The 288,358-nt window shown below is 42.7% G+C and overlaps 4 protein-coding genes across 5 annotated transcripts; 1 reads left to right on the plus strand and 3 right to left on the minus strand.

The window, feature by feature from the left end:
• Nucleotides 1-41,417: 41,417 nt before the first annotated feature.
• Nucleotides 41,418-134,918, plus strand: BMP6 (bone morphogenetic protein 6; the record flags this gene model as incomplete). Its single annotated transcript, XM_082327650.1, has 7 exons — nucleotides 41,418-41,877; nucleotides 109,121-109,313; nucleotides 122,677-122,825; nucleotides 124,026-124,223; nucleotides 132,062-132,138; nucleotides 134,440-134,550; nucleotides 134,641-134,918. 7 exons carry the CDS (start codon nucleotides 41,418-41,420, stop codon nucleotides 134,788-134,790), a joined length of 1,338 nt encoding a protein of 445 aa, XP_082183776.1. The 3' UTR covers nucleotides 134,791-134,918.
• A 2,642-nt stretch (nucleotides 134,919-137,560) lies between these two features.
• TXNDC5 (thioredoxin domain containing 5) lies at nucleotides 137,561-162,159 on the minus strand. Its single transcript, XM_082331989.1, has 10 exons — nucleotides 161,918-162,159; nucleotides 156,856-157,005; nucleotides 153,967-154,072; nucleotides 152,573-152,669; nucleotides 150,132-150,247; nucleotides 147,753-147,839; nucleotides 144,625-144,765; nucleotides 141,661-141,743; nucleotides 138,302-138,431; nucleotides 137,561-137,696 (listed from the first exon to the last, which is right to left on the minus strand). Exons 1-10 carry the CDS (start codon nucleotides 162,130-162,132, stop codon nucleotides 137,574-137,576), a joined length of 1,248 nt encoding a protein of 415 aa, XP_082188115.1. The 5' UTR covers nucleotides 162,133-162,159; the 3' UTR covers nucleotides 137,561-137,573.
• Nucleotides 162,160-194,842: 32,683 nt separating this feature from the next.
• BLOC1S5 (biogenesis of lysosomal organelles complex 1 subunit 5) lies at nucleotides 194,843-214,692 on the minus strand. 2 transcript variants are annotated; one of them, XM_082314954.1, is made up of 5 exons: nucleotides 214,529-214,692; nucleotides 213,219-213,301; nucleotides 210,880-211,009; nucleotides 206,496-206,554; nucleotides 194,843-196,958 (listed from the first exon to the last, which is right to left on the minus strand). In XM_082314954.1, exons 1-5 carry the CDS (start codon nucleotides 214,638-214,640, stop codon nucleotides 196,779-196,781), a joined length of 564 nt encoding a protein of 187 aa, XP_082171080.1. In that variant the 5' UTR covers nucleotides 214,641-214,692; the 3' UTR covers nucleotides 194,843-196,778. The 2 variants fall into 2 exon arrangements, with proteins under 2 accessions (XP_082171080.1, XP_082171079.1); XM_082314953.1 differs by having other exon boundaries at nucleotides 206,496-206,611.
• A 6,563-nt stretch (nucleotides 214,693-221,255) lies between these two features.
• Nucleotides 221,256-239,576, minus strand: EEF1E1 (eukaryotic translation elongation factor 1 epsilon 1). The gene is made up of 4 exons (XM_082325144.1): nucleotides 239,440-239,576; nucleotides 237,855-238,055; nucleotides 230,138-230,233; nucleotides 221,256-223,247 (listed from the first exon to the last, which is right to left on the minus strand). The coding sequence occupies exons 1-4, from the start codon at nucleotides 239,539-239,541 to the stop codon at nucleotides 223,107-223,109; spliced, it is 540 nt and encodes a 179-aa protein (XP_082181270.1). The 5' UTR covers nucleotides 239,542-239,576; the 3' UTR covers nucleotides 221,256-223,106.
• Between the last annotated feature and the right edge of the window lie 48,782 nt (nucleotides 239,577-288,358).

Below are 288,358 nucleotides of genomic sequence, written 5' to 3' on the forward strand. Positions count from 1 at the left end.
ATTTCTGCTGTTCCACTGTCTGTTTGGCTCTTTGGTGGTACCGTTAGGACACATTCCTTAATTATTCCCATCAATGTCTTTCAACAGAAGTCTTACCTCATTGAGGGCACAAGGTGGAAACTTTTCCTGGGGATAAATTAAGGCCGTGTAATGAAGACATTGTTTTGTGACTGGATTTGTCCCTTTTATCACAGATGTTTGATTAAAGCACATTAGGAAATCAAGCAGGATGTTGCAGAAGGAGGAAAGATGTCATATGGTTAAGATGTATATGCTTCTCCATTGAACATGTTTGCTTCTTCCAGTCTTGATGCTAATGAGTCACTTAGAACTCATGAAAAAATAGTTTGTGTTTCATTTACTGCATGAGCACCAGTAGAGTCCTGCCTGACTACGAAAACTGACGTATAATGGTAAATATGCAAAAAGTCATGTTGTAGGAATTGCCAGCTAAGCAGCCAAAAGGAATGTTTTTGACCTTAATCTCTCTGCCTCCTTTCCTATCTGTAAGATCTCTTGTTGTCTCATTTACCCTCTATTTGCATGGGTATTATGAAAATAAATGATTTATGAAGCACTTAGCTATTCAAGAGATGAATGCTTTAGAAAAGTTAATGAGCAAATTCACAGGAGGGTTTAAATAATGTGCAGCAAATAAGGATCATACCTCAAATGACAGCAGACAAAATATATATTGATAACAAAATAACATGACAATCACTTATATGTTCTCAGTAAACCAGGGCTGGTATGGAAAGAAACACCACCAACCCATTATAATGAAATTAAAGACTGACAGAATTTGTAGACTCAAAGGAATCAAATTTATGGTCCATAAGTAACCTTAATTCTGGTATTTCCTGACTCTGATATGCCCAACTTTGCACCTTAAAGAGGTTCTTTTAGTATTTTTTGTGTATGTGACATTTTCATAATATGTATTCATTTTCATATAACCCGTCTTTCCTCATGTTTGACAAAGAAATTACCCTGGAAAAACACTTAAAATGCTTCCTTGTTAAAAAAAAATTCTAAATCCCAGCAGACTAAGCAGATTGCCACAGTTAACAAGATTTCCATATGCCATCCGAAATGCTAGCTTAGTGGAACAAAGCCTTGTCCTGTTCATGAATACAGCGATCTTCTGCCCCTTTTCTCGACCATGAAGTCTGGAACTGTGAGAACTTTCCCCCAGAGCTTTACGCTTCTAGTATCTCTTGAACAACCAAATACATAGCACACTACAGGGAATTCCATGGATTATCCATTTTACTCCATCTGCAGAAAATCCTTCAAGAGTGGAGGTCATATAGCTTTTCTACTGCCATGAAAACAAAGACACCCATTGCCATTAAACCCCAGCTAATCCCATGTACTATGCATCCAGAACTCTAAAAAATAACAAGATTCAAGGGCTGAAAGTGTCTACTGACATATTGCTGGTAGATGTTATAGACAGGAGCAGGCAATGAGTAATGAAAGTGGAAATAAAACCAGAAAATTTCAATCCGTGGTGATGAATTCTGAATATCAGCACACAGCCCAGCAGTTTCTGTATTTCCAGGTGTTGCAAGGCTATTTTGATAGGAAACTCTCTTATAAAGAGGCTAAACAGATTGTGGCCCTCTGTTGCACTGGTAATATGTTTCCATCTTTTCTGCCCTGGGGTAAAAGAAGTAGCCATTCTACTTCTAATGGCTAATTAGCAACATCTTGCGACGTTGCATGATGGGATTATTTTTAATGTAATCATCTACACTGCGGGAAAGTTTTGAGGCTTCACTCAGTGTGCACTGTCACGGTGCTGAGCACTAGGGAAACGTAAAGAGAGACAGACAGCCCTGCCCTGAAGAACTTACTGCCTAAAATAAGACTTTTCGTTTTCTGTTTTTAAAACCAAGTTCCTTCGTCAATTCTTGTCTCTAGCGTGAGTGGCTGAGAAGGGATAAAACAGGAAAGACGCATACAAAACACACTCAAAATGCAATAGATTTTCTAGGCTCATGGCTGGAAAATCTGGTCTCTCGGATAGTTTCCAAACTAGGAAGGAGACTACTTCTCCCACTATGTCATATATCTCATCTATCGTGAAATTTATCTCCTTACAGAACCTATAAGGGTTATTTGATGCCATACTAAGCGTGCCCACGGTTATATCCTGATGGCTTTGTGTTTCAGAGAGGATGAAGCTATGGGGGAAGGCAGGAGAAATTCTGTCTTTGGCAAAAAGGAGGTTTTGCTTTGTCAGCCTTTTGAATATGTCTGTTGTTGAGGGCAATCAGTGTACGTTTTGGAGAACAGCATTTATGATACAAGTTTACAGCGCACCTCACGATGCAGACCCAGATCCGTAGCCGGCCGGACAGAGTGTGCAAAACCATGTTTGGAAAGTGCCACCTAGTGGCTCCGTAGGCTTTTTTGAGTTGGAGAGTGAAGTTCATCTCGCTCAAGTTTGGGGTCAGACCAAAGGTCATGCTGGCTTCAGAGTCAAGGTGGTCAGTGGTGAGACCAGTAGCTATTCGCAGCCTGCAATAAGCAGTGCAAATGCTGTAAACCGTCCTGGCTCGGAGACACGACTGGAACAGGGAAACTCGTGCAAATGCCTGCCGGAACGCGGATGTGAATCTAGCTGCTGCACCTGGATGCGAAAATGGAAACGTGTGCCAAGTTATACAAATAAAAGGCATGTAGAAATAACTAAATTTGTCTTCTGTTGGCAGGCTCTCTATTTTTTACAGGAAGACAACAGCCTCTAAATCCCCAACATAAGCTGGTTAGTACTAGAGATGCTTTTCTGAATTGCTGTTCTTAAATGCCTTAGAATTTGACTGCAGACCTCTAAGGGTCTTCAGAGACAGAGTGAAAATCACTGATGCACTTTATTTTCTTAGAAATACAGGGGCAAAATAACTGGGTCAAATGGATGGGGCAGATATTTAGCAAACCAGTGGCAGTTTTGTTCGGATGCAGCACATGGCTTTGTGACTAGAAAACTGGAGAAAGGAAACCAAACTTTGTTTTCAACCAGATTTTATTGACACAAACACAAAAGCTTTGTAGCTCTGTGTAACGTCTTCAAACTGAATTCATTGTTTCCCAAGAGTCGCTGAATTCTATACGGGTTCTTGGTAGCTTTATTATTGCATAGTTTAGAGTTCTTAGTTTGGCACTAGTTCCTCATAGAAATCATCACTTTGACTACTGATCCTTTTCTGCAACTGACAAAGGCATAGTAAGCAAATATAAACCAATGTACTATTTCATCTTTTTACGGTTTCAGAAGACCACAAATCATTCTCAGAAGTTATAATTTTAATTTACTTGCAACTAATTTAAGGCTCAAGTTTTCTTCTGGATTGTTCTCTTGTGGCAGGAATAAATGGACCATTGACTCCTGGTTCCATTTATGCACATCCATCAGAATGAGTGAAGCTCTGCAGAAAGACACAAACTCTGCGAGAAACAGTTAGATAAGCAGAAATTTTATACTCGTTTATAACTTAAAGGCAATGGATAACTGTCTTGAAACTGGTCCTGTATTATATTTTATTCAATAGCAAGTGGGTTTTTCTGCAGTTCTGCTTTCTTGTGGCACTGGTAGTCGAATATACGATGAAATATATGATTCACAGGAATAGCTTGTTTAGCTCCAGTTGTGCACTTAAATCTTGCCACTTCCATGTAGTTCATACAAATGTTTAGTTAAACATATGTTGATTTTTTTTTTCCTTTTTTTTTTTTTTCCCCCTGGATGTACATCCTTTTCTGAATTGGGGTCAGAGTACTAACGATTGCACTATACATAAAAATAGATGTTCATGTTGTTGCTATATCTGTTTTTAATAATTTAGGAGACACTCAGGCACCATGGTGTTGAGGCCTAGACATACTTCTTAACCTTCTAAGACCCAAATAAATGATATAACATATGATAAAAATCCAAAAAGAAAGGAAAAGAACCCACAAAGAACCATCAGTACAGGAATCTTAAAGTCCCATGGAAATAATTCTGTTAATTTAGTTCAAGATTACACATTCCTGATCTTTACAGCTGAAATTAGTTACATCTGGAACATTAAGAGGGAACACCAATTTTTTGGTTTTGATAGATATTTTGGTATTAAACCCAATTATGTCCCTTGAAATGAGGAATATGTGAGTGATAAGGAGCCATAAAGCCAGAGAGGAAGGCTGAGGTTTTTTCCTAATTCTACTGATGCACAAAGTCATGCTAAAAAATTGATGTATTCCTGCCTCTCTCACACAAATATCTTGGATATTCATTCTCTAATCAAAAGCATTATCAAATGAAAGAAAATTCCCAAAAAACATTTTCAAAAAACAAATTTTTTTCCAGAAAGTTTGCAAAAAAAAGTCTTCACCTCACCGCAGACCATTTGCAAAAGCAAACTGCAGATGCTTCCTCAAGTTCTAGTCATATGACCCTTAATTTAAAATGTGTTTCTTTTTAAAACATGGCCTATAAACATGCTTGGGGGGAGCTCAACACAGTCATTTAGGAAACAGAAACTTGAGACATGTGGCTGAAATATGGTGGGGAGAAAAATAGAATGCATCACATCAATGACATTGAGAGTAATTTCAAATGCAATTTGCTAATTATTTTCTCTTCGAATGGGATCCTGGAGAGCCAGGGGACAAAGGCAACAAGGTACATGGCCAACAAGTTAATTGGCCTTGCAGTTTATTGTTTATTGTTTGTACTTAACTTCAAGTTTGTAAAGGCACTGAAGCAAACAACTGTCAAATTTTTTATCCGGTGTTCTGATCTTCAGGATGACCAAGGAAATGGTCCTTTTCTTGTATATATCTACTGCCTATAGGTGATCAATTACTGAACTGATAGAGTTTCTTATATTGGTGTATTTCACAAAGACAGGGAAAAAAAAGTGTAACCAGTACAAAATCTTATACTGAGATATTGCAGTCTGAGTCCCTTTTAATTGTTGTATTAATTGTCAGCCTCATCAGAGGGAGGACTGAAGGGACGATAAGGCAGGACGCCAGATTTGAATCTCTTGTTGCTGAAGAACTCGTTGCATTCAGTGTTCTGCCACCGCCAGTCTCAAAAGAAAGCTTTGCTGTCGGGAACCTACTGTTTACTGCCAGTGTACCCCCCACTGAGAAACAAAGAGAAGGAAATTGGTGTACTATAAATAGTTTCATCTTTAGGTGTTGCACATTTCACCGTGGCTAGTCCAGTAGAAGAAGGGAAGTTCCACATCAAGCTGATATTTAAAACTTGCTAGCCAAAATGAGGCCCAGGCATTGCTCCTTTTTCTACAGCCACGGTGCATTTGTGCAAGAGGCTCGTCTCTTACGCAGCTCGCACAGACTTGACAAATGCATCATGACGAAACACAAGCCTTCTGTCTAGTCATACGTGCCTATTCACAGCCTTGACTGGAGCTAGCAGGACCTTTTACCACTTTGCCATGATGTGGTGTAAGGACACGTTGCTTCAGGAGGGAAAAAGATTCCTTGGTGGACTGAGTGATTGTCAGGTCTCACCAGGAGGTGTAACGTACCCTCTGGCACCACCTGCCCACACTGCTTCCACAGGATGAGAGAGGGACCTCTGAGCAAAAATCCATGCCCTTTCCCAACTCATTGGTTTCACAAAGGGAAGGTGTCTGAGGAGCAGACTCCAATTTCCCCCACGCTGAGGCTCTTATGTCTTCTGGCCATAGTGAGGGCGAACAAGGAAATATACTTGCTTCATGTCCCCTGTGTAGTCATATGAGCCAGCCACAGCCTTGCCCTGGGGAGCCTTCATCAACAGATTTTCCCTCATAATGCCACAGAACGAGAGGCGACCTCTAACATCACGCAACACTCTGCAGTGCACCATGCATTGGATTGTCATTTGAAAAATAGCAGCATTAATAATCCTGGACAAAAGTCCAATCTTCTGTCTCTCGTTTTCCTAGATGGGGGATGTTTTCAGGGCTTCTATGTCAAAAGTTGTTCACATCCTTTTAAAATACCACACTACTCTACACATCTTTCTTAAATCACTTCCCCAAGGTCCTGGTATTTAGTCCAAGTTAGGTATGCAGCTGGCTCCTTGCTTTCAGAGCTCTGCTCTGGGCCATGGCCAAGCCCCTTGCAAATAAATTGTTGGAGGTTTTCTACAGGCAGTAAAGAGAGGCTACTGTAACCATCTCTGTTACTCATCAGTTAATTTACTGGAAACCTGGAGAAATACCTGGAAAACTGGCCAAATATTCTTTCTGGAGAGACAGAGCGTTCCCTAACATAAGATAGTTAAAAAGGCATTACAATTTGCCAAATGATGTATCCAGATTGATAGCAGTGTAAAGAACAGTCTTTTTATCTTTTGCCATTGTAGAAGGCTACGAATTCTGCCAAAAAGTTATTAAAGGCAGTAGGTGTATATGGGAATGGCACCAATTATTTAGCCATCCTGAAGATCAGAACTCTGGATGACATTTTGGCTAGTGAAAAGACGACCATTTTCCCTTCCCTCATCTTCTTGTTTTGTTTATAGGAGAATGTAGAATCAATAAAAATTCAGAAGGTGAAGGTAAATTTAATAAATTGGATATAATGAGTTCTAAGGGATTTTCTCTAAAACTTTCCTCATATATTGACAGAATAGAAGGGCACAGACCGATTGCAACAAGTATTTCATGCATTAAGGACTAAAAACATATTTGGGTTAAGAATAAGAAAAGTACGTGTTTTACAGCAGATATTGGGATGGTACCTGGAAGTGATATTTCAAATCTAGTCCAGACTTGCTGCAGAGTGCTTATGGATTGCAGACTTTATAAGGAAGAGCATTCATTGAAAAAGCAAACAGGAAACCACATTTTAAAAATGATAGCTGAACATATGGAAGTTTTCACATGCATGATGTGAAGTGAGGAGTGTGTGTGTTACTAACAGGCAGCGCTATAGCTGATTCTGTATCGCAACAGGCCTGTAGCATAACAGACTCCAAAGCACTATTCTAGTTTAAGTTGTACTAAAGAGCCCATGTCTCAAGTCAGGTTTGGGTTACAAGAGCTGGGGAGCCACTCTGTACAGATGATGTGTGTTTTGACCTACAATGTTTATTATTTGGATGTGTTTCTAGTTTTTTATCTAGTAAGAGGCTATGGAGAAAAAGCAAGCAGGAATATTCACAAAAATGGCCCGAAGAAGGCCATCTACCAGCAAATGCTTGAGATTTTCATAAAGGAAAATGATCAAAATACTAACTTTTAAAACTTTTGCACCTTCACCAGTTAAGAGCAAAGTTGGCTTTGCTCATACAAGCTGAGACTAGCAGCATTCAAAAGTAAAGTGGGTGTTTTGGGAGTAAAAAGTACTTTCAACAGGGTCTGTCTTGAGAAGGAGAGGCATTTGGAAAAACCAAGCTAGGAGTATCTGTAGAAGGCATAAAAGTTTCCCTTGCAGAGCTGTGCTATTATGTGATGTCTGCATCTGCGGATACACTCACGCTGGGATGTCTGAGTCGCAGGTTATCTGCCTAAGTTATTACGCAGGGGCGATAAAAGCGCTAGACCCCGAGCAGCAGGATCCTGTGCAGACTGCTCAGCCTCCTGGTTACCCGAACGGCTTGTTCAGCCGGGACGCTGTCAGCGTGAAGGCACGTAGCAAACAGCAGCACGAGCTTAACACGAAGCGGGCAGAGACGTTTCCGTAGGGCTGCGTGTTCATGCTTACCGAAGCCAGTGTCCCCGATTAGTGGATATAGCAGCTACAGCTGCCGCGAGAGAATGCACGGTGCTGTCTGCTAGATTTAACAGAAGTTTAAAAAAAAAAACAAAAACCCAAACCAACCAACCCAAAACAACTGTCTCTCCTGCTGTTGGGGATCGTCGGCAGCGCTGTGCATGCATGAGCCTGAGCCTCTGGGCCATTTCAGCAGCTACTGAGATGCCGTTAGCAAAAGCTGTCCCTCCACGCTCCTCCATATTTAATGAGCCGTGCAAAGGGATCCGCTAAGTGACCAACCACGCTGTTTAAGCCGGGCGGTAACACCGTTAAGCGTTCCGCTCCCCCTTGCCCTGCCTGAGGCCGGCCCTGAGGGCTGGGATCTGGGGCCGGCGCCCCCGGCTGCTGGCGGCGGCGGGCGCCCGCAGAGGGCGCTGCTGCGGCGGCGGCGGCCCGCGCCTCCTCCCCAGGCCTGTGCTGCGGGGCGCGGGCTGCGCACACGCGTGTGCGGCTACACGCGTTTACGTGGTGTGGTGTTTTGTTGTTTTTTTTTTTTTTTTCCTGTTCAGCTCGTGGGTTTTATTCTATTTAACGGGACAACTGGGGAAAATTCCGCCTCCTTTGCCCAGGGAGGGTGAGGCCGGCCTCGTGCGTGGCCTTTCCGGCTGCCCCCAGCCTCCCGCAGCAGCAGAGGAAAAGGGAAAGGCGTTGTGGTTCCTCCCACCTGGCAGCTATCTCCAAAGAAATAAAATGAATAGATCACTTCTATTTTTCTTTTTTTTTTTTTTTTTTTTTTTTAAGGACAGCAGCAAGGCAGTTTGCTCCCAAGCGTCTCATTATTCAGTAATTACTGCGATTGTTGCCGTCCCCTCGCCTCTGGACCCCGGCGTTTGTGATGGCCGCCGTCCTGCATGGAAGCTTTCGGTGGGACAGAGATGGCGAACAGGTTTTGTGCTGGCCCGCACGGCACCGAGTTTTGCACGGCACCCCCTCTGGCCCCCCTCAGTTTTCTGAACCTCTGCTAGTAGTGTATAAGAATAAAGGATGCCCTTCGTGCCGTTTGGGGTTGCTGTAAGCTGTCACAAGTGTGTTTTATAGAGGCTGATTTTAATTTTGCCACCCAGGAGAGTAATAGTCCCAAGGAAATGAAGCATCTTTCTGCTATTGTTATATATCCGAAGGAAAAATCCTGGCACATAATTGGCTAAAAAATAGTAGTGTGATGAGTCAATAAATTTCTATTGTGTAGCTTTCTCTGGGTGAACAATACTATGTTCTGGGGTAGTGTTAAACAATTAGTTCACATATCATACAAATAAGCACATCCTAGATGGATACATGTGGGGGTAGTAGAAATTATTCATCTCTGGCCAATCAGACAGCAGTTTTTATTTATTTCAGTGTTTAACAGAATACCTCTCTGGGCTCTGGGAGACCTTGCGAGCAATTGAAAATACAATAACTTTAGAAGGAAAGCCAGCAGTTTTTCCTCACTCTCAATCCAGAATAATAATATATGACAAAATATCCTGTTCCCACAACTATTAGCCTTTCTATCCCCAAGTGTGTAAATAGATAGCTGTGCAGGATCAACAGACCTTTTTGCAGAGTATGTCCCGCCATGGGGCTCCCTGCCCTCTTTTGCTAGTGGAAGAGGTTTTGGTGTTAACGTTTCCACCAGTACAAGGCAGAGAGAGAGATGAGTCCTTCCCCAGGTCCATCAGAAATCAGTAATAAGGCCAGAACCTTAGTTTGTGTAAATGCAACTGGCTGTATTGAGGAAAGTAGGATGAAACAGACTGAAAATCAGCCGTATCGTTTCTTCTGAATGTCAAACATCATCTCCCTCTATAGTGCTATTTATAGTCAAAGTATTGTATTTTCACCTATATGCGCTAAAACATTTACAAGGAATGTACCTTCATCTTTGAATGGTACTCAACATTTCACTTGAGTTGTTTGGAGTGGTTCTGTGTAAATTCCTGCAGTTATTTTTATTGTTTTGTCTTACAATAGTGCCTAGAAATCTGAACCACTTTGCTAGATGCTGTTCAAACATGTCCTAAAGGACAATCCCTTCCCAGAAGGTTTGCAAGCTAGTTCCTTACCCTGAGAATAGAATTTAATTCCTGGATTTCATTTCTTGGTACATTTGAGTTCTTGTATCTCAACAAAACTTTATTTTTCTCTGTTCTCATTTAATCCCAATTACTGCCTAATTAGAAGTTAATGTTTTTTGAAGGGGGACTACCAAGAGAGTTTTCAAGCAACTTGAAGCATGCAGGATTCTGTGAACTAAGTCTCTGCAGATGGTGCATGCCTACAGACCCGACTAGATCTCTCTAAGGCATTAAGGAAAAGTTTAATATTTTTCATTTTGTGCAGAGAGATTAGTGGTCCCCAGCTGTGCCTGAGACCATCTATTCTTCACAGCTGGTCATTCTTATTAATCCCCAGGAAATGGCCTATGTTCTAATTTGTTGGTTTTTAAATACAAACTGAGCAAAATCCATTTAAACACGGTAGTGTAAAAATTGAAATCATACTTCGTGATGGATCACATTTGTGAAGAAGTAACTTCTGTGGGGGTAAAAAAATAATACCCTAGGTTCACCTCTGGTGTTTATTTTGAAGTGTCACAGTAAATGTAATGGGAGAACATAAGCATCCCAGACACCCTTCTTAATGAACCCAAATGCGTTTTTAGTCTGTTGTTTTTTTCTTCACGTGGGAAGAGAGATCTCAGCACAGAAAAGCACTGGGCCATTTTGACAGTTGGGATTAACAGGCCAGAAGCTAGCGATGCCCTAAACCAGGAAACTGCTGCTTTATTTTTACTGGCGTTCAATATGTTTGAAGTGGATTGCTCTAGCTGTGTTTCCTGAAAAAGGTGAAGTTTCTTAGGACTGTCAACCCTGACAGTGAATTGTCAGCAGATTAGTACAGTGAGAGCTCATTATGGTCTTGTGTGCTTTCTAGCCAGCTAAGTCTGGGTGAAAAAGCAGTTCCAGTCTCTCTGGTCCTCAGGTGCATATTTGCCAATTGTAGGGACTGTGCCTGGCCATCTTCATTGCAATGCAGGTCCTCTTAGTTTGCATGCCTGAGGCCTCAGCGCAGGTACTAAACTTCTCCTAGTTCCCTCCCAGCTGGTGCTTGGCTTTTTCCAGACTTCTAATTACTTGAGCACTCTAATTTGTCATCCTGCTGGTCAAGAACGCATCACAGCTAAAGTAGAAAGTGTGTGCTTTGCAGAAGAACTTGCTAAATGCACAGGCTTTTCTCATAAGAAAAGGCTTGGGGAGGAGCAGCTGGAGAGCTGCCCGGCAGAAAAGGACCTGGGGGTGTTGGTCGACAGCCGGCTGAACATGAGCCAGCAGTGTGCCCAGGTCGCCAAGGTGGCCAACAGCATCCTGGCTTGTATCAGGAATAGCGTGGCCAGCAGGACCAGGGAAGTGATCGTTCACCTGCACTCGGCACTGGTGAGGCCGCACCTCGAGTGCTGTGTTCAGTTTTGGGCCCCTCACTACAAGAAGGACATGGAGGTGCTGGAGCGTGGCCAGAGAAGGGCAACGAAGTTGGTGAAGGGTCTGGAGCACAAGTCTTATGGGGAGCGGCTGAGGGAGCTGGGGTTGTTTAGCCTGGAGAAAAGGAGGCTGAGGGGAGACCTTATGGCTCTCTACAACTACCTGAAAGGAGGTTGTAGCGAGGTGGGTGTCAGTCTCTTTTCCCAGGTAACAAGTGATAGGATGAGAGGAAATGCCCTCAAGTTGCTCCAGGGCAGGTTTAGATTGGATATGAGGAAAAACTCCTTCACCGAAAGGGTGGTCAGGCACTGGAACAGGCTGCCCAGAGAAGCGGTTGAGTCCCCATCCCTGGAGGTATTTAAAAGAGGTGTAGATGATGTGCTTAGGGACATGGTGTAGTGATGGACTTGGTTAACGGTTGGACTTGATGATCTTAAAGGTCTTTTCCAACCTAAACAAGTCTGATTCTAAGATTGAAATTTGGACTTTTCAGTATAAAAAACCCTCTGTCCTGATCTCTCCATCACTGAAGATGTTAAAATGGTTGGGCGTTAGGAAATAAAAAGGCCTAAATGAGTTTATTTTACCCCTCTACTGTCTCCTTGCCTTTTCTAAAACATAACTACATAAATGAATAATGAAATATGATTTGCATCTCTGTACATTACATAAATGAGTAATAAAATATGATTTGCATCTATTTAAGGCAAAAAGTTCTTAATCCTCTACATTTTTCAACGACTGGATGAAAATGGGCATGTGAAAAGCTTAGGTTATGAAATACTCAACATTTTTCTTAGAAGTCCACTCATGTACTGAAATTAAAATTGAGGCTAGGTGAAACATTTAAAATCACCATAACGATTTTCTTTGGTGTTTGCTGTAAAATGCATTGTTGATTTGTTTTGAGCCAGTAAGTTTTATTTTTGTTCTCTTTAAAGATGTAGAGCAACATGTTAATAAGAAAATTCAGTATCTGAGCCTCATCCATTGTAAAAGAGTGTGGTTTCCTGTATTTCCTCCCACAAAGATTCTCGCCTGGTAATTATTTTAATTGCAGTGGTTGGGGTTCTGTGTGACTTCTGAGAAAGTTTATTGTCCTTGCACGGAGGCATAGCTTATATGAAATGGCAGAAAACTTTAGTGACTTATTTCACTCCATGCTAGCATGTCTGTGAGGATGAAACATAGGCCACACCTCAAGTAGCAAATTAGTTTGGAGCAGGGGTGCATTTCTGAAGCCTAGCTACTGGACCTCCTCTCTTACTGTGTTTTCTTTCATGTCTGAAGTACACAAGCTGGGTTGCTTTCACATGACAGTGAACTGGAAGGTGCACTCCAGGGGCTACGCTCCGACCACTGACCGGCGTTCTGTCCATGGGACCACACCAGAAGTAAAGGAAAGTAAAACCCCCTTGAAATGTGTGTAGCGCAGACATTGGATCCTTAGCACCAACAATTTTGGGCTGCTCTAGTTGTTAGGTAGCCATAGTCAGAGGCACATGAATATGAAACCCAAACTAAGGGAAAAGAATGTGTGTGTTATTTAATGTGTCCATCTCATTCATACTATATTCATTTATCTTGAAAGTTTGGCAGCAGAATAGTGTCAGGTGATATGTAAAACCCGGCTCTGGAAACTGCAACCCTGCATCTCACTTCAAAGAATATATCAAAGAACTTTTGTGAACTGTCAAACAAAGATAGCAAAACAGGGAGAGACATTATTAATTGCTAATTAGAAGTAAGTGCCCTGCTGTTGTCTGGGTGGGGAACATTTGTGTCTATTGTTTATCATTAAAGTATTAAGAATGCTTGCCGCAGTTCCTGCACTGTTAGTTCAAAGGCAGTTATTTACATTTGCAGGGTAAAAATCTTAGCAATGACACCTTGCATTTGGTTCAGTACGACCAGCCCTCATAACTAATCACCCTTATTATTATATTAACTTTTTTTGCAGGTATGCGCTTGTCCTCTGGTTTACCTTAGAAACTGTCCATCCTCAGAGCTGATTTTATCACTGCTATAAATGCAAAGAGTAAATAGAAGGCATATTCTGCCCCTAATTAAGTAAGTTTGCATTTGAATCTCTTTTCTGTAATTTAAAATACCATGAAAGATATGCATATGGACATGTGTAATGTATATAGTCACATATGCATAAGCTCTGCACCCTAGAGTATCAAACGTTGATTATTAGCCTTTTAAATATCATTAATAAAAATGGAGTAATTGATTTTTGTATGGTGGATTTTCAACACACTTTAAAAATACAAACTAAATGAGTGGGACTCACCTGGTGTTTCTGAACTGGAAAAGTCCAAATCCAATCTTCCTGTCATTTTGAGAGGAAACAGGTATTTCAGGGAAGAAGCAGTTCGAACACCCAACCTAACATTACAGTTCTAAGTTGGAGATGGCCAAGCTTTTGCAAGCCAGTCTTCTCCAGTGAAGTTCATTTTGCTAAATTTAGTGAATCAGATGAAAAAACGAATGAAAACTTGTCTGTCTTTACTTTGATATATACCGAAAAATAATGTAGCCAACTGTATAATAGCTTATTATCCAGTAACTGCAGATACGAGCGCCCTGCTGGTTGCAGCCTGCTGGGATCTTAGCCTTTCTATGATTTTTTATTTAAACTGAAGTCATACATGTGGCAGTATCATGACTGGCAAGGAACATGCTTGTGTTGTAAGCCATCCTGCTTCTCAGTGACACACAAAAATGATGAGTGTATCGGCCTTTTGATTTATCATCCCATGAGTGTCAGAGGAGACAGCCTGGAGCTTCAGCAGGAACAGCTCCCCTCCCCTCCCAGCCCTGGAACGGTTTTGTTCCTTCACTCCAAGAAAAATATGCGATATCTTCATTTACCGCTGTAGAGTTACAGCCTCTATGAATTTAGCTGTCTTTTTCTGCTCTCATGTCTCATGGTTTCTATAGTGTGGTTCACAATATCTGTTGTTGTTTTTTTTTTTTTTTTCTTGCAAAGCTAGTTAGCCCCAAAATATTGAAAAACATAGATATGTCTGTTATTCAGAATGACATCATATTATCTGCAAAAAAATCTGTGTTCCTGATGCTACCAGCTGCTTCCAAAAAGGTAAGTCACAAGATTGTTTATGTTTTGTTTTGTGGTAAACTCTTTCTTAGGTTTTGGAGTGCCTAAGCTGATGGCATCCTTACACGGTCTGACATCAACAAATGCAAAATTGCTCTGCTTGTGCTTTAAACTAGCCAGTCAGCATGACCTTTTGGCTCAGGCAGAGCTGTTGTCTGGATGCCTTTGGGACAGTTGCTGGCATCCTTGGAGTGAGGTAGAGAAAGCCTTTAACCATTTGCAGTGTCTGAATGAGCATGGCCTGAGATACCTTACAGAGGTGTAACGCAAAGGAGTACTGACCGCCTATTCAGAAAAAAATCAAACCCCTTCTAAAATACCTTAACTTGAGCATTCTGAAAGAAAAACACTGGGAATGGCAAGTAGTTTTTGAAAACTTCACCCTGAGCTTAACTATTCACTTTTTTTTTTTCAGTTTCCAGACTGTTGGTTATTCTATTTTACAGTACTTATGATAATACTAATATGTACATAATTACAAAGCCGTGCCACTCTTATCCAATGGGAAAAGAGGTGAAAGGAAGGAATTGGAAGCAGTGGTATTGTAAGTCCTACAAATTTATGAAAATTATTGTAAAAAACTTTAAAAAAAGAAAAAATGGAAAAAAGAAAGGGACTTGTGTGTGATTTACAGCTTTATTTTCTTGGGGCGTACGTTTGAGTTATATATAGCACACAAATGAACTAAAGTGAGAAAATTATAGCAGTGAATTTTGCAGCCTTTCACAGTGATTCTGTCTGTTAAACTGTACAAGGGAAATTCCTGCTTTCCTTTTGTGTTTTGGAGATATTTTTTCTGTGTTGTCATACAGTCTGGTATTAAAGTAAATGCTGTGTTCTGATTTCCATCAGTGTGGTTTAATCAGCAGCTGAGTTTTCTTGCAGCACCTAAAAATAACAATACCTCAGTCACCCAGCAATGAATTTAGTTTTCTCTGTCTGGCCTGGTTGCATGGGCAGAGGAGATATACCTCAGTGATGAAGAAATATGGCTGTGGATTAGGAGGGGATATATTTCTGGCATACGCTGTCAAAACTCTTCTGGAAATATATTAAACTCTTTATTCCGTGTATCCATCCTTAAAATGCAGGGCACATGGCAGTGACATGCCTGCAGTCTCCCTTTGTATTTTGTGGCATATACACAGCCTTGAGAAGCGCATACCATCCTCCCTGGTCCGAAACGCTCAAATTACATCATTTGCCTAACCTCCCTTTGGGTACCCCTTCATCTTGGCACCAGTCATTGCAAGGCTTGGTTTGGCTCTGGGCTTGTTCTCTTTTCAATGACACAGTCTTTGTGGAATGTAGTATCTCTTCAGGGCATAATCAGTCAGGGTGCAAGAAAAGAACATGGGACAGATTACCAGAAAAATCCCTGCAATGCTGATATCTTGCTGATAGGCAAGAATCTCCACCATCAGCATAGCAAGCATCTTATTTCATTTAATAGTTATATTTGCTTTTTGGGAAGCAATGTCTTAATCACAGCGAGCGCGTGCTAGACCTCTCTAGTCTTGTCACAGCGCCGATGGTTGCAGCACCGAGACATTTGGCATCTTCTCTACCTTTCAGGGAGCTGTGGTTTTTGCATGGATGACAATTATTTCTTCCCACTTGTCGTGGTTTAACCCCAGCCAGCAACTAAGCACCACACAGCCGCTCGCTCACTCCCCCCCGGTGGGATGGGGGAGAGAATCGGAAGAGTAAAAGTGAGAAAACTCATGGGTTGAGATAAAGACAGTTTAATAGGTAAAGCAAAAGCCACACGCACAAGCAAAGCAAAGCAAGGAATTCATTCACTACTTCCCAGCGGCAGGCAGGTGTTCAGCCATCTCCAGGAAAGCAGGGCTCCATCACGCGTAACGGTTACTTGGGAAGACAAACGCCATCACACCCAATGTCCCCCCCTTCCTTCTTCTTCCCCCAGCTTATATACTGAGCATGATGTCATATGGTATGGAATAGCCCTTGGGCCAGTCTGGGTCAGCTGTCCTAGCTATGCTCCCTCCCAGCTTCTTATGCACCTGGCAGAGCACAAGAAGCTAAAAAGTCCTTGACTAGTGTAAACTCTACTCAGCAAGAACCAAAACATCAGTGTCTTATCAACATTATTCTCATCCTAAATCCAAAACACAGCACTCTACCAGCTACTAAGAAGAAAATTAACTCTATCCCAGCTGAAACCAGGACACCACTGCTTCTTAGGAGGAGTAGCAGGAATTTCTGGCAGTGAAACTGCGTGTTAGACTGTAAATCAGGTGTTCCATATGGTGGACACGGACCCCTTGGGCCTTAGAGAGCCTGTCGTCCTGCAGGTTTGTTCAGGATGCAGACTGGGAGTTAAAAGTTTTGCCTGTAGACCCCTGGCTCCACAGACATCCTGGAGAGGTTGAGTTTTGTAGTTCTTCCAACTCTGTCATTGCTGTTGGTCTGCAGCTGGAAGAAAATTCCTTCTTTCATGCCACTCTTGAATGGGAATTTGTTCTTTAAAATCCCTTTCTGGAGTCCTGCACATACACGCATCTATGAACTAAGAATTTGGGCCTGCCTCTGCGTACTCGGACGTTACCTGCTGTTTTTGGATAGGTGTGAGAGAAACAGCCCTATGCCGCTAAACTGTGAATTCTACAGTGTTAAACATAGATCTGAACTCAAGAATGGAGGTGCACTACAGAGGTGAGGGGTGCACTACAGAGAACTGCCTTTGCCTCTTATTCACAAAATATGTCGTCTTGGATGACCTCTAAGTTTGTTGGCCAAAACACTTTAGACCTCCTTTGGTACATTACATTGTTCTTCCCAGTTCAGACAACTGGGTTTAATTTTCAACACATAATTATTCTGCACTTCTTTGTGCATTCCCTTTTCATCTCTCCAAACTAAATGCATTTTGACAGTTACCACCAAGAAATAAAAAATGTTATATTCCATGGTTCATTGGATGCAGTACTAGAAAGTGAATCATTCCTTTCCTGCATAAGTGCTACCATATACTGTATTGACTCTTGATTTGGAATGTATAACTGTGTGTTTTGCCGGATCCTGTATGTCCCTAGGAATCTTAAAAGTTCAAAGGCCCTGGCTAGAACATACATTTGAACATTATTAGGTCTGGTCCACAGTGAGCGGCTTGATAGGCCTAGAGCCTACTTCAGATACAGTCATTTTTAAAACCTGCTTAACCACAATAGTTGAACACTATCATGTGGCTTTCACAGACACAGATTTAATACTCTTGAACAGTAGTTCTTGGAGACTCTTTTAGCCAGAATATGCATTATTTCTTTCAACCATTTATGAAACTTTTTTCTTCTTTTCTTTCCTTTTTTTCCTTATTTAGATTTGTACATCTGATATTTTCTTCACCTCATTAATACTGTAAGCTTGAATAAAAAGTTAATTTTGTATCAGCATCTCTTTAGCATTCATGGGTGAAAAAAATCTGTGTTATCTTTTAATCTATTTTCAATTTGGGATGCAGGTAGGCGTTTAGGTTTATACAGCTGTTGCTGACTTTCAGTGTTCATGAAGTGCTCCTTTTTAACATCTTCCAAAAAGTGGTTTCATGAGAGATTTGCATATGCATTTATTAATCTGCCACAGCACTGGGATTAACTTGTGTGCTGAGATATTTTTCGCTTCTTTCAAGAACATCTTTGAACTCTGTTTTGACCATCTCAAGGCTAAAGAACCAGCACAGCTTTTTTTTGTATGTGTTTTTCCACTTTCAATATAAGGGCCTTTTCCTGTGCTCGGTGGAATACACCCTCATCTTTCACAACATGCCCAAGAAAGTTTCAGAAGATAGTCCAAAGGCATGAATTCATTCTTAACCTATTATCAGGCAAAACACCTTATTAGGAGGCAACATGCTGTCTTTCCAGGAGAATCCCTGTCCTGGAGCAGAGCATCCCTCGTTGTTCATTATGGGGCGACATGACATTGCATCGCTCCTGTTGCAGGAAAACAAAATCTGTTTCGCCTTTTTTTCTTGATATCATACATACAGTGACAAAACTTCAACCTGAAGCTACGCTTTTTTTTTTTTTTTGTTAAATTTATTTTAACAGATTGAATCAGCTGTTTGCATCCTTGTTTGTAACCTGGCTTTAGCTGGCCCTGTAAGCTGGTAGCACTTTGCGTCAGGCATTCAGTCTTCGTAGGCATCTTTCTTTCGGCTTTTCTTTATGCATCCATGTCTGGAAAGGGTGCTTTCTTCCTTGGGGGAAGATGAAGTACCTCGCTCTCTTCTCTCATTGTAATACTTTACCATACGTGCATAGTTGAGCAATAGGGATCCCAACAAAGAGGAAGAACACCATTTATCTCTGAAAGAAGTTCTTCGGATGGGTTTACAATTCCCTGGAGAGATGTGCTTTTTTCCATCCATCATCCATCCCTGTGTTGTTCAGATCATAGATTCCGACCTGTCTGCTTGCAAAGCAGTGGGCCACGTTTTCTGTTGGCATGCCTTGGCACATCTCTGTACTTGAGGGGATATGCTGACTGCTGCCGGGGCAGGGCCTTGCGCAAAACTTTTCTTAGCCCCGCTGATAGAGCTGTTTGCCTGGGGCGAAGGCAGAGGTGTTCATTTAAAAGTTTAGGAGTTGCGATTCATGACTCCTGTAACAGATGCTGAGGCACGTGCTTATGCAGTGAAAAAGGCCCTCAGGAGGTGGTGAACATCTGGCAAACCCACATTAGGAAAGAGGCTTGTCCCCTCATTGCTGCCTTGGGTTAGAGAGCACTAAAATGAGGATTGGAAAGAGGAACCATTAGGCTATGAGAGAAGGATTAAGGTTGTCTGTGCAGCTTTCTCCTCTGCTCTCTTTTATTTAGTGCTTTACCACTCACTAGTTCTCCAAGAAGCTATTTAATGTATAAAAAATCTTAGGTGTGCATTTAGCCTGTTGCAGCGTTAAGGAAATGGATGTTACTGAGCACGTAGTGCTGTTAGTGAGAAATGGAGTGCTGCTGCCAGCTGCTCAGAATATTCTATGACTTTTCCCTGCAGTCTTGAGATATAAGTTATACCTTTGTAAGGACCTTTGAATTTCCACAGTGGTGTAAATAGGCATTAACGTAAGTAAGAACAGAGTACTTTGTCTTCTCTTGCTTATATTTTATACAGCTGAAAGAGAGTGCTGTATTAGAACTGTTACTTGCCATTTAAATATCTTAATTTACGAGTCAGATTTTCAGCTAGTTTAAATCAGTGTAATCTCAATGATATGTCAAGGAAACTACCCCAAACTACTGGCCCTATATTTCTAAATATTACTTATTTATAGGGCCCAAAGCCCCATTGAATTTTATAATTCAAATAATTTCTAAATGAAACTAAAACACTTGAAAGCAGGATACATGATTAGCCTGTACTTAAGATCATATTCCTAGCTGTTAGTTTTTTTCACTATGTTTGAACAGGTCTATCAGACATTATAATGCATTATGAAATGCTGTAGTCTGACCTAAAATCAGTTTCACAAGTGAGGAAGCTGCTAGTAACCCCTTCTGCAGAGAAGCAGATGACTGGAGAAAGCTGGGCTCAGTTGCAAATGGTGCACAGTGACCACGCTGAGGCTTTGACAGCCAGGGATCTGAAAGTATGGGAGTATCAACCTGGTGTCACCCGGGGTTAAAGTTACTCCCATTGAGGCAGAGCTACAGCTCTTACATGGCTTGGGTAACGCATTTGCAGATTTTTAAAACTGGGAGAGTTTGACTCGCTATGAATTAAACTGTACACTTTATTATAGACAATAGACATTGCTGCACTTTTCCTATTAATTCCTTTTGAAAATAATGCTTTCCTAGGTCTGTGCTGCAGACGGTGAATGGATTGGAAAAAAGTGATGATGGCCTAAGATTTATATGTAAAGTTTTCTAATCCAGATCTGTTGTCTCGAATGTTCATACATTTTTCTCCCCCAGATTCTGAATTAGGCAATCAGGACAACATAAATTTCCAAATAAAAGCAAACAGTGTCCTTCCAGCCTCCCCCAAAACAGCTCTTGGACAACCTCTGAGGGGAAAAAAATGTTAACGATGCTTAAAGCTCCACTGACCCCAAAATGAAGCTTTCCTGGGTTTGCTGCTGCACAGTCTCACTTTTCTGTGATGTTTTGTAGGAGGTAATTTCTGGGCTGTTTATGATTTGAAAGGGCTGGCCCACAACCCGACCTCAATCAAATTGGAACAACATGTCACCAGAGGTCCTGGTCCCATGGTATGTGCTTGGAAATACAACTCCCCAGTGTGGAGAGGTTTCTGGCAATTCAGTGAAACTAAACTCAATTTCCATGGTTAGAAATTGCTGCAGGAGCACTTAATTGCATTGCAGTTGTCGTGCTCTGTATGTTTGTGTGCGTGTGTGTGTGTGTTGGGGGGTGCGCGCTTGCATGTGCGTGTGTCGCTGCTTTACTGCTAACAGTTAGGGCAACTCTGAAAGTTTGATTTGTGGACAGAAATGACAAATTTCTGTTAAATTATTGACACAGAAGGGAAAATACTTTTCTCCTTTGAAGTTAACTAAGACCAAATGGGATTGTTTCCCCAAGGGAAAAGTAGGAGTTTAGTTATGATGCATCCCCTCCCAGAAATCTTTCAAATTATACATACTGTACCCTCTGTTTATATAAATATGAATTACATGATTGTGTGTACAGGGTCATTTGTAGTTCAAATGGAAATGCAATGCTGCTAGGCAGAGGCTATGGAGAGATCGAGAGGATTCTAGGATCTGCCATTTAACCCTTTTCAAACAGGGTACGTTAAGTGGCTTTGAGTAGATCTGCAAGAAAGCTTTGGCCCAGTGTGAAATGAGGACACCCTAGTTTTGCTGGTAAATCTGGATTTCCATGCAGCTTTAAATGAAGGGAGAGAGGCCGGTCATTTCTCATTTACATGGTGTGCTCTGATTGTACATTGTTGTTGATGGTGACAACCACCAGTTTATGCTCTGCATTAAATTTACTTCTGTGTTCTCATCCAGCTGTGAAGTTCAAATTTTGCAAGGGATGTTTTCCCACATGCAGGATAACAAATTTGTCAGATTGACCTAAGGGTTGTTCTTTTCCAATTTGCCAGTGATTTCTTTTTCATTTCAGCTAACTTAATAATAGTTGGTTTAAATGTCATTAAGCCATAAATAAATTGTCTTCTGAAATGTTTCTTCTCTGTCATACCATCGTGTTTCTGTATGTCAGTGGACATACATATTTCTGGCTGGGTGTCTTTCTATCTTTTAAGCTGAGAGTTTATCAAACTTAATTTCACCACGGGACATTCATTTATGTTTTTGCTCTTATTGTCTATGTCCTTGGACTTCACTTTCTACTGCCTTATGTCTCCTGAAAATTCTCTGAGGAAACTTAGGCAGAGTTGATAGAGCTCCCTAATTTAGTAGCTCTGGGCAGTCCAAATATGATGCATATAAAGTAGGAATGTCAGGACTATTGCCTTGTAGACAAACAGTTTTGTTCCCAATCTGTTCCACCCTCCCATCCCCCAATTTCATCAGAGTTTTCCCAAAAGCCTTGCCAGCTTTGGGTAGTCTGCGGCTTATTTTATCTCTAAGAATGCCTCCTGTCCACAAAATTTCCCACTTAGATGAACTTTTCTACTGCATATGGGAATTAATTATCATTGGATATGTGTGGTGTCCCCTAAAGGTTGTCAGGATTGGGCTAACATTTATGGTCTGTCTTCCTGAGATCAGGAGTTAGACTGAAGCCCTGGAAAACTGGTTGACATTGATTTGGAGATACTTCTTAGTAGGGGCAAAGAAGACATGGCGTCCAGCAAGAGCTCCTGAGCCAGTTCTTCAGGTGACCTCTTTTTGCAGTGTTGGTGACATGCAGGGTGCCGGGTTTGTCTGGCGTGTTAAAAGGCGTAATTCACTCCCCTGCTCTTGGGGGTGGAGTCCTTCCCACGGTGTCTCCTGTGCAAAGACGTTAGGAGAGCTGTCCCTGCCTTGCAGAGGAATAAAGGCTGACTGCAGAGTCAAACGCTCCTAAAAACAGTGACCTGCACTTTCAGAGCTGGCTGTGGAAGGACTTCTGTCTTGCCAAAGAGGCTTGGGACACGCTGGCCTGCTACCGGCTGGGAGTGCTGGGCAAGTGGCTTTTTCCACTGCTTCTGACCTATTTCGGCCACATGTCCCATGATCGTTCTCCATTCTTTATAAGTCGTTTTAGACGGTATCAAGGGGCATGTTTACATTTCCGTTAGAGTGAATTTGCCAGAGGCACATTCATAATGGCCTATTAATAAAAAGCAGTGCAGGTGGATACAGTTTCAGAAAGCAAACGCTTGAATTAGATACACAGGTATCCGTATTGAATTCACAGGTATCAGTATCTATTGACCCAACACTATATCTACTATATCTCTTCTGGTCTCACCTCAGGTAATGTTAGAGCCAGCAAGGTCAGTAGGCTTCTCCAGTTGAAATGGAAACAGGGCAGCTCTATCACCTGAAATTTGTAGCAGCTTCTCTCATTTGGAGATCACTCTTGGTTTTTGAGAGACAAAGCTCTGTAACTAATACAGAGGGTTTGCTTCCTGGAAGTTAGTTTTCCAGATGCTTTGTTTATGTAATCCTAAGAATCTTAGCCTCACCGTACTTCCACTGAGCAAAATACCTGGACCGTTTAAAGCTGTGCATGGATCATTGCAAACAGCATCACACTTCTTTCTTTTGCTAAAGGCAATAAGAAATCTGCTGCAGGCTTCTAAACCAGTTTGAGGTTGCCTAACGAAAGGTATAGGTTAAGAGCTGTGCACTGCTTTTAAAGTACTGGCCTGTTGAGAATATGGATTGCATTTTGTGGCTCTTTACTCTCCACCTGCAGAATCTGCAGCATCAAATAAGAAGCATGAGTATAAACTGGCCATGAATAACTTTAGGCTGGAAATAGGAAGGTTCCCAATATCAGACCTCTGGGCTTCTGGAACAGCTTTCCAATAGGAGTAATGGGGGCAAGAACATACCGACTAAATACTTAAAAGATGAATCATGATAAATTAATGAACAGGACAGTATGAAATGAGTACGCCAGAAGTGTAAAACTCTGTGGGCTGGTTGTGGGACACGATCACACGAGTTATTTCTCTACTAAGTAATCAGTGATGCTCGGTGCTTAGCACCGTTCATTTATGCCTAGTTATCACAGAGATATTGCAATGTGAAATTTGAGTACTATGGGAGAAATCAAGCCAAGCTGCTAAGCAAGATGATATTCTATCAGTTATCGCTCTCTATCCTTACTGTAGCAAGAGTTACAGGGCTGTGATACCTAGCCAAAACCATAATGCAGAAAAGAACTTGATTATATGAATTCAGTCAGTGGTCATATCGGTGTTATCCAGCATTTTTAGATCACTCTCCTACTCTAATCTTCATAGGTTATATAATGGCATTGAGATCCTTCTGCAGCCCAATTTCCAGCCCCCTCTAACACTCCCAGCTCAAACCCATCCTCTCCACATATTCTTGCACTCTGCGCTCAGCTACAGTAGCCATGGTGGTGTGCAGCTTAAGTCCTCTGAAATGCAGTGCTCCTTCTCCCCTTTGCTATCTCCCTGCAACCCTTTGCAGCCTGCCTCGTTCCCTCCAGCTCCAGCCAGGCAAAAATGACAAGATTGTCTTTGTCAGTAAAGAGATGTTAGGAAGAACTAAGGTAGGTAGGAAACACAGAGAGAAAGATCCAGCCTTTTGAAAATGCTATCTGGGCATTTTACACACATTTTCACATTTGCGCAGTAGCACGCTGAACCTTAACTCTGTCATCTCCTTCATTATTTAACTCTACAGCTTTAATGGAACACTTTCTTAATGAGCCACACTAGAAGAAGTAATTACTTTTGGCTGGGTATTTATCAACAGTAATTTAAATGTTGTTTTGTCATTTGTCAGATTTGTGCATTAACTCAAGGCTCAGTTTGGTTCTGAAGAGTGAATCAATGGAAAAGGCAGTGAGAAAAGCTTCATGTTCATGGCCTTTCTTGCTCAGTTTACAAGTAAAAATGGAGTGTTTTTTCTAGCTACTAGCACGTAAAAATCTTCACCTGGACTGGGAAGGTCAAAGAGGGTTCTCTCTGCTGTCTGTGTGACAACCAGTTACAAAGTCCCTATTATCCAAACTGTGGTTTGTGTGGCTGCATTGTCTAAAATAGGGATTTTCAGCTTATGATACTCAGATCTTAGGGACTCCACAGATGGCTTCTACGCCTCTGTGAAAAGTAACTAAGAAAAGTGTGTTTGATAGTAGGCTTAAATTTACTTTCAGAGCTGCACTTTTCCTGCTGGGGAGAAAACAACCACCAACTTTGGCAATCTGCAAATTGAAAAAAAATGAAAATAATTTGTCTAAGGTTTATCCTACAGTCACATGGATGTTAACAGCCAAAAGACTAAGCGACTTTACACAGCTGTTACTGAGGAGAGATGTGGGGTTATGTGGATGCACCTGAGGATGTATTTGGGTTGTATTTGGGCTTGCAATTGTATTTGGCCTGTGTAGGGAAACTTCTGTTAACATCTGTTAACTTTTGCTTAACATCAGTTAAAACCTTGGCATTGGGTGAGTGTTTGTTGGATTACCTTTTCCCTCATACAGGTCTGATTACATGGGGGTGGCTCTCATTCAGTTTTATTACACTGGTAGGTGTTTGGGATGTATCACAGTAGAGCAGTCTCCAATAAGCTAAGCAAACTGTGCTAATAAAAACATAAACTGGTCAAAACAAATCCAGGATCAGCATGCACAGCTGATGTGCGATGGCTACAAGCAGAATTACTGCAATGCACAAGCTTGCAAATACTCCAGGTCAGGCACAGGTCCGAGGTCTTGGATAAAATCTTTGTATCCTCCATCCTATTTATCCAGGGAAGTGTATTTCTGTGGAATTAGGTTCTTCTATAAAAATGGTATCCTTCGGCTGGGGCTGCACGGTGTCCTGGTTTCAGCTGGGATAGAGCTAATTTTCGTCTTGGTAGCCGGTATGGGGGCTGTGTTTTGGGTTTAGGATGAGAACAATGTCGATGATACACTGATGCTTTGGTTCTTGCTAAGTAGTGCTAAGCTGTCTCTGAATAGGTGCTAAGTGGCGCTCACAGTGGTAAAGGACTTTTCAACTGCCCATGCTCTGCCAGGTGCACAAGAAGCTGGGAGGGGGCACAGCCAGGACAGCTGACCCAGACTGGCCAAAGGGCTATTCCATACCATATGACGTCATGCTCAGTATATATATGCTGGGGGAAGAAGAAGGAAGGGGGGACATTGGGCGTGATGGCGTTTGTCTTCCCAAGTAACCGTTACGCGTGATGGAGCCCTGCTTTCCTGGAGATGGCTGAACACCTGCCTGCCGATGGGAAGTAGTGAATGAATTCCTTGTTCTGTTTTGTTTGCGTGCACGGTTTTTGCTTTGCCTATTTAACTGTTATTAAACTGTTCTTATCTCAACCCACGAGTTCTCTCCCTTTTACCCTTCTGATTCTCTCCCCCATCCCACTGGGGGGGAGTGAGCGAGCGGCTGCGTGGTGCTTGGTTGCTGGCTGGGGTTAAACCACGACAACGGCTAGAAGGCGCGTCCCCTGGGTGGTGGATAGGGGATCCCTCTCTGGAGGGTGCACCAGATAAAATTGAAGAAGGTGCCGCGAACCAATGCAGCCTAAGGGAAGGCCACCCTGACAGAAAAACCACTGGCCCTCCAAGTCATGGGGGTTGGGCAGGAGGCCAACTACCTCCTCCCGGAAAAAAAAAAAAAAAAAAAAAAAAAGTTGCAGAAATGACGAGCATCAACTTTCAAAAAAACCCGAAATGGCGGAGATGGAGAAAATCAGTAATGAAGTGAGGAGGAGGAGATGGAACTGGATCGGTCATGTCTTGAGGAAAAAACCAACAGAAGACTGCACTGTGGCCCTTGGGACTCCAGAGCACGCAGCCGCAGACCGATCGAAGTGGAAGAATGATGTTCGCGCCTTGTGTGCCTCCTGGCACTGAGAGAATTCAGATCAGATAAAAATGGTATATAAATGTATATATATGTATGGTTTTGGGGTTTTTTTGTTTAATTTCAATGGCATTCTTCCTTATGGAAGTTTTCCAAAGCAGGGGCTGTTGAAAGAAGCAGGTATGCAGTACTGGTGGACTTGAAGTATCTCTTCTAGCCGACCAACACGCTTTGGAGAAAAGAGCTCTTTGGAGTCCTCTGCGTCACTTTGGTGTGCTGTTGAGAAGGTGTCTATAGAAAAAGCAAATGCTGAATATCTAAAAATGCTGTTGGATTCACAGTGTCTTCTGTGTACATATGCACACACACCGATTTTACAAAGGCAAAACCTTTATCTTGCTGCAAATTGCATTCTTAAACCTACAGGCATCTGGTTTACGTGTGCTCTAGGTTTGCAAACTTAAGGTTGCAAACCCATTTGAGAATAAGACCTAATCCCTCATGATCTGCCACCCTTACTTCTGTCAGCTTTTTTAATTGCCAGCTTTTTAAGGCAAGCTTGAAAAAGAAGAAACTTCACAATTACTTCAGTTAATATAGTGATAAGTGCAAAGAGGCTGAATTTGAATGGACCTTGAACATGTGCCGGCAATGTTAGCAAGGGACTTTGTCAATATATAGTAATCCAAGGCGACTGTAAATTATAACCAATCAGAACTGTCAACAGGAAAAGAAAGAGATAATTTGCAAATGCTGTTATGCTGGGTTTGGGAAGGGATGTGAGAAAAGACCATCATTTGGTCTATTCTGCAGTGGACTGAATGGATCCGTGATGCTGCTAAAAAGGCCAAATGTAGTAAAAGTGAAACAAAGGAGAATTGTTTATTAGGTCAGTTAAATACTCCAAGGAATTAGTCTGAATATAGTGATAAAAGTGTATTTTCAAGTTTGTATTTTGAACATACAAATTTGCAGTGGCAATAAGTAAAAGACATGTTTTTGAAGATACTAAAGTGCTTGTTCCATGGAGGTATACTCATATAAGTGGGATTTTCTGAAGTTCTAAAATTGCCTGATTCCTATTTAAATTGATGGGAACTCCTGATGTGATTTTGGAAATTCTTCTAGTGCCTCACAGCATGCTTGTCCTTATAGATGTCTAAAAATCCAGCCTAAATGACTGAACTAATATTATTTCACCCACTTATTTGCTACCCGAGGGGAAAAACTTATAACTTTTCTTTGGATTTTATGTTTATGGCTAATATTCACAGAGGTCACAGTCACTATACAGGTGTCAGAGGCTACCAGGACAGGTATCATGGAGAAGGAGCAGTGGTGTACTCGGGGTGATTTGGCCATGGGGTCAAAGGGAGGAGAGTCAGGAGGTGCTGGCTTCCTACACGTGAGGGACGGGAACTTCTGCATCAACTCCTGAACAAAGAGAGGAAAACCACGGGCAGCCCAAAACAGGACCAGAAGGGCTTCTGGGTAAGGGGCAATAGCAGGGGGAAGTTGTGGAGGCGGTTTTTCAGACCCGTTTCGAGGGCAGGCTGTTATTTCAGCAGCTGGTTCTGTTGAACCAGCTCTAATAGCCCCCAGTGCATTTCTGGCGATACCCGCACTTGCTTTTTCCTCTTGCTCCAGTCCCTCCAGCTCTTGCATTGATTGCATCTTATTGTTCTTCTGCAGCTCTTCCCATTCTCTCTACCCTGGAAAAGATTCAAAAACTTCTTTTAAAGTGAATAGTTCACTTACATTGCTACCATGACATAGAATGTTTCATTTATGCAGTTACTGTTCATTTAAATTGATCAACTGTTACTTTAAATTCCACTAAAAGCATACCTAGCAATTGTAACTACAGCTAACAAATATTCTTAAACTTAAATTCTATCACTTTTTCCAGCAAAAATAGTTTGTCCACAGACAATGAAAATGGAAATTAGAAGTGTTAAATGTGTTTAATTAAAGTTATGGCACAAAGGACTAAGATAGCTTATCCACAACTAGAACTGAAGATAGCTTCCCATTTTAATAAACAAACAAAGCAACCCCTTTGTCCAAGTGTTTTCCATACCGCATCCTTTGAAATCGGAGATATCTGGGAAATCCTGTGAAAGCAGAGTGCATAAAAGCGTATTGTTGAAGTATTTTCTTTTGTTGTCCTTGTGGGAAGTATGTTATGGAGGGGGGGAGTTGCAAGATTACGGAGCCTCAAGGAAGATTTGCAGAAGCAAAGGAAAGTTTGAGGAACAGGGTGTTGGGAAGAGGTAGGGTTCAGGGAAGTGGATGGAAAGGCTCAGTCCTGCAGACCTGTGCAGCCTCCTATACGGCAGCAATAGTCAGTCCTGTTTGCTCTGTTATTTCAAGCGGTAAAGCCCATGTCATTTTTGGAAGGGGCCTGGGACGAGAAACAAGTTAGCCATATGACAACTGCTGGAAATTATTTGGGGGCTGGGAAGTCTTGGATCTTTGTCTCCTCATTTCCTGACTCTCTTCTTTGGAGAGTGGTGTTTTCATGGCTCGTGCATGTCCTTGACTTTCCCACCGGGCCACATGTCCAGAGCTGGCATCGTCTCCCATGGAGGCGTGCTCACCACCAAGTCGACAGCACTACCTAATAACTGTCAGAGGAATTAATAGCTTCTTACCAAACATGTATTTATTTGTATCTCATTGGTCTTTTACCAGGAAACTTTATTGAATCTACACTGTTTTGAGAGACCTTAAGAAAAAATATTTGCTTAAAAGCAAGAAGGGGAGAACTGTAGGCTGTCTCTTACGGAAATCCCCCTGACATTTGGGAAGTCCTTTGGTGGGAGATAAAGGGAAGTTTTGATTAGTTGTTACTGCTGTTTGCTTAGTGTATCTTAGCTGAATTTTCTTTAATTCATGCATGGCTTGAACTAAAAAAAAAACCCACCTTTGTGAAGAGTTGCCATGTTGCAACTGTACTTCACAGCACAGAGGGTTGTGCACTCTGACTTAAACAGCCGAAGATTTTATTGATGACACTCTAGTATAGTCAACATACGGGCCTCTATGTAAAGGAAGTAGTTGATCAAGGATATATCTAATTATTCATTTGTTAGCAGCCTGGTTTGTTCCAATACTTTCTTGGATCTGAGTTATGGTCAGATATTGAAGATGACGACGACCATAGGGTGCCTGGGAATACAAAGCACTTTCACCACACTGGCTTCAATATGTTGTCATGTTATAATTATTACAGTTTATTCATTGTCACTAACCTGTTTAAATATTTGAGAACAAAGCGGTGTGGTTATATAAAACTTCGTGCAAGAAAACACAACTCTCAAGATCTCTTTTAAGCGGTGCTGTTGTCATCTGCAGTCCCCTTTGATCCCAACCACATATCCACATAGTAGCTTTGAGGATCTGTGAACCATTTCTCCCTTTCTCCCTGTTTCAGATTGCGGCTGATGCTCGTTAGAACACTTCAGAGCATCTCTTTGAAGAAACATGGTGGTAACAGTGGCTGATCAAAACCCAAATGCTCAAAAACCTTGGGGCGGGGGGGGGAGGGAAATCCATATGTCAGAATCCGGTCACAGCTTGAATCTGTTATTGGAGGAAAAATAGGCTAACATTTAGGGTACTGGTTGGGAATCAGAAAAACAGGATTCAGCTCTCAGTTTCCCATCTAACCGTGGAAAGACTGTTTCATTCTCCCTGTTCCCTAGTTCTCCAGGTGAAAATGGGTCTTTTCTTTCTCACAGAGGCTCGTAAGAGTGATTCCATTGTGTTGGGACAGCTAGGTACTCTGCTGATGGTAGGAGCTCAGATGGGTGCGACTGGAGGCATGAGGTGGGGATGTCCTCTGGTGCGTGAGTGATTCAGCCCCAAATGATGCTTGTTGGTAGGACAGGGGGTAGCTGTGTGCTTACTGCTTGTAACTCCTGAGAGCTTCGATGTCAGAGCAAAGAGTGCAGTAACTTGGCAAGTCACAGAGCAGTCGCATGGAAGACCATATTGACCCTTAGGAGTTATTTCCAGCAACATCAGCTCATCTCAGCATGTGATTATAATACAGCCCTAATCTGGAGAGTTGTTATGGGAAAGCAGGTCTTACTCCATGGGTTATAGAGACTCCCAGCAGGTCTCTGTTTTTTACTTCTGACAGTTTTGTAGAGCCAACATGGTAGAGAGGATGTGAGCTGGAAACTCCTACTCCACAGCATTGGCCCCATGATTTACTAATTTACAGCTTCTGTAAAATGCTGGTGATTTCATCAAGTCTACAGAAACGTGTTCAGGGCATAATATGGACGAGTGATGCATTTTCAGTGATGGAAGACTGTGAAGGAATGGGCACTGTCTGAATCTAGAAATCCAGGCTGAGTTCATACTACTGACAAATGACTTGGACATGAGTACCAGATATTACTAGTGGGAGGAAAACACAGAAGTCAGCACTGTCGTTTTCAGAGTTGTTTCTATAACATGAGCCTCCAATTGACATTATACATAACTTTTTGCCTCTTCAAATGTGAAACTGAAGGGCAAATACTAAAAAAGCTTTCTAATGATAATGCTCAATTGTACAGAGTGTTCCTGGCATTTGCCTAATTTAAAGAAAGAGTTTATAATATCTGTACGCTTTTGTTCTCAGAAAGGGTTCCTCCGATTGCCAGTGGCACTGTCTGACTGCCCAAATGAAGTGATCCCCCAGGAGCTTTGGATCTCGATCCAGGCAGCCAGCCTGGAGTGCTCACCTTGCCAAGCGGTGCTCCCCATGGCCAAGGTTACTGCTGAACGAAGCCAAGGTTACTGCTGAATGACCTGCGTAGGGAAATAAATGGGCTTTCACGTGAATCTTTTGACGGTGCCACCTTTAGGGCTGCTCTATGAAGACTAGGCTATGCAAAAATATTGTTAATACATGATAAAAATGACTTGTCATTTCTCTTTTTAGGGAAGGGATTGAATACTTGTTTGCAGAGTCCAGCCTCGTAGGGCCCTGAATCCAAAACTGAGGCCTCTTGGCCCTTTCGTGATGCAAACAGTAACTTAAAATATACATCTGGCACAGTGCAAAAAGAGAACATCCAACATCTGTCACATTCCATTATCTTGCCTTGCTTCTATTAGGCTATTATTAGTATTTAAACTAAATATATCTTCCCGTAGGCTGCTAACCACAATACCTCGTTCAAGTACCCATTCCTTTTATTGCCACAAACTATAACATCACATAAATGAAACTGGAAGATCACTTGGTGGACTGTTATCATGTTTTATCGCTTTATTTTATTTTAAATGGGAGGCAACAAAACTTGCTAAATGTTGTTGTATCGTTTGAAGACTGTGAAATGGATTTCCGTATCGTTTTGGGGTGGGGGAAGTGAACAGAGGCTTTTCTAACGGAGATCAGCTGCAGGCATTTGGTTCCACACTAACAAGGGCCCATATGCTGTTACTGGTATATTGGTTTTGTCTTGAGGCTGTAAGACTCTGGAATGACGGGTTATTTTTTTTTTTAAATGGTCTTTTATAATTAATTATCTGCCTCCTCTATCTCTTCAAAGCCGAGTGAAATAAAGACGTCGTAAGAGACTAGAATTACTCTAAGCAAGAAGTTAGCTTAGAAATGTTTCCCTCCCAAGTCGAATGCTGTGTTTCCACTGGGAGGTCTGCTCAGCAGTTAGAAAAGACTGCCCAGAACCTCGGGTAGCCTTTTGAAATGAGTCGTGTTTTTAATTCGCATCAGCACAGATCGCAGCTGCTTGCCCAGGGCCAAGAGCAGTGCCCTTCCCTAGGCTGCCACAAAGGATGCTCACGGAGCAGCCAGCCTGCAGCACAGTTTGGCAGGCGCTCACGCTACATCTGTGCCCGTACATCAGGCAGCGTCCCCTTATGTTCCTAGCTCCTGGGACAGGATTGTCCGCGTGGTTAAACACAGCGGTCTCGGGCGTTATTTTGGCCTGGGCCAGGTAGCACCATCTCAAATGGTTCCCGAGATGGGTGGATGGTAGCACAAACCAGCGGCTGTCCCAGGGAGTAAGGGAGCAGTTGTGTGGACATGAGCCTTCCCTGCCTGGGGGCTCAGTCCCAGAGGGCAGTCCCGACAACATTTCATTTCGACGTGGGGAAAGTGAGGGTCCTGCAGCCCGAGGCATGTCTGCAGGGGCTGTCCCACCACCCCAGCTCAATGAGCTAGAGGGTAGCCACCATGCTGTGGCTAGAAAGCCTGGGCAGAGCTTCATGCTAGTGCAACTGTGCAGCTTCTGTGAGCTGTGGTGGTCAGAGTTACAACAAATATCTCGAAAGTGCCTGGAAATGACCTTTTAATTGCTTGTTTCTCAGGCTGTTGGTTTTTTGCTGGAAGAGTCCCCTGGTACAGAGTAGAATAAACTATTCAAAGGTGGCTGTGTGTCAGCCTGACAGTGAAGGATCAGTAAGGTGCAGAGACCTTGTTCTGAACGTGACCATCTGCACGGTGCCAAAAAGGGGCTGCGGCTCTGGAGCTGCCGTAGCAGCAATCCCTCTACCCAAAACTCCTCTGAGTTGAGCTGTCTTCTCAGCACAGGTAAGGTACTCCTCCACACTGGCGGTACTTGGTTTTAAGCTAATCCTATCTTCTAGTTGACATTATTTATTTATTGTTTTACATTATTTATTATAGTACTGTACTTGTTAAATATGAAAGCAGTACCAATACATTAGGAGTTACTTTTTCCACCCCGTGCAAATCACGCTTTTATGTATAAGCAAAGACCCACACGGGCCCAGAGGAGATCCGCTGCTCGGGCCCCTCCCGAAAGGCTTGCAGGGGCCGGGGCTGGCAAGGGCAGGTCTTACCTGCTTTTCAGTGCCACGATTGCAAGCCTGCACCCACAGTCGTGCTGACCTGCGTGGGTGTGCTAGCCGGAGGAAGCAGCCACACTGCGTTACAGCCCAGCGACACAGAGTTGCCGTGTCCCGACTGGCTTTCCCAGCTACAGCATCGGCAGCTGTAACCTCTCAGCCCACATCCCCTGGGGGCTCAGCAAGGTCTGGGCTGTCGGCATCCCACAGGAGGGATGGAGGCTTCAGAGCTTGTGTGTGAGCTGGCCGAGGCAGAAAATTTGAGCTCTGCTGCGGGCCAACAGTGCAACAAAGACAAGCCTTGCATTACAGGCATGCTGTTGCTCTGGAAACTTGAAGCCTCCCATAAGCAATGCAATTACTAGCTGGTTATCACTTTTGCTTCACCAAGGAGGAGATTTTGTTAATTTAGAGAAGGCTAAGAACACAGAATAGATATTTTTTTTACAAGGCTTTCTCCTAATAGTGTTTAAAGAAACCACATTTCTTTCTCTGTGATCACTGTAGGACATACCTCCAGAAGGCAAATGTATAAAATCTTTTCTATCAGCCTCTAAACATTTCCTGTAGAAAGAAATAAGGCGACTCTCTTTTCTGAGTTACCTCATCTTGAGCTGGCATGGAAACTTTAGTGCACAGTAGCAGCTGCATCTCTTCAGCTTAGGTTGATATACAGCTGCTACTTACCTCAGCTCTTCTCCTGACTCCTTAACAAAATGATTATTGCAATGTGCACCTCTTAAATCTAAACATTAAATGATGTTTGGGAACAACTCATGTCCCCTTTCGTCCTGGCTGAATTAGTTCCGTAAGGAACTAATCCGTAAGGCTATTAGCCATGACAGTAAGTACAGGTGTTGAAAAATATCTTCTTTGGGGGATGAGGGAGTGTTTTGTTCCTGAAGTATGAAAGAAAAGGCTCAGCTATAAGACAATAGGGTTTTTAAAGTTTTTTAAGCCGGTACAGTTCTTGATGTCTAAAAATGCCTTTGTAGACTTGCTGTCCTGTGCAGTGTCTTCTGAGACCCTGCTTTTTCCTAAACTACCCATGTTTGGGTCGGCACCGTATGAGGTGCCTTTTAAAGTGAATGTGAATGAAAGCGAGTGGTGTCTACTGGATGTCCGTAAGCAGCAAAGAACTGTAGGAAATGTGTTTTATCCCCCCGAGTCTGAGGAGGCCAGAAGGCAGAAAGCCCCTTGTTGGCAGCTCTGCTGCAAGAAGGGGGTCCGGCGGCAGCGGGGAAGCCTTGGAGATGGCTGAGGATGGAAGAAGGCACCAAGCTGCTCTCCACGCTCCCTACAGCTGCCCTACCCAGGAGGGAGATGTCCGCCAGGGTCGGGGTGGGATGGGTGTGATGCCACTTGGCTTTCTGGTATGAAACGGCTACTGAGTCTAATGCAGCAGGGAACGGTCTCCGATGCTTGTTTTTGGAGGGTGTTTAGGGACCGTTGCCTTTGAGGACTAGGCCCTGTGTGCAAATAGGTGAGGGCAAGGCAGTCCGAGTACAGCCACCTCTACAACAGGACACTGCTGGGAACGGCGTTTGTATTTTCAAACTTAAATAATCTGGCAGTCCCTGCTGTGGCCTCATACTATTTGGGTCTGTCCCAATTTTATTGAAAAGTGTTGTTGAAAAGACATATTTTGCACACTAGTCAGAGCAGACCTCGTCAGAGTTACTTTAAATAAGATTTCAGAACTTTTTTTTCCCCCTCGTTTTGTTCTCTCCAGGATATTTTCCAGTCCTGTTCTGCAACATTTGTTAGCAATTTTAACAGCTGTTCTTTCCTTAATTATTATCATTGGTCTTGCTTAGTTTTTTCTTTTCCAAAGCAAAAGGTGGCAACCAGGCCCGTGTATCTCAAAAATACACTTTTTCCTTTGTCTGTATAAAAATGTGTAATATCTGGAGGAAAACACCTGAACCCCATCCTTATCACGTTGAGATAGAAGTTATTCACTCATTCTAGTTAACTGGCTAATGCAGAGTCCCGCACTGGCTTGGGTGTCTTTCCCCCTTCAAGAAAACATGAAGACTTAAAGAGAAACCTGTGTGTGTTGAGCGTACGGCTTTGTAACGGGTAGATTGTTTGGATTAAAATCTTCCTAAACTTGTGAAGTGTAACTCCCGCTTGATAACACACAGCACATTCGGAAATTATCAATGGTATTTGAAACCATTCATCTTTTTCCAGCTTTCCAGTTTCTTTACTCAATTGCGACGGCTTTCACGAGCTCAGGGAGCTCACCGTTTGAAATACCCGCTGGCACAAGGGCAGAAACGGCAGCTCCTACAAGCTTCGAAAGAACTTCCACCGCTTGAAAGAGGGCTCTTCTCTTAATTTAGCCCCTTCTGTTAATTTGCCAAGGTTTAAAGCTGAACTGACCTAACAGAAAATCTTTCTGCTTCCGTGTGGCTCTATGAAAAAAGAACAAACGTAAATTAATTGCTAAACAAAAATTTAAGTCAGAGTTAGGGTGACTAATGCATGTTTATTAATTTAGAGCATTAGAACTTAAATCCAGAACAAATATTTGAAAATGGGGAGTCTGGTAAAGATCTACATATGGACTCCCCTTTACCTCTTCATCCTTTCCCAACCTTAACCTGTCATATAGACACCTTGGCGTTCATTCATTATACCTCACGTGAGCCCAAAGGTCACGATCTGCCTGCTAAAACCACAGTCTTCCAGTTCACCCTCACGTGAAGAGCTACCCCAATCACTGTTTAATTTTTTCTGCTCAGTACGCCAGACAACGTACATGGAGGGACACCAGCTGACAGCTCGCCAGCCGACACCAGCCGAGGATGGTTTGAGGACCTCTCCTCCTCTCGTCTCTTTTTGCAGCATTCACTTGCTCGCAGCCAGGTACCTCTCTAGTTTTCATGGTTCAGGAGAAATTCAGTTCTTTCTCTGAGACCCCGCTGGAGGACACAAACTCTGGCCAAAGCCCTCTACGCAGGCTGGACGCGGTGCTGCGTCTTTTGTACTGGTGTAATGGTTACCCAGCAGATGCGGGCATACCTGCACAGCGGCAGAAGGTCTGATAACAACACAGATACGCCTGCAACCCAGCTTATATGGATTACAAGATGCATCTTTGCTACTGTTGTTACCTATGGCAGCTGTATGCAGGCTAATGGTAGACTCTTACCTCGTGTTGGCTAATGTATTTCTACATTTACTGACTTTTCACTTACTTTTTATATGTAGAATTTAGAGTGATGTAGCTGCCTTTCTAGTTTAAGTCTAATTCACAGCCCATACAAAGCAGATTTTGCTGTTTCCCTTTTGTAGTCGATGATTTACTTCCATCAGTTTTAGACAGAAAAAAGCATTACTAGCACAAATAAAACAAAAAGCAAATACCATGAAAAGGCTCAGAGAAAATATATTAATGATATGATGTATTAATATTTATTTAATTGCTGCCATTTCAGGTCAGTTTCCCTTAATACTTGATACTGTTGACTTCAAATAAACTTCAAGCTATAATTGTTTGCACATAAGTATATCCTTGATAGGGTGGAGATGGTGGCCAGGGTTGGAACAGAGTTGGAATTGTTTGTGAAATGCATACTGGCACTTACTTCACTTTTAACTGTTTGCTTTTGCAAGGATAGCAGTCCAGTCGTGTTGTTGAATTAATATTTATAACCATTTTTTAAGGTGTTCTGATCTGGGAAATGATCATTGCGTATTTTTAGATGAGATTTCTGAGTAAAGAAAGTAGTGGTTTGGTATGTGCAAATAAGGTGATGTTACTATTTTTCAACTGACCCTGCTTGCAGTGGAGAAAGTAAGTTCAGCAAGCGAAAGGAAAAATTTGAGCTTTCATAGCAAATACGTTTTTAGCCTGCTTCGATCTTTGAACTAAGATTATACTCAACCATGCTTTCCCACTTCACAAGCAGACCTTGGAAACCAGTACACTAAAATTAGGAGGCATGTTTGCATTTTCAGCCTCTCCGAGTGCAGCCCTGCAAATAGCCCATTCTAGCTATGCCATTATTGTACAACGTAGGGTTTTTTTTAGAAAGCGAACGTCATTCTTATTACTTACAGCTCTTCCCCGTTGCTTTAAAAAAATACCTGCGTTTGCTTGGCAACGTGAGCGCGAAGGCAGACGCTGCCCTTACTGCAGCGTCCGTGCTGACCCTGTAAGCGCAGGAGCCTGGCTTTGTCAGAGGCGCTTTGGCAGCCGACGGCTCAGCTGGGGGCAAGGTGGGAACGCAAAGTTATAAAAGTCAAATGTCTTTTCTGTTCTCAGGAGGTAGAGAAGGGATCACTAGAACAGTAAGTTCTACACCGTATTTAAAAGTATACTATTAATCCTGGGGAAAAAAAAAAATTAAATTCAAGGTCTATCATTCTGCTAGGGTCGTGTAATCCTGGTACCTGGGAAGCTGTACGCCTAAGAGTATTGACAAAGGCTTTGCATATACCTCCTCATGAATACAGATGAGATGGTGTATTTTAAGGCATAGTAATGGAACCTCTCTATTTTTTTTGTTGGTTGGTTGTTTTTTTTATTCTGAAAGCTTCCAACTAAAGTTAAATTACCTCTTTATCATTTCAGTGCTTCATATGCCTGGAACTGCTCCTCACAACTTGTGCATAAAACAACCAAGAAACCTAATTTGCTTAAATAACAGCGAGGAACGATTTGCTAAGTGAAGACAATGGAAAACCCAACGAATCCTTTTCGACTAGAAACAGGTAGCCCAGCTTTTAATTGCGTACAACCTAGACGCTGGCACTGCCAGAAGAAATTAACCGCCGTAGTTAATCCTCGCTGGCACCGCGCCACACCTGGGAGGGGGAATCCTGTGGGGTCCGGGCCCTGGTCACGGCCACGTACGCGTACAATACGTTCCCCGTGAAGCATTCAGCAGGTGCAGGTTTTTGAATACAGACTGAAGTTTGGCTTAAGGGCAGAAAATTAAACAAGGATTTTTCTGGGGGAGGTAGGAGACCTCTCTGAATTATTAGTGGTTTGTTGTTGGTTTTTTTTTTTCTTTTTTAGAGAAAAGGAAAAAAGGTTTTATTGCTAACTTGCCAACGAGGGAAACTTCCAGGAACAGACCCGAGTTTCTCCACTCGGCCACCAGATGTCCGTCATGAGCAGGGAAATCTGATAACCTGAACGACACTCGGGAGCCTGTATCCACAGCATTTTTGAAGATACAACAGTGAAAGGAAAGTTTGAGTGAAAGTACATGTTACCGCAGAGTTTTGGATGGTGGATATGCTACGAAGGCTCCTTGGCAAGCGAAAAATTCTGCCGGTAGTATTACAATATACGTTTAATTAACTCTTAAAACTTGTGTGTCAGCCTGCAGCAGTTGCTGAATACAGAGCCTTCGCACCCCTGCAGAGACTTAGGTATTCAGCTCTCCTCCGAAGTCTTAAAATCCTCTGCAGAAACTTGCCCTTTCAGATGGCAGGAATATCTGAAATCTGTCGCTGTAAGTGACCCCTGTAAGAAGACTTAATTCTTTCACCCCTCAGCGAGTTGCTGAGTGACGCAGTGACTTTCCCAGGTCTGATAACGTGAGCTGAAACCCACAGTAAAGCACACACATCTACACGTGAGAGGCATTTCCAAGGATAAGTAGTGTACATCTCTGGGAAGCACTGCTGAAAAAAGTGGAAGGCTGAAGCTGAACTTAACAAAAGGTGCAATGACTTCCTAAGGGGGGTGTTAGCTTCCTAGGAACACACGGGAGCTTACCTAAGAATAAGGTAACTTAACAGGGAAGTACTGGAAGGTTTGCTGTGTGTCCCCGTCCCCAAGCTGCATCAAATTCAGATGCCCAAATGCTGCCAACTGTTATTACAGCTGCTATTTATTGCAGTAACCCCTATGCAGATGGCAATATTTCAAACATTTTTCTTTCAGAGTAAAAACATATAGGTGATACACGTTTGAACATCAGAGAAGCAGAAACGCCTAACAGCTGCCCTGGAGTTTAACGCCGTCTGTTGCTAAACATGCCCCATCTCTGCCCGACTTCCAGAGGAGCAGGGGACACTTGGGATGGCAGGGTTCACTCTCCAGAGATGGCCGTAGTAATGGGACGCTTCCCTCTGTCGCTGTCAAAACAGGAAGCGGAGGCTGGAGACAGCGGCACGAACGACGTCCAAACAGGCGCAGAGACGGGGCAGTGAATGGCGCAGAAGTGGCTGCGCTCGTCCCTCACCACCTGCGGGATAAGCACCTGCCTGGGGAGTCTCCCTCGCCCACGTCAGGGCTCCCGCGCTTCCTCCCAGCCTCCAAACGTCCCTCCGAAGGTGGCTACAAAATGCCTCCTTGGTGGGCTGAGAGGGACGCAGCACAGCTTGTGCGCCAGGCTCTCCTCCCGGGAGCCTGGGTTTTCCCAGCGGGATCCCACACCGCCTCGCAGAAGGAGAGGGTGTTGCTCACCTCCTCTCTGGGGGTGAGCCCTCCTCTCCCCGTTTAAGCAAACGAGCCGCACTGCTCTAAGCTGAGAAAAGTGGATAAACTAATCAGCAGTACAAAAGTTTCCCTGGACGTTGCCTTCCTCAGTCCTTACGGGATGACACAGATGTCGAAGAGGTCTCTCTTTCATGAAGGTAGCGGTGTCCAGTATAGCAAAAGGCGCGCGTTGGGTCCGTGCTGTCACACACATGTCACGTGCAAGTGAGGGTCACTTTCAAATTCTGAGTACCTTCACAAACTGAAAAAAACCTGGGACAGTAGCAAAAGCAACTTCCATACTCTTCCCTCTCCACCCCCATGATATCTATGCTCAAATCTCTGTAAAGATGCCTATTTTCCTTCCAAAACAAGCTTTTAAATAACCCGGTATTACGGTGTTCCTTGACTGGTGCAGTTAAAACACTCATCTGTACCCTTGCTTTCACATAAGCGAACGCTCGGTGTAGCCTCCGCTTCTGAAAAGAACATATTCTGCCTTGAATATTCTCAGCTGTGTCTCTGGGAAACTGAATATGAGCTTATTGCCAGATTCTGATTCTAATAAAGTTAATGGAAATTTTGCCAGTGACTTCAAATGGTCCAGATATTATTCTCGGGGCCAACTCCTATGAAATTATCCCAGTTCAAACCTAGAGCAATTGCACTGATTTCAGCAGGACTAGCCTGGATTTACTCATCCAACCCGAGCAAGATCCATGAAGTCAGGGATCAGCATATGGAGGAGCTGGTTCTCGCTCAACCTCACTGCTGTTATGAGAGTGTTGGGTGGTGGGGTTTCTTCTCTTTCATGAAAGAGCTGAAATCAGAGCTGCAACCTTAGACCTTTCCCGGAGGAATGGGTATGTTCTTTTACAGCGGTATAACCCATTTCACAGTATGCAGATGCGGATCGGGACTTCATCGATCGGGGCTGGTGGGGGGTACCTGTACCCGGCCAGTTACCCACGCTCCATCCTCAGTTTTGCAAGGTATTCCAGAAAAAAAAACCGGTAACCCATTAAAATGAACTGCAAGGCTTTTTCAGATTTGGAATAGGTGGCACTCCGCCTATTGCCAGGACAAATAACCTCCGTCCTCTAAGGGCTGGGGGCAGGCGGGGTGGCCGAAGCCCTTCTTTGGAAAAGACAGAGGCCGGCGGGGACGCAAGGCGGAGGCGGCCGGCGCCGCGATGTTGCGGGGCGCCGCTCCAGCCCAGCAAACCGGCGACAACCGACGGGGCCGGCGCTTCCCAACCTGCGCCGCCGCCGCCCGCCCCCGCGGGGCCGCGCTACCTGCGCCCTCGCCCGCTCCCCGCCCCGGAGGAGCGGCCGCCCGCCCCGCCGAGAGGCGGGCGCGCTGGTGATTTGCCTTCGCCGCCAGCGGCCCCGCTCCGGCCAGCCCGCGGGGACCGGGGCTGCAGCCGCAGGAGCCGCTCGCTCGCTCGCTCGCTCCCTGGCAGCGGGGGAAAAGTTTGCTGCTCTTCTTCTCCTTCTTCTTCTTCCTCCTCCTCCTCCTCCTCCTCCTTCCCCCCCACACGCAGACCCCGCGGCGCCCCCGGGCAGGGGCATGGCGAACTGAGCGGCCGGGGGCGGCCCCGCCGCACCTGAGCGGCGGCGGCGGCGGGGGGGGCCTGCAGCGCGGTGCCCCGCGGGCCGCCATGCGCGGCGGCGGGGGCGAGCGCTGAGCCCCTCTGGCCTGGCTGCCCCCCGCCGGCCCGGGCGATAGCCGCCGCCGCGGGGGGGCAGGGCTGGAGGGCGGCGGGGAGCCCCCGGGGAGAGGGGGAAGCGGGGACCTTCGCCTGCCTCCGCCCGGCCGAGCGCCATGCCGCGGCGGCTGGCCTGGCTGTGCTGCTGCTGGGCGCTGCTGAGCGGCGCCTGCCGCCCCGCGGAGCCCGCGCTGCCCGCGGAGGGCGGGGAGCCGCCGCCACCCGCCGCCGCCGCCGCCTCGGGCTTCCTCTACCGGCGGCTGAAGTCGCACGAAAAGCGGGAGATGCAGCGGGAGATCCTCTCGGTGCTGGGGCTGCCCCACCGCCCCCGGCCGCTGCCGCGGGAGCCGCCGGCCCCGCCGCCGGGGCGCCTGACGGCGGCGCCGCGCTTCATGCTGGACCTCTACCACGCCCTGGCCGAGGGCGCGGAGGGCAGCGCGGGCGCGGAGCGGGGCGCGGGCGCGGAGGGGGGCGGCCGCCCGCCGCCCCCCGCCCCGCCGCCGCCGCCGCTGCCCAGCGCGCAGGACAGCGCCTTCCTCAACGACGCCGACATGGTCATGAGCTTCGTCAACCTGGGTGAGTGCCGGGGGGCGCCGAGCCCGGCCCGCCCGCCGCCGACGCGCCTTCCCCGGGGAGGGGAGGCGGCCGCTGCCGGGGACCGCGGCGGGGCCGGGGGCGGCGGTCCGCGGGGGGCGGCGGGGCCGGGGGCGGCGGTCCGCGGGGGGCGGCCGTCCGCGGGGGGCGGCCGGCGGGACCCGCCGTGGGCTGCGCCGGGTTCGGCCAGGCGGGCGGCTCCCTTCGGCCGAGGGCAGAACCTCCCGTCCGTCTCGCAAACGGTAAAAAAAATCCCCCCGTGCCCCAGAATGCAAAACCCGAGCGGGACAAAAAAGAAAAGCGTGTATTTATTATTATTATCATTGTTTTTAATAGTCTTTTTGTCCTCGTTCCGACGCTAGCGGTCAGAGCCCGTCGTTCGGGCTTAAGCCCACCCGGCTCTGGTTCCTGGGCAGCGGAGTTGGGGCCACGCCGAGCACCAGTTGCATTCGCTCCGGGCAGGGTCCAGCAGGGCACAGATGGCTTTGGGGCTGGAGCAAAGTGTGTCCCGTCCTACCCCCTGGTGTCCGGTCTCCCCTCCTTTTTTTTTTTTTTTTTTTTTTTTTTTGGTTTGAGGGGTCTGAGCTAGCGTGATGATGAATATGTGACTCCGTGTAGGATATTCTGGTGATTAAGTCTGGGATTGTGATAAAAATCTGTATCACGTGGAAATCTTGAAATAAGTTCTGTTAGACGTCAACCTGCTCTTCAAACAAATCGTGCTGTCAGCCTGTTCTACTGATGTGAAGGGCTCCGAGGTGGGCATTTCAGTGGGAAAGCCATTAAGCTTTTTACTTGAAGGAGCCCTGAATACTAGACTGCAATTATAAGGAAACAGTGTAATTAGATTCAGCCTAATGTGGAGAATGAAAATATTTCAGTTGGCAACTTGCAGTTCCTTTTTTTAGGGAATTCCTGTGAAGCTCAAGTGTCTTAGCCAGTCAGCTGAAAACTGCGTCTTTTCACTAGTGCTTCCAGAGCCGTGCTCCAGAACGACGACACCTGTGAACAGCTTGTCCTGTTTTTAAAAAAAAAACACAAATAGTTGTGCGTTTCCTTATCTAGAGCAGTGATATGTCGCTGCGGCGGGAAATTCCTCTCAGCTGCCAGCACTGGTAGATGGGCTCAACAGCTTTCTTCCGCGGCGTCCGCATTCAGAACAAGTTTAGCTCAAGTCCCCAGGGCTGGGTGATTTTTGTAGCTGATGGAAGACGCGCGGTGGGTCAGAGGTGCCCCCCTCGCGCGGCGAATGTTTGTTGAAGGATTTGCCTGCATTGAAACTGAGGTGACTGCAACTCCTGCGGGCACAGCTGAGCTGCGTGGGGTACGCAGCACGTGCAGCGGGGTAGAGCCCCGTGGGCTCCGCGTACTGCGTGTATAGCTGTCAGGCTCTCGGCCGTCTCGTTTAAAATTAGCTTGAGGGTGTCGAGGTGGTGCTGCCATCTCAGAGCTCTGATGCTTTTCATTGAGACATCCTGAAACCGTCCGTCAATGAAGCCAGCGTGCCCTGCGTCTGGCTCGGACCCTGGGAGGCGGGAATGCCGTACGGGTTTCGAGTCCAAAGGGCAGCTCCTTCTGCTTTTGCTGCGCTTCTCCCCTCCCAGCCTCCGCAAACCTCTCTGTCCTTTGAGCGCACAGAGCTGCTGCCTTGGGGACTTTCAGGACCTGTATTAGGAGGTAGGTTGTAGCTGTCTGTAAGCAATCCCTATCGCACGTTTTATTTAAAGGATGCGGGGCAAGGTGCTTGCAAGGGGCTGGGCAATTCCTAGGTTATAGGTATTTAGTCCCCTGCTTTATAAAGCACCAGGAGAGCAGTATTAGACAGTAGACCTGAAAATACACGTTTCTTTTGAAAATAAAACACAGATATGATTCAGATCGCTTCTGATAATTTGGATCTAGACACTTATGTAACAACAAGGGAAATTATTCATGTAACGTAGTAAAATAGCATGATTGAAATGCTAGTTCTGAGTCTCAGGAAGTATGAATTAACTGCAGAAATTTCTCATCGACTTCCAAGTTCCAAGTCATAAACCATAATGTCATTTAACGTGATTATTTGTTACCAGAGGGTTGGCAAATCGATGGGCTGAGACCGAACAGCTGTTTGGCTGTTTTCTGTGGCTCCTCTGACATGGCAGGGGTTTTTGGGGGTCTTTCACATGTGTATTGACATTTACTTTTCCACTAAATTATAATTCCTGCCTGAAAACTAGAGGAAGCCTAAGGTTATATTGCAATACAGAAACTGAAGGTGTGATGCGAGAAAGCCAGCCTCTGATCGATCGAAGGAGCTTATCAGAGGTAGTCTAGAAAATGCAGGAGGAGATGGTGGGCTCGCAGCAGAAAGGAAAGACTCCCTGACCTCAAGGACACTGACTATTCCAATGAAGCGTATGCCAAGCAACCCTCAAAACCCACAGCTGGAGTCTCCTTAGAAGCAGACACTGCCAGAATTATTTTATTTGGTTTTTTTTTCATGTGATCAGACCTGTAATAACTTCTGCTTGGTTAAAATTGGCATCTGAAGAGCTTTGTCCCTGTTCGACCTTAAAGACTCATCTTTCCATTACTGAAGGGGCAGCTACCAAAGAAATGTGAGGGGCCCTTGCTGTTCCCTCGGGACCAGGAGCATACAGTATTACATGGTGCAGGTTGCCTTGAAGATGCGTGCGGCCACGTGGGTCTGAAGTCAGTGTGGGCGGCCGCCGTGACCTGCCTTTGGGTGCTCATAGTGCTGCTACTGCAGCAGCCCAGAGCCGGGCAAACATGTGATGACACATCTCCTTGTGCTGGAAAGCCATCATCTAGGTCAGCTGTGTGGAGAAGTCCTGCTTTGTCATGGAAGCTTGCAGGTGTGGGTGTTCTTTTAAAAGGGCATTTAATTTTTCCAGCCCTGCAGCCCAAAAAGAGTCAGTAGCTTGTAGTCACTGCTGATTTTTAAATGTGCAGCACTCCAGCCCTTCCTGACCAACATAGGTGTTCCTCTGGTCTGGGGATACAGCAGGTATGTTTTCTGTCTGGGGAAGGGGCTATGTTTCCATATCTGCTCAGTGTACAAGTCCTTCTTGTCGAGGTCTTGCAAAGCTGAGGGTCTTTGGTGAGGTCTCGGATTATTCAGGCAGCACAGGCTTGTCCCAGGCTCAAAGGTGATGTCCTGGGAGACAGTTTTTTTGTTGTTGTTGTTGTTTTTTAAGGGGGGGGGGGGGAAAAAGTAAAAAACAGGGGCACAGAGGCGTGGAGGTTCTCCAGACGCAGGGAGTTGCTGTCTTACAGGGAGGACAAGAAACATCAGTCTTCAAAGTGTAGAGTCTGGGATTTATGTTGCCTACCTAGTGGTGTCTGCACTATAGTATGGACTTGCAAGGTGTGGGTGATAATTCCCAGAGAGGCTGACTGTAGGGGAACTTCAAGTGTCCAGGGTTTCTGGGAGATGCTTAGCGCTTTGTTTTATAAAGCACCCAGAGGGCAGTATCAGGGAGTAGAAATAAGTGTTTGTTCCCATTACAAGTAAAAACACGCGTAAGATATAAACTGGTTCAGATAATTTAGATAATAATTTTAATTTATCAGGTCAGATACCAAAAAATAATTTGACAGAAAATATCATCTACGCTTGGTAAACCTGGTTCCTATTTTGGGAAGATGATCCTAAAAGTGTCTGTTTCGGGTGTTTTCACTAGGATGAGGCACCCAAAAAATGCCTGTTTCTTTCCATGTCCCATGTAGGAAGTCTGGATATCTCACACAGATGGAAACATCTGGGTTTTAGATCTCTCTATTTGGGATTTATCAGACCAAGCAGGGTACCGAACTTGGGTGCCCAGGGAATGGCTGCACAGCAGGGTTGTGGTGCTGGGGTTGGCGGGGGCGTAGTGGGCCAACGGGTGTCCTCGTGAAACTGTTCAGCTCCTCTTCAGGAGCATCCTTGGTGTAAATGTGGCACTGGCATGTCTTGACACAGTGCTGTTGGGAAAATAACATCTGTTAACGTTTCCTCTTTGACTAATGTACCTTCCTCGCGGCACCAGATGGGGTTATCTCCTCTTTCTCCTCGCAAAACAACCCAGGGTTGGTGTGGAGATCCTTCTTTGAGGCAGTGATGCTGGATTGACAGCTCGGTGCAGGCAAGCGTCCCTGTATTTTGTTGCCAAGGCTGTTTTAGCAAAAGACGTATCGAGCTCCTCACAACAAACCTCTTCTCCCGCAATCCAGGAGGAGTCACCACTCAAACCAAGCTGCAGGCTGGGGCCGGGGGCTGTGGCAGATCTGAAGTGTTGCGGGTCTCCCCTGGCTCATCAGTGCTGATGTGAAGGGGAGCTGCTCTTCAGCCCCTGTTTCACTGGGTGAGGTCTTTAGAGAGTAGCATGTGCCATGTGTGGCAGCAGAAATGAGACTCTCGAAGACTTTGCTACTTTTAACTGTAGCCAGAATTACTCCCTGAATAATGGAAAGTGCTGTGGAGCAATCCTGTGTCAAAATGGGGAAGAAGCTTATCTGGTCCTCACTCATGCCTTTCGTGCCTTTCTATCCTGGCATCTGCACCAAGGGAAAAAAGCCACGGGCTTCCCACAAGAAAAAACAAGGAATCCAGTGACAGTCTTTGTGGGTTTCTGCTATGACCCAAATCTGGGGCTGTTGACAGCTGGATAGCTGTGCAGGAAAAGTCTGACCCCATCAAACCCTCCAGGGATAAGGACTGTAGAAAGTGTGCTTTTGGGGTGTGGTGCCTGGTTATCCACAGTGTCCTGCCTTTTTGTAGCAGGCTAACAGCATGGATTCACTCTATCTCCGTACTTCTGGAGAGAGGGTTTTTCCCTTTGTCACAGGACACACAGGTCTCTTGGGAGGACTTCAGGCAAAAGCATGAGGGGAAACCCAGCTGTTTGCCAGGCAGTCTTGCAGGCAGCCCTGAAGCTCTTCCACGTGATTCGAGTTGGGACCATGGTGAAAAGCCCCTTTTATCTTTGAATCCCCAAAGCCCAGGCAATCCCCGTCTTCCCTGCAAGACTTCAAGTATCTGCTGGGGCAAAGGTGCTCCCTTTCAGTGCAAGGGAGCTGCTCAGAGATCAGCGTAGGGCTCGCTGCACAAATGCTCTCTCTCCCCTTGCCTATAAAGCAGCGACTTACGGATGTGATGTCTTCCAAGCAGGCTTTTCATCTTTTTGGCAGCCGTCACCTACCAGATTTCCTTCTAGGAATGATCTTGCACAAATCCATGGCAAGCGCTTAGGCGCAAGCAATATGCCTTCGCTCCACATGGCTTTTGACGGGAAGGAAGCGGGGCTCCAGTGTCCCCACCTGCATTTCTAGAGCAGGTGAATTTTTTCATCTGAAGCGTTCGATCAGCCCACCTGTCTTTCTCCTGGTATCATGCTTGGTGTCAGGGGATATGAAATGAGGCAACCGAGATGTATCAGGGACGTTGCGTGATTATATTGACGGGACTGTACCATTCATACTGTCATCCCATCTGTTTATACTCTTGGCCACATGTTGTAAAGGTCAAGACATCTACTCACAGGGAATAACTGGAGTGTGTGATGCTGCGGATCTGGCTGTGCTGCCAGCTGGCTGTGTAAAGCCTCGCGCTCTCGGCATGCGAGCAGTGTCCTCCACGTGTGTCCAGAGCAGGCCAGTATTAGAAATTATGAAGCCGATGATTGGAGTGAATTTACAGACTTCTGCCAAAACTTGTATACGGGGCTTCGATGCCAAGACAGATCCCAAGTGTCGGAGAGCAGCCCTACGTTTGCTGTTCAGCTGATGCAGCTCAAGGTCCTCGTTGATGTCATCTCCTTGAAGCAGTCGTTGCTTGCGAGCTGCCTGCTAGCGCACAGCTGACTGGCAACACGATTAAAGAAAGGGGAGACCGTCCACCATGGTCCTTCGATTGCTCTCTGCCTGGCATTGCTTCTAGAAGTCCTTAGCTCCTCCGGACTCTGAATTTGAGGGACTACAGCCATCCTTCTGCCGTTGGCCAGGAGCCCTGGAAGATGCGTGGCTCCCGGAGAAGCTGCTGTTCAAAATGTGCACTGTGGAAATGAGTGGGGGGTGACGTTTGTGTAAGCAGTTTATCCAGGTCTAAGTGTCATCTGGACTAAGCTGCTGGAACCAGACTGTGCGGCATTAGCAGGACTATTTTCTGTCTTGTGAAAGCTTTTCAGAGCTTGAAAATTTACGCTGTCTTGAATTTGGGTAAAATGTGGAAGTCCTACTTACAACAACAACAACAACAACAACAAAAAGTGATTGTAATTGTAAAAAGTTGGTATTGCCAAAGGAGTCTTGATTGATGAGAGTTAAATTTTATATGTATAAATAACTAAAAAGTTGTATTTTGAAATACAAACCCAGGTGTGGGTTTTGTTTGTTTGTAAACATAAAAGCAGCTCTTCCTAGTTCTTCTCCTCAGACAAAGTTGAAACCAAACTGCTTCTTATAAAAAGGTTTTCTTCTGGCAATTTTCTTCCAGCTGAACATGGCTTCATCAGAAAATCCCTTGGGCAGCTCTGTCCTGTATGGCTTGCGCTGAGCTCTGGCAGGGACTTCTTGCTGCAGCCTTGCGCCTCTGCTGAGGAGCTGCAGGTCCTTGCTGGGTCTAGCCCGGCGCATCACGGCGGTGATGCTCTCTCTTGTAGTTTTAAATATAAACTTCTAAGTGGTGTTTGTGATTTAGGAGGAAGGAAGGTGGTGTTTAGACTTTCCATGCCACGGAGGCATGATTCTTTTTAAGTCATCTTGCATCATTGCTAATTTGTGGGGGGGTTAGAGGAAGGTACGAGTTACTTGGGACACACAGTCCCATTGTGTGTTTCTGCTGTGTCTCAGCAGATGAACGGTAATGCTCGGTCCACCTGCTAATCATTTAGCATTCCTGTTTGACCATTTCTCTAGCGATGTGAAACAGAGAGCAAACAGTATCACCTGAATGGAAAAAGGGCTTGTGGTTGGGAGATTCCCATTTGTTTTAGCAGGCATCAGACTCCAGAGCCTGGGAGACCGAGGTTAAGGGCCAGAAAGTCTTCCTTCAGGCGCCTGATTCTTGGAGGGTAGTGCTGGGTCACACCGAGGTTCCATGTTTGATGGGGCAGTGGTTTTAAACTGAAAGAGGGTAGATTTAGATTGGATATAAGGAAGAAATTTTTTATGCTGAGGGTAGTAAGACACTAGAACAGGTTGCCTCGAGAAGCGGTGGATGCCCCATCGTTGGAAGTGCTCAGTCAGGTGCTTTGAGCAACCTTGTCTAGTGAAAGATGTCCCGGCCCAGGGCAGGGACATTGGACTAGGTGATCTTCGAAGGTCCCTTCCAGCCCAAACCATCTGTGATTCCAAGTGTGGAGAGGGTGTTTGGGACTGGGATTCTCCAAGTGTGATATGCTGAGGGTGAGGGGACATGCATGAGAGCCGGTCAGTGGGTTGCGTCTTTCCACCTTTTTTCCAGTCGTGGCTGGCAGAGGAGGAGGAGTGGTGCCTCCTGCCACCTCCTGCCTGGCTGCAGTGCTTGCAGCAGGGGTGGCCGGTGCCGGCACCCCGAAGAGGCGCCTGCTCCCGGGGGAGCCCTGCAGCCCCATGCTTTGCACCCAGGACAGGTTCCCAAGGCGGGGGCTTTGGGAAGGGCATGGGGCTGCAGCTGCCGCAGGGCTGTGGCAGGAGAAAAAAGCTTAATTAAAGAAACTGAGCCCCTGTGGGATTGCAGGGGTGTTTAACATGTCGTACTAGACTTTGATTCGTAAAACCTGCTGTGGATCGGGGCTGATATTTCCTGCACTTTCAGTTACTTAGGCTCCCAGGCTAAGAAACAGCCTTGTAGGGTTGGGTGGATTTTTGGGGTGAGGTTTTTTGTTTGTTAGGTGGTTTGGGTTTTTTTTTTTGGTGGTGGCAGGAGATATGTTTTGTTTTGTTGTTAAGGGCATAAAGATTTTGACAGCACTGCCTGCTGCTCTTTTTATTTTACGTTGCAGTGTTCATCATAGCACAATGACAGAATTGAATCAGTGGTAGCAACAGTGGGAATTTTTGGCAAAAAAGGATAATGTAGACAGAGCCGAAGTGTTCTGCTAACTAAAACAGTAGCTGTATTTTCAGAGAGCTAGACATGACTGTTTTGATCCAATGTGGTGTAATCGCAAGAATACATAACTGCTTCCCTATGAACTTTCCCCTTAAAAATATCCAGTGATATCACCTGATGTTTTGCATGAATGCTTAGTATAACCAGAATTTAGAACAGCTGGCTCCATATAAACTTGGAATATTCATAGGTCAAATATTAGTGTATAAATAAAAACATTTTGAAAATGAAAACAGAAGCACAGTATTTGAAATATACTCAGCATGCAGATGTACTTCATGGCTTGAATAGCTTTACAAATTAATTGAGACAGTGTTAACACTTGTTCCGAAGAAGTCAAATTTCCCGATAATAAATGAGAAAGTGTTTTTCAAACGGTATTCCAAAGATGTGTTATTCCATGTATTTTAGTGGTCGTTTGCAGTATGAAAGATGTATGAATCGGCTATTTGAAGCCCCCTTGTAAATAAGATGTATTTGATCAAACTGAAATCTTACCAGTGGCAAATGGAGAGCCGCAATTTCTTTTATCAAATGCAGGCTGTAAAATATGCTGTAGTTAAAGCATGCACACAAGTGTTCATGGTGAGGTGTACTGCTGTATGCAGGCGCAGATGCCGTATTCTTATCTTGTCACTTACCGCATTGCGTTCGAATGGCGCATACGGGTCAAGGTATTAGACACTCTGTTTGTACAAGGGCTAAGGGGTGACATAATGTCTATTGAAGCACAGGCGTTTAGCTCCACACCAGGCAACAAGGAGCATTTAAAAAATGAGAACCGATTAGAGCTTGTGGGCAGGTTGTGATAGTCGCACCCGTAAGCCAAGAGGTGTTGGAGGGAGGAAAGGGTCTGTAGTTTTGGTGTGAAACGGAGGTGCCTTCTTGCATCCTTCTGTCTCCTGGGCTTTCCAGACTATTTAAGAGAGAAATACGGGAGAGTAATGCTGTAAGCAGTCAATCCCGTCCTCCTACAAGGAATAAGATTGTCCAAATGAGTTGGAAAAAATGTTGAACGGTAACAAGCATGTACAAGGTGCAAAAGACTTGACTGCCGCTGGCTTTGTAAACTCTGTAATAAAAGTTTTTCGGACATGAACACTTACTGCAGCCTAACTTCCGTATTTTTCAAACCATGTTAAATGTGTCTGGAGTAAGGCTCTGTATTGGGGAATAGAGATGCGGTTAGAGCTTTAATTCCAGGCGTCACAGAGGGGCAAGCTCCCTTTGGCCGAATCCAGATGAGCAGAGGTTGAAGCGGCAGTCTTTAATTGCCAGGTGCTCTGCAGGAAAAAAGGAGGAAGCGTTTTCTCTGTCACTTACCATGGGTTTCCCATTCACGTTTCTTCTCTTATGCCCGCGCTGGTGGTATGGTCCAGCTCAGCTGTGATAAACAGACTTCTTGGTGCGGAAAGAGGCCTTATAAGCTTTTAATATACCTGTGTCTTCATCATGATGCCAAGCCAGGTTCCTCAACACATTTGCTTGCAAGCAGTGAGAGGCTTCTCCGTGAGCCTCCTTCTCACCTTTCTTGCCTTATGGCAGGGTCAGACACGGGGTCCTGTTCGGCAGAGGGGTCGCGTGCAGGAGCCATCGTGCACCCAGTCCTTGCCGGCATGTGGAACATTAGGGATCAAAACTATCTCGGGCATCTCTCTAGTGGTCAACAAGGGAGATGCTGAGAGGAGAGATACAAAGCCAGGCTTTTAAAATATCAAAAGAAGCAGAAAATCCTGAATCCCAGTTACATACATAAGTGAGAGAAGAAGCGTGCTTATTTTTAGGTATCAACTTTATGATGAACTGATGGGATCAATTTGACAGTGGTCCTGGTTATTAAATCTGCTTTTCTCACCACAGTGCGCATCTAAGCTGTGCACAATTTTGGTGCAAAATAGTAGTAGCATAGTTCTAAAATTTAAGCCTGGTACGAAATTGGTATTTGAATATCCAGACAAAGATTTGATCTGCAAGTACAGAATCCAGGTGCTCGACTTGAATGCCGAAGCTTGGGGAAGAAACCCTTCATTTTAGAAAAGCAGCAGCCTCTCTTGCCCACAAACCATCATCCCGAGACCACATTTCAAGCATGCAGACCCTTTTGCTTAATTATTGTAACATCAAACGTCTTCAACATGAAAGGGACCGAGCGGTGGCTATGCAAGATAATGACTTGTTTATAAAAATAATTTAAACAGCATATGAAAAGGATAAACATGCATGTCCTGCCAAAATCACTGTATGTTCTGCAGGCTTTGGTGATTGTGAATCTCTTGGCTTGCCCTTTCAATTTTTTTTTTTTTTTTTTTTTTTTTTTTTAACACACAAAGAAAAAAAGGCAGAGGGGGAAGGGAGTGAAGAAAAAAGGGAGATGTAAAAAAAAGTTCTCATATTTAAGGAAGTTCCAACTTACTGTGCTATGGAAGATAGCTGGAGAGAAAATACGTTTGTTTAATACACTACAAGAGAGATTTTCACTTTGAGATGTCTGTGTCTTGTCTCTTGCATGTGATAGTTTTTACACTTTAATGATTGTAGCAGCCGTCCTGTCCGAAAATATTCCATTCTGCAGGACGTGTAATGCTCATTACTTACTAGACGACGTAAGGATACTGCTCTGTCTGTTATCCGGGACCTCAAAACACTTCATAAGCGTTGAAGTATCACAGTGTGCTCTGACGAACATAAATTGCTACTATACTCATTTTCCAAATGGCTAAGCTGAGGCTCGGAGGTCACGACTGGATGGGGGCTGTGATGAGGTCCCTGAAATTCTTGCTTCCACTCCTGCGATTTAACCGCGAAAACGCACACCATGTTACTGTCCTGGCAGGTGCCTAAGTGGCTCATGGAGTCGGTGGAACAGTAGGGTCTTACTTGGTGAAACCCATCCTTCTTCAGGTCGCAGCATCGGTCAGCTGGAGACCACAAGTTCTCACTTGACTTAAGCTTTAGTCCTTCCTGCTTATGAACCTTGCTTACTGGTGTTGCACAGTCTGTGTCTTCTGCAACCACACTCCGTTAGGGACACAGCACCTCAGACATGCTTGCAAACAGCTCAACATCGGTAACACCTCCGATCTCCGTGGGTGCTCCCTGAACACAGATATTCACGAGACATCCATTTGTGTATGATATCTACTGTTTGCCCTAAGTGATGGCTTTTGCAAGAGAGCAGCTCTTCCTTTTGGGTCTCTGACCGAACGGCCTAGGAGACACCTGGGTGCAGTGGGTGGTAGCACGAGCGTGTGGGCAGGCCCTGGTTTTATGTGTGTGTTGAAGCGCAACTCTCGTACATGGGCATAAGCTAGCATCCATGAAGAGCTGAATGGGAAAAACAAAGCAGTCAGAGGCTAGCACATTTTTCACTTGAAACTATTGGAGAGCCTAGTAGAGGTTTGGTTGAGTTTTGGTAACCTCCGTGGTAATGGTAATTTCCATGCTGCAGCATGGTAATGTCTTTTGGTGATGTCCATGCTGCAGGGAAGCTAATAGCAGATGTTCTGCTGAGTTAAGTTAACCGACAGTTTTGTTGAGAAACTCTGAATAAAAATACAGTGTAACGGCTGAAAGTCAGTATAATGACTCCTTTATGTTTCAGGAGCTATTGGGATTGGGTCCGCCTGATACTTTTGCTATCACTAGTCTCAGTAAAAAAAAAATTATGGGGTCCCAAAACAGTCTGTTGCTTCTGGCAGCCAGAGAGCTGGCAGCTCGGGCTCACTGAGGCTTGAAGAGATAGTTCATTAATTCATGGCACTTTCCAGAATAAACATGGCAAACCTCCTCTGAAATAACAGACGGTAAATCCTCCTTGTCACTCAAGACTGCACATTTGTCTTCAGAAAGGGGCCGTGAAAGAAGCTGTCCATCTCCTAATGAATGAGAAAATAAATAGAAGATGAATTGTGCATTGTGTCATACTTCACACGGCGAAGCTTCGGGGTGGAATAACAGCAAACCTTTCCTCCTGCTTTATCCCTCCTAAATGTGCACCTAAACCAAGCAATGCCCACTGGGCAGACTATCAGACGGTGTAAACTATCATAGCTGTCCTGCAGGGATCCCTGATGGGAACGACTGCCTTTTTTACTCCTGATTTGACTCTTTCTGGGAAGGTGGATTTCAGCACCTCTTGGCTTCAGGTCCTTGGGGAGGGGACCCCCTGGTTTCTCTGCGCTGCGAGACTTGCGAAGGTTGCTACGAGCTGGGGTTGCTGGGAGCACGCAGATGTTTTGTGCAGCTTGTTATTTTCTATGTTGGAGGTTATGAGTCAGATTACTGTTACCAAAATGTTTATGTGAAATCATTTCTGAGTCATATATTTGCATCATATACAACCTGTCTGACAATCAAAACATTCAGTGCTCGCTAATGATTATACTAAGTTTTCCAACACTCTGCTCCAACATAATTACACGGCAAAGTGCAATACATTACTTTGACAGGGTTCTTCATGTGTCTTGTGATGTCAGAACATCATCGCCGCTATTATTTGAAATGATTGGAGAAATACGGACTTTGTTGCACGAAACAAAGTTAAAAACAGTGAGCAGCAGTCCCTCAGAAACGCAGTGCTCTGCAGATTTTCCTGGAAATGGGCTTTTGTGGTCCCCAAGAAAACATATATTTCAAGAAGTGGCATAGTGCTTTTAACCTTGTTTTGTTCCGAGAGGTGCCTGTTGAGAGTTTACTAGTGAATTAACAGACAGTTGAGGATATTTGCATGGAGAAATTGTTTGAGCGCTGGGATTCGGTAGCAGCCCAGGAGACTGGTAGTTTCTGTATAATATGGTTTACAAGATGGAACTGGCGTATTTTTAGCAGCGTGGAAGACGTAAACAGTCTCTAAATGACAACTTAATGCATGCTGTGTTTATCCGTTGTGTGAATTCTAGCATAAACAGGGGTCGCTTACAAAAATATTCTGAATAATTAGGGCAAACTTTTAAAATTATATTTACCTCAGGTGTGTGAGAACTAGGGCAGGAGTCGCTGCCATGTCCTGGTGAAATCAGTAACTCCTCTTTGTTTATTCTGAAATGGGATGGGGAAAAACAAAGCACCCCCCAACTCTGTGCTAGGGAAATGGTCAAGGAGATGAAAAGTGCGTAGGGGCATAGGGCTGCTCTTTTGTTTTTAAATAACTGTCTGTGAAAAAGCATATGGAAATAGAAAACGATTTTAGGGCTGACTTGTTTGGTTTACAGTCTTTTGGAATTGGCTTTGAGAGCTTGGTTACAAGTGTGAAGGGTACTGGCAGGTCCCTTTAAGTAGAAAATATCATTGCATTTCATTGCTCTTACTGAACTGGCAGAGTGCAAAGCACAGGATGGATTATGATGACATTCTTTACGTTCCTAGTGAGAAAAGTATGGACAATACAGTAGTGGACTTTCCTGGCTACAAGTGTCTGAACGGTGCTTAGTAATTAGGGAGCCTGCATTTGGAGCAATAAAAAGCATCCCCATGCAGTATTAGCGAGCATCATCTTTGCTTATGCACTCTCCTTGGCCAGCATCAGTGGCAAATACATAATTGGACTATGAGGACCAATATATTGTGAAGTGTAGTGGAAAATGCCAAAAAAAATTTCAGTTGGATGAAGTCCATTTGTCCTGTGCTAATTTCTAGCCCTGTAAACAAACACAGCTGCTGAGTGTAGAATCAGTGCTCAGAGTGGTTAAAAACAGTGATGCATTGCTAGTGAGATCACGGCAGAAAAAATATGTAACGTATGAGGCTGCACTAAGGATCAAGACTATCTTCAGCTCTGATTAATTGTTTCTGTTTATATATTTTCATCTATTTATGATGCCGTAGGGTAACTAGAATGTAAAGATGGCTTTTTAATTGCCAGACCATTCAGCTGAGACAGTCAGAGTATTAAGTACTGATGAGCCAGTTGTTGTGAACTTTTGCAAAAAGGTCTGAATCGGTGACCAAAGGCTTAATGAATGTATATGTATGTATTTTATATTTCTCTTTTTCATACCATTATGTCATCGGTTTGGTCATCCGGGCTTTGCTGTTATTTGTTTATATTTATAAGAAGGATCCATGCAGGTAGGGTTGCCTGTCATTTCATCTTTATTAAATGTCTTTAGAAGTACTGCAATACTGAACAAGGGACATGAGGCGTCAAACATGAGAAACCTCAGGGCCAAGCCTGCTAGGTCATTGGCAAAGCAGCAGCACTTACACTGTAATTTGTCTTGTGGCCCAGTTACGTATTTTGACATCCCTGGGCTGACTAATTGCTCTGGGGAAAAAAAGAAGTAAAGAACGGTCTTGGTTACTGTAGTAGAAAAGACCGCTTCCAGCCTCCTCTGTCCATCGCATCGAGTATTCAGTGACTGCTGCATGGTCATCCCCAGATCTAGCAGAGTAGGGCTCCTATGGCATGCCACAATGCAATTAAGTAATGCACCTGATGTCGTATTGTGCATCACCTGTCCTAACCAAGCACTAGAGATTTCTTTTTCCTCCTTGGCTTTGAGAAAAGAGAAGGCTAAAGGAGCTAGATAGTTCATGTGGAAAGTAGTGGAGAGTGGATGTGATGGAATATACGTCACCAAGTATGATTCATCATCGGAGGAGTTGTTAGGGAATCCTCCAGTGCAACACACTCGTACATATATTACGTGTTGAGGATGGCTGAGTTAACAAGGTCTAGATGCTCCATGGGAGGGTTCGCTTTTGACAAAGCTGTGGTGGTACCTGTGAAGGCCTTTTGTCAGGCAATTTGCCTAGTCTTTGGCCAGCTTGGTTGCGTGCATGTTGCTGGGAGGTTGTGAAGCTGAGACAGAAGTTCTGGCTCCTCCACGGTTTGCTTCGGGCTTTGCAGTTTGCAAGGCAGGTCTCTGTGAGTTCCTGGCTCTCCACCACTCGTCCTGTCCCAGAGGCCTTGACAAGCTGCCTAGAAGTCCCAAGAGTGGCAGGTTATCTTCTGCAAATCTACATCTGCTTTGTGATATTAAAATCTTCTATGAGATAGACCTTTTCTTTTGAACAGCTCCGGTTTGAAAGTTTTGGACATTTCATAGCCATCTGGGGCACTCCACGCTCTCCCGTGGCATGTGGTGGTGCCACCCACTTCAGAAGCCTCTTGGGGCTTGAGAAATAATTGGGCATTCGCGTTGCTCTGTACTGGACTGCACTATCATGAATTTTGTTGTGTCTGCAGAACACAACCGGGGCTCATCAGTGGCCCGGGTTCTGGAAACTCTCCTTGCCGCTACCCCTACTCAACTATACACTGGCATGGAGAGTTTAATTCTTGAACTGTCAGTCTGGCACTTTCCATAAACACTAAATTGACTCAGAGTGGCTAGGTCTAGTGCTATAAAACATACTGTTCAGGTCTTATTGCCAAGAAAAAAAAATTACCTGTAAATAGCAGACTTACAGCATAGGGGCTTATTTCTGTGCTTATGCTTTTTACATTTCCATTTTTGCACCAGCTTGGCAAGAAGTTAACTTAAATGTCAAAACTATTTTTATGTAAATATATGCATTATTGAATCTCTTACTCATAAAGCAAATACTACTTTAAACCCACACAAAACAGCTGAGGCTATATATATTTTCTCACTACTGAATTTGGCTTTTAATAACTTGGAGTGGACTGTCCAAAATAAAGTTAGGAATCAAGGGCACTTTATTTTCCAGCTAGCATCATATGTATTCTTGGCTTTGGACTGTACCAGTCTTGAGGTGGAAGAAAACTTGGATTTGTACTGCAGGTCCTCTCAGCAATTAAAAAAAGAGAGAGAGATGTCACAATTAAACAAACACATTATTTTTAAATTAGCAAACTTTTCTTAAATTCTACAAAGCTACAGAAGAATATGAAGGACTATTAAGAAATCTTGAAGGCTTTGATGTCAAACAGTGGCTTTCTGATGTGTTTCTCCTGCTGAAAAGTACAGCCTCGTGCCAGAGGCAGCAGTTACCTAGAGAAAAGGCTGTAGTCTGCAGAGAGTCCTGTAGATTTCACTGATGCTATTTGAGGAGTAAGGACAGCAAAACCTGCGCTTAGCAAGTACAAACAAAACCAAACTGGAGGTTAGGGATTGTCTACTGAGCCCAGGTTGTAACAGCCTGGAAGGAGATGCTTGCTCTCCTGCCTGGGATTCGCGGCTTGTCTCCACGTCACGCGTTCTCTTGTCCCACCGCCCTCCTGCCTGTGGGAAGTTACCTGAGGTCAGTATCAGCTCCCAAAGATGAGGAGAGAAGAGTCACTTCAGGAATTCATGGAGACAAGAGCTTGTTCCTGAATCCAAAAAAACCTTGCCAGTGTTCTGCCAGTCTTCTGGTGGGATTCACCTTATTGCTGTCCTGTCTCTACCTGCCACGCGCTCGGTGTCAGAGCCGCTGTAGCAGAGTAGTCCATTGCTTTTGCCTTGTCTTCTGCTGCAGGTAGGGCTCCCCCGAGCACGTGGGTGCGTTCGGGCTGACTGGGATGCAAAGAAGAATGGCAGAGGAAGAGGGGCATCCTCAGCAGAATAGATCTGCCAACCTAGATTTCAGTTCAAGGTTTTAAGTCAATTATCCACCAATTCAAACCATCTTTGGCTGGGTTGCAGAGTATTTGCCTGTCACTATGTGTGGCACGAAGGGTGCATGTTGCTACTTCGGCTCTTTCTGGTTGAATAAACCAAAGCTGTACTTGAGGAGAAAAAAAATAGCAGTGCTTTTTGAGGCAGATGGACTGTGAAAGCTGCCTTGGTTATCTGAGGCTGAAGTTAATGTGAAGGACAACTGGGGAAAACCCCTGAAAAAAAACCATTACAATGTCAGATACAATCACAAGCAAAATTTGGAAGACCCCACCAGTGTGGAGCAGATGCCGCAGTTGGTCGTGGGTGGGTCACGTCCAGCTGATCACTTGGGCTGGCTGCGCACGCCTGACTTCATGGGCATGGAGGAGAGGAGGGACACTGGGGGCAGGAGGAATGAACTGGACCAGAGAGAGGGGTACGTGCATGGGTTCTGGCTCTCGTCTGTGCAGGCAAATGAATTTGAAGGATGGTGCCTCAGAGATTGTAGTTTTCTAAAAATAATGTTTTCAGCTGGATGAAACCACAGCTCTTGCTGATGCAGCTCTTGATTATTTTACCTCTTATTCCATCTTTCCTAGTTTGCATGATTCAGACCTGTGTAAACATTAGTAACAGTGCCGCATTGCTTTGAGAATGGAGCTGCGTGGAAGAGGCAAGGCTCACAGGGGCAAGAGGTTTGCCATCTTTATTAGACCAGCCAACGGAGCTGAGAAAACAAGCATACTCTCCATCTTAAAAGCCTTTTTGCCCATGAGGTCCCACGAGCATCCGTGGGTGGCATCCCATCAAGCTCCCTGGGCAGCTGCCGGAGTGAGGAGTGAGCCGGGAAGTCTGAGGACATGATGCTGTTCTGGTTTTCTTGCAATGTCCTCTTCTGGGAAACCTGATCGTAATGTTCTTTATTCTTTCTCGTTAAATGCGGTATGTGTTAAAAGGCTGCTGAGAGTAGGCTGCTCTGGGTTGTCTTTGAGCGCAAGCCTTAAGGAAAAACTGAAACAACAGATGAATAAAATGGTTGTGGTTTAGCTTGCGCCATAAACACTGTTTTTCTTTTTAAATACATTTTTGGAAGGTGAGGAGAAACCAATTACAATCGAGTTTAAAGCAGGCAGACTTTCCTTTATTTGACTGAGGCGCATGATTCATCTTGACCAGCTTTTTCTTCATTTTTAAGTCATTCTGCTTGTGCTGCATTCGTTCCCTGAGTTTATTTTGTTAACCGTGCCACCTGAACAAATTAAGTGCCTGTTGTCTTGTGGTGTCCCTTTAATTACATAGCTGCTGGTCACAGTTGGGACACCTATATTTTCACCTGCTTCTCTATGTAGCCAGAGGACAATTCAGCTTGCAGATTTTTTCCCAGCCTTTGAAAACTTTTTTGGGATATTGTGCAGATTTTGTGAATACACTTAAATGTCCTGTTTTTCCATTGCTTTGGCATTTCTGTGTGTGCTTGGAGTGCAGAGGTAGTAAGCTAAGGTATAACAGTTGGTACTTTCATTAGCAGTTGTGGTGTATGCAAAAAGCCCAAATCTGAGCAAGAAAGGTAAATTGACGCTGGGACTAGCAAGGACCCTCAGAGCCATCACAGGCAACGAAGCTGTAGGCTTTTTGTCTGCCCAGTTTTCCCTCATGTCTGACAGGTCACAGGGCTCCTGCTAGCTGCCCTGGAAAAAAATTAAGAGCAAAGAAGTAAAAGACTAGTACCTACATCTGTAAGCTGCTGGCCGGAGATGCGCCTGGGAGCAGGAGATATCAGCGGTGTCACTGATGTCTTGGGTCCTCACAGCAGTGCAACAGCTGTTAGGTGATGCTCCCAGGTGGGACGTGGACTGTCCTCAGTGTTACAGAGGAAAGAGAAAACACCTAACACGCAAACTCTCCCTGCTGCTTTGATTTGAGGAAAATTTCCTTGCTGGTCTTGGCCTTTGCAGTGTCATCTTTGCATGTGAGAGATTGTCAGTAACTCAGTAATTGGGACCCTGCAGGCTCTTGCCCCATGAGAGGCGCCGAGGCTCTTTCTCTAGCTGGGGTCAATCTCTGATGCTTCACAGGACGATGGAAAAAAAGGCTCAGGCCATCGACGTAAGTCATGAAACACGGGACTAATACAGTATAACTATGGGCCAAGCGAGCACGGGAAAAACCATGACCGCATCCCACTTCATTGCGCTCTGGCAGTACTGATAAATTGGACACCTCTGGCCTCATTTCCCAAATTTCAGGTTCCCATTTCAGGAGCTGCAGGAGCAGTGGTTAAGTAGGACAAAGCACACCCCAGCTCCTCTCCTGGTTTTTCACATGGATGTGTGCGTACTGTGCTCACGCTCTCTTCCCCTCCTGCTCGACACCGTCAGCTTTCTCTTAGGAAAATGTAAAATTTACAGCGAGAAGGTGTTGGAGGTAGCTTGTGAGAGATGTAAAACACAGGTACTGTGTATTGGCTGTGGGGGGAAGGATCCGCTTTTGTTGAAATTTGGCTTTTTGATCTGACTCGTGACGTCTATACTGGTATAATGACGTGCATATTAATATATGCAGAGAAGCACTGGCTGAACATCAGTGTTCGGTGAAGGCCCCAGATGCGAGTTTCAGTTTAGATACAGTTTGACTTTATATACTTGTTAAGTACAACTAAGAATGAACTCAAAAGATCTTCAACTCCATGCAAAATTACTTCAAGTGGTATGCGGCCAGGAGGTACCCTGTAGCAGGGTAACTGGTTTAACTGGGATATTTTTCAAGAAAATGAGACAGTTTCATGATAATGGGGAAAAAACTCTAGAGTTTCACTGAAACAGCATTAACAGACTTTGTCTCTTGGAATGCAATCAGCGAGCAGTAAGGGTTGTTAAATACATACAAAATTTAAGTAACTCTACTCTTAATAAAGAAGCAGCTAAATAAATATTTCAAGAAAACAGTGAAGTCAAATTGCAATAAATTTTATTATTTAGTGCACTTTTAAGGCCCAGGACAGGAATATATCTGCATTCAGGAAAGCACTTAAGCATGTGCTTTCCTGAATACGGACAGTCTAAGGCTTGTACTTAAGTGCTTTCCTGAACATGGGCCAAAGCCTTCGAAGAGTTTATTTTAAAGACACTCTTCCCTTAATTAAAACACTTGGTCGAATTTAACAATTAGGTGTCAGCTTGCTTACTGTCACACAGCAACTTTCTGTAACAGCAGGCGGTAGCACTATACAATGACTGAGGCCAGGAAGCGAAGACTACTTCATCAGTTGACACTAGGAGAGGAAACTTGATTTTTATGGGCCTCCCAATAGTTCCCTCCGGCAAGTGCCGGCAGTCTAAAATAAGTTGAAGAGCTCTGCCAAGAAGCGGCCCAAAACTGTTTACAGGGTCTGCAGTGGAACCAGCCTGATCTCAAGGCTTCTCCCTGCTGCAGCGGTGCTGAGCAGCGCTGGTGCTGTCGATACATGTGGCTGGACCGCAGTTGTCCCACCAGATGTTTTGTTCTGTTTATACGGACGTTAAAGTTTTATTTCATCATTCTTCACAAGCACCCAGTTGCTCTTTTTCTCACTTTGGTGGCTAGGAGCCAGTTGTGCTAATGGCACTATCAGATGAGCTAGAGAAAGTGGAGGCATTGCAATGCTGCTTCTCCTCCCACCGGGGTCTCTGAAATGTAGGATGGAGCATTGCTCACTCCTCCTGCCCTTCCCCGCGTTTGGTGTTCACTGCTTCCTACCTGGAGGAGCGAGAGTTGCCGAAGCAGTTAGGTAGTTGCTTTGCTGGGAGGGAGAGGTGGGACCCGGTCATGCTAGTGATGATGAGAATGAGGAACGTGTTGCCCAGAAGTCCCTGTTCCCTGAGGAGGTGGCTTTCAAGCATCTCTTGCAGTGCCAGGCAAACATAGAAAATTAAGATTTTTGAGCAGCTTGGAGACAGACGAGTAGCTTTGAGAGGATTTCCATACGGAGCCCCTCCAAGGTCCTGCACTTCGGGCATCCCTGTCCAAAAGCAGTGTTGGTGAAGTGGTAGCAGTGGTGATAGACTCTTGTCTTGTAGTAGCCTCAGCTGACCCACAGAGGAGGAAATTCACTCTTTGGTTTTCCTGAGGAAACAGACTTTAAACAAGGTGTTTGTGCTTTGAAAGCCTATTGCGTTTTCTCTCTCTCGTCTTAGGTTTAGTGGGCCCGCCCTTTGCCTCATAGCCAAAGCAGTTCAGTGTCTTCCCCCCTCCCGCTGCTGGGACTTGGCTCCGTTGTTAACATGGTTGTCCCGTGTCGCTTCTTTTTACTTCCTTTGCTCCATAATTTGAGATCTGTAATTGCAGGAAAACGCGCAGCAATCAAAGCCATTTGTGTGGGTGTCTTCCTCTGAGTGACACCTGTGTAGGGTTTTCCTCAGGTTGCAATAACCTCACTTTTTAAATCAGCATTTAATTTCTGAAGTCGATAGCTGTTAGCTGTGGGCAAGCTTTTAAAGGCGAGGTGAGAGCAAGTCCATGCCACATTCAGAACTGCGCCTGAAAGATTTTCCCATAGAAAACCTTGTGTGCTGTTGTCCCCTCCTTGTCCTCTTAGATGTGATTTCTACCAGGAGCTTGGGAGAACCTAAGGCTCGCTCTTGGCTCCTCCTGGCAAGGAGGCAAGGAACGAAGGAGAAAATAATTTTCGTGAAAAAAGGCGAAGAAGGATGTAAGGTTTGGTAAGTAAAGACTGCAAATTGGATCCCTAATAGGTTGAATTTTCCATTTTATGGAGAACGTGCCAAAATACTACAGTAAAATACATAATGTGTTTCCTCCGCCTTCCCATTGTAAAACTTAAGAGTCATGGCATATTAACCAAAACCAGATACATCCATTGAGTTTCCATACTCTGAAGCAGTATAGGGTGGGGTGAAGCTGGTATTAATAGGTCTATTCATCACAATAAATTTTCCTGGTAGATGTGGGTGGTTCAGACTCAGTGAAGAAATGGCTCAGAAGTGATCAGTCTCCACCCAGAGAAGCAGGAATTTGTAGCAGGGAGTGTCCCACATACCGGTAATAAAAAATGATGGCTAACCAAAGAGTCTTTTCTTCAAGGGTTTTATTTTAAATTCAGGTGAGCTGAGGTTTAGTTAGCACCAAGACTCATTTTTGGTTCCCCAGCTGTTTTCTGATGTAACTTGCTAATCATCAGTCTGTGCTCCATAGGTAAATCTGCATTTGATTAAGAGCTGGCTTTAGGCTGTCATCTTCTCACTTCTGTCCCAGTGCACCATAAAAAGCCCCATAAAATATGGAGGTTCTCGAGGGAGTTGGCGTTAGCAGTGCTAAAACTGACACAAAACCAGCATTTTTGTAAATTTGTGTCATTATGTAAATTGTACTTTCTCTTCAGAAATTTATCTATTTATTCGTGGGTTTAATTGCTATTTCTTTTATAGCGAGGCTTGGAGTTTGTAACGAGAAGTCTGTGCTGGGCGTTGTACCAATACATAACAGAGAAGGCAGCTCTGCCCTTGACAGCTAAGAGGACATGACGGGATGATAGGCGTAACAAAAGGGGTGGAGGACAGAGTAACAAAATGCGCAGAGATTAACAGATAAATATGCAGCTACCCACATTAAACAAATTATTTGAAATACAGTGTGTTATGTATCAATTACGTGGGAACGTGCATTTTATAGTATTTCATATCAGATTTGGAGATACAAATTTTTTTTTTCTCTTTAAGGAAAAGTAAGAATCGGACAAAATTTATTTGTGTATATGCAGAGTAGTCTTCTGTACCTGATCTTGCTCCTGTGTCCCTGGGAGGCATGTGTACATGGAAATCATTTTTAGGTTGGTGAAACTGAAACAGAAAATGAAGCATTGGTGATGTCTGGGTTTGGAACTTGGACATTTGATCACGAAGTTAAGGGATGTTTTGAACTCTTTACTTGGTGGAGAGCAGAGCTATCAATTTTGTTGTGAAATGATGGACTTGTATGGACGATTGGTCTCAGCAGAATATATAGAATCACCCTGCTTTTCGGAGAGCATGGATGTAGGAACTCAGGCCAGTCAACTGAATAGCAGGAGAGCAGGCAAATCTCTATATTTCAGTGCAAAGCCCAAACATGGATGGAAAGGAACCTTTTCCCTTAAAATCAGCTTTTTTGGGGGATGGCATGAGTTCATGTGGGGTTCGTGACACGCAGGAGTCACTGAGGTAAAGGCAACCTGCCATTTCCTGCTCGCACCGTTTGCTGTGGGCATCTTCAGAGGGAGTAGGGATGGCTTCACATTTGGTGGTAGATTCTGCAGGGCAGCTTATGGGCTCCTCGTAGGCAAGGAGCCCATTCCTCCCACGTCTGCTAGATGGACTTTCTGGCTTTCCTTCTATGAATAGTCATTTTGATCTCCACAGTGTGAAATCACTGAGACTAGGTCGGTGAACAACGGGCAAAAGTTTCCCAAGGAGCTCAAAAAGGAAAACGTGTTCCCATTTCTTGCAGTAAAGCTGATGTTTGTCTCAGCTCTGAGTTTCTTTGCTGCAGGCTCTCTGCAGCAATTGAAGACAGTCCATGCCCCGGTGGAGGAACATTATCTATTCAGCTGTGCAATGGCTCGTAATTTGATCAAGTAATTCTGAGATGGTCACATTTTTGTGGACGAGTGTGGGAGGCTGCGCGCCACGTCGCGCCCCGACTGTCTCGGGTTTTACCATTTAAGCCTCCTGTTTGCTGAGTACATAAACGCTGGTTTCATTCTTAGGGCTTCATTTCTGGGGCTTCCTGTTCTTCACTCCGAAGAAAGCAGCAACCTCCACTGCAGTCCAGCCAGCGTTCATGATGTGCCTTCTAGGTTGGCTTCATACACCCTGTGGTTTGCACTGGTGAACTGCTGGCCCTCGTGGGTGAGAGACGGTGGGTGCCGGGGTGAGCGTAGACGCTTATGGGCTCCTCTGAAATACATGGCAGTGAGGAATTCAGATGGTAAATCAGGCCCCTGGTCGGTGGCGGTGAGAAGAGGCCAGCGGTAAGCCAGGCTGGGGTGGAAAAAGTGGCCAGAGGCTGGGGACAGGCACCCACGTTGGTCAAGGATGGAGGGGAGAGACACATGGGGCTGGTAAAATGGGTGAGTCGGCGAGCAGGAGGTGAGAACATTTCTGCACGGATCCCTGCACAGACCAGTGAGTGCGGGAGCAAGCGAGGTGGCTTACCGGCACGCTGTGTGAGCAGGCTGGGTTTCAAGGCTGCGTGCAAGGGTGCTGCTGGGCTTCTGGCGGTAGCTGGGACAGCACTGCAGAAATGCCAATGCTTTTTGTGGAAGGGATGGTAAATGGTAGCATTAAAGAAATTGAAAGAGCGTTCTTAAGAGTTGTGAGATGCTGAATTACCCTACGAGCAATGTTTTGCGGTAGCGGATAAGTTTGCAAAGCAAGTTGCTGTAATTTTGCTGCCGTTGACTTTCAGTGGTGCAACTTAAGTCTCAACCACACCTGAAAGAAGCAGGGGAAAGGCTCTGGGTGCCAGGGTTCCTGCTGCAGGTCATCTTTTTCCCTGTCCTTGGCTGGTCCTCCTTGGGGGATGAGTTGGGTGCCAGCCTAGCCCCCTCCACTTCCCAGCACCAGCCTGAGCATCCCTGCCATGGGTATAAAATTATTTCAAACCCTTCTGCAGCATACCTGATGGAGGGGGAGCGCCAGGCATGGCCTTTCCTTGCCCCTTCTTCTCCTGCAAGTGCTGGGAGCCACCAGCTGGTAGTGATTTTGGGGTCTGAGTTGGCAGTAGCTACCAGCAGTGAGAAGATGCAATTTGGCTTGAAAGTAACCCTCCTACTTCTCACCTTCGGAGGTGAGAGGTGTCTTTCTGATTAGTTCTGGTAAATACAGATTTTGGTATTGTGTAAGTATGACTTGTCTTGAATTGCATTGCTGGATTACAGCATTATTGTTGGTCAATTTTTTTGAAAAATTAACGTTTTAGCTTTTTTTAACAAAAGAGCTAAAGTGTTATGGTCTGGGCTTTTTAAGGACATTATTCATTTCTCTATTGAAATGGAAATGAAAAAGGGAAGGGGAAGAAAATGAAAAAATTAGAGTGTCTTTTCCATTAAGAAAGATTTGTTTTTTCCATCCTTTTATTGGCATATGTTGTGGATATTTGTAAAAGTTTCTTTCATTTTTTAAAAGCCCCCAGCCATTTTTTCTTGGAGAAAATATTTTAAATATGGAAATACTCATTTTTCATTTACTTCATTTTGAAGGGTTTTTCTTGCTATGAGCTCAGTTTACCAATTGGAGCTACCTAGTTGGTCTCTTGAATCCATTTTTGTCAGTGGATCTCTGCATGACAGTTGTCCTCTTCTTTTTTGCAAGCATAGGATTATAATGAGAGAACCAGCCAAAAGATACAGAGCGGGCATATATTAAACTGTTTAGTCCAGACAAATTATGCAGAAAACATGCATCTCATGCGCTGTGAAAAACACTAGCGGGGAAAAGTATCATCTTTTGAAGGTTAGCTTGTAGAGTGCAAAGAAAATAACCAGGTCACTATACTTCGGAGCAAATTTTTTGCTTCCCATTAAAAATAATTGAAAAATCAGTCCTTTTCATACAGTCATGTATAAGTATTTCTTTCACAGTGTTGATCTTGCCTTTTCATAACTTTCTTGCACAGTACTTCAAACATTCCTTTGCTGTCTTTCTCAGATTTTATCTCAGAACATGTGTTTTTGTCATTAATTTTGTTCTTATGCATTCATTGTTTTAGCAACTTTTGATTGGCTTACAGTCTGTGTATATCGTATTATCAGTCCATGTTCAGTTTGTCTTATAAGTGCAATTTCTTCCCCCACCCCCACCCTTTGGAGTGCATGAGTGTTATATTATGGAAGCCATTGCCAAAGGATGGTGTGGAGGCCAGAGGTATGAATGGTTCAAAAAAGGATGGAGATAATATATCTATTGCTAACTGATAAACGTGATGATCTTCATTTCCTAGGAAGCTGCTAAGCTTCTGATGGCTGGAAGACTATGTGCTGGGGTACAGATTCTTCTGTCTCATCTCTTGCCATATGTTTGTCCCTAAACATTTCTTACTGGCCACCCCTGGAGACAAGATGCTGGGCTGAGTCTTTGGACTGGTCCATTAAGGCTGCTTCTGTGATCTCGCAAATCTGACTTTGGTTAGCGCTCTCCAGTTCGTGGTGCAAGCAGCATGTAGCTCATCAGCAATACGATGGTTGAAACGTGTGGGGAAATGCTACCTGCCTCTTGGCTTCTTGCCTGCAGGGGTCACATTTATAAAAGCTGAAGAACAGAGGTAACCATCAAGTGAGAAGAATTACAGTTTTCAACCTTGTGTAAGCTTTGAGATTACACCTAAAAGGATGTTTACTTGTGTCCTGGATGAGCTCCTGAGTGAATTCATAGTGCACCCGAGGGAAGGATTTAGCTCTTGTGTCTTATATGTTTGTATGGTGAACTATTTCAGTGCTCAACAGAGGTGATTAATCATTTGTGGCTGTACGCAACCTTCTCTCCAAAGCACTTTACAGATCACTGGAGACCACGAAGGCCCAAGAGGTGGCTGTTAGCTCTGCACAGGGCTAAGCTGAGGCACGTGAGTGAATAAGCATGACTTGCTTAGTGTCACGTCGCAGACCGAAGGATCGGCCTCAGCCCTGCAGTAGCCTTCGGTGACCGTCTGGTTTTTGGTTAAGCAATTGAAACAAGGGCAGATCCTTCAGCTTTTCAGCTTGTCATAGAGCAGCGCTGGGAGACTTTATTGGAAATTGCCCCTTGCTCGCCTGTTGCTGGTCTTTCCTGGAAGGCTTCGCTCGGGCATTACCTTAGAGCAGCCTGCCATCGGGACAGGAGCTTGTGAGCAGACTGCGATGGGCACACAACCACAGCTTTTTGTGATTTTACCACCATGAGCCTTTTCCTGCATGAAAACTGCAGGGAGTGGGATTGCCAGCCTTTCTTTTGTGTGTATTTCTAGAGCAGAAATGAGCGACAAAGATCAAACTCCTCAGGTGGTTGTCTTGGCTGAAAAGAACATGATATTTAATATGGTTGTTCTTGGCTTTTGGTTTTTTTTCTTCTGAGTTTTCCCGTAGAAGCTTAGAAAGATACCATTATATACATATAATTTAATACAAAAAGGAGTTGGCTTTAGTTTATTGACTGACTCAAGGATTTTGAATATGTGAAAACAAATACAGGCATATTATAAGGCTCATGATAGAATTCCTTGACTTGGGAATGAGATGAAGTATTGATGGTACAAGGGCATCAGCTGCACTGTGGCTGCAGGAAACCCGTTCGTGTTGGTCAGCTGGACAGATTTTGCACCAGGCGAGGTGTGTTATGCTTATGAGAAATATGTAAGTCCCAGTAACCGCTATTTCAGTTCTAGACCTGTTTGTTAAAGGTCCTTGAGCGTATACCCAACTGGTAGACTACAGACCTATAAAAAAAGTAAACCCACTGTTAATATGGGCTTTATGTTATGAGAACATATACAAGTGGTAACCTTTTGAGGCAGGATTGTTTGATTTGGACATACCTACAATTACGGTGAAAAAAAAGTGCAAACATCTGTTTCACCGTTTTGTTTTGAATAAAAGTATCTAGTCCCAGTTCAGGATTTTTTTAATATCAAGTTCTGGTCAAGGCCGGAGGGAGATCTCACAACTGACTTGGAAAGTCCTGAAAAGACTCAGGACGCGAGTGCCAGCACAAACTGTAATGGTACCCGCGGACATCGCTGACCCGCGGATGCGGAGTGGACGGGGGAGCTGAGCTTCCCTGGGCGAGTTGGGGGCGCTCTGCCTGCCCGCTGCCACCGACCCCGGCCGTGCCGCGCGGTCCTGCTGCTTTTGCCAAGCTGCAGTCCTGCGATGGGGCTGTTTTGACTGGCCCCAGTCCACGCGCTGTGCGTTGTGTTTTGGGGGTAATGCTGTGGGTTTTGTGGTTTTGTGTGTTTTTTGGATCCTGCAAGAATTTACTTGTTGGGGGGGGAGGGGGTCAAGTGAGCGGATAATTGGGAGTCTACCTACACGAGAGACAGATACTGATGCTTGTGTTGCTGGGACCTAGTTTCTAAATATTTATCTTGGAAAATCTGAATCATGTTGATGGTAGCTATTACTAATAGGAGTGCCTTTTAATTACGTTGACAGCAATGAAATGGAAGGACATGGAGTTGGGTAAAAGAGTAAAAAAAACGTTTCATGAATACTTGTTCTTGCAAAGTAAATTTGTTTAACTGTGTTTGTGCCTCCTTCATAGTTGTTGACTGCAAACAAGTGAATACATTGGCAGGGATGTTGGTGAAGGGGTTAAAAGTTGGCTGACTATGGGATAGTAAAAAGGGAATTTTGAATTAGGAAGTGTTTGTATTGGAAAACTATTAAACTAAAACAGGAGAAAGAAACATCACTATCCAGAAGCCTGCAAAAATGTCCATGTTGCTGATGCTAAGCATAAGAGCGCAACGTTTTAGTAGGGTTGTACATGTGAATGAAAAGAAGCTGCAGATTTAGCATCCACTAAACAAGCCAGTAGGTCGGACAGTGAACTGCTGCTGTGAACTGCCTGTCTGCAGCTGACCGTCCCAGCAAATGAATTGTAGAAAACACTGGAGTGGATTATTCCAACTAACAGATTGGGGATGTTCACAACTACTCATTGACAACTGGCAAGTGGAGACCGGCAAAAGAAAAAACATCTTTTGGCTGGTTGAATCGTTGTAGGGTTAGTAACTGAGAACAGCAGCGCTTAGGGTGGGAGCACTTCAAAGATTTTTTTTTTTTTTTTTTTTTTTCTTTCATAACCTAAAATTTGGAAAGATGCCTTTCACAGTGACTTTCAGGAAAAGTGAGTGTGATACGAATCGCCCTCACCCTCCCAGGTTCACCTGGGAGGTATCTGCAGCCAAGTGCACATTGTTCCTCTCTGCTGTCTGGGCCAGTGGGATTCCAAGAGGCAGGGTTTGCTTCTTCCATGTGCTTCTCCTAGGTGCTTCTGACCTAATTTATCTCAGACCTTGAATTTTGTTGTGGCCATTTGTTACTTCCGAACACGGATGATACAAGGGGAATGGGGAATGCAAAAGGCCCTTTGCAGAACTCAGCAGAGCCCTCCACTGTATTTAGGGGAGCAGGACTTTGCATATGGATAAATCCTCTGTAAATCAGGTGTATTAGCTCGAGGAAATACTTGTCAAGAGCAAGGAGGAAATGGCAGTAGCTGAGCCTAGATTTTTTCACTTGAAATATCTTGGGCTTCTGAGCTGCTGCTGAATCCAGAGTCCAGGAGAAACAGGTCCACGTGCGGCACCCTCTCCAGTGGCAGGAGGTGTTGGGAGTTTTGGGGTCCCCAGTCCCAGCAGAGATATAACTGGAGGATCTTAACCATGGTCCCCAGCTGCAGAAAAAGGACATCCCATTTAGGCCAAAACCATACTCGAAAGAAATGAAAATTTCCTGACAACTGGAAATCCTGTTTTTCTGCCAGCTCTATACCTGGCTCCAATTTCATCTACTAATGGAAACAACCTGCAAGATGCTAATTACTGGCTGACAGCTCGGGACAGAAGAGGTAATGGCACTGTTAAATGCAGGAAGCAGATTTCATCAGTGCTTTGTCAACTGTCCTGCCTACTCATTCATGTGAGGCAATGACTCAGCCATGGATCCGTGGTCCTGCCCCAGGTCCCTGCCTTGGACCGGATCACTCTGCAGCATGGATGTGATCTGGATCAGCTGTGAACAGATGACATGGGATTTAATGCTACCTCAGTGCTTTTATGTTGGTTTTATGTTGCCTGTGGGAGGCACAGACTGACAGATGACTTCACCAGGAGCCTGCCAATACACAGTCAAATAGGTAGCAAAGAGCGGAGTGAGCTTAAACCACCAGAGGAAACTTTTACCATATCTCGGTTCTTTATCACATTTTTTTGATTTGGTAGTAGGAGTTTTAAAGCTGGATTCACCACACCAGCAAACCACAGCATCAGCATTAATATTGATTTTTCGACCCCATTCCCTCTGTTTTATTAGCCAGATTGTTTTGCAGATCTGACCTGGAGCTTGGCTCCACAGATGCTTTGCTCAGCATGACGAGGGGCCAACAACAGCCATCGGGGATGAGGAGATGTCTAGAATGGCATCCTGGAAGCAGAAAGGCAAACAGCAACCTCTAAACTGTCTCTGCCACCAAAGGATGTAGGATGTGGGACTCCCCTCTCAGAGCTAGGATCTGCTGTCCTGGCTTTCCGGGTAGCCTCAGAGGTACTTCTTTTGGTGCTGTCTGTTGTTCCCTTCAAAGTATGGCTTGTCTTTCCGGCTGTTTTTGGTTTGGTTTGTTTTATTTTTTTTCCTGTTATTTTTTCCTTTTGGTACTTCAAAACAGTTTTGCATGTTTTATTTCTTGCTGGAATTCTTGACAGTTTATCATTAGAGGCACAATTTACACATTTGTTTCGAAGCCCAGCCTACAGATCCTCTCTTGTTCTAATGAACCCAAAGAAGCTAACATAGACGGTTTAGTAGTACGATGTAGAACCTTTAAGTGGCTTTTGTAGGACCTTGGTTCTGTGATGGGTTCATAAACAGTAACTCCAAGTGTTCTCAATTAAATCTGTGCCACAGAAGATGGTGGGAAGTGATGGCCTCCACCCCCTCCAGAATTCCTCATCCCTCTCTGTATGCATACATGCACATATACACACCTATGGATATGCCTAGTTTGTGTGGTAGCCAAATGGTTATGTGATTTCATTGCAGCTTTTGAAGATGACTGTCTCTCTTGCTTTCTGCATTGCCAAAAAACCTCGTTGTTTTTGTCATTTTGAGATTAAATTTAGGTAGACGTAATATAGATATTGCACATACGAAGGCGTATGAATGCATGTATATGTAAAAAAAAAAAAAGGAATGAAGTACAGCTGTGCAGAGGGCAGAGCATTGTTTTTTCTGTTGGAAGGGCCACTTCAGTATTGATAAGTTAAAAAAAAAAAAAAAAAAAAAAAACACCAAAAAAACCCACAAAAAAACCCAAAAAAAACCCCCACAACAAACTAACAAACAAAAAAACAACCCGAAAAAACCCAAACCTTCTGTGGTGTGAAGACCCCTCCGGGCTTTGCTCACATCTCATCTCCAGGTCTGAGTGAGAAGAGGCTCAGAGATTTGTTGTCTCTTCTTTTGAGAGGGTTTCCTTTAAAAATCTGTTTATGGTTGGGGAGGACATGCCTGAAAAAACATTTGCACATAAAACAGCTGTTAAGTGAATCTCCACACACTGAGATCAAGAGAACGTGAAGAAATATGTACTTCCAAGGACCTCTCTGCCAACTTGGAGCCTCCTTCAGAAAATAAATACAATCTCCCTACAAGTCTCTGGTAACTTAGTTACTGAAAAATAAATTGAGCTACTTAGACCCTTGAACCTTCCTTTTTCTTTTTTTTTCCCCCCCTCCCGCTAAGTCTGAAGCAAATGCATAAAATTGTGTTGGAATGATACGCACCGAAGCCAAATAGATTGATTTTAATGTTTCTTTGGTATGTTGTCAGCTAGTCAAGTGCAGGCAGTGACGGAGTTCGTCTGTGTGTGAACTAACCACTTCCAGTAGTGCAGCCGACGGCCTTCCAGCAGTAAATTAAAACATTGTGAAGCCCTCTTTAAACCTCCCCTCGATGCCGCTCACCAAAAAGAGCATCACCTGGGAGGGGCTGTCAGAGGTGCAGTACGGTGTTATTAAGGACTATTCCTTATTTATCGTTTCCCTCTTTTGCATGGCCCCAAAAGGAGAGCCCTCGCTGTGGTGGCACAACTCCCTTTTCCTCTGTTTTTGGTTGGCTGGTTGATTTGCTCTGGGGTGCTGTTTGGTCCCCGCGTGCATCTAGTCGGGGTGGCTGCAAAGTCCTGCTGCTCTGCTGCAACATCGTGGCCCTTTAAAACCCCTCGCGGCCGCAGCCAGAGGCAGTCAGTGGTGCGCTACAGATGTTTTTACAGTTCATTTCCAAACAGCTGCTTTTCCCTTCTTTCGTCTGTTTTTCCTTTATTTATCAAGTCCCTGAGGAAGGCTGACTGCTCACAACCCTGGCAGGGGCTCCCTCGGTGAAAGCCCTCGCACGGGGCCCCGGAGCAGGCCCGCGGGCGGCACCTGCTACTGCCGAGGGGGCTCGCTTCAGCAGGTTGCAGCGGGCCCGGGCGCAGGGGCCTGTGGGCTCGGCCCCGGGTGGGCAGCCTGACATACCTATAGCTTTTCCTAAAACGACCCGGGGAAAAGATGGAAAAGGGCTTGAGACGTGGGTTGGTTGCACCGAGGCCCCTCTATGGCGGCAGGAGGCACGCTTTGCCTCGAGGGCACACCATTCGAATAGCTTTCGCCCCAGTTCTGGTGCTTAAGTGAGCTCTGTGGATTAAAATATCGAGGGGCATTCCCTATCTGCCATCCCGGTGGAGAGCGTGCACTTGCTTGCCTGCTGCTGCCGTCAGCCCCCGCTGTTCCCTGATGTGCCGAGATTTGTCCCGTACCAGTATAAAATGTTTCGATCGCAGGTAATGGCAAGCAGGAAGAATGAAAACAAGCCAGAGAGCCCTATTTGGCCAGCTGACAAAAATCCCCAGGCATTTGCGACTCAGTCCTTGGCTCATGAGCCGGATTTTTTCCCATTCATATTCCCTTTCAGCAGACAGATTTCTGTGGATCGTTGGGGGGGGGGGGGGAGGATGTCCAAAGATGAATCCTTTCTCCACCCGCTCTCTAACAAAGTTGTTTGTTTCTTAACTTGTTTGTAAAATCATGAATATGCTCCATCTGCTGCTTTTCCTTTTAAATTTTCTTTATGGCAGTTCCTTGCTTTGAAGGAGCGCAGGGCAAGTGAATGCTGCTGGGGGGCTCAGGGGTTGTTGCAGCCCTGTTTGCTTCTGTTGTGTGAGGCCAATAAACCCAGGACTGCCTTTTTTCTAAACGAGGTTTCAAGTTTTATACCGGCAGGTTTCAAATGCCGCCTGGACCGGAGGATGCTCAGGGAATTGGTTGGTTGAGGGTCAGGTCCGGCTTTGTTAACTTGGATAGCCTGTCAGCTCTTTCGTCATCGCGTTGTCAAGTCTGGGCTGGGCAGATAATTACTTGTGACAACTTTGCAACTCTGAGAAATAAGGTTAATTTTTTCAGTGTGGATCCTCAGAGCAGCAGCTGGAAGGTTGAATGCCAAACCAAAGGGTTTGCTGGATAAAGAAATGAGTGATAAAATAATTTTGCTTTTTGTGTGATTCTTTCGTAGAAGGGCTCCATGGTCGCCCCTCACGCTGAGTTAAATTAACTGTGTGGTCTTGCAAAACTGAGTGCAAGATGCTGCAATTTTCCTCTAATAGATGGCCACCGCGCTCTGGCTTCTCACAGAGCGCGTGGAGCGGGAGCAGCACTGGCATGGAAGGAAAAAGCACTGAGAAATCAAATTTGAATAGAATAAATGTTATGCAAGCTGGCAGGGAGCTCCACGACCTGGAGAGAAGTGACAGGGAGCCTGAAGGCTAGTCTTCATTTTTAACTTACTTCTGGAGATCCTCAGCAGAGGCTGTGGCGGAGGTCGCTTGCGGCAGAGGAGCAGCGGGGCCGGAGGGCAGCACCCCTGCTGGGGGTCCTGCCTGTCCAGGGCCAGGGGAGCAATATGTGCGTGGGGTGGGGTGGATTGGGTTGGGCTGCTATCAAATGTGCGTGTGGACTTGTGCAGCAGGGAAGCCAGAGGGTTGCAGGGATCTCTGCTAGGAGGGTCAAGGCAGGAATGTGGCAGCACCCACCCTCTGGTCTGGGGTCGGAGTGCCCATGGAAGAGAAGGATGTGTAGGTAATTGCTGCAGAGACATCCTCACACCTTTCCTCCACGGACGAGAGCCTGTTGCCCAGTTTCCTGACACGGCTGGGTCAGAGATGGACCGCTCCCTCTCCCACTTGTTGAGCAGCCTACTGCTTTGCAAGTGGTTGGGGGTCCCCAAGTTTTACAGTGGATGGTGGTGAATTCACATTTGAAACATCTTTCAGCTTGGTTCTTGAAAGTGAAGCGTATAAACAGACTGAAATAACCATAGATGGGTCTAGTTGGAGCTGGGAGGGTCAAACCATCAACTTCTTAACTTTCCGGGTAAAGAAATAAAACCAATGCTGGCCATTTCAGAAGTCCTGAAAATGGAGGACATCAGGTAGCACCTGCTTTCTCTGACCACAGATACCAGTTATCTGCGTTTGCTGTGGGTCACGCAGTTGAGATATTTAGCAAATATTCAGGGGATACAGTGTTGTAGGGCAAACGGCTCTGGAAGGGCGATGCTTTTAGGTCTTTTCTGTACATCAGCAAGATCTGAGCAGTTTTCAAAGCATTGTACATTATGTAGCTGAGCAAGATATTTAGAAATCATTAGCTTGCTTTGACATGATAAATGCATTACAGAAGATACATGTAGTCTTGACCAGCTCTTGGTTTAGTTTTTCTTTGCTTCTGCACCTTGCTTTTTGTTGGCATTTGAACTGCAACACTTCTGTTAGGACTCCCCTTTCTGCATCACTCTCAGTGTCATCTGCATCTCCCATGCATTCAAGTGTGTTCAAGCTGAACATGCCAGAATTGCATGGTGTCGTGCAAAATAAAATGCAATTTCTTTGCCTGCTGAGTCAGGAGGGCCAAAAACAGGGATGGTACTTGCTAGTTAACTCACTTCCATACTTTGTGTATTTGGCAGTAGCTTTGAACTCTTTTTGTTTTTCTTCTATTGTCAGGCAAAAGCTACAGCATTTGGTTTGTTTCAGAGCTTATCTGCTGTTGAAGTAAACTCTTCAGAGTTAGCGTGGTGACAGGCAGTTTGGCCACAGCAAAGAAACTATGCAGCAAGTTTTTCCTGTAATTTCTTCACTAGTACGGCATTTGCAGTATTAGGAAATGTGCTATGAAAACCATTATAAAGCTAGAGAGGTGTATTTGGCTTTCATATTTGTAAAGATGTTCTTCAGGACAAAGCCACTTGTTCAGGTTTATTAAGCAGTACGAGTTGGGATTTTTTTATATCGTAAAGTGAGGCACCTTTATTCCTAATAAATCAGAGGTCTGATTTCTTTTTTCAATTCATGTAAACTTACCAGTCCTGCCCAGATGCTAGCTTAGATAAGGAGCTCCTCTTTCTCTTTCAAACCTACTTGCTTCTGATTTAGGTTTGAATTCCACAAAACCTTAAGCTGATGCTTAAACCTATGTACTTGGAGGAGACTCCTTAAAGTTTGGGTGGAATTCATACAACTTGAAAAATCATGCACATGAATACCATTTTGGAGGACTGAGGCATTCACGGACTGATGAAGCAAAAATTTGCATTTAGGCTCGACTGAATGAGAGCACTGCTCTGTTCTCTTTAGCTTGAGCAGAACAACCATGCATCTTCCTGAGAGCCTCCTTCTGCAACCCCTCCTCTTACAGAGTTGTAACTGACCGACTTCAGTGGAAGATCTGCACTAAGAAAATTTGTCGCCGTGATTGTTGCGTTTCAATGACTATTAAAAAAATACTATATGTAAATTCACCCTTAGAGAAGATGATGGGAAAGCAATTAATTTCACTTCTGTTTAGGATTATTTTTGGCCAAGTTTTTTTACCAAAAAGGGCTTAGTTTCAGAATACTAAATGTGAAAATCTGTACTGCATGACTTCAGTTATTAACAACAGAAAAACTGTCCCATATGTTTTATTGGCAGAGAAAACATATTTTTACATAATAGAATTAGAGCAGAAAATATTATTCCCTCTTGGAAACATTATAGTATATTAAATATGAACTTGGAAGCTATATTTCCAAACAGTTTGATTCCAAAAGCTTATTAAAATTTGATGTATGCTCTAGTATCTTTGATTTATGTTGGTTGTATGCGTCCTAATTAGCTAGGAAAACGTCAGCTGACAGCTGTAAAATTATGAATGTGTATCTTGCCACTCCTGAGTCTTCAAGCAATTCTCAGGGAATACCTTTGCTTTTATGGGGCTTACAAGTGGAAGTGCAGTTTTCCTGGATAAATATGGGAAGAAAGTGCATACACAAATGACCTTTTACCCCTTAAGAGCTACTCCGTACCAGGGCAAGCATTGACATTTATGAACATACTGTTTTGTTTGTGTTATGGTGACATCTGGAAGCCTTGATCCGAATTGGTCCTCTCCTGTTGTGCAAGGCACTCTACGTAAGGATCAATCCTTGTCTAGGAGAGTTTACAGTCTAATTAAAACTAAGTGCAATAAATAGCTTTACCTAAAAGCCAAAAGGGAATGAGAAGAGGGAAATGGTAAAGCGCAGTGGGTTTTGTTGCTTCCAGATTCACATTTAAAAAAACAAAATTCATAGCAAAAGTGTGAAAGCTGTATTTTAAGCTGTGAGACTTGTTGTTTTGCTGGTACGCTTTGTATTCTTTCACAGTTGGATTTATATAGCTATGTTCAGATGAAGGTTACAATGGTAGAAAGATCTCCTGGTGAGAGCCTGGAAAAGTGCAAAGCTAATGGAGACGCCTCTGCTGGAGTCTTGAACCTAAATACTGCAGCCTCAACTGTCATCAGCTCAGTCTGCAAAGAAACACAGGCAGAGCACTAATAAAAGTCTCTGCATTAATAACGCTCCCACTGGGCATCCTTGACCAGGCATTTAATATGTGCCTTGACCTGTTGATGATCCCAGGTTGCTACTGGCCCTCCCTCTGCCTTTGATTAAGAGCAAGTTGCAACTCATGGCACTGGCAGGAGCAAGCCCTGTTGGAGGAATGAACATATTGCCTTGTAAAGCAGGAGGGGTTGAACCACTGCCTGGTCCTCCTTAGCTGTCCTGCGAGGCACATTGGGGATGGGCAGCAGCAAAACACGCTTCGCCGTGCTGTTCCGCTGGTGTCCTCTCTCCTCCACCTGGGGAGATGGTGGCTGCATCCCTCTCTCTATTCAGGAGGCTTTCTGCAGGGTTTGGCAGGAAGGACTCCATCTGAGATGGCTTCCAGATGTTGACATTTCTTCTAGAACCTGGCCCGGGAACAACCACTACCCTTCCCGTCACTGTCCCCCTCGTGAATGGTTACAAATATTTCCACGGCAGTTCATTTGTTCAGGGCACATTTCGGTGCAGCAGTGCCAGTAAGGAGAAATCTTTGTGCAAACTGCTGGAAATGTCGCCATTTCAGCAGCACACCTGTGTCATAACAAACTTACCGTCGTTAAGAAAAGGAAGAAGTGTCTTGTGACTCTGGACATATGAACTAAATCTTGTATTCAGTCTTGGCTTCTTAAAAAAACCCACTTTTTAACATAGGATATTACTGGAGACAGGGAGGAAAGAACACACTTCTTCAGAGAGATGCCTCCAGGCAGTAATTGGAGATCAGAAAAATATTTAAAGACCGGCGTAAGCACATTTTAACAATACTAAAAGAAACCAAAGGCAAAAATTGTGGCGTTTCTTTTGTGACTGCTTTTTTTGTTGTCGTGTTAAGTGATCTTTTTTTATCATCGTGACTGTCTGGTCAGAGAGCTTTTTATACACACATTCATTAGGCAGAGCAAGTTGGAGTATAACTTTTTTTAGCCTCTGTCTTTATGTTGCATTGTGTGTGACATGTTCACATGTGCTTTCATGTATGCTGAAGTCAGTATCTTGACTTGGACCATGAGTAAGTTAGGATTTGATTTAAGATATTTGACGTGGAACATGAACAGATGAGGACTAATGAATTCCCCTGTCAGCTGGGATCGTAGGGACCTCCTTGAAAAGGCTTCAGGCACTCTTGAAAATCCCACTCATAAATAATCCTGCAAAATGCCTCTTCCCTCTGTGTATAGCAGAAAGCTAGAAAGCGGAGTGATTTGTCACAAAGCTGTTTTCAGTCCCAGGCTCTCTGTGACTGCCGCAAGCTTGCAGGCAGATGGGTGCTCCTTTGCTTTGCTCTGCTTACCCTAACTCCCAATGAGCCTGTGCATAGAGTGAGATTTAAGAGAACCAGAAACTGAGCCCGTGTGGCTTGACTTGAGGTGATGCTGGGCTCCTGTGCCCATCCTTGGTGGCGGTGGGGCTTGCGAGCAGCACTGCTGGTGGGGAGGCAGCCCAGGTGTTTGTAACGAAGCCCTTGCTAAGGCTGCCGTCAGCATCTTTGGCAGGAAAAGCTTCCGTTCGTTTTGTTGGCCTTTGGGTTAGGCCCTGTGTTTTGCAGCTGGTACTTAATCATGCTGGCACTGAAGATCGGTGTGTTTGTTCTCACTGGGCTTCCCGTTACTACCTGTGTTTATGGATGGGTGGCAAGTGCCGTAGCCTGTTAGTTGCCTCTCTGTGCCCACGCTGTATTCATAACGAGATATTTCCGCAACAGAAAAGGGGATTAGTCACAGGAGGAAGCAGGTGTGTCTATAGGAAAGAGAGTGATTAAACAGTGGTATTTTCTGCTTGGGCTTCTCCAGTGAACTGAAGGAGTCATCCTCGGTACAGCATCCCCCACGGTTCAGCTGCAAGGCTCAGGGAAAGAAATACCCCCAGGCTAACACCTGGTGGGCTACCAGCTGCGTTTTGTACAGAAGCATGCTGCCTTTCACTAACCTGTAGGAGGTTTTCTCCTTTCTGCTTATGAGGCTTCAAAGGAGGAGAAAAAAAAAAAAGACTTCTTCAAGTCACAGTAAATATAGTTAAGTAGTAATTCTTTTGTCACCCTTTAGCTAAAGACTCTTTATGTCTTTCCCCATGAAACTGTTGGTTTTGCTTTTTTTGCTGAGTTTTGCCACCCCCGCCCCCATGACAGGTGGGGATCTGGCCACCCCTGACCGAGGAAGGTGGTGTGAGGAGAAGAGGAGGAGTTTGGGCTTGCTCCTGTTGGTTACCACCCAGAGCAGGTGGGAAGGTCTGCTCCTCCCGCTGCTCTCCCGTACCTGTGCCTGCCATGCCATGTTTCTTCCCGACTGTCTTGGTGGGACAGCAGCCAAACCTGGGTTTCCAGAGTGATGGTGTAGTTACTGGGGTCATTTTTCCTTTGCCTTGACCATAGCAGGCTCTTGTTTTAGAAGCGTTTTTTCTCATAGGTCAGACTGCCACCACTTGTGGAGGGAAGGTGGGTACCTTGACTGCGGCTGCACCTTGGCATCCTTCTTACTTTTGCCTACATCAAAATGGCCAGACATCTGTGCTTTTCAGACCTAGGTTGCAATTGCTATGGAACACTTTGTTTTTATTTTCTTAAGTCCTTAAAAGTTTTATTTTTTTATCGTTATGTTGCTAGGCCTAAGTTGAGCTCTTTGTCACCAGTTTTTGATATGTTGAAACCTGACAGAGAGATACCTGTGAGAACTCACACTGTTGGAGTTAGTTTTTGCCTGGTTGGGTCTGAGTGCTTCTGAAGGGGAAGCAAATCCAGGTGAAGGGAAATTTTTTTCCCCTTCATCAACATTTTAGGAGTAAATGTCACCTACAAATGCACCTGTACAACTACCCATGTGGCAAAGGGGGGCAGAATTTGGGCTTTGATGCTGTGATCTACAATGGTTAAATACTGAGACAGGATACAAATGGATTTTGCCAATTCACATGTTGCCTACATGTTTATTTTTCTAACATATTCTCCAGTAGTTTTAAGAAATGGCTGAAAAGATCCAGCATGAAGCCAGAATATGTTAAGTTTATTGTTATGCTACTGTTGTTCTGGCAATTTAGAGTAAAACACTACATATATTTCGGAAGAGCCAAAATAAATAGTAAGACTTCGTGCCTCGCTTCCCTTCTGCAGTTTCTCTGCATGATGCCAGCAGTAATGAAGGAATAAAACTTACAGATAGTCACCTCCCTGGAGTGGTTTCCAACGTGCAAACAGAATTTATGGAGGTGGCTTGTTCAGGAAACTCTCTTCTCTGTGGCAGACACGGCAACCAAGTTCCAGACTGGTAATATGTCGCTGAAAATAATCCCTATATGTTTTGACAGCAGCTTCAGAAAACCTCTGTCTAGTTAGGGGATTATCTTAATCTGGGTTAAGAGATACTGCTGAGAATTTGCAGGAGGCAAAAGCATTTGGGGTGGCTTTGTTTACTTCAGGCAGCTAAAGAGAGGTCACGGACAAATTCTGCCGATAGCCTAATTACAGAGAGTATCCAAAACGAGTAAGTTCAGATGCTGTGTTTGGACTATGCGTTGAGTCCTCTGATACGAGTGGACATTGCTAACAGGGTCTCTTTTCTGTCTGGTGGTCATCCTGGGAGCACTCTGTCATGCACCTGGGGAAAGAAAATGGTGACACAAACACCAGGGAAGCAGCACCTGGGGATGGGGTTACGTTAGGAGGTGCCCGTCTTGCTCAGAGGAGGCACGGGAAGGTGGTGGCCTCAGTGACCTGCGTGTTGCTGCTGTCTCTGACCGCCGTGGTTCAGAGATGGTATCATGAGGATGTGGCCAAAATATGAGGTCATTGGCAAATGAAAGATGATTATGAGCGTGACAAGACACAAATCATGTGGGGAGGTTCAAATGCGAGTAGCCTTTCGGATGCTAGTGCAAACTGAAGGATTTTGTTCATAAGCAGAGTAGTAAGGCATAGCCAGTCAGAAAGTGGGATGGACGGCATTCGAAGATGGTCCTGAAGTACTTTTATATTCTTTCTGTCGAGGGCAGGAAGCAGATCTTCTCTGTCAGTAAACTTCTGTTTGAGAAAGAGCCTTGTTCCAACTGGTGGAAGGGCCAGCATCGTCCTTCAAGTAATCGTATCCACCACAAAAGGTTTTTGTGTGTCAAAGGAGCCCGACCCAGTTCATCAGGTGGGTGAGGGGCTTCTTTAATTGGTCTGAAATGATGATTTCGGTGATAGACGTGGAGAGCAATGATGTTAGGCTTGGCTAATTGCAGGCTTTCTGAGTAGCAATTAACATGTCAGAGTTATGCTTGAGGGAAATGCTGAAACTTTCCTTGCCTCCTATTAAAAAAAGACCACAAATGGAAGTCTCCTGTAAACTAATGCAAACAATCTGGTAATGCTTTGGGAAGCATTTTGAGAGAACCTGTTTGTCAGTGGCATGACCCAATCGTTGCCTGTCGGGATATGGCTGTAAAGAGGGCTGCCAGCAGCTGTATGTTTGCTCTTACTGAAAAGGGAGAAGATCATGCTGTGTGTATGAGGCTTGTTAATACCCCTGGCAGCTGCAAGAATTTCCAAGACTATAAAAGCTGCTTATCTCCTGAGGAGGAGAGCCCCCTCACCACCCCCTCCTAAAATTAGACAGATTAACTTCCTAAGAAATGGAGAGTTATTCCACCTCAAACCTACGCTGCTCATTCAAGCTAATCTCTGGAGGACTGAAAGGCCTCTTGTCTGTGATTGGAATCATATGATAAAGCCTTGCTTGCTTTCTCTTTTATTGTGCCAAAAAGTTTGTCTTGCTTTTGATCTAGCTGAGAGCTGAAGCGGCTTTTGGTGTGTTTATGTGTGTTCTGTGGAGCATTTTGAGACAAGAATATTGGATCTTGTCTTTGGGCTTCTGGCATGGTATCTCCTCATGTCCCATGTGGTGCTCTCCTCAGGCCATCTGCTGTACTTTCCCCTTCCTAGTGATGGTTAACAGCACCTTCCAGGGGGCTTCTCCACTGATGCGGTGGAATTTTTCAGACCTGGGGCAGAATGCAGACTAAACAGGGGGGTAAAGTTGTTATCGTAATTTGCAGATTATATTCTGCAGGCTGAGGAGGAGAGAATGCTGCAGGCCACCGTGATCACACCTCCCCTCCTGCGTCCTGGCCCTGCACTGGGGATGGCACTCCTGTCTACTGCTATACTCAGGCATGACCTGTAAAAACACTATTAGTAAACACTGAATTGTACTAGCTGCTTAGTAATCAATAGTCGTGATGAATAATCTCTGCCCTACTTCTCCCTATAAACTACTAATTCTTGCCTGATGGACACTGAGTTTACTTCTGAAGAGGTCTAGCTTTGGCATAGATGCTGTGAAGACTACAAATGTTATTTTTTTTCCCCCAAAAAAAGACTAACTTTCCATTTTACTAAATGCTTGCGAGTCTTTTACATCAAAAATATCTTACAGATTTTTTCCTAAGAGCAAGCACTCTTTCCTCCTCCCACCCAAAACAGTCCCAAGGAAAAAAAGAAGTCTTTCCAATGTTCAATACATCAGGGTTGTAAAAATACAAATAGCACTCAGCACATGGGTAAAGTTTACACTCCCCATGACTGAATCCTCATTGCTCTGCGGACCTATAGCAAATAGGCTTTGCTTGGACAGGCAAAGACGGCATTTCAGAAGGAGGAGGACGACTTCTTCCATGCCACGTTTTCAGTGCTGATGCCAGATGCTGATGTTGAGGTGCCCCCCTGTGCTGCTGCAGCTGTGGGTGGCTGTTGTAGGAACCTGTCTTCCCGTTTTGGCATGAAGAGCCTAGCTGGTGGGCTTATGGCAGAGCCTGAGTGTGCTAATACTGGGCTGGTGCCGGGGGAAGCTTAGGGACATGATGTGGGCGACAGATTCCCTCCACAGCTGGTTACTCTGTGCTTTCCCAGGGTGCAGTAGATTGATACCACTCCTGCTTTGTTTATTGCTGGCTGGGATTGAGGGTCCTGGGAAAAACTTGTCCCTGAAAGCCTTGAAGGGAGGAGGAAAAGAGGAATTGCAGGGCATGTGGTTAGTTGAGCACTCTTTAATTTGGGAATGTCAAGGCAGACTCCCAGGCTCTCTTCTGATAAGATGAAACACTCTAAACTGTGTCAAAAAATGAGGCTTCCAAAAACATCTGAATTCGGATTGTGGCTCGAACCTTGGCTCACTGCTGACCTTATGTAAATCATGTAATCACCCCTAAGAAACGTAAGGGGCCTTGCCCTTTGAACCTGTGGTTCTTGGCTCATACCTCTTCTGGCTTTCCTGTTCAACTCCTGGAAGCCATTCTTGTTTGCCTTTGGGTTGGGAAACTGGCTGCTCTGTCTTCGGAGCATTTTGCAGAACAATGGGGGAAGATTCATTCATTCATCCGAAAGATTTATCTTGTTTCTCTCACAACGAAGTTTTTGCCTTCCTCATGTGTTTGTGTCTGTCTTGCTGGTGTAAAGCCCGAGTGAGTGACAATTCAAAGCCTGCTTAGCTAACATCATGTGAGGAATAAAACATTCTGGAGTAATGGAGGGGGGATTGGTACTGTTTTCCTGCACGCTGGGAAAACGTGTGATGTTCAGTGCAGGGAAGCCGGTATCACCCGCTCAGCATCCTGAAACTCCTCTCTGTACCAGGAGGAGAGCAGAGCGTCTGCCTCGTTTGCTTCATTTGAAAGAAACAAAAATACAATGGAAAGCGTTTCGCATGTACTCTGTCTATGCCACATGCACCTACTTGTTTCATTCAAAAGCACTGTTTTTTAAAAATCTTTGCAGTTTTCCATTAATTGATCAGAAATACGGTAACCGGCTTCGCTTATACTGGGTTTTGCTTCCTCTGTCACGCCTGTGAAGGTCAACATGGATGTTAGGGTGGTTACTGTAGTGGAAGTTGTCACTGAAGGCTTCTCTTTATTTTTTTCTTTCTGTGATGATTGTAAAAACTTCATGTTTGTTAAAACATCTGTGGCATTTAATGCCCTGTTGTCTTCCTGCTTTGCAAGCAGGAAGGGAGAAATGTATATTTTCCTTTACAACAAACCAGCCTTTGTCAGACGCTGACTCGCTTGGCCTCGGTGTGCCCCACTGCTACAAGTGAGTTCATTGTAAATGTCTCTAACAATGCGTAGTTCATGCCTCGTGTTTTTTGGATTATGAAATCATCTACTGATACACAGGTATGAGAAGGGCTTTGCATCCATTCAGCACGGGTGAGATTGTTATCTGGGCAGCAATTAGCTTGAATAGGAGACTGGCTTTAACTGTTTCCCTATGAGAACTTTGCAGACATTGAGATGCTAGTATTTTTTGCATTCCACAGGTTCCTTTTCTTCTCATAGCTTATCTCTTGTTTTCAAATGGTTCAAAATAGATGGCGTTTTAATTGTGCAGATGCATCAGATACTCTGGAATGAAACCAGATCTTTCCCAGCGAGGGTCATGCTGAAGTTTTTATGTAACAAGAATGACTATGAATCAATTACTTGATACTTCATTATGACGAAAGAAAACAAACATGGCACCAACAGTGGGTTCAGCAGTCTTTGTTTCAAAAAGGAACTTGCAGAACCATTTAAGGCAAAATAAAATCCCAGAGAGGATCATCAAAGGGCTCAAATGAGAGCATAAAATACTGTACAATGAAAAATGTCACAAAAGCTTCAGTGCCTTAGATATGTATGTGAAAAATTTCAGGCTGAGCCTTCCCACACTATGGGAGGTCATCAAGTAAACCAGAGTTAGCTCTGTTTATCTCATGTCAAAGCAACACATGACTTCATTTGGGTTTTAGTCTCATTACTGCTGAAGTGTGAAGTGTCAGGTTAAAAAGACTACACGCTTTTCACCCATAGGGATTGCTCTGTTTTAATGGGTCAGGTCAGCGCTATGGCTCAAAGCATTGCAAACGATTAATGTTTAATACATTTTAAACTTAAGTCCTCGAGAATGCAAAATTAACCCTGTGGACATCTGTGATTGGGACTTTCTGATATTCAGCTGTTTCAAGGAATACAGTGTGCCATTACTGCTGGCAATGGAGAGCTGAAACAAAACCAGAAGAACATATTTTTCTCAAATCCTATTGTTCTTCACAGAGTGGACCTGGCAGTCTGTGCTCTTGCGTCCTCAAAGATTGCCAGGACGAATTATGTTGCACAAACATGTCAGTCTTGGACTATGAGAGGAGAGCAAGTGTCCAATCTAGGTCAAGCAAGAAAGTACTGCCTTTTTTTCCCCAAGAGTTTCCCATTTCTGACTTTACCTTCCCTGTTCCTCATATTGTATATGAAAACTTTAAAAAAACCCAAACCAAACAAAACCAACCCCCCCACCCCCCAAAAAAACGCCTTGTCCAGAAGGGAGGAGAATTCTACCCCATATTCGTGCCATTTTTGTGGCAAAAATCAGCAGACAGAATACCCTCCTAATGTCCACAGGTTAAAAACATTTGATGAGATTTTAGAATCATAGAATCGTTAAGGTTGGAAAAGACCCTTAAGATCATCAAGTCCAACCGTTAACCTATCACTGCCAAGTCCACCACTAAACCATGTCTTCGAGCACCACATCTGCCCGTCCTTTAAATACCTCCAGGGATGGGGACTCAACCACTTCCCCGGGCAGCCTGTGCCAGTGCCTGACCACCCTTTCGGTGAAGACGTTTTTCCTAATATCCAACCTAAACTTCCCCTGGCGCAGCTTGAGGCCATTTCCTCTTGTCCTTGTTTTCTGACATACCGCGCAATATCCCTGGTGACTTTTGATGTTGTAACTTTAGTTGTGGATGTCTAAGATGAGTAACTAAGAAGAAATCGGTGTATTCTTGGATCTTGTCAGCAATGTTACTTTTGTGGTGGTTTATCATGCCTTGTTGAGTATTAATAATTCAGAAAAGACTGGCTAAGAAACTGCTTAATATACTGCCTTTTTTGGAGTGGCATGAGGATAATTTGCCTTAGTCATAATTTTAAAGGAATGCAATAGTCTCTGCAGTATAATGTCCAAGAGGAGCAAATTTTTACGGTGGTAACATTGTTCATTCAGACTTTTTTTTTTTTTTTTTTAACCTAGAGTACTGGCACATCTATTTCAGAAAGGCATAGATAATGTCAGCGTTGAGTTCTGTGGCTGTATAAAACAGTGGGATGATGAGTTAAATTAGTGTATATTGATTTGTGGCTTACTTTTTATATGATTTAGTAAAAGGAAGCACAATTAATTGTCTTAAAATTTAAGATTAACGTTCTTCTCAATGTATCATCTGTCGAGGCCCTCTCATGGCTCTTGTTGTTCCTCTGTTGCGTGCCAGAGGAAGTATTCTGATCCACAAGGCATAACAGAGGGATGTTTCTAAAATGGGATTATGAATCTCGTAAATCTTTACTTTGGAGACCTTTTCAATGTCTTGAAGCTGAAGCCAGCATGTCAAAATCTGTTATTCTGAACTAAATGCAACAAATAGCTCAGTTGAGATTCTGGTTTTGAAATTATTTTTCTTTTAATTGAACATTTGTTCTTAGGAAACAGAAAGGCTAAGCAAGATGTTGATATTTCCCCCTCACTGCCGGCACTAGAGTTGTCTATTTTTATTTACTTTGAGAGACGGGGAGAATTGGACAATTGGCTGAACCACAGTAACCAGCGTCATCCGCTTCTCATTATTTCTGATGCTTCCTTAAATTTCTGAAATCTTGAGACTGTAAAGAAAGTGTACAGTCATTTCGTTTAAAAACCACACAGAATCTGGCAAAAATTCTAGTGCTTTCAAACAATGACAGGATATCACTGTTGTCTTTGATCCATACATTGGGAAGGGCTTCTCCCCCTACCCATCCCCACCCTCATCCTCTTTGCAGTTTAACGTGGGTTGTCAGAAGTGGTTTCAGCGTATAACCCTTTGCAGACAGAAATAGATGGGCGTCCCCACAAGCGCTAATTTGGCTGGCAGTCCCCCAAAAAAGGCTGGAGGTCCTGACGTTTGCATCCCAGCTTATCTTGCTAGGCTGTGAGATGAAGCACTTTGTGGGAGATGAGCTGTCCTGAGGAGAAATGGAAGAGCAGCTCTCGAGTTGGGAAAAGAATGCGCAGCAAGGATGTTGTTTTTCTTTGTGGTTGGGTGCAGGCAGAAAAGGATGAAAACGTCGTTCGGAAATCAAACGCACACAACCGCTGTTCTCCTTGGAGAACTGCACAGAAAGCGTGTATGTGCAGGAGACACTGCTGACCACTGACCACATCCCACTCACCACCCATTAGGGATTTTCAGAATCCATAAGAAAGGAAATGGCAAGAGACTTTTTTTTTTTTTTTCCTGAGGGGTGATTTATTGTGAGTATCTCTCTTAAGTTTTTGCAGCTGGTGAGTTGGGTTTATATCTGAACTTGAGGCTTCATCTGGGATGGGAGGGGGTAGGAATAGTAGGAAAAGCTTCAATAGACAAAGAATGGAGAATTTATGCTGGGCATTTGCAAGCTCTTCCTGGGGATTTAAACTATTTGTAGACTTAAACCTCAGATTCAGCTGCCCTTATGGAAAGGGGTTTTGTCTTCTCTGTTTTCACTCTACCCCCAGCTTGCCTGAGCCTGCCTGATTACCCGGGGCTTACCTGAGCACTGGTTGAGCTAGTCCAGCTTCTGGAAATGGACTCTTCCATCAGTCCTCTCATTAGCCTTGCCCACGTGTAAAAGAGACCAAAATTCCCATTTTCACTCCCACAAGCTTTTCACAGCTCCACTAATTCTGTTCAGTGTGCTTTACAACCGGCTTTATATATAACATGGAAAACCGTTTCCCCTTGGCCAACTATTCAAAGCTAAATCTAACATGCAGAAGTTCATGTTGCCAAAACTCTCTTCCCCTTGATGAGCTTCTGTGCTTGGTAAGGCCGGGACCTTGCCACCGCTCTCCTGGTGCTGCAGGTGAATGTGCTGGGGGTGAGGAGGGAACCAGTAACCTGTTTCCCTCTCTGACTTTTCAGTGTGCTGGAGAGAGGGGCAAGCCAGAGTCTTCTCTCAGGATCTCACCAGCAGTCTCTGACAACGCAGTATACAAATGATCCAATGCACGTAGCAAGAAGGAAGATTTAACTTTATGTAAATTTAATTTTTAAACAATTGTCTTAATCTCTTATTTGGGGAGGTAAGAGAAGTGGATGGGGTATATCTGCCACGGAGACGCTTCTCGCTTCCTGATGGAGGCAGTTGTCTATTGCCTGGAATTAGTATAGCACTGTTTGTGTCAGCTGGATACAAAGCCATGTCCCTCCCTAGATAATAACTGGTGACGTGGAGGATCCAAGAGCTTTATGATGGGGATGCAAACTCGACATGCAAGAAAACAGTGAATTTGAACATCTGCGTAGACATTCCTATTACCAGTCTGTCATCACCAAAATGAACATAAGCGTTTATACCCCATCCCACTACTGTTGGTTTAGTGAGTGTGTGTGTGAGGGTGAGGGTAGTACACTTCGAAAGAAACAGCTCGCTTGGGGGGTGCAAGAACCGCATGCACAAAGGTCTACTGAGGTGAGAATTTACAGGCAGGAGCATGAACGTCTGCTTACACAGGCAAACGTGGTCATGAGTCCTGTCCCAAAAGAAAGCAAGGCAAGGATTTTCTGTGAAGCGGTAAAGGCACCTCTAATTGTGCTTTGGCAGTTCACGTCGGTGGGGATGGTACCGGTGGTGCTTGCAAGGCACCTACGAGTTCTCGTGGCATTTCCCGCAATGGAATTAAACCAAGTTCTGGTTCATCTGTGCCCAGGGGCAGTGGGGAGAGCTCTTACTCCAGGCAGGTTATGTGGGGGAAGGCAGCCACTTGCGTACACAGCGTCTGCCGTTTTGAACCGTGGCAAAGATGCAGCCAGGTGAGCAGGAGAAAGGAACTGAAGAGCGCAGTTCATCTGTGGTTATACTGTTGCATGTGGTGATCGAATGAGAGGGAGGGTTTCATTCCTTTATTGATGCATGAACACCGATATTTGACAATACCATCTGCTTCTGAGCTCTTCCTTGGTTATAAAACACCATTACCTCTACAGTAGAAACTGAGATATGGTCTGCAACCACATTTTTTACACTATACATTTGTGATGTAAGTGTAGCAAGTGCATGCATGTACACTGAATGAGCAGGGTGGAGAGTAGGGTTTTTTTAAGAGGTTAAATAGATTTTGAGCTAAATAGATGATGCAGTATTCGATCATGAGATGCATTTTTTATTTTCTAGTCTTTCTGAATGTCTACTCCTGTACCTTGTGATGTGAATGTTATTTCCTGCAAGTGCAAAATTTTGTTACAGTTTTCTGCTATCTATAGGAAAGCAAAATGAACTCTAAATAAATGGAAACTTTCTATTACCTACATAGACCAAAAAGCAGATGTCAGTCTTTAGTTGGTCGAGGTGAACAGCCAAATAAAGTTCAGCCAATTTTATTGGGAAATGAGGAAAATCAAGTAGAATATTTTCCAGCATTAAATTGCGATGCTTGTCCAGCATGCTACTGGTATTAAAAATATAGATTTGTTACAGATGCCAGCAAAATATTTCATCTTGTAGAGAGAAAAGCATTGTGAGGGAAGCTGCCAAATAATTTACATTCTGGTTTCCCAAGGTCTTTCCAAGGTATTTTTTTTTTAAAAACCAAAAGCAAACTGACTTGTGTTTGTTTTTATGTCAGAAGCAAATACCTGCAATTGGTCAAATAACTTGGAGAGAGGTCGCTTTGTGGAAAGGGGTTTTCACGAGACTCTTAACAGTGAGTTAAGAGTGGAAAGGGGTTTTCACGAGACTTAACCTACCTATTGCTCATTTGTGAAAGGTGTGGCTATTACATCAGTTAACAAAATAACTTGTCCTACAGAGCTTCTAGTTGAGGGACACTGTTTTGATTGCAGTACTTCAAATAACTCATGACCGTCAGCTTCGGGCATTGGTATGGTTTTGGTTCAGCCTTCTTGCCCAAGCAGAGGTGTGTGCAAGACCTTCTGATAACTGTTTCAGCGCAGCTTAGCTCTTTGCGAATTCGCTGAAAAGGCATAAATGTGCTTTGGGATTTTACCTGATAAAGCAACAGCCTCTGGTGAAACCAGACCGTTCTCCCTGAGCTCGCTCTTTTTGCATGCTCTGGCCTCTCTAACGGGCAGTTTCACGCAACATGATGGAAGCGCTGCCATCCACCCCAGTGTCGCCCAGAGTTTGCGTAAAGCTGGGCTTAAATTGCTGGAGAAACCCAGGCTGTCTCTCTGGAGAGGACTTCTTTTGAGCGTATCCATAAGAGGAAGTACACATGGTGCTCTGTGCACCTCCCCGTAGAGGACTGACCCGTCTTAGTGGTGGTGATGATGTTTCTGCCTGCTGTGATATCAGTGCCTTGAGAGTCCAGTGGTTCCACCACACAGCCCAATGCTGTTAAACTTTTTGGACAAGGGATCGGTGCTGTTTTGGAGGAACTGTCCCCTACAGCACTCTGCTCCTCCACTGCTCTGCTTTCCCTGTGGGGATGGGACTCTCCTCAGTGGAGACAGCAGCCCAAGGGAGCACCCAGCACTGCAGCTGGGGTCACAGATGGGATTGGATGGGCATTTTAGGACTAAATTTTGTTTTCCACTGAAAAATAGTTTTGTTTGAAACAAAAGTATTTCTCAGGAGCAAGACTATTTCATTAAAAAAAAATAAATCAGTTAACTTCAGAATAAATTGAGGTGAAATTAGGCCATTTGTTTCGTCTAATGATTTCTGGTTTTTTGCAAGTTTGAGTTTTTATGTACTGTTAGCATGAAACTTCCTGCTTCAGCGAAACATAATTTTAGCATTTTCGTTTCACTAGTTTAACTTTGTGGCATTTTGGTTCCAGTCTGACGTTAAACAGCATCCACTCGGAATTTGTTGGTGTTTTGGAAATGGAAGCTCTGTTTCTTGCCCTGTTGTAATCCTGGGCTTTTTAAGATCACTAGGTGTGTTCCTGTGAGCTTCAGCTTTTAATGCGAAGGCACAGCTGCTGAAAATGATTGATACGCTGTGAAGACCAGGGTGAACCAAGTGCCTCAATGAATTATGAATTCTAGGCCTTCTTGCCTTGGTTAATTCTCCAGAAATAGAAGGTGGATGGGAATTGCAGCAGATGAGCAGTTTTGCAAACTTTGAGCGGTTCAGTATCAAATTGAGTGTATCAACATTTGAAAATCTTATTCGCACTATTAAAGAAGTATTTAGCTTCTTAAGCAGGGCATTGCTGAGTCTAGTTTACAGTTACCTGTGAGACATCTAAGCCATGATGGTATCCATGAAGTTTGTAAAGAATTTCTAATAGGAATAAAAATAAGACATTTTTACTGCTTATTCAGTAATATTGCTTATTGAAGCTCTGTTTTCTAGTAATGTGGAAATCAAGCAAGACCATAACTTCCCTAGCCAAGGTGTCTGTGTTGGAAGGGAATTTGAGAGGCAGTTTCTTGCCATTAGTTAATGCTGGTAAGTTTGAGCTTGTAACGTACATCTCCTTAGACAAGGAATGTGGTGTGGGGAATGGAGGAGTACTTTTTGTATATGGAATATGACATATATCTGTCCAAGAGACTTTTGATTCAGCCCATATTGGTTATTTAAGAGTGTGCAGCCTTTCAAGAACATTCAGTTTTAAGAAGAAAACTAATCCATGTCAGGAAATACAACATTAAAGCTGCGTGTACAAGAAATACAAGTCTTTGAGGAAGGATGCAGTGAAAATATGCCCCACAGCCTTACCTGAGCTGTAGAGAAGTGCAACTTTAGGCTCTTATCTTGTTCTGCTTGTAGGACACCACCCATATGGAGCACGGAATGTTAACCTGAGAGTTGGCTATTTGTATGTATTAGCAGATAGTAAATTTGAAAGCATTTCACTGTATTAATTTTTCTCAGTTTTAATTTTGCATCTATTTACCTGTTTTGCTTCTGGTTTTGTAGGGCTCCTGAGATGTTGCTGTAATGTGTGTAAAGTTGCTCTCACAGAGGCAATCTATAGAGATATTTTATATTACAATAGCAAAACTGGTTTTTATTTGAACTGAATCAACTTGTACTCGATTCCACCCTTATATATGTATTAATTTGGGAAGTTTATCAGTGCACATTTTGCTGTTAGCAATGTAACCAAAATAAAAGGGCCTTAACAAGTCCTTCTAAATTTGTATTTATGGATAGACTAGCTCATGAACTTTTTCTGTATCCCATCAATACTGAAAGCAGTATGACTTTTAAAATGGATTTTAAGAGGGAGGAGGGGGCAAAATCTAGTTTCTTTTGGAGCTCCCTTGCAAACTTAACTGTAAAGCTTCCACAAATAAAATACTAGAGGAGGGAGGTAAGAAGAGACTCTTCCTTCACTCTGTTCCTTTTCACTCTATCCAGAAAAGTGTCGGAGTGGGCTTTCCAAGGTGCCCTGAGACCAGCGACCATGGGCTTTGGCAGACACTGAGATTGGAGTGGCATTTGCATGGTCTGGCCCCGCTACGGAGTGAAAGTGGTGGTGACAGCCTGAAGGGCAGTGCTGGGAGCTGGGACTTGCCATAGGGGCTCGGTAGCTTTGTATTGAACAAAGGAAACAAAAAGAAGGTTGTATAATTTGCAGAGCATTCAAGTCATCCAATTGCCCATGGGAAAGTTGTTTTCTTGGACGGTGCTGAGCAGCAGCAATCTGTGTGCTGAGATGGTTCCCCTCCTGAAGGCAATTAGAGACAGGGGAGGAGAGCTCCCATGCCATAATTCAGGTTTGGTTGCCTCTTCAAAGGTTTTCCATCACACTTTCTTCTGTGTGCAGAGGACAGTTGGCTTTTTTTTTGTGTTTGGTCGGTTGGTTGGTTGGTTGTTTTTTTTAACCAATTAGTCACACTGTTTCAGATACCTGTCTAAAGACCTTGATGTTTACTCTTGGTAATCCCACGATACCCAAAGAGGATTTATTTGTGATGCACCAAGCCAAATCAAATCTATGGCTGTGGTAAATAACAGGTGGTAATAACCTTATCTCAGATTGGTTAGGCTGTCTGTTATCAGACCGCTGCCCCTGCCCAGTGCCTTTTTTGGATGAGATGCAACTCAGGTAGGCCCTATGGCAAACGATGCATTGGATGCAGGGTAACTGTCCCAGCTGCTGTTGCTGCATTGGTGCTGCTCTTCCCACCATGAACAGCTATGAAGAAGCAGCAGAAAGGCAATAACAGACGAAAAAAACTTTTCCTAAAATTGAGCCAAAAATATGAGGTTAAAATATGTACTCAAGAAGGTTTATATCAGCTTTGCTGTTGTTGAGCATCAGCTTTTTTGTATTTATAATAAAAGCTAGTCTTTGAACAGAAATATGTCTTCCCACTAAAAATATCTCATTGTGGGTTTGTTTTCCCTAATTGAAAGAAAAAAACCCAAATCCAAAATATTAAGAGCATAATTACGAGAAAAGCATTTCTAATGGAAATACTTATTAGAAAATCTATTGTATATACCAGTATTTTTCACATCCCCATATCTTAGGGGCCTTATCTCAGTGCCTACTGTAGGAGCTGAGAGTTCTGTTTCACCCAGACTCTTTCTGGCTCAGCCTAAAGCAGAGTGGCTCAAGCTTTTGATTTTTTCCACATGGTAAAGGCAGAAACTTTGTCTTTGTCCCATAGAAAAGGTTTTCTAACTCTGGATGGAAAGATCTTCTAACACTTTGAATGGATGCTATCCCCAATAAGATAAACCTTCTACCTAAAATATTTTCCAGCTTGGATTTTCCTCTGATGGAAAGATATCGAGTGATTCTTTCCATGTGTTTGGGTAACAGGGTGAGAAATAACGTTGCTAGAAACTCTTCAGGATCCTGAAATACAAAGGCATTATTATTCAGGTTGGGGTTTTTTAAATGTCTTTGGATGAAAAGCGTGGGTCAGAAAGAGCCTGCAAGGTTATATACATCAACACCTTGCTGAGACATCAAGCATGTGGAATTCTATATTGCCATGATTATGCTTTAAAGAATGCCCGAAAGAATTCTCTTCACCAACCCAAACAAGTGCACGTACATCAGGTAGTCACAGGTCTTCAGAAAACAAACAAGAAAGTCCACCAAAAAAACCCTCCTTGGAGGTGGCCTATTTCCTGTAATTTTCTAACTAGCGTAAAGTAGCCAAAATCTGTGGTCTAGACTGGTTTGTTCTGCAGATTTTTTTTTCTTGGGGATTTACAAACCACAGAGAGTTGGAATGGATCAGAATAAATATTTGCTCATGCACCTACTGATTAGAGCTTTCAAAGTCCCCAATCTTGTTACAACACACATGTGAGCATTAGCATTCACGTAGGTTAGGTAAATACAAGGGGTTTCCTCTCTACCCGCTTCCCCCCACTCCTCAATTTCAGTTTAATGGAGACAACACTTTAAATGTGGTGTGTTTTTCTTTTGGTATCCCACAGTGTTTTCTGCCTGGCAATTCTCTGAGAGACTGTTATTGTACCAGAGAGCGCATTTTTTAGAATCCTTTTTATCCCCCTCCCTTAATATCAAGCATATTATTACTCATCTTGGAGCGCTTCATCATTGCTGTTTCTGAGTTGGAGATTTCTCCAAGTATGATAGCAGCTGCAGCTAATAACATCAATTATAAAACATTTCGGTTCTTGTTCTATTCCGACTGGAGGAAGTTCTTTACTAGGACGTGCCGTATAATTAATTGTCTTTTTTCTGCATGCAAACATTATACGAAGCTTTAGCCTTGGTGTCTCTACGTGAGAATGGCAGTAAAAACATTCAGTCACGCGAGCCACGGCCCCACTTGTTAGGGTGGTTTAGTGTGCAGGGGTAAAAATTATTTAGTAAATGTGCATTAAAAAGGGTTTTGCTTGTCAGATCACCCTATTCTCTGTATATTTGTAAAGAGAGTGTGTTGAGCTGCTACCCTGATCCAACCTTCCTAATGGTTGATAGTTTTCTTATTAAAACACAAAAAAATGACTAGGTAGGGCAGCTATCTCCCTGGAGTCTTGCTAACACTGTCAGATCTATAGCACTACCATCCTGCAGAAACTTTAGAAAAGGAAAAAAAGATTTTAAAAGACTTTTAAAAGAAAAAGTAAATTTTTTTTGTAACCAATGTGCTCGCTACTGAGTCATAAACTAAAATCTGTGTCTGGGCAATTCAGCTGTTGACAACGTTAAAAACACTTCACGCATGACAAAAGATAAAAGATGTATTTTAAGACCAAAATTTGAAATTGATTGTGGATGTTTATTTAAATCGAGAGAGAGATATATATGTGTATATATATATATTTATCCTTACAAAAAGTTGGACGAGTCATGATGTTTTTCTCCAAAGATGGCATGTAACCAGTCAAGGCAAGAGAGGAGGGCATTACTAAGAGAGATGGAGCGGAAAAATAAAATCAGTGATGACAAGGCTGGATTGGGTGGGGCAGAGAAATGCTGGGATAGCCAAACAGCCAGGACATGAATCGCAAAGAGCGAAGATATAGAAGCCAAATGTCTAAAAAATAATTTGTGGGCAAGCGGCTCTGCTGAGAATTTTAACACCTTCTCTTTTGCTAATTTTAAATTCTGTCCCCAGGAACCTGATAATTTAAGGAAAAGGGTTGAGATAAACTGAAAGCCAGAAATGCCTACATATACCGGCTTGGTTTTTAAACCAGCGAGGCTTATTAATTTCTTATTTGTTAACCTGAGGACTTTTGGAGTCAATTTATGTGCTGTTATTTTAAGATTATTTGTATGTAACTTTGATTTTTAAATGCCTGGAGCCCAAGGATTGCTTTGTGCATTTGGTGAAAGTGAGAGGGGGCGAAAAAAAGAAGGGGAAAAAAAAAAGTAGAACTTGGCAGAGGCTGTCTCTTTTCCTGCTGGATGTTTTTCAGGTGAACTACCCAGCTATGCTACTGTATTAAAGTCAGGCCAACTATGTGGAACTAAGGATTATTCCACAAATCCTGTTTTAATAGTTCTTTTAATGGTGTTTTTCCTCAAGTCTTACTTTTTCCCTAGGATTTCCCACCCCAACTGGGACTCTCCCATCTTTCCCAAAGCATTGCATCTCCCTGGCTTTTGACTGGGCTGAACACGGTGCTCAGTGGCTGGGAAGAGGAGCTGTGTCCCCCGCGGGCCCGGCGCGGGGCTGCAGCCGCCGATGGCTTTATCAGATGGACAGAGACATTCCAAGTATGCTTCTGGTCACTGGGGGATATGGGAATATAAAAAATAATGAAAAAGGAAGGCTTAGAGAAAAGCTGTTAGGCAAACCAGGGCTTTTTGTCAAGTTTTTTTTTTCGTATTTTAATTTACTCTTTTTTTTAAAGGGTGAAATTCTTTACCCCTATGCAGATCGTTAAAGCTGCGTGATGTCATTTTCTTTTCTTTTTAAAGCCGTGTTTTGAGAAGCTGAAACGCTGCAGGTTAGGTAAAACTATTAATGACCATTTTGTGACCTCTGCTCCAACCGCCCACAGCGGCTGCAAATTTTTAAATGTCTGACGGCTGCTTGGCTCTCTGCAGCATCGTTATATTGGTCGACAGCGGATGAGATTTCAGAGGTAAAAAAGTCACCTCCCAAATCGCACCCTGCTGGCGTGGCCAGTGGGCAGATTAAAAAATGGGATTTTGGTGGTTTGGTAGGGCAGGAGACCTCTGTTTTTACGACTGAGGCATGCCAGGAGCTCCCTCTGGTTGACTGCGGCTGCATCCCTCCTGTGAGTTGTGTGGAGGGTGAATGTGCCCAGAGCTCATCTTGTCTAAACCAAGCTCCATGTGGTGCCAGGCTTACACCATGGTGCTTGCTAGGAGAAGGCTCTGGGGACATATTGGGTGGGCTTGCCTCCTTCTGCTTTTCCACAGGCGTCTGCTCCTGGCGGGTGTGACACAGGCGGCAGGGAGCTTCGGTTGGAGCTGGCATGGCTGGTCCCACGTAATGTGGCTCTCATGGAGGAGTGTGAACTTGGGGCTGTGCAGGGCATGGAGCAAGGCCATGACCTGCCTCAGTGGGGAACTGTGCATGGTGCGGACAAAACGTGACGTAGGGCAAGTGTGGGGAGAGTGCTTTGCAAGATGTTATTGCCTCGGAAAGAGGAACAGTTACCTCACATGGCTGTAATTGCTGTAAAATACTCTGGGATTTGTGTCTCTTGTTAAGTTTTCTTCAGTTTTCATGGTCACAGCTCTTGAGTGCTTCCCCGATGTGTTAGAGTTGCGCAGTGAGAGCCCTGAGGGGCTTCACAGCCCGTCTGTCTTGGCTGGAGAAGGCTGTGGAAGTGGTAAAACTTTCCTTTTCCTTCCTCTATCCCTGTTTCCTCGTCCTTCACTCTCCTTCCCAGCCCTTTAATTTGTCCCAACGAGGAGAGCATGCTGGGGAGCAGGGTTATGCGCACCCTGTGGGCAGTCAGGCTCCTCGTTATCCGTGGGGGATGGAGGCCATGTCTGCCTTCACAGGTGATTCAGCAGAGTGGGAGGAGATCAGGGCAGCCGGTGCTGGGGTTCCTCACGTCTCCATTAAAGAGGGTTTGCTTTGCCTTGGGTCTCCTCCAGTCCCCAGGACCAAACGTGACACCACGCAGGTGTTGAGTAGAGCTTTCTGAAAGTAGATTTTTCCGACAGAGCCGTGCTGCTGGGACCACAGGCCCCCCCCCCCGGGGCTCCTCCGGCGGGTACCGTGCCGCCCATTGGGCCTCCTTGCCTGGTGGTGGCGTGCCCCTGCTGGGGGCTCTGCCGCCATCGCCCCTGTGAGGCCTCATCATGTGCAAACGAGCAGGAACCGACACGAGTCGCGGCTGCGGCACGAGCCCTCAGCGTGCTCCCCCTCACCCCGGGCCCGAGGGAGCCTCTCCTGAGCCCTCAGGGGGCCCGGCAGGACGGCCAGGGCAGAAGGACAGGGAGAAAGGAGTGATAAGTAAGAAGGGCGGCAAGAGAAATAGTGGGTTTAGCAAGGGTGCTCTGGTGTTTCTGCGTAACTCAGTGTCTTCCAAGGCTCTGGCTCTTCCAGTCGGCACAGGGGGTTGTCCTGGTGCCATGGTGGTGCCCCATCCCAGCGGTGGCTGGGAGCCTCCCGTCCTGGTGATGCGTTGGAGCCGCTTCCTCCAGATCGGTGTGCCGAGGCGGCACCCAGTAAATGGAGGCAGCGAGGGGGGGTTCACTGCCAAGCCACACTGCTCCTTAGACAAATATACGTGACCAGGAATAATAATCTTTAAAATATGTCATGTTTCTTCAAACACTTCATGCATTTGCTCTCCTCAGTCTTCAGAGCTGTGGTGTCTTCTCGCCTCGACTTTCCTGGAGAGCGTTTGCTCTGTAGTTGCATTGAACGTTGGGAACCCGTGGCATCTCCAGACCATGATTATACTCTTTTTATCCCTGCTGTCACTTTCTGTCCTCCTTAGGTGCAGGGCTTCCTCCTTTCTCATGTCTTCTCTTTTCTCTGGCCGATACCAAGTCTGGTGTCCTTCGTGCTCTCTCATGTCTCCGTTAAAGGGCGTTCCCCAAAGCCCATGCTCTTCGGTCGTCCTTTGGCTGGCTGCTGCTTAATGCAGTCATTTGAAATTCGAGCCCTGTGTAAAAATACTAAACACTAAATATTAAGCGTCACAACAGCGTTTTACAGTGTCCACTGGAGTCACAAGTCATCTCAGCGATGCTGCCGCTACAGTGTGGTGGTGTAGGCTTCGGAACAGCATGACAAGCTCTGAAGCGTGGCTGATTTTTTCGGTGTATTGGTGTCTCAAATGCTGGATTAAACCTTTTCAATAATTTATAAAACCTTTAGCACTCCGGGCTGTATTTTTACAGGGAGTGATTGCATTGTGTTCAGGAGATATCTTTCTCAGCTGGGCTATTAAATAAGAAGCTGAAACATGCCTGTGATGCTGAGATGAGTGCTCAACAAAATGAAAGCGTAGAGCTTCACTTGCAAACATTTTCACATTGCCTGCTTTCCTACTTGCTGCTGGTTGATCACAGTTTTACTGAAAAACATCAAAACCTCCCCTGTGAAAAAAGCAGAGGGAAATGCCCATAAATTTTTAAAAAATTCCCAGTTTGCACAACCTTGGTTTTGAAATTTAGCTCAAACGCACAAGTGAATTGGTTTGGACTGCCTTAAATTCCTGTGGAAGGGCATATAATTTTGAGAGATGATGCAAGATAAGCCAGGCAACTGCTACACCATTTAAAAAATCCTGAAAACATTTCCAGACCCAGTTGGTGCTCATGGGGCAGCTGCGCGCTTCCAGGGAGCTGCATGCTGACTGTCATGCCAGCAGGAAATGTGGCGTGACCTGTGGCGAGCCTGGAGGGTGGGAAACGCCGCAAGCAGAAGATTTCCACGGGTGACTCTTAAGTGTCCCAGGCAGTTACTGTGTGGACATGGGTGCAGGAGTAAACAAAACCCAAGGGAGCAAACAGGAGCAGTAGGAGCATCCTCTTCCCTCCACGTGTGTAGCTGCTCAGCACTTCCTATCGGGTGTCCCTGCCGCCAGGCTGACAGCATCGCCTTCTTTCCCGAAAGCTGGGTCTGCTTGCATGAAACCTGGCTGTGAAGTAGAAATGGTTTTTGGAAAGCATAATATTATTTTAATCATAAATTATTTGGAAACTCAATACAGAAATAGCTTCAGATCACTTCTTCCAGAGGGGTGTTTTTGCAGTCAGGGTCTTTATCAACTTCTCAGTGGGAACTGCATTAATATTGCCACAAAAATGCAAACAGTAGTGCCTTTGATAAAGCTTTTTGGCCTCTCTTAAGCAGAAAGATGTTTTGTTTTCCTAAGATACAACACTGTTTTCAGTGCAGGGACCTGCCGTATGTGCCAGCATATGGAAAGAAAATACCAGTTTTGTTAACATTTGTGTTTGGAAGCCGTGGGGAGGGGACGTAGGAGGCGGCTGCCTTTGCAGTTGCAAAGCGATCTCTGTTATTGCAAGGGGGACAGCACAGGAAGCCCAAAAGTGAGTGCTGGCGGTGGAGATGCCGGTGGCCTGCAGTCAGCCTCCGAGGCCTGGCTCCCTCGCGAGTGTTCTGCCAAGGGCTCTCCTCCTCCTCACCTTCGCTTTAGCTCTTCCCATCAAGTGCTGGAGCAAGGCTGGTCCCCACTGCCGCCTGCCTCCCAGTGTAGAGTGGAAAAGCTCTACTGGCCATACAGTAGGCATCTTTGTGGATACTGTGAAAATGCCTTTTAGTACTTGCTAGTGTCCCGTGGGTATTATATATTTGGTTAGTGCATTATTTTGATATTTAGACTGCCTTTGGTTCAAGAATCCTGAAAGGAAGCTGTTGTGCAACTGTTTTAATCTGATCTTACAAGCTGATTCCAGCTTGATTCCCAGCACAAAGAAACAAAGAAGAGCTTAGTTGTATTTTTTGTCCAAAAATAAAAGGCCCCCCTCCTTTGAAGATCTTCTGTAGAGTGTTATGTTTAGAGAGTGATTTGCTATTGTTTAAATTTAATCTCCATAATTACATTGGGATTGGATTAATGATGGGTTATTTTTCTGAGTCATTCTTTTCTGGCACTCACGGCTATCGAGCATAAAGCCAGGTCTTCATGGGATGTAAACTGGCATCGCTCCATTGAAGTTAGTGGAATAAATCCACTTTATATTGTGGCAGCCCAGATGTGATATTATAGCTGTTTCGAAGAAAGCACCCTTTTGGAGTTTGTTGACCTTGAATCGTCTTCTTATTTTTAAGCTGTCTAGGCATTAACTTCCCATTGTATGATATTTATGGTAGCACAGCTAGCTGTTGTCTCTAGAGCTCCTCAGCTGGACCCAGAGGGGTCAACAAAAGGTGCAGTGCCAGATTCAACCATAAGTATCTTGACTTTTTTTCTGTTTAAAAACTGCTTTTTATCACCAAGAGTGCAAGCAGAGAAAGTTCATTACTGATGGCCAGTGAGCTTTTACATGGTCTTACCTATGAGAACAAACCTTGGTCTTTTTATTGGGGATGCTGTACTGCAAATCCGGGGGAGACGTCTGGGAGGTAGAGGGACTGCTCCTTTTTTAAAATTAGTTATTTTTGCTCATTCAGCTTTTCAGAAGGGGGCAAGGAGAGAGGGAGGGACCTGGGGAGACCTGGCATGTAGAAGAGTGGCAGCAGGGGCAGTAGGGAACGTGCTTGATATTGGGGATGGATCTGTCACCACAATCGGGGTGACAGAAAGAAGCAGTCTGTTCTTAAAGACCATGAAGGGCTGTGTAGAGTTGCTGCAGTTGTGGAAGGTATTTGAAGTCGCTGGACTGAGAGCAAGGTGGGATGAAAGGATCTCCCCGACCCTTGTGTGTGTTGGGCAGGGGAGGATTTGCTTTCAGACCTTTTATTTTGATGTCTCACCTGAGTTTCTTCTATTTTAAAGAATTTTCTTGCTCGCTATTTGTGAAATGGAGTGCTAATAAATCTGCTAATAAATCGTGCTAATAAATTTGGAGAACGGGAAGGTTTTGCTTTCTTTTGGGTCCTTACTGTAAAGACAAAGTGGTCAGTCCTATCTCTAAACAGCAGTGGATTCAGGGTGCCACTGCAGTGGATCAGACCGCACATCTCTTTAGCTTGGTATCCAACTGACAGTGGCACTTACTATATGTAGTGTGAAAACCACGCAGCGACAATCCTTTCCCTGATGCATCCTCACTACGTCCAGGAGCCATTTGTTTTTGCTGCTGGCCTGCTGTTGCACCTGCGGGTCCGCTCAGTACAACTTAGCTTCTGTTTCTTTTTTAACCAGCAGAAAGTACGCGTGAAGGCTTTTCGTCTTCTGTTTTTCCAGTTTTAAGACATTGAACTGGTACTTTGTACTCTTTGGGTTGTACTCTTTGCTCTTTTTTACACAGTATTTAGGAAATACTGTTTATTTTAGTAATAAAGGTCAGATTTAATCTTTAATAGTAACACTGCTTCTACAGTTGTGATCATCTGCCAGGGAGGCAGGACTGTTTGGGAGACTTGGTGTCTTTTTTTAGATTGACCTGATAGATTTGGAAAGTACAGACAAGACTTCAGGCATATCCTGGGCATCTTTTCAGAGTAAAAAACATGTGCTGCAGGTCCCATCCACGTAGATCCCTGTGTTTGATGGTCTAGGTAAGCACTCTCTGTGAAATAGGAAGCAAATTCTAAGACCCAAATGAAGACTGAGTCTTGCACTGAAGTTGGACATCCCTCAGCTTGGATGCGTGAAAGGCTTGCATGCCTGAAAGCTTGCCTTCTGTCCTCCCCCACCGTGTATCAGTTTGTCTTACAAAAGTACTACTAACTTCTATATTAATCCCGCCCTGTACTTTGCTTCTTACTGCCTTTTAGTTCTTTTTACAGCAACGGTGACCAAGGTTGAGGGTTTGGTTTTTTTTTAAGCTTACATAAATTTTGTCCTGTGCAAACTATTGACAGCTATTATTGAAGAAATTCCAGTGATGCAGCTGTAAGGTTGCAGCAGTAGATCGGGCATATATGTACATGGTCCTTTTATGAGAGGGGACTGTTGGAGCTGTGGTAATGCTTAAAGTATTTGAGGCCTAATCCACTGCTTCATTGCTCCAGATGTGATAAATGCTGTTGACTTAATGCAGAAATTGGTGACATAAAACGGAGAAATTGCCCCTGTGCTTATTATGTAGCTATGGTGGTGAATCTCCTGTTAACAACTCCAGTTTTCAAGGGCTTTCTCATTTTATTGGGAGGGGGTCAGGTATGAAGGCTGAGAACAAATGAGTAGGAATGGCTTGTATTTGTACTCAGACTGAATTCATGAACACTTGTGCAAAATTCACTTCGCATAAGCAGGCTATGAATACTGTTTGCTTTTGCTGGAGTGTGATTGCAGTGGTCCTGCAAAACCAAGTCATCACTGAAGATCTTGGGGTGCAAAAGATTCCTCAGAAGTTTCAGCCCTGCTGGGGACAGGACAGATGCAGAATGTCCCATCCCGAGTAATCGTATCTCACTCATTTGTGACCCCGCTCCTTCTCTGCCCCCTCAGAGGAGCCAGGTTGTCATGGAAATTATAATTATTTATATAGACAATTTATTAAAAAAAAAAAATTACTTAGGTTATGAGTATACGTGTTAGTATTTTTGGCTTTAGCTCCTAGAGTATGAGCTAGAGACTTTCTTAAACCACCATTGAGATTCTCACCTGAGCACCTGACCTAACACTTTTCTCAACAGCTGAGAACTGGAGAAAAACACTGAATATCCTGACATTTGGTGCTACTGTTCTGGGTGAAAATTGTGTTTACTTGGGAAAGACTGCTGTCTGTTATTTCTGCATACCAGTTACTTTAGATCCAAAAAGAAATGCTGAAAATTCCTACGCACGAGGAGAGTTTATTTCCATGACTGTCATTAGGGTTACATTTCCTTTGGTCCAAGGTGTATGTGACACTCTCAAATGGAAGTAGGATGGTATAGTTACCAAAATAGATGCATTGTGTTAATTTCTTAATTAATTTTTTTTGGTGCAGTGCTTTTAAAGTAACAAGTATTGTAAGCAGTATGCTATTTTTAAACCAAGGACATTTTGTGCTGAAATTGGCTATTGCAACACTGGGTTAGAATTAGAATACACAAAATTCAAAACCACAGTAACCCTAATTTTGCCATTCTTGCCTTTTTAACTGCTCAACAATAGTGTTGTGTTTGTATAGCATTTAAAAATATTTGCTAAGGGGAATGTAAAGAGCTACTGGCAAGCGTCTCTGTTAACCATTTGTGCATGCTCAGCCACTCTGCTCAGAAATGAGCTGTGCTGAAAACTCAGGGGCAAGTACTCCCAGTGTCCACAGCTCAGTCTCTCCTTTGTGTTGCGAGCGCGAAGGAGCGGCAGAAGCCCCAGCCAGGATGGGGGCAGAGACCTGCATGCAGAGCAGACAGTCCCTTTGGCTCAGAGAGCGTGCACCCGCGATGGGCTAAAACCTCTGTTTGCCATCTCCTTTCCCAGCTCGCCCTGGTACGTGCATGCCTGGATCTCTAATCTCCAAGGAGCTACTCCGGCAAATGAATAATAATGTTCAGGATAATACAGTCTGACCGCGAGGATGAATTTTATACGGCTATAGTTCTTGTCATGACCCTCCAATCCCTGGTTTTGCCTGGCTTGGTCCTGACGTTCCGGCCAGCACTGGGGAGAGGTTGTGGGAGGCCAGCACTACTCAGGGCTTCTCACTTTCAACCTGCCCCGGCTGTGAGCTGCCTGATTTTCCCTGCAAGGGCTTTGCAAAGATGGGACATGCACGCGTCCATCTTCGGACGGAAATTAGCTTCGGATTTCACATGTCACCGATCAGACTGACCTGAACAAATTCACGTGGGGAAAAAAAAAAATTGGAAAGCAGCTTGAGAAATGATTTCTCCTTTTTGCTGTTGCTTTGCATTTTGGCATGCGCTGTCTGCATTTTGAATACGAGGTCATCTGATGTGTTGTAACGCGATAGAAATACAGACTGGGTAATCCTGGGAACCGGCAGCTTGGATCTTGCCTGTCCAAATTTTACTGTTCCTAAAACTAGATTTCTTTGTTAAAAATGAACAGTTTCCAGGGGGTAAAAAGCCCCCAGAGAAGAACTGTTGGCATTTTATATTTTTAAGCTGTCTTGCTGAATGAAAACAGTTGATTATTAACTTGATGGGGTGACAATGAGTATATAGAACTTAAATATCTCACCACTCCCACGAAGAAAAAAAACCACCCTCCATTGTATCATGGGAAGATACATCACCAGAAAAACTTTCCAACTCGTTAAACTTTTATACTTGCTTCATACAAGCTTAATGTAGGCTTTTTTCCATCCTGTGATGTTGTAGGGACGCAACTGAGGAGGACACCATCAACTTAACAGTATTTCTTTCTGAACGTGCCTTTCTTATAACAGAAAAAGCTAAATGACTTAATCTGAAGGATTAAAAAAAAGGTTTCCTTGTTTGTGTGTTTCAGATTGTTTATTCTGCCAAGCCTGACAATGAAATCAGTCTGAATGTTTCCCCTGTAATCAGTTTAGTCAGCTTCTGTGATTGTGCGGGGTATTTGGATAAGGACGGGGATAAAGGAAGAAAGTTTTAAAAAACAGGAAAATACTATTGTAAACATATCGGGCAAGTTATAAACTGGGAAAGGGTACTTGGAGTCAAGTGTTGTACCTGCAGCTACTTTTGATGCTCTGTGGTAGATGTTTTGGTGGGTTTTTCTTAATGTTGTGGCTTGTGTTTGACTTTCTAGAAGAGGGGTAGGGGAAAATACTGGTTTGAAGGACTAGAGTCTGGCTATATTGCTTTCAAACTGCATATTTTGTAGTGGAAGCAAGGCCACCGTAGCTGACCTGAAATCGGAAAGGAACAACAAAAAGTGATGTCCGGGCTCATTTTGAGCCCCGTGCCAGGTGGGACGGCTCCGCACTCTCCCTTGCGTACTTGGAGAGGCCACATCGCAGCTTGATACGGGGCCATAGCTGTTAGGAAGCATCAAATGTTTCCTTTTCCTTTCACTCCAGTGTAATTTTAGTGTTCCAGCACCCTGATGGGGTTCTGCTGCTCATCCTGGTTGTGTTCTGCCCCTTGCTCTTCCTGAGCCTCCTTTATCATCCACAGCCGTGAGCCCAGGGGAAAGCCGCCTTGCTGCATCTTGCCCGCAGGTCAGCTCGTCCCCGTGACGGTGCGGGAGGGGACGTGGGTTTCAGCTGGTCGTTGCACTCACAAGCAAGGACTTTGCAAGTTCTAAATCGAGAATTGTTGCTTCATAGGCATGTCTCTCCAAACCTGTGGATTTAGACATTCCCTCACCATTAATTACATCCTCTCGTCTTGTAGCAGCAAGTAAAAAGGCCAAGTTGGGCACGTCGTTCTGCTGCAATCAGCCAAACACAGTTTCTTGTTGGTTGGATGCTTGCGAGTTTCTGAAAATACATGGCCACTCTGTTTTGGGAAGTGTGTCCTGCAGTGCTTGCGTCAGGGTGGGGAGTAACCGAGCAGCTTGGGCCCCTTTTCGGGAGGCGTACACACGCGTCACACCAACCAGTCCATCGTTGCCAGAGTCATTCCCAATTAAATGCAGGGGTGTGTGCTTCAAAGGGAAGCCCAGTTTGCTGATAACTGATGGCCAGCGAGGTAGTTCCTAGGTGGCACTGGAAGTCAGCGATACCATCGTTTGCCGTGGTGCAATCTCTGATGGAGATGCTGGGTGTTACCACCCTCTTTCTGGAAGGCATAGGGTCCAGTCACCCGCATTTGTCAGTCATTTGGCATCTAAACTGCTCACACAGATGCAATGCGAGACTGCCAATATTGGCAGCAGCGTCTGACTCTTGACAGCGGTTTGCGAGTTTGCCTGGTCGCCCCGTGGCAGCTCTTAATGCAGCATCTCCAAGTGTGGTGTCCCACAAAATGCTCAGCAGCAGTCATGTGGAGGTGAAAAGATTTCCAGGCGAGCTTCAAAGAGAAGGATGTGACTAACTGTCTCGCAGGGAGCCAGGACGTGGACCCAGCCAGATGAGGCAGCTCACATGAAAGGGCTGCCAAAGGAAAGGGAGAGGACACAGATGAAACTGGGACCGGGGGATGAGGAGGAACAGGCGGTCGGGAAAGGTAGAGGGGAAAATCTCCGTGGGCTGTTTCCAGTGGCCGGGAGACGTATCTGCTCTCCGGGGAGGTAACCTGTGGGTAAAGCAACAAACCTCAAGGACGTTGGCCATCGTTCCTGGCTCTGTGGTGAGCCTCTGCTGCCTGTCCTTGGACAAGTCACTCTCCCGGTGACTCAGTATCCCAGCTGTAAAACGGGGATTGCTGCTTACCTCATGGGATGTTGTGAGGGTAGTCTCGTGGACGCCTTTGCAGTTGATGCATTAAGGGGGGGGGGGCAACAAAAAGTGAGCACAAAGATGAACGTGAAAAGGGATCTGTACTTCCCTCCCCGCCTTCTCTGAATGTAATCATGTCCCTAACGATAATATAATGGTGACTTATTCATCATTGACACATACTCCTTCAGTTGCAGTGGTGGGAACGGTTTTTTGGTTTTATTTTTTTTCCCCTCAGGGCTTTAAAGATGTAATTTTGTATGTTTATATAATATGTTAATGTTTTAAGCAATTTCTAATAGAAAATTAGAAGAAATAACGAACAATAAATCAAAGTCAGACTAACCCAAAATGTAATCAAGTAATACAAGAGTGGGACTAGAAGTAGAGTTTGCAAAGGGGGCCTCAAACAGAGAAAATGCAAATCCTGAGGCCTGAAGAAGGAGGGGTTCTGGTTTGCGTCTATCTTAAACTCTATACCTGATAGCGTACCTGAGGAAGGCTAAGGCCAGAAACCAAAAAGGGTCACTCCTCGGTGCTCTCATTCTCAAATAAGCTGCTGCAAAAGGAAGGGGAGCTCTGGTTAACTTTAAGCCTTTAAATAAATGTCACGTTAATCTTATTCTGCTCACAAGGCAGCCTGATGGCTAATGCACAAACCCCGGAGCCAGAAAACAGTGGGTTTTAGGACAGCTAGGGAATTGGTTTGACCTGGTGCTAACATTTACTTCTGTCTGTGTCTTTATGTGCTAAAGCAAAATGGAGCTAATTGGCTCCTTGGTTGGAAGAGGGCTGTGAGGCTTAAGGAAATGCTGTGAAGAACATGGAGATCCACAAGTGGAAAATGCTGGGGGCAGTCACAGCTTCAGAGTTTCACACAGGAGCAAAATGCACGGTCATATTTCACCTGTCAAAGCTGTCTTTTCTTTAAAAAATAGGAAATCTCAAAGGCATTGGCTAGAGAAGGTGAACATTCATCTTTTCTGAGTACTGTATTTGAAAGGCTTTAGCTGTATAAGCTTTCCTGGCACTTGTCAAGGCTATCTTTGGAGGAAAAAATAGGATTCTTGTTTTTTTGAAGGAACAGGTGGCAGTATGTGGAAATCTTTTGTTGTTAAGTTTTAGTCACGGTTCCTTTTTCTCCTTTTCTTTCCTTTTCCCATCTGCAGTTGAGTATGACAAGGAGTTCACGCCTCACCAGCGGCACCACAAGGAGTTCAAGTTTAATTTGTCTCAGATTCCTGAGGGCGAGGCCGTCACAGCTGCTGAGTTTCGGATCTACAAAGACTGCGTTGTGGGGAGCTTTAAAAACCAAACTTTCCTTATCAGCATCTACCAAGTGCTGCAGGAACATCAGAACAGGTACGCAAGAGGGGGCTCGCTCTGTGCCACCAGCTGCTGTCCTGGGAAAGGCCGAGCTTGTGTGTTCATGTTGAGAGGACTGCTGAAAAAATACCAGTTTTGTTCACATTAACGGAGTTATGTTATTGCATGGTCCTTTCCTTGTGAGAAATGGGCATGGCAGAGTGCAAAATGGACCTCAGCTGGAGAAAAGTCCACGGTATTGTAGCCCCGGGTGTTGCTCAGCTGCAACCTTTGTGTTGTCTTTAAATAGAGCAAGAATCTGATGTGAGGCAGTAGAGCATAGTGATAGGACAAGGGGTGATGGCTTTAAATTGAAAGAGGGTAGATTTAGATCAGGTATAAGGAAGAAGTTCTTTGCTATGAGGGTAGTGAGGCACTGGAACAGGTTGCCCAGAGAAGGTGTGTATGCCCCTTCCCTGGAGAGTTCAAGGCCAGGCTGGATGGGGCTTTGAGCAACCTGGTCTAATGGAAGGTGTCCCTGCCCATGGCAGGGGGGTTGGAACCAGGTGATCTTTAAGGTCCCTTCCAACCCAAACTGTTCTGTGATTCTATGATTTTTAAACTAAAGTTACTATGCTGGCATTGCTCTTGTGTACTGAAATCCCCTTTCAACTTAATACTACCAGCATAAAAAAGCATAGCTTGTTTGAAAAATGCTGGTAATTCGTGCAGACTCGACCTGCTCTCAGGTGAACTTACATTAAAGTAAATAAAGCAGAAGAAAATTCAGCATGCTGACCACAGGTACAAAATCACTCCTGGGCCTTCAGTGGCAATGAGAGGCAAAAGAGAGAGAGGCCAAATACACAGTGTGACACATAAATCCAGACAAGTGTAAATGGAGTGGTTAATTTAAAAAGGGTAATGTTTTTGATGGGGGGAATTGCGCAAGGCAAAAAGATGGAAATACGTGGTCAATTAAATGTCAGAGTAATGCTGTGGTACAAAAGTGTTTCATTACTTCTGCTGAAACGTGTCAGGACTGTAACTGTTCTTCTGCTGCAGGCAGAAAAAAAGAAATCGGAAACAGCAGTGTTTGAAAAATCTCCTTTTCTTTCCTCTGTGAAGGCTTCCGGGGTGTTTTCCTTTCTGATCCTTATTTCTCCAGCCTTTCCATTGATCCATTTGGGGGGATCCACCTTCGATGATTTGCTGTTGTGAGGGCAACGTCAAATAGTTAACGGTTGTTCTGTGGGGAGCGTGGCCTCTGGGGAAATGGAGAGAAATACTTGGATATATAAGTGATGGGGAAGAAGGTGTTAGTTTTAAAAGGTCAGTGTTCCCTTTGCACTTCGACTTGCGGGTTGCTGGAGTGCCTCCTGGGGTCAAGTGCTTGCTGGTTAGGATGTTACGTCAGTACCCACTTGAAGAGCTGATGGAAGTCCAGACGGTCATGCAGATTTCATAGATGTTAGCTGTATTGTTCATCTGTAGCCACATTGAATAAAAAATAGTGAGCGTTGGTCTGTTTTAGATTTCACAAGTAGAGATCCCACCTCTGGAGCTGAAGGAAAACCTCTGCCAAGTGTCTCTGGAAGCGATCGATACGCTGCTCTGGGTCGGTCACCAAAGCAGGGCACAGAGTATATCAGGTCTAAGGTTACCCCTTCTCAGGACAGCTGTCAACTTCTATATGTATATAACCTTCTTTCAGGGTAAACTGAGCAAACAAGTAATGCATTGCGGGAAAGAGAATAAAAGCACAGGATACGGCCCCTGACGTACCCTGTTCCTAACAAATTTGCAAGCCTTTTGTTCCAAAAGCGGCTGTTAGTTCTGTGTACAGCAAGGATGCTGGCACCTCATATCTTTGTTTCATATACCATGCCAGAAACATGCCAAAATCAGATTGCAATATGAAGCTGTGACGCGTGTCCTTTGGCACTGGGCACTTTGGTGTCTGCACGTGCTGGGCATCTCTGGGTGCTAGAGACCTCCCTGCGGATGGAGCAGAGGCAGCAGCTCAGATGGGGGTCACCAGGGTGGTCTCTCTCCAGAGCCGGTGAGTAATTTGGGTCTTTCCGTTCCCTTCTGTTGTGTTCCTCCTGCCGGTGGCCGTGCCGAGGGGATCCCGCCGTAGGGACTGGGAATCGTAGAGCGGCTTCCTCTAGGTCCAGACTGCCAGCGATTCACTGTCCCTCCTGACATGGGCTAGGTGTGAACCACTGACCCAGGGATGAGTGTCTGTAGTTCATTACTAACCTCTGACTCACCCAGTCCCTCAAGGCTCCCTTTTTGTTTCTTTTTCTTTATTTATTTATTTTTACTGCTGGGAAGGAGGGAGATGTTTGGCTAAAGAAACTTTGGATGAGTCTGTGGGACTTGTCACACCATCTGCACAGAGACAGCCAAAACGTGGCTCACAGATTCTTGCAGTTGTAAAAAGGACATGCCCTTTTCCACCCTTTTTCCTTTCAGCTTAAAGGACTCTTTCATGTACATGTAAAATATAACGGCACATATGAAAACATGCGTGCTTGTTTAGAAATACATGCATATGTATGTATTCTCTGTATGTATCTGTACATAAAAGGCGTATATAAGTTGTCATCTGTATATTAAAAATATGCAGATGTTAAAAGACAGTTAAGATATTAGAAGCTGCTTACCACTCTTCAGTGTTACCTTCAGAGGAGGGTTGTTACCTTCAGAGGAGGTTCTGACTCTCTAGGCTGCTGCTGCTATAGATTCAAACATGCAGCTGCGTTGGTGACCTGGGTGGACTTTGGCCTGTAAACATTCTTACAAATACTAAAAAGTTGTATTTAGCTCTTCACTAATATCTCTACATGGAGAGGAAAAATGCCTCAGATTCTTCTGGTATGCTTTACGGAGCTGTATTCTACAAGTCGTTTTGGGTTTTGATCATCAATTCACTTACTTCCTTTTACTGGGGGGGGGGGGGGGGGGGGGGCGGAATCCAAAGTGCTTTTTTCTCCCCCTTTTATCTCAGTGGATTAATTTGGAATATAATGTTTTCTTTTCCTGTTGAGAACACTAGATGGTTAAATTACCAAAAACAAAAAAAAAAGAGCATTATTTTTTGAAGGAACTTGCTAAATATTTGTAAGGCTTCTGTTGCATTTTAGCAGACATCTTATGAGCCAGAAAATAGCAGCTGCCTTTGACTTAAAAAAAAAACCCTAAAAAAAGTTGTGTCACACTTCCTTTGGACTAATGGTTTGAATAACAGCCTGATATTTCCTGACATTCGATGGTATTTTATTGCATAAGGAAGAGTCTGAACAGATCTTGAATTCTAGCTGGTGAACTAGCAGGTGAAACAGAAGGAGTTGAAGTAGCACCTTTTTTTCATGTTGTTCTGCTGACAAATATTCCTTCTGGTCAGGAAAATTCATCTCTGAAGGCCATAGAAAGTGCCTGTTCAGTCAACATTGGCAGTCTCAAGAGAAAGTTCAAAGTCACCACGATAATCTTGGCTTTTATGAGGTTAACAGTTGTCTGAGGTGATTATTGGTAGCTAATAAAATGCTTTTGGGTGCAAATAATTCTTAACAGGGCAGCTGGCATGTATGGATTTAAACCAGCAGTCCACAAGAGAAAGGCAGTGTGCATCTCTGAGGGAAAAAATACAAAGAAAAAGAAACCTGCCTGCTCCTCTCAAAGAAATCAGTTTGGGATGGCAGGAGATAAAAGAAAGATTTGGTAAATACAGATCTTCACCAAAGCTCACAGCCTGGAAGTATCCCTTGGCTCCGATTAAGTGTAATGAAGTGGCTTAATTCAGTATTCTTGAGCAAAGAAAAAAAAAAAGCTCATCTGGACAGTGAGAGCATAAGCGTGTGACTCCAGCCCAGATGTGCACGCTGCTGCGCAGAATCGCAAGGCACTGCTGGCTGTTCCCTGACGGCTAAAAACAACACCAAGCCTGAGGCTAAAATTTCTACCAGTTACTGAATTATCAAACTAATTTTTGCCACCGTAGACAAGGCTAAAAGCAAGGATTATATGGGCCCATTTGAGACTGTCTCCTAGATAGGGGTGTACGCAGAGAGCATGAACGATCAGAGATCAATGCTGATTGAAATAGCATAACGTTCGGGGAGAAATTTGACCCTCTCCTTGTTGAAAGTCATCAGAAACATGAAAACGATACTTGCGGAGGCTCCAGGCAGTGAAACGCACGTTGAGGACAGTGTGGTCTAAGTACATTCTCTCTTAAAAAAGAAAACATTTTAATACTGACTCACTTGTGTCAGTAATATTTTCATCTCCCCATTCCTTCCGCCCTTTCGTAAGGTAAAAAAAATAGTGCCTAGAAACTAGGCTTTTGTTTTATAACCAAACCGCAGCTAACGGCCACGTTTTGTCATAACACAAACTGCTGGAGTTGTCAGTGGGACACTGCGAAGAGATTAATGAAATCCTCAGGGTAGGTCAAGCTTGTGGCCAAGCCGTCAGCGGTATGCATTTCAGATTGTGTGGAGAAGAGGCTTCACCAAACAAGGCCGAGGTGACGTCTGGTTTGCTCTGAGGGGGATGACTCTGGGATTTGAAATGGGCTGTGGGCTGTAGGGGCTGACGTCGGGAGGGGGAACGGGTGGTACGTCCGCTGGGTGCTGCTGCCCTTCAGCTTCTGACCCCTCCGAGTTTAAGAGACTGTGCTGTTTGAAGGCTAGGGCGGGATTTTTCTTCTTCTTTTTTTTTTTTCCCCCGCTTTGGTACGTGCAGAAAGCGGGGAGATTTGCCAAAGCACCAGTTGAGGAAGACAACGTCAGCTTCCAGGTGCTTGTCCCACCTTGGCCACGTCTGAGGGAGCGCTTAGTTTTTCAGCAGGCAGGAGCTGCACAGCCTGGGCTCTCTTCCCTTTGGTGGTACCGATGCACAGCTAAGCCCTGCACGTGGGCTTGTTTCTAAGGTGCAGTGCTGATTTTGTGGAAGGACCAGCAAAGCCCTCTGTGACTTCTGATACCTCTTGGAAGTGGATTGCCATGTAAGCAAGACCTTCGCAAGGGAAGGGAAGGAATGAGTTTGTCCCTGGAAACAGCTCATTAATTTCTTTTTCTTTCTCGAAACTTCCTTGCTCTCACCCGGAGAGGTGTCAGGTCAGGACTAGGGAAGGCAGTTTATGGTTGATTAAAGATGTTAGTCCTTGGTTTGGATCATCGGTATGTTTTCAAGTGTAAATATCCTGCTAATGCAGACCTCAAAACACTCCCACACTGTCCAAACAACTGATCTATGAAAAACACAGTGGCCTGTGTTAGTGATCAAAGGAAGATATGGTACCTTAATGGTCAAAGTTTATTAAACAGTTTCGTTTTCACCCAGAATGAAATATGAGGACCTGATGTGCAGAAAGATTCCTCCTGTATGATAAGACACGTGTGGACATAGGTGTGCTCTGCAGAGCGACCGCCTGGGGAGTATGTTCTTCTTCTACTGAACACAGTTCCTTAAGGGTTAAGGCACTCATTGGTTTTTAGCTGCCAGTTACAGTGGTAATAAAGTCTTCCTCTTTGCAACAGGATATTTATACAAATGCGATCCGAGCTTCTAATCTAAAGGGCAAATTGATTTGCCGGCAGTGTTTATAGCTTAGAAAATAAATAACCGTCCTCAACTGGGTTTTGGAATGGGTTGTGTAATACAAATGACAAAGCTAGCATCAATCTGTTTCAAGTTGGGGTCAGATTTGTATATAGTGTGCATATATTTGTATATGATAGAGCTGTTTCCATGATGCTATAGAGAAGCGTCTGTCCGCATTTCAGTTCAAGTCCCACTGTGGGTATGCGATTTGTTGTGTTTTAGGGTGGGTTGGTTTTTAGTAGTTTAAAAGTCAAAGTTATTCTGGATTAAATTTACTTGTTCTGTAACCAGCTGGCTTGTGCTACCAAAACTAAAGAATACCGTATCAGTGCCTTATTTCTTTTCTCAAAGGACAAAGCTAAATACTACCTCTTTGCCCTCTCCCCCATCTTCATGCTTCAAACTGCATTTAAACTCCGAGGTGTAGTACTGTAGCCATCACTGCAGCTACAATACTCCGTAGTCTCATTAAATCATAGTCAAGGAAATGAGAAATGTATCTCCTATCCCTGTGACTTGGGATGATTTTTTCTTTTTTCACTGTTCCTGTTGGTAAAATGTTTATTCCTCAGAGCTGTGAAGCTCAAGACCTTGAGCTGGATGTGGGGGACACACCTTTGCACTCCGATATCAGCGTTGGCTTTGCTGAGGATTATCATGGACCTGTAGGCTGAGCTTCCTGCAGTCTTGGCACGTGGAGACCACGTCCTCTAGCTCCAGGCTCTGATCTTCCACTCTTTGCCAGATGCAGCCTTGAAACCAATGTTTCACCCTGCTGCTCTTCCAGTGAGTCTACAAGACTTAACCCCTCACCCCTGCGGCCTTTACCTCCAGGGGTGATGCCCGCAGAGATACAGGACAGCTTTTTCAGCACGGGGGAGCTTTTATCAGACAGAGCAGTGGTGGTGTGGGGCTGGTAAGTGAGCAGCGAGAAGCTGAGTTTACCTGCCTGTCCCTTCTGGTGTGTTCCCATGTCTGGATGCATCCAGGATGGCTCTCTTCTACCTGTGCCAAATTGCAGACCCCCTCCATAGTGTCCTGGCATCTCCATTTCGTGCTTTTTCCTCCCTGGCTGTCAATCCCTGCAAATTAGTGCCCAGTTGCTGGTCTTCTGCTTCACCTTGGAAGTAACTTCATTTGCAGGCTGACGGCTCTTAATATTTCCTTCCTTGTTTCTAAGGAGCTCTTACAAGTCATGCACATCTCTCCTTGTCCCCTGGCCCACAGATGGTATGGCTTCTTCAGGACAGTTAAAATGAGCCTTACTTCTCATAAAATGATAGAGACTGCCTTTGCTGTCCGTGGCAGCTCATTCCAGGTGCTGGCATTCCCCTGCCTGAGGCTCTCTGTACGAGTGAGCGCTGATTGATTAAATTTTGTATGGTGCTTGTAAATCTTTGGAGTAATGGTCATTTACACATACTAAGTTGTTAAGGTTTTGTATTGCATCTGTTGGCAGTACCTCATGCTGTGTGAGCTCTGCATACAGTCTGTTCTATAAGTAATGAACACTTTTAAATTCAAAGTAGTGCTTACATCTACTGCAAGATGGTGGATCTACAGGTTTGAAAAGGCTGTGATTTCAAAGTTTTAGCTATGCGGAGCTCCGTTCAACTCCGTAAGACTGAGTCAGTTGTGAGAGCAGTTATTAGTCTGTTGTTAGTGAACAAGAGCAAATAATCTTGGTAGTTTGCTATATGCAGGATAATTTCTACAAAAGGTTGATGTCAGTGCAAACCAAAGACCCAGATCCTGAGGTGCACAGAAGAGAAGAGTATTTAGAAAGTGCATTAATTAAAATGTAAATCCCACACACTTCTGCGCAAAATTCCCTTTTGAGAAACTGCTGCTAGGCAGTCTAGACTATTATGTCAACTTGTCTTTGAAGAAAAGTAAACAAAAAGGTTCAGCTGAGGAAAGTTTTAGAGACTTATCGTAATTAATACTTTGGTAAATGGCTGTTGATGCGTAACAATCCTTTAAACACCTGGGTAATTGTGAGCTTTGAAGTTGGGCCAAAAATGTTGTTCCAAGATCTGTAATTAAAATAAGAGACCTTTAACTTGGTCATTTTGAAGGTGAGATTTCTGTTTGTTCTCACTGTCTCCCTGGTAAAACTTCTGCCTGGTCAGGGAAAGAAGGCCAGGGAGGGTGGGAAAGTAAAAAACGTAGTTCAACAGATGCTTCTTTAAATTTAGATTTTTATAGCTTTGGTGTTTTTCCTGTAGCAAAGTTCCATGTTGTAATGTGTACCCAGAACAGAGAAATTATTTTAATGTGAACATTTCACTAAGTAGTAACTAAGATTAACCACTTGACCTCGTTACTAATTTGACTAAATTCTAGTCTAATTAGTGTTCAATTAAAGAGAATTAACACCCAGAGACATTTCGTTGAAAGGTTTACACAGAGGTTTCAGTTAACAAAATATTTATCTTACAGGGGGAAAAGCACTGAAATTAAATGCAAGCTGTTTCTCCTATAAATGCCCTGAGTTACATGGTTGGGATGCCAGTGTTAAGAATAGTAACTATATTTGATATTTATATCTGACAAATCAGCTCACTCTCTGAGGACACTGGAGCTAAATCCTGCCTTCCGAATTACACAGGCCATATTTCTCTGGTAAACTGTGTACTTCTTTCTGTTTATTGCAGCCACTTGTGATTGCTCTGTTGACCTTTGCGTCTCTGTCCTCTTCCAGAGTCTTCTGAAGGCCATGGAAACACTCCCCTTTATTTCTTGGGACTTGAGACCATACTTTAGGGCCCTGATCCAGAACAAAGAGTTCCTCTTCTCAGTTGGGAATCTCTAACTTGCATCTTCCCATTTAATGTCCTCTCTTGTCTCAGGAAAGTTGTTTCAGCTCATTGCCTCAGTTTCTCCTGTTCAGTTGCTTCCCTTTAATAATCTGAGATTAGTACATATTATGCCTGCAGCAGCCTTATTATGGAAATTGTTAACGGAACTCATCCAGATGGTTAAGAACGCTGAAAATAAAGATGAGACTTGTTGGGCACCATAGTGACAATGAGATGACAGTAGCTGTATGAAAACCCAGAGGCAGGTTTAGGCAGAGAGGATGTTAGGAAACTGCCTGTTTTCTTTTCTTTCTTTTCTTATTTTTCTTTTGCCTTCTGTACACTGAATTTGCAAGTCCTGCTGTGGAGGTGCCAGAGGTCCTGTGATGTCCTTGACATGCAGGGTTGCTTGGGCATGAAACTTCTGGACTGACTCTGCTTTCTTCGGCCTGTGCTGAGAGTGAACACTCCCTCTCTGCTCAGCGATGCCGGCTCATGCATTTCTTCCAGCCTCTCTTTTTCTAGTTTTTCCCATTCTTCATGCTCCCTTCCTGTTTCCCTCAGGTCCCGTCTTGTCTCTGTTATTCTCAAATGCTGAAGTTTTCAGATATCCTTCCATTAATGTGATCACATACATGGTTGCGTGCTTTCTCTTGGAAGGCCACTGCCCGCCTCACTGCACAGGATCAATGTCATCACTTAATGACTAGAAATCCAATACTTTGTTTCATGCGACTTCCTCGGTATATGATCCGTTTCTCACCTTCTTGTCCACTCTTCAGATTTTGCTTTGACTGGGGGCTTGCATCTGCTTGTGTGTACCACTCTTCAGCATGGTTTCTGACTGCTTCCTAAACTATTTCGTTTTTTGACATGGCTATAAGGTGAAGCTAGTGGCGTTGTTCTTATTGTGCAGATGAGAAGCTGATGCGTATACCAATGAAGGTTAATTGTCTCTGCTAGGTTTTGTTGCCACTTTCAGATGTTTTTTTTCCTTTCTCCAGCACTGCCCTTTGGCTTGCAGGAACCCCCTGCTCATCTGCTGTGTGTGCTCCAACTTTTGCAACAGGTAGGGCCATAGAGTGTGGACCTGCTAAGCAAACACGGATGGCAAAAATGGTCCCTGCCAAAATCAGCCAACAGGCCAGCATCAGGAGTGGTGACAAGGCTGTGCAGCAGCTTTAGCTCTCATGCTTCTTGTCTTTCTTTTGCAGCGCAGGTGGGAGAGGAATGGAATAAATGTGTTTTCCATGGTCTTCAGAAAGCAGAAGGGGGGGGAATTCAGTTGTGTGGCTGCGTTTCCCTGTGAACACTTGGGCAAGACTGGAAGTGTGAGATTCACATCATTGATGCCTGTCACTGTGTTTGTTGGCAGCCGTGTTGGTGCAAATGGCAGCAGTAGCAGGTTGTAGCCCTCTGTGAGCCATCGGTGCAGGAAGATGCTAGTAGTTTCCCAACTACTTCTAGAAGCAGAGGGATGCTGAGTCTGGAATAATGGGCCTGATCCACAGAGGTGTGGTGGCCATGGGTACTTTCTACTCCCTTTTCTCTGCAGACCTTTTCCTTTTATCCAGGGTCTTTCCATCTAGTCCTTGCATGTCCATGTGTCCCCCACGACTGCAGCAAATCCTTCACCCTTCCCATCTAATTCAATATTCTTTCCCTTCCACCTGGGGCCAGCCTGGGAGATCTCCCAGTCTCTGTTCTGAGATCAGACATAGTATGGCTTTTTTGCAGGAGTAGCAAGTACATTTCTTCTTGGCCATGTGGCTGTAGGGAAGAGCAGATTCTCCTCAGGTGATACATGGTATTTGGTTTACCAAGGGGGAAAGGAGGGGAAAGTACGTTCCCTGCATACAGAAAGTGCAGAGGAGTTTGTTGCTAAGCTCTGAATCTCTGTTGAGCCTGTGTGGGCAGCAGTTTTCAAGTACTTACTGCTTGGCAAAATTTGAGGTGATTTTCTTAAAGGAGGAAGGACATACAAAATTTCTATTCTGAAAAAATAAAGGAGTGGTTAAAGACTCTCAGTTAAATAGTTGGGATTCTTTTTTATGTGAGTAAATTCTGTTTGTTTTTTTTTTCTCTAATTTTGTCTTTGGAAATAAGTGACTGAATATTTTTTTAAAACCTTCATGCCAAAACCAAAGCTAGTAAGAAATGATATGCAATTTTGTGCAGCCTGGTGCAGTTTAGGTGACAAACATTAATTGAAAACAGGCTTCAGCAGAAAGTATTAGGATGTGTTACCCGCTAGCATTACTACTATGACCTACAATACCTGTGGGGTGAAGCTTCAGTGTTTGCTTCATCTGGTCGAACAATGCAAAAGTCAGTTGAATAGCAGAACTGATTGAAAACCAGTCCCGTATGAAACTTTTTGCAAAGAGTTAACTGGATTGGAAAGCCTAGTTGTCTATTTTTCTGCATTTTACAAAGGAATAGAAATCTTTCCAAAGTGAGTGTGACATACCGGGATAAAGAGGAACATTGTTGTTTGGTAGAATTGTTCCTTGGTCAGGCAGTTTGCTTATTACATTATGGAGGACACTAAGATGGGGGAGACCCACTGGAAGGCAAGTCCATATTTTAAGTAATCTAATAATGATGGAGGTTCCGTTTGGGGGAAAAAAAAGCATGATTTGGTAGGAAGACGAATTGCATTTGCACATGAAAAATCAGTGATGTGAATACACCCTAGGAAGTGACTGAGTCCTTTGCGGTTTAGCAGCATGAATCTAAAGATTATAGTGGATCACAAGGTGAACATGAGTTAACAGTGTGAGTTTTGTGAAGAAGCCAAAATCATATTCCGAGATGTATGAGTAGAGGCATAGTCTGTGAGACGCATCAAGATTATCCTTCCACTGTACTCGGCATCAGTGAGATCTTGATCTGAGTTGGGTCTATAAAGAGCAATGAGAAGAGTGAAAGTCTATAAAGAGTGGCTTGCAAGGAAAGACTGAAGATGATGTTTTAATAAGAAGAGAAGATTGTTGTGGCATTTAAGTTAGATATGGAGAAAGACAAAAAAAAAAAAAAAGTGCTTCAAGTGAAACCCATTTCAGTTTCCTGGAAAGATGGTGGAGTTCCTGAGGCTGGAAATCTATAAGATCAGGTCAGGCAAACGTCTCTCAGGAGTGACATGGATGTAGTTGATCCTGCCTGGAGTTCAGGGGAATGGGCTAGATGGTGGCATGTGGTCCTTTCAGGCTTTACAGCTCTCTGATGTCCAAGTGTCTTCCTAAAGTACAAGGCAATGGGAATATAAGCTCTGAGCTGCCTCTTCATGTTTTTGTAGACCTGACTAATCCCATGTGATTGAGTGTTCAGGAGGGTTTGCTCTTACAGAGTTCCCAGCGGCTCTGCAGCCAGACACGTTTGGTTTGGGGGGATGTAATGCCGAAGTTACTCTAGTCTGGAGGCTCCAGTGGGACACTGCCTGGAGCGGGTGGGTGCCGGGGAGGGGGAGTATGGCACTTAGAGGAGGGGATGTGGGACAGGAGATAAAAAAGCAACTGGTGTGAGGAGGAAGGTCAGAACAGGTGCTAGGAAGACCGCTTTTCAGGTATAGTCCATTTCAAGCATTGGAGAGGACCAATGTGTAAGTCATATTCAGAGGTGGGAATGATCTAGCAGTTCATGCCTCTCTTAAACCTGGAGAGGGGAAGAGTGGTCTCAGCTGCAGCTGCTGTTTGCGGTCTCCTTTAAGCAACACTTCAGTTTATATACGCTGCCTGGGAAAGCCCAAATCTTTCAACCTTAAGGTTTCCAAAACATGTAGCAGCTGGCCAGCCCCAGCCACTCGCTGCTGTTGGAGGTGAAGGTCAGAGTTGTTCCTGAACCGTCTTCGCGTTGGAGGAGCAGTAGCAAAGACTCCTGTGGGAAAGGCTGCTGAGTCAACCACAGAGCGTGCGGCTACCAGTGAGGCGGAGGAAAGCCTCCATGCTGTAAAAATAGCTGCACTAGGAGCCCTAATATACTTAAGTGCTTATTTTTCCATGTGTGATCTCATGCAAACCAAGCTGCTGGGCAGTATGACATAGTAGTTGGCCAAAAATAAAATGTAACTCAATCAAAACATTTTTTCTGAAGTTAACCTTTGATGGGTGGAAGGGACAGGTACCCTGTTTTCTCATTTCCATTAAGTTATTTTTGGAAAAAAAAAATCTACGGGGGAAAGACAGGTGAAGATGGGATTGACACCTGGTATCCATTTTGTGATGACGGCCCCAGGTTAAGGGTAGGAATTGTAGGTCTCTTGCACAGGAAAGTTATGCCTATAATACAGTGAGAAAATGTACATGGGATTTCTCTGGGTGCTCCTCCAGCTGATTTCATTGAGCTGAGTTTTGGTGGGCATTTGATGCTGCAAAAAAGGTATAGACTTGATAGCATTTGAAGCAGAAGCCCGGGAAGGAGACTGAGTACCAACAGCCTTTGAACAAGGCGCTCTAATCCCTGTCAATAAGCCTTAGAAAAATTTCTTTAGATGCCTTTAGAGGGTCATTTTCCTTCACTGTTTGATGCTTGGCCTGTTAGGTGATTTTTTTGTTTGTTTGATTGGGTTTTTTTGTCAATTGTGGTAGATCTGTGTTGTGGAAGGTGGGCTGAAACCACAAAACCCCTTTGACAAAAGCCATTGAGTGCCTGGAAACGCTGGTAGTTTGACCACTGTCGTGCCAGAGCTAGCATTACACTCTTCAGGAAGAAGAGTGGCTTACGAATCCTTGGCTGGTGGAGAAAAACCCAGACCTAAGGACTAGGATTGCTTTCCTCCAGCCTAGAAAATGGTGAAAAACCTTTGTAATCTTGAATTTCACGTGCAGAAGTATGTGCATCTCATGGCAAAACTCTGGATAAAAACAGGCAGATTTGGAGGATTGTTTTTTTTCCTAGCTATTAACATCACTTTTACTTATTTCAGGTTTTCCTGTTTCTGTAACAGCAAAAGCCAGGGGAGAAAATCCCAGACATCACAATCTTGTCATTATGCTTCTCTTCTGCAGGGCCTCTGACCTGTTTCTGCTGGACACGCGGGCGGTGTGGGCCTCGGAAGAGGGCTGGCTGGAGTTTGATGTCACTGCCACCAGTAACATGTGGGTGATGAACCCTCAGCACAACATGGGGCTGCAGCTGAGCGTGGTGACCCGGGATGGTAGGTTACGAGCCAGTTAATGCGAGTAACCTCGCGAGCCTCTTGGATGCTGTCTAGAAGTGGTGCTAACAGAGTCCAGTCATGATGTGGGGAGTGAGCACCCTGCCTTTGTAGACAGCTGTAGCCAGCACCTTGAGCAAAGCGTCTGAGGGCACAGATTGAGGGCTGTCAGCTTCTTGGCTGTCTCATGGCAGATGTCTTTCCCCGTGAGTGAGGTCAGGTGTCTCTGAACAGTACCAGGATGAGGTGGTGGAGGTGGGCTGGGGCAGGGTCCTGGTTCCTGAGTTGGAGGTGGAAGGGGGCATGGAGCTGGGATCCCAGGTGGGGTGAGAGGAAGAGAAGAGGGCAAGTATATGGGTATGGACCTCCCCACGTGGGCTTATGGCAGCCCTGCTGGTTGCTGTAGCTGCTGTCGCTGCTCAGATCTCATCAAACCTGAGGTGGAGAAGTGATGCCGTCGCTGTGTGGGGCTGGTCCCTCCAAGGACAGCTGCAATGATAGCATTTCACAGCCCACAGAAACTTCAAAAGGTGGAAAAGGAGAGAAGAGACTGCAAAAAAGCATGAAATTGATTGTTGGAAGATAAGCAGTGGGGAAGGAGAGGACCTAGATGAGCAGAAGGTGACCAAAAAGATGACAGTGGCATCTTTCCTCTGTAGGAACAAGTCTCCAACCTTATGTTTTCTTCCTATTGCTTCATGCTGGAGTTTGAAACACCTGTGGGGTCAAGTGAGACCAGAGGGGCTGTCCACTGTTCTCCCTGAGGAAATGTTAGTGCCAGCCTCCCCCTCCCTAAAGGGGCTGAGAGCCCATCCCTGTGCTCCTGACAAAAGCATCCCATCGCTTTGCCCTCCGCTTTCCCTAGAGGTCTCCTAATCCCATCTCCAATTTCATGACACGTCTGGGTTTTGCGTTTTATATATCTGCCTGTATACCTCATCAATGCCTAAACCAGAGTAGAGACACCACAGGGATACCAAAGAGCCAGGTGCTGCGGTGGAGCCTCTTGTCCGGGATGGATGAAGTGCTGTTGTAAAAATGTCCATAGGTCGTGGTGGCAGGAGGGGAGTGTTTAGTGGTAAAAGAAGAAGAGTGTGAGCAAGAAGAAAGGAAACACTGCTCATGGGGATGCCATGATTCTGGAAGGAGCAATCCAACAGCGCCGTTTCTCTAACACTCACTTTTCTGTTTGGTTTCAAGGTTTCAGCGTAAATCCTAGAGAAGCAGGCCTTATAGGCCGAGATGGCCCTTACGACAAACAGCCTTTCATGGTGGCCTTCTTCAAAGTGAGTGAAGTTCATGTTCGGACCACGAGGTCAGCGACGAGCAGGCGCAGGCAACAGAGTCGCAACCGCTCCACCCAGGCTCAGGATGTTTCCCGGGTGTCTAGCGTCACAGGTAATCATGCAACACCCGTTTTGTCTGGAAGCTGGGGCGACTTCTTGTAATGTTTCTATTATTTGCTTTGGAGTGCAAAAGCAAGAAGGGGGGATGTGAGGTGGGATGCTCTTCCTTGGGGGAACAGGTTACACCTGCAAGGGGATGGGAGAGGGAGTCTCACATAATGAGACTTACAGGAGTCCTCTTGAATCCAGGGTGGAGTCCAGACCCCCGTGTGAAGTTGCAGCCATTGAATTCAGGGGGTTGAGGCATTTTAACTCCGAATTTTGTGCTTGTAGGTTGCTTGCTATGCAGTATTTGCCTAGAATTATGCCACATGAAATGCAGTATTTAAAAGATTCCATCTCTGCGTACACTGAGATTTATGGTATTGCACATACACATTTCCAGCAGAGTCCTCCTTTTGGTTTTCTTTGGAAAAACCCTGGTAGAACAGCATGAGATCTTTTTTTTTTTTTTTTTTTCCCCTTTTGAGAACAGCAGTGTATACAAGGTGAAGTGCATTTCCAGGCAGGCAAAGAGGCTTGCCTGTTTTCTGCGGAAAGGTTGCAGAAAGGTTGCGTGTTGCAAGTGTTGTACAGCAGCCTTGCGAGTGCTGTTGTGGGTTGGTGGGACAATAGAATAACTCTGAAATTTTGACAACAATTGAGACTGTCCTGTCTTCTAAGTCTTGTCTGTTTTCCAGCCACTCTGCCCTGCATCACAGTGCTGCAAGTCCTTCATTCATTGAGTACCTTCTTTCCTCTCAAACATTTCAGCCAGTTCCAAGTCACTTGATTAATTTGCTTATGCTGCCCCCTTCATTTCCAATAGGATCCGTGCTCTTCCTCTGCCTAGAAATGACTATACCCCAAGGAAGAGAGGCAGCTGTATTTTTCAGTCTGCGTCCAGACACAGCACGGGAAGATGAGCCAGCATTGCCGAAACTTAGCCAGTGTGCATCCGTAGGCTGTCCCCTGCTGTTGCATGCTCGGGTTGTGGGTGAGCCACGCTGCACCTGAGGTGACCTTGTGCTGGCCATGGCGCTGGGAGCCTGCAGGGAGCCAGAGCCAGGTTGGGAACCCTTCCAGGGCTGGTGGCCAGGCTTTGGGCATGGCTATGTGCCGATGCAGCCCTATTGCTCCAGCCCAGCATGGTGATGGACTTGCCTTTTGGGCTCGTGCGTGCCAGCAGTAGTTGGCCGCAAGCGGCCATTGCATGTCCTCGTGGTGCACGCCGCATCATGGCTGTGGGTTCCCACGCCATGCCGTGGAAGTGCCAGATTCAGTTAGGTGTGAAATACCGCTTCACGGATTTTAAGGGGAGGAGGAGCGATTCGGTCCTGCAGTCTGACCTCCCTGAGGGAGGCCGGCCAGTGTGGCATTGCCAGAGGAGTTATCGTCTAATCTGGCATGAGAGCCTTCTGCCAGCCCTGCAGGTGGAGCTGTCTCTCGGTCCTAATTGCTGAGACGTGCTTTGCTCCTGGTTTTCCTTGGGGTCTCCAAGCTGCAGTTTTAAAAGTGAGCATCACAACTGCTCACTGGGTTACTTTCCCATGTGATGGGCTTGCCAAGGGCATAGGCAATTTATTTATCTGGGCCCTATAAGCAATAAGCCCAGCCATTACGCAGGCAGTGTGCAATTCTCCCACTCAGGTGGGCTCGGCTGCTGCCCTCCCTTCATCACGAGAGGCAATTTTTTAATGCATTCACAGCACTTTGGGAAAGTTACTTGCTGCATTGCTGTTTTGTGGCACTGGTAGTGGAGTCAGGATATGCTCCAACTTTCTCTCCCTAGCTCTGCAAGCTTCACAGTGCTAAAAACAAATTTTCACTACTATTAAATCAGGCGACGTGACTCAAAGCTCCAGAGGGAGCAGATATATTGGGCAAAAAGGGCCATTTTTACATCGCTGCTTTCTTGACTACACCACACATCAGGTCGTAAAATTATAAAACGACAAAAAGGGAAAAAATAGCTGGTCATTCTGTGGTCTCAAGGGCTTTTTTGAGCTCTTCTAGCTCAAAGCCAGCTTTAATTTAAAACCTGGAATTTGGCAGTTCAGTAGTCAACAAGGTATAGTTGAGCCTCTGTGGATTTAAGGCGGGGGAAAGGAGGGGAATTTAAAGTTAAGATGTATGTTTGGTTGGTTTCTGTGTTTAGAAAAGAGAGACTGCATCAGCTTATTTTCCTTTCTAAGTGTGACACTCCTAGACTCTGTTCTCCTTAAGAAGTGGTTGATTTAATAGCCCAAGAGGCACCGATGACCGATATGCGTTTTTAGCGTTAGAGAGATCACAGGGATTTTTTCTTTTTCAGTTGTGTGGGTTCCTACATCTCTGCCCTGATGATGCACGATGGGGCTGGGCAAGCATTTGCCCCAGGATGAAGCAGGACGCAAGCCTGGGGGTTACCCTGAAGGCTGCTTTGCTCTTCTGAGGGTGCCCTGATGCATCTGGACCCAAAGTGGGTGCAGAATTAGAATGCTGCCATCCCCTTCTGTGCATCTCCCCGCCTGCGCGTCTTCCTCTCTCGCTGTATCTTACATCTTGTCAGATTTTTGGTCTGTGCTCTTCCCTGAGCCAGGATTGCCGCTGCCTGTCAGGGCTTGAGGGCAGTTTCTCCCCTGGAGAGCAAGGCAGCTGGCTGGTGTTGATGGTTTTTTTGGTAGATTGAACCTTCCTTCCTCTATGTTAGTGAATACACAGGGTTTTCTTTCTTCAGTCCAGAAATGAACCCCTTTTCCAAAAGATGCTGTGAGTTGGGCTAGGTCTGTTTAAAACAGCCCCATTTACTATCTAAATATGGAAAGCATTTCAAGTGCTGCAGTTCAGAGCACATGAAGTGGGCTGCTGGGCTGGTACTGGATCTGGTGAGCCGTGGGGCTACGTGAAGGCATGCTGCTATGTACGGGAATGGGACCCCGCTGTGCTCCCTTTGATGTGCACTTGCTGTCCTGCAGTCAGTACCAAGTGCTCAGATGCTAAGGTTATGGCTGTGGCATAAGAATCTCAATGATCTGTATTTTTTCGCCAAGAATGCTCATTTCCCTGTATTATAAACACGTAATTATGACTGGCTTATATAAAGCAGAACTGAGTAACCCCCATGGTTATAAACTGCTTTGACATAGAGTCCTGCGTCAATGCATTCCTGGAGCCAAGCTCTGTTTTCTGCAGAAGGAGGATGAACGGGAAGAAAAGGAAGTATTTTCGTCTGTTGAGGCCATATGCCAGCTCTGGCCCAGGACATGGAGGAACGAGGTGGGTGGGAGGAGCATGCAGGTGTTTCTCTTCTGTTTGCAAGATCTGGAGGCCCTCGCACAGCCGTGTCTTGCGGTGGGTTTAGCTCATGCTCTCAGACTCCAGGCTGACCCTCTCGTTAACCTGAAGAGATGGGGACTCTCTTCAATGTAACAGACGGTGACCCGTGAGCATAAGAACTTTGCTGCTGTACAGCCAGCTCCTCTGTGAGCTACCTGAGTGCTGTTCTCTGTGCGGGGCTGTCTCCTTGCCCAGTGGCAATAACCCTTCTCTTCTGCAAGTCAGCCTTCAGGCCCATCCCTTCCCATCAGCCCCTCCTTATGGAGAGAGTTGCATTTAAATGTCTGACTTCGGGCTGCACTTGCTGTTCTGAGTGTAACTCATGCAACACCCCTTTTTGAGTCCTCCTTTTTAGCCACCCCAGGGCCTCCGGGACTGGTGTGAGGTGCTCCGTGAGAAATGGAGGGGCCCTCCAAGTGGCCTTTCCTTCTGGCAGACGTGCACGGCACCAGGCAGATTTCCCCACGTGTACGGGAACTAAATACCGCAAAGGGCAGCATGCACAAACACTGGAGGCAAATAGGGCCAAACGCTTTCACGGTAGCAAGGGTCTTGTTAATAAACATCATTATCTCACAGCCAATCTTCCCTTTAGTAGAGCGCTCGGATGCAGAGCGGAGCGGCGTGGCCAGCGTTTCTGTATGTGCCTTCACATGCGGGGCCATGTAAGCCCGACATCTCCCCTTCTTCCCACCCAAGCAGATCGCTTTCATGTGAAGTGGGCTGTTATTAACTGCGTGATCAGTTTACACCAGCTTTATCCGGACAAATCGCCAAAGTCAAACACCAAGAAGAAGGGGCTGGCCTTGGAGACCTCTGTCAAAGCTATTTTGGTCCACAGAAGCAATTAATTACCGTGTGGAATTTGGTAAGCTGGCACCTTGGGAGCAGCAAGGGTGTTCTCAGATGGATCGACCTCAGTAAATATTTATGTATTCTTTGCCAGCACTTAACGTGGGAGAGGTTATAGGAAATCTAAGGTGGGTGCATAAGTATCTGTAGGAGGAAGACCATTAGGGTCGGGCTATTCTCTCTCCCCTTTCAGCAACGCAGATGGCAGTGTCCAGCCTTAAGAGAAACATCTGCGCTTGCAGAAAGTCAGACTTGGGTTCTGGTGAAGGCAGACAACGTTCAGTGCAAACAAGCCGCAGAGACAAGCCGTCTTAACCGTGCTCTTTTAACTGTGCTGCCCTGGAAGTTATTTTTAAGTACAGAACTAGGGGTTTGGGTTTTTTTAAAATCTCTGTTTTAGACAAAATAGTTTGCAGTGTGATTAAATGCAGTGCCTTGTAAATGCCAAGCTAGTGTTTCTGAATTGGTACATTCAGGGGAAAAAAGAGATGATTTTACTAAACCCACAATGAGCCTATAGGAGCTCCCAAAGCAGCTCCCTAAACTCACAGAGGTTTTGAAGGTCTCTGGCAAGCAATCCTTGCAAATTGTGTCGTGGCAGCGTAAGCCGGCCCTGCAGCATCCCCCAGCTGCAGGCTGCCTCCGCTCGGCCTCCTGGCTCCCCGCTGCAGGGCTGCCGAGGAGGGACACATACCCTGTTACCCCTGGGATGCTGGGTCTTGCACTGCGAACCACCTCAAACGGCAATTTGGGCTAAAACAATTGAGCACGCTCGACTGGGGTAGCTGATACTGCTTTCCAGGCTTTGGAGAAAATGTGTCGTGGAGGCCAGCTTCAGTAGCTCAGTAAGCCTTACCTCACCGCCAAAACCCCTTTACTGTGCGGATTCCTCTTTTTTCAGGCTCAAAATTGGATGTGCATGGCTCTAGGGCATATGCCGAGCTCCCAGCCGTAGGGGATGGATTGTTAGCACGTGCATCTGTATTGCTGCTTTTCCCCCATTCAGAAAGCCACTGCTAAGGGTAGATTAAAGGTTTGTAACATCCCTAAAGCTGGGCTAAAGTAGATTGCTTAAAGTAGCCATGGTAGGCAAACATGTAACAAGAAGAGGGCAGGGGAGCTTGGGATGAGGGTTAACAGGGGAGAGTGCAGATCCTGGGAGGGGGGATGTTTAATATGTTGGCATTTAAGAAAGCAAAGGCTGAGTTTGGGCAAGTGAGGAGGAAGAGCTGTCTGTGGCTATGCCGGTGCTCGATGCCCAGTGTGAATCGGGTGACTCTCCTGCCAGCCAGTGAACCAGGGCACATTTTGGGGAGCCAATTTCAGGCAGCATGAGAGAGGACACATTCATAAGATGTTCTGCTTCATGTAGCTTGTTAAGCAGCTCTTTTTTTCCTTTGTTTTCTTAAACTTGTGATTGCTCACAGCCTTTCTTCCCACTCCTGTTTTCTCTGCCTCCCTTGCCTTCTCCCCTTTCCCATAGCTGATTTGGGTAAATTGTCGGTGGATTTGGAACATAGCGTAGTTCTGCCCACTCGGTTGTGAACAGATCAACTCCGCTGTAACTCCTTGTCAAATACAGATGGGTTTCCCCTAAGGAAACAACATATTTCCCATTGAAGAACAATGAAGTCGTGTTTCTCAGGTACTTAAATGAAAGCCTTTGACCACTAAAAGTATCTTCTGCTTGCTTTTTTCCCTTGTTATGACCAGATCATTTAGAAACATCACAAGCTAGAAATTTGCTCCTGGGCTGAGCCAGGGACTGAAAAACTTCATCTGAAAAAAAAACACCACACCCTGGTTTCTACTGGGTATGTCTGGTTTGGAAATGGAAAGCTTGAACAGAGAGACTCGCCTCCGTCCTTGCTACCGAGGGCTCCTGAAAGAGCGAATGTTTATGCTGCAGGAGGCTGTTAACCAGCTCTGCTCACCTGATTCAATCTGTGATTGAAGCGAAGCTATTGAAAGTCTGAAATGCAATCCTTAAAGTTTAAAACCCAAACTGCTTCTAAAAACAACTCTCTAATCTTTGGTGGTTTGGAGGCTAGGTTTGAGGTGTAGGGTTTTTTCAGACCTCAGTGTTAACTGTACCCAGCTGTAATGCTGTGCTGCCCTTAATGTCAGTTGGATGTGCTTTTAGTATTATAGTTTTTCTTTTGAATAAATATTTGCATTTGTAGTTCCCAAACTTTGGGGGGGGTGGAGGAGGGAAGAAAAAGAAAGGCTTATTCAGAGCCAAGGAAAAAGTCACTAAAAATATTTTTCTATCCCAGCTGCCGCATTTGGGCAAAGCTGCGCTGGGAGGGTGCCCTTTCAAGCCGCGTTAGGGGTGCCGGCAGGGGCTGGTTAGCCGAAAGGCCCAGGGCGGTGGGAGGCAGGCGCATCAGCATCTGCCTGCTGACGGAAGCGCCTTTACTTGCAAATGAGGCGTGTGAGAGGAGCGGAGGCCCCTGCGGGTAAGGCACCGGAGGAAAACATGGCCAGTCTGGGTCCAGCTCTGGGACGAACGCACACGTGTCTCTGCATGGACGGACCTGGGCTCCCACACTGCTCGGCCGAATTTGCCGCCATCTCTTCTCCTCGTGCTTCCCATCGGGCGTGAAGCGTCGGTTCAGCAGCCATAGCCGGTGGCCAAGCCACCCCGCTGCGAAGGTGGTTTCTGTGGCCGCTGCGCTGAGGTCCGGCAGCCGCCCGAGGCGTGACGGAATCAGCCACCACTCGTCAAGGCTGGATTTGTGCAGCCACCCGGGGGTGAAAGGCCCCTCTGTCACGGCTCAGCTCCTCCGCTCGCTGTGGTTCCAGGTGTTCGCGTGCGGAGCCGCCTCTCTTTCCAAATATAAATGGGAAATTCCACTCGCTGTCAAAAGCTGCATTTTGTAGGGCCATCGGGAGCAGCTCCTGCAGTACCTTGCGCCACGGCAAGGGGGAAGGTCTCTGGTCAGGGCTTTGCACCCTGCGCCCCCACTCGTCCATTCAGTATTGGCACTAAGGAGCAAGTCAATGTTGAGAGTGTGTCAAATCCTGTGTCATCTGCAGATAAGCAGGTTATGGGAAGGAGAAACTTGTTTTTCAGAGCATGGCTTGTAAAGGTCCAAGAGTAGAGGTGGTGCGTGGAGCCATGTGTGATGTCCGGGGCAGGCTGGGGGTAAGGCCCATAGGGATGGGGACATGGCTTCGCTGCCTGTGGGACATCTTAGCTGTTAAGGCCTTCTGCTAACCAGTACAGGGGCACAAGGTAATGATTAACCTTCCTGGGGCTGTAATTCTGTTGGTTTTGAGCTTACCACCTAGGGCGGCACACATGGGAAACCGCGGCCGAGGAAGCGGAGTGAGTTTGAGCACGCAGCAGGGATGCAGCCTGTGCTGGACTGAAGGAGTAGATTTATTTTTAAGAAGTCATTTTACTGGAGGTGTTTTACAAGCACTGCTTGTCAAGTTATTAAAGGCAGCTGAAGGAATTATAATCAAGTCACTGTTACTTGGGTGCCTCTATTCCCCTAGGCATCTTAAAAGCTTCAGGCCTGTTTTGGATGTCCCTCAACACCCTGATCCTTATGGCTGCTGAGGGAGCTTGCCATTTCTCGCTGCTGAGCCCACAGCATGCACACATCTGGCCAGCTGTGCCCTCCAGCGATGCTCTACTTTCTAAATTCCTGTTTTGTTCTTTTTCTTTTACAGATTACAACAGCAGTGACTTAAAAACAGCATGCAGAAAGCATGAGCTTTACGTTAGCTTCCAAGACTTGGGATGGCAGGTGTGTGATGTTTCTCTCCGGGTAAACTAGACGTTTTGTTATGAAATGTTATCTAAACAGTGTCACGGTAATTCCACTCGAGGCTGCCATTATGCTTTAAAATGTCCCTTGTGCCTCCTCACTAAAACCAGTCACAGGGAAGGGCAAATAAATATTGATAGTTGTGACATTTGATAAGATCCAGAGGAAGCTTGATACTTTATGAGATTCAAGTATACAGTCCTTCTCTGTCACTCATGGGAGTCACAGTATGGGCAAGGGCTCATATCGATGTACCTCTAATGATAAGAAAAAAAAATCTGATGTTAAGCAGTGATTTTAACGAAATCAAGTTTTTTCTAGTGATCAGCCTAATTTTAACCTTGGCCAATGTGTTGAAATCCCCCACCCCTGCCCTACAATTGGCACTGGCTGCGGTAGGTGGATTGAAGACTGCGTTTAGTTGCAACACTGTGAGGCTGGAGTTGTTTAGAGTAGGTTATTTAGGACCAGGCCATCGTGTCATCAAACATCACGCTTCAAAGAATGCCCTCATCTTCTCTTTTGAAAAAAAATTTTTTTTTTCATTTTTTTATTCTTTCATTCAGTACTTTTGTGAGGGAGGTCCCATTTCTATCAGCTAATGTTTTTACCAGATTATAGTTCAGGATGCCAGGGCTGCCCCCGCTTCTTCTGTAATACCCTACACATGACCGTCCTCTCCCAGCTAATGGGACAGCAGCATTTTTTGTACCTTATGTCAACTCCAGCCCACTGGCCGCAACTGTGGCTGCGTGCTGACGCCGCTCCCCGTTACTTGTTAGTGGCTTTTCTTTTTACTTGTGCACAGTCTTTCCACCTCCTCCTTCGCTCGCTTGCCCCGCTTGCAGGCAGGAAGCATATTCCAGTTGTGAAGTTCATGGTCTCAGAGGCACTACCTTCACCTCTCTAGCTGCAGGCTTGAGCAGAAAAGTAAGATGCTGCCAAAGGAAGGCCACAGACCAGCAGGGCTCTTTGCAGGACTTGGAATCCAGATCCTACTTGTTGTAGGGAGATGATGGAGGCAGGGCAGCAACCCCGCAGCTGTTGGGCACTGCTATCTCCTTCAGAACACCCATCAATTTTTTTAGCATCAATTTTTTTTTTAGCAGCAGAGCACTTCCCTTAGTCTTATACTGCATTAAACCACAGATTTAATTACACAGTCTGTACTGGCTTTTGTAGCAGGAGAGTGACTCTCTTATGAAAAGCAGCTCAGTTTACCAGGAACAAATTATGGGTGAGCTAGTACAGTAAAATGAAGGGGTGGCTTTGCTATGCCCAGGTATCCTCATGTTAGCAATCAAACAGCAAACCGGCTAGCAAAGCTGCAGCAACAACAGTCGCTGGCTGCTCAGGCCTGCTGCAGCAAAATTCAAGCTAACCCAGGTAACTGTTGTCAGCTGAAGGGGAAATCGTCTAAGAATTATGTGCATGTGAAGAGCACCAGTAGGTCCTCCTGCAGGGTGACCTGCAGAGCCTGACACCGAGGGAGGCGAAATGTCTCTTGCTAAGCGGTGATGCTTTTAATTTACCTTTGGCTCTTTTGTGTCAGCAGCTGTAATTTTTTTTATTAGCCCTTTGGCGAAGAGTCACCTTCTTCCATGGCATGGCACTCAGATCACCACCGCGGCCACCTGCCTGCACACGCAGCTGAGGGTGGCTGTCCTGCCCCTCCTTGAGGAGCCTGGCAGAGGTGGAGGTGGTGTTACGCAGCTGAAACTTCCCACAGTGGCCTTAGCAGCCTAGCGTCCCTGTGTAAGAGTGTATCAGGTAGAGTGTCTGTGAGGCACCACACCAGTGTTTTATATTCCTGTTCTGGAGCTCCCTGGCTGAATTGTGCACGCACACGTGTACAGGTATGTTATTTTCTCCAGGAGGGGACACCAGCTGAGGCTGTGATTCAACCTAGGAAAGGTAGTTCAGCCAGAGGGCCTAACCTGCAGGAAATGTTGGAGCATAAAGGCATCCAAACCACAATCCCCACAAGGCAACCCAGCAAGAGTTTTAGGAATAAAACTCTTTTAGTTCGTGGCAGTTACGCTGTGCATAGATGTGCACCATTCTTTGGACATTAAAATCAGTGTGTCCGTGGAAAAGTCATGGCTCAAAAAAAAAAACAAAAACAAAAAGCCAAAACCCTAACAGTTTCAGTGAAAACACATTTTCACCCTCAAGAAAAAAGTTAGTGGAAAATTTTCAGCTGCTCTTAATTGCATGCAGTTGTCTGTACAAGTTGGCAACCTTTTAATTTGAATCACGTTCTGTTTGTTTCCTAAAAAGGACTGGATAATCGCTCCGAAGGGCTACGCAGCCAACTACTGTGATGGGGAGTGCTCCTTCCCACTCAACGCCCATATGAACGCAACCAATCATGCCATTGTACAAACTCTGGTAAGTCTCCAGAAAGCTCGATGCCAAACCAATAGGTGAATTTGTAAACAAGTTACCATTGTCTGAGTTGTGTTTTCTCTTTGGCAACAGGTTCATCTTATGAATCCTGATTACGTTCCCAAACCATGCTGTGCACCTACCAAACTAAATGCCATATCTGTTCTTTATTTCGATGATAATTCTAATGTAATCTTGAAGAAATACAGGAATATGGTAGTAAGAGCTTGTGGATGTCACTGACAAACAGTCTTCACACGGACTCTGTGATTCTGCCCTGAACTTCCATCCTACCTTCCATGCTTTCATGAACTAGCTGACCTTGGAGAAAAAAATAATTGACGCACCACCTTTTAGAACACCATGTACGTGCCTTGTGGGAGGAAGGGGTGTGGGGACCACACGCTGAGGCGCAAGCAAACCGCTGGACTTCTTACAGACTGACCCCATGCCACGGTGGCTGCACAGCTCTGCAGAGCCGGGGCATGCAAAGCAGCAATATGCCCATGCTTTATTTAGCTGGGACGGTCTTAATCTCGCATAGCGGCTTGGCTTGGATGTGTGCTGAAGTTTTACCAGATGGGCACCCACCACCCAAAACAAGTGAGTTTTTTTGTGGGGGGGAAGACGAGGGGAGAGTCAGGGAAGCTAGAGTAGAGAAAGTGGTGTTAGTACTTCAGACTTAGAGCATACGTCTTGTACAAGATAATAAAAAATTCCTAAGGTTAGGAATTGCCTTTTGTCTAGAAGGACCAGTTACCACACCTCAACTGTTAGCCTCCTCCTGAAATGTCATGACAGTAAGCATCTTAAATTGTGCCAAAGCAAATGTTTCAGTTCTCTTATTCTCCAAGCACAGTTTAAGAGTAGTCCTGCAAGCGTAAGCTGGCTGGGCTGCACCCTGTGTTAGAAACACTAGTGTGAACTCAGCCCCTGGCTGGTCTTGCCCATTTGCTGTTTGACTGAGCAGTAAAACTTTATACTCTTGTTCTTATGCAACTTCCTTCCACTCCCCACACGGAGCTGCCTCATCTACTACCACTTGCCCAGGAAGGAAGTCAGGACACTTCTACGGCTGTAATTCAGATGTAAAAGTTTAGGGGCCATTCCTTCTCTAGCCGGACAATTTATTTACAGGAAGACAGAATGTCAACAACATATGCAAGTCTTTGGCCAACCTTTCCCCTCCAACTCACGCAACTAACAAACTGGTATAAGGGATACAGTCACAGTGTAGCCACGGTTTGTCTAGCAGAAGCTAATAGCAAATTGTTTTGATCAATATTCAACTTGTATTAAATGCACTTACCTCTAATTCTTGCATTTAAAAGGCTTCTTGTAAATACAAGCTATAATTTATTGCACTTGTCACTGTATATTCATTGTGCTGTATCATTTATAGAAAGATTGCTTTTTTAAAAAGTTTTTATTTAGAAAAATCTCAGTGTAAACAATTGTACCACTTGGATTTTATACAAGAAACTCATGAGATTGTGCTTCACTAGAAAGTTGTTAAAAACGTGATAATAAAGGCTTCCTTTAAGGCAGAAGTATATACATTGATCCAATACATCTGCCAGTACAACACTTAGCTTTTACTGTGGGTTTTTCACCCTTACACATTTTTAGACTGAACAGAATCAAAAAAGTTCTGGACAGACAGTGAAGTGAAGTACCAGGAGAAATTCACTGATTTAAAAGTTCATTGCTGTTTTGCCTTTTTTTTTTTTTTTAAAAAAAAACCCCAACTTACTCCATATGATGGACAAAAATCAGCATCTTGACAGATCAGTCAAATTGGCCTGTAGCCATCCTCATTCCGTGAGTTTCTGTGCACACGAGATGGCAGAATTCAGTCCTTGGTTTGCTGTTGTCTTTGTATCGTGACAGTCTCTGCAGTGTAAATTCTTTGGCTTTCAATGATGTCTGACATGGAACATCTTGCGCACCAAAGAATAGATCCATATTATAATCCAAGGCACCACAGAGTGTATGGTCCTAGCATTCAAACTTATCAACGCTTACAGCTTGGAAAAAGGTTAAGGCTCAAGAAGAGTGGGGAACTATTTTACACTAGTGTAGAACAGCTGAATGGAAAAAAAAAAATTAAACATTGTACTACTTGTTCTTTTAAGTACTCTGAATAAGGAGCAGGTCAGCACAAAGTCTGGCTTCAGGCGAGGGTAGGAGACACGTCATCAGCTCTGAAGTCTAACTGATCATGTAACATTAACAACGGAGCAGTTACAATAGCGCCTGTTCACTGTGGCTCTGTATAAGTAGAGCATAGTTACTGCTCTGGAGCTGGACAGAAGCAGCCTACAGCAATCCACGTGACACATGTACAGTACGGCATCAGTAACGTTCAGGCACGTGTTACAGTACCATCGCTTTCATTATGGCTAGACCTCCCACGCTGAGAGGATTAACAGGAAACAACCAGCTCACGGTGGCCTGGTATCTTCCAAAGGTGTGTGTGTTTTCAGCCTCCCGTGACTTTCCATTTCTTAACTAGCAGCTATATTAAGACAAATAGAGTTTAAGTACAGTCGTAGGGGCAAAAGTGACTCCACGCAGCTGTAGCTTTTACCTTTCTAGTAATGGTGGGCAGTTTGTAAGGATTACTTTTTAACCAAATCTAACTAACTTGAAGACAAAAATATTCTACTGGTGCCCTTAAGTTGGTTTTCTTAATGTATTTTAGTCTCAAAGGAAACCATTTACACTTCATTGCGGGAATGCAGAAATGCAGAAATGCAGTAATACTACCAATGCTGAAAATATTCTCAGTTTGCACAGTAACTACTTGTTAGTTTTTCCTTCACGCACGGGGTAGCATGTCTTTAACACGCACACAGAGGGAAGATACCCATGTTAAGTACATTCAATTTCCTAAAAAACAAACAAACAAAAAAAGCCCCAATCCCTCCCCCCACCCCCAAATACACTATTTGAAAAATTAGCAATGATTGAAATCCCTCAGCTACTGTACAAAGACAGCCAGGGAGGGAGCATCCAGACTTTTATTACAACTCATCCCTTGCCTGCCGCAAGACAAAGCTATGCAGTGATTCAAGGTCTCTCGTTCCGTTGTGTTCACTGACTTTCTTTCCACCTCGGAAAAGCAGAAGCGTAGGATAACCACGTACCTTCAAAAGACACACGCACACAAAAGAGAAACTTGTTACTAATGTCCAAACTCACTAGTATCCTTCAATTGTATTTACACCTGACTCTGAGAAGCCACCAAACCCCTCTGAAACAATAAGCAATTTTAATCTAAAAAAAACCCAAACACCACACCAGAACTTCCAATGCCAACCTGCGATTTCTGAACATTTGTAAGTGAATGGGGTAATACATGTTCCTCTAGGCTCTGGCAGCACCAGCTCTGTCTTCAGCTGCCTGCCTACCAGCACCAAAAGACTTTTTTTTTTTTTTTCCCCCAGCAACAGAACTTTGCATCAGCTACCTCAAGACTGCTTTGGTGTGTTCACAGAGGGAGGCTTCTTAAATTAGGGACTTCTTCAGCTTTATCCAATAATGAGAATGACCCAGTCTGAACAAACAGTCCAGGAAAGAAACTGTGTCACCAGGTGCTGTTCTGAACGACCTCTTTTTTTTTGGCTAACGGAGAGCACAGCTGCACCGTCACCAGGCACCCGCACTGCAGCAGCCGGCTTGGCTGCACACTGGAGCCTCCAACATTTGGTACACAACACGATCCCGGTTAGTTCAGACCTTTCACACTTACAGAAAATCTGCTGCAGACGTTACGTTCCACAGTGCAGTCTACTTCTGCTATTTTGACATCAGTCAAACCTGGAAATTGCTCTTTGGCAAGGTTCTCCCAAGTTGGAGCCAAGTTCTTACAGTGACCACACCTAGAAACAAAAGAGAGATTTGTTTAGCAGATACACCTTCCAGTTTATCTCTACTGTCTTGCTGCAATAGCTGTTAAGTTTAACTAGCTGCCTTTCCTATCCCCTAATGATTTGGCCCTCCAACTCCCTTGTACTATTATGTCAGTAAATGAGCTAAGAAAACAAGTGATTTTATGTAAGTTAAGCACTGAAGTAGTTTCTGGCCTTCGTTAGTCTCGTCTGGAACGGTATTCTGGACGTCGGACATTTTACCCTACAGAGGAATATGAAGCCAAGTAAAGATGAGCACAGAGAATATTTAAATGAAGGGAAAAAAAAAAAAAAAGACTGCTTAGAAACCAACATGTTTTAAGTAAGGCATAGAATGTCTGTAGTACAAATTAAGTCTTCAGGTAGCACATGCCAGTTATGCTAAAGTTACATAGCCCAAGTTTAATTATTTAAATGAGATTTTAATTTCCCTATTAAATTTCTTCCAGTTCCTAACAGCCTCCTTGACCAATGTAGCATTGCCCAATGCTGGAAACTCAATTTTAATAGAGGCATTTGTCAACACAGATTCTGCTTTTTGAAACACTCCAGTAGTTTAATGCACTTCTTTTTCACTGAAGGGACTTTGAAGTTTAACCACTACCACTGTACTTTCAGGTAGATCCGCAATGACATTGTTTGATAGTCGATAAGCTTCACTTAGTGGATGGAAGAAAATATATCAGGCCCTATTCTGATTTGCATTAAATAGAGAATCATTCCAGTTATATCATCAATAACAGCAAAAAGCCTATTTCTGTTTTATTCCCTTATGTCGCTACAGTAACATGAGAATGCGGTCCACAGAGTACACATAATGAAGCGCTAGTGTCAAGAGAGCAAATGATACTGTAAAATGGCAGGAACTATAGTAAAGTATTAATTTTGTTTATATTTTGAACTTGGTTTAGCCAAGTTCATAACCTGAACTTCTTACTGCCTTCAAGAAGAATTCCCAAAGCACTTCAGACTTTAAAGCTGCATTGCTCATTCTGTTCTAACCCAGCTGCACCTTAATTGGGTTATTAAAACCACCCCGTAATTGCCTCGAGGCTGGATCAGGGCATTTACAAAAATAATGAAAGATGTCTCAGCAAAAGTTTTCTCAGTGCAAGCCAGTGTGTATTTAAACCACCTTGTTAATACACAGTAACAGTATAAAAGCATTTCTCACCATGCACAAACACTACTAGAACAGGATGATTTTTATGCTTACTATGCAAGTTAACGTTAATATTTATCCAAAACTAACTAACTGAAAGACAGAACTAGCAAGCAACATAATAGGGTTTGCTGAGCCCTACATAAGTTAATCCACTTGGAAGAGAAAAAGGTCATTTATGTGCAGAGCACTGCAACCGTATACATAAGCCTGACTTTCAGAGCTAAAACTAGGATACCGGCTACATAAATATAGGAAGGATTTTCCTAAACGGTGGCTTTCTGAACACTGCAGCCAGGGAGCACGCACTGGTTTAAGAACTTGACTCTCTGCATCCTGAACCACCGTTTCTCAGCCTGGCATCCAACACGGATCATATCCGCGAGATCCAGCAGCCCCCCGTTAGAACCTCACGAGATGAGGAGATGGTTGCAGCGCAGTATTATTAAGACAAGCTAATTGAAAAGGGAGCATTTCTTTCCCAGAAAGTTTCTTAGATAATGAACTCCTACATATGCCAAGAAGCCCTGGGTTCAGAAATGAGACTAAAAGCTGCTTCATGCACAGGTGTAAACTGAATTTACCAGCCAGTTCTGCTGGTGGCGTAGCAGCAGCACAGGCACAGGTTCAATCTCAGTCCCTCGCCGTGCACAGAGAGGATAAAGGGAGTGAAGAAAGCGCAGTGAACGTGAAGGGGGGGTGCGCGTGTATGGGCAGGGTACTTCTTAACACGGTGGTGGCAGATACTTGCCCACATGCAAAAGCAGATCTTTGAGACATAAGAGAGCACAGAAGTGGCCCTCGAGCAGCAAACCACGCTGCAGTAAAAAGGGTGACAACACTGGGAAAGACTGCATCATTGAGATTACCTAAAACAAAACTTTGCCTGGTACTTCTGGCCTACAATAAGAAACACATTCATGCCTACTGTCAAAGTTAAGCTGCAATATTTGTTAGTCCTGAGCGCATTTAAATATGGGTTGCATTTGCTTGTATTGCTTTGTAATGGTGCCCTTTTACCACCCCAAAAAAAAATCTTTTTATATTTTATATACTGCATTAATGGGATGGCTAGAGATGAAATCAGAGATGTGTTATCTTTCACACAGTGAAATGCAGCTTAATTTTAATCTCTTCCCCTACACTAGGCTTCCTTCTGTTGGCTAAGAGACTGGCAATGGATGAGAAAGATGGCATGCAAGTTTCATTAAATTCAATCCAAGCACAAATAAGATCAAGTCTATAAACCAGAGAAACGTAAGACAGACTTACTTTCTTTTTGTCTCAGAAAGGGAACAGTAAGAAAAGGGGGAAAACATTTGTTCTACAAGTTTGTAATCCTGAGGTCTTACCCCAGTTCAGGTCCCAGGCTCTGCTGGATATGCCAGTAATGGCAATGCCAGATGGGACATTACTTTTTTCCCTGCCCAGTGCTTTCCGTTGGGTGTCTACACCTACACCATCTGCATTGGACATTTCTACCTTGGGTCACTGTAAGGACATAATATACTCTTTAAGAACATCTCAAAATTGTCACTTGTGCAAATTAGTTTTTGTCAGTTACTTGAAGAGTAACAGCCAATTATCCATAGCTCTACAGTCTGTACCAATTCCCAGGTGCTCAAATGAGGCTTCCAAGAGAGGCTGGTTGTGGCAGGAGAGGGCCCAAAGGCCAGCATGCTCTCCTTTCTCAACAGTGGTGATTCGTTCCCCTCACCTTACCCTCATCAAGGGATAGGAGCACACTAAGCCTGCAAAGAAAGCTTCACTCTCCTTGTTCCCCAGCATTACCCGGAGGCTGACACAGTAAAGCTGCTCTGTCAGCCTTTCCACAGAGAGGCATCCCAAGAAAGCTAAAACAGATCGAGCTTTTTTGCTGTAACTCTTGCCAACACACACACATTTTTCACTTAATTCATGTTTTAGATCCAGACAACGAATACAGTACTACACACAACGCAAAGACCTACAGCGACTAATGCACTGACAGCTTAGACCAGCAATAATCCTGAACAACAACAGGTGCAAACTTCTTACCATGGAGCATAGAATTTAATAAAGGTGATCCCCCTAGCAATGGTTGCATCAAAGTCTTTTTCAGAGAGAGAGAGCACTGCAGCCTGTTCAAAAAAAAAAAAAAAAAAAGAAAAAAAAAGTCAAAACTTTTTGTATATGTAACATTGGCCAAACAAGCTTTTAGCTACCTGAGAGGGAAATTCAAACTGGAAAAGATAATATTATTGATAATATAAACAAGAGTAGCAGCAGCACACCGCACTTTTACCCCTCAGCTGCTTTCCTCCCCTAGAAAGATGTAGAGAAATGCCTATTTCACACTGAATCGCATCCATAATTGGAAAAACAAAACATCCCTATTTTCAGGGGATTTGCCTGTATCCAAATTCTTAGTTGTTGGGGGGGGGGGGGGGGGGGGGAATCACCTTCATTTTAATATGCTGTCATGCAAATGTTTCAAGAACAACCCTGAGAGGAGTTGGCTTAAAGCACGTAATGGTCATCCGAGAGTTTAATGAGGTATTCAAGGCATACGAGGGATGTCTTGACAGCTGTTCTCCCTCTGCTATATCCCTGCGTTGCATACATAGAAAAAGCCGTTACCAGAAACACGTATTTGCCTGTCAAGGGGACATCGCCACACAGCACTTGCATGGACGCCAGGAAGAATTTTTAATCCTGATAACATCAGGAGCAATTGCATGGGAGTGATGGGAGGATAGCGCGTTGCTTACAGACAGTCTCATATGAGAGCACAGAACCGTAACAAACTTCATTTTTTTCTTCCAGACCCTTAAGGGCGGGAGGGATTAAAAATAAATAAATAGATCTCATGCCTATAAAAGCTTCAAATGAAAGCAAAACAAAAACAAGAGCGCAACTGACAGTATTACCGATTCTACTTTAAACCCAGTAAGAGTTTTATGAAGAGAAGCCAAAAAGAAACTTGGAAATTACAGATTAAAGGTATTGGATAAACGTTTCTGTAAATAATTGTTAGTTCGTGAAATTAAGTTATTCCATTAAGTTGAAGTGTTACTACCGCTAAAGAATTATTTAAAAATTAGAAATTATACTTTCTAATTATTAAATAATTACAAATTATTAACTGAAGAAAAAATGAACAGTAAATACATATTCTCCTATTCTGAATTTCCTAAATGGATACCTAAAACAGATGTTCTGAACATCTTTTACAATCTAAGATACCAAATCTGAAAACCCCATAAACAATATCCTCCCCATGATCCACACAGTAAAATACATTTTAAAGTTCTGTAAATTACTATCAGAATAGCAATGTGAACTATATAACCACAAAAGTAAGTTTCATATCGAATAGCTCATTTACCTTGGTTTCTTAAGCAAATATACTGCTTATGCAATCACACAGCTGACCATCTGCTGGTTACTTTACCTTAATCCCTCTGGATCATTTTTGAGTAATTTTAATGATGTCTGGCAGGAGAGAAGTCTCATGGTAATAAAAGTAAAGTACAGCTTCCGCGAAAGGGCTGGCATGTACTTGGCCCACGTAAGACATGGGGGGGAATCCACGTAAGGGCTCAATACTGGGACACAAATTGGGAGTCCGGACTCGTTGCTTTTGCTGCCCATGGTACCGGCTGTGGGCTGCTGGTGGTAAATGCAGTCAGTGTTTGCTGGCTACGTGGGCCAGCCCCTTGTCTCAAAACTCAGGAGAACAGAACCAAGATGTCTGAAGATAAGTGACCAAGAAGTGGTGGCATCCAAAACTAGGATGTAATGCCGCAAAGACAAAGTTGAGCCCTACACTGTATCTGCTATTATTTGGAAAAAAATCCCCCCACAATTCTTTCCTGTTTGTATGTGTGCTGGTGCATGCAAGGCCTAAGTGGGAATTTGCATCACATGTGGTTTATGTTATTTCTATAAAAAGAGAAAGACGATTAATTACTTTCTGCATTGTGCTCACACCAGCTTGTCAGGATATTCCAAATATGAGGTCAATTTAAAAATACAAAATTGAGGGGTATGAAAATTGCAAACCTAATATCACTTTTGGTAAGCCACTTTATGTAAGATTAGTAACCCTGCTGGAAAAGTCAACTGGGAAAGGTAATCTTCTCCTGTGAGAAGCTGCATATAAACTCTATTTATATTAATAATATTGATGCCTTTGAATTACATAAGTTCATTCTGCATCACAAGGGAGTGTAAATCACCGTCCCTTATTTTCTAGGCAGAAGTATGTTTTCCACATTTGATGAAAAAGTATGCTTCAAAACCACCCCTAATTTCTCAGCCTTACCAATTTTACATTCAGCTACAAGAAAAATAGCAGATGAAATGCCAAAGTGATTAAAAAAGACAGAAAACTAGGTGACATGAAGTACAAGTATGCAAAGGTGATGAAGTTATTCCTGCCAATTCCTTGGCAACATTCATCACCCCTGTAGCTCCTACAACCAGGATTAGAATAAGCCTCCAAACATGCGGAGTTTTCTTGTCACAGAACACATCTTGCCACATCTAGATCAGTCTTCATAATCTTTGCTTGTTTGTGGTTTCTGCACATAGTCTACAAGTACAGGACCCTGGCTTTTTTTACTGGCTTAGCAGCACGTGCCATCCTCCTGGCTTCAACTGGGAATCTTGCAAGAAACATTCATCTTCATAGCAATGAAATACCCTGTCAGGCAGACTGAGGTGCCAGCAGTTCCACAGACCAAAAAAGACCACATTTATGCCACTACCTAAACAACTTGCTGCAACCATAAAAAGAAGCCAGATTTTTTTTTTTTTTTCCTTCTCCAATTCATCAGGTTAGTAAACTAGGATTTATGGTCTGATTCCACTCATTAATGACTAAAAAAATAACCAGGGAAGTATTTGGTACAGTTTACATCTAGGAATTGTCAAGCTATCAGAGAGAACCACATGGAAGACTTGGGCTGAAACAGTTTGAACACTTTTAACACCGCTACAGAGTGCAGGAGCACTTACCTCAACACGGGTGGGTTCTGCGGGTGGCTGTGGGGCTTCGGTGGGTTTATCTGCTGGTGGCTCTTTCCCAGAACTCTGTAGTTGGGAATCCACATATTCCTTTAAGGAATCGAAGTCCCTCTTCCCTTTGTACTGGTCACCCTACAATTACCAAAGAGTTTGTGCAAGTGTGTATATGCACTTAATCTAGCAAATAAATAATTATCAGCAAAACGTAAGATTGCCAAGTGTAAGCATCTTCGTAATAAATAACGATTATCTAAGTCATTAAACCTCTCCGTGGCATTCCATTCACTCCACATCTTCAGGATTTCCCATAGGTTCTTCTGTACCAAAAGGGAACAATCTAAAATTTCCTTGAAATGAAAGGTATTTTAGAAACGTAGAAGCAAATTTTAGTAACCTTTCCACTCTGACCTTTATCTCCCACTCTAGCCAGCATTTTCAAGCTTTTATTTTTCTGAACCTAAAGCTACGGCAAGGAACAATAAAACACCCATCGCTGTTTGGTGGTGGTCTCTGTTACCATGAGAGCTCTGTCCAGTGTTTTGACAGGGCTGAAAGACTGACTTGCATGTCACCTGAACCACACAGTCGCTCCTCTGGCCCACACACTTGTCACACATCCTCGGAAAACCCCAGGAGTAAGGCAATGCTCCCAGGTGAACTTAGGTGCCCAGAGAGCAAGAGACAACAGCTGCCTGCTGTGGGGCAGGCATTTCCCACGGCACCACTCTCAGGAAAGTTAACTCACATTTTTGAACCTGCAAGTAAAGCCCTCAACCCAGTAGATCTTCGAGAAGCCACAGTTTGCCTTAGATGCTTCTCCATATCTCAGGTATGTTCACAACTCTAGAGAAGAAGAAATCAAAGCACCTCTGAGCAGTTTCTAATCTCCAATCCACTGTTGGCCATCTCCAAACTGGCTCTTGTGTGACTGCCCTCAGCACTCTCTGCGAAAATTAGTACCGATTTCTCTGTTCAAAAGAGAGATCATCTCTTCAAGACGCTACCCATCCATTTTGGATAAAACTCTTGAGTTTCAGTCCCATGAGGCGCGGGCAACAAGATGTATCATCTCCTCTCAGAGGAGGAGTAACAAGAAACAGCATACAATCTTCCATACGTAGGAAGGAAGAACAGACACCTCTACAACGATTTCCTACATCTTTGGAACTCTTGCTACACATTTTCCTTCTTTCGTCATTCATAATATGTTACTTGTAACTATAGCCATCTTCCCCACACTGGGTCTAAATCACAAAGGAATTAATCTAAGACGACGCAAGAAGCCTGTACCTGCTTGTTTGTATCCATTTCAGCAGGAGAGGGTCAGCGCCCATTCATTCCTCCCAGGGTTTCTGCTGCATCTAACCAAGAGGGCTGGTGTGATGCCAGACTTCAGTTATGACAAAGGGGATGATGGTATTACGGACAACAATGCTGGATGGCTGAAGCAGTTCTCCTCCTCCTCCCCCCTGCTTACTGAACAGTATAATAACAGCCACAGAGATTTCCAGGAATTTCTGGGTCAGATTATTGGAAACTTGTTGGGGTTGTTTTGTGTTTTTGAAAATATATTGTATCAATCCACGAAGGAACAAGCGATTCTGGTGGCAGTATGCCACCAGGGAATACCACACTGCCAATGGAGAAAAGCCAGTTTGATGTCAACAGAAATAATATTGTTCAGACTAATGGCTGAGATTCAGCTCTACCAAATACAACAGCAGTGATCTGACTTTTTCTTTCACTGCACTCTTGATTCAAATAACTCTGAGCAACTCAAACTTCAATAATTACAAAGAGTCAAAAAAAAAAAAAAAATATGTATCTGGCTTGTTGAGAAAGACCACAGCTAACTTTTCTAGATCAAGATAGTATGGTTCTGGCAAGGTATCTTGCCACCTGTAGCTATCTGAAAAATAAAAATAAAGCAGGTGGAAAACCATTCTGGAGAAACAGCAGAACACTTCCTATTCTTCAGACTCACGCCATAAAGAGAAAAAAGTTTAACTGAAAACACCTCTAACCTTGGACATGCCACCATGTTTTGACTTGAGCACTCCCTCAGCTTCCAGTTCTGCTTCTGACATGTGCCAGGCACCGCTGCTCAAGCGGTAACAAGGCCATGTATTTCCTGTGGGAATCGGGTTGGGATTCAAAAATCCAGGTGCCGCTTCATTTAAATTCCCTGGCACGTCAGATCTTATAGGGGTGCTTATACCAAACCTCACATGCACTGGTATGTACTTATGTCCACTTTCTCTTTAGAGTGCCAGAAAACTGCCACAAGCAACAGCCACTAAACTGGACTGAGTAGCAAAACTACATCTCTGATACTGTAGATGTTCAAAAAGGAATGCAAGATGAATAGGACAAAAACCCAGCCCCCCCCCCCAAAGCTTAGTGGGTAAGAGCTAAAAGAGGAGAGCTGGGTTCTCTGCTTGCAGACCTATTTTTAATATCCATTTAATACATTTAATTTATCTTGAAAGTGTGAAACATGATAAGTAAGACTACTATTTATGTTTATTTGCTGCTGTTCATGTACGTGGTATTTTAAATATTTTACTTCCCTGTAACTTCAGAATATTGTAATTCTTTGTATTGCTACATGGAAAAACATCAGCTGGGCCCACAGCACTCTCGCTCGCAGTGTCACAGGAAGTGTTCAGATTTATAAGATGGAAAACTTGCATCACTCAGACATCCCTCAGCAGATACACACCACTTACAGATGAGACCCTTCTGATACACACAGTGAAAATTACATAATTTTTTATTATTCCTATTTGACCTATGTTTTTATGTTCCATAGGAGGTAAGGTATTAAGATAAAGTACACCCAGAATTCTCTTAAACAGTAGCATAACCGGAGATACTGCTTACAGATTTAGGAACATCATACCAGTTATTTGCAGAGCACAAAGAGCAAAAAGCTCTAACTTTCATCTGTGGATGAAGGATACCTCTTCCAGTACCAGACTGAACCTCCAACATCCTTTTGCCTCACAGGCAGACTTTCCTATATGCCCACTTCATCTTTTTTTCACAGAATGCAAACACAGTCCGAGTATTATTCAGAAAAAAAATGGTCTGAGCTTTTGCTGAGCTTGCAGACTCACCTTTTCACCATTCCTAAACCAGAGGAGTGTGGGATAGCCACGAACTTGGGTTTCAGAGCAGACTTCGTAATGCTGGGTACAGTCAACCTACACGTTGAAAAAAAAAAATGTAAACCATTCAGTGCATAAAATAAATATACAACAAACATCATAGCTTCCCTTACGTTTAAAATCTCAGAAAAATAGAGGAACTAGCAATGCATGGCTTGGCAAAACTCAGTACCAAGTACTGTCTTGAGAACGATTATGTCTGCTTTCCAAATAGTAGTTTGGTTGTATAATTGGGAGGCTCTGTGTGTGTGTTTACTTTTTTTTTTTTTTAAGGAGGGATTGGGGAGGGAGGTATGAATAGAAGGAAGTAGTAACAGTTACAAAGAACAATGAAGACATAATTAAATATTCCAATTAAAACAAGTACTTCGTATTCTCACTTAATAAAATCACCGCATGGACAGTAAGACACAAAACGCTAATGTGACAGAGCTTTAAAGTGAAGATATATTGGCTCATCCATTTTTGAAAAGACTACTCTTTTTTAAAGACTTCAGAAGACATGTCAACAGTTAGCAAGTTAACTTTGCTCCACGGGAAGTTCCAAACGCATAGCAACATTCAATTTGAATATGTCATAAACCAATCTGTAAAGTTACCAGTTCATAATCTTTTTTGAAACAGAGAAAAAAGATAACTTAAGCATTGGAGCCGTTGCTCGACACAGCACTTGGATTTTGAATTTTGCATTAGAAACACTTTGCTCCAGATCACTGAAGATCAATTCTGAAGATTAAACGGAATCCTGCCAGTAGGTATCACTGCTGTTAAGACACCATTCCCCCAGATTATGTGAAGGTCATGGTTCAACCTTCTTAGAAACAGTTGTGTTTCCTGTTTACTCCCAGACTTACAATCTCAGCCAAGACATCATTCAAATAGTTTCATAACATGTACAGTTACACAAAATTGACTAGGCATCAAGACAAATCTTAGTGGCTGTATTAAATAGCAAATATCAGTAATAGTAACTATGAACATGACAGACAACTGAATAAAACAGAAATTTGGCAATTTTTTGTTTATTTTGTCTGGATAACAAAGAATGGTAACTTCAAGAAGATACTTAAACTAAGCAATGATTTTATCAGACAGCAAGCATTCCAGGTTCTCAAAAAATAAATCAGCAGATGCAACATTTAGTAAAGACACTACTGAAGGAGCAACAGCCTCTGATATTTTATTCTCAGAATTCACCAGGTCTCAAAATTGCGTGTGTGTGTGTGTGTGTGTGCGCGCGCGTGTGTGTGTGTGTCTTCTCTAAGGTCCAACTATGCTGACCTGCTCTGTACATCTACAGTGTATCTGAATTAGCAGATTTTCAAAGCATTAAAAATAAAAATAAAAATAATAATTAAAAAAGTCAAGCTCATCACCCCTAGTAACAGCTGAAAGCGCTATGAGGGCAGAGGCAGGGGAGATAGCTGGGTTTTTGTCCCTCTGCAGGACTGACAACACTGCTAACTGTCATGCAGTCTTTCAGATCAGTGAAACCACTCTGAAAGCTTAAGGATATGGAAGTTGAGCCCAGTCAGTTTTCCACCATTGGCAAATTCAGAGGGATTCACATCATGAGCCACCTGGACTTAGGTACGGGTCAGCAAATAAAGCCAGTAATGCAATTGCCAGACCACCTCCATACCTCTGCAAAGAAGTCACTCCATGTACAAGTAACAAGCTCCCATGGTAAATACACCACAGAATCTGGTTATCAACCCTAAGGGAAATAGTAAAGCAGGACAAGATATCAGTTTTTAAGGTGGAAGACCCCCTGAAACCTTTAGAAAGTTCTATGGGGGTAAAGAGGAATGAAAAAAAAAAAGAAAAAAACAGGAAAAATAATTCATCAAAAAGAGCCCTGTAGGTCTGAAACTTGCTAAAGAATTCAATGCTGTAAAGAGCAAATTGGAAGTCACTTTCCCACTCAAAATAAATTCTGAAGTCGATACATCAAGTTCTGACAGAGGGGAAGCATAATAAAAAAAAAAAAGGCTCAAAATGTTATTCCCTGCATATGAAGTATTAGACTTATTCCCAACACCCGCTGAAGCACAGGGAGCTAGCTGTGTTTCTAACAAGTCCTCGCTTAAAATGAGGGAGTCCTGTCACTGTAACGAAACAGCCATCCCTTCAAAACAGTGAACTACTGGATGTGCAAGAAAAAGATAACCATCTCAAAATTAAAATAGGAACTATGACTATAAAATGATTTAAGAGGTGACAAACAAAACAACTGTTATTTGCAAATCACAGCACGAATAGCACGATACTTGGCTGAAATACTCATTCACACAAAACACATTTTCAGACTAAGGGCACTTCACCTACCTTGCCAATCTTGACAGTTTCTGAATGCTCAAAGGCTTGAGCCAGCTGTTCCCAGGTTGGGGCCAAAGCCTTGCAATGCCCACACCAAGGGGCAAAGAATTTTATAAAGTGATTACCTTTTAAGTCAAAGAAAAAAGAAAAAAAAAAGATTTAACTCATTTGGAATGAACTTGGCTGCAATTAAAGACTAGGTACTAATCTCAGACTGCAAATTTATAATGGTATTTCCTGAGTTAAAGATAGGAAACACTGTGAATCAAAGGCCAGGGCAGAATTCTTCAGCAATTAGGTTTTCAATACCGTATGCAGTCCCACAGTGTTGCCAATTTCCCTGAAAATCCAAACAGCTTCACAACCTCAAGCCAACAAATGAGATATTAAAACTGATATTTTTAACCTAACCATTTGCTACAGCGTCTAATTCTACCACGTCAATCACTTGCCCTATTACAGAGTAGAAAGAACCACCACGGAACAAGTATTTACAACAGCATAAACGAAAGTAAGTATTAGACTTCAACTTAAACGTTTCTTAGGAAACACCGCTGCATTAAGTCCATGAACTACCTAAATCATTTTGTTCAGCTTTACATTCTCCTTTTTCTGCCCTGCTCTTTGTATTTTCATGTCAACTATTCAGAAATCACTGCCTTTATAAAACACCGCAAACATCTACTAGAGAGAAGAGTCTCTCCTACTAATATCTCCTACTGATGTTTAGTTTAAAAGTATAATGTTAATTGCAGAGTACCAGAATATGCAATTTCCTTCAATTAAGATTACTATTAATTCAAGATGCTGCACACTTTTGCACACGTCAAGGCAAGGCTCTGTTAATACAAAATAAAAATGAACTTAATTAAAACAAGGGAAAAAAAAATGAAATTAGTTTGAAGGAAATGCCAGCAACTAGAGAAAAGCTCTTTTTTACAGAATTATTCATCATCCTTTGAAGACTGCTTTGGGGCTGATATTACTAGAATTACTTTCTAGTTTGAGGGCTTGTTCACAAAAGGAGATCAGCTGAAAGATGTCACAAAATAACTAGGAAATGTAAACTGCAGTAGTAGTGTACTCTAATTGGCCTCTTCTGCATCTACTCTCAAACTAATTGACATGCTTTCCTTCGGTCAAGTAAACTGCAAACTGAAATTTCTCATGAATGAATAAGAACATCTAGTCAAAATCAGCTATTCTATACCACATACTCTGTGCTATACTCTCCTCCCTGATAGAAAAAAAGTTAAAATTCTTTTTACCCTAGAGCACCAAAAAGTTAAAGGGACACTTTTCAAGAACAAAAGTCAGCCTTCCAGCGACAACTGCTAAGTCTCCTGCTAAATTTAAGCACCGAACTTCTTGTAACTGAAGTCAAGAGAGGACAACAGCTTTACAGATGATCATAAATCTTCTCAACCATCGGCTATGACCATGAGAATGCCTCCTCTATGAAGGCCAACGGATACAAAATAAAAATACTACAATAAAAATACTAAAACATTTACACGTACACTAAACTTAACTATCTTCTCAGACTGTAAGGTTGTTTAATGCTTAGCATCTCTCTGATAGCTTAGAGAAGAATCCATGAAGAATTTTGATGTAATTCTCTGTTAAGCCACACAGGCTGGGAAATTTTAAGTTAGCTGCACAAAATGCTCTTTTACACTTGAAAATATTGCTAATTAGTTAATGGTTACTTTAAGAAGCTCTAGTATCTACCTCACTGGTGGTATCACATGGGCACAGATAGTTAATTTAATCCAGCCTTTCATCTGTTGTTACAGCAGCCCAAAGTTTGTATTGTAAGATCTTGCTCATTCTCTAAAAAACCCACCATGTGGGGGGTGAAATTTCCCATGTTAGGTATCACTCCTAGCATTAATTTTAAAGCTCCCAGACAAAATATTTTTAAAAATGGCCAAACTGAGGTGAAGTCTTTTGCCCACATTAAATTCTGGAGGAAGGAAGCTAAACAATATCAAGCAAGGGGCCAGACTGGAGCGGGATGGGGGCAGTAAGGAGGAAGCCGGTGGATTATATTTATCCAGAAGAGCAGCCTGGGAGTAAAAAAAAGTCAGCAGCTAGGGAAAGAGGAAACGAGACTTGCAAAAAACACAAGGTGAGTGGCAAGGCTGTGACTGAGCAAGGAACTCAGGGAAAGAAACAGCACAAGCCCCACTAGTTTCTTCCATATGATTAGGGGCCTTAATTTTACTGCCTTGTGAGTGCAATGCCATTCTTAAACTTTCTCACGGTGTGCAATATGTAATTAAACTACTGCATTTTTACACAGTCTGTAGTTTCATCCTCTTTCAATAGGTATTACTGGAAAATAAAAGTGGGAAGAAGGTACCTTGAAAACTAACATTTCTGTTGCAGCCTCTCACTACTGATGTCTCTATAAGCGAGTACCTCTTGCTTATGAAAAAACCAGTTACCTTCTGCTATGTGCATCTTGAAATTGTCTGCTGATAGTTCATACATTCCCTGCTTAGGTTCAGGGGCTTTTGGTGGTTCCACATCAGATTCTGGATCCTATTCATAAGAAAAATCAAGTTTTATTTGTCTTGTACAGTAAATACACAGTATTTGATTCCTGTTCCACGCCATTCTGTGGTGGAGTTGTAAACTCTATACTCTGAAATTTTAAATTCCTAAAGCAATGTCCTTATCTAGCTTGATTTAGGTATCTAATGTTTCCTAACAAACAAGTACTTGAAAGCAAAATGTGAAAAAGACTGCCACACAGAAAAAAGCTATCACAGTCATCGGAATAACAGACTCTTTCACCGTGCTGTAGCATAGTCACCGAGCACAGTAATTGCTATGGCATTCATCACATCACCATATATTAATACACTTGGATTACATAACAGTTCCTCCGTCGCATCACGCGTCAGCCGCATCTGCCATTGCACCAGTTTCAGTGGTCTTTGGGCTATTTAAAAATAGCTAGTGAAAAAGCTACTCTGCTCCTCTAATGTAGGAAAGAAGGACCTAATGGCTCCATGAAGGCAGCCACAATGGGAAAAGAGCAAACACTTTGTAGTTATAACTTGCAGCAAACCCAGTGGCACTTCAGCAAAAGCAAGGGACTACTTTCTAGATACTAGGGTCAGAGCTGGAAAGAATTTTTTTAAGAACCTCAAAGTACATTTCTTAAAATAGTTTAGCATTTAATGTTTAATTATTAAAAATATCATGTTTGTTTAAATATAATCATGTTCTAATTGTGGTTCAGCAATCACTAAAGCTTTAACTTGATTAGAAACAGCAATTATAAATTTAATTTTAGGCAAGGCTTGACCACTATATGTAACTGCTACCCCTAAACTCAAGGGTTTTCCTAGTGATGGTATTAGCTTAACTTACCCAGCCAATTATTTTAAACCCTTTCTTTAGGCTACAACATTATCAGATAATAACTGAGCTAAAGATGGCATCCATGTTTTAAGAGGTAATTAAGCCCAACACAAATGCAATCTATAACATATCATAGCTAAATCGCTTTTCTTATTCTAGACACATATGGCCTACAGGTGTCAACTGAATTGACGCTAAGAATTGTATCTTAAAATATCAAAATGCTAAACATTAAAAACTGCATTATGTCCTGTAGTTTTAAATACAGGAAACAAAGGGCAGGTCACAGGATGACAGTTTTAATTACTATTCTGACTTATGTGGAAGCTGTTCCATATTGTTATTGCCACCTGACTTTTATTCTCAGGAGCAGATTTCCTCCTGGAAAATGAAACCTAACCTACAGAAATGATAGATCAGCAAGTCTGCAGAAGGGAATATTTCCTTTTCGTATTTCCTTTTCACTTACAGATGGTTCCTCATTTAGTTTCTCCAACATCCAATTTTCCAGTGCCTGGAAGTCCCTAGGGCCTTGGTATTTCAGAGGTTCTTGTCCCGGTTTAAGCAGCTTTAGGCTAAAGGATCAAAATGCAGAAAAGAGTGAGGCAAAAATTTTAACACAGGAAACATTCTTGGAAAGCTAACACGCTTTGCTAATCCACAGCAATGCAGCTCAGGCTGCAGTAACAGCTCTCTTGACTATTAGCACCAGGCATCTACCTCAACTTAAAGGGTCATGGCCAGAACTTAGGACACTTTTTCATTTCCACGTAAGCTTTTAAAGGAGATTTTAAAAACAGCAAAAAGAAATACCATGTTAAACATCAACATAGCCTGATACTACTTTGATCAATAAGCAAGAGGAAATAAAACATTGCAGTGTTCAGTTCTAAGGAATAGCATTCATTATGCCTATGAATCCTATTTCAGTTTGTCAAAAAGCATCTATTTTGTTCTGTTCACCCCTCTCCACCACCAAAGGAAAAATACCCAATGCTTATTTTCCCAGGAATTTCTTTCTCACATTTCCTTCCCTGACTGCTCTTGGAATGCAGGACTTTTCATGTGGCATTAAACTGATTAAAAACATGCTGAAACAAGTCAGTAGGACAAGGAAATAAGTGACTGCTTGTAGGGATTCAAGACTTCATGATTATAACATTTAATAATTGCTATCAAAACTTTTCCATAAACTACCTAAAGCTTCTACTATTAAATATTGAAGTTAAAATTGGAAATATATCTGGTAAAGTGGCAACATCAACTTCTGACCTAGTCTTTATTTTTTAAAGCAAAACATAGTTTCAATTACTACTATCACCTAGCCCTCAGTTCTCCTTCCCAAGCTGTTGTTTTGTGCTGCTTTTTCTTTTTCTTCAAATGTTCTCTCTCTTCTTGTTCCACATGGGAAAAAATGAACATATGAAAGTGTTGAAAAACCACATAATGCAAATACATTCAAAACAGACAGGAGCTCCCACTGCCTTTTCTATTTAAGGTATTCGTGAATATTCCTTGTGATAATAAAAGGTCAAAAGTTTTTTGGGGGGAAAAGGGAAAAAAAAAAAAAAAGGCAACTTCGTAATAAGAAAGAAACAACAAAAATGAAACAAAAGAACATCTAAAATACACCTCATGGCAATACTTTTGAAGAGTAACACGAGAAAAAAAGATACCAGCTTAAAGAGCCAGCTGCACTTTTATTTTCTTCAGATGAGGATAAGTTTTCTCTAGTTCAGCTGAGAGTGTTTTGCAGCACTAAATAACCCTGAGACAACTGTACTAACAAGCGCAGGGACCTGCTCAGCCAGTTTTGCTCTCAGGGGGATGGAAAGGGGATGCAGCCTTTCCTTTGACGGGTGTTTGCAAAAGCAGTGCAGGGACCAGCACATCCTGGACTTGCGACAATCCCTCTGTGCCCAAGGAAGCTGCGAAATTTCCCTTGCTGGAGGTGTTTAAAAACAGGCTAGTTAAAAACTGACTCAGCCAGGAAGAGAATTGATATCATGAACTCCCCTTCATCTCCACATTTCTATAACTAGCAGTTTACTGCCTTATCATTTGTACTTGACAAGTAGATGAAAGCGAGCACTAACTATTCCTAGATATTCAATGACCTTAAAGGAGCGGGGGGGAGAGCAATTACACATCCATTCTTTTTTTTTTCTTATTCAAAATCTCTGCCACTCTTTCTATTTTACAAGGAAAAGCACCACAATATAATCTATTCAAATATGTAAAGACTACCAGCGCTCACTTTTGGGGATATTAAAATGGAGTTGTAATATTCATTGCTTCTTGGTATTTCTCGTGGAACTAAGCCACAAACTGCCCTTACAGACAATTCCTATTTCAACAAGGACTTTGCTATTTATAACTCCCAACTTCTACTCAGTCACACTCATCTGCGTCAAAGTGGGTGCAGCCAGGAGCGTATGTCAAGTTCAGGCTGTTGCTGGGGTCAGCAGTAACACCAGACAAAGTGAGCAACGGGAAGGAAACTGGAAAACACAGGCTGTGGAAGGGCTACAGAAGACGACATTCTCCACTTATCCCCACTGAGTATTTAGTAAAGCAGTTGAAATGATCCCATCCATTTTTCCAAGAAGCTTTGAAGAAGACACAAGTGAAAAAAAATCCCTTTGCTCCTTTTTGGCAGCTAAAAAAGGGAGCATATGTATCTAACCCAAAAGTGCTATTCCAGGCTGACATCTCACAGATATACTCTAGATCATGTTCTGCCTACCAAAGCTGAGGTAGTAGGGCATATATCCTTTACAACAGGGTGACTTTAACAACCTTAAACTCCAACTGAACTTCTAGATCAATATAAGCAAAATTACCTAGAAAAAGTCTGTATAACATCACCACTGCTAAGTGATACTATTAATTTATCATTTTATGAGCACAAAGTTCACTCAAATTCATAATTAATGTATAGGTGATCTCTTAAATTTTTGAGTCAGTGTAAGTTTTTTTTGTCAGTGTACTGACAAACTTGTGACAAGTTATTTTTAAAAGTACCGTTACCAGAGACCAGCTCTATCATGCATATCATGGCTGTATAATGCACTGTTGCTTGAGAAAGAGAAAAGGACAATTCTGATTTCATTTAAACACAGCCTTCTTCCAAGACATAAAACAGTTTCTTAAAAAAAAATAAAAGAATAAGAGTAGTATGTATCACATGATACTTGGCAACATGGTAAAAAGGCTTAAAATGAACGTATGAGGTCCAAAGGGCTACAAAGAAATCCACCAAAAAAATACAGCTTAGAAGTCAGCTTCAACAAATTGGCAGAGGATCATGGAAAACTAAAAAAGAAAGACATAGGAGCAGACGTCCTTTTATACTTACGTAGGGTATCCTCGGACGCCAAATTCAGAGCACAGTGGAGTATCTGTAGTACAATCCACTTTAACAACATAGACCTGCGGGTTTTCCATGTTGTTGTATTTATCTCCCAAATCATTCCAAGTTGGCTGGAGACGCTGACAATGTCCACACCTGCGGCAGAAGGAATAAGATATTTCCTTAATAGTTGCTCATGGTTAGAGGGGAATGAATCTACGGAAAAGACATAAGCAGAATGGTCAAAGATTTTAATGAATTTAAAAACAGGCAAGTCAGAAATCTTCCATACTCAAGCACTGTTACACTAAGCAACAGTGAATACTATTAAGTATTGCAGGATGCTGCAAACACATCTCATGCGAAAATCATCAAGAGATGAGAACTTCTTGCTACTATCTTTTTAGTAACAAAGCCTACTGAACACCCCCTGAACTTAGTGAGGCTATTAAGAAAAGCACTCTGAGTCTTCCAGCTTTCTAGAAAAATCCTGCAAGGCTGTCTAGCTTTCTTGCTGCTCTAACGTTTCAAAATACCGTACATTTTAGCAGCAGGTAAGAAGATAATGGTTTCTAGCCTCTCCATAAGGTCAGTTGTGCTTGTGTGCATCACAGGGATTGTAACTCATGAGTGATGAAACACATCAGGACCTATTTCTGAACAGGGTCTCTCAAAATCCTCCCATACCGTGCTTTGCCCCAGGAGCACACCATCAACTAATTATATCTGCATATACACAGAAAACTGGCCTCATACAGTTGCTATAACATCAGCTCACCAGAACTAGAAAACGGCTATTATTCTTCTAATTTTTTTTCTAGTCATTCCAGTGATTATAACAATACCTTATTCCTGTAACTATGATGACAAATTTTAAGGAATGGATTTTCATTTTTCTTTAATGGCTGCTTTTGCCAAACCTCCAAGACATCTAAAAATACATAATTGGATTAACAGAAAACATTCTCAACCTAGCAGTATGAAAGCTGTTATTGCCCCTGGCATGACCTAGACAGTCTACTTTGTAAGTAACAGTTAGAACACCATTAGGACTTTGGAGAAAGTTGCTCCCATTTAAAACAGTTTCATTTATACAACTGGGTTTGAGTCTACTTGTAAAAAAGCTGCATGGATTCACACCTTTCCAGGTATTCTGACATCATTAAGGCAAAAAAATAACCTTGATATTTAACATAAAGAATGCCTTCTGACCTTAATAAGGTCCTGTTACAGTCAGTCGCAGTGGGTCACATACTCCCGCTACATGAGGGAATACGACCTCCCATATGATCTTATTCTGAATTGTCATGGCGAAGGGATACAATGTGTTATTACTAAAATTAAGTATTCCTTAAATATTTAAGTTCAGACTGAAGTCCCTCCATAGTCAACTCTTCCATGGAGCTTACATTAAGAGGAGGATTTTGGACTCCCTGCTCCCTTGCCCTAGCAGTTGCGGGAATTTTAAACACCAAATGAATACTGAGACTGGTGTTAAAGAACTAGGTAAGGGAATCTCAAGTAATTAATGCGCTGGTTTTTAAGCGCAGAACAGAGCTGGCTTGTCCATGTTTAACACCGCGATCTCTGCTATACACAAAGTTCCCCTTTCCCTTCCTTCTTCAGATTGTATGAGCTAAAATTGAAAATAAAGCAGGAGAAATGCTCATATCTGAATCAGGAATCAACCAGTTAGTCAGTCCTGGTTTTCAAAAAATTCAGTGTTACATGGAGGGAAATACAAGACAAGACAGTCCCCAAAATACTTTTTCTGAAATTCATAAGGTGTACCTGCAGAATATATAAAACCAGAGAAGTCAAAAATAAAAAGAGAGCAAGACCATGCAACATCACGCACCTCCCTTAGCCCCATGTACCTACACAGTCTTTCATTGCTACCACTCCACATTACATCAGCGGGGCTGGAGGAGCAGCCAGTTCTACCACTGGGGACGGTGGAGACCTGGGCATCAATGAGGAGTCCTACTCTTCCTTCCCTACACGGGCTAGGAAGGTGCAAGCATTCATAATCTCCGTTTACAAACGTACATGAAGATCCAAAAGAGACTAACAAGGCCATAGGAAAGATCCACCTTTCTGAAAAAACAAAAACCCAAACCAAAACCCTGCTTCTTGTACACCACTAACATCAGGAGGTATGGGCAAAAGGACGTTATTTGTAAGAGTTTGCAGATAGGTTGCCCATTTTAACTCTGAGCAACTGTGTGCCACAAGTGCTCGTGCCTGGAGATCATTTTGCCGTGGCAGTATCCAGAGAGTACCAGGCGGCTCTACCTCACACTGACAGGTCACTGTTCCTCCCACAGACATTGCTGGAGGCCACCAGTAGAGCTTGAGCTCCGCAGCTAGCAAGGGCAGCTCCACAGCAAGATGTAGCACAAATCATTATCCAATTAAAGACATTGGTAGACCCTGGGATAGACAGGTATAACAGTACAAGCAGCACACAACCAATCTCACTCTGGACAAAAGAATCCAGCTAAGGCAACAGAGTTCAATGCAACAGCAACAAACTCTGGTGATCAAGCCTGCTCAGTGGACTTCCAGAGGTTTACCAGGAGACCGCATACATTGAAAAGATCCGTAATGGTCAAAATAACGCAATGAAACTACTCATTGAGATTCCTTCCAACTAAGGAACCAGGGGAACCACGTTCCTCTGTAGACACGCAACTGGCATGGCCAACATCTTAAGAATGGCCACCAAGAGAGTAACCTGCCTATGGTTCTGTCCCTTGTCAAGTGTAGCTACCAAGGGGGACAGCCTGATGACTGACAACCTTAGACATCTGATGGCAAATGACTTGGAATGCTCTCTTTTTGGAGTACCCCGCAATATTTGAAACAAACAGAGGACCTCATATGCACGTACTGCTGCTGTCTGGGAGCGAGGCCCTCAGCAACATTTGTTTCGAGAATCTGGAGGAAAAGAGTTACATTGGCTCTGTCTAACCCAATTCTTACTGGTAGCATTGACGATGCAACATTAGCAGCATCCCTAGCTATCTGAAAGACAATCCTAGCTGAACGTTGGGTTGTTTGCTACGCTTCTCCCTTGTAACTACAGGGAGCAGTGCCAAAACGCATGCCTCTCTGAGAAGCATTAGGAGATTAGCACATTAACATCACGTAGGAATAGGGCAAGAGGCTCTAATATAGACTCCAGGGCTGTCAGGTTGCCGCCTGATCCCACTGAAAATAAAACTACTGGTGTGTACAAGCACCTCACTCAAGCACTCGGATGCTCCCTTTGTCCTTCTCCTCCCCTTGGACCCAAAACCTGGCCCTGTTGCTGCCTGTCAGGAGCCAGGAGTCCAGACCAAGGGCCCTGAAGCTGAGGCTTTCTAAGGGTGAGAACATCCAGAGAAGCTGCAACCAGTCTGGGAAACGACGCGGGTCCCTTGCGCTGAAGTTGGGCAGAGATCCGCAGCCCTCCCTAGGGCACAGCGTGGTCCAAGTTTGCAAGGCCAGCGCTCTCTTTGACGGACGCTGAGGATGCGCAGCATACGTTGGACTCTGCAACAGCCCATTTGGCACAGGGTCTCCTATGAAGGCTGCGCCAAGATAAAAACTCATCTGGTTTTAGGGATGCCTGTGAAATGGTCAGTCAAGGCGTGGACAGACACAGATATTATCACCTGACAACAGAACAGAGCAGAGCAGCAGCACTCCTCCTCTGCACGGGCACTGCCGAGGCCTTACAGCACTCTCAGGCAAGGTCCCTCACCAGCAAGTCAGGTGTCCTCCACTTTTGTGATCTTCAGAGAACAAAGGCAGGCATCTGCTCTTTCAAGCTTTTGCTTAACATTTTCGTATGGCATAAACAAGTCGATGTTAACAACAACAAAAAAGAAGCAGTTCCTCAGTTTTGGAAGGAAATCCTTTTCTGCTGTTGATTTCAAAGAGCATCATGACTCACGTATGCCTAAATGGCGCCGTGTACCAATGGATAACTTAAGATCAAAACATAACTTTTGCACATTGTTCCCTTATCTAAATTTAAGAAAACTTTGTGAAAAAAAAAAAAAAAAACAAACAACAAAACCCAAACAACCAACCCTAACAACAGAACTCCCAAAAACCTCTACTGGGTATCAGTAAGTCAGATAAAAAAGGATAGGGGAAAGATGAAGAAAAAAGAATATAAACGACCACTAGAAAGGCCCAGAGATGAGAAGTACTATCCTCCTGACAGCTGTAACGTCCAGCAAAGCCCTGTTCTCCCACTCCTCTCGACTCTTCTTGTGTCAAAGGCACCCGTTCGGGACAAAAGCCCAGCAGGTCTCTTGCAAGTCTGAGAACTCTCCAGCTCTGCTACGGCTACCTGCGGCCTTGGGGACACAGCACAGCGTTTATACTTAAATTTCCTGCTTGCGAAGAGAACGTAACTTCTGCAATGTAAGTATCTGCGAGCGCGGGGGGCACAGGGTAAGCGGCAGTCACCAAGCTGCAAACACTCCCGTGCCCAGCGGCCGCACGATCTCGGTCTCTTCGAGGAACGACGTGACACGGAGCCCGGGGAGGGACCGGGAGCGCCGCCGGGGACCGGGGCCGGCTCCAGCCCGGCAGAGCGGGGGCAGCCCCAGCTCGCCTCCTCCTCGCTGCCCGCCGGAGCCACTTCACCCGCAGGCCCCACGCAGGGGGCTCTGCCGGGCGCCCGCGGGGCCGCCTCGGCTGCCGATGCGCCCCCGCCGGCCCTCGGGGAAGGGGGCGGCCACCGCGGGCCGGCCCGGGCCGGCCGAAGCCCCCGGCAGGGCCAGCACGGCCGCGGAGGCCCGGGCCGGGCACACGCGAGGCTTCGGCTTCAGCTCCCCCTCCCCGGCCCGGCCCGGCGCCCCGCAGCCCCCGGCTGCCATTTAACGCGTGTCCCCCCCGCCGCCGCCCCCGGGGAAGGCGCCCGGCCCGGCCCCGGCGGCTGGGGCTGAGGGCGGCCTCCCCCGCCGCCGGCCCGGCCCGGCCCGGCCGCCTCCCGCCGCCACGTCAACGGGGGAGGAGGCGGGCGGGAGGGCGCCGGGCCGGGCCGCGCTCCGCCGCTCCGGATACCCACCACGGGGCGAAGAACATGACGAAGTGGGGGGCGGCGGCGGCGCCGTGCCGCAGCATCTCCGCGCTGTAGAGGTGCTGCCCGTGCGGGTCCGGGCCCGGCTCCGGCCCCGGCCCCGGCCCCGGCTCAGCCCGCCCGGGCCGGCCGCAGAAGACGGGGCCGAGCACGGCCAAGGAGAGGAGGCGCCACCAGGCCGGGCCGCAGCGGAGCGGAGCCATCGCAGCGCCGAGAGAGCGAGCGGCCGGAGCCCCGGGCGGCTGCTGCTGCTGCCGCCTCCCGCCCCGCCCCGCCCCGCCGCGCCCCGGCCGGCGCCGGCCCCCGCCCCCGGCCGCTGCCGCCCGCCTTCCCCCGGGCACGCACCGGGCCCTCGGGCACCCCTGCACGCCCCGGGCCCGGACCCTTCCCTAAGGGAAGTAAAAAATTAAACAACAACAAATATATATATATATATCTTCTATCTTATCTATATGTAGCATATGATATTTAATTTTATATATTAAACTATATTAATATCTAAAACTGTATTAAAAATTCTAAAATAACAATAAATTTTACATTTTTATATACACACACACGTGATGAAGCTTTCCTTAAAGTAAATCAATTAACACAAAAAGGCAGGCAGGGTGGTACCAGCCCGGTGAATAACGGTGCTCTGGGACAAACCCCTGCCACCCCGGTCCCCCCTCCCAGCGCCGGTGCCCCGCCGGGAGCAGGCCTCCATCCCTTGGCTCTCCGGCCCCGCGCTTCCCGCCGGCTTCCGAGGGAAGGGGACTGGTGCTGGCACTGCTGGGGGATGCTGGAGTTGCACCAGTATAACAGTAATGAATAAATAATAATAATAATAGTAGTAGTAAATAATAATAAAAGATAATCTGTATGAGATAGCTGCAAGCTGATATAACACAGGAGAGGGGTTTGTATTTCTCTAATTGCTCCAATTTTAATTAATTTCAGTTTAGATTTTTACTGCAAGTCCTTGAGTTTGGGGTAGCGAAGTGGGTAAAAATCAGTGGCTCGCCTAGTTTAACGAGAAAGTGCATTTTGATGAAGATGTCAGGCGACTAAATAAACCCGCAGGCGCATGTACGCGCAGGCACGGGCAGACACGGCTGGCCTTGGTGCCTCGCACGTCCACCTCTGCGGAGATCCGTGCTCGTGTAACCTCAGGGCTCGCTCGCAGGGAGACAGGCTCAGCCTGGCACCCGTCCTCTCCCTGGCAAGCTGCCCCTTGCCGTCAAGTGCACTCGTGTGCCCGGACAGGTAGGCTTCACTTCATGCCGTGCCTTCCAGTCTCCTCCTTCCCCACATCATCCCTTCTCTGAAGGCTTCCCTCTAACGTTACCTCTTCCGCAGGACTAACACCGGGAGGGAGCTCGCTGCGCTGCCCGCGTACGCCTCACGCGACACCCATCTCGCTGCCTGGGCTGGCTTCCACTTAGAGCCAACGCCGGCCCTGGTCGCTCAGCTCACTTCTATGCTACTGCGTCTTTGCAAGGGCCATCGTTAGAGCCAACAAGAATCACATCTTAAAAAAAAAAAAAAAAAAGTAAAAATGAAAATTAGAGACATCTTTTCTTTCAAAAAATCTAAATTACTTCTGAAAGCTATTACCTGCCTCAAAACCAGGCTTCCAAAAATCCTTACTCTGTAAATGTGAAACAATTACAAAATACTCAAACTACATTTATCACCAAGCTAGAAAAAAAGGCAAACGTAGATCATCCAGAACAGCAGCTAATCACCAGAATCAGAATTTACGTACAAATCTATCCTTTGACAGCAGTAACCTTTTCTTTAAACAAGGTTTATTTCTGTGCTCCTCAAATTAAGTGACCGACTAATCATGAATTCAAAAAGAAAAAAAGAAAAAAAAAAAGACAAGTACAGATTATTTCCCCCCTTCAGCATATGAAAAAATACCCACAGACTCCCTTAAACAAAAAGGCAGTATCAGAGAGAGTGAGAATGACTAATTCTCAGACCTTGAACAACAGTGTCCCGATACAACCAGGTGAGCTGTCTAACCACAGAAAGTACCTCCTCTCGGTAAGCAAGCTGGTTTCTTTTCCATACAAGGGTATTTTTGGTCTCCTTTTTCTCTGTACATCTAACACATTTAAAAATAGACTCTTTAATTAATGATCCTCTTACCCTAATTAAAAATAGATTAATTAAAAGCTATTTTGAAATAATTTTTAATAAATGTGCAAATTTAAGGTTTCTATCTAAGATACAGACCACATAAAAATGACAGAAATACAGCATCACTTTCAGTAGAAACACAAGTATAATGGTTCAACATTCCCGAGATGAACAGGCACAGATTACAGTTAAGCTCTCGTCAATTAGCAAGAAGTACTGCTAGGTCAGAACTGCTGATAAGAATAAATCTTTCTCCGAGAATGCCTCTCTCCTCTCCATAAAATGCTAATAAGATTAATACTGCTTATGTAAATTAGTGTTTCCTGCTTGCTGATTTGGATCTTGATTAAAATTCAATTACCCTGTCCACCACCTCACTCCAGCTCCCGGCTCCCCCTGCCTTTGGAGCTGATGACTTTCTTTTTAGCTCTCGTCTTCCTATTTCTATTAACTGCATTGGGAACACAGCAAGGATGGGGAGAACAACAGTGGAAGAAGCTTTGCAGGTAGCCTGGTGGCAACTGCTGTCTCTCCAAGTTTACTTGGAAGAACACCCACAGAGGTTTCACAGAACCCAAGCCGTACTCACGTCCCATCACACAAGGTGAAGGCACATCAGGTAAGGGGGTGATACGCAGAAGACTTCAGCCAGTCACCAACGTCTCTATTCCCTCGCTATCGTTTTCCACCTTGTAATCCTCTTACCCTTCTTCTGCACCCGTACTATCCCGCAGCGCAGCATGCCAACATCACCTGGCCACCTGCTTCTCCAGCCATCTGGCTTCTGCCTCCTGTGCCCCAGATGTTTTCCCAAGGATAATCAGTCCCTGCTCATCAGCAGGGGTTTCCTCCCAGCCCCAGGTGACTGACACCCAGGAGCTGAGCTTCCCAGACGCCTGTCCCAAGGTAAGCATCTGAGCACCACTGCCAAGCAGGCAGGACCTGGGACAAAAGGTCCCAAGGAGAAAGAGCCACCGGCAGCAGCTGCTTACACTTACTGCAATTGCTCTGCACTGATCAGCAGTTCACAGCAGCTCGTTCTGGGCGACACCATACCTCTGGAGAAAAAAGCATCAAAGCCCATCAAGCTATGGGTGGTAGCTGATGTTTGCAACAACTGATGTAAACTAGCCACCTAATCAAGACAAAATTGCCAATACACAGCAATTAACCTGCATTGTTTATCAGCAAGAGAGGCTCATCCTTGGATGTCAACAGTCACTGCTGATCATGACTCCTTGTGAATCCTACAGCCCCTGTACATGTATGCCATTTCCCAAGCTCGTCAATGCTCTTGACCTCGCTTCTGGAAGCACAACTAATCTCAAATCCATCTTTGCAGAGGAATAATCGTGATACCCCAAACCCAGCCCACCACCTCTTACCTCCCCAGGCAGTCAGCTCCTGCTGGCTAAGAGGCACCGGCTTGTTCCTGGCAGGCGCTTTGGCCTGCAGAGGTGAAACAGTATAAGCAAGTTATTTATCCACATGTTGTGCTTGGCCAAAGAAAGTCCTTGGTGGGCAGCGCGTGGTCAGGGAGGCTGTGCATTACATAGGCCTGATGTAAATGTTTTGTAGGACCAAGGAAGCTTAGGACCTGAAAGGACCTGAGAGTTCATGGAGTTTAGGCCTTGTTCTGCCAGATAATAGCATCGTACAATCCTGTTTATAAACTGCCTTATCTCTGTTTTAAAACAAATGAGAGGGTTTTTTGTCCGCACTACTCTGAAAGTTAGCTCCTTGCCTAGGATTATGAACTTTTTTCATAGTCAGCCTATATTTATTTATGGGTCATTCATACCAGGGCATTCCTGTGCCAGCATTGTCCTTTAGATGAAATACTCTTTTCCTCTCTGACAGTATTTAGAGGTAGCAGTAGCATCCTTTTTCGGCTTTTGTTCTGCTAGACTAAACAAGCCAACAGCTCCTATTCATTCATGAGCACCGTCCCACAAATCTTCTGCACAAGCCAGGCTGGCAAGCAAAAAAAAATCAATCATCCTCTCATCCATTCACACACAGCTGAGCAGCAAATGCATTTTAACACCTGTACATCTTAGTCACCTTATGCCCAATGTTAGATGCATCCCTAAAACAGGATTAGCATTTTATCTAAGACTATTTTGCAGATGTTTCCCTTTCCATTCATGTCACAGACAACTACTTCCCTTCTGTGGCCCTGACATGAAAAGATGACATTATGTATGCATTCAGTTGTTTGGGGTTTTTTTTAAGTGTGATTTGCTTACTGGCAACCAAAGCAATCTACCGCAAGTGACTGCCCTGCTTGATAGAGTCCAGAAATAGGTGATCTGCAAACCAAAGTCTGACCCACACACCTCTGTGCCACACTTTTTTCTCTTCTATACTACTCAACTAATATAGGAGTATCTGCAGGTGGGGAAAATGAGCCCTCAGAAGCAGCTTTTGAGCAGGAAAAGCTGAGCCTCCAGGTTTACTGTTTTAAGACCTGCATTGGCCATGTTGAGCTTTGCTGCCTTCTGTTGTTTAGAAATGTTTTAACTAAATCTTTTTCATCTTGTGAAAACGGCTTGTACACACTTCTTTGTGATTCTCGGTTTTAGGTGGAATAAAAATAACCTTTCAGGAGTCACCGTGGCCCTTGTAAAAATTGCTCTATTCTGTTCCATTCCTTCAAATGGAAATGTGGCCACATATTTGACTTACTGTACTGGTTTTGGCTGGGATGGAGTTCATTTTCTTCATAGTAGCTTCTACGGTGCTGTGTTTTGGATTTGTGCTGAAAACAGTGTTGATTGATAACACAGGGATGTTTTAGCTGTTGCTGAGCAGTGCTTACACTGCGTCAAGGCCCTTTCTGTTTCTCACCCCACCCCACCAGCGAGTGGGCTGGGGGTGCACAAGAGGTTGGGAGGGGACACAGCCGGGACAGCTGACCCCAACCAACCAAAGGGATATTCCACACCATATTATGTCACACTCATCAATAAAAGCTGGGGGAAAGAAGGAGAAGGCACGTTTGGCGTTACGGTGTTTGTCTTCCCAAGTCACTGTTACACATGAAGCAGCCCTGCTTTTCTGGAGGTGGCTGAACCCTGCCTGCCGATGGGAAGTAGTAAATGAATTGCTTATTTTGCTTTGCTTGTGCACACATCTTTTGCTTTACTTATTCAACTGTCTTTATCTCGACCTACGAGTTTTCTCACTTTTACCCTTCCAATTCTCTTCCCCATCCCACTGGGTGGGAGTGGGCGAGCGGCTGTGCAGGGCTCGGCTGCCTACCAGGGCTAAACCACAACGCTGATCCAAACCAAGATACTTTCTCCAACCTTTATCCTCTTTTTTTTTTTTGTCCTTGTTTGGGGAAATCTAAAACTATGTAAGTTTTTCCCTTCCAATCACATTCAAAGACTGCACTGAGACTCTTTGATTTAATGCTTGTTCATAATAATTGGCAGGCACTTGGAGCCAGTGTACAGCAATGGAGGGTACTATAGCGTAGCTGACTTCAAGACATCAGGAAAAACCTGGAAAATCAGGGCAGCTTCTACTGCACATTGTATGGTGTATCCAAAATAAAGGAAAAAAAGAGTTTTACTGTAGGCTACCAAACTCCACTGAGTGAGTATAGCGCTGCCATTTGTGTTAGTCCTGATTTTGGCCCCCGTGATTTACAGCAAACACTAGTTATTTTAGTGTGCCATTTGTATCTCAGGTGTATCACTTAACTTGCCATGTAAATGTAGTTTTCTCATTTACATTCCACTGTTAACTCTATCTATAATCCACCAAAAAAAAGACAAACTCATATGTACAATCTCCTAAGAGACTTCCAAAGCTCAGAATAGAGCAAGTTGTATTTTGACAGCTGTCCTTTGAATCCCAAACTATAACCCCTCAGGGGACGTAGCATTATGTAATTTTAGTGACAGCACAATTGTCATTCAGCTAGAAAGAAGGATATCATGATCTCAATGGAAAAGAAAAGCGATACTGCCATCTGTAAGCTTATAGCCCTTTTTCTTTGGTAATTTGTACCTCTCATGAAGGGTTGGGAGTGGAAATTACTACAAGCTGTTGAATAAAATGACATCATTTTGCCACCCACAAAACGTTATGAGTTTGACAGCCTAGAAAATGGCACAGCAGTAAGGAAAGAGCAATCTCATGGCAAGTGAGTGCTCTTCTTTTTGGAGGAAACATATGCTCATTGTGTCGGCCGACCACTATCTCTGTGGGACTCTGACCATCGTGGCCACAAACCCCAGTTTCAATAGTTGCTCTCTCCACTGGCTGGAGGAAAGGAATATATAATTGCTGGAAATGCTACGCGCTCCATGGTCCTCTGATTCTTATGGTTCAGTCGAATGAAACAGAATTTTGCTTTCAGGCAATTTACTCTCAATTGTAAGTCGCTATGCTGCAAAATTAATAAACAGGAAAATTCAGTTATGCAATTAGAAGTTGTTAGGAAGAATAGGATAATACAGATTGAAGATTTCATGGATCATAAAGAAAGAATTTCCTGTCTATTAATTCTGCAGCTGCTTTAATGTGTTCCTCTTAATGATGGAATACTGGAGGTTATTTTTTTCCATGGTTGAATTCTCTTCCATTACACTGCACACACCCTCTTAAGTAACCTGCAGCTGCTTTTATCTGCCAGTACGAACGCTGGCCCATTGTGATATTTGACACGTTACAGAGCCCCTGCGATTTCTCACCATACCCTAAATAAAACCAACCTGAAGTGCAAGAAACAGGGGCTGCAGGCATGAGCAGAATTTTAAAATGGCCTGAGATATCCAGAAGGTGAATGAAGATTAGGAAAAAAGGAAACCAAAAAACGCTTGTGTAGACAGAGTTACTCACTCATAACTTCTGGCCAACTCCACATGCTGTATAGCGAGAAAACTGGTTTTAATTATTTTTTAATCAGCACTTTCTCCCTGATCTGCCCTGTACCCTTCTGGTGGCTCATAACCAGCATACTCCAATATCCACCCAAAGAAAAGTTGGACTCTGATGTTGCTCTTTCGAAGCCAGCTGCAATTTAGAGGACCAATAAGAGCAATTTTTTTCCCTTCGTTTTTCTCTTCTGAACTGCGACACCACCTCTCTTTAAAAAAGAAGACCCAAAACTGTGGAGGACTGTAATTCTAACTGACAGTGCTGCCATTACTTAATGTTTGTTTTATACTTTCAGTATGTCACATAATCTGATTTGGATGTTTTGGAGCAGTAATGAACTTCTTTTTCCCTGTAACAGCTGATGTCAAATGCAGTATTTATGGTTTCACAGAAGCAAAGAGGAATGTTCGGAGATTCAAGAATAAAGCAAATAGCCACCCTTTTAAATAAGAGCTAGCTGACTGGGATTTGAACACAAATGCCTTTCTTATGCACTTCACTCCCTTCAAACTTGGCTCTTCTGTCCTGCAGTCTACAATTTTGCACTTCTGGTACAAGGACTTTTTTCTTTCCAGCTCTCACCAAGCCAACAGCTTCTTTCTTTATTTTTAGCTCTTCGTCTTACTGCTTTGTCTTACATCTTTATACCCATACTTCTCAGTGTTTCCCTTCTTTTGCTACGGAAGCATATTAATTAAGAAATTGCTGTATTACACTATCTGTTCTATCGATTATAAAGTTATTTCTCTAGATATCATGTGATAAATAAAATAAATTTTAAAAAATCATGTTAAATACTCATTGTGTTTCTATCTAAATCAGGCTAACATTCAACCCCCTTTCTATTTCACATACATGACAAACCCATCCAAGACACACAGAAAAATAACCTACTGGTCATGGTTCCCTTAAGTTCACAAAAGAAATAGGTCTACAGACAGGACTTTACTACACACCACCAGAGGAACAGGACAGCACTGGTAGGAAGAAAGTTTGGAGACAGTTAAAGAAAATAATTTGTAAAATAGATAAGGTGGGAGCAGCAGGGTAAGACAAGAAGAAAGAAAGATAACCAGGCATGGTCTGCAGTCAAGCACAAGAATTCGTGAGAGGAAGAGAAGAAACATCCAGGGTAGAAAGGCATGAAGACATGTGTGTGCTCTGGGGGAGCCAGGATGCCTATCCATACAAAGAGAGAAGCAATCTAAAAGAAGGCACCCAAGCCCAGCAACAGGCATGTGCCTGCTGCAGGACCTAGGATATATTGTAGGAGAGATGGCACCTGGCCAGGTCTCTTGTTCTTAATCTGTCAACCGACTGGAGGCCAAGTGGTCACCCACTTAACTTAAGAGCATGAGAGCAGCTGTAAATTACCCTGGCTGGGAGAGCCCACCTGGGTCTGCTGCGTGAATCGGGGACCGCAGGGCACACCACGCTCTGCACTGCAAAATGTCACTCGCTGGGGAGCAACTGGTCTGCAGTGAGAGGAGCTCTCAGAAGGAGCTGTCAATACTTAGACCTTTTTGTTCGTAGTTATAGTCATGAATAAGGCAAAGGTCATCAGAGTGGCAAATATTTTAAAGGATGCTAATTCCTTTGTGAGCTGGACATTTTATCGAAGTCAAATATAAAGTCATGCACTTTAAAACAAGGGATCACACTGTAACCTAGAGAGTAAAGAATGGTGTTCAGGAGGCAAGAGCTTCACAAAGTGCTCAGGAAGCATTTGGCTCTATGGTGAGAAGGCCAAAGACAGAACACGGTGGGACATTTCCCTAGAAACCAAGGAGAGGGAAGGGAGAACACTCGTGGACAAAGAAGGCAGGAAAAGAAAGAGGAAATGAGAAAGAATAATGTCACAAAACCCAAGAAAAGACGAATCTTCAAACAAGACGAAATCATCAAGGAGGCCAGAGCTAGCAGGGAAGCATGCCATCATTCCCCTGAACACAGAGAGTTGTCTAGAAGCTCTTTGGAAACGGCTATAACTGTATTTCTGAAGAGAGACAAAAAATGAGAGGACTGCAGATAACAGTGATTAAATATGACTAATTTGGCTAGACAATGATTTAGCCAAATCAGCTTTTTCTAGCTCACCCTGAGTGATCTGTTTAACTCCTGCTTGGTGGAGAAAGACATTAAAACATCACGCATGTTAAGCACTGTGTTCAACCAATTTATTACCACTACCCCTTCACGAGACGGGAAGAGGGGCTGTGGTAGGACCTTTGGAGTTTGCTTTGGGTGCTTGTAGCCAGCGTAGTTTCACCAGCTTTTCTGTTGTTCTCCTTACGTGTCCAAATAGTTCCCAAGCAGAGACTTCTGTTTTAGGAGCAGTAACTGCGTCCTTGCCATTTCGGTTTGCTCTCAATTTGATTAGCTATCAGAGATTTTGGAATCATCAGTCTCAATGAGAGAAGTTGCTCTTTTTGTAGACAGAATTTAATCTTATCTAGTGAAACATGTTTCTAGCACATCTAGTGTATAGTTATTAGGTACCTATACTTCTGATCTAAACCTTTGGTAAATATGACCAAATCAGTGACTGTAGCTTTAGGCATTCAGCCAGGGAGAAATTAATTTTCCGTGCTGATGTTCTCCATGAAAAGCTCAGGTACCTCAAACAGTTTAACAAAAGTAAAGATGCTAGTTTTTTTGTGAAGGCTCAGTCTATGTGATAAAAAACAAACGGCCCTTCCTTGACTGCCATCTCACCAAGATATAGACCGCATGCGTGCCTACTACTAAAAAGTATTAAATCAAATATTGTGATTATGATCTGGAACAAAATTTAATAAAGCTCTGCATGTAGAAAACATTTTAAAAATCTCATAATTAGGCAGTTATAGTTCAATACATTTTGAAAAACTTACATTTTATAGAAACCATAAGCAGCCAACCACACAAGGGCAGCTACTCTAGAATTGCGTATTTGTCTTCTTTTCCTCTTCCCAGATGTATCTATGGCAATGAATTATTCCTCAAGAGAGAGGATAAATATTCTGGAAACAAAGGAAAGACAATCAGTTATCTGGGCATAACGCTGGAGTTGTCACTGAGGTATATAGACTCCAGCATGGCATCCCGCAGGAAAACAGCAGTAGCCTGCAAGAGGCTGGAGCAGTGGCAGTCACTGATGGCTCAGAACATCATACCACCAACCTTTGAACAGTTTATTCTATTTTCTTCTTCCGTCTCACACAGAGGAACATGTCATTGGACCCACCGCTACGAATCAGGGAGGTACCAAGGGTAGCCAGGGAGCATTTAGCCAGTGGCATAACCCACCTCAAGTCCTGTTTTTGTCAAGCCCGATCCTAATTGAAAACCCTTCGCAAGGGGCTACTGTCCGTTCCTCACACTCTCTTGGGGGGTCATAAGATTCCTCTTAAAGACAGTCAGTCACCAGCAAACACCTCTCTGAGGCTTCGTTCTCTACAAAACTTCCAGGTAAATAAAGTGCCTTTTATTCCATGTATTCTGCTACTCATCTTCCTGCTTGAGAAGGGGAAGGGAGAGAATCTTAATCTGCTTTTACGATATTAAAAATGTATTTATCCTCACATATTTCTTACTGAACTTGTATTATGTATACTGATCGATGATTTCATGTACTCAAAATTGGCAATTGGTGCAGGGCCTGACTTTCTTCTACACTGAAGAACTTGCACCTCTGCAAACAACAGAAACTGAGCTGTAACTATTTGCTTTTCATGTGTACAAAGCACTACGTGGAGTCTGCGATGGCAAGCAGATCATATTGCTAAGTCAATAATACAACGTAGGCATTTAACAGTCATTCCCACTGGCACAGGGCACATGAAGCAGTGTAAACCAGGCGTGCGTCTCACCCTCTAGAAAAAGAGGAAAGCACCTTTTCTCTCGCCCAAGCAAGATGCCCTGCAAAGTGGATATACTTTTTATCCAAATTACAATGTTATCTTCAAGAAACGTGAATTTCTTTGCGAAGACTGACTCAACTTTGAAACAGTGTCTTGGGGTTTTCCACTGCTCTCCACAAACATTAGGACAATAGCGGGCAAGGGCAAAGCACGTTTTGGATGATGGGAGCAGGAGAGAGAGGAAACCCAGGATTAAGATGCAGCACTTGTTCACTCGACATTTAGTCAGTGTCACACTTAGTTCAGACATAATGAATCCATTCTGCCTATATGTTATTCCAATTCTAGTGTAAATTTGAAATAACTCAAGCAAAGAACAGAACTAGGTCTCCTGCCTACAGACTACCCATGCTTTAAAGTATTGCAAGGAAAAAAACCGGGAAGAAGTGATAAACGTTCAGCATTCAGGCTTATGTGTCAAGGAATATTTCTGCTTAAAGACCCATGTGACAGCCTTTCTTTGCTTAGAAATATATACGTCGTTCTAGGACCTGTAGAAGCTTTCAGTAAAAAAGGAATCTCAGACTTTGAATTAACCACGTTAAAGTGAGAGGACATAAAACAATCAATGAAACCACCTTTTTCCTCCATGTGTGAATGAGTTGGATCCAAATGAAGGTTGCCCGAAACAACTATTTTGACTATAATATCAGGAGGTTGGTGTAAGGACCAGAATAATGGAAAGACATTTTGGCTGTACCTGAGGGAACGCGGAAGCCATCCATCCCGCGTGTTTACAGGCTCTGGATCCTGTTTGATGTGCGGCAGATCCTCCTTGAGCGGGCAGCACCTGTGACAAGGGGGCTTGTTTCATCCGCTGAAATGTGGTCCTAGCTACGGTTTATTTGTCTGTTATCTCAAAGTGGAGGCAACATAGGGTTCACTAGATAAGGCTGTGTACATAGAGCTTGTTGAGAAATGGAAGTTATTTTTTAATGGAAGATCCTGCTTTTTAAGTGGATGTTTTATTGCCAGCACGTGACTGATAGGCAGCTGTATTAAGCCTCCAGCTGTCTCAGTGCTACTTCAGTTGTCATCAGCCAAAGCATCCAAAATGAAGCCTCTAGTGCTACCAGGTTTGGAGAGATGCAATAAACACAAAACCTTTCTGATGAGTCACTGTACAGTGACAAGTTTGTGCTTTTGCTTCGCTGGCTCAGTTTCCCCCTGCAAAAGAAATTTATACTCAATTCGCATGAGTGATGTGGGGATTCATTTTTGAATACTTGTAAATTACTTTGGAAAAAAGATATCATAAATAGTAAATACATTCTACTGAGCACTCCAGCTAGCAAATATAGGAACAACTTCTAGCATATGATTAACTTTTGCTTTATTCTGCCTTTAACTTTGCTGTTTCCTGTTCCTTATAACATATTCACTCAAACTACGGTGAGGTTACAGCTGTCACACAACTCTACTTGGACATCGCAACTGTGCAGGGAAGGATCAGAACGTGGATTTAAAAGAATACAACTATGAGAAATCATGCTGAAAAATAAGATTTTTAATATCTGTTATTACTATTAACATCTGTTGTCACAATGACGTCTGGCTCGGGACCTCTGTTTGCCCATACCAGAAGAAGGAAGCGTAGTTCCTTGATACAGCTCCATAAGTCAATACACCTTTTTATTTACATGGCTTTATTACAGTGAGTCACTCTTTCAAGCCTTTGCATGCTCAACATCTGATGGTGAAAAGAGACTTACCATTTCGGGTACTCTAATGTAACAATTACTGTAGTTGGACTACAATTACTACTTATTGGAATTGAGTCATAAATTCGAGATGACTATTCAAACTTCTACAAAGCTGGACGGCACACCAAAATCAAGGGCTTTGTGTCACTCCCATCTTCAGAGGTCTCGCACTGCCTCTAGCTGCTTACATCTTCAGCGGTTGTCGGAGACACTGAGAAGGAGGTGGGGATTTATATACCATATTCCTCATACTGACATACCTGGAGTCCCACTGAAGCAAATGGACCTGGTCTTAGGGTGTAAACTATTATTAATTATACATGGTAATACTGTGTAATATTGCATGTTTATAACCATTCTTACAAGGCACCTTTCTGATACACCAGGTACCTTAAGACACTGCTTTTCCAGTCACTGACCATCACTAAAACAGCAGTTAGAAAGGTCAGATGGCAGAGCAATTTTCTAACTTTGTCAAAGAAAACAGGGAGGAAAAGGCGAAAGGACTTATCTCATAAAATGTACTTGGATTTTGAAAAAGGCTTTGACAGAAAACACTCTCAGTGGGCAGTTTAAGACGCCAGCCACTGATGGAGAAAGAAAAAAAATGTTGTTGTCTTGAATCAGAAACCAACAAAGAGATGGAAAAAACCTCAAAGCCACAGCAGTCTGCAGAAAGGTGCAGTCGACGGACAGAGGAGTCCTCCTGTGCTTCTGCGTATGTTCAGCACGTAGCACAGATGTGACACGCTCCACGGCTGGAGCCTTACACGCTATTACAGACTGTAGTGTAAAGCAACAAACAATACAAACTACACATAAACCATGGATAGGTAGGATGAGTTAAGATTGCAAAGCCTCCAGACTGGACTTTTAAATTAATAGCCTGAAAAAAGAATTCTAAGATGGCAAAATTTGCCAGTGACACAAAAGTCCTTATATGAGTGAAGAGTAGAGATGGTCACATGGAACTTTAATCAGCTGAAGTTATATGTTAATTAAAATTTTTCAGACAAGTGCGTCTATTTAAATTAATAGAACATTTGTAATTATCAGACATCTGGAATATCTCATTTAATGGAATTCAGCAGAATACTACTTCAGGTATATTTATATATATATCTTATTATTTATCTATCTCTATAGATATCTATATACAGATATATACCACAATTGTGTTATATATATATTTTATTTTTACATCTCACACTCTCTCTCTCTCAATATACCACAAAAATGTTAATATTCAAGAGAGCAAAGCACTGGTCACAAAAGTTTATTTCCATAAAGGATAAAACTAAATATTAACAAAAAACCCTTTCTTGCAATTATTTTTAATCTTTAATATGTTTTCAAATGCTAATTAATGAAAGCTGCTTCAAGAGGTGGAAAAGTCATTCTCTCTCTTTATGCCCTGGGACAGTGAGGTGAAGGATAAAGCTGGTGTGTTGAGTCTCGGGCTGACCTAGTAAAAGCTCTATCAGATGCTGAACTCCGCAGTGGTGCCCCAGAAGACCACCTGCAGAAATATCAAAGAAGTAGAATCTTCTCCCTTGCTCCTTGCAGCCTCGTTCCCTTCCACTTTGCGAGGCAGCCTGGAAGGGGCACAAAGCCCTGACTTACCCACAACAGGCATTTTCAAGACTACCCTGTAAATGCAGTCCTGACATTGGGGATCTCATCTCTTCAGAGGTGAGGGAGACCTTTGTGGTGTATCCCTCCTCTTTGCATGCTCACATACTAGGGAACCACAGCAACTTAATTAAGGCCAGGATCAGAAATGCAACCGCAACATTGGCCTGCCCACCGTCTTAGCAGGGAACTAGATTATGCTGTTTCTTGGATCATTACAACAATGTAGACAAGTTATTCTTGTGCTGAGCCCTGCACAGTCAATGGTAATAACTAAATACCTTTTAATGCTCTAAACCAGTATCCTTCCAATGCTTGGACCATGCACAGTTTATGAACAGGAGTCTTCCCTGAACTAAAGGCAAAGCTCTGTGAGATGAAGCCCAATTCAGGCTGATGTTTCAGCAGCTTCCAGCCACCACCTTCTGAACCATCCCTCAAACTCAAGCTGCCATCCCACACATGGCTTTCTTCTGCCAGGGGCTCTCCTGGTGCTGTGTATGCACCATGTCTGAAACTCTGGGAAACCTTCAGTGTCCTCTGCACCAAGAAAGAACATTGCTTTTCCACAAGTGTATTTAATTATTAATAGAAAGGCATTGTTCACAGACAGGTCAGAATAGCAGTATTTGTTGAAACTTTAAGCGATCTCGTAGATCTCCAGGTTTCTGATATGTTTGGATCTGTTAGGGGACAGATTCCACTAAAACCTACAGAGCTGGGTTAAATTAGAGGAGGTTGCGACTTGTGGTTGGAGGAAGAGTTATTTGCCTTTGCCACTTTCAAATGCTATTTTGAAATAACATCAGGTGCTCTTCTTCAAGCAGCGCAGGAGCACGTTCAGTGCTGTTTGCGCCTCAGTCTCAGACACGTGTACCAGGTGCATTTACCAAGTGTTAGCAGATCAATGCACTGGGGAGGGGAGAAAAACCACAAACAGCTGCATCTGCCCATGTAGAAACACAGTGAGAAGGCAGCTGTAAGTGTTATCCAACTTTGAGAGTCCTTTACTCTGTAAAAAAACAGAAAGGCTGCTACCAGGTATAGCTACCAGGTACGCATTTTGGGTGTGATCTTAACTAATCTGTGGTGAGAAAGGGCTTGGAGAAAGATGAGCTGACTGCTTAGTCCTCTTTGAGCCACTCTTACTGCTGTACAGGAAGAAGCAACCCCAAAAGAAGCTGAGGGTCCAAGTGGAAGATTCACTGATGGTATCCACCCAAGACTGAAATATCAGGAGGCTGCCAATGCCAGCAGCGGTAGGAAGGGTCCCTCAAGCTCCTCAAGATAGCTCTGCTGTGAATATAGTGCACTAATCTGTGAGAGGATAAAAAGTGCTATCAGCTGCCAAGCCTATCCTGAGGATATAGATGGAGAAATGATAAATTACAGTCCAATATGTCTGGTAATCATGACTGCAGTGGAAACAATTGACAGGCTTGGCACCACACTTCCAAATCTCCTTCATCCTGAACCATACCTTCTCTGTGGGTTCCTTCCTACTGTTACTTGGGCCTGACTGGCATCTCTTGGCCTTTGCAGGTCAGAAAGCTGTATCAAAAGCATTTCGGAGCTCCAAGCACACTCCTGCACAGACAGAGTCCTGCTGCACCTGAAGTGGCCATACATTTTGATCTCTTTTTAGAAAGACATTTATGACAACGCTCCCTTCTGATCTCATAGAAAGTGTTTAACTTCCTCACCCCATACATTTCTCTTGGGAATCCAATGTAGTTCACATTCCTTATCTATATTTTGTTACTGATAAGACAAGAAATCTACAACACTTTAAAGAATTAGGTAACATCCAGCCTCATATTACCTTTATATCAGATGGATGGAGAACCGTGTTCCAGCTTCCTCAAATCCTTGTAAAAAAACTAGAATGAAAAAAGCAGAATTGAATCTTAGGCAAGGTCATAAAATCATAGAATCGTTTAGGTTGGAAAAGACCTTTAAGATCATTGACTTCAACGGTTAACCTGGCACTGCCAAGTCCACCACTAAACCATGTCCCTAAGCACATCATCTACACCTCTTTTAAATACCTTCAGGGACGGGGACTCAACCACTTCCCTGGGCAGCCTGTTCCAGTGCCTGACTACCTTTTTGGTGAAGAAGTTTTTCCTAATATGCAACTTAAACCTGCCCTGGAGCAACTTGAGGGCATTTCCTATTGTCCTATCACTTGTTACCTGGGAAAAGAGACTGACCCCCACCTCGCTACAACCTCCTTTCAGGTGGCTGTAGGGAGTGATAAGGTCTCCCCTCAGCCTCCTCTTCTCCAGGCTAAACAACCCCAGCTCCCTCAGCCGCTCCTCATAAGACTTGTGCTCTAGGCCCTTCACCAACTTTGTTGTCCTTCTCTGGACACGCTCCAGCACCTCGATGTCCTTCTTGTAGTGAGGGGCCCAAAACTGAACACAGCACTCGAGGTGTGGCCTCACCAGTGCCAAGTGCAGGTGAACGATCACCTCCCTGGTCCTGCTGGCCACGCTATTCCTGATACAAGCCAGGATGCTGTTGGCTGCCTTGGCCAGCTGGGCACGCTGCTGGCTCACATTCAGCCAGATGTCAACCAACACCCCCAGGTCCTTTTCCACCAGGCAGCTCTCCAGCCACTCTTCCCCAAGGCTGCAGCGTTGCATGGGGTTGTTGTGACCCAAGGGCAGGACCCAGCACTGAGCCTTGTTGAACCTCATACAGTTGGCCTCGGCCCATCGATCCAGCCTGCCCAGGTCCCTCTGTAGAGCTTTCCTACCCTCCAGCAGATCAACGCTCCCGCCCAACTTGGTGTCGTCTGCAAACTTAAGTGAGCGTGCACTCGATCCCCTCATCCAGATCATTGATAAAGATATTAAACAGAACTGGGCCCAGTGTTGAGCCCTGGGGACCACCACTTGTGACCGGCCGCCAACTGGATTTAACTCCATTCACCACCACTTTTTGGGCCCAGCCATCCAGCCATTATTTTACCCAGCAAAGAGTATGCCTGTCCAAGCCATGAGCAGCCAGTTTCTGCAGGAGAATGCTGTGGGGAACGGTGTCAAAGGCCTTACTAAAGTCCAGGTAGACATCCACAGCCTTCCCCTCACCCACTAAGCTGGTCACCTTGTCACAGAAGGAGATCAGGTCAGTCAAGCAGGACCTGCCTTTCATAAACCCATGCTGACTGGGCCTGATCACCTGGTTGTCCCGGTGTGATGTGCCGTGTGATGGCACCCAGGATGGTCTGCTCCATAACCTTGCCTGGCACCGAGGTCAGGCTGACAGGCCTATCTGATCCTCCTTCCGGCCCTTCTTGTGGATGGGCGTCACATTTGCTAACCTCCAGTCAACTTGAACCTCCCCGGTTACCCAGGACTGATGATAGATGATGGAAAGTGGCTTGGTGAGCACTCCCACCAACTCCCTCAGTACCCTTGGGTGGATCCGATCCGGCCCCAGAGACTTGTGTGTGTCTACGTGGTGTAGCAGGTCGCTAACAATTTCCCCTTGGATTATGGGCGCTTCATTCTGCTCCCTGTCTTCTGGCTCAGGGGGCTGGGTACCCCGAGAACAACTGGTCTGACTATTAAAGACTGAGGCAAAGAAGGCATTAAGTACCTCAGCCTTTTCCTTGTCCTCTGTCAGTACATTTCCCCCCGCATCCAAAAAAGGATGAAGATTCTCCTTAGCCCTCCTTTTCTTGAGAATGTATTTACAGAAACATTTTTTGTTACCTTTATGGCAGTAGCCAGATTAAGTTCTAATTGGGCTTTGGCCCTTCTAGTTTTCTCCCTGTGTAACCTCACAACATCCTTGTAGCCCTCCTGAGTTGCCTGCCCCTTCTTCCAAAGGTCATAAACTCTCCTTTTTTTCCAGCCAAAGCTCTCTGTTCAGCCAGGATGGTCTTCTTCCCTGCCAGCTTGTCTTTTGGCACATGGGAACAGCCTGCGCCTATAAGATTTCCTTCTTGAGGTCAATATGACACCACAAAAAGGAGGCTTAAGGAGATATTAGATGACAAGGAAAGAGACACAGTGAAAACTCAACAAGCAAATCGATTTGATAGCACATCATTAAAATAAAAGTAATTGTTTTACATTAAATGCCAAACAAGTTGCAGCACTGTTAATGCTTAGAAACACAAAGTAAGATTATGGGCTGAAAACCCCAATACCTTAAGGGAAATGAATACTAATGGATTTTTAAAGCCACGTTGGTGACGTGTTGACTCTGGGCTAACACTGGGGACAAATAAGACAGCCACCACTTACCACGCTGACATAAGTAGGAAGTCATGCTGATGTGAGCAGCTCCCTGCCCCGCCGCTCGTTCTCACCTCTGCTCCTCTCTTTCCTCTTGTGCGGACACAGCTGTGCATACCCTCACCTGGCAGAGCCCCTTGGGGCACTAATCCTGCTGGCAAACATCCAGCACAAGGGCAGGGCACCACAGCAACAAGGAGCTGAGGGTGGGGGTCACTGCCGGTCCCCACCTGGAGTTTTGGCAGCTCATGGAGCATCTCTAGCCTTGGCCCTGCAGCCACTGCCTGCCCGTGGCTTGCAAGGTGGCACTCAGTGAAAAGCCCATAGCCCTGGTCTGCCTGGCCATTTAGGTGCCCCAAATGTCCTTGCACATCATGACAGTGTCTTTAGTCAGGAACAGGGGCGCTACAGAAAAGAAGTTAATTTCTTTCACAGAACACCGAATGCGTTGATTTCTCCCAAGAGTGTTTTTCTTTTTGTAAGAAAAATATTTATTTTTAAGTTTGTCCATTTCTTATTTTGCTTTGTGAGCCAATGTAGCTTTTTCCTTTCCTCCTCTGGCACCACACTGGCTATTATTTATTTATAGAGCAAGCAAAAATGGGCTAAGTTTAAAAAAAAAAAAAAAAAGATAGATATGGGAAAGGTGTGGTCTCTTCCTCTAGTGCTAACAATCTAACTTTAGATGGGATGGGATGAAGTGGGAGTGAGAAGACAGGAGGTTGAGATGTGCTCACGAACAAAGATTACAGCATAAGTACATTTTGGATGTTCAAATTTTATAATAATATTGTTGATTCACAGGAAATCATTACTTTGGCACCCTGAACTCAGATATACCTTGGAAATCAGTAACTTTCTCATCTCTTGGTCTAGTGGTTCTGAAAAATTTTATTGCAAGCCATCTCTGTATTGTTTTTTACCCCTCTCTTTTTTGTTGCAAAACAAAAATAATGTTAATGGCTGAGTAAAGCCTAACTTTAGAATTCAAAATACCAGGAAATTTAAAGTTTAAAAAGCAACAGTAATTTTGTGTCCTTGCGTTAAGGGAACTAGAGTCTTAAATTGGATACGACGCTACATGGGAGCCAGCTCTGAAATCTGAAGTGAGCAGTAGCATGATCAAGCAAATCAAAGCAGAGTTTGAATTTAACACCTGTTTTGGGGGGAAAGCACGTGTCTCTCTGACACTTGCGAAGAGTGTGTTGCAAGAGCTGAAGAGCAACACATGGTACAACAAAAGCTCAAATGAGAGATTTGGTTGAAGTTATGGAAAAAACAGATCCACAGGAAAAGAAGTGAAAGGATCTCAATAGAATCGAGCTGTATAGACGGGGGAGAGGAAAGAATAACAAAAAATGATCCCTACCAAGCCAGACTGGAAAGATGGTTTCTGACATGGAGTCAGGTCATGAAGAAAATTTGGGTAAAGCGTATAAAGAAATGCAGAACAAATTAACAGGCTCCAGTTTCTCCTTAATCTGAAGGGGGCTTAGCAGTGTGAAGGCCAGCTGTAGCAGCCAATTCACAACATACCGTTTCGTTTCATGCTGCTTCCCATTCTAAAATGCCAAATTTGCCATATTATTTTGTTAAAATAAAGACAGTCGTATTTCATTAACCACAATGAGTTTCATGTCACATAGAATGCTATCTTCATGGGTGTTTTAATTAGCTTCAAAATGCTATTTAATAATATGTCTGCTTTGTCCGAAAAACCATGCAAATAACAACTGTACAGCTGTAACTGTCTGAGAGTTATCATGTTTGTGAACTCTGAATTTATTTGACTAGCTAGCAGGGGACCTTCTCTCAGAGAGAACCATGATGCAGTCACAAGGTCAAACTTTGATATAATTTTTGTAAGAGAATTTGCCTGGGGTGTTCCTGGTTTTCACTCTCAAGCAAAAGAGCCATCAGGATCAAACACAGCTGGGTTGATATGAACAGGTGCTCACCATTTTGCAGAATAAGACTCAAGAGAAGCAGGTCAAAATATCAGGTATGAACTGTTGTGAGCAGATTTCACATCACCCGTAACGCAGGATCTGACAACTTGCTCACATTTAAAAATACAGCGCTTCATCGGGGAAGAGCTTAACCAATTCAAGGACACGTTTGCATTCATGAACAGTACTTACCTCAGGACCAAACCATCCTCAGGGTTTTGTTAGTGTGGACTTGGCACTTGAAAAAAGCCTGCTGCATTAGTCTGCTGCGTCCTAGGCTACTTAAAATAACTGGCTGGTTATGTTAACTGATGGGTGCCTGCCTCCTCCTCCGCCAGGTAGAGCCTGCAACGTGAGCCTGGCTCTTGGTCGCATCCTGCTGTTTATCTGCGGCAGGCAAGCAGCAACCCCGTGCTTCCAGAGCTTCAGCCTCCCCCAGCGCTGGTGATAAGTTACTCCCCGAGTCCTTTCTGCCAATTGTTCTTGGCAAAGGGACCGGGGAAGACTATTGTTGTTGCTGGCTGTTATCTCTGCCTCTGACTCCACTTGGCGGGGGTGCAAATCCATCTCTCTGGTGTGGAAACAAGCTGCTGGACTCTGGATGAGTGAACTCATTAATAAACAAAGAGTTACAGAGGAAATGGGAATCAGTCTTAACAAAATAAATGCATACAAAGTTTATTGGATGCTAGGGTGTTTGTCCTCCCCAGCGTGACACTGCTTTATCTCAGGCCCCAGCCTTCCTATCAGAAAACGTTAGTAGTTTATCAAATTTTAATCAGCTTAAATGTTGATGTATTACTTACATAGCATGGAAAGTATTTTCTCTGTTGTTACTGGTGAAGACAGGTTATTTTTAATTATTAATTTATATCTGTTTCTCCGTTTCTATACCTTCTCTGCTTTGCGGAGTGTGCCAATGCTAACTGGAAAACCTTCCATCGCCTACTGCTTACCCTGTCCCTGTGAAGGAGCCCAAGCCAGGTGCTCTGCAGGAAGCTCAAGACTGAAGTATTAAATTCGCATGAAATTTTCTTCTGTATTGAAGCAGAAGTATGTGATCAGATTCAGGAACACTGGCCTTGGGACTTCGGGGGGGGTGGGGGTGTTGCAGATTTTGGGAGGGGTTGGTGGGGTTTGCTGCTTTTCTTTTTTTTTAAAAAAAAAAAAAAAAGAGAGGATTTTTGTGTTTTCTCCTTACAACAGCAGTTTTGTCCATAGCTCACTGTAGGCCAGGGAAGATTTCATTTGGGTTGGGCCTTAGTGTTTGGCCAGCAGTACCATTATAGTGGTAAAAAGAAAGCCTGGCTCTTCTCAGGTCGCTCGATGCTCCTTACACCCTTAAGGAGGGTACTACCACTTGTCTTGCAGCAGCACTGGGAAAGCCTCACAGTTTCCTCACCTGCGAGGTGTCCACAGCCACATCCCCTTCTCTTACCGCCAGAAGTCAATCTTGCTCTCCAAGAGACACTTCAACGGTCAGTCCCCACGCAAGCGCACAACTATTCCCGTGATGTTATAATAAAGCAAGGTAAATACATTACACTTCAGAAGAAAAGCTAGAAGCAAAACCAGCTGTAGGCAAACATTCGCTGCTGGACTATTAAGTTCCACATAAGGCAAAGCTGGCTAGATAGAAAGCTTATTTACAGTGAACTCTCACTAAGCAAGAGCAACGAAGTATTACAAGTTTGGCACAGACAGCGGCCACCTTGTCTTTCAGTACCTTTGCAAGGTAAATTTATTTCAAGGCCCCAGAAAGTCTGTCGAATGGCACAGATCTATTTGCTTTACAGGAAAAAATGGGATTCTTTGTATTTTCCTAGTAGAAGTGTGTTCTCTTTCTCTCCCTCAAGTCACCATGCCGTGTAGCTACCCTGTGTACCACCTTTCAAAGCTGTGCGGGATCCAAAGCCACCCCACCTCCCACGGGGTATTTCTAGCAAGCAGCACTGCCTGAGCTCTTCCTGCCCATTATTCACTGGCAAGTTTGACTCTGGAAAGAAATCAAAGCTGACCAGCCATATGCGTTCTCCTCATTAAGCATTTTGTGAAATACACGCGAATCTCTATCTACCCAGAAACACATCAAGCTGGAATAGGACAGGGGATTCTTAAAGAAAAAAAGAGTACAATAGCATACTTCTTCAGGTAAAAGGTTTTTTTTGTTGTTGTTAGTGCATTCCCAGAGTTCCCTAATTATGAATTAGAATAATTATGAATGAATAATATATAATAATGAATAATAATTATGAATTAGATAGCAATTGTTACACAAACACATAGTGTGAAATACATTGTTTGAAAAAGGAAAATCCATGGAAAACACATACCTAAAGCTAAGTGTCTGATGAGATGCCCTCATCTGTGTTAGAAAGTGTTATGCAAAGGATAGTACTCAAGAGTTAGGAAAGGTCACAATGAAATTTGCCTTAAAAAGCCAATGGAAAGTTTCTTAAGTGGAGTCCTTCAATGAAGTGTGGGCAATTTTCCCAGAAAGTTCACCTAGAAAGCAGTAGGTCAATGGCAACCTGTAGCGTAGACTACAAATCAATTGCATCATATGTAAAAAACCATTTCTTTAATCAGTTGTAAAAGTCAAATAGATTTAATCCATTTTTCTCTCTACTCTTGAATAATAAAGAAATGTGAATAGACATATGATTTATTTTCTCTGCCCTGTTCACTGTATTAAAGACTTTTTCTTTACTCTCTAAGTTAAACCTCTAAAGGTTTCTCCCTACATACACACTTCTCTAGACTTCATTTTATTTTGATTGTCCTTTTCTTTTCACATCTCAGTCATACCCCTTCTGAGATGAAGCAGACTGTATTTAGTAGTCTATGTGAGTACACACTATACGTCACGGTATTACGTTATTTTATTTTTAGTATTGTTCTTGACTCTTCTCTTAATACTACCTAATTTCCCATATATCTATTTGCTTTTCAGCCAACACTGCATGATGAAGAGGTGTTTTCACTCAGTTCTTCACAGCAGCGTATTGTATCTCTTTCCCGGCTGGTTTCAGTAAATTTAAAATCTAGTATATATAAATAGTCAACATTGTTCTCTAAATCACATTACACTGCAATCGCAGCTCCATCATCATGTCAGATTGCCTGCTTTTTGTTAGCTGCTTCTACATTTCCTTCTCTTCCTTTCGAAATGTGACCGAGTAATGTTTTTTGGTCATGTGTTGATTTTACCACCCCACTGCTCGTGCCTTCCTCCAAGTCAAACATTAGACAGCGCCAGCACCAGTACAAACCTTGGGGGAACACTGCTTAACCTCACTTAAACTCTATGAAAACAACTTGCATCCACCTTTTCCATTAAAGTTTTAGACCTTCTACCATAAAGTAAACCAAACTGACCTTTTCATGGTAAAGAAAGAAAAAAAAAATAAAATTAAATCAGAACTCAGCTGTGCAACCCCTGATTGAGGCTTGTTGAGGAAAAGCACGGTCAGGAACGAGGTGAGTAAGAGAGGAATGTTAGAGCTCAGAAGGCATCGTTGTTCACTAGGAAGCCAAGCACGGCACAGAAATGAGAGGGAAATCACAGAAGCGAACGCGCTCCTCGGAAAACAGCTCTTGAGGGCGAGTCCCACATCACGCAAGGAGGCCGTACACGCGATGTCCGGCTTTCGTGGTTGTACCTATGACACACTGCATGATGAAAGAGAGGACTGATCATTGCTGGAAGCGTACGTGTCCTAGAGCATCTCGTCTCCTGCAAGTGCAAAGGCGGCTGTTGTACCCATTACCAAGGGTTTATGAAATGCAAAAACGAAGTCATAAAAAAGGAAAAAAAAGTGAGGAAAAAAAAAGCACTAGAACTCTCCAATCCTCCCAGGTATAATTACAGAAAATAACAACAAAAATAAGGTGGCTTCTGGCACTTTTGGTGTTCCGAGGCGTTTACTGTTTTGTGTCTCGACTGCGGTAATGTGTAGGACGCATAAATAGTGAAGTTGGCCAACCAGATGGGGCACGCAACCTGCTAATTGGGGAAAGTCTGCCCGAGCATCCGGCCACCGGTTGACAACACAACAGCCCCCAGAAAGTCAAGTTTTATTTCGATTTTTTAAATTATTATTTTAAATGCTGGCTCAACCACCAATCTAAAAATTAAATGAATTTGCATTTGGTAGGCAAAAGAAAATTCTTTTCTGAGTATGTATTAGCTTTCATCACTTCTCTGTTTATAGCATTTAATAGCAAGAAGTACAGGACAAGAATCTAACTGCAAATGCCTTATCTATCTATGTAGTACCACTATCCCTACAGCTTTGGTTTTATCCTTTTCCTTACTTGCTTACACAGAAGTTATACAGATCTTAGGAGCAAGATATTATACTTATCACAAAACACAGCTACTCCAGTAAGATATTCAGGAAAAAACCAACCCAAAATCCCCAAAGCCCCCTGCTACCCTTAGATGCACAGTACAGTTACCTGTTGGAAAGAAGCATGATCTGAGACCTTTTCTTTCCCTTTCAGTTTTATGGAAAATAAATTCCGAGCCTTCATGACTCAATTATTTGCACTGCAAGAAAAGGTGACAATCCTGTTTTCTACAGACAGTAAAATAACAGATAATAAATTGCACTCTTCTCTAATAAATTCCATGTTTAAAAAAAAAAAAAAAATACATTGCCTAAGGTTTCTGGACCATATGTCCTACAATATACTTCGTTTTCAAGCAAGCTGACACTTGAGTCTTCTAATCTAACCTTTAGCTCTTTACCACTCAGTTCAATTTCTTATGATCAAAGGGCTTAGCAAAATATTAATATAGATATTATAGAATACCAAACATAATAATGACTCTTAGTTTGCTCTACTCAGCTCTCTGGGTCTGCTTTTTTTCTCTTTCTTTCTTCTTTATGACTTTGTAATGGAGCGAGGGTCTGATTCTCAGCCCAGGTTTTAGCTAATAATCCTTTGCGCACACCTAATTGCATGGGGCCACAAACACTCAGAGTATTATGTAGGTAAACTACATACTTGTAACTGTGAGAGGTGGTAACTGAAATTACGTTCCACATTGTAAATTATCTGACCTTTCAGTTAAACATCTGTTACTGGCTTAACGGCCAGTGAAGGTGTTTTAGTAACAGAAATCGTTTACTACCTTTTACTCCTTTAAGATTACACTGTCAGCTCAGCAATGAGCTGAAAGGCAGCCGCAGGGGCAGTACCAGTGAAAAGCAGAGCACCAGGTTCTACGGCAGGCTTGAATCCTATCGCTCATCAGTCACAACTCTGAGGCCATTTGAAAAGGATGAGGGCTGAAGCCTGTTGGGCTCCACCAGAACAACCGTGGAAGCTAGTAGCATACCACCTCTTTACCGTGAGCAAGAGTACAGAAAGCAGAATGAAAATAAGAAATTCACCTTCATAGAGCACGGTTTATGCATCCAGGGCTGGCAGGTAGGAAAAGAAAGATCTATTTAATGGTAAACGACATTTAAAACTTCATTATTTTTTGGTTTATATAAAACTCACTGAACTACCACAAAACCGGTAAGCCTCTTGTGACATTTTGGTATTCTTACTGTCCACACCTTACAGGTAGTGCCAAGAGAGTCTCAAGGCGTGTTATGAGGCATGAAATATGCTAAAGGCATTGACCTCATTATTGATGAGATACCTAGCAATTTTAAATGCTCGGAAAAAGTTAGTGTCAAGTTGTCATGAACTAATTAATGCTTGATACGGTCAACAGCAAACTTTTCATTATCTCATAAAACAGAAATAAGTAGATTAGATAAATTACAAACCTGAAGCAATAGATTCAATTTGAAAAAATCTAAATAGTATGGGCATGAAAGTTGGTGGTATGAGAATAGTGATTATATTATTCACATTTCTTTACCATAGTTCAGTGTCGCTATTAAAAAAAGGGACTGCTTGCATTCTTCCGTGAAGAGTCATGCCTGATTCCAAAAACGCTAGCTAAATTCTGCCTGAAGTGAAGTTAATGGGAATTTTGCTAAAGATTTCTATAGGAGCAGGATTTTGTCCTTCTGTTTTCCCTGGCACAAACAGAACGCGCCGTGGGTACGTGCAAACCTCTCTGCTGAGTCTAGGTCTCACTGGCCAAGCAATCCCTTGTACATGCTGAATCCCCTTCAAGGTGCCAAGTACAGAGCCAGGCTCTACAACCTCTGCTGGCATGCGGCAAGTGCTCCCTCAAGCTGGCAGGACTACTCAGTCAGGTTCTCTCAAAGAAGTAACAAAAGAAAAACATCTCTTAGAAAAGCTAGATGATATGCATATCTTCACATTAAATCAGAACTATCACTTTTCTAAATCAATTAAATATAATTTTTATTTTTCCCATTTATGACTGCTTTCTTCAAACTTGATCTCCAGAAGCAAGAATGAGAGCAGGTGCCACTAAGAGCTTCTGGTTTAATAGTATTTCATTTTGATGTGCATTGATTTGCTGTGTTCTTGCTATGATTTTGGCAAATTTATTAATAGTGCAAGGTTCCATGTGCTACCTTGCTAAAATGCTTCCCTTTGAATCCAAGGACACACTTCTTCAGAAGTACTTTCCATCTGCTTGATTATTAAATACCAGAAGTGAGCTCTTCAAAGATCAAGAGCATCAACACTTTTCCCAGGAACAGCATTTTGCTTTTCTATATGCCCATATAATGCCTATCATAGGATCCAAATTTACAACCCCATCTAAGAACTATTCAAACATGAATTAATCAGTAAGCTGAAAATTACATTTGACGGAGAACCTGCAAAAGCAGTATCTGAATCCTCTTCAGTATGTTTGCTCTTCTTTGCTTTACACTGAGCAAAAAAATGCATAAAATAGACAGGAGATGTAGCTAGTCCTTTCAGAGTGACAGAAATGGGACCAGGATAATGCTGGTAAAAATGGCTTTCCTTGAGATGCAAGAGAAAGAGGTAAAGATGCTTTTTCGCTACTCATTTTTTCCTATTTATTTTCCTGTTACAGTGCAGTTCTCTGAGTGTGTTACTGGCTTTATTTCACAGGGGTAAAAAAAAAAAAAGCTGTATTATACTTTCCTATCTCTAAACAAATTTGGTTCAAGGTGCTTTGCTGTCAGGTTCCTGTTTCTTCTACGGGTAATTCATGCGATAGCTGCTGAAAGCCCATTAAGAAAGAAGCCATGCCTGTCACCGGACAGAGGAGGATGTAGAAGCACTTGGTTGTTCCTGCGCTGAAGAAAAACAATTTGCCACAGCCAGACCCCCCTCCCCACAGTGCCAAGTGCGCGGTAATTTATTACCCCTGGATGTCTGATTCCAAGTGAAGGAAACTGAAATGTCATACCTTCATTCATAACACCGTCTCATGGAATTATTTTTTCCGGATTCCTGGGAAGTTGAAATATTTGAGAAGAATATCAGGAACTGTTGTTTTAGCCTGTTTGGCGAGCAGATAATTGCCTTCCAGCTCTATTCTTTCAGGAAATGATGTGAGTGTTGCATTGTTCCTAGACGGGGGCAGCAATGTTTTTTAACGAGACGCATACATATATATTTTTAAAAGAAACAAAACACAACAAAAACATGCAGTCTAAGCCACTGTACTGAACCAGACTGTTTGAATCTGGTGTAGATAAGAGGTTGGCCCAGACAACGTGTCCACATTTCACATAACTAAGAGCATTCTTTAGAAGGGATGTAAGCAACACTTTTTGTTGAAGAAGAAAAAAAAAAAGAAATCTAAAACAAAACCCTTTATGATGCGGGAGTAAAAAGCTCATTATGTTAAGTGATATCAAACATGACCAGAAAAGACCCTAGGGAGAAATTACACTTTTTTATTGGGTTCTGTGGGACAAACTAGCCTGGGAACTTGAAAGCACAGGGAAGGTGCACGTGGAAATCACATCGTATATGAAGAATAATTTCTTACCGTGTGAAAATTATTTGGAAACGGTTTTCAGCTAAATATTCTCTTTATGGCAGCCATTTCAAAGGGAGCATACTGAGGCAATGACCTACGGTAGCACTAATACAATAGCTGCTGGATAACCTCCTTGCAGACATATGTGCTCTTAGCCCAGTTCTGTGTCGACAGGCAAAATATAATAAGCGCTGAAACTCATAACAACAGAGGCTCAGTTTGAGCCTCTGACTTTATTTTGACTAAAGATAATGGCAAAAATTCAACTCAGCTTTTGAATTTCAATTTAATTTTTGACAAAAGTAGAATTGGGCCCGGAAAAAGTGTAAAGAGGCAACTATTATTTCTTCTTCAGGAGAGGCTGCAAAGGACAAAGGAGCAGCACAGAGAAACTCTGCTATGACTTTTCATGCTCCAGTTTGACCACTACACACTTCTCAAGGACCTCCATCCTCTAAAAACAAACAAACTGAAGAAAGATTTTGCATTTTGTGATCCTGCGGTGATGGTGACTGCCACCTCAGTGACAAACACCAACCACCATCCTACAGCAACCCGACGCAGTGGGCTGCACCATCCGTTTCCTCCCTACTTCGGCATCTGGCTAAGAAACAAAAAGCCAATAATTAGCCTTATTACATAAAATTCTATCTGTTCATGGATGTTTTAAAGGAAATTGCATTTGCTGTACCACCTGCAAGTCACAGCTGCAAGAAAATTTCAAAACACAATACATCCTGGTCACCCCACATTTTTATATATATATTTTTGGGGTTTTTTACAACAGAAATGGCAGCCTGTGTTTGGGCCCACTTCTCCTGGATACAAGGATACACAAAAAGCCTTACACAAAATGAGAGAAAGGTACTGTCCTACACCGGGTATCTGCGCAGCGCTTGTATTCTGGACTCAGGGCGTTCCAGACGACGAATTCAACACATTTGCCTAATACAATGAGCACCTCTAAACTTGCTCAGGACACAAATATTAAAGTCCTACTGCCTCCGAGTGTTCCTTGATTCCAGAAAACTTTTCCACTGGATTGCTGGCTGCTTGTTCTGAAGAATTTTTTGAGCTATTTGGACTTTGATAGTTTAAAGGATAATTCCGCTTCGGGATTCCAAACACTAATTAGTTGTTTGAAACCGAACTGCTAACTAGGTGTACTATTGTAATTCTACTTTACAATTTTCAACATTGTTTAATAAATATTAAATTTTCTAAATTATATTCAATTTTCTTTCAAATCAGTACATTGGAGGGGTGCACAGTATTTCCTATTTACACAATTCAGCTTAGAAGCTTTCTAGGTGACATAGTAAATATTGGAATAGATTTAGAGCCATCTGGAGAGGGGATTTTCAGGAACCGGAATTTATTTAATGAGGGCTAAAACCATCTGGAAAGAACAAACTTGGGTCCACTCATAAAGGACTTCCTATGACCTCAAGCAAGCCGGAACTAACTTTCCCGAACCTAACGCTACTGAAAAGCGCTGTGCATATTCTAGAACACGCTACTGCAAGAGGCATTTTTGCACATCCCAGATTCAACCAGGTACTGGCTAGGTACCACACCACAAGCTTTGCAAAGCAAGCTTGCAAATATATTTTACAATTAACTCAAAGACAACTAAAACCACTTATCCAGGTCCTGCAGTCTTTGCTGCAGCAAGAACGAAGGTTATTTTTCTCCAGATTACAGAATATTGGGACCGTATGTAATGAAATGCTAGATACATTTATAGATTATGTCCATCTCAAAATGTTAGTAATGAGCAACAAGCGAAAGCCATAAGCAGTGCTTCGGTTCTCCCCAACGTCCGCTACATCAAGTTAAATGCAATGTCTGTTAAAAAACCAATGACGCTCAGTTGCAGGTCTCCTTGTACCCACCCAGTGAGCCGTTAGCGGAGAAGACTGAGGAAATGCAAGGTTTTATTTTAAATTACTGTTTTAAAATACAGTATTATCCATCCTTCACTGCAATCGTCTTGAAAGTTCACATTGAAAGGGTCAGCTTTTTCTTCACCATCTATAAAATGATGTTAAATAATAATCTGAACCATTCAGGTTCTGATTTGGCCCAGATAAAGCATTTAAGAAGGCGATCTGAAATCTCGGTGGATATCTCTGCTAGATTCCTAGGTAGGAAGCACAAATTTGAGCCCTGGATTTTCAGAGCTCCAGCTTTAAGCCCTAGCAGGACTTCTGCAAGCCTTTCTCCTTTCTAATGCTCACCATTGTCTTGAATAAATTTGTTTCTACTTTGCTCATTACTATATATAAAACTACCACCTATAAAACTACAAAGGTATTGCACATAATACTGTACACTCTTCAGCACTGGCAGGTACATTATATGTAAGTACTGTATTCCTAAGGGCTGAAATAAATCTTTCGTAAGGCACCAGAATAGATTTAAGCTTTTTTACTTCTCCCTTCTCTTTTAAATGCCTATGCTATTTGGAACTTCTGAATAATCTTATGACTAAACTATTTATGAAAGTTGTGTTATTCATTAAAATCCTATTACAGCAGCTGCAGTCCCATCTCCCTGCAGATTCTGCTGTATCTTGACACACAGACCATAAGCTAGAGCAACAGCACTGAGGGGACCGTATCTTTACTACTTTAAAAAGTTTATTCGGTTACAAACAATCAAAATAATTGGCTTGTTTAAAAACGTGTGGCATGATAATTTTGTTCACATTTTTTGCAGAAGTCCCCATTTTTTTTATTATGGCACGATGCCTATCCACAAGCATGAACTTTTGCCTCAAACCTTCAGAAAACCTGATCCCCTAACCTGGACAGCAGTGTAAGAATGCAGCTCTTGAGCGTTTTCATCTCTGACACCGAGTTTAACTTCAAATTATAATAAATCTTAATTACAACGCATAAGTATTGCGGACAACATTGTTCAGATCAGCACACCCCCCATAAATAAGAGTGACCTGTTGTAAGCTTTTTTGAGGACTAACGGGACAAAACGCTGCTGCTAAGTAGTGTCATTTTTTATGTAAAAGCGTGTGGCTTGATCCACAAAATGTCTTGTACTTTGATACAGAGTACTGTATTACAACGGAACATAAGCATTTGCATGCCAGACCTCATATAAAGCCGGGCTCTCTAACGCTCCTTCCCGGGCTTGCACTGACACCTACCGGGGCTCGTTTGTAAATCTCGGCATCCCTAGCCCTGAGACACACGAAGCTTTTCAGCTCAGAAGTGAACTACATCCGATTCAATTCATCGGCTGATAATGCCATGCATTTGCTATTTAATTTGACTACTGAAAAAAACTCCCCAGTTTTTGAGGAAGGATTTAACGAGCCGTAAGTTAAAAGATGAGAGAAGATGCAATGTTCCAGCTGTAATTACGGAGTTTTTCTATAAAAAGTATCACCTAGCGTTAGCATAGAAAGCAGCAGAGTAAGAGCAATAAATCAGGTCTCTCCCTCCTTCCTAAGACTGAAAATATGTGACAGGCCTTAGATATCACACATTCCAAGGAGAATGGCACATAGGCTCATTGTTAAAACACGGCAGTTAAAAACAAACCAAACCCACCCGTATTTCTCCAGTTCCTCTGAAATACAGCAGCAGCAGATTTCATACAGCAGTTCCAAGGAAGACACCAGTTTCTTCCTGTGTATTCATTAGAATAGAAAGACTAAGAAAATATTCCAGGGATTACATGATATCCAAACCCGCTTCCAGTTACAAAGAAGAGTTAAACCTCCAGCCGAGTATAATAAACAGCGCTAGTAGTCAAGCAAAAAGTTGGATTCCTGGTCTGGTGCAAAGACGGATTGCAAAACTCCCCTGCCATACTAGAAGTTAATTTAAGTGCTGAGGACCCTTTCCAGCTCCTACTGGCATCCAGTGCAAACTTCTATTGAGTTTAAATAAATTCTCAAGATTTTTAAAACTATGAAATTCAGTCACGTAGATATTGCAAGTATAAGGTAAAACACTTCCTTCATGCATCAATGACCTAAAACCAACTTTTAAACTATTTGGTTTTTTATTTCTCCCAAACGGTAGAGACTATTGAAAAACAAGACTTTGAACCTTACAAAGTCCCACCGTGGAGCCCTATTGCGTCCAGACAGACCACAGTCCCACCTTGCTAAAAAACTGCTGAAGATAGGAATCTCTTTTATCCGTCAGATGTGTTCTGTTTTGAGATAATATTAGGCACATCAGGGTTGTTTGGTTTTTTTAAGCACTTGGACAGAAAAAACAGGTTCTCCTGTAAATTTTGGCAAGCTTCTTCAAAGACAATTAAGCATTTCCAAGTACCTCAAAACCTACAGCATATCATATAAAAAAAGTGAAAGTTACTGAATAAAATAATTCAGCAACGGACAGTTTCAGGTAGGCCCCAAAATAAATCAGTGGGCCAACAGGCAGATGTAGACTATGAAGAACAGTGTTTTCAAATGATCTTCAGCATAAAAATACCTGTATCATACTAAAAGAGGAGCACATTTTCAGTGTTAGTATTTAGAAGCTTTCCAAAGAATCAGGAGCACACATCCCAGAAGATTTTGGAAATACCGCCTTTATTTTCCAGTGAATATCCAACTTGCAACACTTGCATCATTGCTTAAGAGCCCTCAAATTGACGAAATACTAAAATCTACAGCTCCAGTGCACAGTTAATTAGATCTTTAAATCTTAATAAAAATTATCAGTGCAAAAATAAAAAAGAATTCAGTATGCAGTTAAATGCATTTTGTTGTAAAGATATTTGGGCTTTGAGCACATATACATCAAATAATCTGGTAAGAGAGAAGCCATTTTCAGTCTGTGCTCAAAACAATCAAAACTATTCCACACCCAATTTTAAAGACAGGCAGGAACTAACTTTATCTTTTTAAATGAAAGTCTGAGCTTAGTTACAACATTCATCATGGGTACATAAGCAGAAAAATATTACAGAGGTCACCTTCTATTCAAATAGGGGTTGTTCTAAAAGAGGCTTTCCTATTTTTCATGTGTGGGATACTTTTGAGACATCTACGTTTTTTCCATCTGCAACAGAGAATTAACAACATTCCAGCGTGCCCCAGTGTCGGCAAATCCTCTTTTCAGTCCAGATACACGACGATGATTGATGAAGCTGTTGGGCCTACAGTAGCGGGCAGAGCAGCTTGGCAGGAATTCAGTGTTATTGAAAGAAATCTCAAATACTTATTCCATCTCCTCTACTAACTTTAATCACACTATCAACTTGCTGCCAGGAACGGAGCCTTGACACCCAGCCATAAACTTACACAAGCAACCATTGTTGGCATATTACTGTTGCAATACAGGTAAAGGGTAAATTCTATTTATTTTTACCTGTTTCCATTCTATATTGGACACCAGCTAAATTATGGAAAGATATTTCCTGTACTAACGGTTAGCTTGCAGCAAATTTCATTAAGGTACTATGTCTCATTCTGCTTGGTTAATGAACTGATTAAGTTAACTTCTTCAGTCACACTGCTGTTAACTGCAAGTTTTAAATAAAAGAAAGCAATACAGGAGCTTCGTGCACCGAGTAACAGTTATTAAGAAAGCAGATCAGTACTACAGGCATTTTACCACCAATCTGCTCATTTGTTATGCTAATAAACAAAGAAAAATCTTTCCTCAATTGATTTATAAAATTCTGACAAGGTTATCCTAGGTAAACCAACGGCATGTCGAATATTTAAGGTAAATACTGTGCTTAGCTACAAAGCTAATACAAAGACCGATATGCTTCTCATGATTACTTTTGAGCTTGTTTTGGCTTTGCTTCAAACAGTAAAGCTTAAAAAGAGAGGCCTGAGACATTTACAGGGAGAGAAAAGAAATTGTTGTCCAAGCTCACTTAGCCATTCTTACGTTACCAAAACCATTTAAATCCCAGCTCTGCTTCGTAATACTGAACATACAACCCAAAAGTTGGAGTTACAACTGGATTTAAAACTCTGTTGACATCTTTCATTGCTAAAGCTTCAAAGTAAAGTATTCTGTAAAACAAGTTGGTTTTCCTGAAATCTATGAACGGGCTTTATGGTTTTCCCAGTGAGTTCTCAGCTAACTATGGCTGGAACCTATTACGCCTACTTTTTGGGAAAGGGCTGTGGCTGCGCACTGGGACAGTTAGTATTACATTAGTCTCTGTTTTCCCAAACGATACGATACTCTCTGCAGATGGGAGAGAATTTCAGTTCGCAACTCCCTGAGCTGATGTAGTCACACAATGTAATTTCCAGTTCCACCTTCCAACAAATGAAGAAATACCGGCATTCTACCTGCCCTGAACAAAACAAGCAGAGATAGGCACTTAAGTTGAAAGTATGCAAACCCTTTCTTCCCATACCAAACCTGTAGAGGACATTCTCCTTTTATCTTATGTGTTTCAGTTTTCCAAAAGACTCTCAATTTAAGTCAGAAGCAACTGAGTATTGGCACAAACCCAGCATTATTAAAAAAGAAAGGTCTTAAAAAGAAACATATTTGGCCAGTTCCTTCTCCATCTCAGAATACTGCTCTTTGAGGCGCTCCATAGCTTTTCTGTGCTCTTCATCCACTTCTGCTCGTTTGTTTTGTTGTTCTTTCATGAATTCCTCCCAGTGGGCTATGCGGTTCTCTTCACGAGCCATCAGCTTGTCCTCCTGAAGCTGAGAGGAGGAAAATTAGAAGTTTTAACAATCATTTCCAGATTAAATCAGAGGGTTTAATGAGATCTACGTAATGTTAGAGTATCAGAGAAACTAGGCTTTTACTTCAGTAGAAGAAAGTGAAACTAGCAAGAAAACATAGGAAAAGGTGAAACTAAAGAGAAAACATTTCTTTTTATAAAGTATAGTCAATCCAAAACAAATGGTAAAATGTCTATGATACTATTAACCTGATAGCATTAGCAACAATAGCTTTTCTATGCTGCAGTCTGGTGAAAATTAAATAAATGGAAAGACACTTTAAAGTTACTAGTTCGCCTAGTTCTGATCTGATCTGAATTCTCTCAGTGCCAGGAGGCACACAAGGCGCGAACATCGTTCTTCCACTTCGATCGGTCTGCGGCTGCGTGCTCTGGAGTCCCAAGGGCCACAGCGCAGTCTTCTGTTGGTTTTTTCCTCAAGACATGACCGATCCAGCTCCATCTCCTCCTCCTCACTTCATTACTGATTTTCTCCATCTCCGCCATTTTGGTTTTTTTTTTGAAAGTTGATGCTCGTCATTTCTGCAACTTTTTTTTTTTTTTTCCGGGAGGAGGTAGTTGGCCTCCTGCCCAACCCCCATGACTTGGAGGGCCAGTGGTTTTTCTGTCAGGGTGGCCTTCCCTTAGGCTGCGTTGGTTCGCGGCACCTTCTTCAATTTTATCCGGTGCACCCTCCAGAGAGGGATCCCCTATCCACCACCCAGGGGACGCGCCTTCTAGCTGTGCAGCCCCAGCCGAAGGGTTCGCCTAGTTCACTTCTATCAATTTCTAAAGATTGTACTTGTTGCATTATGTGCTCCTCTGACTACCGACAATGTTAGAAGTACTGTAAGCAGCTGATATAAATCTGTATTATATCACAAAGATTTTCTTTTAAAATGAACTTCTGATTTTGGGAACGTGGTATTTGGTGCTTTTAGCCCCTTAGTTATGGGAAAAAAAAAAAATCTGGAAACGGACATTGCTTCCCCCCCCCCCCTTTTGTTTTTTTTCTTCTTTTCTCATCTTCACACAGAAAGAAGCTGCCTACAGACACAAACAGACTCACGGAGTCCACTGTTCTGAAAGTGAACTGAAAGAGAAATAATTTAAATAAAATGCATCTAATTTTCGATTAAGTGGTCTTAAAGAACCGAGAATCTGCATCTAGTAGAGCAAGCACAGGCAGGTCTGTGTTATACATGATACAGACCAAAAATGCTCTGGAAGCATTACCATAGCTGATGTAAGAGGAAAATTCTAGGCCCACTATATTTCATATTTGTGAATGCTAGACAGAATAAAATCTTAGAAAATTATATATGTCCATTATTTAGATATATATGTATTACTAGAGCATAAGGGATACACTTCAACAGTCAAGACAACATTTGAGGTTTTATGTCAGATACGTGTAAATAGAATGCTTCTATGTTTCACAACAAGTTATGATGGTGAATGAAACATGTATAAATTACATCAGCCAATCCTTCAACATATTGCTCCTCCTTTCTTGACATTTGCTACTTTCCCCTTGTCTCATTTGTTGAAACAGAAGTATTTTTTACATTCTTGAATACATTTTTAAAACTAGAAACGAACCACATTTCTATTTGACCACAATGCTTACGTTCAGCATAGTCATCAGATACTAGTCTTGATGAAAACACAAAAAGGAAAGAGTGAAATAGAATATAACAACATGGATATTCAATGTTTTTAAATTGGCAGTTTGTGTTTCTGCTTTAGCCAGCTAGCTCTCACTGTGATTAATGTCTTCCTTTATAAATAAATTATTTTTCCCCTTACACTTTCACACTGCTTGGCTTCTGGTAAGTCTGATTCCTTTCACTCTCTTATCTTGAAAAAAACCAAACCAAAACAAACCCCCATAAATCTAGCTATCTAGAAAAAGATACATACATCTAATATGCATGTCAAAATGAGATGTACTTCTGTGGATTGCTTGCATGCAGTATTAACAGTCTGACGTCCTTACACTATAAATGCTGAAGTCACAGTAAATCTAGGCAGTTGTTGTTATATTTGCTCCATCCCTCAGCAAAAGAGAGGATTCAACCTTCTTTTATTTTCTTCTTTTTCCTTTTCAGTCTATTAGCAATGATTATTTTTTATGTACAGTACTTCTGTGTAGGAATAAATACTATCATACAGCTTCAATAGACATCTGGCATTTTTGTCAATTAAAGGCAATGGGAACCCATTTATGTATTCTGCAACACACTCTACATGTTGTTCTTGAAGGTCACACATCATGGGTTAAATATACCATTTTTGCTATGTAGCATTTTATATACCTTGTACCAACATTATGCCAAGATCCATTTTGTTTGCAACAGATGCAATATCAGCTACTAACAGACTAGTGTACACTACTAGTTCGACCCATACACTACTTCATATTCAACAGGTTTTGAAACTGTCAGTGCATCACACGCTTACTGACAGGATTACACAGCACCTACCCAAACCACGCTTCAGCTAGACTAACCCATGCTCCTCACAACATGAACAGCTTGCAAGGAACATGAAACTCATGTTGCTACTTGCTATTTTCATTTTCCACTGCACCATTTCTACCCAAGGATATAAAACGATTTACCTGGTAAAACAACTGAAGACATTTATAGAACGTGAGATAGCTAAGTTTAGTTTATCAAAAATCTGTGGTCTAAAAAACCTCTTGCCTTCCCCTGCTCAATCAGTCTTTAGCTTGTTCTGGCACAAGAGAAGTGACATTGTGAAATAAAAGGATATTAGCAGCCAGGCTATGTACATTGCCTAATCTATGCCTAAATAAAAATTTAAACAGTTGAGTACCGAGAAGCAATTGCTGTAAGTGCTTATTCTTTAAATATATAAAGACAAGCAGCATTCTACTGAAATAGTAACTACTTTTATAGAGTAAGATGTATGTTGGAAATAAAGTAACTCCATGTAATTGCAATTTACACGTTTAACATTGCACATTTAAACTCATGCTGAGTAGCAAGGAGCACATGAACATCATTTAAGAGGAGCAATCTTTGAAATACGTACTTTCTCTTGCTAAATATGAACTGAAAATTGAAACAAAAAGTTAAGGCTCTAGGTATCTCCTACAGCTTGCTGACACAAGTATGACAACAGTAAGAAGAATGATCGATCTCTACAGATCTGTATCGCTGCAGTGATGCTGATATATACAAAACTTCAACAATTCTTTTGTAAGTTAAAAACAAGTTATCACAAATACAATAATTGTTAGTAATTCACACTCCAGCTTTTGCATGTTCTCAGAAATTTTGCATTCAGGAAAGGTTTAACAGCATTCTGAGCAACCTCAAACATGTTACCATGTCTCAGTGGTTTAGGTTTTAAAAAAAATTCATTCCTAATAGAAAAAACATATTGTAGCGAATTATTGGTCCTCCAAAATTGTAATCTGTACATACAAGGTAAAAAAGCCAGCCATATGCGGAGTAGCCCACATTTTGAGATGTTAGAGACATATGATAAAATACCTTTTTACCTAAAAAAATCTAATTCACATATCCCAACTCACAAGACAGTCTTGGTATTAAAAAGCTACAGAACATTCCAGGATCAATCTCTACAGTTTCCCTAACCTGATGTATTTCCTGGGCAAGTGAAAAGAGAGAACTGAAAACCTTTTGCTTATGGCATCTACCCTGATGGTGGAGACCTATTTCCAATTCCTTATACACTGAATAATTAAGTTCTAGATAACTAATGCCAATAACTGTCCTGAATATTAAAACAGTTTATTATTCTTACATACTTTTTTAGTAAGTTGTTTCAAAAGAACAGACACCCTTTATCTGCTTGGTTATTGTGTAGATTGAAAAGAGTAACACCGTCATTTCTATATATACATACATATATTTATAAATCTGAATTCATCAAGTCAATGACACATGTCAAAGATCTTAACTCCCAAGTCAAACAATAATCCAAAGACCTTCAGTAGCACAGCCCCTGTAGGCAACATATGACATATCAAGAGACATATTATGGAGCAGATCATTTTGAGTGCCATCACATGGCACGTATCGGACAACCAGGTGATCAGGCCCAGTCAGCATGGGTTTATGAAAGGCAGGTCCTGCTTGACTGACCTGATCTCCTTCTGTGACAAGGTGACCTGCTTAGTGGGTGAGGGGAAGGCTGTGGATGTTGTCTACCTGGACTTTAGTAAGGCCTTTGACACCATTTCCCACAGCATTCTCCTGCAGAAACTGGCTGCTCATGGCTTGGACAGGCATACTCTTCACTGGGTAAAAGACCGGCTGGATGGCTGGGCCCAAAAAGTGGTGGTGAATGGAGTTAAATCCAGTTGGCGGCCAGTCACAAGTGGTGGTCCCCAGGGCTCAACACTGGGCCCAGTTCTGTTTAATATCTTTATCAATGATCTGGATGAGGGGATCGAGTGCACGCTCACTTAAGTTTGCAGATGACACCAAGTTGGGCGGGAGCGTTGATCTGCTGGAGGGTAGGAAAGCTCTACAGAGGGACCTGGACAGGCTGGATCGATGGGCCGAGGCCAACTGTATGAGGTTCAACAAGGCTCAGTGCTGGGTCCTGCCCTTGGGTCACAACAACCCCATGCAACGCTGCAGCCTTGGGGAAGAGTGGCTGGAGAGCTGCCTGGTGGAAAAGGACCTGGGGGTGTTGGTTGACATCTGGCTGAATGTGAGCCAGCAGCGTGCCCAGCTGGCCAAGGCAGCCAACAGCATCCTGGCTTGTATCAGGAATAGCGTGGCCAGCAGGACCAGGGAGGTGATCGTTCACCTGCACTCGGCACTGGTGAGGCCACACCTCGAGTGCTGTGTTCAGTTTTGGGCCCCTCACTACAAGAAGGACATCGAGGTGCTGGAGCATGTCCAGAGAAAGGAAACGAAGCTGCTGAAGGGCCTAGAGCACAAGTCTTATGGGGAGCGGCTGAGGGAGCTGGGGTTGTTTAGCCTGGAGAAGAGGAGGCTGAGGGGAGACCTTATCACTCCCTACAGCCACCTGAAAGGAGGTTGTAGCGAGGTGGGGGTCGGTCTCTTCACCCAAGTAACAAGCAATAGGACGAGAGGAAATGGCTTCAAGTTGCACCAAGGAAGGTTTAGATTGGATATTAGGAAAAACTCCTTCACCAAAAGGGCAGTCAGGCACTGGAACAGGCTGCCCAGGGAAGCGGTTGAGTCCCCATCCCTGGAGGTATTTAAAAGAGGTGTAGATGATGTGCTTAGGGACAAGGTTTAGTGGTGGACTTAGCAGTGCTAGGTTAACCATTGAAGTCAATGATCTTAAAGGTCTTTTCCAACCTAAACGATCCTATGATTCTAAGAACTTGAAATTGCCTTTGCATACTGATGCTCAGTTAGGAAGCAGTTTCACCCTATCACAGAACACAAAAATATAATATGCATTCTGAATAAATATACATTCATATTTCAGGAAGGCAGAAGAATGGGTTTTTCTGAAGCCCAGAAAGCACTTGCAGTAGTAATAAATAAGTTCTGATCTGTTAAAACTAATATTTTTTTTACTGTCATAAAGAAGAAAATAATGTCTGCATGTTTGAAAATGCAGGTATAGTTGCATGATGAAGCAATCAGTTTTTCTCCTTTCTTAAAAAAAATATATATATTTGGAAGAATAGTAATTCAGCGTTAATTTTCATTACTTTTAAACTTGTAACTTTGGAAGATGACCCAACTATGTAAATGATAAATTGAAATAAATTCTGGCCCATGCATAGTCAGCAAAACACTTAAAATGAAATAAAAATTAAGAGAACTCCCAGATTGCTGAAAACTACTAATTACAAATTTTGGATTGCTGGTAATGATTCAAACCCCAGAAACAGACACCTTGATTTTTAGGTTTCATTCTTTTGTTTCCAGGGCTGCCAACTGGAGAAACTGTAACTTGTAAACTAACAAAATATCACAAAGAACAGCACATACAAACATGAAAATCAGTACACTTTCATAGAACAGCTTTTCAAAATATAGCCTAATTTTAATTCCTACCCTTTGTCATTTAAAATGACTGCTAAAACAAACACAAATCTGTAAAATAACTGTAGTTTAAACTTACAAAAAAAAAAAAAAACGACTACCAACCAAACTGAACTGATTGATTACGTCTGCCCCTTAAGTCAGACCTAATTATAAATTAGAAAACAGCACCTAATAAGCCCAGCATGGCCACCTCAGAAAACAAATAAAGCTCCACTTTTCTCTTCCAGTCAAGAAGTGTCAATGAAATTGCTTTGATATTTAATTGTATAAATATGCCAGTGCACGATAACAAGACAGAAGCCCATATTATGATACCATGTTCAGGCTTCAGAACAACACATTTTGTTCTTGTGTAAAACCTCATGACCTTTGTAAAATGTGAAAATTGCCGTATGAACTAAAGCATGCAGACAGATGTACCTGAGCCAAGAGGAAGCCTTACCTAATTCATGATATTGTATGGTATTGGTACACTATTTAGCCAGGAACCAGAAAAGAGAGTCTCAATAATTAGCTACAAATTGTAATGTTTTAAGCATTAGACAATACAACATTTCCCACCATGTTGTAGGTTTCTATTTGAACCAAAGGATCGTTTAACTGGCAGCAACAGTACATTAGGCTTTTACTATCCGTGTTTCTGACTGGCACTTACTATCATCTACAGCACAGAAAAAAACATTTTTACCCCACCTGAAAAGAATCTACAAAGTAGTACAAATGGTATTTCTCCATGGATGTTAATTTGGCAAAATTTGGATAGATTTGTTTGTTTGTTTAATCAGAGAATCATCTCCTCACACCCAAACACTCACAGAACTCCAGCGCTATCCTCCTCTAAAGTTTCCAGCTCCAGACCACGCTGACACAGCTTTGTCCTGTTTTTGATTGCTGGTTATCCATTCTGTCAGCAATTCCTCTTGTCCAAACAGTATTTCAGCTGTTCGGCGATAAGTTACTTCAGTCACCCAACAGAACATAAGGCATAGCAAGCCGTTAAACTTTACTTTTCACACATAACCTGAATACTTGTCCTCAATTTCTGTCTTTCAGTATAACTTTATAAATACAACGGTTTGGGAAACTCAAACTAAGCTTAGAATCTGTTCTATGTTTGTAACAATGCCAACTACTTTTATGAGTAATTTTTTTGTAAGATATTTAGCCATCACTAAACTTGGAAGATTTTCAGCTTTCATGTGCATATAAAAAGTTGAAAACAGTTTTGAGTTAAAGTTTCATAATTTGGTTCAGATATAAACCAAAGCTTGTCTAAATTACAAACATAGTTTCTGCCTTATTAATTCCTGTTATGGGAATTCCCTTCGGTGTGTTAGCAAATGTACATATTTTGGCAGTGACGTGTCTCATATTTCTTTTATATCAACACCTAGGTTCAGACATTAGTTATTTGGAAAAAAATCTGATCTGATTATGAAACCATTTTTTCACTCAATAGTGCATACGGCTTGAACTTGAAAGACAGTAAAGCCTTCTTGTATACAGTACTGACTCACATAAGTTGGTTGCATTTATTTCTATCCTTGTTTTACTGTCATAGGTTATGCAAAAAAATAACATTTGTAAAAGCATCAAATTTTTCAGCAAACTTTGGCTTTAGTATTACTTGGTCTATTTTTGCTGAAATTAAAACACACAACCAAAAACACATTAAAAAACCCCAAACCAAAAAGCCCACCATTTGAGGGAGAGACAGGCTTTGAGAAATGTTACCATACTAGTTCATGCTACAAGCAATTAAGAGGTAAGACCATCATGGGAAGTGTCAGGTAGCTTCCAGTATAAGCCTGTACCCTTCTACATAAAAATGTTTAAAATAAAAAGAAAAAAATAAGAACATAGTACACAAAAACAGGTTTACAAAATTTCTTGAAGTCTTCACTAGTTTCTCCCACAAGCTTAGAGTAATCTGCAGCTTGAACTACTAACGAAATATTACTGATCTGGATGGGAAGACTATGCAATGAGACAGGGGATTCCATGAACGCTTCCTTCAGTGACACTCCTGTAATCACAAATTACTTTATACCCTAAGTGAGAATGTGGTAGGGACAACATAATTTCCCTTTTGTTACTTGACTGATACCAGTAGCTGAAAGGAACTGCAAAAAAAGATACTTAGTAAAGCAAATAAAATTAATTCTATTCAGCAGAAATTGAATTTCACTAACATGAATCACCTGATATTAGATCTTACCAAAACCCCATTATTTTTTCAGAATCATGATTTCAGAAAGAAAAGTAAGGAAAAATAATTTCTCCTCAAGTAGATGAACTACAGTGACACCTCTTATCTATAATTTAAAAAAGTTACCTACCTGTCACTACTCACATTTGGAAAGTTTCAAGCCAAAAAGTCTTACTATACAAGCTTAAAGAAACACTACAAATCCTGAATAGCTATTAGTATTGCTCCACTGAACATAACAAAAATTGAGTGGAAATACACAATTAATATTTTAAAAAAAATAGTTACCATTCTTATTAAGTGACTGTTCATTTTATAACTTATAAAATTTTTTATTAAAGTTTTACTTCAAACAAACAGCAGCAGAACTATAAGAATTTCCTACTTAAGCTCTCTACCAATATCTACACTAGTGTTAGACAAAAGCAAGCTTTGTCAGGGTCCAGCAGTGTGCTATTCGCACAGTACTAGTATTCAACTGCAATTGGACTGCCCATCTTCATCGATTACAAAAAAGAAAGAAAAACACAACTATCAGCTTACATAAATCAACGCGCAGCCTGTTTTGTGTGATGGCCACAGAAACGTCTTCAGTTTTTCTGAACTAAACTATTATAAATAACATTTTGCAAGTAAAAAGATAACACAGGAACACAATCATGAATGAGTAATGGGAAAACGTGAAACTAATTTCTTGTATAATTTTCCAAATTTTAGATTCAGAGCACATGTATTTCAAATGTAGCCAACTGAAAAGATTCCAATGATTCGCATGTTCCTATAATATAGCCCTTCATTAAATAACCTATCCACAAGTGAAAAACACACTTCCCTTTCAACAAGCAATATATATAATATGGTCGATGTTCTCAGCTAACTAGGAAAGATTTACATTTCCATTCTGGTAGGTTAGTAGGTGTTTTTTGTTCCACAGAAAATTAATTATTTTTTTATATTTAAGCTTTCCTTGTATGCGACAAATATTATAGTCTGAGCTAGGAAGGAAAATAAAGCAAAGGAAATAAAAAAAAAATAGTTTCCATACATTAGGAGATTGTAGGAAGAGCTAGTGATCCATTAACTTTACAGTCCTAGAACATACATGCCGCCACAGTTTGCATTTTATAGATGCAGAAATCACTCCAAAAGAAGTTTTACTGCAAGTATATAAAGCATAAAAATATGTGCTATACTGAAGGTATGTAGACTTGCTGTAGAAGCACAAGACTCTTACTTAGGTCACATTATAAAAATCTATCCATCCATCCTTTACCTTCCTCTCTTCGTGCTCCCTCTCTTGGAGTCTGTGGATCATATTGTTGGCAGCTTGCACTGAAATAACAAATTGCAGTAGATCAGTCTGCTGTTCTAAATCAGAGGGAAACTCACCTGAAAGGGATTTAAAAGACATGAGGCTGTTGCAAGTCAAAGATTATATTCCACTGTGTCACTGCACAAAAAAGATCTGCCAGTACTTGCAGAAAATGCTTTACATTGATAACTGTATGTAGGCATATCACCAAGTTCAATCCTTGCACGTTCTAGAAGCCAAAAGAGAAAGACAGCTAGGTCCTCTTGTGCCCATATTCCTTAGTGTTGCCGACGAGCTAGAGTGCACTACTCACCACCTCAGAAGACATCAAAAAAACTCTCAAGTCAGCAAGTAAAAACAGGTGACCAAGTTCTATGTTTTAGTTGTTTTTTTTTTTTTTTTTTTCTTATTTGTTCCCCATCAAATGTAAAGAGTGATTTCGTATAAACAATCTACATGGAGAACATCTTTATGCTGGAGCCAGCTTCTTCTCTCATGAGACAAAGCCTAGAAAAACTTGTCAATGGAAATAGGAGCTGTATTTCTGTGCAGTATTTTTTCCTAACTTATTTAACACTTAATTAATGCAGAATTAAATAAATTAATTTCCCCAAAGCAGTCATTTCTCCCACTAACACATCCTAGTATCGAGAAATACCTTACTTATCATATTCTTAAAGCTGGTGACTACTCACACCAGGAGGCCTGATCCTGCCTCCCGAGGACTGCCAGTTACAGAACAGGCTCACTGCCCTCCTAGCTGATGAGGAGCTGGGAGCACCACGAATTGGAGCATCTGGTGGCTGAGCCTGAGCCACTCAGGACCATTAGAAGACAGTGGCAATTGATAGTTGTAGCAGACTCCCTACGGCAGGGGACAGAGGCTCCCCACCTGTCGATATGATTTGTCATCTGGGGAGGTTTGCCTCTTGCCAGGAGCTCACATTTGGGATGTTGTAGAGAGGCTACTGAGGCTCGCACTATTCCCCCTGCTGCTCTTCCATGTAGACACCAGTGGTACTGTAGGGGTGACCTAAGAGATATCAGGAATGACTACAGGGATCTTGGGACAGCAAAGTCATGGGGGTCCAGGTAATGTTCTCCTCAACCCTCCTGGAGAGGATGGATGGATCTTCGGGGTTAACAGCTGTTTGCACAGTTGCTGTTGGCAGCAGGGTTTCAGTTTCTACAACCATGAGACCCGTTCTGAGCATCAAGAGCTGCTTGGAAGAGATAGGATCCACCTGACTAAACAGGGCAAAAGTACCTTTGCTAACAGGCTGGCCAACCTGGTAGGGATAGCTTTGAAGTAGAAATGACAGGTGAGGGAGTGATTCCTCAAAAAAGAAGTAAAGAAGCTGGGGATAGGGTAGGCAAACCAAGGGTCTGCGATGATGATAACAGAATGGACATAGCATCCTTTTCAAGGATCACTTCCTTCAAGCTCAAGAAAAGTCCATCCCAACAAGTAGGAAATCAAGCAAAGGTGGCAGGAGGCCTGCATGGATGAGCAAGAAGCTCCTAACTGAATTCAGACTTAAAAAGGAAGGAGGTAGAAGCAGGGGCAGGTGACCCAGGAGGAGTAGAGTTGCTGTCTGATCACGCAGGGACAGGGTTAGGAAAGCCAAGGTGCATCCAGAATTGAATCTGGCAAGGGATGCAAAGGGCAACAAGTAAGGATTCTACAAGTATGTAAACAGCAAAAGAAAAACTAGGCAAAATGCAGGCCCTCTACTGAATGGGGCAGGGAGCTGGTGACAAAGAACATGGAAAAGGCCAAGGTACTCAATGCCTTCTTTGCCTTACTCTTTACTATAAAGACCAGCCTTCAGGAACCCCAGACCCCTGAGATGAGAGGAAAGTCTGGAGCAGATGACTTACCCTCAGTGTAGGAGGACCAGCTTAGGGAGCACTTAAACAAACTGGAAATATTTGAGTCCCCAGTGCCTGACAGGTTGCGTCCATGAGGGCTGAGGGAGCTAGCTGATGTCACTGCGAGGCCACTCTCTCTCTCTTTGAAAAGTCACTGCAACTGGGAAAGGTTCCTGAAGACTGGACTCCTATCTTCAAGAAGAAAGATCTAGAGAACTACTGGCCAGTCAGCCCACCTCAATCGTGGCAAAGGTGAGGGGAAAAAATTCTCCTGGAAGCATTTCCAAACACATGAAGGAGAAGAAGGTGATTGGGAGCAGTCAGCATGAATTCATGAATGGGAACTCATCCTTAACTGACCCAACAGTCTTCTACAACACAGCAACTAGCTTGGCAGATGAGGGGAAAGCAGGCGATGTTGTTTACCTCAGCTTCAGTAAGGCTTTTGACACATCTTCCGTAACATCCTCATAGACAAACTAACAAAGTATGGGTTAGGTAAGTGGACAGTGAGGTGGACTGAAAACTGGCCGAACAGCCAAGTCTAGAGCCTGTGATCAGCAGCACAAAGTCAAGTTGGAGGCAAGTCACTAGTGGTTTACCCCAGAGGCCAGCACTGCAGCTGATACTGTTTAACATCTTCATCAGTGACCCAGATGCTGGAGCAGAGTGCACCCTCAGCAAGCTTGCAGATGATAAAAAACCAGAAGGAGTGGCTGACAGATTATATGGTTGTGCTGCCATTCAGAGAGACCTTCGGCAACTGGAGAATTGGGCTGAGAGGAATCTCATGAAGTTCAACATGGGGAAATGACAAGTCCTGCATCTGCGGAGGAATAACCCCAGGTAGCAATACACACCGAGGACCAACAACACAACCTTGCAGCAAAAAACAAAGGTTGACAGCATCCTGGGCTGCATTAGGAAAAGCATTGCCAAGAGGTCAAGGGAGGCGATCCCTCCCCTCTGCTCAGCACCGGTGAGGCCACACCTGTGGTAGTCTGTCCACTTCTGCGCTCCCCAGTAAACGAAAGAGATGCACTGGCAAGTCCAGCACATGGCCACGACGACGATTAAGGGACCGGAGCATCTTTCATATGAGGAAAGGCTGAGAGAGCGGGGACTGTTCAGCCTGGAGAAAAGAAGGCCCAGGGAGGATCTCCTCAATGTGAATAAATATCTGAATGAAGGGAATGAAGATGAGGGAGCCAGACTCTTCTCTATAGTGCTCACTGCCAGGAGAAGAGGCAGTAGGCACAAACTGAAACGCGTGAGATTCCATCTGAACACAAGAAAACGCTTTTTTCCTGTGAGGGTGGTCAAACACTGGCACAGGTTGCCCAGAGAGGTTGTAGAGTCTCCATCTGTAGAGATATTCAAAACCCAACTGGACACAGCCCTGGGCGACTGGCTCTAGCTGCCCCTGCTTGAGCAGGGACGTTGGACAAAATGACCTCCAGAGGTCCCTTTCCACCTCAACCATTCTGTGATTCTATTACTAATGATGTATTGCACAGCTGACCATTAGAAAGTCAGGGAACAGTATCAAAGGTTCACTCCATTTAGAAGGTGTTAGAACATACGCCTTATTTCCATGACTAAATTTTAAGTTTCAAATATTATCCTGGAATTGTTTTGTGTGTATAACACCATCTACCATTTGTTATTATTTATGTGGCATCTGACATAGGCAGACATCGTATGAAATTAAATGCTTATACAACATGATATACAGAAAATATAACAAAATCCACATTGGTGTGTTTCACCTGCATAAATTTGGCAGCTAAAGCTATATAGCCACTCTCCCCTGAAATATCTTTTTGAGAAGCTATCCTGCTGAATGAGTAAGAGAAAAAAAAAAAAGATACTGAAAAATGAGTGCAACAAATCTTAAAGTCTTAAAAGCTGAGTAATAAAAAATATATTAGATGGTTATAACGAAGAAACTAGGATTAGCATACAAAAATTATTACTACTACCCTACTTGTGATTAAAGATAATAACAACAATAACAATAATAGCACATTTCATAGCTATAGACCAGCAAGTTCTGTTTTAAATCACAGGGGACAGTATTATGCTCTTGTGTGGGAAAATTAACAAACTTGAAGGTCACAACACAGTATGCTTGCAGCAAACCAGAAAACCAGAATTTTGTCCATGGCTTTAGCCAACACAGAGCACTATCCTAAGTGAGTTGTAAAAGATTGAGCTGAAACAGCTTCTACTTAAGTCAACAAAAAGCTTTAATGTAACCTTAGCAAGAGCTGTGTTGGCTGGACCAATAAATAGCAAAAAATGTCCCTGATGTTTCCCTTTTAATATTTCATAGAAATGAGAACAAAGCACACGAACAGTAGAAAATTTATCTAAGGATGGTAATTTTTCCACAAATCATATTCTGAACTCAAACTATTTATATTATTCCTCAAAACGATACAACAAGAAAAATAAGAAGCAACTTGCTTACATCTCTTGACCGCTTCATTCAGATTGTCATGCATTGCCTGCTCACACTTAGGAAGAACGTGTTCATTTGTTTCAAAGATTGCATTCTTTAGATTTTCAAGTACTCGTAGTTCTCGGAGGCCACGTTTTTCCTGCCAGAAGAATTGAAAGAAAATGAATGGCTAACAAGGAACTCCACTTTCCAGAATAAGATGGTTTCCCAATTGATAAACTAATAGCTTTACCTCAAAGACTACAGCACTGTCTATTGAAGTGTTACTCTACTTATTTAGCACAATTGATAAAATAAGTTTTGTGAAAAGAGAGAGTAAAGCTCCATTCTTCACACTAAAATACAGAAATGCTTTGAATGATGCTTCTGGTCCTTGTGTGAAAAGTTTGTATTTACTAATAAAAACATTGTGCGGAAAAATGTGTTGTTTTGTATAGGTAATTTAGAGCATATCAAAAACAACAGAGAGAAACAGAGCTTGAAAGCACTCCATTTTTATAACTCAGTTGTTACAGAGAAATAACATAGCATTGATTCTGCTTGCTTGATGTCTGACCTTCCAGATTTAGCATAGTATGGGGTTAAAACAATGCAAGTAAAATTGCTTTTACTGAAGCAAAACAATGAAGTCAAGACTAAATGGTAACATAACACAGCTGACTAAAGAAGCAGCCCTTCTTCTGGCTCACTGATGATCATTATTAATTACAAGAACAAGCTCTTGCTTTATTGTTTACATTAAAAAAGAAAAAAATCTATTTTTCTGAAGCCACAGCACCACTTCCATTCTGAATTTCACCTGCAATTTCCTTTAGACAGTGAAAAGTATTCTAGAATCTGCTCCAGCCTGCCACCTTCCTCCTTTTCGCCCCCTCTTCAGGGTAATGAGTAGAGTTGCACGCAAGCATTCCTGTACTGAAAGTTGTTAATCATAAAGCAATTCTAAACAATAAAAAAATACTGCATCACATGAAGTGGGCCATTGGATCATCACACTTTAAACCTTCAGAAACTGAGGCAAACCCAAGTCAAGTCACTTAATTAAACAGGCTCCAGACTTCCTGAATGCAAAGCTACTTTCTTTACATGCTTGATGCTAATCCTTGAAAGAAAAAGCATATGTCCTACTACTCCCCCAAAAATATCTGATATCTCAAAGTTAGAAACAAGTGTAATTTTTGGAAGAAATTTTAAGCTGCAAAAATGTAAACAATCCTCTGCTTTGCTATTTCGCTGCTAAAAGTATAAATCAGAAATTAAATTTCAAGAGAAGATCTAAGAATATATGAAATTTGTCTGAGAAACAGAATGAGACTTTGAGTGCAATGAAATATATGAATTTAGTTATAATTTTGTAATTGAGTTGAAAATTTTCCTTCCTATGTAAAGCCACTTGACATTATTTACTGTATCCTATAACTTATTTAGGGAAGGCAAAGAAAGAAAACATTCCTTATGACTCTCAAGCCCATACACTACAGATCTAGCAAGAGTTTAGTTCACGTACTTATATTGCTAGACCAGCATGGAGACAAATTAGACCTGGTTGAAATATTAGCTACAATCTGGGTGGGGAAAGACGTTTTAATGTAATTTTTAAAAAAAAAAAACAGCTCTGCACACTAGAACTTTGAGGTATAACTATATGTTCAGGAGTAATTTTAAATCCCACATTCTTTAAGAATGAAAATCTACTCTTAGAAATAGCCTTTTGTTGACACGATTCAACTTTTCTAAATTTTTGCTGCCATCTGGTGGAAACCGTATTACACTTTCCAAGCAAAGTTGTACATAAACACTTTTACACCTTCAGTACTTTAGCCTCATTTGCAGCCAATCAGACAACAGTCATTCAGTTTTTAATGATTTTCTTACTTTGCATAAAATGTTGCTCTTCTCTTCAAGTAATATTACTTCCTTTCACAGAACAAAAAATAAAGCAAAATTAAATTACAACTGTGCCAGCTGAATCCAGCTGAAGCACAAACTGGTTTCTTAATCAGATGTAATCCTGTACTGGCCAGCAATATTTCCCTTGAACCAACTAGACTTCTCTAAGATGTTAGGACTACATTATTCTCCTACATCAATATTCCTACCGGTCTTTCACAGGAAAAATATTTATGCCCTTTTCAAAACTTTTTTACATAGAAAGACCTAAATTACTGCCTTGTTTACTAAAAATGCAGATATATACTATAAGTGCGTTAGTCGTTTTGGGCAAGAAATGCACATCAAATCTTTCTAAAGGAAACTACGTACATATTATAATCTCTAAAAAGAGGCTAAGGTTGTTTAAAGTCTCAGACTGTGAAGTTTACAGCACCCGATAAGATAAAAGTACTTACTTCAAATTCTTTAACAAAGTAACGTATTTCTCCCTGAATTACTGGTCTGTGATCCAGTAGTCTTGAATAGATTTCCCCAACATCTAGAAGATTAATGAAAGTCAGATTTTTAATCTCACACTCCATACTAGGCTACACAACGCAAGGTAGCACACCATACTTCGATGCAAGAGGCACAACTGCTCACCGAATACATACAAAATCAAAAGAGCACCAGAATAATATTGGCTATCCTATCTACTCAGCAAACCACCAACTTAGATAAAATGCAATGAATCGATATTCCAGGGGCGACACACACCTTTCTGTGAGGGTGAACGTTCTCCTCTGTCTCTCAGCACCCTCTGTTTCACTCCTCCTCCTCAGTACAGCTTCCCTATCTGACTGTTAACGGCAGTGAAAATTTGATGCATGGCAGAACTAAAGGCTGCAGCTCAACAGAGATTCACAGCTTAAGATGTGGGAGTTTTCTGCAGCGAGAGCCAAGAGGAAAGCTGACTCCAAAGGAAAACTGTTAGCCCTCTCTTGTATTCCAGGGCCAAAGACTTGAACCTTCCTCTTGAAGAAGAGTATTTACAATATATACATGTATCAGAAATAGGCTTGGCTGTCATATGGAAAAAAAGCCCATTAAATTGAAAAGCACTCTGATCGCATAGCATTTAAAGACTATTTCAAGAGATATACAGCGTAGTTCCAACAAGCCCTTTAAACCGATACTGAACTGGCACTGCCATCTAAAGCAACAGCCCTACTTTTCCTCCTGCCCCCAGCTGTTTATTCCTACTTGTAGCTCTCCCTCTCTACTGCACCCAGGTGCATTTGTTCAACACCCTGAATCCTGCCACATTTTAAAAAAATAAAAGAAGTGTAGAACGATTGTTTCAAATTTGGGGAATGACATGATTCCAGCAAACAACGCATAGGCTACACCACTTCCAAGTTCAAACACTGCTGTGTACAGATTAACTAGGCCAAAACCACGGGTGCCTGGGTGAACACGACAAAAGTAAGAGCTGCCCAGAAAACTCAATGCCAGCGGCGAGGACCCCCTGGCAGCTTCAGCTTCCCCAAGTGAAGCCACACAGCTGTCCCAGTTTCAAACGCCAAGAGATGAAAGCCCCTCAAACCTCCTGGCTGCCCGACTTCAAACCTCGGGACGCCTCACGGCACCGCAGCGGGCTGGGAAGCGGCTGAGGGGATTGCTCACGCCCGGCTCCACCCTAACGGCCCCCCCTAACGGCCCCAGCCCGCCCGCGCTCGGCCACCACAGGGACCCGGTACCGAGCTGGGCCGCCCCCGCTCCTCACCCTTTATGATGGGCTGGATCGGGGACCCGGCCGCCAGCGCCTCCCGCTTCCTGTCGCTGGGCAGCGGGGCCGCCCCGCTCCGCCTGGGGGAGGCGGGGACACCCCCGCTCATGGCGCTCGGCGCCCCGCTCCGGCGGCGGCGGCGGCGGCGGCCCGCGGGGAGCCCGGCCCTTCCCCGCCCGCCCGCTCAACTTCCGCCTCGCCCCGGTGCCTCGGTGTGAGGTCATCGCCGAGCGCCGGCCGCCGTTGCTGCGGTAACGGCGGCGGGCGGGCGGGCCTGCCCCGGCCCGGGCTACCGGCCTCCTCCGGCGGCGGAGGCCGCTGATCCCCGCCTCGGCTGCGCTGAGGAGAAGGAGTTTTAGGGGGAAGGAGCCTGCTGCCGCCTCGGGGCACCTGTGCGGCCCGGCCCGGCAGCGGCTGCCCCGGCCCGGGACACGCATCGGGGGCGTCGCCGGTGCCGCGCCCAGCGCCGCGCGATGCTGAAAAAACCAAAACGGACCAAACCGGCCAAACGAAAACCCCACCGAAAAAACCCCAGGTTGGTTGGTTTGTTGGTTTTTGTTTCAGGAGAAGAGGCAGGCATTCAGATAAAGCCGGTTGCTTCTGGGTGTCGCGAATATGAATAGCAAATGGTTGGACTTGGCGGTCTACAAAAATTAAAGAGCAGTACTCTATTTCATAACTATTTTAAAAAAGGCGAAAAAGACTTAAAATCCCTATACATCTCTTTTAAAGCCCTCTGAGTGTGTCAGGATATTTTCAATACACTCCCCCCCCCCCCCCCCCCCCTAAATTACAGTATATTAACTTTCCTCTGGGATTTCTCCTTTTTTTTTTTTTTCATGCTACATATACTCAATAACTTTCAGAACAGCTTGATCCTTGTTTAGGCCATTGCCTCTATAGTTTTTTTACACATCCTTTTTACTTGCAGTACATCCTGCACTGCTCGGTGTCGTACAGTCAATGAAGGAAGAACTGGACCCCAAATTGGTCTGCTGCAACCTACAGTGGACTTTTTTTACTGTGTAAAGCTATTACAACAGACAAAAAATGATCCTATTATTAAATTCTGTGTCTCATCATCAAAGCTCAGAAACTGCTCACTGACATCACTGTAATATTTTTTTTGACAATACATATCGTCTTCTAAACACAGCCTTGAAAATTAAGGAATTGGTTTTGTTGGAACAATCTCCCCCCAAATCAGTCAAAATATGGTTAAAATCTGTTTAAATAAGAAAATGAATCTTACATTGGGAAGCATTCAGTACTTTCAACTAAAGTTGTTATTATTAAATTCAGCATAAATATATAACCTAAAATTTTTTTTCACTCCACTGTTATACGCTAAATAGGCAATTATTAGCAGAGATAAGAATCATCAAAAAATACTGTTTTCTTTCACATATTTTTCCCCCTCCCAAAGTAACCATCTATTGCAAACTGTAGATCAGTATTTATATTTTTCCACTTGGATCCAAAGCACGTGAGCACTTGACAATCACCAGTAAATTACATTAGTGCTCATATATTAATAATATCTGGAGGATATTCCAGCTGGCTTGATGATCACTAAGAATTAGGGGTAGAATTGTTCAAATGCTAATTTTATCCCCTTCCAGTCTAGCTGCCATCCTTTCCTAGTCTCTCCCTCAGACAAGTTATTTCCCCCTCTAAGCCCTATGCTCCAGCTATCTTTTTATTTGCTAAGGAGGGAATCCTGTAGTTAAGGGGGTTTATAACTACTGCGTTTTTAGGAAAGAATTTTTACGTCATGAATAATGTCAGGTTCGGAATTACGGGACTGCAACAAGGGCAAATCCTGTGACAGATAAGTGCATTGGTTTCTAGGACTACTGTCCTGAAACCATTTCTTCTCTTCGTTTGAATACTTTTTTTTTTTTTTAAAGACTATGCTTTATTTGCTGCATTTATGCCTGTTTTTTTCTCCCGTGCTTACTCTCACTGGCCCATCAAGCTTATTCTCAAAACATATTTAAAGAAATGAAGAAGGACTTAAAGAGGTGATGGCTATAAAAGGACAATACTTGTGGAGCCCCTAACCTGTCAGTTTGCAGGAAGTAGTCATCAAGTCACAAAAATATGGAAATAGCTATGGCTCGGAGCATGAAAATCAACATATGTAGTCATCATGTATTTTTTTGGAAGATAGGCTAAACAACCTCTGTCACTTTTGCCGTGCAACGGAACCCGCTTTCTCTTTTAGGGATCACCCTGCCGCTTCCCATTAGCGTCAGCGGCACTCCGAATTGCAACATCTTCCGATGAACGTGCCGAGTCCTGTCATTTCCCCCATAGGCCGTCTAGCGAGGATAATCCACTAAAGGATTGTTTCACCCGAGTGGCGGGGTACGAGTCAAGTGCCGGCAACAGGCAGGGAAACCCAAACCTGTTGAGGCAGACGTCTGCCGAGACGGGAGGAATCGGAGCGACGGCCCTTAAGAGGGCGAGGCGGGGGACGTGCTTTGCGCCAGCAGAAGAGACCGAGACCGCCATCGTGATGGCTGGAAGTTTGCGGGCCGCGATGCCGATGCTGGCCAAAGCAGGCCCGGGGCTGCGCTGTTTGGAGGAGTGCCCTGTCAGATTAGCCGCGCGGCCACTGTACTTGATGCTCAACCCGGACAGACAGGCCTGCCAGGCAGAAACTGCTCAGGCAGATGATGCTAGGGACGACAAAAATTATCCACCGCAAGACTAAGAAGACAGATGACACCCAGCAGGAATGGCAAGCCAAATCTGCCGAATCTGCAATGCAGCTGGCTAGCCCGAGGCTACCTGCCTCTTTGAAGTGGAACAGACATCACCGACGAGCTGTCAAATTAGATCACCAGCCTGGAAACGCTGAAAGAGATTTAGTTCTTCCAACAGAGAAGGGAAAGTTTAATAGATGAAAATCTTCCTAAAGGGGCCAAGGTAGCGTGGGGGGGAGGAGAGGGGAATCCTTCAGATGCAGCAACGATGAAAAATTACTCACCTCCCGCCTGCCTGCAGAGTGAGAGACGGGGTGCGCGGCGTTCTGCAGCAGCCGCGGCGGCTGTAGTCACCACCAGCACGGAAAAGAAAGGCCACGCCTGCAGGAACCTGCACAGAGCAGCAACAAGTAACCCTCGCTACAAAATCAATTCCCCCCGCCAAATCTGTGATATCTCGATGCGTCACCCTGGAGCTGGGCTCTGAAGTACTATAAATCTAATATTCGAGACGTGCGGCGGTGGGATACAAAGACCCAGCCTGAATCCGAAAGCTCGGCGCAGCAGAGGCACGTGAAGGCATCTCCCCTCGCACGTCTTTTACAATAAAATTCAAGCACAAAAAAATGTGCGAAATACAATTCGGTTTCGATAAATCCAGAACAAAAATTAAGCTTACCAAGTGAGTAAGCATGTGCTCAGGTGCATGGCGAATATGAAACCTGGCGTTTCCATTAGGGACAGCAGCAGCACGATCCAATTATAGATGCAAAGAAGAAATACTGCTCTTAGGGGGAAAATATTAAATGTATTAATCCATTAAGCAGCTGCATCGTTGCAATTACACTTTGAAGTTAAAGACCATGAAACACACCAAAGATTAAAAGTGATAAAATTGAAAACCAAAAGAAAAAAAAAAAAAATCAAATAGGCCTACTGATCCATCTTCTCAGCAAAAAAATAAAAAAAGAAGTAAAAAATTACATATGAGGCTCTGTATACACATACAATTATAAAATCAATTTATGGCCATACCAAGGCAAATTTACTTGGAGAAAAATCATCATAATGTCTCTATTCCCATCTTCAGCATTCATGCAGCAGACAAACCATGAATCACCTGCAGAGATGCAAACGTAAGATGCTAGCAGATCAGAAAGAATATGAACCAGACGTCTGAATAAAGAGCTTACACTGGATTTCTTGATAATGATTTCATAGGTGTTATCTATTTATTTTCATCTGTCTCAGCTAATCCCTTTTTAAGTACCTTGTCCTTGTCTCTTCCAAATCCACAGTACTGATGAGCAGAGTTTTGATCTTCTATTGCTTTTTAACCAAGAGGAGAACAAAGATGCCCAAGTCCGAGAGCTCTCATCTGTAATGTTACTTGGGTATATTTTATTTCATGGACAAAACCGTGTTAACACTTCTAAGTCACATTTTCATATAAAACAGTTAACATACGTGAGTGTCTTACTTGGACCAGACTTACTTGTCTTACTTACAAGACTTACTTGTCTTACTTACTTACACGAGTACTTTGACTCGTGTCCATCTTAAACCTTAGTTAGTCTCAACTCCCTGCTAATAACCCAGGATCCACACCCATGCTGAAGAGTCTAGATTACTCTTCCATCAGCTATAATTATAATTGAAGAGAGAGAGAGAGAAAGAGAGAAGTTGAAGAATTATTTCATCAAGATACTTCAATGAGCTATAACACCTATTGGGAAGCTTAAGATTTACATTACAAGAAAATAAGTTCCCCATTTCTAGGCCTATGTTCTTAGAAAGATTCAGATGGTAGTAAGAAATTCCTGAGAGAAGGGCTACTTCAGTTTTAAATATATTTTGAAAAGGGTAGGGTAGGCTATGGAAAAGTATTATAAGAAAAAAGAAAAAAAAAAAAAAGATTAAAAGGATGTGAAAATACCACCTCTTCCAGGCAAACGGCTCAGCTGCTATAGCTATGAGACTTCACTGTCCAATTGTTGGGCCTTCTACCCAAAGAATCTCTGGCAATTCAAGAGGTGCAAACTTCTTGAAACCAAGCACTGACTGTGGATGGGCAATGAAAAAAGGTAACAAAACTTGCTGGACTGGACTGTTTCAGTTGTTAACCAGATGTGATACCTCCTAACTTGGTTTCTGTGTGGAAAAGTGGGATGCCAACCTGGTAGGTAAATCACTGATGACATAAAAGGAACTCGACAAAAAGCATGCCATGCATTTAAGCTATCATAAAAAAATTCTTTACAGTTTTGCTGCTGAAAAGCTTCAGTTCCATCTGAATGGTCAGGTTTTCTTAGTACCCAGGTCTAAACTGGAACTAATTTTTTTTTTTTTTTGGTCAAGTGTAATACGGATCTTCTCAAATTTCTCATTCCTACTCACTCTCCTTTAATCCCATATTAAACCTGGATTTTTCTATAAATCGCTGTTGCCCAGTTATAAGTCTCAGTGCAAGAACTGCCCCTAGAGACTTCTGACGTCAAAGTGAACTCCGACAGCTCACTTGAAAATGAAGTTAACACATACAAAGACGACTAAAAATCATCAGCACATTTCTAACGTATCCGAGGAGATACTTGAACACCTGTTTCACCCTGGCTTGTCTGCAAGCCGTGGCCATCTTGGCAGCAAGGGGAAAAAGACAAGTCAAAGTGGTAAGTGTAAGATTTCACTGAACACTTACAATTATCATATTTATTTCACTGCTGAATTCTTCAGTTGCTGAAAGGTTGTCAGGCAGCACTATCTCACCATATGGCAACAACCTCAGTCCTAGAGGCACATACTTAAAAGACCATAACATGTCAGGCCCCTTGAATAAATTAGATAGAACAATTATGCAAAATAATAATACTGCAATGATGAGATACATTAACAAATGAGAGTGTCACTGTTCATGAAATGCTGTGACAATAAATTCCACACATCACTGTGGCCATCATCATCATCAAACTGCGAAGCAACAAGAGTAAAACAACATCACAGTATTTACTGTGCCCTTCAGCAACTGAAATTTTAAGAAAGAAGGGGGTTACAAGGGAGGAAAAGTCACTTTTACTCATGTTCAGTGAAAGTATAAAATATTGCAGAAACAGAAAGACAAGTGGTAGTAGCTTTTAAAACAGTAGAACCTTTACCCGCGCACTCTCTTTAAACAGACATTCAATGTTAATTTGAGAGGTCACGTACAGTACACCTCATTCGTAAATAATACGAAGCATCACCGTAAAAAAATGTACCTCATACAATCTCAGATCGACCAAGCTACATTTTTATGATTTTTCAGAAGTTTTTTTTACAAATTTAGTTGTCCTTGGTGATCAAAAGGCATTAGACAGAAAGGGGGAGAAGAGAGGAAATCAATACCATCTGGTTTTCCCAGTCATCTCTCTAAAGGCAAAGTCTCAATTCATCCTTCTTTGCTTTTAACCCTCTACCCCCTTAACTTTCTCCGTGCAGGGGAGAGAAAATTGAAATGCTCAAGTTAGCATATGATAATGACCAAATGCCTTTTCGATAGTATAGAGTTAAATTTTACTAATCCACTTATAAACATTTCATCTTTCTGTTAGCTGAACATTTTTTTTTTTTTTTTTACATTTCAGCAGCAAGTAACACTTTTGTTCTACACCAGAGAAAATAAAACTGGCACAAGAGGCTAGGGGATACTGCAGCAGTAGCATGTAGCCACCTTGAGAAATCCTGACACTTGGAAACAGCGGCTGTTTGGGATTTAAAAAAAAAAAAAAAAAAAAAAAGACACTTCACAGCATCATCCCTACAAAACTTGTCTGAAAAGACGACAGTATTGTTTTCGGCAATATTTTTAGCTCTGGTTCCATTTCAGTGTTCTTAGCTGTAACATAAGCTGCTATTTCCATGGATGAAGGCTTGCACATACACTTTACAAAACTTAAATCATTCTCATTTGCAATAGCATATATAAAAACAAATGATCTGTAAGATGAATGTGAAACTTCCCCGAACCCTGACCTGATGATTCCTGCTCATGCTCCCCTTCAGAAACAAAAAATAGTTCTGATAGTAGAATTTAGTAGAAGTGTAGGTATTTTTCTAAGTCTCATCATCACTTGCTCCCAGCCATAAGTGGGGCAAAAAAGCAAACTCACTTATATACATATTACTAAGTAACAAATGTTTGAATAAACTGGGAATTAAGCGTGCAAGTACTGACAGTAAAAGCCGAAGCCCTCAGGTAGTCAAATATGAGAAGTCTGGAGTATGAAGTTTGTAATGTACCTTTGCACTAAAGCCCACTCCACAATTCTTGAGCAGATCTCAAGGTTTCAGCAAGATCTTCATAATTAAGTACACAAGGCCTGCTTCTAAATAGCAAGGAACAAGAGTAACTAACAGGAAAAAATGGTAGAAGCTGAGAATTAAGCCCGCTGGGAAACAAAGAGAACTTTTTCAAACCGAACAAGAATATTTTCATTTTTAACAATATAAGACATTCCTAAAAGTAACACTGTGTGCCTGTAAACCCTCTAAAGAAACTACGTATATAGAGAAAACACCTATTAAAGAAGCTGGAATTGTCCAAGTTAAGCTTCCTTACACAATTTTCTTCTGTCCTTTTATGTTAGGATATATTTTAATTACCTCATCTCATTATCTACCTACTTTTTTCCTTAAGGCCTTGTAACATTCGAAACGCTCAAACAGCTATCCAAGATATCTCTACCTTATGGGGTGGGAGGCTCTTAAAGTAGCACACAAGTTAAGACAAAAGAACAGCTGAGAAGTCATTTGCTGAACACTGTTGTAGAAACCAACACAGAAGTTTATCAATTAAAATACCAAAATATTTTTGTATTTCCTTCAGTGTTTTAAAACAAATGTTAACTGAATTGTGCAGAAGGTAATTACCCAACTGACATGTATCCTTAGGGCATTATGTTAGCACTTTTAAATTTGTTAAGAATAAAAATAGAGGGACCGCATTCTACAGTGAAATGACCTGTCCAAATGTCTGACTCAACAATAGTGTCTTTGGTTTTAAAAGAAATTTTAAAACATTGAGAGTGAACTTGACAGACTAGCTCATTACTATCTTAAGTGGAGGGCGATTTTTTTAAATTTTTTTTTTTAGGATCTTGAAACTTGCATTTGCACTTGTCTGGAAATACCATATGAAGCGAGACGTATGCAAAGTCTTTAAAAACGCTAGCTTTGTTACCCAGTTTGAAAGAAAACGCTTCTAGAATCAAAATAGAAGTCTGTATACCACAAAATGAAGTAGCAAGTGAACTAAAATCTTCACTTTCTTTACCGAAGAAAAATTTTAAAAAGTTTCACAGCCAAATTAAGACTACAGTTTTAAAATAATTTATTCAGTCACATAAATACTTTGTAACATTTGCATGTTCCCTTTTTCACATCCTTGGCACACAATATAGCTCTTAACTTTTACAAAACTAGTGTAAACATCCATGGAAAATAAAATGAAAAGAAAGCGGGACATATGTAAAAATTCAATAAATAGCAGAAGGAGTTAATAATTGAAGGAAAATAAGTAATTTTTTCCATGTAATTACCCTTGAATGTTTAATTGAAAGAACTTTTCATTTTAAAAAAATAGTGAATTAAAACTCAATTTCCATCTTTCTACCATTGCTGCATTTAATCAGATACATGATACAATTCTTTTAACTAGTTCAAATTCTTGACTGAACAATAGCAATTCAATGAAATTGTATTATTTGAGGGATCAACAGTTTTGGTTCACATACAGAAGGTTACAAACCAGTATTTGCAAGTTAGTGGTTTTTGGACAGTATAACTTCTAAACTCCTGAACACCCTTCCAATATGACATTAAGATTTTCCTTAATGAGCATTAGTGTATAATCTGTTCTTGATAAAGATGACATTAGACAGATGTTGTCGAACACCTGGGTAATGTTGAATGTGGTTGAACCAACGAGACACATTAAGGTATTTCTCCTTTTCTTGCACCGTGAGGTCCACCTGCATGGGGAAGAAATAATACAAGGCACTGCATCATTACTGTCGTAACACATGGTAAGGTAAAATACAAGTGGATAGTTTTACAGCTGATTTCAACTCTCATAAAAAGTTGTTAGAGTCCAGCAGTATTCCATCTTAATTTCGCCTATTAAAAGTCACAGCCCAAAATATGTATTTACTTTTAGTTTACTCAAATGAACAGACCTGGAGGGTGGAATATACATTTGCAGGATAGAGAGGCGGAAAAGGGTGTTAGCTTGCTTGAACTTAATGCATCTATTCTTGGGGTTCGCATACAGCATTGGGAGGGGCGGGGAAGAGTTCCACAACACACACAAGTCTTTCACATTAATCTAGCAGGCGCCTCACAGGCAAAGTGACTACTTTGTATTTCAAGGTGCGTTGTAAGTACAGGAATAAGTTTTTCTCAGACAATTTCAGACTGGATAGAAAAATTGAAAGTTGTTTTCATTTTGAGCAACAGTCATACAATAGTTACTAAGAAACAGCATAGCTTAACACTTAACTGTTCCGATGTGCTAGCTCACATTATTAAGATAGCAATAGCATGATTCAAATTACTACAGCAAAACAAACAGGAAACCTGTCCACGCTTCATTAACATATTTAAAGCACTATGACTTAATCCTACAGTTTGAGGTCCTGTTGTTCACCAGAGTTCTTTAGTCAACAGCACAGTTACTTGCTTATTTTAACCCAGATCTAAAGAGCTGCAAGACCAGTCCGGAAGAAGCCTCCAACCGTCACATAGCTATTGCAACAGCTCCTTGCCACAGGAATTGTGCCTAAGATTAATGAGAAGCTTCAAGCCTACCTTTACTTTTATCAGAGGACTGGCTCAGATAAAGTCATCTACAATTACAGATCTTAACTATACCTTTCATAGTCTTCCAAGTTCAAGTCAGGAACGTCCTCAAAGCTTCACTACAAAGTCTTCTATTACTTCAGAGTCTTTCAAGCCAGCTGTAGAACAACTATTCCCATCCTGTATCACCTGTATTACTGCTTCTTGATTAGCAACTCTACATCTCCTCATTCCTCTGTAATGAAGTTACCTTATCAGTTTAGACAAAGATCTGTTTCCTCACATTAGCCTACTACAACTGAATTACAAGTGGGGTAGTCCTCAAAACAGACTACAAAAACTGCATCAGGACTAAAACATGAGCTTTACATTAACTACCCTATCTTATCTCACCAATACTTAAACCAATCACTGCAGGATTCACCTCACTTCATTTTCAGTTCACTAAGTTAGCCATCAAGCTTAACTCAGCCATCTTGACAACACCTGCAGCCAATGAAAAAGGGCACACCTGTAGAGGATAGTTTTAGCAGACAAATCACTAGCTAGACACACCTAATATTTTTCATGTTTAGACTTCTAAAGCTAATCAAGGTTAATCCCCTCCTCAAAAGCTAAGCAGGTGGCATATTCCTTATATGCCTTGTTCGACACACACCAGATTTCGTGGATAATGCAGCTTCATTGCAAATTTGATCTTGGGCACTGGACAGCTGGAAACAAATATGGTCCAACAAACTTTAAAGAAGAGGAATAGGAAGAACTATACATACTCATTTACTCAGCTGTACGAGTCAAAAGCTCGTGTTTAAAACTGTCATGTTAAATTTCACGTCATGACACACCAGCCCTTTTGATTTCAAGAGCTGCTTAAAACTGCTTCTCCTTACTGTTCTCTCACACAGCCCAGCACTTGGCTTCAAACTGGAAAGCTTTAAACATGTAGAGGTAAAAAGAAAATAAGGAGATATATATATACTAGAAGATGAACCACTGGAAAAATACCAAGGAAGAAGAATTTCAAGGAGTTGCAGGAAGGAATTCTAAACCAATGCCACATAGCATTAAAGCTCTATGAACAGTAAAGTTAAAACCATAGTAACTGTGGCAACAAACGAGAAGCAGGGGTCTTGCAGCTGCTCCTAACGCCAAGTAGCTCTTCTTCCGACAGGACTCACCTGCCAGAACACAAGCATAGCACCACACACGTATTTCCACAACAACTTCTGCAATTTTGAACTCTTATGAACCCCAGTTCAGGCAGTATGAGAAAATCTGCTTTTCTTGCTGCTGGCATGGAAATGTAAACACTATTCCTACAGCTATATAGTCTAATAGAAGTACACAGACAAATCAATTAAAACACAGCCACATCTTATTTTTGCTGAGCTAGAAACACAAGAAAGTTAATTGGCATTACCGAAGTGGAAGAGAATAACACTGATAAGGGGAAAAACTCCGGAATTTTTAAAGGCATTAAACAAAAATTGGAAGCTAAAATCCATGTGGTACCATTTAGGGGAAGATGCTTTTGATCACCTGCAGTTTGTTATAATTAATGGTACTGGGAAGCTGGTGCTTGGTATGAAGCTGTAGAACAATTTACAAAGCAACACAGAGCATAAGAGCAACATGTGTACTCTAAGGCCATCTAAAATTACTGAAAGTGAAGAAAAATATTTAAGGATGAGCAGATACTAAAAATACTGTCACTAAGTTCCGTGAGTGTTGTACACTTAGAATTATAATTACAGTACCCTTTCTCAATGTCTTTAATGGGTAAGCACTTGGTTATGAAAATGCTGAACTAAACTTCAGATTTTGCAGCAGATACAGTATTTCCTCCCCATAATTTTATACTGATAATTCTCAATCTTCACATTTCTCTGACATAAATCAACAATGAAGTCTGGAAAACTACACTAACAGAATGGAGGAGGACTAATGAAAACACATCTGAAGGGCAAACCAGACAGTTACTCTAATAACAAAACCCCTTTTTGTACTCTAGGCACAAGCAGCAAGATATTTTTACTTATTTACATAATGTACTTTATCAGTGAAATATATTAAAAAGCACTTTGTGGCATGCTCTACTTTTTACTCTGAACATAACTCTTAGGTTAATTGTTTAGAGATCACATCCATGGCATTTTTTACAACATTTTGTTAGATGGGTATTTTCTGTTCTTCCTCATTAAATTAGATAATTCCCCCAAGTTAAGAAAGGCTGCTGTTCTGCTGTTAAAATAATTATTTGCTATTAAAGCAATTATTTTAATACCAAAGAAGCAGACACTCAATTTGACAGGCTTTTTTTTTGTGTCATGGAAAAAAAAGAAGTCTTATTCTTCCACCACAAAGCTCACAAAGGGTAACCCAAGCGGTCATCACACAATTCAACTAGAAGAGTTTCTAGAAGGGCTATAAATACACAAGCTTTAATTATATTTGCTTTCAGTAACATTGGGGATGCAGGCATAAATTCCCACTCCCAGACCCTGCATGGGAAGTCTAAAAATACCTGCCTACATCTGAAGTTCTTCAGGATAGAGAAAAGGATAAGATACTACCTCACTTTTTAAATTTAGCCTTTAGATATGAGGGAAAGAGAAAACAAAAACAGCTGAATGGTGTATTTAATGAAATACATGTACTTTCACACAGTTTTGACTAATTTTCTGCTGTTAAAGGAACATACTTAAAATTAAATCTTTTCTTTAAAGTAAAACTGTTTTTTGTAATTCCGTTAAGTACCATTTCCAGCATCGTTCTTTAGAAGGAAAGCTTGTTATCCCAGTATTAAGAAAAGAAGCATATTAGTGAATATTAACAAAAAATCATGGCAATCTGTTTATTACAGGAAATGTTCATTACGGAAAAAAATAACTGGAAAATAAACTAGTATTGCTGTCTCATTTAGTTCAGTATTAGTAGTTCTGACCCGAGGAGAACAACTTTGTTTTGTACTTGATTTGACCCCAAAATTTTGACTGAGGCTTCTTCCATTTGCAGATATAAATTTCACCCATAAGTTATTTTCTAGACCTTATTAAAGAAATTTTCAAACTCAGACTTACAGATTTGAGACTACTTCTTTGGTTCTGACAAAATTTTTTGAAGTATAAGAACAGATCAACCTTTGAATTGATTATTTCTCTTAAATAGAACTGGACTTGTGCTGTTTGAAAATACTTAATAATAAAAACATAGGGAAACCTTTTTATTTTAAATAAAAAAAAGTGATATGAAAACAAGTTCATTACCACAGGGGGAATTTAGTGCTTACTGATTGCCTGAGCTATCCTCAAGCAATGCTTCCAAATTCATGTTTTCTCTGCAATCTATCCTTTAACCTAGTAGAACTTCATTGTTCATCATATTTATCCGCATATGTATTTAAGTAATCCAAGTGTCTAAAGACAGCAATATTTATATTACATACACAGAGACATGGAATTTCATACAACAATGTAAAGCACAAGGACTGAAAAAGCTAATTTAGACAGCTGGTATCAAGCATTACACTTTTTGGGTGTTTGTGACCTATATTATGATGCAGAACAACAACGTATAAAATTTAGTTCCTGCCTCATTATTACAGGTCTGTATTCTAATTAGTAGACTGAAAATAGACTCGGTCTGCAAGAAGCCTGAACACCACCTCTGAATCTGACTCTTTCTCATTAAAATACTAATTCCTTTCCCACAATATGGATTTTTGAACACATAGTACTATTGTGCTTATTAAGATAACTAGAAGGGAGAAGAAGAATGAAAGAAGTTTAAAGTTTTAATAATACTTGGCTCATTCAGGACAATCATGGTATGTCACTAATATTTACAGTATTCTATTACTAATGTCTGTGTTAGCATGTAGTTGTTAGTCTATCAAAAGCAGAGAGATTAATCCTAAAGGTCATTATCAGTACCGTTTTCAGATCAATTTTCTAGACAGCTTGATGGACAGCAAGAACTGTGGGTCGTGTCATTGTCCCCGTCCCCCCGCTGTGCCTCCCATTTCTACCTCCTCTCTTGAAGGATTATAGGAAACATTTATTGATATTTTGCACAAGGCTTAGCTGAAACAGTGGTGGATATGACAAACTGCTTCCCCAGACCACATCATGTTAAGAGATGCAGCAGTTTTCCCTGCCCTCCTCACCCCCAAATCTCAGGGCAGAGAAGCAGCTCTGGACATACTCTCTTCTCATTGCAGGAAAAATAAAAATAATTTAAAAAACCCAATCACAACAGGATTCTACAGTTCAAGATCTTACCTCTATAGTTTAGTACTAATATTAATCAATTCTGAAACCTTCAAAATACATGTAGTTCCTAGCTAGTAGCTTCTAGATTTTCTTCTTTATTTAGGATAGCCACCCCATTATTTGCCCTTTATACCTTTCCAATTCAGAAAATTATCTTCCATGAAGTCAAACATTTCAGAAACAGATGCTGTACTATAAACTTGTCCCAAGTAGTCTGGATGGTTGCAGGCACCCAAGAGCACCAAGTCATTTGTTTTTACCATCTGTTCTATTTCCCAAAGCAATAACTTGTATTTTTTCTTCTTGATTAGGTGGTCTACTCTAGAGCAAACTCTAAATTTATAATATGCTTGATTTTCCCCTGCTTAAGTTTAAAAAAAAAAAGTCTTATTTGAACTCATACTCTCTTACAGCATATACAGTCATATTTTTATAAAGTACTATACGGTTTTTCTATGTCTACATATCGTATGTGAAAGGTAACCCATTCTGACACTCTAGTCAACACATCTATCCTACTACTCAAGATATTTTACAAGGCAAATATGATTTAACAGAATTAATTCTAAGTGACTTACTCTAACATGTTTTAAAAAACCTTCCGAAATGAAGCCTCCCTTCCCTCTCCTCTGCTTGACACTCTCTCATTTGAACTCTTACTCCCGGACAGTCAAGATACATACACACAAGTTCTCTCTCATTTTTGGTAGTATTTCATTACTTGATCTCCCCCCCACCCCCAGCCTCCCTTTTGGAGTGTAGCACTCTTCAACTCTTCTCCCAGAGCCCTGCTTTTAATTGTATAAAGTAACCATTCACCCAGTTGATTGAATTCACTGATTCTCAGACACACATGCATTTTTCAGAGGCATCTTTTTCTGATTATCCCCTCCCCCCCAATTTTCTAATGTAAAACTGACTGATTTTATCTTCTCCCAAGAATTTAGCAGACCTTTTTGTGTAAGTCCTTTGGTTTGTTTAGTAGTACCCACTCCAGAGAAGGACGGCTCATTTACAACCACATTCCAGCCACCAAAATACAAATAACTTCTACCTCCATCTTTAAATTACCACTTGGGGTGCAATGATTTGTAATCACCTCAGAATAAACCATGAGCTGACTACAAAGAATCTCACCATCTTCTACACTCAGTACAAACTTTTATTTTTGTTCTGTTTTGTTGTGGGTGGTTTTTTTTTTTTCCCCTCCTAAGCACCAGCTCCCCATGTTATTTTCATATTCTGTATGTTATCAAGTCTTATCGTTAAGTGTTGAAACACAAATGACATTTTGTTATGGCTCACACTTTTATATGCATTCATCCTTCAGGAACTTAATTTACGTGCATCTTTCATAGCACCAGCAGCATTACTCCAATACTAACAAGGTTAGTACTTTCAGTTCTGACATGTCCTTTCAGTTTCATTTATCTGTTTTCCCATGTAGTTCTGTAAGCAGTCATGTTTCAGACTTGAACAGATAGAGTCCTCATACCTAGAAACACAGGGATAGGTATCATCCTTGTTACGTTACACAGAGGAAACTAAAGCATTCTGGACACTACAGACAATATACTTCTTTTGACAGATCCATAGCTAAATATTAAAAAAGTAAAAAATGAACAACTTAAAAACAAGTTTTCTTTGAAGTTCTTATAAGAAGTCTCTCCATTTTTGTTCTGTAATTGTCATTGATCAATTCAGTAGGTCAGCTTCTACAACAATAAACTGCCCTCTAGATAAACAACAATTATGATAGTTGTATATATAAAAACAACGCAAATAACACTCACCATGACATGATGCAATCCATAGTACATCAAAATGTCTGCTAAGGTAAAAACGTGTCCTGCAAAGTAGACTTTATCTTCAAGATGCACATTAAGATCCTAAAAAGGAAAAAGTCATTACACTGCTGTAGTATTGACTTTGTAAGACAAAATATTAAGGTAATTGTTAAAAACAATAGAACACTGCCTCTGGAGACCATGCACATAGAATAAACGCCAGCTTTAATTTATCCCAACTCAGCAAAGGAGAAATACATTAAAAGAAGAAAAAATTCTAAAAAGTGTCAAGATAATAAACTAAAAAAAAAAAAATCATAATTCTTTGACAGCAAGAATTCAGTAAAATTTAAATGTTGGTCTCTAAACAAAGTGCTAGCCAGCTTGCTGCTGGCACATAATTTTTCATAATTCCCCACTTATATCCACTCAAATTTGTGTAAATACAAGTGTGATTTATTTTACATATTAAGCTGACTCCACTGAAATACTTTCAAATCTGTCTTTTTGTGGCTTCAAATTACTGGAATTCAAAAATGCAAGAGTTGGGTATTTTTTTTTATTAGCGCATTGACTCAGAAGCACTGCTGTTATACACTTAACATTTGGTTAAGTGGAAAATGCAGTCCTATGATCAAAGGAGAGTATATTGCTCTTCCAGCAGCAGCTTCTCCTGTCCTCCAGGACTCAATGCAACCGGTCAGCAAGGTTCTGGAACAGCAAATGTGCAAGAGCCAGGGAAACACAAAGGGATAGTGGGGTGGTGGACAAAAAACCTTTCAAGCTCAATGCCAGAAACTTGATACCCATCAGCTGGTATCATTTGACACCTGCTTTTATTAATGTTGGAATTACTGCTACCAATTCTTAATGACTGATACTGTCAATTCATTTGCTATCTAAGCCCATATGAGGAGAGCACTGCTTCAGCATTTTAAGATCATCTCTCTCAACAATTCCATATCAGAGGCTATAAAGGAGAGTAGTAGAAGGCTTCCATTTCAGTTCAGTGTATAAATATTTCAAATTTGTATTACTGAAAGACCCCTTTTCATGGCCCTTTGTACGCAGTCATTCTCTGCGCGAAAACAGGAGGCTGACAGACTCACTGTTGCTCAAGTGTATCACTTCTGAGAATGCAGGCATCACTCATCAGCTCTACCTCTTCACCTGCCCTTCCTTTTCTCCATATCTTACCTACTTCTCATCCAACTTACACACCTTTCTGCCCCCTACTTCCCTCTAAAGAGAGAAATGTAACAGCAAACAAAATTTGCAACTTTAACCCCGATCCCAGCACAAGCAAGCTTTAGTTTTATAATATTATTTTCAGAAATGTAGAAAAACAGTTTAGCAGCTTTTCCTTGGGTTTTGAAACTCTCCCTGTTAGTATTCCTCTGCTGGTTGAAAAAACTCATAGTAAATGCACTCCTTTTTCCTCAGAGATCTCCTTAAGCCACCCACTCCCCCCAGCCCAGAAACAGAGGTAAACAGCTTAAACATAACTAACATTTTTCAAAAAGTCCCTGAAATAATTTTTCAGTCTCAGTTACAGCATGTTCCATTTTAAGACAATCTTAAAAAAAAAGTCTAGGGCAAGGAGAAGGGGGTTAATAATTAGTGAACAATTTAAAAATTACATTTAGCCTTAAGCATATTGCAGGTTTTTGTGGTTCCATAATTTTACTGATATGTAGTTATCCTACAGTGCATACATAAAAAAAACAAACCACAAAACTAAAATGCTGATACTTTAAGACATCCGACCTTGCATTTGAATTTGACAAGTTTGACTCCGTTATGCCACCTTACTATTTCTTTGATAACCTCTTCATGACAGGACTCCTGTACTTCTGTAATATTTAAACATCCTCATGTCTGCTTTGATTTCTTTTATTAGAGCAAATCAGGGAAAAATATTAACCCCTGCATAGTTAAAATTCTGTAAGGTCATCTGCCCCTGGCTATGTAGCTTCTTTTCTTTAGACTGGTTTACTGCTTTGTTCATGTTAGTTAGCTCTCAAGTTACTTTAAACATGTAACTACAGTTCCGCAGAATTTCATACACACAACACAGGCAAATGCAATGTTAAGAACAAAAAACTTGCAGCAAGAAAAAATATCTAGAGATCTGCTTACTAGAAAAAAAAAACAAACCAACAAACTCGTCTATTCTGACACAGATTCTCTGACCAGCACTTTTCATTTTGATTGACCAGAAATTCAACATGCATTATAATGAAAAGTAACACAACTGAAATGATATACCCCCTCTACCACCCCCTTTCTTCTTAGTCTAGGCTAGGGAATCAGGATTTTGTAAAGTAAAAAGCTCATTATCTCTGAAGGTACAATCAACAGAGTTATTTCCCTGCTCAAAATTTTGGATTTCTGTATCAAAGAAGTTACGGCATGCTAATTCTTAGATTATTTATCTTCAAGAGGTAGGCTAGTTTCTCTGCAGAAATATTGTCTGCCCAGTTATTCAGGATGGGTTAATATCATACAAAGATCAGTTAATATCATACAAAGAATAAATTTGTTCTTTGAATATACTGCACATGTATACTCAAAATATTAACCAGTAAAAAAATCCTAAAACTTTAAAGGCAAGGTAAACCATTACAGCATGAACAATTATTTATTCTGGGTCATCAAATTTTATCAAGTCAGTTAACTGAGCAAATTGAATTTGACAAAAATGGTTTAGTTTTGGATAAATTATCATTAGTCTACAATTCTGTCTTTGAACATATACTTTCCTCCCATAAAATATAGACAGATATTCTGATTTAATTTTGTAAGTCAAGCTAATTTAGAAACACCGCAGTACAGTTTTTTTTTCCACGTGCACTAGGCACATTTAGTTAATCTTGCCTCATGGGTTATGCTTCCCATAGGTGATTATATTATTGGCTAATGGCCAACTGTGTTAAAATTCCTGAAAGTCAAGCTTTCTTAAGTGACCACGGTATTAAACTGAAATAGTGTTCCTACCCTGGAGAGATTAATGAAAATATAAACACAAAACTGTATTTGAATTTCATTACATCCAGGAAATTCAGGTCTGCTGCTGTCGCTTGTATCATTGTCTTTCATATACTGAATGTCACTACTTAAATTGATTACGTATATACAATCCCAATATTAAAGGACTGAAATAGTCTTGGAAGTCACTTGTAACTATATGCACTTATTGTTGCAATCCCTCAGGAAACCCTTTCTCAAATTTCAGACAGGTATTTAAGGCATAACTGCAGTTTGATGCACTAATACCCATTGAACAACTGCAGCAATTCAAATTTGGGTACAAGGGGGGAAAAACCAACGGAAAGAAGAGATGTTGCATTATTTATGGACTAACCGATGGATTTCCATTTGCTTGTTCTATGGAAAAAAAAAATCCAATTTACAGCCCGTATCTATAGTGACAGCTCAACACATCCCATTCACGGCACACTTCTGGCTACCCCACGGTATCGCTTACTATCTTTTAAGTATGCAATCTAATTGCCTGTAATCCAATTCATCCATTAAGGCGACTGAATCCCTTCCAGTCACCGCACGTTGAGACGGCAGCTCAGATAAGTAACAGTTGCTTCTTACAACGGATCTAATCATACTCCGGTTTTGTTTTACATATTTTGTCCACAACACCGCACTGCTGATGTATGTACTTCTCTTACACACAGAAGCACATCCTTTCAGTCAGCAATATTCTTGAGGTCATTTATGCCCTAAATGCCTTTATATCGCACCATGCAAAGACAAAGAGCTGAACACTCAAACACCCCAGGCAAGCCTCTGACAATGCAGAACCCAAGAAAAGAATTCTGCATATCCAAGAAAAGCAGAATTTCACTGTTGGGGCGTAGCCATATTTTTAATTCTATTGCAAGGCTTTTCTGTCTAACTGGCAAACTATGAGCTAAACTGGATCTGGAAGAATATTATATTCAACATACTGAGTTTCCTGTAGAAGACAGAAGAAAAATAATCAACAAATGTTGCTCAAATAATCAAAATTCAAACTTTTACACCTGTAAGTGCACAAAAATATCCTGGTGCTAACAGAAGAGGGAGAGAAGTGAACATGGAAAGTCAAAGTTTAAAAAACGCTTGCTAGACAAGCTTGCCAAAGTGGGTAGGCATCCCATTTAGAAGTCTGTCAAAGAACAGCATACAAGAACTGTGGATTAACAGTATGGACAGAGCATGGATTAACCTGCTTACATATTTGTGGAAACAGTAATTTTTCAAACAAGCACATTAGATAAGAATTGAAGCTCTCTTATTCAGATTTCTAATTGGATTTCATGATTACAGCCAGACAGAACAGGATGTTAGGACAAAACTAGCTGAAATCATGCAACATTTTTTTGTATGAGACACAAAGTAGTACAAAAAAATCTTGGTTATAATTACCCTTCAGAGACTAGAGATTTCTACATTTCTGTGGAAGCTTTTCTGTGAATTCAAGTACAAGCTCCCAGTTATTTACAATATGCCTCTGAAGATGGGGTGGGGGGAAAGAACCCTCAAGTTTTAGATATCTAAAACTGACACAGCAGAGACATTCAAATCTCCTGAATGGAATTCATTACCATCTAAGTAGACATTTGGTGGCACAAAAGTTTCATAAAGGTTCTCAATTCCTTCCCAGAAGAGTAGAAAAACTACTAATTATCAAGCACAACAACTCAGTAATTTTCAGATCTTTTGCTATGCAGCTTAATTTACCACTAACCAAACATCAAAAAAGCCAAGGAAAATACTCTCTCACCTTGTGGAAAAGAAAGTTAACATAATGCATTGGATATTATGTTGTCACCGCTATTGACAGTCATCATTCCTACATAGCTGCTGAAGAACAGTCCAGAGGCATTGCTCCCATTTATTTTGTTCAGTATAGGAGCTCAAATCAAAGTTAGACGAAACCCAAAGAGCGCTTTCATTGACCGGTTCTGAACAGTATGGCATTTGCTCTGAATGAATATAAAAAAGCTGGCTGAGATGGTCTGACTACTTCATGATTGTTTTCATGCCAAGTAACAGCTTTAGTCAACATGTCAGTAAGAACAATTTAAGAACATATTTTCCTAAGGCTAACAGAAACCCCTTCCTGTTCAAATTAACAAACATTAAACCGATTATTTACTGATGTTTTTCAGAACCACATCACCTCAGTTAAGGGTTAAATAGAGGCAGCCTAAAGTTTATAGCAGAAGCGACTGAACTGTTTTTGGTGCAGCTTATTATAAATTGTGGCTCTAGGCTGCAACTGTCCCAAGACTGCCATTGTGTATTCCAGACACGTCGTAAAACTTACAATCTCAGACTTGCCTCCCAATTTTAGTTTTTCTTTTTTTCACCCATACTCCCTTTTGGCGCAGTATACTTTAATGGTAGGCTGCGTCTTTTTCTGATTAATCACGGTGGCAAGAGAACAAATTAAAAAAAAAAAATCTTAATTGCTATACTATGAAATTATTAGTGCTGGAACAATTCCAGAGCAGCCCTATGTCAAAATAAATTCTGGCCATTCAACATCTGCTAAGAAAAAAAAAAATCCATAGGAAAATTTTAAAGTGGTAATATCTATTAGAATATACTTAAAGGCAGAGATTCTCCCTCAATGACACTGACTGTTTCTCAGCAAGGAAATTTTGGTTTGTGTGGAAACACTTGATCTACCCACAAATTTGTATTTCAGTACATTGTCTTTTCTACACTGCCAGTGTTGCTAAGGCTAAAACTGAAAACAGATACCAGCTTCAGCATGAAGCCATCATATCTCTGTGTCTAGCTTTAATACTCAAATGCAGTTCTGCAAATACCTGCTTTGTCAGCACACACACGTGCGTATCATCACTTAAGCCATCCGCAGCAGATGCATTTTGTTATAACAAGACAGAAAACTTGCTTTTGGCTTTTATATGATAAAAGAGCAAGAAATGTAAATAAAAGTTGGTTATTTATACTCATATGGTCTTCTCACAGTTTGGGAAGGAAAAAAAGGCATCACAAGTTTGTTTGGAAAACAACTGAAATTCTTTATGTAATATTTTTTTAAAAAAACTTTATGACAAGTAAGTAGAAAAAAGGGACCTCTGAGGGCCATGTAGTCATACCACCTGTTCAAAAGTACAGCTAAACCTGAAGTTAAATCCTGATTAGTCAATGCCTCCTTCAACCTAGTTCTGAAAATCCCAAATGGTAGACAGTTTTCATGCGTTATCTGTAGAGTAACCATGACTGTAAAAGTTTTGATAGCATTTGCACGTAGAAAATAAGACCAGAGATGTTACAGAAGAGAAGCAATATAAACAAACTCATGCTTAACCAATGGAAGATATTCCATAGATTCAATGAGATGAAGAAAATTCAGATTATCTGGGGTGTAAGTGAGAGAAATGGTTCTTTCACGGCTTTTGGCAAATTGATCCTGGTAAAGCAGGCATGATATTCCAAGTCCTCAAGATCAAGGAGCCTGTCAGTTTGACAAGGACAACAGACTACTAACAAGGTTTTGCTTTGCACCATTTTAAGATGCAAGGTTTTCCTTGATTTTAAGTAACACGGTGTGTTAACTCTTGAGTACTGCTTCAATTTATCATTGGTTTCTGCAATAGTTCTAGTTGACTCAAGACCCACCACACCTAACAAAATTCAGAAGTATTAATTAACTCTCTGCTAGCCTCAAGTAAAGTCAACCTTCCTAATACCTTGCAGCTCACAAAGCTATTTCTAAACCCAGATTCACTAGTAGCACTGGGCATTGTGTACTTTCCATCTAAAACATACTTTTAAAATTAGAAAAAATAAATACTTTAAAAATTGATCGAATTTCACTGCTGTTTCATATACACTTAGTAAACAGAGCCCTTAGCACTTAACAGTGTAAAGCAAATATTCTCTTCAAGCTCTGTTCCCACGAGACTGCAAAAATACTAATTACCAGTCACAAGGAGTAAGAAGGGAAATAGAGTAAGTTTTGCTGTCTACTCCCTGCCATCTGGCTGCTCAAGTAACAGGGCGACCTTTGAGATTCTCTTTTCTGCTTCCACCTGTTTAAGAGGAAGTAAGCTTCAGACTACAAGAAAAGTTTAATACGCCAGACCAAAGCCTCCATACAGAGTAGCTTGATGTGAAGGGCAGTTTTGCAGAGGTTCCTTTATGATTTCACTTTTCACACACAATTCTGTCCCGTAACTCCTTCTGGTATCAACACCAATTACCACAACATCAAGTACGGCCTGTATTCCATAATTACCAAATCAATAGGAATAGCTCTTAAAAAAAATCAGAGCAGTGTTATCTTGAAATACAAGGCAACTTGTTTATAACTGAGATTTTATGAAGATTGTAAGAAACTGGTGTCTTCCATGGCTAATAAGAGACTAGGCAGCTGAGCAATCTCTAAACTATCTGGAACACCCTGGGTAGTTTACAGCACTACAGCCATAAAACACTGTAAAAACTCTGCTTCATATATTTTACAGTTTAAGCTGTTTTCCCTCCTGTTTCAGGTTGTTGGGGTATTTTTGTCAATAAAAGTGAAAAGCAGCAAGCCGAATAAAAGCCAGTACTTAAAGATACTGCCAACTCTTTAGCGTTTGCTCAGTTTTATTAATTGGTTGTTCATACACACATTAGCACTGTAACCTTCTTCAAGTTCTAGTCACTCCAAAATTCAGTGGCAAGGTAATGAAGTACTCCTTACCTTCAGAATTATTCTAGTATCTTCTTTACTAGAGCCTCCATCTACTCGAGTCACTCTATATTCCAACCACTGCTGAACAACAGCTTTCTCTTCTGCAGTACTTCCAAGCAGTTGGTCTTTCTTAGCCTGTTTAACTAGGTGGGCAGCTATGGTCATTAACCCTGTCAGACCAGGACCATTGTTTGTTTGAAGAACAGGAACCTAGAAGGGGAAACAAAAGTGTAATACCAAACAACTCATTCAAAAAGTAGTCCCTGGAAGAATAGCTATTGTTTTTTTCTAGACCCTCAAAAGGATCTTAAAAGCAATATATCAGAATTTAGAAGTATTCATACTAAAGGTAGTAACAGCAAAAAAAGCGTGTGTTCTCTTTTTACTCTTTGGAGTGGTTTGTTTTCAGTTTTTACAGAAGAAATGTATTTAACACATGCACATTGACAAACCAAGACACCTTTAGCTCCAATCAATCAAATTCTGTCAATATTAGCAAGAAATAGTATTGCTTGCTCTAACACTGGCAGAAATTTTATTAACAAATTTTTAACTCATTTTCAAATTCAAGACTCTGACTTAAGACTGTAAAGTCAGTAGCATCCAATTGCTCTGAGCAGGTCGCAGTAGCCAGACTTACTGAAATGCTTATTCATACTTACTGTTCTATTGCCAAATACTCTGACAGAAGTTAGTAGTTCACTGGTATCAGGGGAGGACAACACAACATACCTCTTGTTTTAACCGTGTATTTGTTAGTGACATTACCGCATGTTAAACTGTGAGAAAGGAAACTGAACTGCTAAGAGTCAGAAATGAAGTGAATGAATTGAAACTCACCGCAACAGACTACAGCCCATTCAGACATTTACGACATCAAATGACAGAAGAGAAACTGATTAAAACGCAATACTTTTTTTTTTAAAGTGTCTGACCACACAGAGAAGCCTATCCATGTTCAGATTTAATTAATGTAAGATGCAAGCTGAAAGCGTAATATTCATTTTGCAGCTGTACCAAGAGTCTTTGACTACTATTCAATTTTTCCACTGAATGTGCAGTCAGAAAAACTACAGACAAGTCCAGTTACTTGATTTTTCAGATTTATGCTTTACAGTAATAGCATTAAAATACCAGTTGGGTTGTTAAATAATTAAGGAGTGGTGTAAGAACAAGTACGTTTTAAGCCGACATCCCTCCAATGACACAGGATAACCTTTCCACAGGCAGAGGGAAGAGGGTTCCAGAACCTGCCAGTAGGTAGCAAGGCCCTACAGCCACAACTGAAGGCGGGTGGCAAAGGAAGGGGTTGAGGGAGAAAAGGTGAACCCCCCTGCTCCAGGGACAGAGCTGACCGTGCGGGGATCCGCGGCTGAGGCCCGCACAGGGCCCGCCCGCCCCGGAGAGCGGGGGGTGGGAAGCCCCCAGCCACCGTGGCACCGGGGGTGGGCGAGAATCGTCGGGCGGGGACGGCGCAGGGCCGGGACGGGGAGGCGGGAGGGGAAGCGGCGAGGTCGGAAGCCGTTGGGGAAGGGGGTTAGTGGACGCCCGCGCACGCCGCTGCCCGCGCCCGGCCCCTCCTCGCTCCCTTCACCTTCCGCTCCCCCTGGACGCCGTACTTGTTCCCTTTCGGCAGGCCCAGCAACTTCTCCAGCAGAGCCAGCTCCTCCGGCCCCGGCCGCGCGGCAGCTGCCATCTTTGGCGGAGAACCACCTGGCGATGGAAGGGCAGCGACAGCCGCCACCTGACAACAACCGCCAATCCCATTGGAAGACGGGACCACCGCGCCTCCACAGGAACCGCCACTGCTATTGGCCTGAAGGAGCCGGCCAGCCAATCAGACGCTCGGCGGGGAAGAGCGCCGGATCCCTGAGAGCGCATGCGCAACCGCGGACTGGCTTCACCGCCCACACGGTGTCTTGCGCATGCGCACGCCGGGGGCGAGACACGAGGGGGTTAAGCCCCGCCCCAGGGAGTGGCCTCAGCCGGGGGGCGGGGCGAGCCTGAGGGGCAGCGGGCGGCGGCCTCCAGCCGCGGACCGGCGGGGAAGCGGCGGGGAGCATCGGGCCGGCGGCCTCCTCGCCGCTCCTCGCCAGGCCACGGGCGGCGGGGGCCGAGCAGCTCCGCGGCTTCCCAGAACAAGGCGCTCCCCGGCCCGCGCCCGCCGGCCGGCCCTGCCACAGTGGGTTCATCGCTCCCTTTCCAACGGAAATAACGGCTGCTTGCTTCCCGGCAAGGGGCCAGATCTGTTGATGGCTTTGTGGCCGTGCCTCTGACAGAGGCAAATAAAAGGAGATCACGGTGCGAGCCGCACGCAGCCCTCGGTTGGCAGCGCTGCCGCCCGGGCCTGCGGTTTCTGGGTTGCCGGAGGCGCGCAGGGGCCCCCCAGCAGCCAGGGGCTCCCCGCTCTCGGTCTGCTGGCCGGCCCGCTCCCTCCCTGCCGCTTCTGGCTTCGGTGGGTGGCTTAATGCAATTGCAACGTGCTGTCTTGTGGTGCATCTGGGGAATAGCGTCAGGTTAACCAGACAGGCGCCTCTCTCCCTTTGCTCAGGTTTCTTGGGAACCGAGGCTGATGGCAGCATGCTGCCTAGCCATCCGTTTACCAGTCCTGCCTTCCTCCACCCCGTAAATTTTGAGCTTGTTGGCCAAGTGTAGCCAAGTTTAGCAGAGAAGCTGAAGTTTCGGAGAGAACTACGTTACTCGAGATTTTGTGAAATGAAGGAAGGAAGTTCACGCAGAACCGAGCCATTACACGCGCCGATCAAGAGCATCAATGGAAGAGGAGGCATAGAAGTACGGTTAAGAAAAGCATGTTAATGAACCATGGTTAATGATAGTAGTGAAGTTAAGAGATAAAAACCACAAAATCTGAGCTGGCCATGAAATATGCTGACTTAACTGCACATTAGTGTATTTGAGGTTTGTTAAAGACGTGATTTAATCACCTTTCTAATTGCAGATATTCTGCTGCAGATATCATACCTCTACTTCTGATCAGAAATGTTAGAAATTAAAACAATTTTAGATCAGCAGATCTATTTGTGCAGACTATCAAAGTGCAATTCTTGATAGAAGACTATTAAGCACCAAACTAGCATTTTTACTAAAAACAACGAGCTAGTCTTGTCCTACTACTGACAATTTCAAAATACAGACTCAGGGCTATCGCTGCGTTAGTCATCTTAAATAAGATGATCCTGACAAATATCCTGGTTCTTCAGTGAAACGCTTTATCTTGATACAAGGTGACATTTAGATTTGTACCTTCTGTTGCAGAAAAAGTCTGAAAGTGGCCACAGAGCCTTCTTCTGAGTGGGGAGCAATTCTGAAATTGTGAGTGGATTTTTAAGCTTTTGCAGGAATTTGTCCGATCTTTTATATTAATGTCTGCAAAGCACTTCATTTAAAAAAAAAATTGCTCTGCCTTGAAACTGGCATTGCTCTTTGCAAAGTTTTTTTTCATTCTTCAGCTCCTTTCCTGCAACAATATTTTGAAATGCACAGTGTTCCACCTGTGTTCCAGTGTGATATCAATGAACAATCTAAAATTGTACACAAAGCCTTCATTTTCAGTGGGGAAATTGATTGATAGAAATGTTTTGCTGATTTTTTAAAACGCTAAGTCATTGTTTCATCATTGAAAGTGAGCCATCTATCAGTAGATATATACCCACATTTACAGGTTATTTTATATATTTTTTTAAATGCTTTGGAACCTAGAAGATGAGACATATCAGTGAGAAATATTAGTGTCGATGGATTGAAATATCTATAGGTAACAATAAAAAGACGGTTACAATTTCAGTCGGATGAAAAGATAAAGCTTTTTTTTTTTTTTGGCTTTCCTCCCACCTCAAAGTTTTAAAGTCCTTGGAAGGGGAGACTTTATAAATTAGGTGGAGGAGATTAACTGCTTACGGTTGTGTAGCAGTTTTCCCTTGATAACGGTGCTTAGCAGTATCTCTCTCCCTTTCTTTTCCTGTGCACAGTTCTCCCCTCGTTCCATTAGGTGGAGCTTTGTGATTAGGACTGCAGAAGAAACTTGCTTCAAAGTGCAAAATAATTCACCACGGAATGGCTGGGGGAGGAGGCGAACGAAGCCTACTTTGCTTAGAGGTATCAGTGTCCTGTACGCAAGCTCGATACACAAAAATCTGAATCAAGACCCTCACACACAAAGAAAATAACTTGAAAAATCGATTCTGTCAAACAGAGTGCTGCTCTAATCTGCTGTTATCATAGTCAAGTTCCAAACCTAAAATACCTTAGGTTATAAATGAAATGTCAAATATAATTAATTTGGCACTTGAAACATGAAGTGGATGACTGTCCTTTAGAGAAAGCCTGACAGCTTTATGTATGTCACATTGGTATCTGTTAAAACGAGCTTTACATGCCAGACGATCCTTGTGTGAATCATATTGCTGTTAGCTGTACCAGAATTTTGTCAACGTAATAAGTCTCAGAACAGTTTTCCCCTTAATTGTCTGCAGCTTTTGCAAGACAATATAAATCAAGTGTCATCTGCCTCATCTGTGCAAAATAATCGTTTTATCATACATCAAATAAGCAATTTATTTCTTATTCATTACTAGAGAAGTTATTGTTGAATATTTACATACAAATCTATATTTTATACAAATGGACAATGTTTTCTGCCCTGTGCCTTGGACCCGCTGCAGTTACAATTTGAATCCAGTTTCTCTTCCACCTTCTTAAATGCAGCAGCAGCGCCTGTAGTCCTGCAGTACCCTTCCACAGGAAGGTCCAGGTTTTAGCTGTGTGTACCGCTCCTTCCTCGGCCCACTGCCCCCACGCACGGAGACCTCCTCTTGCGCACCCTCCTCCCCTTGCCCCAAACCAGAAGCAAGGGGGTCTTTCTTCACTTTTTGCATTTTGTGTCCCTGCTTTGCACAATGAACTACACTAGCCTTAACGCTCATTTATTCACAGGTACCCCTGGGGGAGTGGAGAAAGTGGGTTTTGCCCAACGGACAGTTTTACACAGTTGTTGAAATAAAAATATCAATAAACCACATTATTTCCCACTAATAGGACCAGTAGGACCTTCCTAATCCAAACCTCATAACAATTCCCCAAGCAAAGATTTAATAGCAGAGTGCTGCAGCAAGATTTCATTGCTGTAGTTCCACAATTAATTTTTAAATGCATGTAACAAACTGGCTAAATGTTTGTGACTGATAGCCTGTATACGGCCCGATCTACAGCCTGGGTGAGCGGAGCTATTCCTTTAGCTTAAGAGCAAAAAAAAAGAGGCTGAGACCTTGCTGCTGTTACTCCGCTCATTGAAATGAGGGGAATGTGTGCAGTCAGACTAAAAGATCCAGACGTGTTCCTGGTCCCTGCGGTGGCTGAATGAAGCAAAGATGAAATTGGCTTTTTTTTTTTCAAGTTGTCTTGGAAAATCGAACACATGAAAAGAATGATTCTTGTAACAGCCATCTCTCCTTTGCTTCAGCTTCCCTTCTGCTCAACCCCGTGCTGTACAACAGAAACACGAGCCCCAGGTCTGTGTTAAAATTTAGCCATTCTTGTATGTGTCAGGCAGAAAACAACTTAACTCAAAAGCAATATTTTAAACCTAAGAGGCACGATAATTTTATCTTTTTGTCTCATTTCCGCTAGGTTACACCGGCAAAAGGAATTCTAGTTAGAAGCCTTTCTGCAGGCAATGACTCAGAGATGTTCCTGTCCCGGCCACCAGCAGCTGATTTTAGCCTAAGTGCATGTTGAAGGAAACAGGGAAGGGAAAGTTGCCGTGCTATTACTGCTGCGATAGTGCAACACCAGAAGTAGGGCAAGGGAGACGTTTCATACTCCTGAGAAGGCTGATCTCATGCACGTGTATGTCTAAATTTGGTAAAATATGCGTATGTTTATATTCATTGAAGTCGGAGCGACAACAGGATTCATCACTGACCATTACAAAATTGGCTTAATTCTTTTTGTCTTCTGTTGCGTGGAAGATGACCGCAAGTCACAGCGCTGCCCAGGCATTACAGTGATTTAAGGACATCATCTTACCTGCAGGGCAGTGCCAGATCCACAGGCAGGATAGCTGCATTACTGCACTGCTGCGTAAGAGCTAATTAGCCCAGGTAGGAGGCAATTAGCTCTGCACTGCTGTGCCTGTTTTAAATGTGTTCCCAGAGCTGACTCGCTTGTTCATAGCTCAGAGTTCCCTGAACTTTGTCTGTTATAGGCGTGTCTGCGTTTGGATCTCAAAAGCATCGTGACTCGGTTTTGAGATTAAACAACTGTTGAACATGGATGTGAGTTTGGGTTTGATAATTCCAAAATAATTTTGACTATTTTCCGTGGATCTGGAGACCAATCAACAAAGAGTGTGTATGTATTCATCTACCTATCTATCTATAAAAAATGTCTCATTGATGTTCCTTTGAAGTGTTTTTTGTCAGAAAGCCCAGGTAACTTTATTGTTCAATAAGGAAAGAGTCAACTCCCAGGCACTGATTGTCACAAATTTGATTCCCCTGAGGCAAGAAAATATGGACCTGCACGGAAAATTTACTGAGAGATCTGTAAAGACATATTCTACTCTCAGTTCCATCCTTGTTTCTTAAGCTGAATTTACTACCCTTTATTACTCACTTGCCTTCCAAATTAGAAGATGTCATTAAAGAAAAACAATTGAAATTGATGGGTGTACGGAAATGAAGAATTATGGAAAACGTCTGATTGTTTGGCACAGAAGGGGACAAACTGATGCCTGATACACTCATCTGAATGCGAGGGTTCGGTGTGGCAGAGGACCACTGGCTTGTCGAGCGGCTGTGCGTATCTAGCACAAGCAGTTCTGTTCCTGAGAGACAGCTGAATAGATGAAGCAGATAACTAATTTAAAAAGTAGTACACCTAGAGCACTACACCTAGTTTATCATGTGTAAATGTGGTACATTTGGTTGTTGAAAATGTAATCTGCTTCTTCTTTTACAGCTAAGTAAGTGCTCGGTTTCATCTGCTGTGTTTTTGAGAACAAACGTGGTCATTGTAAGTGAATTGCTGCTGGCAAGCTGTTTTTTGGGGGGGGTATGCCCTATTTACATCATGCAGAGTCCTGGGATGAAAAGGCTATGCTCTTTCAGCATACGCTGTCAGTAACGAGCCACGTTAGTCCAGACCAATTCTCTTTGTTCTCCAGCTATCGCTGTGCTGAGCTGGAAACGTGTCCTGAACACACACTAGATGGCAGGCGGGTCAGGGGGCTGGGAGCGAGCCTTGCCCATTCATCACGCAGCCTTCTCTCCTGCCTCCAAAAGATCAATTGGTCTTCCTCAGGCCTCTACAAAAGCACATTTGGCTCGCTGTACTGGGCATGAGTATGCAGTCAGTGGACTAGAAGCTGATCTAGCCCTCTGCCCACAAGATGCTAGGCCATGTTCTTTCTGACAGATTTGCTTTTGCCTTTTAGCCGACAAGGAGAAGATGCCCGATCGGTAACAGCTCGATCAGTAGCAGCTGTTGTTGAGAATAAGGCTTGTGTTAGAGAAGTGGATGTGTGAAAGAAGCGCTGTCAGCACCTGAGGCAGGCTCTGATGGCTCGTCTTCAACAGTAGACTCCTGTATTTGCCCTGCAGGAGATGATGGCAGCTTGTCGCAAAATTTTTGTAGCAGAACATCTTTCCAATGCTCTGTGTTTGCCCCCGGATGAAAGATGCCCTCAACGTTGCCCTTACAGTGGAGATCTCGTTGCAATGCCAGCATGTACCGCCTTGAATACATCAGTGCTTACTGTAGGATCCTTCAGGAGCTGTCGTGACACAAGGTCAAATTCAGCCCTCGTGTAAACTGGTGCGGTGCTCGCTTGACCCACAGCTCTGTCAGTGTAACAGAAATGCTGTCAGCTTTCACCTCTCCTGATGTCCTTGAGGAAAGGATGGATTTGAAAGGAGATGTCATGTCACTATCAGATTATGCTAATGTCATAGGTGAGTCTCACAGGGCTCTAAGAGTAAACCACATTTTAAAAACAGTCTTTCCAATAGTTTTTTTTTCCATTAGTGATATTCACAGGAATGCCATGAGTGGTCATCAATTGTGTGTTTTTTTTTTTTTCTCAGGCAAGATTTTCCTCAGTGTTGAGTTACAATCAGATGCATTTAGGATTCCTGCTACAGTCTGTGAATTCCCGAACTGGTGCACCTCTTCTGATTTTAATTATTGATTAGTCTCCAGATTTTAAGGACACAACTACTCTACAGTCAGACTCATGCTAATGTAGTTATTAGCACAAATAAAACAAGTCCATACTGAGGATTTTAGGGAGTTCGCTTTATCTGTTGCAGGGCTAGAGCACTTCCATAGAAGGAAGATAGTTTTTGTTGCCGGTTCATCTAAACCTACTCAGCACATCTCTAGACAATAAATGGTGGAAAACCTGTTTTTTTTATAGACTTTTCTCTAGAGTAAACTACTGCTGCTTGTGGCTCTGTATCGGTTGAGAATTATGGAGAAGTAGATGCTCGTGTAGCTTCAATTGCCTTATTCACCAAGTCAGCTAGTAAATTAGTTGGGACTCTTGAGAAGAGCAATGGGAAAATCTCAGTTTGAATAAACAGACATAATTAGAAACTAGGAAGTTTAAACTTCAGTTTAGAAGTGGCTCTAAATGCAGTGGTCTTTTGAGTTCCAGACAGATTCATACTGAGGTGGGTTAAAACCACATCTGGATGCTGTGCTATTGCACTGTGCGCAGTTTTGAATAACTAATTGCCAGTTTCAGCATCTCCTCTGCCCCCCCTTCTGTTCCATCCGTCTGCACTGACTACGCAGTTACGCCAAGTTGTTCCGAGAAACACCTTGTTTTGGAGGCATGTCACATGAAATAGCAACCCTGACGGCTCTCCAGGGCGGGTATTGCCTGTATCATTGGGTACCGGATGCATTGTGGTTATTAATTGTTGTGAGAGGATTCTGCCTCTACCTTTATGCTTCTCTCCCAGATGGAAAGCCTTTATGGCCTTCATTACTGCATATTGTAGCATTTAGAGAATGTAATAGTTAAATCAGTAACAAAAAAAGAGGAATCAGGCTTCAGTTGTTGCTAATCTAACCATCTGACACTTCCTAGAGTATCCGTACATTTTCTCTAATAGGACAGGAATGATCAAATACTACACACAAGCACATTTTTCTTTTGATCTTTTTGAGTCAATGAGGAACCACTCAATAAAACTAGGAAATGTTGCAGAACAGAAAAATGAGAAAAAAGTAATACAGACTTGACACAGTGAATAGGCAGGTGTATTTATACAAATATGAACACGTAGAAGGTCCTTCAGTGAGAGGCATCAAGCCCCAAAGGAAAGCTTACAAACCCTTTCTCCTCTAAACGTGGTATGAGACAAGTTGCATGAGGACAATGGGAGCAAACATCAGGACAAAACCAGACAAATGAAAATATGGAGCAAGTAACTCACCACATTTTGCGTTCTCTTCCATATACATGCGATCACAAGGTTTATCTGCAGCAAAGCCCCTTGAAGCCGGTATTGCTAGGTGAAAATAAATACCATGTTCCTTCATTTGTTCATTGCTTCTCTTTACTCTGTCTCTTTCAACTTTTAATTGCTGGAGACATAAATCTACAAAGTAAGAAAACATATTCAAAATATAAAATTGTAATTAAAGCAGTACATTGTATAACTTTTAAAATGCATTTTTTTCCATTAAAGCAACTTTCTTAAAGCTAAAATATGTTTGGAATATATGTTATAGACCCAGGCCAACAAAAGCTCTATCTCTGAGAGGCTGCCTTTGTGAGAAGAAATTTACAGTTAGGTTTTGGCAAGTTTGTTTGACATTAGCGCTTACATCACCCTAAGGAAAATCTATATTAGTGTGGAGATGTCACACGGTGCTCTGCTACAGAGACACATGATGCTTCACCCAGGACTGCAGGAAGAATTACGCACCAAGGTTGTGAGTTTAAGAACTTCAGGTTATGTTGCACCATAACCCATGAGTTTGATAATGGTTCTATCAGAAGAAAACAGAGCCGCAAGTAGAAGATTATTCTGTCCTCCAGCACCTCTGCAAAATCACACAGTTCCTCCTTTTTCTAGTTTGTTGTTTTTTTTTTTTTTTAATTTATTTAGGTTTTTCTAATGAAGTCTCATCTTCCCCTTTCCCCTGTTGCTCCCTGCAGTGATCTTCAGTCTTGCTTTGTGTCTCCACCCAAAACTTGTCAAAACCATACCTGGCGATGCGGCCTTTTTTATTATCAACTGTTTATTTGCTGCTGTGTTTTGGAAAGCATTTTGTGGAGGCGAGAAGTGAGGCTTATGTGATGATGAGTATTTGAACTGATTACAGCAAGGAAGTATAATGCAAAAGAAGAAGATTATGATTATAAGCTGCTGGGTGTTGTTCAACACATCAGTAACATTGTGAAAAATCTGGTTTAGAATTATTTGAGCCCACAATCTGGGGGACTGTAATTGGGTTTTATCCACAGGAGCTCACAGAGGTTCAGACAATAGTTTATAAAATATACACAGAGATCAAAGTGGTTTGAAATTCAGACTGATTTTCTATCTTTTTTTTTGGTGCGGGAAAAATGAATAAACCCTCAAAACACTTTCATTTAAGGCCAGTTCCTGCCAGCAAGGGAAATTTAATCCACTCAAGCCACCAAATCATTGAGTACATTTATTCATTAAAGTAATCAATCAGTGGAAATAGGTTTTTCTTTTTATATATTAAATGGCAAAAATGATGAGTTCATAAAAATGTCAAGAAATTTTCATCTCTGCTATCTCTTTTCTTAGGTCAGCTGTCTTCAAATGTATTATCCCATTTGTGGGAATCTTACTTATTCTGTCTTTCTTGTAGAAAGCTGAGTATTGAGTATTACACAGAGATTAAAATTGAGTAGAAACTATAGAAAATGTCAAACATAGCAGAAATCATGACACTTGCTCTTTTGACTAGTCACAAAAGCATCAACAGTTGTTAATTTTTGAAGCTAGTACTCTGGCAGTGTTACATTAATACATCAGTCACAGCAACTTTTTGTTTACATTTTTGCTAGCATCTACAAGTTTGTCAAGATCTATTGTCTCTTTCCCTTACGCAGCTGGCTTCTTTTATTTTGACAAATGGATCCTTGCCAAGAAGTTATGTATGTGCCTTGCACATCATCATTTGGAAGCAGGAGACAACATTGCGATTATCATTTTTCTCTACTATTTATAATGCAGGCTGCTTCTTTGAGATCCTTTAGTGGAAAAGACTTGGTGAAGAAAAACATCAACTGTCCATTTGCCACGGTAAATAAAATTACATGCATGGTTTGTCTGACATACTCTAAACCTAGAACTTAAGCTCCTTTTAGTTTGGGAAAGATGAAGTGCCTCCCAGGTTCTTTGAGCTCATGCTCATTTAGGAAAGTAAGAATGTAACGGGACCCACGGTGTGTCATGAAATTTAGTGTCTTACATCTGCAGGCAGTCCTGTAATATAGACTAAGGAAGATTTATAAAACACCCCCTAAGACCTTTGAATGAAAGACTTTACAATTGCTATAATGATTCTAAACCTTGAAAATGGTGTCACAGGTAAGGAGGAGATGAGATAAAGGGCATTGCCAATATTTTGGATGAAGCAGGAATTTCTTAGGTGATGTTTCCAGATCTTCCCAGGAAGTCATGGACCATGGGCCATGCCCCAAGCTCCAGAGGAGGAAGGATATTCCCAGCTAATATCCTGAAGTAAAATTCTGTCCTGAAACGTGATGTTATCAAACCGTCAGTCTGTTGCTATTGAGTCTGGTGACAGGTTTAACCCAGACAGTGTGAAAAAGACATGCTAAAGGAATACCTGATCTTCCTCAGTAGTCCCAGGAACATCCGCCACCTCCCCCAGCACTGCAGCTCCATCTGTGGCCAATCTTCAGAGGAAATTGATTGACAGCAGCCCTGAAGTATGGACTAATTAAATACATCATAAGTAGGTTGCAGTGAACACAAATCAGCTTGACCCAAAAAATTTTGGTTCCCAGATGTCAGCAAGATTTTCTGTTTAGCTTTTTAATATGGTCAGGGTCCAGAAGCAGTCTCTGTAAATAACAGGGGCATCTTTGATGCAAATTCTTCCTCCTCACAGTTTTAAAGTTGACTAACAAATATCTTCGGAGCAAGCAGACTCTAAAGGGCAGCCAAAGGCCTGTTTATATGGGGAAATCAGCATGTGGTAAGGTAAGACGAAAACTGATGGTACAGTAGCTGTCTGCACTCATTCTTCATAGGGAGAGTGGTGAGCCCTCAGGGCGCGCTCAGATGGCCTCTGCCAGCGCTCACTGGGGTCGTTTCAGGGGTCACTGTCCCTGGATATCTGCCTTGTCCTTTTGCTGGAGATTATGGCCCCTATTCCAGCGGTGACGGACAGGAGCACACGGCCACACTCCCACCATCCTCCTTCACAGCCTACCGTGTTAATTGAAATTACCAGGGAAGGCTGATTTGCATTAATGAGCTGAGCTGCTGTTGATGGAGGCTGAAGAACTGAACCACGTTCGGGTTTGCTGCCCCAGCGAAGGGAAGAAAACTGTGGTCAGAAGAGTGGGGCAGGTGCCATAATGGCATAAAAGTCTTAAGAACATCTCTTTGTGAATGGAGTGGAATAAGATATCATGTATTTAATGATTAAAAGCATCTACGTGGGAATCAGGACAGAGTAGCTAGTGGCTTGCATATGTGCAGTTTACATAGCTGTGTATGTACGGTCTTGCGCTAACTTCTTGGGCACATCGGCAGAAAAAACTCTGCAAGTTTCAGTTATTCAAAAACATAGTAAAACTGTTCCTTTCTAGACAGAGCAACACCATATTGTTTAACTGTTTCATTAGAACTCAGCAGCCCTTGTATTCCTGATGACATTAAACAGAGCAAAACCTTGCCTGAATAAGGGTGTGCTGCTACAATGCAGCTGTCATTGACTTATCTCCCTAAACGGGGTAACAAAACCCTTTCAGGTCTTGCTGAGCATTTCCTTACATGCCTACTTCATGCAATGCAACCCCCTTTTTTTCTTGAGATTTTGATGTGGATCTACGAGTTTTAATGCATATCCTTTTGAGGCCTTAGGATTGTGCTGCGTCACCTTTCCACAAAGATGCAGTGTTTAGGTAAAGAGAGCAAAGAGGCTGAGACACAATCCCAAAGGCTATCTATGCAACTTGGAGATCATGTTGTCAGTGTGTAATAGTTTGTTGAACACTCACCAGAGAGCTAACAGAATATCTTCAATTGCTTTGCATTTTTGGAGGAATTCAGGTATCTTAAACGTATCCAGAAAACACAGTTAAGTTTCAAGCTACTGTAGATTGGGCTCACAGCCTTAGCATCTTAGCTCATAGGCTCAAAATGACTAGTCTTTACTACTCATCAGGAATGTCTCCAGCTGAATGATAATTGACAATATTGTGAATACCACTTCATACTTCCAAACTAAGCTTATATTCTGGTCATTGGCAAAACCAATTTTGGAATAAATGGGGTATATGCAGACAAGACTGCTATATATCTGGTTGATATAAGTTCATCTCTCTCCTCTGTATCCAAATCTTCGGCTGTGTGTAAATGAATATACCCACCAGCAGGAACAATTCATGAGGTTGAATCCAATAACATACCATGCAACGAATACTAAGGTTGTCTGCTGTAGCAGCCTCACCAGTGTTGAGACTTTCCTGACAAAGTTTCATCTGCAATTGGCTAGGTCTAGTCAAGGTGGAAGATTTCAGGAACTCCAGGCAGATCTGTTGCAACCAGTTTCTTTATGTCAAAAAAATACCTTGCTCTAGCACAAGTTGTTTTATAGACACCATGAATTCCTACCTTGAAAGGCAGCTAGGTCAATATTAATAACAATGAGGAGAAACCTAAAGACCTGCAGCTTCCCTCAGGTTCTTTCATGCACCATTGCTGATACTGAAGAGCAGCTGTTTGCCACTTAGCACGTACAAGGACTTTGCTGTAATGGAGGCACCCAGCTCTGCTGGCCTCAGCAGAGCTGTTTTACATCATGTTTTACATGATAGCGATGCTAAAAGCTCAGTTCCAACACACCAGGTCAGTGTTTGTTTGATGTGCAAATACATGAAAAAGTCCTTGGGGAAGAAAGGAACTCTGGATTTTCAGAATGTTTTGTCTATTTCTGTTCCACAGCTTGTCTTGCTTCTGCTGCATTTTGTACCATCTGGACTCTGTACAGGCAACAGAGTGCATGTTGGTTCTGTCCTATGCTCTCGGCCCTGGGGCAACAAGTGCTGCTGGTCAAAAGACTCTTATTTTGTAGGTCTACCAGAGAGGGAATGTAAGTGCAAAATAGGTGGAAAAAAATCATCAGTGCTGCTCAAAAACTTTCCTTTCCTATTCCAATACTTGGGCTCAAGTTTTCTTCTTAAAATTACCGTATCAACTGGAAATGCTTAGTGATTCACACAGAATCCCAGGGAACAGGACATCCTCCAAAAACATACCATTCCAGGCCCAGACCTACTTCCACTCTTGACAAGGAGAGTTTTGCCACCAGTTCAAATGAGAGCTCTTGGAATACGATCTTGGAATATGATTGCCTTCTGCAATCACTGTTTCTTCTTCTGTTCTGGTTTTCCTTCATATGATAACAAAACCACACTAAAACAGAAGAGAAGAAGTACTTAGAACCGTTTGAAGAAACACAGGGCAGGTCCTCAGGTAATTCAATTAGCACAGTTCCACTGTAGGCAAGGATATATACTGTATTCACCGAAGTCGAAGTATTCACCGAAGAAGCATGGCCAGCAGGTCGAGGGAGGTGATTCTGCCCCTCTACTCTGCTCTGGTGAGACCCCCCCTGGAGTGCTGGCTCCAGCTCTGGGGTCCTCAGCACAGGAAAGACATGGACCTGTTGGAGTGGGTCCAGAGGAGGGCCACAAAAATGGTCAGAGGGATGGAGCACCTCTGCTATCAGGAAAGGCTGAAAGAGCTGGGGTTGTTCAGCCTGGAGAAGAGAAGGCTCCGCGGAGGCCTTATTGCAGCCTTTCAGTACTTAAAGGGGGCCTACAAGAAAGATGGGGATAGTCTTTTTAGCAAGGCCTGCTGCGACAGGACAAGGGGTAATGTTTTTAAACTAAAGGAGGGTAGATTTAGACTGAACACAAGAAAAAAATTTTTCACAATGAGGGTGGTGAAACACTGGAACGGGTTGCCCAGAGAGGTGGTAGGTGCCCCATCCTTGGAAACATTCAAGGCCAGGCTGGATGGGGCTCTGAGCAACCTGATCTGGTTGAAGATGTCCCTGCCCATTGCAGGGGGGATGGACTAGATGGCCTTTAAAGGTCCCTTCCATCCCAAAGCATTCTGTGATTCTATGAAGATATGCCAATTTCTCCTAGCCCAGGCTCAGGCTGACAGTTTGAACACATCACTGTTCCATAGGCTGCTGCTCTATCCATACATCTGGTGGGATAGAAATCAGAGGCCAAATGCAGTCCTCCGGTAACACTTCAGAAGTGTTACAGAAGACTGCATTGCATTTTGTATAAAAAAAGGTAAATTATTTTCAGGGTGAATTTAGTTCATTTTTCATCACGTAGTTTTACAGAGGTGTGTAACTGCAGCTGGGGACTGCTTGTACTAGCTAAACTCTACAGCCATGGTGAGGGTCCAGTAAGTGACTGGACTTGAGGGCTTGCAAGTTCAGCTGATAGGTCCCCGCGGCCAGACCTAAGACATACTGGCTTTCATCCACCTACTTAACCTCACAGATGAAAAGCAGAAACTTTCCATCTGGTCTGATATCTCACATACCTACAAGTACGCACATGCATTTATAGGCTGCAAATCATTTACATATTTAAAAACAAACAAAATGAAAGCAAACACAAAATTGGGACGTACGACGTGAAGCATATAAGCATGTTGGAGGTAAAGCCCAGTTTCCAGAAGGTACTGACAATTGCCTCATGCCATAGGGACAGGCGCTACTGTCCATAATGCATGGAGCCAATTATACCAGTGCCTTGACAGAGGGGAGGGGGTAGAAATCTTTTTGCTGACCCGGACAGACAACAAACTTGCACGCTGAAGCCTGATGTCCGGTTAGTTGTTCAGGTTTTCTACGTTGCATAGCTGTTAAGTAATAAAATAGTTTCTTCCTAAGACCGATAGCATTTCATTTACCAATATACTATTTGGTGCATTCCTCTTAGTTTGTTTCTGACATCGACTTAAAGATCTGTACCTCCCCTCCTGAAGATGTGGAATTGCAAACTGACAAGTCTAGTTAGTGGGAGCTGAGTCAGTAATACCTCCAGGGATTAAGGAGACAGAATATTTATAGGCAATCTAATGTTTTAGAGTACTTTTCATTTAAAAAAATCTAGCAATTAGGTACTAATATAAAAAGCACTAAATATGAAATTACTAAAAGGTCATGTTTACACAATATGTTTTGCCCACTAGCCACCCAGAGAAAAAAGTTAAGCATTTGATTTCACTCTGAACGTTATGCCTTTGATAAATTTAAGATTATTGTTGTATTAAAGCCATTTTATGTCCTCAGTGGGAGTTAAGGGACTCAGCACTTGCAGGATTGAGTGTGAAGTAAGGATGGGAGCAGTAATGTGACCACTCTTGAATTGTGCTGCCTAACATCTGAGAAGGATCAGGAAGACAATCCTTAGCCCTGAGCATTATATACAAATGAAATAGGGGTTATCTGGGGGCAGCATAATTCATTAAACGTTCCTTCTAAATGTAAAACACCAAAATCCCTCGACACAGTCAGCCTTTCGATCTGCAGTCTAGTTGTGACATAAAAAACGATATTACAGTAAGAGTAAACTTAAATTCAGAAAAGCTCAGAAGTTCACTGTTAAAGCTCATTCTGTTTTCTCATTACATCTCATAACAAACAGCTAGGAAAAACATTATAGATATCACAGTCCTTTGAAAAAGGGTCTGATTTTAGAAGATGGGACTAGATTCTCAGCTGGTGTCAATCAGGAGATTTACATTAACTGTAATCCAGTTACTCTGTAGCTCTATCAGCTGAGAATCTGATCCAGGAGCTGTAACAGTTAGAAATGCATCTATGTATAGCTTCGTCTTCCCCTGATATATCTTTCTCTTTTACTTCAGACCAGTGCTGGGAAAAAATTCAAACAAATATTGTGATCAGATTTTTATAAAGACTGGATAAAATTACATTGTGACTGAAAACCAGTTTATTTCAAGGGAGGGTGTAAGGTGATCAGACCACACAAAGTTCAAAAAACCCTCACAACTGTAATTGTACTGTAAGACATGTACATCACCCCTGTTACAGAGACTGTGTGCTCTTCTCATCTTTGATATATTTATCCTTACATCAAACCCTCTTACGAAACAAGGAACAATTATTTGTCCAGTTTGGTCAAACAGGACACAACAGGGTAAGTAGTTTGCTTAAGGCTACGCAGGAAACATATATCAGAGCGTGAGTCTTTCTCATGCTGGGCTAATGCCCCAGTCCCCAGACCACTTCTGCCTTCCTAGTTCACCTTCTGTTATTTAATTAATACAGGCTCTATCGATAATCTTTGGAAAGTAAGTTATTTATACTCCAGCTTAACCAACACAGAAAAGCTGAAATGTCTGCCTTGTGAGCTGACAAATGGAGGGTGCTATATAAAGGCAATGGTTATTGATTTCAACTATACTACCTGTTACTGTGCCATTAACAGGAGACCAGTCCAATGACTAGGATGATTCAAAGATGCTCCCCTCAGCTCCACCAGCCGTGCCCAATGCCCTGCTCTTATTCTGCGTCGTGCGAGACGGAGGCAGTCAAGTAGCAGCGCTGCTCCTCCTCCGTTGTACAGCCCCACCTGTCCTTGCAAAACTGGGACCAAGTCTCAGGGTCTGAACAAAGGCTACCGCTGACCCCGGTGGATATTCAGTTATGCCAAATGACACTCACTTTCATTATAAATGGCCAACAAAATGTGAAGGGAAATGAAAGAAGTTAACGCTACGGTCTCGGATAAAAGCTTTGTAGGAATCGTCCCAAATGAGAATAGAAAAATACTTGTGGAGAAAAGGGAAAAGAAAAACCTTAGTTAAAGAGAAACATTTATGTTTCCCTTTTTTTCATAATCGTGTTTTAAAATTTCCTCATGGAAACGCTGCTGATTCATGTATTTTTCAGATACAGCCTCTGCCTGTTCAGTCTCTCCCAGAGTAGGTCAGTCCTGATTCACTGTCCACTGGAGTAGGCAGTTGTAATTCCTTGTGTTTGTGGTAAACTTAACCTGGAGATTTTGAAACTATAATGGAAATATACATCTAGGGTCCCTCCAAAACTCAAGATTACATTTTAACTACATATATTGTTCAAGTCCTTTAAGATATAGTGTATACTAACAATGATGTTACAAGTGGTTACTAGAAAGATTTGGCTCCTTTTCAATCTGTCTGTGACCATGTGGCATTGCAAAGGGGCCATATAGGGAATAGGGAGATAAAGAACAGAAAAAGTATGCCTTTTTCTGAGTGATTCCTTTTTTATTCAAAATCTATAAGGGCTTACCTTAAAAAATATATGATGCTATCAAGTTCAGCAAGCTGCATGATTTATTAAACCAGGGTCACCATGTCTTCCTGTCAGTTACATGTGATCGGTTATGGTAAGTGCCTATCACTCATTACATATTTATTGGATGTTAGAGATGGTCTTTTAAAAGACTTTCACACACCGATACCAGGGCACAATACCCAACAACTGACTTTCAGCTAGCCAGTGAAATACATGTTTCTGGCCACATTGTCAGTTGATAGAAATCCTTGTAGCCTCGTGCTTCTCATTTACCTCAGCCATGAGAGTCTGGCCTATGATCAGCGACCTTGTACCTGGCCATTTTTGGGGCAATTTTGCTCTGGCACAGTGTAGTGATGCCAATACGTTTTCCCCAGAAGAACACAAAATGTTATACGCCGTCTCATGTCAGGTATTCTGTACCTCAAATGGGTGGAACAAAGCACGTTATTTCCACTTAGTGGGAAGAAACCATCATTGTTATTTCTACTGCTCTACTGTCAGGGCTTTTTATTTCCACTGCAATGATTGTACAGGCTCTCATAACTGATAAACCAACATCCACCCTGCTGAAAAAAAAAACCCACAAAAAAAACCCCAAACTTGGCTGGTCTGAAGCACATTAGAGTACACAAAAGAAAACTGACTCCAGGCTGCAGCTAGAATGGAAATGTCTATGCGCCTGATAGCAGTGGTGGGATTTGACTAAAAAAAGAAAAGAAAAGAAAAAAAAAGACATTTTTCTGACACATCAACAGCCTCTGGATTGTTTCTGGTTCTCCAGATGATGTAAGCATTAAAAACAAAACAACAAACCAAGGGTGCGTATAGATTCCATGCTAACTTCAAAGTGTGTGGGGGGAAGGAAACGTACTACTTGCTTACGGTTGTGCAAAATAAACGCAGTTCAAGTTTAAAGCTTCTGGACACAAGTGGTCAGATATAAAGGACCCAGATACACCATATCAGTCAAAAAAAAGTCATATCTCTCTACAGGAGAGTAAGTTTTAAGAGAATTTCCTCTGAATAAGGGACACAGCATCACTTCTTCTCAAAATTTCCTGCAATAAGCAGCAGCTGGAGGCTGAAGTTGGGGCTCCCTGGAAACTTCTCCATCACGGAGCTGACGTGAACCAGTGCACTGTGAACACTGGCTGTGCTCCATTCCCAGCCTGCTTTTCCCACTTGTTAACCTGAACTGCCCTCGGTCCCCAGCCCTCCAGGCGACCTTCTCTTATAGCACAGCTTGGTGCTGTGACCTCCTCCAGCTCCCAACAACGGGCTTTCTGTTTCACAGCATGTGAACCTGGGCCAGGAAAATATGGGTTAGATTTTATGAGGATTGCAGGCTATGGAGTCATTGCCCCTGAACACACAGAAAGTTGGACTCTCAGTTTGGTGTAAATCTACATGATTTCATGGACGCAAGTGGAACAAAACAAATTTGTTTTAGCTGAATGTACAATCTGTAGATTCTGGGGTTACATAGGATTTATTTGCTGTGGTGAGAAATAAAAGATCTTGGGTTTATTGCTTATCAGTGGAAAAAAGTAGGTCTCTATTATCCATGAAACTAAGACTCACTCATGTTTATATGGCTTTATAACACCTGATGTATTTTAAAATGAGGGAAACTTCAAGAAGGAAACTAAAAAGATGCTGTTTTCTGGTGAAGATGACAATTCTGTTATTTTTAAATGTAATGAACTTCTCAGCTTGATAAATTAGCACAAAATGTGGGCAGAAATATGAAAATAAGCTCTTTGACAGAGATTATCACCTTTCACCTTGGAACATGTATCTAAATGTTCTTTACAGCATTTTTTTTTTTCATGAAGCTATACTTACTCTAGACTGTGACTTGATAATTCACAATATAAGAATATGATACAGAAAATTTTGTATAGCATAGCAATTTTTATAAAATGAATTTACTTCATAGAGGATTTTACCAAGAATTATTTATTTCAAGTCACCACAGCCCTTAAATTTGAGGCTGACATCAGCATAAGATATGTGCTGCTTATAATACTAAATGTCGGGAATACTGTTTCAAAACATCTCCTACAAGTGCCTGCAAAAACCCCCTAAAATTAATTTTAACCCATAATGAATCCTTCTCACCAGTACCAGCTAACATCTGCCTAGTTGCTGTCACACATCCTTAGCCGCGACAAGGGAGATGCGGCCATCCTGAACCCCGTTTCTCAGAGGGGACGAGAACAGGGATTTGGAGAAGATCTCAGTCCAGTACAGGCTGTAGCATCTGGATTTGTACCAGCGAGCAGAAGGAGTACCCCAGGGCAGGAAAGCGCTCAGCACCCTCAAGCTGGAAGCGCAGCAAGGCAGAGGCGTGGACGGGCCGCGCTGGGGCCCTGGCGCCGCACGGTCTCTCCAGCGCCGGCTGAGGTCACTGTGGCTCCGCGCCTCCCGCTGGTTTTGGAGCAGCTTTTTGCTGCTGGAAGAAAGGAAACAGCAACAGATTTTTCTATTTTTTTTTTTTTCTCCCTCAGCACATATAGTTTATAAAAATGGGGACTAACTGATGGTTGTAATTTTGATGGAGATTTACCTGTAGGCAAGACGGCAATCAAACCCACACTATTAACGGAAGGCTGATTGAGTTAATGAATATAATTGTCAACTCTACAAACTGATTCAGTCTGTCTAACAATCTATCAGTTTGTCTTTCCTCTTGCAGTTTGTCCCCATTTATATCTTGCTGTATGGTGACTGTAGGTGAATACCTAAAATCCCCGTAAATATAAAATTGTTTGATAGAGGACTGATGGATGCTTGGGAAAGAAGAGAGGATCTGCTATACAGGGCAACTGAATTTATCACTGTTCAATTAAACACAGTAAATGTGGGCTAGGCAGCTGAACTAGTAGGTAATGTTACCCTTTATCATCTTACAGCTGCTCTGAACCAAATTCAGGTCTTTTACTCATTGGACTAAGCCTGCAAATGACACATCCTTAACTTGAATGACTTACAGTCTGGTGGATGAGATGGCGTGCAGGAAGCATTGCACATGGGTACTGGAGACTGGTGCTCCAAAGTAACAGTAACACCTTCTGGGGAGCAGGGAAGAGAGAGAAATGGGAGGAAACATCAAAAATGCCTTCTGTGGGTCAGAAGGTCAGACTTGGTAAGCCTGCCAGCCTAAACTGACACAGCAAAGCCAGCCCATCACCTAATCTGCAGGAGCTTTCCTTCCCTACCGGGAACCCCAAGGGCCTGCAAGGGAAGACTTTCTATCCTCCCCATCCGCCAGGCTCAAAGTTCAGAGAGAAGGTAGTAAGGTGTTAGAAGATGAGGACTAAACTACTGAATAGTCAGAAAAGCATATAATTCACAGCTCAGGCCAGGGTCAGATCCAATTCAGAAGAGCCCTATCCAGATCAGACGGTCCTTCTAGGAGCAGTTACTATAAATGACCTTTTCAGGTGCATCAGAAAAATTTTACATTCAACTTTTGAAAGAGGCACGTGTGTTCTGCCTTCCTGCCAGAGCTTGGCACCAGTGCTCAGAGCTGCCATCACTGAAGAGGTGAGGGACAGCATGCAGCGAGAGAGTTGCCTGCCTTTCCCCTCAGGTCACACACAAGCAGGAAAACAAAAATTAGAGCACAGTACGTGGCTGTAAATAGCATTGTAAAGAAGTGTGACACTGAAACAATAACACATACCTTTCAGAGTGGAAAGAACCCCTGTGTTTGCTGGAAAGTCACTTGTGAACACTAGCAGTGAAAATAAGGAGAAAGAACCCATAGAAAGCAGTCAGAACTACACTCCCAGGCCAGGAGCTGCTCTTTTTGAAGCAAAGTAACAGATGTCCCTCACCTGATCCAAGAGAAAGATCAGGTGGAATCAGATTTGCCACAGCTGTATTTGTCTGCAAGTGAGGCTCTTAGGCCACTAACGGCAGGGACGCAGGCAAGTGTAGGTAGTCCGTAGCTGCATTTTAATAGAGGACACTAGGCTGTGGTATGGGCCTTCTCTAGCTGAGCTCATGGAAGAAACATAAATATAGTTGCAATACGATTAGCCTATGGATGCACTGTGAGTGATGTATTGCCTCACTGGGGGGCAAACGGGCACATACTTCTAAAATTAAAAAAAAGAGTTGTAAGTGAGGAGACTTATGTAAAGTCTCCTAATGAAGAGGTGACCAGCTCTTCTGAAATCCAATCTTATATAGCTGTATGTAGGTAATGCTATGTTTTGCCATCTTCCCTTCATCTATGAGTCTTTTTCAGCACATGCATGATAATACAGTATCTATCTGTGTTCTGACATGAATCTCCGTTCTTAAAGCCTTGCATACAGTAGATGGAGAAAGATTTATAACCCATTTGCTCATATTTCAGCTATTCCTTAACTAGCTCTCGCATATTTTTCATTTCATTTAATAGAAAAGAATTTTGCACGTCCTGTCATGCAACATGGCAAGCCTCTTTCCAGCATAAAGAATCCTTCCCCTCCCAAATTTTCTTGTGCTGCGTCACTGTGTGTGTGTCACGGCTAATAGCTGATTAATACCCATTGTCTGTACAACCGCGAGTTTATCCTCAAGTTAGTTGGATTAGACAGGGAGTTCCAGAGACTACACTGCCACTGAATACACTTACTTCAAATTTAACATGAAGTTTAATCAATAAAAATAACGGCAATAGATTTGTCTCATTCTGCTTTTTTTATGCTGTAGAAATGCCTGAGTATAAATGGTTTTCGGCTGTTCCTCAAGAGATACCTTTGTCATTTATTGAGCACTTTGTGCTTCACAAGAATTCCTATTACAATGTCACAACTTAAATTTGCCTTGCCCCGATGCTCTTGAAATGCCTAGCCATCTGATGGAAAAGCAAGTGTCATTTGGTGCTTGCACGTAGATATTATCTAAGTCGAGTGTCTATAATCTATTTGCACATGCAAATATTAAAACCCCCTGAAAACAGAAAAAATACAATTAAAAAAAGTGAAAACCGTCTGCTCCAAAGAATAGAGTGGAACTGCTTGTTAGGAACTTCAGTGAATGAGTCAATATCTCTTGCTCAAAAATGAAACGTTAGCTAAAAGTTGAATTAACTGAGTAAGCCAACTAACTGAAGTCTTAATCATGACCCGTAAAAATAATAGGATCGTTTGCTTTTTTGTTTTTTATGCATATAAAGACTGTCTGATAGGCATTTTTAAAAGGAGGTGAGAGGAAAGCAGGGATTTTATGTTCACTGTTCAAGTCCTGTCTTGCCTGCCTGCCTCTGAGAACTAAAAAACTATTTAAATTATAACATCGGAAGAGTCAAGAGCAGAAATGTCAAGTGTTTAGGAGAGAAAGGGTTTTTAGCCTTGACTGTTTTGATTTTCAGTTTGTTTAATTTTAGTGACTAAAAAGCATTTGGAAAGAGGATGTTTTTATTTAAAATTCAACATCCATAATACTTACATTATGGTGTGAAAGCTGCACTATTTGAGTGATATCTTGGCAGATCTCCCAGGGGCTTAAGTGGGGCAGGATTTTACCCATTATTCTTAAAGCAAACAAGTCTAGGGGAAAAAAACAAACAGAAGAAAAAGATTCACATTTTTCATTGTAATAAAGAAATAAAAAGAGCACCAGCTTAGCTTTTAAAAAAAATCTTTGGCAGATCAGCCTTTCAGAGAAGGGGTTTTGACAGACTGCTGGGTCAGGTTTGTTGTCTGAAAATATCTGCCCTAAATATAATTCAGAAATAAAAGGGGTTTTGGGGTGGTGGTGGTAATTGTTTTTTTGAATCATTAATTTGACAGAGACTCAGCCTTTCATTTTACCTGAAGGATTTGCTAAAATTCACAATCTGAAATAGTAGCTCAAATTCAGACATGTGTATAGTACCATGGCAGACTGTTTCTCATTGGAAATGGCAAGAACCTTTCCCCTTACTTTTAATACTTATTTAGTGATTTTTATGCAACACCAGTAACACCATTATCTCAGCATCGACAGAATGAATATTAACTGTAAATTCTCTTCTTTGAGACGTTTAAACCTTTGCTGGATAAAATGCTAGCAAATGTGATCCTAATTAAGAAATAATCCTGCACAGTAGTAAAAGACGTTAGATCTTTATGAGTAAAAGGAGTTTCTCCATTTTTAATGTTTTTAAATCTGTGGTAGGCATAGGATAATGTTCTTAATTTGTTACTTTTTAGTAGAAGATCAAAGCGCATTATAAATTAACCTTGATTTGAACAATACATTTTCTTCACATTCTCTAGGCCTGGGGTTTTTTGAAATCATCAGTAACCTGTGGGTGGGTGTGTAAAGCAATATGCGCTTCCTCTGTGGCCAAAAAGTAATATAAGTAAGATTCCATGGTTGTTAACTTAAGTGTAAACATTTTTAATCTTCAAATCTAGTGTAAAATCATTGACTTCTTAACTTTCCAAATGTGCTCAGGTACTGTGATGATGGGCAAAGCATGACATCCAAACTCAGGGGGTCGTGTTAGAGAGAGGATTGTTCAGCACACGGGTGGCTGCTTTAATTTGTAGTTCCCCACTCTTAGCAGCTCTGGGATCAACTTTATGCAGAAGAGTTCCCCCTTCTCAACCATGCCAAGGCTGTGTATTCAGGGAGCTGTGTATTCATGTGCTTATTTCATGTCCCTGGAGTCAAGCTTATTGATTACTCACATACTTAAACACATGCTTAACTTTAACAGCTTTGTTAAACTGGGGACTAATTCACTTACAGTCAGTCTCAGTTTTGTGCAATGGGGATATACATTAAAAAAAAAGAGAACAAAAGGAACAAACCAGAAAGGATGTATGAGCTTAAAACAGGCTTTAGGCAGATTTGAGACATTCAAGTCCACTATTGAATCTAGCCCATAATGTTTCTGTCCTCTTTCTTCTATGGCTTTGAGTTAAATCTGCTTTTCTTCTAAAATATGGGCAAACCCATTAATCACTAAGGGCAGTAGTAACAGTGGCAGAATATGACAGGCCTTGGTAGTGAGAGAAAAACGGGCTATGTAAATGCAATACTTTATCCAAAATTACACACTATGTTAGCATAACTTGTTTTGGAAGGTTAAAAGGTGTATTTTTGGAACAGCTAGTAAGTAGGGTACAGAATGACTTCTGAGCCATATTATGCCATTTTCTCTCATTTTTTTTTTTCAATAATTTGGCTGAACAAAGATATATTTCATCATACTATTCCCACACATCTATTTTTTAACTGTGTGATGTTTCACAGGTTGACATCATGTGAAATCACCTAGTACTGTTCACAGAAGTATTTCAGTCCAGTAATAAAGAGGAGAAAAGTACCCATTAGAAAACAGAAAAGTGAGTAGATGGACAAAACTGCAAATATTATTTCAGTTTCATCTAATTAATTATAGAATCAGAAAGATTCTCTCAGTACCAGCATTTGCAAATGCTGATGCTGATCTGTGTGCCCCAGAGTACAGTCCTCTGAAAGGGTTCCTTTGGACTGATTACATCCACAGGATGGACAGAGAACCAGTTTATTTCTCTAAAAGTGGTTTTATGAATAAAAATAAAGCTCCTTATTTTTGGAGCCAGTTAGACTCCAACCAACCTTTAAAACACAGCTGTTTGCCATTCTCACATCTCTCATCTTTTTTTTTATTATTATTATTTCTTTTTGTTTGCAAACACTCATTCTGTCCTAGCTGGATTTACTTACGTCCTGCAGTGGGACAGTAAGCCCCCAAGAGGTACGGGTTTACAGGAACCTGTTATGTCCCATTTTCCAGCTGTGGGAAAGTGATTCTCAGGGAAGGGAAAATGACTTGTCTAAAATCACACAGTGAGATTAATGATAGAGCCAAGCATTGAACATTTAGGCTGTGGTCAGATGATCACTAAGATTGGATTTATGCATTACTGGATCACCTGGCAATACAAATTTGGTGCAGACAGGCATGCATTCCTGTTGAATTATTCACAGCACATCAGATAGTGCTTATGTCAGCTGGTGCCATGAGATAGCCCAGAGTACAACAAATCCCGTATGCCATTCATTCTCATCTCTCAAGTGTAGTTTGGGATGATGGCCTGTTGCACTGTGGTAGGAAAGTTAGCTCCTGCTTATGAGGCTGTTATGACCACAGGAACAACCCTAGAAAGTCACCATGTCACAAGTGAGGTGCTGTTTGCCTGTCACCACGTGCCAGGGCACCGCAGTTTCCAGGATGCAGTAGGTGGCAACATGGATCTGTTGCTGGCTACACCCCGGAAAGTGGCCCTTTCCTGCTAGAGGCTGGTGATTGAGATGTGCAGATGTGATGCCCAGGGAATGGTGTTTTGTGCACGAGCAGGGAAGGGGGAACAGGGGAGAATTGATTGTTTTGCCAAACCTTTTCTCATTGCTGATAAAACTGAGTACAGGTTCCTGTTCCCTGAAGCATCTGGGTCCATGCGAAGAGCTGTGACTACCAGCAGAAGGTTATACTTCAAATATGGGAAGATCAGCAATATGGGGAGGACTTGTGAAAGGAAATGTTCCCAAACATCTGCTTGCATCTGTTTCTCAGGAAGGTGCCACCCCTACCAGTGATGCTCACTGAACACTGAGGAGAAAGGGACTTCAGCTATCTAGGAGGTGGCAGCTCTTGACTCCTAGCATTTGTGTCCCAGTCAATTTGGGGCTGAAAAGTCAGTAAGACAGGGCTGAAGTTCAGAGTGCTCGTTGGAAGGGCCCCGGCTCATGATGTGAGCGTGACATGCAGGAGTTCAGAGCGAGCATTACTCAACTGAATACCTATCCTCTCCCTCTGTCCTGTGACGTGTCCTAATTGTTCATCAACATGTTGGGTCACTGCAACATTGTGCTGGGGTCATCTTCAGCTGGTCTCAGAGACCTCATGAGGCTTGTGTTCTCTGTACTCCTCAACTGATGCCCTGGAGACAGGACAGTCTGCTGTCATGGTCAACCACTCATGTAATCTGGTTCTTCCAAAAATATCCCATGCCACACTTACTTCTCCTGAAAATCCTAGTGCACAGTGCTTGCATTTGGTTGGGGTTGTCTTTCCAGGGTCTGTGCACTGCAATCTTTAAGCATGCAATGCCTTACGGATCTGCTGGACCAGGCCTTGGCTTGGAGTCACTTCAGGTGAGAGGCAGCAAGCTAAAGCTGTCCGCATTGATGTGTCCAACTGCTCGACCTTGAGACAAAACCAAGGTGATGGGGCTCAATGAAAATAAGATCTTCATCTGTGGAATGTCCTAGCAGAGCATATGTGAGGTCATAGGTTGGGGGAGTGAGGTCATGGTGATGACTGGTGTGATGGTGGAGAAAATGGAAGGAAAAGGTCAAGCATCAGTAAACATCCAAACAGGTGGAACAAGATATGGGTTCAGTCTGCTTATCACATCGAGAGACTGTCACTTCAAAGTGCAGGGAACAGGATGTGAGGAGAAAGGGACTGGGGAATGCTCTAGAGACTACAGAGGGATCTGCTAATGAAGTAAGGTGGTCAGCTAATACTCAGTTAAATCATATATTCTGATAAGTTAAAGTTCCACAATTTTTTTTTTAAATAAATGCCAATGATTTGCACTTTTGATCATCTTGTTTCTGATTTGGGTTTAGGTGCTCTAAAACTGAAATAACCATAGTATCTAAACATCTCCTTGGCTTCTCTACATAGCTAGGTCATATGTACTCTCCCAAGTTCAGCCAAACTGTGATCATTGCAACACATTCAAATATGGCATGATGCAATTGTACCATATATTGTTCCTCTTGATATCCCGAGTGGTTGAGTAGACAGGCAAAGCTTAAGTTATCTATCTTGATCTATAAAAACATTCTTTACTTAGCAAAGCATTAGTACCCATGTTTATCACTGTGTCTATATAGTTCATTTCTAGGATGCAATTGTGACTGAAAGATTAGAATAGATTGCAGCCAGAGATGTAGAAGAGTATGGTCTCCAAGAATCAACAATTCATCACACGGGATACACTGTTGGTCAGGAAATAAGGGTGTAGTCAGATTTACTACTGCAGATGCACCTAGAGAAGTTTAAGAAGTTACCTCTCCCAGCTTTTTGTGACCACTTCTTAATTTTATGACAGAGCTGACAGCACGATCCTGTTTCAGTTCATCCAGCTCAACCTCAACAGAGATAGAATCATAGAATCATAGAACAGTTTGGGATGGAAGGGACCTTTAAAGGTCATCTCGTCCAACCCCCCTGCAATGAGCAGGGACATCTTCAACAGAGCCCCGTCCAACCTCACCTTGAATATTTCTAGGGATGGGGCATCTACCACCTCTCTGGACAGCCTGTTCCAGTGTTTCACCACCCTCATCATAAAAGATTTCTTGCTTATATCTATTCTGAATCTACCCTCTTTTAGTTTAAAACCATTAGCCCTTGTCCTATCACAACAGGCCCTACTAAAAAGTCTGCCCCCATCTTTTTTTAAGTATTGAAAGGCCACAATAAGGTCTCCTCAGAGCCTTCTTTTCTCCAGGCTGAACAACCCCAGCTCTCTCAGCCTTTCCTCATAGATCAAGATGACTTGAGAAGACCTAGCAGATTAGGCATTGAATCTATTAGGATTTACATAATCTGTTCTGGTGGCTCAACTGTGGGTTGGTAACCACCAGCTGAAAGATGGTAAATGACAACTGGGGACAGTAATGAATAGTTAGAGGTTGTAATATCTTGAAGGCTCCAATTACTGCCATTGCAACTCTGTGACTCTGCCCAAAGATAGAGTGTGGGAGTGACTCGACTCTGCCAGTGACTAAGCAATTAGCCCCAAAGGCGACATGGCGCATTTCTCTGTGCCTCCATTTCCCATCTGCGGAAGCAGAACAGTGCTGCACATTCACTCTCACTTAGCACATTCTGCTTTGGCATTAAGTGTGAGGATTCAACATTAAACAGGAATTTCTCAAATGCATCATGAGGGAACTAGGCATCTACTGAAATATAACTAAAATGTTAGTTAGAAATTACTGGAGATGAGCCCACGTCCTTGCAGTAACAACAGTTACACTTCATCTCCTTCATATTCTCTTTTTCATATAGAGGGATCAGAAAGACCTTATTTCCCTGTATTAAGATCACATGGCAAGCCTTTTCTTGGAGTAAAATGCCTGCTAAAACATTTTGGTTTATGTAAAGGCACAAAGTGGTATTACCTATGGGGCTTCGGGCTGCAGGGGCCTCCAGGCAAAATACTCTACATGCTGAAGAGGAAATGCAGTTACTGAAGTCAAGTTTATGTTTTTTAACCTATTTTTCTTGAGATAACTTTGTCAGATTGTCAAACAAACTCTCCAAAGGGATTTGAGTCACAACCACATTAAACTGGAATCCAATCTTGTTATGCTGGCCTCAGCGAGTGGATATTCCCTCTGAGCAAGCCTGCACTGTATTAAGCTGCCTTCTGTTTCTTCAACCTAAGCTGTGAATGTATAATCATATTTCCTTTTGAAAATGACTTGTTTTTCTTCATTACAGAAACAGGATTGATTTTCCTACAGAGTGTTACACTTGTCGAAGCAACTATAATCAAATTTCAGTGTAATGTCCCTACACAAGTAATTCCCACAATTAAAACTGTAACCATTCTGGATACCTGTTGGGTTGGATTCTAATCTTCATGTGTATCTGGAATAGGTCCACTGAGAACATGGGCCAAATCCACAGCTTGTGCAAACCAAAGTCACTGGAGCCCCATCTGTGGATACCAACTATGGATATGACTACCTACTTTCAATGAAATAAAGAGAGTCACTCATGAATACTGGTATGCCAAAAGGAAAAAATTGGACCAATAAGTAAAGATAAATTCCTTTTCACATCAGTGAATGACAAAAGCTACATAATTTTAAAAATTTTCCAGTATTCCAAACATTCCTTCATCTAACCCTGAATAAAATTAAGTGGAGGTGGATACAAGGATAGCAATGTTTCAGTAGTTAGCTCAGGAGAGGCTTCACTGGCCCAAGAACTCCCATGCCAAGCCATGGTAAGAGCACACTAGCTCACCAGGCTATATTTTGGGTGAACAGCCTTGCAATTTAATGAAGACATTTAGGTCAGTCTTGAAGAAAGCATGGGCTAATGCTGCGACCCTTTTTATGTGTGACTGTCAAGTGCTGCCTTTGCTGCTTCCTCAGCAAGTCCATGTTTTCTTTCTGAAATCCTGTGATTAAGCTGCCATGTCTACTTATATGGGATATGGAGCGCAGGATCTAGGCAAAGTTCATTTGGGAAAAAAAACCCCGAAACCAAACAACAAAACCCAAAACATTTAAAAATACCTTTTCTAGGGCTTTACTTTTTCCCAAGTTTCTTCCCTTCCATTGTGATCTGTACCTTTGGAGCCTTTTCTTCCTTTGTCTTCCTCCATCAGAAAAGTCCATCCCAACTGAATGGACCTTAGTTCAAAGAGATGTTTTCAGGATTGCTGAAGAAGTCCCCCTTAACTGACCTGTCCTTGAATATCTGCAGAATGGAAATTAAAATCAAACCTGCTAAAGAGGTGGAAACCATTCTGTGATATTACTAAAATGATCCTGCAGGTCGTTCCCCAGACTTCCAGTAATCACTTATAGCCCTAGTAAGCGTGTGCCAATTTGTTCAAATTCACCTTTCCTGGATAAAACTTCGGAGAGAAGGCAAATACGGCTGCCTTCCCAAGCATATCATGCCTTTCCTGTGCACCGATCGCCAATGACAAAACCACAACCCTCCTTCAGTCGACTGATGCTCATTCACATGCTCTGAGTCTCCCTTTTTTCTCATACACACACCAACACATGCACATGGACACACCCACACGGTCCTGGAAAATGCTGAGAACCTAAGTTAATAGCAAACAGTTAAGAGAAAATGCATTTTAAATATAAAGCTGAATCACAGGTCCCACTGACTGGCAGCAGTTAGTGATATAAAACCAACTATAAACTTGCCCTAAAGGGCAGCTCTAGATTTCCTCCATTACAGAGGGATGAATGTTTAAAGCAGTGCAAACAACAGTGCTGCTGAATTTGCAGCTCCCCCTGTTTTCTGAAGGTCAAGCAGCCTGACCGCCTTACAGACATACATTGCTGCATGCGCACACACACACACACAGACAGACAGAAGTGAGTAAAAATAAACAAAGTATTTGCCAGCATGCCTTTCACTTACATCCACTTAGTATTATCTATTGTAGTCATTCCATTGGAGAACATGATGTTATTAAGGGAGGCCAGCTCTGCCAAGTGTTAGTCCCCCAGAGGGGACTCACCCATGTGTTAAACATTTTAGCTCTCATAATAGAAGGCTATGCTCTATATTTCAATGACAATTCACTTAGTGTTTACAGATTAGATACTTGGGAGTGCATCCCAGCAAGCAGGGTTTGCTTTTGATACCGAGAGAGTGGGCAATAAAATCATGTAGTGCATACTGTTTGTGAGGCAGATGCGTCTTGTAGCAGCCAGCAAGCCAAATACTCAAGTTCATCTCGGGCACTTAATGTGTGCATCAGCCTTGCCCAGTTATGGAGAACTCTGAACACACTTGACTTGCAGAGGCAGCAAGTAGTTAGGAGAATGGAGTGGCTGGAGATCTTCAGAAAGGTACCATCCCTTTACAGTTAGGCAAACAAACTTTTCCTTTCTACACAACAGTCATTCTGAAGGCATCCTATAACAGAAAAGATGGAAATATCTCAGGCTGCCTCATCTGCTTTAGAAGGGAGAGCACAATTCACACTACCTTGTTGCTATAAGTAGAGAGTATGTAAACATGAAGGAGGAAAAAAGCAGGGAATTACAGGAGGGAATTACAGATTCCTCATGGAGTCTTTCACCCAATACTCTTCCAAAACAGTCTGGCATCCTGAAGTGGCATGCACTTTGGAAGAATGTTCCAGATTTGGTTTCCTTTAAGTAGATTTGACTTTGTCTCATTTAAAGCAAATGTGTTGCTTTGTTGACGTGAAAGTTTTGATGACACACCGCCCTAATTGTTCGCTGCTCTAGAGAAGCACAAACCTGCAGACGATGCTCTATGACATGTTTTTGCGCTTCTCGTTGTTATAGTTTTCCACCAACTGATCATCACAGCAAGTCAACCTGCAAATAAGTACTCCTGAGCACTTTAATGAGGCCCTTATTTCTGGCCAACTTAGGAATACTCATTGGGCTCTCCCCTGTTGAACAGCAGCAACTCCAAATAACCCTCCCATTAAAATGAATGCGCTGCTGTCAGAGATGTCAGGTTGAAGGGGCGGCAGGCTTCTGAAGCCACTATTGCATCATTCTTTTGCTGGGCCAAGGTACGGTGCCTACCGGAGTGATTAGAGCAATTACTCAGCACTGTTTGTCACAGTCAATCAGATGTGACCAGCATGAACACAGCCGTGACCTAGACCTGCCTCTCTAGCAAAGCATTATTATTGGTTGTCATCTTCATCTTCAGTAGCTCTATGCATGTGCCTAAGTTAGAAATGCACTAAGAAAGCTTCCTAGCAATTATTTCTCTTTTGTTTCTCTCCTTGATGGGGCTCTCCAGTCATCTGGTGCATGCTTTCTTCTCCTTCTGTCTTTCTGCCTGTGCTCCTGCTGATATGTGCTGTGACTTTCTGCCAACAAGTTAACTGGCAAAAGCCACTTGGGACTCACTAATGTCACCCCTTCTCCATTGTTAGTTGAGCATGAACCAGAGAAGGCTGCTCATTGGAAGCTAACAGAAGATATGAGAAAAATCCCAGTCTTAGTAAGTCCAGGTCTCTGTACATCTCCTTTGCAGCATTTTCTATTGCAAATGCAATCTAGTATGAGTATTTCATAATAGACTGCTTATTAAGATTAAAAAATGCAGATAAAAACGTGTTGCTCAAATTCATGTAAAGAAAGTTCTGTGGTTTGTTTTTGTATGGCTGGAATTAGGGTATTTAAGAAGAATTAGGCTTGAACCACTGACTCAAGTTGCCTGGCCCCTGTACATGGCTACTGGTTCTCACTCTTGCTCTTCATTTCATCTTAAGCTTTGCTTGAGATCTGCAGGAAAGCAAGGACAAGCACATCTCTGCTCTCTGCTCTTCTGCTTTCCCTACACGGACAAAAGTATCCAGCTGTGCTGCACCTCTGAACTGCCACTTTCTTTCCTATTTTTTCTTTTTTTCCTGTGCACATACAAGAAAGATACTTCATCAGTATTATCAAAGAAAGAGCCAAAACGCAGAGGCCTATGTTTCAGGAGGCTGAGATGCCACAGTGATATAACTTCAGTCAGATGAATGGGTGAGGAAACTTGAGACTGCCTCGTACTATTCAACAGCACACCGATACAAATATCCTGCGTGCAGACGTGTGAGGGAGACTATAGGACATAATTTCATGCAGGTCATGTCAACAGAGGTTCTTACACTGATTCCATCAGCTGTTAGTGAGGAAAATAAAAAGCTCGTGAAAAGAACATGTGTGTGAACAACAAGACTTCAAAGGGCAAGATCTTAAATGTGCATTATTGTGATTATTGTTACTAAGAAAAATGCAGGCATTGTTACTTGCAACTATTGCTAGTAATGAAGGAATAAAGGGCCCTCTGATCACAAACAATCCCAGCAGTGACTTTGTGACATTAGTACAGTAATTTCAGTATTGCTTTCAAAACAGTTGTTCAAAGCAATCTGTTAGCAATACAGTATTAAACACAAAATGCTTTGTAATTATTTTGCCCAGAAGTAGCTACATACTACACAGTTTGTAATATATACTGTGCTCTATGATGGTCTAAGGACCCTGAAGTTTAGACAGTTTCCCAAATACTTTGCTAGAATCAGGAAACATATCTAGCTTACACAGGCCACTGGTGGTGATTCTTTCACATGCCCCTTAAACTATCTTTTCTCAGCTTGACTGAACCAGAAGTTCAGCACTCTGATACTCTTTGGATACCATGGAAAAAGGTATTGGGATGCGGGGCACAACAAAGAGTATTTCAGCTCTCTGACTTCAGGGATAAAAAACTGTGATGCTTTGTAGTTAGTCAGATCCTTAAATCCTTTGAAAAGGTTTAAGGATAAAAACCTACAGTTAGCTAGAAAATAATACACATTTGCAATAATAGACTAAAATTACAAATACATGAAGTAAGAAAATGTATTACTAAGATTATACTTAATAAGTATCCTTCTTAGCTGATTTCGCATCTCAGCTGCCTGTCAGACTGGCTGATTAGCCTTTACAATGTACCCCAGGGCTGGCATCCCCTGGCAAAATCTAAAAGATATACCTTTTTTCTCACTAGTAAAGGTGGTTGCCACAGCCATCCAGTGCAACTGCTCTGCACAATCTGTTTTTTCCATAGCTCAGGAAAGAGTAATTGTCTCCTCCTGTTTACTCTCCTTTATCGACAGAAAGGAGGCAATGCAGGGGATCAGTTCTTTTACCTTTTCTTTAAGGTTACCGATTGCTTATCTTAATTAGCAAATTCCTGTCTTCAGCTTTAATCTGTCTATTCTTGCAATCTAGGACACAATAGCAAAGCTTTATAAATCTTGCAGCAATTGTCAGTAGATGCATTTTATTAAATGTAACTGTAATCAGGCTTTGACACCAACCTATGGCTCCTAATTAAAACTGAAGAATGAAACCCTGGTTTTGATTTGGTAACATCCACATACTTGCTGTTAGTTAAGGGAGTTCACTAGGGTCGTTTCACACTTGGAAGGCAAAGCTGGATATTCTGAGGGCAACCAGAACCATGCCAAAACTCTGTCATCTGACTCAGTCTCATGCTGACCATTTGCACTGACTGTTGTGACATTTCTTTAGTCTGGGGCAGGAAAAAAAGAGGAAGTTGGTACAGACTTACTTAAATGTTCTTATAATTAATTACTAGCAAATGGATGGTCATGAAGGCAATATGGCATATAAAATAAGTAAAGAAATTCAAAGGTTCAAGTGTTGAATATATATATATTCTTGAATCAAAGAACTGAGTTTAATTATATGGCTGCAAAATGGGTTTTAATCAATTAACTTGTTTTCTGCTGCGCAGCTGACAGGTTGCTATAGGGGCATTGCTACTTCTGCTGCAACTTCTCCTTTTGTAAGAAGTGGTTTGAGAGCATGTGCTGAGATCCTTAAGAGATCCCACTGGATTTGGTGATTCTCCATGTGGGTGAATGCATTGCAGGGCCAGAACCTTAATGGGGCTTAAACTGGCAAATGCTCTTTCTCATTGTTGGACTACCCTCAAGTTTGGAGATTGTACAGGTGGACATGCTTCTGTTGTTGGTGAAAGATTTTGTAGTATAGACCCTACTTGTGAAACTCATAGAAACAGTGGAGACTAGTGAAGTCAGTGGAAGTGTTAAGTATACATGGAAGACACAGCCAAGCCATCAATTGGGTAGATTTTTCAAAATATTGAACTCCAGAAGGTTCACCTATCCATATAAAACGGTAACTAAACAGTAATCACTTTAGTGTTCTAATAATATCTTCCTAAAATGTGCTGAGGTCCCACATTAACTTGTGTCTCACATTGGCAGTTCTCCCACTGTGAGATGGCTATTAAGTTCAATCAAGGATGGGTTTTTATAAATAAAAATCCCTAAGAAAACAAGGTTAATACCTCTGAAACGAAACAATTTTCCTAGTGCAATAACTTCACTACTTGACTGAACTAATGATATAGTGCTGCTCTCAAATTAATTGTTAGTAAAGTTATGACTGATTGAAACTTTGCCAACATTGATCTAGGGGAAGAACGGCAGATCTCAGTGATTCTGAAAAGTTTTGCAAGTGCTGAGGAGAAGGCAAAGAAAAAGAAAAGTCAGGTTGTTGGATCTGATTCTACTGCAGCTGATTGCATCTGGCAGTCCGTCTCCATCTGAGTTGGTAGCTGTCTGAGTACAGTACCAGGCTGCATCTTTTTGCATCCATTAGATCTGAATGGATTTAATAAATTCAAGTATCAGTTTTCTTTTTCCTGCTTTACTGACTTTTTTCTAGTAGGAACTGACTTCTCTCCACATAGCTGAATCATCATTATTGTTATTACCTGGTATTTTAATCACAGACAATATGCCCAGTGTTGTACAAGACTAAAATAGCCTCTTTTACCAACGAATTTATGATCAAAAATATAGAAGTTCTGACTACATCACAACCATTCTCGAGATAGTGGCTGTACTTAGCCATCTGGAAGAACGATTTTCCAAAAAAGATAGCTAGCAAGTAACTAAATAACTTTCTCCAAGCCTTGTAGAAAGTTTACGCTTTTCTACTTGTGCTTTTCAAACACCTTGGGGAACGTTAGTGCTATGGGCAAGCATGTGGGCTTACCCAGGTTAGTTTCCAATGGTCTAAGGGGTTAGCTGTGGCAGCCTGGAGCCCCGCCTGAGTTAGTTGCTCTGTTGAGAAGCAGAAGATTAAAGCTTTTATGGGAATGGATTGCACTGATACAAAGCAATGCTCAAGCTGATGAACAGCACAAAATCATTGCTTTATTTTATTATTACATGTCAAACTTCTCCCCCTCTGTAGACATTAGCGAGAATATCAGCAGCACCTGAGATTCAGCAAACCCCCATGATAAGCCAAGACGACTAAAAGGCTCCTCTCAAAAAGAAAATCCCACCAAAATCGCTGGTCGCCTTAGAGTAGACACTTCGATGTGTGTAGATGTGCTCCAGCTCTATACTGAGCCAGCAGCAGAGAAAAGAAAAGCTATTAGCTGAATACATTTGTGGCCACAGTAAATGTAACAATAGGGCACTAATTCCAGATCAAAAACTTTTTGGCTGTAGGTTATAAAGCACAGACCCAGGATAATCTCACTCCACCAATTTGAACGTGGTAGAAGTGTTTGGATGTGTTAATTTCGTACTGCTGGAGTTTCTGCTGAATTACATACTGTCTGCCTGCTTCACTCAAACTTTTGCTTTAAACTAGCACCTGATCTTTCTCAGCCTACTACAACATCCACAAAAAATAAAGCTTGCATAAACTTTGTGTAATGTACACAGGCTAATTCAACAGAAAAACAGTCATGTATGTGTGCTCATCTAGACGGGAGCTGTGCTCCAGTGGGGAGTAGGTCTGATGCAACGAGTGCAGAACATCGGCCTTATGTTTGGCGTTGGAAGTAAATGTGAGGAAATGTTTCCCCTTGGCCTGAAACCAGCCTCATGAATTTGTGCCCTGGTCTAAGCTACATATAATATTAATTATATATTAATAGTCTGTTCCCATTGTTATGGGAAGTGGGTTCCTTTGTATCTGCTGCTGCTGGGTACTGATTCCCCAGTTCACCTGCGATAATGTAGCTGTAGCCAATCCAGGTCTATGAAGTCTGCTCCTATTATTCCCATCGCTGTTACATTCAGCTTCTAAAAGCATATGTGTATCAAGTGCAGATTATCTGTGTAGGAAGCCTAAAACAAAACTAGGACAATTATAAAGCTTTGGTCTGGTAGTTAACCAAGGAGATAATTTTGATTTCTTCTGAAATAATTTTTTCTTCACTTTTTGTTGGAGGGAAAAGATCTTCACTCTTTGCTTTGTTATGCGGCTTTGGATAGAACAAGACATAGTAAAAGAAAAGAACAGTATAACCAAACACAGGATGGAACTAGATCAAGGTGAGTTGCAATATGTAAATTAAGATTTCTACAGCAAGCGTTTACTTCTTCTTCTTTAACTTTTCTCTTTAAATGTTCTCAGTTGAGGATTTATACTTTTCTCATACATGCAAAACCTGTCAAAGTTGTAGCTAGATGAGTGAATACTGTTGTTTTAGGCTTCATGTTTTAGGCTGGGTTATTATGTTGTAAACATTCCCTTTCGGCTTCGCCTCATATTTCCAGCACATCGTTCTGCTATTCCTTACCACAGAAATTGAGACCTTGGCTCTGGCTGCTTCAGGTCTTCCAGACAGGTGCTATTTCCCCAGTAGCTTAATTACACTCTTCCCTGGAGTATGTGCACAGCAGACACTCTGCATTTATAATTTAACCCTTTAAGGACATGCAAGAGTAAATGACATGACACACACAGACATTTTGCCAAAGATCTTAAAACCATTATTCTGTTCCTATGTAGCATGAAGAATTCAGATCTGGATACAGCAATAAACTCTATACACATTTCATGCCTCAATTTTTGCATTACTCCCAAAAGACCTTTTGATTCAGGCCAGTCCTGAATCCCTTTTTCAGCATAGCGAGACAACTGAGTCTCTGTCTTTATCTCGCTGTTCTAAGTAAACTTGCTCCGCACCTAGTTGCTGCCTGATTTAAAAAGTCTTTGCCTACAACAAGGATATATTCCTTTCATGCGCTCACTTGTCATGTGCTTCCACTCTTGCTATGGGAGAAACACAGGGGTAGAATCGTCTTCTGAGTCCCATTCTTCTGTTTTAGCTACCACGGCTTACTTACCTGCTACTCCAGTAGCAGTTTAGCAAATTTAGGTCAGACTGTTGTTTCAGCAAAACATAGCTACCCATTAGTGGGATTAATACTTAGTTCCAGCTTGCATTTTAACAAGATTTCTGTTAGGAACATACAGCTGGGTGAACATAGTCAAGCTACTGCAGCAGTGGATGAGACTGGGTGATTTTTTTAACAATACTTTACATAATGCTTTTTTATTTCAAGAAAGGCATATTAAAAAAAACTGCACAGGTCTTATGCAAGAGCAGGATATATGCAGAAAGTATTTGCTTGTATCACTGTGTAAATAAAAGACTGAAAATCTCTAATGATGAGCAATAAGCTTTTCAAAAAATGACAAGGAGAAAATTGTGCCAAAGTAAATACACAAAAAAGTGCCCCTTAAAAATGACTCCGTCATTACAATGTACCTGTTCACTTGATATGCGGGATCTGAAGGGCACTTGCTATAGGAAGTTAAATAGGTTTTAAATATCTTCTTCTTTGTTGTTTTACCAGAGGCTGTTCACAAAAGTAAGGTGTTTTGGCTCAGAATTTTGTTTCAAGTCCTTCTAAAATAAGGAAGACAGTGCAAGACCACTGAATGTTTAAATCTTTGATGATGGTTTAAAACTTTCGCTTTAGCTGGTGATTACTTGCTTTTCAGCCCAGCTGGTTCTGCAGAAAAGTATAACAGCCATTTTTCCAGACAGAATGGCTTGCTTTCTAATATATTTACATCTGGGGTGATCCAGCACTCCTTGCTAATGCAAAACCTACAGTTGTGCTTAGCATCAAGTATTTCTTCTCACCAATTTCTTCATAAAATCATTGACATAATTTTTACCAGAGTTCAAACACCACTTGCTTTACGATCTTGTAAGTCACATCTACAGCGTCTTTATCATCCACGTAGGATGACGACTTGTGGCCAGGCAGTACGTTCAAGTTCTGATAGAGTCTGTCCTCTCCTCCCCGCCTGGGTTCCCCAAAGCTTGGGTGTGAACTGGTATGTGTGCAATGCCAGCAGTCGCGGGACAAGGGCCCTGGTGAGAAACACAGTGCCACCAACTTGACAGTACGGTGTCTTTATAGATACTTTTGACTTTAACTGCATGGTAACTTGGATGGTTGGGGACAGATAATTGTCCTGTTCCACTTAAGGCATAGTTTATTAAAATACTGGCATTTTTTTTGGTTGATGTTGTTGACTATGAACAATGCACACAGATTTCTCCCTGGCAAGCAAGTCCTTCCTCTTTTGACCATCTCATTGCTGTTGTCATTATAACTATCATCATTAGGCTTCTGCTTTTGAAATGATGCCATGTGGATTAACAGATCATTTATAACTAAATTATGCAAGCCATGTCTGTGTGACAGTGCATTCTGTAGTAGAAAAGTGCAATGGAGTCCAATTCTCTGAGGTTGACAGTATTTTACATGTCAGTGCAGAGTAAGCTAAACTATTCCCAATATTGTTACCATGCTGTTATTGCCAGTTTAACTGCAACCATTATTAAGGGCCAGTATGAAGCAGAGTCGTACACATGGCCTCTGAATTGAAAATCTGCACTGTCTCTAAAAAAACTTTGCTTGACATAAATTTAAATCAGATTTCTACAGGAGCTTCACCTGTGCATTTTTAAATGTCAAGAGACTTTAAAAATCTCAGTGCATGGAGCCTCACAGGATCCTAATCAGATAGCTACTCCCAGATGGGTGGCAGAAAATACATCTGCAAATGGTGATATTCCTGTTTTGCAGAAGGACAAATCTGCATTCAAACAGTGACTCAGTCGTATATGGTGACACAGGAAACTTGCAGCAGAGGTACTAACAGAACTCAGATCTTCTGCATTCAGTCCTGTATTTTATCTGTCCAAAGATTTCCTCATTTCTGTACAGCCAGCATTCTGGAAATTCCTGTGATTGTTATTGATCATGTAAAATATGATGACACTTGCTAGGCATAGCTCCATAATAGGTTTCTTTTATATTTTCTACCAAGTAGAGGAGAACAGACATCCTAGAGGAGACTATCTTTACTTTGGTTAAGGAGAATGAAAAGACTTGGCATATTGATTAATTTGGTTCTTGCTGCTCGTTTGCCAGTCCTGTTATTAGTGGGGCTCTTTGTCAATTCGTTGCAATCTGTAGTCACACACTAAGAACAGTGGCAGTATCGGGGCAGGGCATTAATGGTAGATGGAATATACAGTTAGTACTGCCCTCAGTAGGTAAGAGAGTATGTGGTGATAACTTATTGTAGAAGATGACTGAGCACTGGGAGTAACATGCACCGGTTTGATGCTGCAGTTGGTAATGAGAATATTCAGAACGTGCATGACATGCTTGAAACAAACATGTAATTAGATGACCTTTATCTCATTAATATATGCTTGCATGATGCAGAACCATAAAACAAGCCACAGCATTTTAGGGGACATATCCTGATGGGAAAAGCTATAGATAGTTATTTATTTTAAAATAAATAAATAAGGTCTCCTGCGTATTAGTATGGCTTATTTAGCCCAGCACTTCAACTGGTTGTTTGCCATGTCGCGCTGATCTAGGACTGTTCTCTTATCAATTCTAAAGCTTTTGACATCCTGCATTCAAGATCACTGTGGATTAGTAGGGATTCTGGACCCTAAACTTTTGATTACTTGTGACACCTTTGTTCATTTGGTCCACAAGCATGTACCAATGGATCATTTTTTTTTAAATTAAAAATTTCACTTCTTCTCCATCATCTTTAGATTTATTTTTCATCCCTCATCCCCATGCTAGAAATATACACAAAGCACACGTGTAGTCAGTAGGACTTAGAGATACACGTCCACAGTAACACAATTCGATATCACTAACTGTAACAGGAGCAGAACAGTAACGCTCAGGTCCCTAAGTGGATGTGGCATTGTTTAAGCCTCAGGCATACAAATTAAAGCACCTACTAGCTGGCGTAATTTGCTTGGTCAAATATCAAGACAATTCTTCCACTAGCTCCATCCTAAGAAAAAAACCCAAACTTTAAAACCAGCCTCTGCTTTCTTCTAGTCCATGTACCCTGGAACAAACTCAACGACTGCAGAATACTTGCTGGTATTGGAAACAAAGTGGCTCTGGAAAATAAGCAAATCCTAACATGAGCAAGTCACAGAGGCCACGACAAGACTCAGGCATGAGGACTTCTCCTTCACTGCTCAGAAAAGACCATCCTTGGGGAAAAAAAGGAAAAAAAAATGCCTAAGTAAACTTGGTCAAATGTCACTGATGTAAAAAAAATGCTGTAGGCCCTTTAAAAAGCAGCTTTCATATTGCAGTACCATTAGATAACTAACACAGCAGTTGAAATTCAATGACATTTGGTACTTAAGTCTCGTAACCTGGCTTTTCCTCAAGCATCTGCTATTCCCACTACCCAGGAATTACAGTCTTTCTAATCACAAACCTAATTTATCACAGCATCATTATTCAGGTTTCCCCTCATTCAGTTAATTTTTTGAACTGCAAAACATGGGCCTGTTCCCAGCCAGAACTGTCCACCTGTGGAATACAAGCATTCACTTATCTTGGTTTATATATTTGTTACTTGGCTACATTGCTACGCACATTGCTCTCAGCTACGCACAGAACTGGTGACTCTGGCAAGTATCCACTGGAAGAGGTGGATCAATTGAAAAATAAGGATCCTGTCTTTGTTAACTATTACCTCTAGTCCCTGTCAATATTATTGGTATATGACTTCCCAGACAAGAGCAATGCAATCTTGTGCAACTGTGCTTCTTATTGCAACTCATGCGTACAGTCATGTACAGTCAATGAGATCCAGTTCTACACGGTAGGTCCCTTCAGGCATCTCTTTATAATGTCGGATAAACCATCTGTTTTCCATTATCAGGTAAAGGTTGGGAGGACACTCCAGCATGACACCAGTTTTATGACTGGTTGTTTCTCAGAGAAGAAATGTAGTAAAATAAAGTTGGGCTGAATCCTAAGTTGCTTACTAAGTTTCTCCTCTGTGGTTTTCCAGTTAAGTTGTGACTGAACTCAATAGGAGTTTGCTTTGTAAACATCAAAGGCCAGATTCTGTTTTGAGAGGCTGTTTTGTTGCATTTAAAATTTTAAAGTTTATTCTAGTCCATGTACTAAACATCACTGTGATGCTAGAGCTGATAGCACAGTCTGCTAAACAGAACTGGTAACTTTTAGAAAAATCCTTGCATTATGGCAAGGGCTGAAACTATATATCCTGCATGATCTTCAGCTCCAGGATTGTTGTTATCCCTTACAAGTCATTCTGTTGTGCTGGTATAAGTACTGGGTCTTTCGCTAGGAAGAGATGACAGCCTAGTGGACAAGACAGAAACATTTGCTCAGGCTCACCCAGCAGATCAGGAGCAGAGGTAGGATTTGCACTCTGGGTCTCTGGCCACATTCACGAGCAAGCTCAGCATCCCATCCCATCCCATCCCATCCCATCCCATCCCATCCCATCCCATCCACCAGCATACAGGGCTGGAAGAAGGTGAAGAAGGTTTCATGAAGGACCCGAGTGACATGAGATCAGATGTTTAGAAGTAGAAACCGTTTCCAAGTTGCTAACTCTCAACATCCAAGGCCCCTGTATCTCCTCATGTGGCTTCTCAGCATCCTGAGAGAGAGCCTCTTTTCCAGCTCTGCCAGTTTTCCTCTGTACTGAAGCAATGTTGCCTCTCAGCTGCTCTAATCTTTGGCCTCTCCTACATAGAAGTTAAAGAAGTGCCCTGCTGTGGGACACATATAAATGTCCGCTGGGAAATGATGAAGAACTGAACAAATTTGTTTCAAATACACTAAATCCGATCGACATGAATTCAGATCAGCTTTCACCTCCGGTCTCCTCATAGACTATCATATACACCAAAATAAAATAGGCAATGTGTGTAGCATCCTAAACTCACTTCATTGTGAGCTGGCTGCATGATTAACTGGAAAAAAAAGCTCATTGCTTTAGTTAACTTACAATAAGAATTTGACAGGCTGATTGCAGAACATTTTTTATCTTTTGGCAATATTTCTCAGTTACTCTCTCCCTCATTATTTTACTTGATACAGTGGAGCAGTTTGGCATATTGTTTATAAGAGCAGCATTATAAAAAGGGGAACAGTGTTCTCTTGTTTCTGTAGTTTTTGTCAGTAATTTTGAAAACAAGAAGAGTTATTTAAGTGCCTAAACGTGAGTATTTCATAGAGCCTGGCTTCAGATTCCTGATCTTAAAATCTTAAACTAATTTTTCAAAACGAACTGTCACACACAGTTGTAAGCCAAGCAGAGCAGCTTTTCACTGAAAGAACGGCCTTCAGTTTGTGAAGAGGATATCTGGAAGCTCTGAGTTACAGAGGGAACACCACCCCGTGATTCAATATTATGTTTCAAGTTTAGAAAAAACACTGCAAACAGTTGTGTTATAAAGTTGCTTTTTGTGAAAGTAGGGAAATTATGTTCAGAATGCTAATACATTTCTAATATATGTACAGCAAAAAAAAAAATAGCAACTCATGGAACACAATTAAGAAAATATTACGTTTCATGGAAGCAGAACATGATAAAATACAATTTCCCCACTTCAGCAACAAGCCATTTTCCCCCCTAATTTCAACATATGATTTTTCCTCTATTGTGTTAGTGTTACTATTCCTCTTCTATATAAGCATAGGAGTCATAATCCAGATCTCCCTATACTGTACAAAAATAGAGTGTAATGATGGCCCAAGATACAAGTAATTTTGAAGCCATGTCATCAAGGCCAGGAAAGACTGAAATACATCTTTAAAATTTCACTGCACCGCTTTGAAGTGCTAAGTGAACGGCTGCTATTTATCAATCTGTCCATTAGGTTCATAAGTCATTTACCTTCTAAAAGGTAAGCTGTGTTCTACAGGAGCAGAGACTGCCTTCTTTTTCTCTTCTTTATATAGAGATTAGCACAATATACCCCCTACAGTTCCTTCCAAACTGGATGTTTGGAAGTTTTGCTAATATAAAAATACACTTTTAATATTAAAGCACACAATATATTGATAGTAACTCTGTTTTACTTTCTGTTTCAACTAAACAACAGTATTTAGTCCTGAAACAGGAAAAAACCCCAAGCAATCCAACCCCAAACAGTTCACTTCTAGCTTTTCATAAAATTCAGAAATATCTGAAAGACATATTGGGGTCTCAGTCATCTCTCTTTGTGACCAGCTTGGGGCTCATTTTTTATATTTTTCCTATTTTTTAACCTTGACCGATGGTTTATAAACATACAGTTTACAAAACATTACAGATAGAAGATGCATTGGATAAATTAATCAATATTTAATTTATTTCTATTCTTTTGGGCTTATCTTCATTAAAGTAATAGCTTTTTTTATGTGTGGTCAGGGAACTCTTTGCATGAAAGCCTATTTGATAAGTCAAGCTTCCCCAAACAAACCCCAGCTGAATTCACATTTCTTCCCGAAACCAGAGTTTGCTCCTTGGCATGAAATCCAAGACTGAAATGCTGATAAAGATTCCCAGTGAAATCTTCCAAACATTCTTCATAATATCCTGTGTGATATAGTGACAAGCTATACGTTTCCCTGGCACTGAGATTGAAAATGGAAATGTTAAGTATAAATCTTTGTGGAAGTTTCAGTAATTTTTAATAATTTGTTCTTTTGTGGCATTCATATGTGAATGATATATTTGTCCTAGAGCAATGCGAATTCATTTCCCCACATCTATAATATCTGCAGTAAGCTAAATTAAAAATACATTTGTACTTGTACAGTTAAATGATCATATTTAATGAAATGTCGGAGATGAATCTTAGCAAATAGTCAGGAAATTATTTCAGAAAGAGCAGCATTTCATTACTGGCAGTCAGGGAAAAGCAAAGAGATTAAACAAATGGTTTACTACTCCAAGATATCAGAGGTGGGGGCAGTTCTGTGTGTGGGGTGGCCGTGAACATCAGACCTCAGCGGGGATTTTTACCTACAAGCGAGGAAGCATTTTTACCGCACGAGGCTGGCTTGGCTAATGCTTGATGATGAGAAAGAGCTGTTGACACCTGGGCCTGAAGAGGATGCGGGTGTTGTACGGGCAGTAGGTTTGGCCGCTGGGGAGCACGACGGCTGCGTGCCGCTCGGCACTTCCCGCCAGCTGCTGCCAGGGGTGCGGGTCCAAGGGAGCCCATCGCCTGTCTGCCCGGTCCCTGAGCAGCTCCAGAGCTGCACCCTCAGGCTGGGTGAGCAGGGCTGGGTAAATATGAGAGCAACGGAGTTAAAGCAAGTCTGACAAGGCCAAGGGGAATGGGGAGTGGGTGAGGAACTGCTCAGGGGCAAAAGAAGACTGGGCAAATTATTTCTGCTGTAAACATTATGGCAACAAGAAATACTTGAAAGGTGAGGTGTGGGACCCGATTTTTAAAGCCATCTAGCTACTTTATTTCCATGAGAATCAGGACTCTGTTGAACCTTCCCCTGGGGAGCTATCAGCATCTTTCACCAATCATGTAACTTTAAAGAAATCTGTACGCCAGCCCCTCGGGGAAGCCTCTCCGGCTGGGTGCACAGTTGCCCTTGCCTCCCTGTGTAATCGATGGGGAGTGATAGACACTCACGGAAGAGACTCAGATCTCAGGTGGGCTGACCCGGCCTCTGCAGGGCTTCATTTCTGTCCATCGTCTGTGTAAGGAGCAGACAGCCGTGAGGCACCCGGCTTAGCTGTGCTCCAGCTGGTTGTGCTGTGAATCCAGCCCTCTGTCCCTCTACCTGTTTGCGAACTAGTAACGCTTCCCGTGCTTCTCTCCCACCCTCCATCTCTTTTGATTATTTAAATTGCAAGATCTTCCGGCTACAGACCATCACAGACCAAATCAGGTCTGTGTGGAGGATCTGGCCTAACAAATCTCTCTGTGCTACTGTGAAACGACTGCTACTAATGCATGAAACAAAATAAATCAACATCTATCAATAGGATCAACATTTTAACTAATTAATTTTCTCAAGTTCTGTAGGAAATCCTGTGGGAGGACTGAACTCACCTGAATATCAGAATTAAATTCTAAACTAAAGATACAAATAGAATAAGAGATTATAGAAAAGACAGAAGATAACGCTGATTTTCTGGATTCTGCAGACAATGAAGGTGAAAGAAGATGTAGGTATGAAAACTCTTTCTTGGCAAAAATTCTACATCACAAGAAAAATTTTCTGGGACATGAAATAAACAAAATATCCGAACTGCAGCATTTAATTATTAACAAACACACATATATGTACATTTGACAGACAGCGGAAAGGTGACAAGGCTGTGAAGAAACACGCCGTTTCGAGTCTCTGCCATCCAAGCATGCACACATATAGGCTGCCATTTCCTCCTTTCTGATTTCTGTCCTGTCTCAGGCCCTTCAACCACAATGTCTTTATGAAAGAGAGCTGGGCTTCTTGCACCCCATTCTGCCTTTGCTTTTCTTTTGCTTGCTTTTATAGCAATAGCAAATTAAGAAAGAAGAAAATGTAAGTTACGGTTTAGTTTGTAAATCTGCACCCATATTATGTTTAAAATAAACATCTGAATGCAGCAACCCGCATAGAGGAATTTACTTGAGATTCTGATTTGCAAAGTGGAAAGAAAAGCCTGCTGGATTAGTTAAGCAATTAATCAGGTGTGCAAAGCCATCTGAATTCTCTGAACAACACATTGCAGAAGAACTCAGATCATGCATACAAAATTGAATCACGGAAAAATGGTTGAGGCACATCAGGTTTGAATGAGGAGAGTGTCAATCAATTCTGTTTGTCAAGGTCCTTTGTGATGTGAGTCACCAACCTGAAGGAGAGACAAAGGATCTGTGTAGGGATCAGCATAATTTTCACATCTGCTCTGATTAACTTCAGGGATATACATATAGACTTGCCACATATTTCTAAAAAGGTTCTTGTTTTTGGAATCATCTCTCTCTCTTCCCACTTGGATTTCTTTTTGGTGTTTTTGTTGTTGCTGCTCTTCAGGGAACCATTTTAGGCAGGCAAATGCTGTCTTTAGTAGCCAATCTTGTGAATACCCCACAATGCCACTGGGAAGGCTGAGGAAAGCAGGAGAGAAGGACTGGAAATAGGTTCAAAACACAGCTGCAAAATTTGATCCACCATAACTTGTCACCATTCTTCGTTACAGAGCCTGAGGTCTGAGAGGTTTTTGTGGCAGGAGACAAGAGAGGGCTTTCTACACAGGAAAGCTGTTAATACACTTTTGCTCCTTAAGATTTGAGGCTGGGACCTTACAGAGTAGATTCTTCAACAAGATTTTTTCTCCTAGTTACTGCAAAATAGATATTCACCTACTAATCACTGCAACACAGAATGATACTACTAAAACAGATACTATCAAACTGTCACCTTTCAATTCCATTGAATTCTGTTTGGATGAAGACGTACTTCAAATCCATTTTACACTTGCAATTTAAACAGGGCAGAATATGCCACAGACAATTTTACACAGCAACACAATTTGGGGTTTTTTTGGTACCACTTTGTAAAAGGACATTATGCAAAATAAAACCAAAGTACAAACTACATGCCTAAATTCACAGGAATCCTGAATCCATTTCCAGGGTCTAAATATCCCATGTGAAAACAAAAATAGACATTCAAGAAAAACACATTTTCTTAAGTAGCAAATTTGCCTGGTTACTTCTGGTTTTAATAATGCTGAGTGAAACAGCTGAGGTGTGCAATGAAGTTTTAAGCTTCCAAGTTCTGATTCAGCAAATGACTTAATCATCTGCATACATTTAATCAGATATTCTTAAATGTGTTGCTGAACCGACCCCTTAATGCTGCTTATTTTTGTCTCTTTCCCATCCTACTGTCCAATCCCTGTTAATCCTCTACTTTATCATGTATTCACTTTCCCTTAGCTTTTGTTTCTTTAGACTTCTTAATCACAAAAACATAGAGACACCTGAAGTACCCGGAGCAGCACAGCATTCTACATCCCAAGCAGCAGTTGCTGTGAAAATCAATGACAGGAACAAACCTTTCTCAAAGTGTGTTATATTAGGAGCACTGCAAAAAGCAATGAAGAATAGCTACTCAGGACAGGCAAGTTCAAATTGGAAGACAGCAGCAACAGCAGCAGCCAGAGTTGTGCTTCCCTAGGAGAAAAATGAGCTTGCGCATTGGATAAACCACAACAACATCTTAAGATTTCATCCCAGCTGCACTAGAACAGCGGGAATCAAAATACTTGTTAATGTTGTAATATGTTTGCTTTCAATCAGACAACAGAAGAATTCATTCCATTTGCTCAGTATTTTGCCCTCCTGAACTCCATCCCCACAATAGCTTTGCAAGCCCATCTGAGCAATTCCACAGTGGGTTTTACATCCATGGTAAGTCATATCTGCTGTACCTATATGCAGGACTTGTGTTTTACAGAGATGCAATGAATGACTCTTCCCCAAATTTGATTCTGTAAAAAGCTACTTGACTGCTCCAAGTAATCTTTTTTATTATTCATCTTAGTTTACTCTTAAGGGTTTTTCGTTTCATCTTTTTCTGCTGTCCTAATGTACACAAATCACTTTTAGAGATAGTGTCATGCGTATGAAGGGAGCAATTTATCAATACAGACACCTCTTTGATGAAGGATGGTTTGTCTTTACAAGGCTGGACAGCCCCAACTGAATTTCAATTTGCTATGGCATGCAAGGGATTTAGGGGATTAAGGTTGGTGAGAGGCTTTAAGCATCAACCAGCTTATTATTGCTGAAGGAATATATGATTTGAAAACCTTGCTTGTCTTGATTTTTTTTTAGTGTGTGTGGGTGAGGTGGAGAGGGATGAGTGAGAAAAGCAATAACCTACTTGATGATTTAACAGTGATTACTTTCCTTCTGCTTTTCAGTCACACACTGCCTATTTTTTAATGGGACAAGTAGAGCTTACAGGGCCAGATCCAGTTGACACCAACTAAATATCTAGTTAATAGTGTTTTACTACTAATAACAAATATAAAAACTTGTAATAAAAATAAAGCTGTAGGGGAGGGAGAGAATGGAAAAGGCAAGAAATATTTCGTAAGTATTTCGTAAGGTGGTGAACCGCTACAAATAAATATTGTCCTGAACATAGTGTATTATCTGCTCCTTAATACAAGCAAATTGCTAAGGAATAATATTTCCCAATAAAAAAATATATTAAATACTCATTCACCTGTTCTTTGTTGGAATGGCAGAGTGGGAGGAAACCCAAAGGAATCTAGTGGCTTAAAGCTATGTTAGTTACTTTGCGCACCATGATATTAATTACTTACCGATAAATACAAAAATACTGTGAATCAAACCCCATGAAGTCTAACACTAAAGCAAGCACTACTATTTTTTGTTGAATTCTGATTCTTTTAAGTAACTAAACCACTACAGGACTCATTTTTGTGTTATGCTAACAAAGGGCCATTGTGGT

Source organism: Platalea leucorodia (assembly GCF_965183815.1).
Source record: "Platalea leucorodia genome assembly, chromosome: 1".
Lineage (NCBI taxonomy): Eukaryota > Metazoa > Chordata > Aves > Pelecaniformes > Threskiornithidae > Platalea > Platalea leucorodia.

Bases quoted from the DNA above. Each gene is read 5' to 3' on its own strand.
- TXNDC5 (XM_082331989.1), bottom strand. From the start codon at position 162,132: ATGGCTCCGCTCCGCTGCGGCCCGGCCTGGTGGCGCCTCCTCTCCTTG. The intron at 152,670-153,966 runs GTAAGTGAAAAG...TCTTATGAATAG, and splicing joins AACTAAATGAGGAACCATCT to GATCCAGAATCTGATGTGGA. The intron at 147,840-150,131 runs GTAGGTGAAGTG...TTCAACGTGTAG, and splicing joins AAACTGTCAAGATTGGCAAG to GTTGACTGTACCCAGCATTA.
- BLOC1S5 (XM_082314953.1), bottom strand. From the start codon at position 214,640: ATGAGCGGGGGTGTCCCCGCCTCCCCCAGGCGGAGCGGGGCGGCCCCG. The intron at 211,010-213,218 runs GTAAGTACTTTT...TTCTTCTGGCAG, and splicing joins ACTTTGTTAAAGAATTTGAA to GAAAAACGTGGCCTCCGAGA. The intron at 196,959-206,495 runs GTAAAGGATGGA...TCCTCCTCTCAG, and splicing joins GGGAGCACGAAGAGAGGAAG to CTTCAGGAGGACAAGCTGAT.
- EEF1E1 (XM_082325144.1), bottom strand. From the start codon at position 239,541: ATGGCAGCTGCCGCGCGGCCGGGGCCGGAGGAGCTGGCTCTGCTGGAG. The intron at 230,234-237,854 runs GTAAGGAGTACT...TTTCCTTTTTAG, and splicing joins ATACTAGAATAATTCTGAAG to GATCTTAATGTGCATCTTGA. The intron at 223,248-230,137 runs GTGAGTGTTATT...TTCCCCATGCAG, and splicing joins ATGGATTGCATCATGTCATG to GTGGACCTCACGGTGCAAGA.